This window comes from Heterocephalus glaber, unplaced genomic scaffold, assembly GCF_053883595.1.
Source record: "Heterocephalus glaber isolate CG9 unplaced genomic scaffold, H.glaber_assembly_v1.0 deba00001593, whole genome shotgun sequence".
Classification (NCBI taxonomy): Eukaryota; Metazoa; Chordata; class Mammalia; order Rodentia; family Bathyergidae; genus Heterocephalus; species Heterocephalus glaber.
Window position 1 is genome coordinate 2,056,215 of NW_028258368.1, and position 288,358 is coordinate 2,344,572.

General features: G+C 36.2%; 2 protein-coding genes across 4 annotated transcripts; one reads left to right on the forward strand and one right to left on the reverse strand.

Annotated features, from left to right (window-relative positions):
* Positions 1-27,937: 27,937 nt before the first annotated feature.
* On the forward strand, positions 27,938-186,059 carry Ipcef1 (interaction protein for cytohesin exchange factors 1). 3 transcript variants are annotated; one of them, XM_087193433.1, is made up of 12 exons: positions 27,938-27,995; positions 72,850-72,893; positions 89,146-89,198; positions 103,513-103,552; positions 104,167-104,336; positions 124,231-124,304; positions 125,752-125,823; positions 132,336-132,394; positions 133,681-133,769; positions 149,700-150,069; positions 175,922-176,112; positions 181,319-186,059. In XM_087193433.1, the coding sequence occupies exons 3-12, from the start codon at positions 89,166-89,168 to the stop codon at positions 181,520-181,522; spliced, it is 1,302 nt and encodes a 433-aa protein (XP_087049559.1). In that variant the 5' UTR covers positions 27,938-27,995; positions 72,850-72,893; positions 89,146-89,165; the 3' UTR covers positions 181,523-186,059. The 3 variants fall into 3 exon arrangements, with proteins under 3 accessions (XP_087049559.1, XP_004856913.2, XP_004856911.1); XM_004856856.4 differs by lacking the exon at positions 27,938-27,995 and having other exon boundaries at positions 103,516-103,552; XM_004856854.3 differs by lacking the exons at positions 27,938-27,995; positions 72,850-72,893; positions 89,146-89,198; positions 103,513-103,552 and adding an exon at positions 103,632-103,786.
* Positions 186,060-218,468: 32,409 nt separating this feature from the next.
* Oprm1 (opioid receptor mu 1) lies at positions 218,469-269,888 on the reverse strand. Its single transcript, NM_001267590.1, has 4 exons — positions 269,593-269,888; positions 235,138-235,490; positions 233,844-234,364; positions 218,469-218,517 (listed from the first exon to the last, which is right to left on the reverse strand). The coding sequence occupies exons 1-4, from the start codon at positions 269,880-269,882 to the stop codon at positions 218,479-218,481; spliced, it is 1,203 nt and encodes a 400-aa protein (NP_001254519.1). The 5' UTR covers positions 269,883-269,888; the 3' UTR covers positions 218,469-218,478.
* Between the last annotated feature and the right edge of the window lie 18,470 nt (positions 269,889-288,358).

The following is a 288,358-nucleotide window of genomic DNA, read 5'->3' on the forward strand; positions in this document are numbered from 1 at the left end:
TTGAAAGTATCCACAGCAGATTAAGGGAATCTGAAGATAGACTATCAGATATAGAAGACAGGATCATGGTTAGAGACCACGAAAATATAGATTTCTTAAAAATAGTAAGGGACCACGAGAAATCAACCCAACAACTGCTAGATGATGCAAAGAAGAATAACATAAGACTGATAGGAGTCCATGAAAGAACAGGAGAGAGTGCAGATGACATAAAAAAAAAAACTGATCACAGAAGTAATAGTGGAAGACTTCCTAGGCAGAGGTAGAGAATGGGACATATAGATAAGTGAGGCATATAGAACTCCAACTAGCCATGATCAAAAAAAATCTACACCTAGACATATAATAGTCAAGATACCAGAAACCCAACAGAAAAACAAAATCCTACAAGCAGTTAGAGAAAAGAAACAAATCACCTACCAAGGAAAGCCAATCAGAATCACAGCAGACTTCTCAACACAAACCCTCAAATCAAGGAGAGCCTGGAGTGAAGTATTTCAAGCCCTAAAAGAAAATAACTTCCAACCTAGACTGTTGTATCCTGCACAATTATCTTTCAAAATCTATGGGGAAATTAGACACTTCCATGACAAAGAACACCTGAGAAATTTCATAAACACCAAACCAGCACTACAAGCAATACTAAACAATATCCTAGAAAAAAGCAATGAAGGTCACAACTCCATGAGGCTCAACAGAGGGAAGCCACCAGGCAAGGTAAGAGACTGAAGGCAAAGGGGGAATAAATAAGAAATAAAAGAGCCAACAAAAGTAAAACATCATGACAAGGATAAATCAATATCTATCAATTACAACTCTCAATGTTAATGGCCTCAATTCACCAATCAAAAGAAATAGACTGGCAGAATGGATTAAAAAGAAAAATACAACAATATGCTGTATACAAGAAACACACCTAACTCAAAAAGAAACTCATAGACTGAAAGTAAAAGGATGGAAAAACAGTTCTCCATGCCACAGGAACCCAGAAGAAAGCAGGTGTAGCAATCTTATTTGCAGACAAAGTAGATTTCAAAACTAATTAAGAGAGACAAAGATGGTCACTACATCCTTGTGAAGGGAACAGTCCAAGAGGAAGAGATGAAAATCCTAAATATATATGCACCAAATATGAATGCCCCCAACTATACAAAACAAATATTAATAGACATGAAAAACCAAATAAACACTAGCACAATTATAGTGGGGGACCTCAATACCCCACTATCACAAATAGACAGATCATCTAGACAAAAAGTTAACAAGGAAATTCTAGAACTAAACCAAGCTATTGAACAAATGAACTTAATAGATGTTTACAGAGTGTTCCACCCCACAAAATTGGAATACACATTCTTTTTTGGCTGCACATAGGTCATTCTCCAGAATAGACCACATGCTAGCTCATAGGACATATCTAAGTAAATGTAAAGGAATTGAAGTTATCCCCTGTATATTATCAGACCATAGCGCAATAAAATTGGAGATTAATAGCATAAGAAACTGCAAAACCCCAACAAACACATGAAAACTGAATAACACCCTCTTGAACAACCAATGGGTCACAGAAGTAATTAAAGAAGAAATTAAACAGTTTCTACAAGTAAATGAAAATGCTAGTACAACATATAGGAATCTATGGAACACAATGAAAGCAGTTCTACAAGGGAAATTCATAGCTATGAATGCCCATATTAGGAAAACAGAGAAAACTCAGATAAATAACCTAATGCAGAACCTCAAGCTCCTAGAAAAAGAAGAGCATAACGAATCCAAAACTCATACAAGAGAGGAAATTATAAAGATTAGGGCAGAAATCAATGCAATGGAGACTAAGAGAACAATACAACAAATCAATGAATCAGAGTTGGTTTTTTGAAAGAATAAACAAAATCGATAAACTTTTAGCCAGCTTTATCAAAAAAGGAAAGAAAAGGCACAAATGCTTGCAATTAAGAATGAAAAAGGTGAAGTCACAACAGATCCAACAGAAATCCAGAGCATCATCAATGTCTACTTCGAGAACCCCTACTCCAATAAAATGGAAAACACAGAAGAAATGGGCAGATTTCTAGATACATACAAATTGCCAAAGTTAAATGAAGAAGATATAGAAATTTTAAACACTCCAATTACAATGAATGAAATTGAAAATGTAATAAAATATTTACCAACAAAGAAAAGCCCAGGTCTGGATGGCTTCACTGCTGAATTTTACAAGACATTTAAAGAAGAACTAACACCATTACTCTTTAAACTCATCAAGGAAATTGAAAGAGAAGCAATAATTCCAAATTCATTCCTTGCATCAAGTGTTACTTTGATTCCAAAACCAGGGAAAGACCCAACCCAAAGAGAGAACTAAAGGCCAATCTCCCTAATGAACATAGATGCAAAAACCCTCAACAAGATACTGGCAAACAGAATACAGAGGGTCATCAAGAAGATCATACACCCTGACCAAGTCGGATTTATCCCAGGGAGGCAAGGATGGTTCAACATTCGTAAATCAATAAATGTAATACACCATATTAACAGAGTAAAGGACAAAAACCAAATGATCATCTCAATAGATGCAGAAAAAGCATTTGACAATATCCAGCACCCATTCATGGTAAAAACCCTACAGAAAATTGGAATAGAAAGTCTTTATCTTAACCTGATTAAGGCTATCTATGAAAAACCAACAGCCAACATCATACTAAATGGTCAAAAACTGAAAACTTTCATGCCACAATCAGGAAAAAGACAAGGATGCCCATTATCACCAATCCTGTTCAATATAGTTCTGGAAACATTAGCCACAGCAATTAGAAAAGAGAAAGAAATAAAAGGAATAAAGATAGGAAAAGAAGAAGTTAAACTGTCATTTTTTGCTGATGATATGATACTTTACATAGAAGACCCAAAAAACTCTGCCAGAAGGCTTCTAGACTTAATTGACAGATTCAGTAGAGTAGCTGGATACAAGGTCAACACTCAAAAAACAGTAGCCTTCTTGTACACAAATAACAGACTCACTGAGAGAGAAATTAGGGAAACAATTCCTTTTACAATAGCATCCAAAAAAATGAAATATCTAGGAATCAATCTAACAAAGGAAGCAAAAGATCTCTACACTGAAAACTACAGCACTCTGAAAAAAGAGATCAAAGAGCATACAAGAAAATGGAAAGTCATCCCTTGTTCCTGGGTAGGAAGAACCAATACAGTGAAAATGGCCATACTTCCAAAACTACTATATAGATTCATTGCAATGCCAATTGAAATTCCAACAATATACTTCACAGAACTAGAGAAAACAATCCAAAAATTCATTTGGAACCAGAAGAGACCTAGCATAGCTAAAGCAATTCTAAGCAACAGAGACATGGCTGGGGGTATCACAATCCCCAACTTGAAACTATACTACAAAGCTACTGTGATAAAATCAGCATGGTACTGGCAAAAGGAACAGACCTGAGAATCAGTGGAATAGATTAGAAGATGTAGAAACAACTCCAGACACACTCAGCCACTTCATCTTTGACAAAGGAGCCAACTACCATCATTGGAGGAAAGATAGCCTATTTAATAAATGGTGTTGGAAAAACTGGATTTCAACCTGCCAAAAATTGAAACTAGACCCATACCTATCACCATGCACTAAACTAAGATTGAAGTGGATTAAAGATATAAATATTAAGACAGAAACACTAAACTTGCTGGAAGATAAGTTAGGGAGAACTCTTGAAGACATTGGCATAGGAAAAGACTTCATGAACAAAACCTCAGCAGCACAGGAACTAGCAGAAAGAATCAACAACTGGGATCTCATCTTATTCAAAAGCTTCTGCACTGCAAAAGAAACCACCAACAGAGCTAACAGACAACCTACAATATGGGAAAAAACTTTTAGCAGCTGTACCTCAGACAAAGGTCTGCTATCTAGAATATATAAAGAACATTACAAAAATCAGACCCCCCAAATTCAAAGACCCAATTCAAAAATGGGCATCTGAAATGAACAGACATTTCTCAGACAAGGAAGTAAAAGCAGCAAACAAATATATGAAAAAATGTTCAACATTACTGGTCATTGGAGACACGCAGATGAAAACAACCCTGAGATTCCACCTCACCCCCGAAAGAATGGCTGCTATCAAGAAATCAACCAATAACAAATGCTGGAGGGGTTGTGGGTAGAAAGGAACCCTTCTCCATTGCTGGTGGGAGTGCAGACTGGTGCAACCACTATGGAAGTCAGTATGAAGATACCTCAAAGAACTAGGACTAGAGGTCCCATTTGACCCAGCTATTCCCCTGCTGGGTATCTTCCCAAAAGAATTAAAAGAATCATACCACAGTGATATATGTGCACCCATGTTTATAGCGGCACAGTTTGTAATAGCTAAAGCTTGGAAGCAGCCCAAGTGCCCATCTACTGGAAACTGGATAAAGAAAATGTGGGGTTTTTTTATAAAATGGAGTACTACTCAACCATAAAGAATGAAAAACTAGAGTCATTTATAGCTAAATGGATATATATCGAGGCCATACTCTTAAGTGAAATAAATAGGACATACATGTGTAAATACTGAATAGTTTCACTAGTGTGAGAAGCTGATAGTGTAAACAAGGGTTAAAATGATTAAAATGAATAATTGATAATTTGAAATAGGAAGACAGGTCCAAAGATGAAGGAGTGAAGGGAGGGCAAGGGAAAAGGAAAAGGGGGAAAGGAAAAACTATGAGAAAAGAAAAAAATGGAAATGAAATCTATGTAAATAGGGAAGGGTGGAGGGGGTGAAGGGTGCACAGATAATGGGGGAAAAAAAATAAGAACCAAGATATATCATGTACAGGTACAAACACCCAATGATAAATGTAAATGAATTGTATATCTAAAATGTACCAATAAAAGAACTAAAAAAACAAAAAACAAAAAAATCCTATCATTTGATGATACTCATGCACCCTGTGGAAAATATTCTCACTCTTTAGGGTTTTGGTGGCTAAACAAAGTTTTACATATATATTTTAAAACCCCTATTTCATTGAACTTTACCAGGTTTCTGGCTTGCTAACATAGCAAAAAAGGTAATATTGTTTTATAATGAGACTTACAGCTTTTACCTTCCTAAAACAGCATAAGGAAATTCCAGAAGTTCTGTGGATGCTATCATTTCAAGCATTGCAGAAAGCAAAGCAGAACAGACAAAACAAAATGTAGCCTAGTATTATTCTATGATGATATTTACTGTCAAAAGCACTGAAGGGCAAGAACATTTTTTCATTGAATGGAGCTTATTATCCTGTGGAAAATAATAAGGCAAAGGACTTTCAAGAGGGACACTTAGGAACATTTGTTTTTGTTGTTGTTGTTGTTGTTGTTTTAGGATTATTTTATAATATTCACCCAAAAAGTCAAATGCAGAGGAGTGGAAGAGATCTAGCCACACACCAGAGACTCAAAGAATCCAGCCAAGGGCCTGGACCCCATAGCAATGTCCCACACAAGTCCAGCTGATATAATCCATTGCCTTATCTGGTGTGTGTGTGTGTGTGTGTATTACCAGGAACCGAACCTAGGGCTTTAGACATGCTAGGCAAGTGCTCCACCACTGATCTCTATCCCGAGTTCTGCCTTCTTTGTTTTGGCAGTGTGAGATATTTTTCTCTCCCCAAAATGTTTAAGGCCACTGCTTTAATAACGCCAAATATCAAAGATGGATATGGCATTATCATTTACTTGTAGAAACTATCTAATTTCTTCTGTGACCCATTGGTTGTTCAGGAGGGTGTTGTTCAATTTCCATGTGTTTGCAGGTGTTTTGCGGTTTCTTATGTTATTGATCTCCAGTTTTATTGCACTATGGTCTGATAATATACAGGGGGTAACTTCAATTCTTTTACATTTACTTAGATATGTCCTATGAGTTAGTATGTGGTCTATTTTGGAGAATGAACCCTGTGCATCCGAAAAGAATGTGTATTCTGATTTTGTTGGGTGGAATACTCTGTAAACATTTATTAAGTCCATTTGTTCAATAGCTTGGTTCAGTTCTAGAATTTCATTGTTGATTTTTTGTCTAGATGATCTGAGTATTTGTGATAGTGGGGTATTGAGGTCCCCCTGTACAATTGTATTAGTGCTTATTTGGTTTTTCATATCCATTAATATTTGTTTTGTATAGTTGGGGGCATTTGTATTTGGTGCATATATATTTAGGATTGTCATCTCTTCCTCTTGGATTGTTCCCTTCACAAGGATGTAGTGACCATCTTTATCTCTCTTAATTAGTTTTGGTTTGAAATCTACTTTGTCTGCAAATAAGATTGCTATGCCTGCTTTTTTCTGGGTTCTTGTCGTGTGGAGAACTGTTTTCCATCCTTTTACTTTCAGTCTATGAATTTCCTTTTGAGTTAGGTGTGTTTCTTGTATACAGCATTTTGCTGGGTTTTGCTTCTTAATCCATTCTGCCAGTCTATTTCTTTTGATTGGTGAATTGAGGCTATTAACATTGATAGTTATAATTGACAGATATTGACTCATCCTTGTCATGATGTTTTACTTTTGTTGGCTCTTTTATTTCTTATTTTCCCCCCTTTCACTTTAGTGTCTTACCTTGCATGGTGCCTTCTCTCTGCTGGGCCTCATGGAGTTGTGACCTTCATTGTCTTTTTCTAGGATATTGCTTAAAATTGTTTGGAGTGCTGGTTTGGTGTTCATGAAATTTCTCAGGTGTTCTTTGTCATGGAAGTATCTAATTTCCCCATCAATTTTGAAAGATAATTTTGCCGGATGTGGTTTTTTAAAATAAAATGGAGTACTACTCAGCCATAAAGAATGAGAAACTAGAGATGTTTATAGCTAAATGGATGCATATTGAGGCCATACTCTTAAGTGAAATAAATAGGACACACATATGTAAATACCGAATAGTTTCTCTAGCGTGAGAAATTGAAAGTGTAAATAAGGATGAAAATGATTGAAATGAATAATTGATAATTTGAAATAAGCAAAGGTCCAAGGGTTTGGGGATGTTGGAAAGGAAAGTGGAAAGGGAATACGGGGAAGAAAAAATTATGAGAAAAAAAAAATGGAATCAAACTGTGTAAACAGGGAAGGGCAGAGGAGGTGAAGGGTGCACAGTTAATGGGAGAAAAAGTAAAAACTAAGATACATCATGTTCTGGTACAAAGACCCAATGATAAATGTAAATGTATTTTATACCTAAAATGTACCAATAAATATATATATTATGAAAAAAAAAGATGGATCTGGAACTAAACCTTCTTGGAGGTACCAGTGCAGCTTAGGTAAACTCTGCTGTAAATTTCAGATTCTGTACATCACATACATCCCTAGAAATATGATTGAGGGGATTTTTACCAAAATTCTGACAACAGTCATAGAATAGTTTGAGTGATTTTTTTTAGTTTTTACTTCCATGTGTTGCTGAATTTTTAGAATGATGAACATGTATAGTTTTTCTAATCAGAAAACTAAACAGTTAGCACTTATTAGTCATTTACCATTTGTAAACACTTTATATTTAATCCTTTACAGGACTTTTATTAGATAAATATTATTACTATCCTTGTTTTACTAATGAAAAACTGAGGCAGAGAGTGACAGGTAATTTTCTGAGGCTATACAGCAGGGAAATGGCAGAGTCAGGGACAGAATCTGGGCAGTCTATTTTACCTACTATGTATATTGCATAAAAAATTTTTATATGAGACAAAGGGAAGTAAATCGGTAAGAACCCAAAGATGAAAATAAATGATGTATATTAATACATTAATATTAAATTTGTTGGGAGTTACTAAAAGTTGTATATTCTGTGTGGGCCAAATAATGTATCTTGGGATCTTGTCACAGTCTCACTAATAAAAATTTACAAAGTATCCAAGTACTATTGCAGTGCATTCTCATGCATGACCAAATTCATGATCATTTAAATGTTCTTTGCTTTTCAAATATATCGTTTTGCTCAGCAATGTTTAGTGTTTCCAGAAATTATGCAACTACATTATTGTGAATTTAGAAACATTGTCTTTTGCCTGGGCCAAAGTAAAAACAATAAATAGGCATTGCCAAACAATGGATTTACAAAAAGCATTCTTTAAACAAAAGCCACAGAAGATATGAAGCCAAAAGTCTTGGAATTGAGTTTGGATCCATCATTTACTGGCTCCAAACCCTGTCTTCCATATGTAGATAATGACAGCATTACTATCCACTCAGTACTTCAAACTTGAAGTCTTTTGCTCTTCGGTTTTCCTTAACCTTCTAAATCCAATTGATCACTTAGTTCTGACAAGTCTGACTCCTACTGCTCCTTAATTCTTAATTCTTCATTCTCACTTTGTTTTCATCTTCACTGTTTCTAGTCCAACAGTTTTCCAACTAATCCACTTTCTCCACTGTGGCTTCCTCATTGGCTCCCGAGTTATCTTACAACTTACTGTGCTTAGGAGCTGCACAGCATGGAAGGGCTTGCTGAGGGTTATGAGGGTGAGCTTTCTGGATACCTTGCCTGCTGTGTCTCACCAGCTCCTTTGCTGCCAGCATCTCAGCAGTGATCACGACAGATTGGACTGAGCCATGGCTCCTGGGCTGGTTGTCTTCTGTGTGCTGTGCCTGCTCCTCACCTACTTCTCATCCCAGAGATGCAAACTACAGATTGGTCTCTCTTCCTGTGCCTCATTGCTTTAGTCTACTGAGCTGACTACATCAATGCCATGAAGTGGTAGTTGTTTTCCAAAACCAGTATTTTGACTCAAGGGGAATGATCGTTTCTTTGTGCCACTGTTGCTCAATGCCATGATTGTCGTGCAAGACTTTGGTGATGAATGACCTGGAGAACCTCTGACAAGTAATCTCGGTGGAACCTCCAAAATGATATAGGGGGAAGAGATGTAACTCCCAAATCTATTAGATACCTGAAACGCAAGTTCGTGTTCTCTAAAATCAAAGAATGAATTCTAGGAACAACAGAGGTTAAGAGTAGGAAAAATTTTTTGTGAGAAAGAAAGCTGCTGCCTAAGAGAGACAGAAGGGGGACCAGAAAGTGGGTTGCCCCAAACATTTGAATATCAGTCTTTAGGAAGAACTCCCACTCTCACCTCACTCCTCATTACTTGGGTTTATTCCTTCTTGTGTTTTCTACCCACATTGAATAGCGATGACCTTTGAAAAGATGACAGTTTGTGGGTCATAAAAGACACTGAGGTATTCACTTTGCTCTCTCAGTCAGTTGCCATGTTAGAAGGATACCCAGCAATCCCATGGAAGGGGCTATGCACCAAGGATCCACAGTGTCCTAACTTGCCAGCCACATGACTATGCCACCTTGGAAATGGGCCCTTTCCCCAGTGATGTGTTCAGAGGATGGTAGCCCCAGTCAACCTCTTCGCCTCATATGAGACTCCTGGCCACTTAATTCAGCTGTCCCAAATTTCTGACCAACAGAAACTTGGTGAGAAAATAGAAGTTTATCACTTTTTCAAAGAGTCAAATTTTAGGGCATTTGTTGTTCAACAATATATAACTAACTAGGTGATGATTATTAACTAGCAATTAGAATTAGTCATTAAAAATAATCACTCATAGTGGAAAGGGGCAGTGGGCCAGAGCACACATTCTTCAAGAGTCCTGAAAAACCATTCTAAATTCTCTGAGACAGAATTTCAGGTGGGCACTACCAATTACTTGAAACTGTCACAGATCCTAAAATTCTTGAAGGACAGTATCATTTGAAATAGGATGGTTGTAATTCTTCCTTAGACTATAGCATGGAGTAGGGATAGTATCACAAGATCAGAGACAAGAATTTTGAAGCCACAGACTGCTCCCGGCAGCTGTATGGGCTCCTGGATACATGAAGGTCTCCTTGCTACACTACAGCCAATTTTGGGTCAATCATGGTGAAGATATTTTGTAAGTCATTGCTGGGTTTGTGGGGCTAACAATGAGCTGAGAATGATGAGTCTTCAATGGATAGGAAAGCTTATGTTCCTCAAGGTGAAGTCTTACATTCGTTGTGGCACATGAAGCCCAAGACTCATGGAGAACACAGACTCACACTTGATGACTCAGAGGATGCACAGGCCCCATTGGTAATCTAACTCTCAACAAATGCAAAAACACCTCTTTAGAAGGGATTTGGAGGAGGAGAAAGGGATGAGATGAAGCAGGAATGCACAAGATACCATAGTGTCTCAGTTTTTAAGTTGCAGAATGGATTGTGTTTGCATTTGCCTCACATACATTTTGGATATATATAATTTTTATTTTAGTCAAGTGCAGATAAATAAATATAACATAATCTTCCCCCCTTACTTATTTTCTTATATCAGAAAACAGATTTAAAGGTTTGAGCATATGAGATCAAATGTAGGAGTCAATTGACCTGGTTTAAACTGTTAAGCTTTAAAATACTTATGTTGACTACTTCTTTTTCAGGGAAAAATTAGGGCTCCTTAATTTTCCAGGGGAGGAGCAGGAAGGAGTAAGATAGAACTCCCTAACTGATGGCAAGAATTTTGAAAACTTCTGGGGCAGACAAAGTTGGTACTTGTGAGATATACTTGAAAAAATGGAACAAACCTTGAATGAGTAATAATAGATAATATACTATTTATTTCCTTTCACCAGTCCTTGCTAGAAAGAGAAGCTTTCACTTCCTCACAGTTGTCAGAAGTTGGACATTAGTGTTGTTCTATTGTATGACAGACAAAAATTAATGAGAAGCCTTATTTTTTTTTTACACTGAGCCAGCAATTCAAATAAAAGTTCTAATTTTATGATTCCATCTCTATATCCCTGACATCCTCAGTGCTTTATATTTTTAAATCATGATAGTTAAGCTTGATTGTGTAAACTTGATTGGCTTGGGAGTTGTCTAAGGAATTGGTGAAGCCTACTTCTCAGTGTGTCTGGGTGGGTCATGAAGGCATGGCCTTGGAGTTTATGTCAGGTCCCTGGCCCCTTCCTTTCTGGCACTGTTTCCCTGCTTTGCTTTCCAGGCATCATGAACTAAGCAGCTTTCCTCTGTCCCACACTTCTGCTGTGATGCTTCTGCCTTGGAGTCAGCCAACCATGGACTGAATCATTTGAAACCATGAGCCAAATAAACTTCTCCTTTAAGTTATAGGTGTCATATATTTTATTCTAGTGATGGGAAAGCTAATACACTCATAGACACTGATAGAATATACTTCTCATACAATTTCTATGTACCTTTTACTTTTAATCCTTCTATAAATTAACTTGAAGACTCAAACATTGCTAATGAAATGCCAAAGGATAAAGTGCCTATGAAGGAATATTTATTAATATTTTGCATTGTTATACCCAGTAACTGTACTTTCAGCCCAGTAACTGTTTACTTCTAGAAATTTGTCCTAAAGTTAAAACTAGCAAATATAAAAGGCACATTGCTATTCATTGAAAACATTGTTCATTACAGCATATAGTACAACTAGCAATATTATTGATGCCCACCAACTAGTTCAAGAAATTATGACACATCCATATTTTGAAGTGCTAGGAAGCTTTAAGAAGAAGCAGTGAAGACTTCTTTGTACTGCTGTGGCACCATCTCCCCACACATGAATTTTCGCAATATATGAAATATATTTTTATTTTTGGTACCAAGGATCAAACTCAGGTCCTTGCGCTTGCGTCAAATATATTTTTAAAAAGTACTCCTCCTCTTTTCCACTTCACCTTTTGTGGGTGGGTGAATTTATTTTACTGTAAGCAGTGGCCTTCTCAGGGCAAAGTTTTCCTTTCCACTCATCCTCCAGCTAATGACTAGGTGTCCCTCCCCCTTGCAATCAAAACACACCCTCCACTGCTGCATTCCTCTTGTGGTGCCATAATTATCTGTTTATGTATTTGGCTCATGTGGTTGGCTTTTTGGAGAACAGGGCTCTCCATTTGTTCATAGAATGACAATTGATAAAACTACATCCAATTAAGGAATGAATAAACAAAGAATGTCAACTAAGAAGTGTGAACTTTATCTGGGGATATGGGGACTCAAGAGAAGTCTATCCTTTTTTTTTTTGAACCGGGGATCCAACTCAGGACCTTCTGCTTGCAAGGCAGATTGCAAAACCACTGAGCCAAATCCCCGGCCCAAGACTTTTTTTTTTTTTATTAAAGGAAGACAATAATAATACTTGTTTGAGGGCCGGGGATTTAGCTCAGTGGTTCCGGCCCCTGCCTCGCAAGCACAAGGACCTGAGTTCTATCCCTGGTACCAAAAAAAAAATAATAATAATACTTGTTTGAAAGATGATATAGTATTGATCAAAGCAAAGATAGAGAGATACAAGCTTCAGAGGAGAGTGCCTGTCCCATGTAGAGGCAGGGAATAGTTCTCTGGAGAGATGTTGGTGGAGATGAGACTTGAGAATTCATTCATTCATTCATTTAAAAAGAGAAAGTATTGGGCACATATTATTTGATAGGCCCTGGGGACAAGGACAAGGGTACAAAGATAAACATGAAAGATAGGTCTTTGAGTTAGGTAATCTGTAGTGGGAGCAGAGAAAGCATTCCAAGACAGGGAGATGACCAGGTACATGCACAGGGCTGTGAGGGTGCAGAGTGTTGAATCTGTGGCGAGCTCTTCAGCTTAGAGGTATAACATAGCAAAGTGGAATATATGGGACTGGGGAAGGTGATGATCCCTGCATATGCCTTATTTTGAGGCTGAAAACTGGCACAAAAATGACAGCTATACTAAAGTTCTATTTAATTTGCTATGTGGAAAGCTGCTGACTATGCAGTGCACCCAAATTTTAGGGTTGCAGATAACTATAATGGAGTGGTTACTGAGATTATTATCTTTACAGGCAAAAAAAAAATCTGATGGTATTTCTGGAAAACAGACTTTTACTTTCAGTTTAAAAGTTGGTATTTATACCTGTGCAATTGCAACAATAGCAAGACAGTTTATTCTTTTTGGGGAGACACATGCAGTAGAAGGTAGACAGGAGGGAGGTAATGTTGCCTTGGGCTGTGGTTTGGATGTGGTTTGAGTGTGACACCCAAAGGTTCATGTGTTGGAAGCACAGTCTTTAATGTGGTGATGTTGGAGTTGATGGAATGTTTAAGAGGTGGGACCTAGTGAGGGTCATGGGTCATTGGAGACATTGCCCTTGGAAGGGATTATTGCTGGTGTCATAGAGTACATTAGTTCCCAAGAAAACTGGTTGCCATAAAAGGATAAGCCTGATTCCTGAATTTCTCTGGCTTCTTGCCTCACCATGTGATTGCTTCCTCTAGCACTTTCACAATGATGCCATCTGTCATGTTGTGACACAGTCCAGAGGGCCTTTGTCAGGATGACAGTGCTATACTCCCAAACCTACAGAACTGTGAGTCAAGTAGATTTCTTTTTACAAATTATCCAGCATCCAGTATTTTGTTATAGCAGCAGAAAATTGACCAATATACCCTAGGGATTTTGTTCAAGAGCATACTTATCTATGCCTTGGGTAAAGAGGCCTGATTCTGGGCCTCTGATTCTGGGATTCATGTTCCTATTGAAATAGAGCACACACAGCCCTCCCTTTACACCGTAGTGCAGGATCATGAAAATGACTGTACAAGCTAAAACTCTGCAAAATATTCTTAATAATCAATGGGACACATCCAAATTGTTCTGTGACTTTTAAATATTTTCATCAAAATGTCAAAACTGTCTTATTGTCAGTTATAAATATCTAGGAAAATGAAACATAGTAAAATTAATATTCATTGGCACCATATAACTTAAATTGTTGGAAACACTGAAAATGACCGTTTGTAAAGAAACACTATCAAGGACAGTTTGTACAATGATTGTCTTCTAGTTATACAATCTATGGGATGCAACAGTATCTTTTCTATATACTGAAGAATTATCATGCTGTTTCCTAAGTTTAGCTTCCCAGATTATATCCTTTGTGCTTTAATGCAAAATATCTCTAAGAATTTCTTCAATGCAATTAAATTTTTTTGGTCACTTCCACCAGGACATATCCATGTTTGTGTCACAGTCATTTTCCTCACTTATGTATTCAAGTTCACTTTCACCAAGTCCATCTGTCTGGACACCCAGTCTTTGGAACAATGGTAATATCCACATACCCATTGTTAGTTATTTCTTCTCTAATTTCATTTATGTTTGATGGGAGATCTACTTCCAGCTTTATTACTTTTTATTTTTCTCATGCACTTTTGTTTTCACTGGCCATTTTCATCTGTAACTATCCATTTCTGTGTATATACTGTGCTACCCATTTATGACATGAGTACAGACATACCATGACCATTGAGCAGTAGACTGTTGAAAGAGGACATGATTGGTCACAGATCAAGGTGGGCATCACTGGTCAGTGATTTAGGACCTAAGAGCTGCCAACAAGGTTTGTACCTTATGTAACTGCTCATGGTTAGTACATATTTACACTATGTTGTTGGGGGACTGTTGTTATTTAACTAAAACCCAGTGATTGAAATTCATGTATTTTAGAATTATACAAAGCATGGACTGCCTATAAATAAGATTTCAATATGGATTATATTTACTAACTTTTCATAATAAATCATACAATAGAGTTATCTACATATTATCACACTAACACAAATTTTAAGTTTATTTGCAAAAGATATCATTACTGATAAAATTTCATTAGGTTAATATCTAACACACTTTCTCCCCAAATTCTTTCTCTCCAGCAAACATTATCCTAATAGCATTTCCTCCCTGTACTCTTAATTTTAAAATGGAGGTGAAATATATGGATGTGATCTTAAATTCTATGTTCAATTTTTATGTTAATTCATCCCTAAATGCTCTTTGCTGCCAGTTGTAGCCTTCTAGGTATAATCTTGTTTAGACTTCAGCCTTTCACACAAAGCCTTTTATTTCCTTCTGCCAGTGATGTAAAAGTCTCTTGTAAGCTCCTGTCAGGTGCAGGATGCTCTGTGGATTCCAAACTGAGATGCTTAGACCACTCTGCCTGAGGGCCATCTGCTGTTGGCTGCACAGATCTGGTGAGCTCAGCCACTTTTTGCTTGAAACAGAAGTTGGCCTCTTGCTCAGCGGTGATGCTTTGAGTGTGTTTTGCAAGTTTAGCCATCTGTCTGTTTCCTCCTCCATCCCTTTTGGTGTCTGGAGATATCAGAGTAGAGTAGCTGCAAGGATGAAAGCCACGAGGCTTCAGGAAGAGGCTGTTGTCATTTTTCTCCTTGAAATGCAGAACCTAGAGCAACAGCAAATCTGTAGGAAAACAAGGTTATATTGTCCTTCAGTAAGGATATTGATATTAGGGGAAGAGGAAGTTTTCTAAGTGAAATTTTATTGTAGAAATTGCTAACAATTAAGTGGAGAGGTGAATGACTTTAAGTCCTGGGTGGTTTTTGCCTGACTTTCCATTCTTTTCAATCTCCTAAGCCCTTGGAAAATGGCCAGCTCCTGCTTCTGTGTTCATAGCTGATGGGGCATTGTCTCGGACTTGACTGGTTTGGTTCTGATTCTCAATTTTTCTTTCCCTTGTTGATGTAAAGATCTTCTCCTTCACTTGCAGTTGCAAAAATTTAAATCAGAAATTCATATTTAAAAATCTCAGGTATGTTTTACCTCTTCAATTTTTATCACCACCTGGATTTCCTGGGTTTCAACTAATCTTAGGACATATGTAAGGGAATAATTCTTAGCATACTTTTTTTTTGAGAAATCAATTTGTTACTAGTGAGGAGGCAATTTGTAACTATTTCTTGAAAAATGACCCTTCTTACCCTGTCTTTAAATGTCAGAATCACTGTCCGATATAAATTAGGAATTCAAATATGGGAATTGTGGGGGCATTGGCCAGAGGTATGTATGAGATGGATGTGCAGAGATAAGGAGCTTTTGGGACCACATACCCCAAACCGCCTGAATTGCATAGTTAGAGATTAAAAGTTAGCCTATAGGGAGGGCCACAAGTCCAAGTTAGATCAAAACACATTGCCTTAAGGAATGAATGCTCTGGCCCTTGTCTTCCCTATATTCTGATTTATCTTTTAAATTGGCCCTAAAGTCAGTCATATAATAGGCACCTTGATCTTCCCCTGTGCTTCCCCTGTCCCCTACATGAATTTCTACACAGATACCATCCTTCTTTTGTTCTTTATCCTTGCTTCCTGGTTCTGTCAATAAAAAGTCACAGATGCTTCAGTTTGGGGCTGTCTTTATGAGACTTGCTCCATGCTGAGGGGTCTCAGCTAAGGGTAGTTGCCCTGGGCCTTTCTGGAGTTTGAACTGGACATTGACATTGAGTAATTTTTCATCCTTTACACTGTGTCATGGTTGTGAACTGCAACAGAGAATCAGATTCTTTTAATCTTCCAAACAAGTCCTTTAAATCTTGAGCAAGATTTGCTTAAATAAGAATTGGCCCATCAGTTTTGTAGATGGAAACATAAGAGCAATTTGTTAATACTTGGCATAATTAGAGGTAATTTATCTCTAAAGACTGCTATTTATATTTGATGCTAGTGGACAAAAGCAACAAAACAAACAGCAAAACAACAAAAAAACTGAAAAGAAATAGCCAAAAATCCACATATTAAATGTAGGCTTTACTTTTTAGTTCCTCATAATTAGTTACTGCCTTGTTAACTATTGCAAATCTCAGCTCATATATTCAGAGCACAGGAATAGATTTTAGAAGATCTGGCTACTAGTTCTGGGGTTACACTAATACTGGGAATTTAATCAAGTACTTAATCTTTGTTTGCTTTTTCCTACCTTGTAATTATGTGCCATCTTTGTTAATTCTTCAATTGTATTTGCTTCATTTCATTAATCACTAGGTGTTTATTGGACAGTGTAAGCTATAAAACATTCTACCATTGCAGGAAGTTCTGCTGCATAGTGCTGGCCTAAAGGTAAACTTCTCTTGGATTATAGCTAAATTCTGGATGTATAAACAAGACTCTGAGATTTTTGTTTCTTTCTACCTTGCAACTATTTTTTTCTATTGTGTTCTCTCTACTGTTAGGGCAGCAAGGTGGTCAGAACTGCTCTCTCTTGTCTGGTTTGTTTAAATTCAGCATGAAAGAGATTTTCTTCCTATGAGCTCCTCTATAAAATGCTGGCATTCACATTGATTGGACCAGCTCAGATCACATGGAATTCACTTTTCAAGCTCAGTCACATGCCCTTGCCTAAGAGCCAGGACCATCAGTGAAACACAAAAGAATAGAAAGTATAAGAATACAGAAGAGAAAATAGAAGTTTTAACAAACACAAACAGATTGAATACAGTCTTAAAAGTGTTCTTCTATAGGGTATCAAACTCTATACTACAAGTAAGAAAAATACGTGAAACAAAATCACTTTGAGATGTAAAAATGAGATGAGCAATGATTCGTCAGGCAACAAAAATCAAAAAGGAAATGGTAAAATTAATTTCAGGCAAGGTAAATTTCAAGACAGAAACATTAGGACAGAGTGTCGTTTTCTATAAAAGATACAAACTACAACGGAGATGCAATACTAGTACAAACTTTTATGCATCCAAGCATATACATTTGAAACATATAAAACATATATTTTCTAGTGGAAAATAAGGAAAAACTAACAACATCCAAATGTAGAATTTAATTTACCTCTCTCTGTGTTTAACAGATCAAATAGACAAGAGTTTAGTTAAGACAAATGACATAATTTGGAAGATGAACCTAATAGATATAAATTACTTAAAACAAAAATAATTCACATTAAAAATAGTATTCACTGAAAATTTAAAATAATAAGATGCTTGAGCAATAAGAACATGTAAATCTATTTTGCAAAGTATAAATTATATGGCTTATATTTTATTACTACTTTGTAGTAAACCTAGAAACAAATAGCAACGATTTAAACAATAACCAAAATCCTTTTATGTCCCCAAATTTAAAACAATAAATTAAAAAATACCAAATCAAAACATCATCCTTAATATCTCTTGTATTTATTAGCATTTTTATCTCATCCTTTGGTTTGTAAGGAGTTGAGACCAGTGTAAATTACCTCATAAAAACAGTAATATTGCTAGGCTACATGAATTGGAGCATCAACAGAAATGTCATCAGAATGAATGGAGCAACCTAGCTCTCCTCCTCTCTCTCAGGGACGTGTATTTCTCCCCTTCTTTCTGCTACATCCTTGATAGAAGCACAGAAAAGTTCGTCGGACTAATGGTGTATTTTATTTCTTATCTCAAATGAAGGTATTTGCTTTCTGGTTTTGTGTGGGACTCAGTTAGGATAAGTCAGCATCGCTGTGGTCAGGAAACCCAATGCAGAGGCAAAACTGGGTTTCTGTACTAACCGGGAGAGGCTTGACCCTGGAGCATTGACATGAGATACAGCACATGTCAGCCTTCTCAGAACTACTGACCTTCCCCAGTTACACCAAGATGGCACATCATCCTGCTCAAACTACTGTGACAGGGAGGTGCCCGTACATGCCTATTATATAAAGTTATATTTCACAAATGACTTTTAGTTCTTAAAGATGACATAATTTTGAGTTAGCTTGAAAAGAACAAGTTGTCATATTTCCTCTGATGTCAAGTAAAAGAGGTATTATTGGGTTTTGTTAAGCTGAAAAAGTAGCAGGAAAAAATAATTTCTATTGTGACTTCTATTTTACTTTATTCTTGCTTTGATATAAAAATCCTGCTAATTACTGTTCTAAAACTCAATTCCTTGCTGGGCTAATCCAGGCTTGGGATGTATTTTTAGCCTTTTTTATGCATTTGAGGCCCTGAGAGAAGGAATGAAAGAAGCCATTGTGTCTCTGAGCTTGCTCAATCCAATGTCAACATTTGCCACTTGGTGGCAGCAATCGGCTCAGTCTGGGCAGAGGAGTCAAATCACTGCTGTGATTTACCTTCTGAATTTCAGAAATCATCATTATAAATATGGCTCAGGTTTAGTATGCATTATTTACTCTGATCGTCTTCATTACAAAACAGGCATAAGTAGTACAAACAGGTGAGATCCTATAAAAAAATCCCTTACTAAAAAGTCCTGTAGTTGGAAGTCTCACTTGATAGGATCTGTTTTGTCAGTTCATTGTTATCACCAATTCTGTTCAATAAATGTCTCCGCAAATGCTTCTCTGGGTTCTAAGGTTAGCTCCTGGAGAGTGTTAGATTTGCATGTTAAATAGATCCTGAGAAGCTAGGTGTGTGTGGTGGCACAGGCCTGTAATTGCAGCACTCTGGGAGGCTGAGGCAGTAGGATCAGTACGGCCCAGCTGGGAAATTTAACAATTTACCAAGACTGTGTCTCAAAATAAAAACATAAAGCCAGCTGGGTGTGGTGGCACACACCTGTAGTCCCAGTACTTCAGAGGCTGAGGCAGGAGGATTGCTGAGAGTTTGAGGCCAGCCTGGGCTACATAGTGAGTTCAAGGCCAGCCTGAACTACATAGTCAGACCCTGTCTGAAAAAAACCTAAAATCAAAAAACAAACAAACCTCCAAAATTCCCAAAATAAAAACATAAAGGGCTGGGGATGTAGTTGAGTGTGAAGCCCCTGGGTTCAATTCACAGTACTGGAACAAACAAACAAATACACTAAATCCCAAACACAAAAAGCAAACCCAAAACCAAACCAAAAAAATAAAAAAACAAAAACAAAACAAACAAAAACCACCTCATCAAATTCCAGGGGCTCGGCCTGGGATTTAGTTCAGTGGTTTTGCCGCCTGCTGCGCAAGCACAAGGACCCAAGTTTGATCCCCAGTATCAAAAAAAAAAAAAAATTCCAGGGGCTAAAATATTTACTTGGAGGTAGAAAACTAGCTGCAGCTGATCTGCAGTTCTGCGAAAAGTGAGGCTCAAAGGTGAGGAGAAGGGTAGGAGAAGGGATTGGAAAACATTACAAGTTAGATGGCAAAACTTGCCACTTTATTTGTGAGGTAATAAGGGATTTGGAAAAAAAGTTGTGTCTCTGCTTTGGCTCTGTTGGTATCATCCACTAAGTGAGGGATTTGGAGGATGTTATCTTGCCTTATATTCTGGGGCTTGATGAATCAATCTCCTCACAGAATGCAGAAGCAGGTTTGTATTACAAGCTATTAGAATTAGGTGAGAAGAGTCTATCCCAGTGGATGATTGGCAGGCTGAAGAATGGTCCTCCTGGTCCAATCCCCGGAACCTCTAAACACTGTATGTTATTTTATACGGTAACACAGTCATTGTTGATGTGATTACTTTAAGGGTCCTGAGATGAGGAGGTTATCCTGAATATCTCAGTGGGTTCAAAGTCATCATAAGGGTCTTTATGAGAAAAAGAAGAGGTCAAAGTGATCTGCAACAACGGGCCAAAGACTGGACCAAGCATGAATTCTCTGCTGCTTGGCTCTACCAATCCACGGTGGACTCTGACTTCCAGAAGTGCAAGATAATAAATCTGTGATGTTTTAAGCCACCAAGTTTGTGGTAATTTGTTACAAAAGCAATAGGAAACAACTGCACACCTATTTAACATTACTTATTTTCTTTTCTTCCAACTTTCCTTCACTTTTGCAATAATATTTATGGAATGTCTATATGCTAAGCATTATGAGCTATTTCATGAACAAAATACTGACCTTGGCTTCTAACACTTTACAGTGTAGGAGGAATCATCATTATAGAAAGTTCTATTTATAATATAGTGAATTGCCAGAGCTGAAGGGCCAGGGAGGCAAGTGCCGGAACCACTGAGCTAAATCCCTGGCAAGAGCTGGAGAAGTTGAAGGAGCTCTGAATAACTCCTTTCTTTAGTTGAATCTTTGGTGTATAATACTTCTGACTTCATACTAAAATAACCCTATTTTCTAATAAAAACTTGAAAATTCAACAAACAGTTTCTACTGGAAATGTCATTCCTGATACATGTTTTAAAAATAATCACAGCACCTACCCATTACCCATATTCCAGATTCTACTGATCTCTTTTTCCCTCGGCTCCACCATGATCTGTCTACACCTTCCCAATGTGTATGCTTATAGCACTCAATAGTCTAGAAGCTTCCAGGATGCTGACCTCATCTAGGCCAAGTCAATGCCTACACTTACTGGACAGGTGCCTGAGGAGTCAGTCTTCAAGGGAGACAGTCATAACTAGAATTGTAGTGGGTGGGGAGAAAAGTTTCAGCAGAACTCCACTTCATGTGTTTGGATGGGGCAGTTTAGGAAAAGCTATCATGGGTGAGAGATAGGACCCCCTGCTTCAGTAACAATCTACAGCCTGGCTACGGGGTTTTGATTGGGTCTTAGTCTCCCCTGCAGAGTCTTGGGTCAGTCTTGTTCCCAAGACTAAGGGAGGTAAAAATGGCCCAGATGCTGCCTAGTTTTCCCATCATCCCTGAGTATGGGTTGATTCGGAGATGATAAAACAAGGTTCTTAGCTAGTAGGTTACTATTAAGAAACAATCTTGATGAAAATTGTCCCAGTTACTGTTTCATCAACTAGAAGAGAAAATGGCTATTTTAAACTTTGAAATTCTTAGGAATAGACTACCTCAAACTGATAAAATAACTCAAAAGGTGAGACTAATATAGAGACCTTTGGTTAAGATGAAGACCCCAAAGGTATCAGAATGGAGCCGTTGGTTTCCCTAATTAAATGAGTGCCTGAGGTGCAGAACTAGAGGGATGAAAAGGAAAAAAACCCCCCAAAAGTAAACTTTGAATTCTAGCCTTTAATTTTTGAAACTATGCCGACTTCATCCAACATTATGTAGTCATATGTGTCATGCACATACCTGGAGGTTTAGAGTTAAAAAAAAAAAGAAAAAAAAGAAAGCAAGCCCTTCCCTTTGAGAATCTTGCATCTTTTAACGAGGTGATTTTTGTGTTAAATATGATAGAATATTGGCAAGTACATTACCCTCAGAATACATTTTCTTCCAGGAAGTTGGCATCCTTCTGATCAACTCACTTCTATACTCCTCACTCGACAGCTGAGATGTACCTTGGTCTAACTTTAGCAGTGCTTGCATTTTGCTCTCATCACTTGATCCTTCACACTGCCTCCATTTTCAGCTGTACCAAGGATTCATTCTCATTCTTAGCCAGACTTGCTTGCCCTTCTTATTATCAAATATGTTTTAGAAAACCCTCTTACAGTCTTGAAATGAGATTTTAAAAATACACAACTTGTCTATATACGAACTTAAAAAAAGCAATAACAACAATATAATACAAGATAATAATCTGGCTGAGGACCTGAGGCCTGGAGGCAACCTGAGTTTGAATCCATGCTCTGCCATTTCATAGCCATGGGACCTTAGGCAAGTTACTTGGCATCCTGGCTTTTTACTCTTTGATGTATTTGGGGAGTGTGTGCTAGAACCTTACTGTGCCTTACTCTCCTCATGTCTGAAATTGGGGTAATAGGACTACCAGCCTCAAGGAGTTATTGTGAAGATCAAGTAGCTATATGTACTTTCCTTAAGATGTGTCTGAATCAGGTGTCCTTGTGCATGCCTGTAACCCCAGAACTCTGGAGGATCGAAAGTAAGTTCTAGCCCATCCTGGGCAACTTAGAAACTTATCAAGACCCTATTTCAAAGTAAAAAATGAAAAAGACTGCAAATGGGGTAATGGTAGCTCAGTGTGAAGGCCCTGGATTCAATCTTTGGTATGATAAAATAAAAAGAGCATGGACACAGTAAATATTCAATTAGTTCTTAATTATCTAAGAAAGAAAAAGAAAAAAATGTAAAATAACATATATTTTAATATCTAAATGCTCAGATTTGCCCACATGAGAAAAACAAATAAAATAGTCATATTCCAATTTGTAATGAATAACTTTTAATTTCAACTAAGTAAGATAATATTCAATTAAATACTGTTGATTTTTCTAAAAAGTGTTTGAAGTAACCCTGTGTCAAGTCACAGGGACTGTGACAGCTCCCAGTGCAGACTGATGCATACCCAGGGCTGTGGTGCTGCCTGAGTTTCTGAAGTGGTGACCAATTCTGTGTAAATTTCCAAACAAAACAAATTGTTAGAAGACAGTTGTTTTTCTTTCTCACAGTACTGATGATTGAGCACATGCCCTCACACTTAGTAGGCTAGTCACGGGGCATTAGTCACACATTGCGCCCCTGTTCTCTTTCGTCTGCTGAATTTTCTGCATCCTGCTTCTCTCTAGCTACATAGCCCTCAGGTTCTATCCCACACTCCACAAATACATCACAGAGTAAATAAAGCAGAGAAGGGGTTTTATATCTGATTATCAAAAAGCTGTAAAAAAAGGTTCAGCCATAAATCAGAGATGGTGTTAGATATGTTGGAGACCATGTGTTTTTTTTCCAGAAAATTTAAGCATTGATTTATTTTCATGTATAATACTAAAATTTTCACTTCATTTATATGTAATGTGGAGGTTCAGAAAGCCACTGGAGTCATTTGTATCCTTGCCTTACCAACATTCCACCAAATCAATGACATCCTTGAATATTATATGCTCAAAGCATGAATGTAAAATGATTTGCCTGCTTTTGGGATTAGACTTCAGTGATCTGAAAAATTTGTGTTTGTTAAAGTTCAATATCAAAGCTTAAAGTCTTCCTCCTCCAGAGGGATTGGCAGTGCACGAAAAGGAAATGCCTTTAAAAGGAAGAAATAAAACTGTAATTCTGGCATTTCTGGCATCACAGAGTCAGGGATGTTTTACAGACAGTGTTAGTGTGTCTCCAGGCAGCCTACAAATCATAGCCTTTCTGAGAGAGGGATAATGATCTAGGATCTTAAAGTATAAAATTGTAGCCCTCATAGGGAAAATATGGATAAATATCAGTTAGAAAACGGTCATTTACTAAGGGCCCTAGACTCATTTGGGGGAACACAAATTTCAAAGAGGAGCTGTCCCTGCTCTCAAAGAGCTTATAGTCCATTTAGGAAGTCAGACAAAATGGGACAGCTATATACTTTGGTGGGCCAAAATGAAAATATGAGGCCCTTGTTTATAAATGATAAAGAAATTCAAAAGGATACTAGCAGAGCATTAAACCAAGCATAAGTCTCTTCTGAGGACAGGGACACAGGGAATGTATGTCATATGCTCTGCTTACACTCAGTTTTAATAACATGCAACAATGTTCAGTCATGATGTATACTGTGAGAAGGTGGAAGGAATGGCCAAGGCTGGATGATGTGACTAAACTTTGAAGCATATATGAACTTTTGCTACCCTGACAATTGGGGTCCATGGGCACTTTAGGCAGGGGAAAGTGAAGGGATAGCAGCATTTTCTTCTATAACCAAACCTCTGTGCTGAGCCTGATCACACAAATCTTGTGACTTCTACAATCCTGTGCTCACGCTCTTCTTTGTGTTACTGTTAATCAGTTTGAGGCATTTTATAACAAGAGATAACAAGAGATGAGGGTTTGGCTCACTTGAGAACTCCTTCGTCTCCAATGTAATTAAATCACGTCCTATGAACTGTTCATATTTGGTGTTTCTGTCAGTTATTGGGTAAGTTTTAGACCATTTGCTTACATTTTTGTTTTTTGCTTTTACAGTATCTCCTGACTCCTCACATTGGAAGTTAGCATCTCAAACCTCTCTTGCCTCATCCCCAAACGCTCAGTGCTCCCCAGTGGAACTTTCTACATGAATGGAAATGGGCCATCCAATATGGCAGCCACAAGACACAAGGAGCTGTTCAGTACTTGGAATGTGGCTGGTGTGAATTTCATTTTAACTAATTAAAATTTAATTTTTGGTAGGTAGTAGGTACTATATTATATACCTCATGAGGTGGAAAGAACAAGGCAGCTTTCTAGGGAACATTGACCCCTTATATGTAGTCTGCTCTCATGATTTCATCCCCTACCAAAGGTCTCTGCTCAAATACTATCACAGTGTGGATTAAGTTACAACATGTGGATTCAGGGTGCCATAAATTCTATAGCATTCTTTTACTTAAATGAATATAAAGAAAATGAGAGCATGATTGAGACCAGAGACCAAAGTAGTCTTTCAACTATTATCTATTCCTCAAAATTAATAGCTTTTTCCCAATAGTAACTATATACATATTCTCTCTTTTTCTATTTCCCCGACAATATTATTTGTTTTTAACATGGTTTTTAATTGACATTTAGGTTGTGAAATGTGGAGTATACTAAGACATAGGTGATGTTTAATCATTTAAAAACTGCTAAAAGGGCTGGGGATTTAGGTCAGTGGTTCCACTGCCTGCCTTGCAAATATAAGGTCCCTAGTACCAAAAAACAAGCAAACAAAAACCAACAAAAAACCCCCTAAAAAAGCAATGACGTAAAACATGCCATGCACAACATTTCTGTTTCACTTTTGTAAGTGTTACCCTTAATCTTTGCAGTCAAAAAACAACAATTTTTGTATGGAATATCAGCTATAACAAATACATCTCAAATTAGGAATTCAGTTGACATTCAACTGAATTATTTACTTCTGTACCCGAATAAATCTTTTCTCTTTGTCTCCATTGTCTGTAGGCCAGAAAACAGGCCTTTTATTAGTTCTGGTCTAAGCAATTGATGCTTACAAAGGAAGATGAAAGAGGTGATATACTTTGTACCATGAAGGACCAGTAGGAACTATAGGCAATGGAACCTTTTCTGGGCATTTGTGAGAAGGGGTACATTCACTGTTGGGAGAATGGAGGTCATGTGTTGGGGCATTCTGGTCCTAATGTGATGACTGCTTAAGGTTACTCTGTAAACTTAATGAGAAATATTTAATCCTTTGAGAGCCTCTCATGTTTGTTATGATTAGGGGAGAAGTTTTTTAATTGAAATTATATCGGCCACTTTCCAAATTCCAGGCTATTTTACAGTTCCAGATCTTGCTTGTATGCTTTGTTTCTTGGGGAATGGAATGATGAAAGTTGTTTGGTTTTTCAGGGCTGTGATCTGAAAACCTAGATTTACAGTATAATTTTCATAATAATTAGGGTGGGCTATAACCTAATATAACCTTAGATGAAAATCTCAGATTTTTTTCCTGTAGTGTGAGTATATTTATGATTTTACCTCTGGGTGAGCCTTCCCACTTGTTAATATTTGCCTCGCAAGTGCAACCTGAGTTTGGTTAAAAGTTCTACTTATCTGTTGGGTGGCCTTCTAAGATTGATCTCTTTGGTCACTCCCTGCTGAAATTTTTAGTTTCAAATCCCTTCCTCTGGAGTAGAGTCTGGATGAAGCGACTCATTTCTAACAAAGATAAAATAGCAAAAGTGTCAGAATATTAGACTGTAAATGTGACTTTTGTTTTGCTTTCATTCTCTCTCACTCTCATTATTCTTCACTCTTTCACTTCTTCACTCTGTTGAAGTTAGCTGCCATGTTGTGAACTGCTCTAAGGAGAAGTCCATGTAATCAGGAACCGAGGATGGCTTCAGGGCATATGTATCATCAAATTGAAGTCCTCAGCCCAGTTGCTCTTGGGAAATGGAAACCTTACTAAAACCACATGAGTGAGCACAAGCACAGAGAAAATTTCTTCCCTTATTGAGCCTTGAGATGCCTATAGTTCCAGCTGGCATCTTGATCACAGCCTTGTTGAAGATCTTTAGCAGGAGAACTCACACTACTGGGCCTAGACTCCTGAATTCTGAATCCACACAAACCATGAGACAATAGATGATTGCTGGTTAAGCTGCTAAATTTGGGAGTGATCTGTTAGGTAATGAAAGATAAGTGCTATGGTTGGGATATGGTTTGAGAGTGTTCCACAAACGGTCATGTGCTAAAGGCTTGTTCCCTAATATTGAGAAGTGATGAATCTTTAAGAAGTAGTGCACCATGGAAGGAAATTAGATCATGATGGTACCACCTTTTTGAAGGGTTTAATGTAGGTCTTGTGGGATTGGATTAATTCCCAAGAGAATGAGCTATTATAGAATGGAGTTCAACTATCTCAGCTCACTTTTGTGATGCCTGTCTCATCCATCTATCTTCTATACCCTTTCCTGAAATTGTGATGCCATCTGCCCTCACCAGAGCCAAACAGATGGCACTCATTAGCTTCAAATTGTGTGCTAAATAAACATCTTGTCTTTTAGTTCCAAGCCTTGGGTATTTTGTTATAGTGCAGAAAATAGACTAAAATGGTAGCTAATACACATGATATTATAATTACCACATTTGAAAGACTCCATTGCATAAGAGCATTTCTAATAACTTATTTCCTTTACTTTGAGAGAAGAATATAAATATACTAAGAATGTATTCTTTTTCTAAGAATGTATAGAGAAACAAGATTTTGGTGTTTAAAGAGAGAGATGGGAGGATTTGTTTGTGATAAGTTCAATTACATCTAACTTTCAGCCAGTCATTTCCCTTTTGTGAAAGAAAAGGTTTAATATTAAAGAATCTGTTACATATGCTGCCAAAGAATAGTGGGCTAAGATAATTTTTATCCTAAATTGTTTTTTACAAGTTTATCTGTACTCTGTAGTAGAGCTTTATGAATAATGAGGACAGGAAAAAAGAGGGAGATTTAAGAAAAGATTGACTCTAATAAAGGTTGATGGTTAAAATGTGGAATCCAAAACCAATATGCTGAGAACATCTGCAAATGCTCTCACCCTCCATGTCTATAAATAAGCATCTTTGCCTCCAAAACAGGAAAACAATGCCAACTGTTTATACATACATCTTGGAAATGAATAAACTAAGTAGTATTTGGTAATAAAGAAGTCAGATGATGGGGCATACTTACTTTGATATATTGTGTCTTGGATACTAGGATCAAAGAGGGTTTCAATAAGAATAAGAAGGAAGAAAATAGAAATGAGGAAGTAATGATGACACTTCCTCTTCTTTTGTAAGAGCTTTATGTTCTGGTCAGCTTTTAATGATAGTTCTATGTGACCGCTCAGAGCAGAATCCTCAACCTTTACCTCAGAATACTATGAGTTTTCTGAATTCAAGAATAAAGAGACAGCTCTTGGATTTACTCTTTGTATATTGCATGTAAGTAAAGTCACTCTTTGTCTGATACATAAGAAGTAATTGCTTGACATATGAAAATGGTACAAAAATTTATACCCTAGCACTCTCTTCAGAATAGTGATGTCTGAAATGTGGCTCTTGAGATATGATATTTGTTCAGCTCTTCATAAGCTTGATGTTGTGAAACCTTGTGCTAAAGGCACTGTGATCCTGTTAGAGCTTTGTGGAAAGTTGTATAAGCTCTCTGCTTTTCTCTTTTTCTTAAATGAGTGTTGTTGAATTGATAGTTGGTTGGACTGCTGACCACAGTTTGGTTTAGAAAAGCTCAATTCAGCATTTGTTTTGGTCCTGAAGAGTTCACTTAGGGGCAACACTCTGTGGCCACTACTTTTTTTCTTTTGGGAGAAATTGTGTTCTTTGGGGATAATCCTTCTTAGCTTGTAGACAGCTGGTGGGGGATTCTGCTCTCAGGTAAAGGTTACAGTCTAGACAAAATATTTCTGGTATGAAAATGAGGGCTAGATGTTGTTGACACCTAAGGCTCTTGGCTTTTGGTATATGTAGAAGAATTTAACTTTAAGAGTCAGAGTCAGAGAGTCAGAGTTTTGGCATATGTAGAAGAATTTAAGTGTAAAAGTCAAAGCATCTTTGACTATACTAGTGAATTTTATTAGACTTTAGGAACCTATGAGTTCCTAATGCTGTCCTAGGAATTATATAGTTGTATTTACAGTCTGGTTTTTATACAATTATTTATTTTACATGAAATATAGAAACAGAAAGAACATAGCTTTCTTTCTGCTCCTGTCACACAAGTGAGGAGGAAAAGGACTTAAAGTCTGTGCATTCGTCGATGTACTCATTCTTTACCTTTTGATTGCTTTTCTTTGTATATCAAGTATCTTTTCTCCAAAAAGATTGTGCTTGAACATTTCAGGCAAATTGCACCAGGCAAATGCATATCACCAGAGTATGGAAATAGGAAGTTGTTTTCTGTGGCAATAAGAGATAAGAAATTACTTCATGACTATTGCCTGAGACTTTCCTTTTGACTTGTGTGTCCTTCTTGAACAGCTCACTTCTGCTTTCCATCTGGCTTGAAGGCTAGGCAGTAACAACTGTTAACCAAAATACAGGTTAACAACGTGCAAGTAGGTTTAGGGTGACAAATGTTTAATGTGTTTGTGAAGAAAAACATAAAAATAAGCTTTTCGGTGTTGAAGAAAATCCTGCACATGGGGAGATTACTGTACTTCAATGCTCAGAACAGTGCTTTCCACATTATATATCTTCAGCAAATAATTGTTGAATGAAGGAATGATTTGGATTGTTCATAAAATGAGTGTGGTACAGTAGCCACTGGTTTATTTCCATCACCCAGGCACTTAAAGTAAATATTGGAGGAATTTGAAGTGAAGCAGGAGAAACTATGAAGGTGTGGAGTGAAGAGAGGATATAAAGAAAAGAGATGATTAAAAGGCCTAGGTCAGCAAAGTGAAAGGTGTAGCAGTATGAAGTTTGAGGTAAAGATGATGGTGGAGGTGATGGTGTAGATAGTGAGGGTGAAGGTGGAGATGATGGAGGTGAAGATGCAGATGGTGGAGGTGACAGTAGATGTGGTAGGGGCAATAAAGGAAAAGCTAGTAGAGATGGTGACTGATAGAGTTGCTGATGTTGGTGATTGTGGAGGTGGTATTGGAAGTGGTAGTGGTAGAGGTGATGATGGGGAGGGTATTGTAATACACACACACATACACATACATGTGCATGCACACAGTTTTGAGCCAATACATCTGTTTAAAATCTGTATCTACCAATTAATAGTTCTATGACTCTTAAACATATAACAGAAGTGGTGAGTTTGATATATTGACCTTTTTTGGGTAGTTGTGCTGAATAAAATATGATTGCCAAGTTCCTACCATATTCTGGTATGCATTTGCTTCAAGTGGCATCAAGAATTGGGGCCTTTGGGAAGAGATGAGAAATTGGGAGGAACTCACCTTCAAGAATGAGATTAGTACCCCTGTAAAGAGAGTTGAAGGGAGTGTTCTGTTGTTTATAAACAATCCAGACTATGGTAATTTGTTGTAGTAGCAGGAGTGGACCAGGATAAGCATTTATTAAAAATAAATGTTACAAGCTTAGTTACTAACATGACTGAGCATCTGGTGGTATACCTATATATAGGAATACCATCAATAAAATTATGTTTAATGGAAATATTATCATGATGTAATACTGCCACAAAAGCAGGGACATAACTTTCCACTATGAAAAAATATCAGAGAAACAAGATTGAGGAGACATATGCTAAAATATATAGAGCAGGTTTATAGCTTATGGTCATTTCTATATTTATACTTTTATATTAAAATTTTTTTATCAGTTGTACATACATGGTCCATCTTAATAATCTGAAAACAAAATAAGTATTGAATGAAAATAAATGAACAAAAATATAACTTTTTTTAGTCCTTTACTAGACCTAAAACAAAAGTAGTTTTTAGTGATATTGGGCTAAAGTTTGTGGTTCATTGCAATCTAAGAAATGATACTTACAGTTCATCGTATTTAGTCTTTGTAGAGGATCCCCCATGACACAGAATCTTATCAGCCCTGAAATGAGAACAAACACAGAGGGTCCCATCTGGAGTTATCTGGTCTGATTAATTTCTAGAATAATATAAAAATGGGGTATCTTCCCTTAATAATAACACTGGATGACTTTTTAGCAAGTTCAATAGTCAGTTCAATAATTAATAGTTCTAAGTTAAATCTAGATCTCTCAACATAAGGGAATTTTTTGGTTTTTGAGACAGGGTCTTGCTACATAACCTAGGCTGGCCTCATCATGATCCTTCTACCTTAATCTCCAGCGTGCTACAGTTGCAGGCACGTGCTAGCACACCTGGCTCTGTGATTCATTTTTAAAGGAAGTGTTGATATGTCACTAACATTTTTCTATAAATGAAGAGAAGTCAGAAACGCATTTTTGTGGAGTCAAGAAGTGATTTCTGTTGTTAAGATCTTGGCCCTGCCATCTCACATTGTCAGCACGTCACTATAGAGTCCCTTATCAGAGATGTAAGCTAAATAAAACATTTTGGCTTGTAGTATGAAAAGGAATTGCCTGTCTTTGTCTTAGAAATGATTAAGTGAGAGATATCTGACAGAGAAAGAGGTGAAAGATTGATCAAATTTTAGCAAAGACAAGCTTCCCAAATGGGCACAGGTAATAAAACAGAAGGAATTGAAAGGCAAAAAGTTAAACAGCTAAACTCACCCCCAAATTACTAGAATGTTAATGAATCACTGAAAAAAATGACCATATCTTCAGTGAAAACCAGTTAAGTTTAGAAATGAATTAACTAATCAATCAAACAATAGCACGGCATGCAATATGAGTTGAAATAGACATAGCAGTGCAATAGAATTTATAACTGATAGTCCATAGCATATTCTGAATATTTCAGGTCTAGAGTACAAAATTTAAAAATCAATGATATCATTGAACATTTGTTATGTTCCAGGCAGAACATTTATGTTCAGGTACATTTAAATTTACAATTTCAGCCACTTCTCAAAACAGTCTTGGGAAATAGTACTCTTGTCATTTTCATGAAACTGAAGCTTAGAGAAGGGAAATACCTTATTTCAAAGCACCCCACGAAGTGGGGGCAGATTCTCAGTGTCTCTGGGCCATTCTACACAATACTACATCGATTTTATTTATGCTAAAGATTTTATTACCTAAATAATTTGCAGCCAAGAGTTAAGAGACCAAGGGTAAGAATGAGTGGATTTACATTTTTGATTTTGCCTTAAATGAAATTCCTTTCCATTTCCTTACTGAGGGGGTGGTGGAAAGGAATTTTTATTTTTCTAGGGAACTACCTGTGCCCTGATGTAACTCAACATATTGGTTGTCAACATAGCTACCACTTCACTGCCCACTTGCATCCTGTAGGCAGTGCTTCTCACCCAGCAGGATAGAAGGGGTCAGGAAGGGCTCTCTAAACCCTCCTCAGGGAGTCCACAACCAATCAAGATTTGTAACAGTTCCATCACCCTTTGATCCTTCGTGCTGTCCATTTACATAGCACCCTGTCATATAAGTTGAAACATCAATTTCTAATTTGAGTATCAGTGAACTCATGTTAATAGGGCTTTATATGAAGACTGGTTTTTTTTGTTTGTTTTTTTAGTGGAAACATAGACCTAGAGGTTAGGAGAGGTAAGTGTTCTGATGTGTGTAATAGTTGTGTGCTATCACACAAGTCATTGAATTTCTCTGCACATGAGTTCTCCTTCATAAAAGCTGAGATTCAAAATAACTAACCAATGTTTTTTTGTGCACGCCAAATGAGACTGAAAATGCTTCAAAGAAAGTAAAAAATATTGTAAACCAGTGGAGCCCTTCTTTGTTTATATTCCACTTTCCCCCCATATAGAGACTCAATTGGCACACAAGACCTTTAATGGTATAAAAAGATTAGATTAAAGGCAGTTTGGGATGTTACGGGCTGAATTGTGCCTTCCCTTCAAAAAATTATTTTGAGTCAGGCATGGTTGTACTCTGAGAGCCTGAGGCAGGAGGATGGCAAGTTTGAGCCTAGCCTGGGCAACTTAGTAAGATCCTGTCTCAAAATTTAAACAGAGGGAGAGGGAGAGAGACAGGAAGAGAGAGAGAGAGAGAGAGAGAGAGAGAGAGAGAGAGAGAGAGAGAGAGAGAGAGAGAGAGAGAGAGAATGGAGACAGAGAGGAAAGAGGAAGCTGGGCATGTAGCTCAGTGTGAAGAGGTGAGTTCAGTCTCCAGTACTGAAATATATGTGTGTGTGTGTATGTGTGTGTGTGTGTGTGTATCTACATAATTCAAATAAATAAATATGAACTCTTATCCTCCAGTACCTCAAAATGTGTCCTATTTTGGAAACAGTTGTTGTGGATGTAATTAATTAAAGTAAGATGAAGTCATACTACTGTGGTATGAGCCCTAATTAAACATAACGTATCTTTATGCAAAGACAAAGACTTAAGGAAGGAGACACATAGAAGAGTGCCATATGATGATGAAGACAGATTAGAATGATACAGCTGCAAGGCAAGGTGTTCCAGAGATTGCCAGCTACCATCAGAAGCTGGAAAGAGGACAGGAAAGAAAACTGACTCACACCCCTGCCAGGATTCAGAGAGACTGTGGCCTTGTCAGTACAGATTTCAGAACTGTGAAAGAACAAAATTCTCTTGCTTTTAGCCACTTCATTTGCAGTCTTTTGTTATGACAGCACTAGGAAACTAATTTGGGGGTTGAGAATAAAAGTCATTTTAGCTAGTCATAAGCCCATCTACATTGCTGGCAAGCGTTTCTAGGGATCCATTCCAATATGACTCATTTCTCTGACTTTAACCTGCGACACTGAGCCTCAAACAGTAGAGTCACTTTATCCTTGAATGGGAATGCATGAAGACACTAAACAATGAAGCACATTTACAAAATGAAAATCAGGCTACTGTGATATCTATAAAAGGGCATCCTTTCAGAAATGGAGTCTAGCTAAAATCCTGAATTATTGTGCCAATGCGCTAATTTCCACTGATGGAACATCAGTTTCTATTATACATTGAAAAAAAGTTCACATTTTCTGAATTGGAAAACAATTCAGTGTGTTGACTCATTGATCTAAATATAAAATCTAAGGCTCTGATCCAAGCATATGACAGACAAGAACTTCTTAATAAATGTTGGAATTCTCAGTGGGTTAGCCTGTAATATTTTATCATTTCAATTCATAAATCTTGGTTTGGTACCTTCATAGTGTTTTAATGACAGCATAAGTAGCCAGGATTTCAAAAATATTCTTGGGTTTCTCCACAACATAAAAATCTCTTAAATCTCCTATTCAGGAGAGTTTAAATTACCTTAATGCTATTACCATAATTATCACTAGCAGAACAACATTGTTATAACAGGAAGACATCATTGCAGAAAGCTAATTCATTTAATCTGTGAAAAACTAAAATTATCTTTTTGTTCTTCCTCTTAATTGGTGCATATTTAAGTTTCTTCAGACTTTTTAATTTTGGATAGTCTTTTTCGAAATATTTAACAGAAATTTATGACTAAATAGATTCTTTCATACTTAGAACTTTTTTCCTCCCCCTGTTATAAAGGAAACTCCTTTTTAGGAGTTTTATGCATCAATCTCTAATGTCAGAGAGGAATAAGACATTGAACCACTTATATGCAAATGTACATATAGGTACCAAACCTCGGTGTGCAATAGGAAAAGACAAACTTCTCAGAAAGGACTTAACCCTACACTATGCAAGAGCCTCAACTCAATATTATTCACTTCTATAGAATGTACTGTACTTCTCTGTAAGATGTCGTGGGTCAACTAAAGACACTTGACTAATATACAAGGTCATGGTTTAAAGAGGAAACCTTAAATTCTTTGAAAAGTTAAGCAAATGTCTATCGACCTGAAAGCCAAACATTTTAGGTTACTTGTTTATGATTATTTGGATAGCTCAGGCTTCAGGATGATATTGGGGAAGTTTGCAATAGGATTATGAACTACTGAGAATATATATAGTCTCATCAATTCCTGAAACATGTTGGAAGATTCTGCTACACTAATAGATTAATGGTTGTAACAGGAACATTGTATTCATTAACTTAAAGTACAAGTTATTTATAACAGCTTTATTCTTTCCACTCATTAAAATCCTGAAGCTAGTGATGTTAAACACCTGGTACTTTGTTAGGTCATAAATCCCAGCTTCTCTTTGCATATTGACAAAATAGAGTTGTTCTCATTAGTGAGTGTTTATGTTAATCATATAATATCATGAGAGACCACTTATGAATATTTAACAGTTATGAAATATTCACTGAGTACCTAATATTTTCCAGCCAATGTAGCAGTGTATCAGGTATTTCACTGCAATGGAATGGACAAGATCACCTCTGAAGTTTCCTGTTAATCATGTGACTTACCATTGCATCTTCCTGGTTAGATTCAGTTACAACCATTCTGTCCAGGAGAAGGATCTGAACTTGAACTCACCTAGTAAATATGGTCAAGATTTTCCAGCTAGAGCTGGATTTTGGCCTGGAACACAGCCACTAAGATTTTTTGCAACTTGATTTTCGTGTGATTAATCAACCACAGCAGCTTTTGCGTAGGTGATGGGAACTTGAAATAGGGGTTGTTCAGCAAGGTTTGTGCTAGCACTCGAGTACCATTTAGCTTTATTTTGTGAACACTCACAAACATTCCAAAGTTATGTACAAATCAGTTGTTTTAAGAATGGCAGCACAGAGAGAGACACCAAGAAGTCACCAATGCAGAGTAAAGGGACAGAGTAAATGACTGAGCAAGTATGGCTCAGTTGCTCCTGATTCCTTGAAAGTGACTTTGTTTTCAAGTTGATGTTCCTGGTAGTTGCAGAGTCCTGGAGGTGGGGTAGTCATTTTCACTTTGTTTGAAATCCTTCTGTGGGCTCTGTACTGGCAGCAAGTTAGTGGGAGATCCTCTGATTGGTGTTGGTTTGACTTCAGGCATTGGACATCACCATCTGCTTCCTCATGAGCCAGTCATTCTGGCCATTGTGGAAGGGGGTCCTTCTGAAGTGCATGGATGCCCCTGGGGAGTGAGATATTCTAGGTAACTCCTGGAGCTTTCTGGGTAGCGAGAATCACCGAGGTGAGCCCTAGAGCAATACAGAGCAAGAAATAAAGTTCACGCAAGCTCTTGTTTCTAAGTGTAGCTCTGCTAACAGGCTGCATAGATTTCCATGTCCCCAGTGGCTGTGTGGCTGACACGCTATGATTACTACTAAGAGGTAACATGTTCTGTCCATTTAACTCTCTCCAGGGAAGGGATTAGAGTCTTTGCATTTAGTATCTAATTTCTTAATCAAATAATGCTGAGAAGTGCTGTTATTATTGACTTGCTCCCTTTTTTCTGATGAGGAAACAGGTACAGAGTTTGAGAACCCAGGTCAAGGTCACATAGAAGTATATAGTGAGGATTCCAACCCCAATATTTTGTCTCTTGAGTTACAATTTAAGCTTATGCTTTTTGACCTCAGAGTCCAGTAGTGTATAGCAGCCTTAACAGAAATAATATAATGTAAAATAATATAACTAACATAATATAAATAATACAAAGATACCAGGTGATTTCTTATATTTTAGATAAGTTTGCTTGGTGCTGATCCATGTTTTCCCCATTCCTGGAGCTGAGAAGCCCAAGAAAGCTCCTTTGGGTGGATAATAATTTTAGAGTGCTTGGCAAGATTTGCCTCAGCATTGAGAAAAATCTCATTCCTAAAGACATTTCCAGATCAAAGCTGGGGAGCTTTGGAGCTGTGAGCTATGGGGTATTTGCTTCCAAGAATTCAGATTGAAAAGAAGAAAAAGGAGATTAAAAGAAAGGAAGGCAAGGTTTTGAGAGGATGTGCTTGAATAGTCTCCATTTATCCTTTCTGTTCATTACAAGACCAGAAAGGGGTCTTTAAAAAAAGATTACTATATATTAAGTTAAATAAAAGGAGGGAAAAAAGAATAATTTTAGGCAAGAACTTTGAATTTAATCTCATAGTAAACTTATGTTATTAACTCTTTTGCTATTTATAGCTTAAGTTTTTAAAAAGAATTTTTTGATATACACATAATGTGCTTTATTGCCAATGATGCAGAGAAGTAATGAGAAGATGAGTATTTCCCATGATCTTACAACCTTGAAATAATCATAGTTAACATTTTGGCATGAACTCTTCAATGCTTTTTCCTTTTAAAAATGTTATGTGTTTATCAAACTAAGATAAAAGTATACTTTGACATATTAAAACCCTATTGATGGCACATTATATACTTTACGTATAATAATTTACCATATAGGGGTGTAGTGGACAAACATTTTGAATGGATAATAAGTAGATTTATGACACCACCTCTTTATTCATGATGGTTGACCATAGTACAGTTCAGATATTCAAAAGTAGCAAATATTTCCAAGAACTGACAACTTTGACCATTTTTCAACCAATGCATGATGAACAGTATGTAAATCAAAAGAAAGGCAAGGTTAATGGAAGAACAAAAAGTTGCAGAGGGAAGGCCCCAGTGTGATTGTGAATAGGTAAGCTTTGGGGGCTGTTATAGCAGCTGGCAGCAACTATATTACTGAAAGAGGATCATCCTCAAATGACTAGCATTTATTTACAACATTGTTTTGGTGGCTGGAGCCCATAGAAACTAGCAAGGTCCTGATCCCCACATGTTTTTAAGCCTGCCAGCATCCTCACGCATAAGAACTTTTGTATTACCTAACTGTTAATAGTCCTAAAAGGTAATATCTTAAATATAGAAATTCTCTTATGTCACCTGAGAGATTCACCTCAATGAAGCAAAATATTGTTGATAACTTCTCTGGGTAAGCATCAGAAGGAAAATAAGTTCTCTGTGCCCCCCCCCCCCCCCCCCCGCAGTTTAAGGGGAAGGGCCTTGTGCTGCTGTTTTACCAGACAGCCTTAAAATAATGCTCCGGAGAAGCCTGGATCACAACAGGGAAGATCTTTGCTAATCGTGTGAACCTTCCAGTTGCTAGTCAGGTGAATCTGAGGTTGTCATTTCTTCAAGTTTTGGTTTCTACCCCTGTGATGTGGGTAGCAACATATCTTCAGGTGCCTCAAAACGTCTTTAAGGTGACAATGAAGTAATGCATATGTAAGTGCTTTGCAAATACAAAATGGGATGCAAATACCTGTTACGATGATAATTTACTGGACACAGGGAGAAGAAAAGCACAAAATCAGGGTATAAACTCCAATGCCTCCTATGCCAATAGGAGAGATTTTAGAGATTTTTGTGGGTATAGCAGGGAGAAAGAGACTGGTGGATGGATGAAGGGCATTGATACTTCTCTGATCAACATGGAGAAATGATGGAACCTGAGAAGACTTGGGGAGGAAATGTTTTCCAGGGGAAATGAGCATTTTAGAGGAAGTTTGATGGTAGGGCCAAGGTTTTGTACATTTGTATTTAGCCTGATGAAATAACATTTTCTTGGATCTTATGGACAAAGTGTCATGTTCAATACTTTAACACAATCTTCCCACCAATTCAAGAGGAGAGGGAATCTCCCTTTCTTATTTCACCTGTTTTCCTCTTGCATGGAAGCACATGACATAAAACTCAACAAATGGTGAAGTAGTTTTGAGAAAATACTACCAGTCCAATTGGGTAGTAGCTAGAGTCTAGGCAGCAGTTATTGGATTACATAGCACACTTTTCTTTTTAGATCAAGGTATACATATACTATAAATGATTAAGGCTTCATATAACTCAGAGTGATGATAACAAAATTCAGATCAAGCAGGAATGAATAATGCATTGACACCTATAAAGAAACATTTCAAATTTGGTGTTTTATCATTCCAACCCTAATCATTTTAATCAATTTAACAGTTGGTTTTATCTTCCCTTATGCATTGAACCTTCTGATGGACACAATGCAAAAGTCAAAAGTCATGTATCAGATAGGACAAGAAAATGGAGAAAGCTTGGAGAACTCACCCCCTTAAAAGCACCTGAGCAGACTTAGGCTAGGAAACGACTGCCTGTTGTTTTGCTATTTGTGGTTCTGGGAATTGAACTCAGCATATGCTAGGCAAGTGTTCTACCACTGGGCAAATCCTCTAGTACAGCCCCAGCACACTGGATTTTAAAATTTTGAGTTAAAGTCTCACTTAGTTGCCCAGGATGTGTTAACATTTGCAATCCGCCTGCCCTGGCCTCCCAAGTAGCTATGATCACAGATGTGCACTACCATAACTAGTATCTGCCTGCTTTGAAATCTTTGCACTCTATTCAGACTGCTCTCAAAGGCTCCATTTTGGTCAAATCTAGCACTTTCTCACTACTTTACCTCCTAAATTCAGCATGCATTTGAGTATTGATCATATCCTCCAACCCCAAATTATCCTTTCTGTAGACTTCCAGAGCCTAGGCTTTCTGCCTCTTCTGACTTGATCCATCTCTCTTAAATTTCCCCTTGAGCCTTTGAGCTATGACATGGTATCTGATTTGGTTGTTGGCTTCCTGTGCTGCTGTCCCTAGAGGTGAAGATCTCTATTTTCAATTATTGTCAACTTTATTCCACAGCATTATTTGATCTAACTCTTCATGCCCATTTGATGTCCTCTTGCTGGTCAGTTTTCCCTCTCATAATCTTGAATGTATTATAACTGAAAAGTGCTTGAAAGATTCTCACAGAATATTCTCTGGCTGGTTGCCTGATAATCTTTGGAGAAATCATTGATGGTTGATCAAACCAAAAGAACTTGGTTAAATTTAACTTTTTAAAAACATCAGGATTTCTTCCTCTCTTATTTAGGGGTTAACATTGGCTTATGCAATCATATACTGATATTGTATTGGTTTTGGGTCAAGGCAGCTTTGTTGCTTAATACTTCTTTTCCTAGCCAGCCTGGCCATTCTTACCATCTTTTAACCCCAATCAGTGACCCCCAGGGAATCTTGGCTCTGGTCAAGTCTGTTCTCTGCCCCTATCCCCAGGGGGCTATACTTCTGTTCTGTGATTAGCCAGGCATGTTGGACTAATCCTGCTGTAGAGCGGCTCCCCTTGCTTTCTCTGTCTTCTGTGTAAAGGAGAGTCATAAATTCTTTTCTTACTCAAATGTCACTGCATGGCCTGGGGCTTCAAACCAGTGTGACAGAGATTCAGGCTTTTAAATCTTATTATTATGCATGGAAATGATGTTGCATGGAAATGCTGCTTCCTTCATCTTGGAGCGGCTAGAGAGATTTCATATGTTGGCATTCAGTTGGCAAGTAAGAACTTGTTTTCCCTAAAGTCTTTTTCTATACTTTTCTTTTTTGTTTTTACTCTATTCTTGGAGAAGACATTTTAAATCCTAAATGCCTGTTCATATATAGAACTTCTAAACTCTGGTTGCTTTACAATCTGCTCAATACTTTTGTTTATTTTTTTAATATTGATACGTTGTGCAGTCTACAGCAGAGCAGATAGTAATACACCCATAGAGGAAACAGACCCTTAGGAAGGTTAAGTGGCCTGTCCAAGGCCACACTACTAGAGAATGGCCAAGTTGAGGCTTGAATTCTAGCTTATTGTTTCTTACATGAGACTTTCTCCCTCTGGACCTTTCTGTTGTTTGATCTTGGTCAATAAATTCTCTACAGATTCATCACCTAGGTAAGTTTGACTTAAAGTGTATCTTTTGATCCTTGGTGTCTCCCAACTTGGGTCATTCATGGTCATTCTTAGCTTTATACTCAGGTGTGTCTGGAGAACCTTTAGGAGAGATCTTTGACTCTATTTACTATGGTCTTGCCACTTTACAGATAGGAAACCTGATGTCTAAAGAGTTTTTGTGATTTTCCGATTGTGTCCAGCCTAAAATTATTTTCTGGCAAGATCTTGCAAGTGTAAGATATTAAGGCTGAGGAAGCTATATGTAACTGAAAAACAAATTGAATAAATTGGCTTAACTGAGCATCCAATTCACAACTTTGCCTTCTGTAATACTCTGAAGAGCATCAAGAAATGACACTATTCTAGTTTTGTGGGCCTAGGCTCCTGTATTTCTTAAGGCAGAAGTTAACTGGGGGTAACAAATGATGGGTTGTCCATTAGATCAATTTTTAAAATTCTCTTTAATCTAGTCCCCTCTATGGTCCCCACCAGAACTGCTTCAAGGTCAAATAAGCATCAAAATCTTGAAATGCATTTTGAGAACCTCTGGATCACATTTTTTTTCATGTACATATCTTAATTCTTTTTTTTTTTTTGGGGTACCGGGGATCAAACTTGGGTCCTTGCACTTGCGCAGCAGGCGACGAAACTACTTAATTCATTTTTCTGTTCTCCTTCCCTCCATCTCTTGATCCCCTTCCCATTTGAGACAGATCTCTCTCCCTATTTCCTATTGTCTATATTTTATTTTACCCTTTATAATTTGGGCTTCTCATATGAGAGAAACCATGTGATACTGAAGCTTGTGCATCTGATTTATTTCACTTAACATTATGGTCTCACGGTGCATCTGTTTTGCTGCAGCTCTGGCTGACCTTGTGACGTGCTTCTCTTACAAGAGAGCCCCTTGCATAGGCTCCGTTGCTCTCTGGAGCCCCTGTTGGTTAAGTGAAAACTTCTCTTGGGTTCAGAGAATGTCTCAGCTTTCTGGGGCAAACATGGTCACGCTAGTGATTTAGAAATCTGCAGGAGCTGGGAATAGAGAGAGCATTTACTTAGCACAGAAGGTGTGGGAATCCAAGCGGAACCTGGACAAAATGCTTGAGTCTCTAGTTTGATTTGCCAAGGAGGAGAATCTCTTCAAAGTTTTTCAAGATCAATCAAAAGCTTTTAAACACAGAATCACATAAAATGATCATATTTCCTTCTTGGTGTATTAAGCTTAGACAAACAGGTATTTGTTATTTATAGGCTCTTAACAGAAGGGGAATTTTGTTCCTAAAAAGTTATCAATAATTTGGAGAGAAGTATGAAAATGTTATGATTCCTAATACTTGGTTGCATTTTTTCCTGCATACAATACAATGAAAATTGAGGCAGAGTTTTCTTTATAGGAGTTGTGGCTTTTAAATATGGAAACAAAGGATTTCTTTGTTAAAGTTCCCTTTTAGTCAGGAGACTGGAGAAACTGCTGTCAACCTTCAGGACTAAACAAGTTTGTGTGTGTGTGTGTGTGTGTGTGTGTGTGTGTGTGTGTGCATGTTTCTCAAAGGATTGGAAGTAAGGTGTAGAGAATCAGAATTTATGAAGCCTCCATTCTATGGCTGAAATTTATGAAGCCTCCATTCTATGGCTGAATATACTTGAACAGGGACTGTAAGAGAAAGTTCTTGGGTTGGTGTTAAAGTTGCATGCAATACAACTTTCTTAGGCAGACTGTTAGTTGAAAGACTGGCTATAATTTTATAATTCCTGCTAGTATTTTGTTAAAAGCAAGGCTGTTTCTCCCTGCATTTTGGGGGTAGGGGAAATGGCTTGAATTGGATCTATTTTATCTCATTATTTTGTTTTTATTTTAATAGGATTGTGCATTTATTGTTGGTTATTGCTCTGCTCTATCAGAGAGGATTATCCTTACAAGGAAGTAATCTGGGTGGGAAGTATTGTATTTCAGTTGTTCTAAGTCCGCACATATTGTTTTCACTTTTCTTCTTGCCTGGGGTCTGAGAATGTGTTCCTTGGACAAAGGTATGTTGTGCTATATTTTTGCAGATGGAAGCTTCAGGTTAGCTGTGAGCTACTAGAAAGTTTGGTATCACAGAGTCCTGAGTTGGGCCAGGAGGGACTTTGGAGCTTACTGAAGGAAAACAGATTCAAACTGGAGACTGTGTTGATGAGAGCTCTAATCACAATTTCCTTAGAAGATCTGTTCATCTCATTATTTGTTTCCTCATACTGTGGAGACATTTGTCTTAACTCAAAGCTGATGCAGAACTGTACGGCAGTCAATTGAGTAGGGACTCCAGGAAAAAAAATCTATTTTTTTATTGTACAACTGAGCTAGAAAGTATGACAAAGTTGTTCATGTGACTAGTTACCTAAAGATATTACTATTTGATTTTTAAAAGATTTTTTCCCTGGTTCCCAGAAAAGTTAGATTTTGAGTTAACACCTTTTTGTGTAGTTTGATGTCTAGGATTATTTTGTGCCTCAATTTTTAGATTTTTTTTTTAGTTTTATTGAAAGAAATGATTTAAATATTATTTCTTGCTATTTAAAATGCACTTTTTAAGGTTCTGAGTGTCACTTCATATCATATTGGTCAATCATAGAGCATACACTGAAGTTCAGTAATAGCTGATGGTTATTTACTTGGCTGTGTTTCAAAGCAATAACATCGAGTGCTTCAGTTGCTTAATTTTTCTAAAATAATTCTAAGAATATAGAGTGATAATGTAGAATGAGAACCACATGCATCATCTGGCCTCAGTGCTTACTTCTTAAGGTGAGAATGCTAAGGCTGAAAAGGGTTTTAAGTCAAGTCACAGGACTAACTTAGGGTAGAAAAAGAGAAAGATTCTTAGGGTGCTAATGTTAACATGCATTATAAACTTCTAAGGTGGGGAAATTTTTTAATTTTGTGGAAATTTAATAAGCTATGCTTCCAAATTGCTAGATTAAGAAAGTCCTTTTTGAAAGAGCACTGGGGGAAACTCTAATGCCCATCAACAACACTTTAGAAATGTTCTTAACCTGCCTATCCTTTAACCAAAATATGTATTTTTAAATGAGTGAAATTATTTTAACAACTAGAGTGTCAGATTTGGTTGAGATAGGTGGTCTATATCCGGAGAACAAAGAATAAAGATGCAAATGAGAATTTAGAATACGAGTGGGTGGGAATTATGTGTCTGAATGCAGTAAAATCGTTGGGATTGTTGACCTGAATCTTCAGAATAAAACATAGACTTGACTCCTAAAAAAACAAAAACAAAGGGCTGGGGATTTAGCTCAGTGGTTCTGCCGCCTGCCTTGCAAGCCAAGGACCTGAGTTTGATCCCTGGTACCAAAAAAAAAAAAAAAAAAAGACAATTAGATGGCACGGGAATGGGAGACTTCTTAGCACTTGATAGGTAAACTATTCATGAAGGCAGAAAAATTAGAAATGAAAGCCTTCCATGATATGTATACATATGTAGACCTAAACAATGGAGCTCTTTTCACTGTGTCTCACTAGATAAGACCTGCTCAAATTACAATTATTATGTTAGTTCTAAAAGAATGTTCTTCTTGAGTTAACCATTTTATATAAAACTAAATTTATTCACTTATTTTAAAAAGGAACATCCAAAACAAGCACTCATTAACTTTCAGTCCAAATTAACTAGCCCAAAGAGAATTCATTAGACTTCGATTATTCTCCTCTCAGAAGCATGCTAGAGCCCTGACAATGGAGATTTATTTACATTGGCAACCCTGACCTGTATTCCCAGCACTTAAATTGTGATTGGTACAAAGTACTCAATAGATATTTATTGAATAAAGTAACTGTGTTTATTTTAATATCAACTAGTTATTTTTTAGTTGGATAGGTAATCCAGATATGCATTTTAAACTTTAAACATTATGGAAGAGTACATGATGATAAGTTATGCTAACTCTCTCTCAAGACTTCCAGGCTCCTCCACACAGTTCACCACAGAAGCCACAACTGCACCCATTTCTACAACAGCCTTCTAGAATTCATTTGCATATTTGAGCATATAAAAAGGTGTAGAGATAGATATTCATATATATACATATTCATATATATATATATAATACAGTTGGGCCTCCCTCTCTGCAGGTATTGCATCCAGTGATTCAACTAGTCTTAAATATGAAGTATTTTTTAAAAGATAGTTCATACTAAATATGTATAGACTTTTTTTGTCATTATCCACTAAGCACTATAGTGTAACAACTATTCACATAGAACTTACATTATTTTAAGTCATATAAATTAGGTATTATAAGTTATCTAGAGATGATTTAAAATATACAAGAGGATGTATGTCAGTTCTATGCAAGTGGTACACTATTTCACACAAGGGATTGAGCCTCTGTGGATTTAGTATACGAGGGTGTCTAGGAACCAAACTCCCATGAATATCAAGAAATAGATGTATATAGAAATAGATACATACTCATAGTCTTTCCTTTTTACATGAGTAAAAGCATACTATATTGACTGTTCTGAATTTTGATCTTTTTCACTTAATACCTATTTTATGATTATATTTTGAGAATTGACTTTTGATAAAAGAAAATTGAATCCCACTGACATTTTACTTTTCACTTCTTCATGTTTGAGGTTGACCAGCTTTTCATGTCAAAAAGGCATTCATGCTTTTTTTCAATGAACTGCCTCTTTAAGTTCTTTGTCATTTTTTTTATTGGTTTAAATGGTCTTTTATAACTGATTTCTAAGAAGTCTTTATAAATTAAGGAAATGAGCACATTGTCATATGTTTTGAAATATTTTTACCAGTTGATCATTTGTTTTTTTGACTTTATATGGTATTATACTTTTCTGTGCAGAAAACAAAACAAAACAAAACAAAACATTTTTATGCAGTCTACTTCACTAATCCTTTTGGAATTTGGGTCTTGTGCATTGTTTAGAGAAGCCCTCTCATCTCCCCAAAGAAATAAATTCTCCTACATTTTCTTTTAATAATTTCATGATTCTATTTTACGTATTCAAATATTTGATTCACCTGTAACTTATTTCAGTGAAAGGTAGCTTTATTTGATATTTTCCAGATGGCTAGTCAGTTGAAGAAAGATTCATGCCTTTACTGATTTGAAATGCCATTTGTTTTGTATTTTGAACTTTTATGAGTTTAAGTGTTCACTTAAAGCATTAAATTTATTTTTATGGAAAATTAAAACATAAAAATAGATAGGAAAATAAAATGAAATCCCAGTGTTTCCATCACTTAGTTTCAGAACTTTCAACATAATCCAGCTTGTCTTTTCTTTACATTAGTTTGAAGAAATCATAACCATCATAGCATTTTCAGAAGTTCTAGTATATATCTGCTGTGGTTTGTGGTACCCAAGAGGTGAACCCTGACATACAGATTTAAATGAAAACCATTTATTTGGAAATACATGTCAGGAAGTGGGACTATGAGGGAGGAAAGGGAAGGAAATCACTAAGGAGAACATCAAAAAGCACGTTCCTACAAAATTTAGTTTAATCCTGCTGGAAAACTCTTGGAGGCAGCAGAGAAGATGTGCTCTAGTGATGTATGTATACTACTGAACTGGAATATATATTCACTAACTCCCAAAGTGATAGGCTGAGTGCTGCTGCTGGGTGGGAATGGAGAGTGGATAGCTATATGAATTCCTCAGGTCTTCAAGTCTACACTTGGGGTTTTGGAGATCACAGAAAGCCTCAGGGAAAGAGACACAGATGCTGGGAATTGGAAATAGGGCAGGTATCCAAGTGTTAAGGCAGTGGTAAGAATAAAGGGGATTTGAACGCAGAGCTGAGCCTCTGCTAGTGTCTCCATTTAAAAGGCAAAAACCACAGTACCATTATCACATGTAAATATAACCAAATTCCCCAATAATATCAAAAAGTGTTCAGATTTCCATGTTTGTTTGATATATTTCTTTTGGTTTTGCTTTTTATTACTTAAATTAATTCAAGTACAATTCATATATTATTAATTGGTAATATATTTTAAATTGCTTTTAATTATAGTTAACCTTTTTTTAAAGGTATTTTTAAGTACATATTTCTCTTCAATAATAAAGTAATGGTAAAAAAATAAATATCTCATAATTTCAGCTATAGAACTTGGAAATAGCAAGGGTGTTGTTTAAAATTTTCTTGCTTAATTGCTCCTCCCCAAAAGAAAAAGTAATCTCTACAAAGGAAAATGAAGTCTTCCATAATTTTGAAATGCTAAAACTGGTGATAACAAGGGGAAAAATATTAAATGATATGATTTTCTTTCTCTTTTTTATATCTTTCTGTTATTCTTTGTTCTATGATCTTGGGGATGACTATGAATGCATGGAAAAAAGTCTGATTTATTAAAGAACAATGTCAACCTAATTCATTTAATCAATTTCTAAGAACTGAAATGCATTAGTGTGTGTGTGTATACATATATATATATATATTTTTTTTTTTTTTTTTTCTCCCCATTAACATTATTGGTACATTTTAGGTATACAATACAGTTACATTCATCATTGGGATCTTGTACCATTACATGAGTCTCTTGGTTCTTATTTTTTCCCCCCTTCCCTTGCCCTCCCTTCACCCCCTCCACCCTTCCCTATTTGCAAAGACCCTGTTTCCATTTTTTTCCTCTTCTCATATTTTTTCCTTTCCCTTTTTTCCCTTCCCCTACCCCTCCCAATTCCCCTGCTCTTTTAGACCTTTGCTTCCTGTTACACAATATCAGTTATACATTTTTAAAATTACAATATTAAGATCTAGGAGACATTACCACAGATTTTACAGAATTTAAAAGGATATAGAAAGCATATTACAAAAATCTTTTTTGAAATAAATTTGACAACTTCTAAGAAGTAACTTAGAAGACAAATTAATGAAAGTAACTCTGGAGGAAATACAAAATTTGAATAGCACCTATTAAAGAAAGTATATTCCTAGCTTGAAAACCTACCTATATGACAACAGCAGGCTCATAAACATTTTAACTGATAAATCATATCAAACAAAGCAGAAAAAAGAAGGAACACTTCTCCCCTCATTTTAGGAACTCAACATTGTGCTAATCCTAAAACTGGATAAAGATAATAGAAGAAAAAAGTATGAACATAGATAGAAATTTGTTTAACAAAACAAGCTATTGGAAGTCAGATCTGGCAGGATGTAGAAAGTGGTTTTGTTATAGGGATGGCAGTGTTGGTTCAGCATTGGAAGATCCACCCCCAAAAGTCATCATTTTAACAGAGGAAAGGAAAAAGCCATATGATCCTGTCACTAGTTGGTGAAAAAGTATTGGACTTAATTCTACAGCTGTTCATGGTAAAAGCTATCAGGAGACTAGAAGTAGAACAGAGACTTCTCAACAAATTAAAGACGTGTACTCCATACTTCCAACGAGAACACCTTGCATGAATGGAGAAGATACAATGCTTTCTCCTTAAGGTGGGGAACAAGGGCAGATATGCTTACTCTTTATCTGTCCATTAAACTTTGAAACCTAGTCCCCACCAAAATAGTCTGGCAATAAAATGATTCAATTAGGATAGGATTGGCAAGGTAGAAGCAAAATCTTTATATATAGATGAAATGATCTACAGGGAAAATACTAAGAAATCTCTAGGAGCCCCTGGAACTTGTATTTGAATTTAGCAGGAGTAGAAAACACAAGGTATATATAAAAATTCAGGTCTGTGTATACTTGCTATAAATGAAGAATTAGATAATGAAATTTAAAAGTTATGTAGGAGAACAAAGGACCCAGAAAAGCCAAAAATAAAAACAAAAACAAAAACAAAAACCAGTGTTGGAAGATGTTTAGCACCCAATTTTAAGACTTCTTCTAAAGCTACAGTAATCAAGGCAATGTTGGTGTAAGGAAAGACATATAGATCATTGGAATAAAACAGAGAATCTAGAAATAGAACCACACATATATGGTCCACTGAGTTTTGAAAGATTATTTAACATTAGCATTTTATAGACTATAAACTTGATTCAAGAGCCGAGGAAGAGATAGTGTCTTCAGCAAATGGCACTAGAACACGTGGTATCTGTATATAAAAAATTAACCTCAACCCTTTTTATCCATACATGAAAATAACTTGAAGGGATCTATGAACCTAAATAAGAAAGCCTAAAAGTATAAAACTTCAAGAAGGAATTATAAGGGAAAATATTTATGAATTCAGGGTAGGCAAGAACTACCTAGGATACAAAACATATGATGTATAAAAGAAAAAAATTGATAAATGAGATTTCATCAAAATTTAGAACTTTAAATGACATCATTAAAATGAAAAGTAGTCCTTAAACAGAGCATATTTACAATGCATATAACCTATGAACAGAATATGTAAAGAATTCTTAGAGCTCATTAATAGACAACCCAATTAAAAATGTAGACATAAGAAGATGATAAATAGCCAGTAGAGCACAAGGAATGGTGTGCAACTCTTGAATCAGAAAAATACTAATCAGTACAATAATAAGATTGAATTATACACTCATTAGGGAGATGAAGTCAAAAGTTTTAAAAGCCTTGTCATGACTTTTTCTTTTTGTTGGATTCTCCCCCTTTGTGTTTAATTTGTCATGCCCAATGGATTCATTCTGCTGGGTTTCCTGGGGTTGTGATCCTCATTGTCTTTTCCTAGGGTATTGTCTAAAATTTTTTGGAGTGCCAGTTTGGTATTCATGAAGTGCCTGAGGTGCTCTTTATCATCAAAGTATTTTATTTCTCCATCAATTTTGAAAGATAGTTTTGCAGGGTACATCAATCTGTGTTGGAGGCTGTTTTCCTTTAGGGCTTGAAATACATCACTCCAAGCTCTTCTTGCCTTGAGGGTTTGCATTGAGAAATCTGCTGTGATTCTGATGGGCTTTCCTTTGTATGCTATTTGTTTCTTTTCTCTCACTGCTTGTAGAATTTTATTCTTCTGTTGGATTTCTGGAATCCTAACTATTATATGCCTATGTGTAGATTTTTTTTGATTAAGGTTAGCTGGAGTCCTATATGCCTCACCTATCTGTATGTCAAGTTCTTTCCCCCTCCTTGGGAAGCTTTCTGCCATCACTTCTGTGAAGAGTTTTTTTATGTCATCTGCCCTCTCTCCTCTTTCTTCATTGACTCCAATCAGTCTTATGTTATTCTTCTTTGCCTCGTCTAGCAGCTGCTGGATTGATTTCTCATGTTCCCTTACAATTTTAAAGCAATTTTTCTTTTCCTCCTCACTAATTGCAATCTTATCTTCTATATGTGAAATTCTATCCTCACACTGGTTCATTCTGCTGCACAGACTTTCAATGGAGCTTTTAATCTCTTGGAAATCTGTTTGTATCTGTTTTATGGATTCCATTTGTTTCCTATGTTGGGATTTCATCATATTCCTCAGATCCTCTATTTTTTTATCTGTGTCCTCTCTAGATTTATTAATCATGTCTTGCACCATGAGCAAAATCTTTGCTGTTATCTGAGTAATTATTTCTGATTTCATTTTTCCCAGATCCTCTTTTGTTGCCAGTTCAGAGAGTCCAGGTGGTTGAGTATCAGAGTCTTCCATTTCGTTTCCCTTTGGGGTTGCTGTAGGTGATCCAGAAGTCTGTTTTTGAGGCTTGTTTATGTGTCTTCTCATTTCCCCGGGGGGGAGGGGTGCTTCTGGCGCCCACGCGGCTCACCTTCTCTGCCCTAGGAACCTGAGATGGAGGCGGGGAGCTTCCTTCCAGGTGCTGGGACCAGCTGAGCTTCACTGCCCTAGGAGCCTGGGGTCACATTTCTATATTTTCTTCAGTATATTTATGAATAGAAGTAATTGCCTAGATGACAATGCACATTATTTTACAGTGGTACCTTGGTTCATGAATGCTTTTGTTTACCAACAATTTGGTTCATAAACCAAAGCATCTGGCACAATTTTGTTTTTGTTTGTGAACTCTGCATCAGGTGATGAGCACGACCTTGGCCATCTTTCCCATGTAAACATGAATGTGGCCATCTTTTCCAGAATTGTGGGATAAATTAAATTCATGAAACAAGGTACCACTGCATATAGCTTGTGTTTATAGTAGTATTTTATTTTTTAATTAGTATACATACTGATACGTAAATTTCATGAACTGAAGTTGTAGTAATGCTCAAAATATGATGCATTAAAATATAATTGTTTTCAGGGCCAGGGATTTAGCTCAGTGGTTCCACTGCCTGCCTCACAAGCACAAGGTCTAGAGTTTGATACCTGGTACAAAAACAAACAAACAAACAAAAATATAATTGCTTTCAGAAAGTGTGACAATAATCCACAGAGTTAGAGAAAATATTTGCCAAAGACATATTTGATAAAGGAGTATAATTCAAAATATACAAGGAACTCTTAAACCTCAACATTGAGTAATCAAGCAAGTTGATTAATAAATGGGCAAAATTTCTGAGTAGACATCTCACCAGGGAGGTTTAAAGAAGACATCAAGCATATAAAGATGTGCAGCATCATATAACATAAATTTAATGCAAATTAAAATAACAATGAGATACCCCTATATACCTATCAGAATGGCCCAAGTCCAAAACACTGACAACACTACTGAGCAGGGCAGGACATGGGGCAACAGGAACACCCATTCACTGCTGGCAGGAATGGAAAGTGGTACTACCAATTTAGAAGACAGTTTGGCAGTTTCTTAACAAGACAAAGCATACTGTTACTTTATGATCTAGAAATTGTACTCTGTGGCATTTATGCAAATAACTTGAAATTTATTTCCACACAAAAACCTGTATGCAAACATTTATAGCAACTTCATTCAAAATTGCCAAAACTTGAAAGCAATGAAAGTGTCCTTTAGTAGGTAAATGGATAAACTGGTATAACTATTTTGTTGGTATTATTTATTTACAGGAGTTTTTACAAGTTTTTCTGGACAGAAATATCTAGTGTAAATGTTTTCTCCTGTATTACCAATTTTTTTTTAAATCTTCGGATAGTTTTGATGAGCACATTTTATGTTTGATTTCAATCAGTTTATCAAGTTGTTTTATGTTTTATGCTCTTTTTATCTTTTGGAATTAATTTTTACCTACACTAAAATTAGAATGCATTATTCTGTATTTCCATCCAGAAACTTTATTGTCATAGCTGCTACATTAGATATATAAGACACTTAAAATTAATTTTTGTTTATGAGGTAAACAGGGGTTAATATTTATTTTTCATATAAACATATATTTTTAGCTTTGTTTTGCAAAATATATTTCCTTTTCCAATTGAACTGCCCTGGCTACTTTATTGATTACATAAATTGACTCATGTATGAATTTGTTTCTGATTATCTATTCCATATCATTGATTGATTTGTCTTCTGTTCTTTGTCTTTCTACCTTTACAGTAAATTTTGAAATTAGAAAGTACTGTGAGTCATCCATCTTTCTTTTTTTTTTTTTAAGGTAAATTTTGCTACTCAGAGTCTTCTACATTTTCATCCAAATTTTAGGGTCTACTTGTCAATTTCTACAGAAAATACTTGCTAGGATTGTGATTGGGAGTAAATTAAGAATATGGACTGATATGGGGAGAATTAACTTGTGAACAATGGTAAGTCTTTTGATACATGGACATAGCATATCACTTCATTTATTTAGTTCTTTAGATCTCACAGGAACATTTGGCAGTTTTCAGTGTATAAGTCTGAGCTGCTTTCCTTAAGGTTGTCCCAAAATGTTGTTTGGAGGTATTGTAAAGGGAATTATTTTTTTTCAGTACTGGGGATTGCACTGAGAACCTTGTGCTTGCGAGGCAGGTGTGGCGCCACTGAGTGAAATCACCAGCCCAATAAAGGGAATTATTTTTAAAATTTACTTTCCAATTTTCCAAGTTTTTGCTACTACATAGAAATATACCTGAATTTTAAATATTAATCTTTTATTTTATGATGGCCAAATTCAATGATTACTTCTTACTTCTTAGAATTTGTGTAGATTTGTTAGGATTTTCTAAATAAGTATTTTTAAAAGTAATGTATTTTTGAAAGGAGTGGTTTCATCTTTTCTTTTTCATGCCTTTGAATCTTTTTTTTCTTCTTATTTTATTACATTGAGTAGTACTGCCAGGACAATAGTAATAGAATAGGACACCTTTTGCCTTGTTCCCAATTATAAGCTTGTGTTTAGTGTATCACCATGAACTAACCATGATGTTAGTTCTAAGCTTTTGTAGATATTTTATAAGCTGAAGTTCCCTTCTATTACTTGCATGCTTTCATTTCTTTTTAATCATAAATATGTTGTGAATTTTGACAAATTAGTCTCTGCATCTATTAAGTTGACTATACTGTTTCTCCCTTTTGTTTGGTTAACATAACGATTTATAGATTGACTTTGAAATGTTAAGCCTGAGATAAACACCACATAGTCATGCTCTAATATCCTTTTTATATTGTGGAAGATCAACTTGCCAATATTTTGTTAAGAGCTTTTGGATCTATGTTTATGAGAAATACTAGTCCATGATTTTCTTTTTATAGTGTCTATGTCAAATTATGGCATCTATTATCCTTATAAAAAGAATCAAAATCTATTCCCTCCTTTTTTTTAGTTACTATTTTGTTTCTGAAACAAAATACCCAACACCCAAAGTAAAAGGTGGAAAGGTTTATTTCAGCTCACAGTTTGTATAGCTTTCAGTTCAGTTCATAGTTGGCTGTTTCCAAGGCAGGTGACATGGCAGAGGAGCATCACAGAGGAGAAACAGTTCATGGTGGGCAAAAGACAGCAAAGCAGTTAAGTAGCAAAGAAGCAGCAAGTAGCATGTGATAATAGCAGCCCTCTTCCAGTCCCTTATGTTCTATTCAGGCTACATGCCTTAGTGTAGGTAGCACTCACATTCAGGGTGGGCCTTCTGATTTTCTACCTCAAGAATTTTGCCAAATGAATCAGTGAACCAATTTATCGCACACACCCTTGATCCCAGCATCACACACACTTTGCCCCAGAATCACACATATAAACCTAGCATCACACACTCTAGATCCAAACATGTGACTACATGAGGCTTTGGGGGAACATTTAGATATAAAACATAACATCTCCTATACCTTCTAAAAGATTTTATAAGATTCATTAGGTCTTTTTGATGCTCATTTTACTTTTCCAAAGTTAGAGAAAGAAATTTAAATATATATATTATCACCTTTCCTAGACTGTTTATCTCCTATGTAATAAAAATTTATGAATAAAATGTTTTGCATCATCTGTAGATTTTATTTTCCCACATATTATAATTACTTATCCTCAAAGTAGCTATTGGAGGCATTGGTCCAGTAATATAAAGATAATGCATTCATATGTGTATATGTATTTATATCTGTTTAGAAATATGTAGTATTCTAGGATGCACTTCTCTGAGCACATAGTGTGATTATATGCCTTCCACGTTATATTATACACATGACATGTCTAAAAGTTTATTTTCACTCTTTTAATCAGTGTGACAGGAATTAAGAACATTAAAATTTATTTGAATTCTCAGATGCACCAAAATCAATTGTATCAGATTCAATTTTCTAAGCTTCTTGAAAACAAAGCTTTCCCTCAGGGCTGTTGAGGCCAATTGCATGAGTCTCATCTCCTTTTATTTTCTCCAATCACTCTTTCTCTAGAGTCTAATGAGCTGCAAAGTGGCTAAAAGATAAACAAGAAAAAGAAGAGAAAACAGCAATTCTTCAATTAGACACAAATTGGAAAGAATCTCAAAATCTTTGAAAACAGTCATTCCTTTGATTTTTGCTTCTTTGATACATAAGAATTATGATCAGCTTCTGAGATTTCTAATTCAATCAGGAGTTTTTTTGTTTTTGTTTTCATTCTTTCTTACTTTACTTTGTTATTGCTTAGATAACCACATATGAATAAACATGAGATAACAGATTTATAGATTGAAACTCAGAACAAAAGAATCAAAGTCAGAGAGAATCAATTTATTCTAAATTAGTGTTCTGAAGGGAATATTCTTATGATTTCATTATGCTTTATATTTCTGGAAAGAATGTTTGAATCTAAAGTACTATTAGTCTCCTTTATTAAATGGGAGTATAACAGAATAGATATTTATGCTGTGATTTGAGACTTTGGGGACATAAAAATGATTACAAGCCAACCATTTTTGCTTTCTTTATATTGGAAAGCCCATGCTTGGGCTGTGCATTGGACTCATGAAACAGACTTCAGGTATGTTGGTCATGAACAGACTTCAGGCATGCAGGGAGTGATTCACATACAATCTTGCTGACCTTGAATTGTTAGACCCAAAGCCAGTTGCTGCTTTGGGTGCTTTTTTATTTAAATATGATATTTCCCCCTTCATGTCTCACTTGAATTTGTGCTTCTCACACATTTATAAAAATAAAACATGACACATGCTGTGGTTAGGCATGGAAAGTAATGATTGCTACCAAGGCAGAACCTTGAAGCCAGAGAAAGGGAAATGAGAGGGAAAGGTCTGGGAGGGGGAACATTTCTGTTTTCTTTACATAGAAAACATCTCAGAATAAGAGTGGAAACCTGGAAACAATGTTTTGGACAAATAAATTTAAAAAATGTTTAGTAGGCACATTTTTCCATCATATTATGATGAGAAACAGATGTAGATGCTATTAAAAAATGTCAAATATGAACTGCCTGTATACCCGTGTATATGTATAAATATTTAACTAGAGAAACAGTCATATGAAAACTCTGGAGTAATCTTGGAAGCAGGAAGCCACAAATTACAGGTCTGAAATTTACCATGCATGGTTTATGAGTTCAGATAAGTAGAACCAAATGAAAAAAGACTGAAAGTTTTATAAATAGCTCATGTTTTTTGGTAAGGGGAGGGAGGGGAAAGGATTAAGAAGAATGTTAATATACCTTAAACATAATCAGTACATTTAATTAAAACCAGAGTACTAAGAATAATATGATAGCAATTTATTTATGCATTTGAACCTCAGGTGTATTAGTTATCACCTTATATAGGCAAAATAAATATGGAATCATAATTTATCCTCAATTTCATTCTAAAGCCAGCAAAATAAGGTAAAACACACAAGTATTCAAATTTTCCCTGAAGGCCTTCCTGGGAAAGTCCTGTTTGAGACAGACACATTTGCATCTGCTAACTTGCTGGTGCTGCAACAGAGCCCCAGCTTACTTGTAGATTTTGGGCGATGATGTTGGCTTTTGTTCCTGGACCAAATGGAGGGAAAAGGCGATCATTAACATTTGGTGCATGCTGTATAGAGAATAATATCTTTAAAACTAGAGGTACACTGTAAATGTAGGTGGAAATAAAAACAGATATATACCTTCCATGTAACCTATAATCTGACATTTATTCCTCCCTGGGCAAAGAGTAGAATGGATCCGTGATATTTTGTTTCTCTGTTTTTTAACATTAATTTTAATTTCATTGCGATAGCATTCTGTAGTTACCTTCTGTATTTTAAATTATTTTGTTCAGGTAGGGTCTTTATTTGATGGAAGGCACAGGTTGTGAATCCTATGGTTTTATAAGTTTTGGTGAAGGCACATTTATGGAACCCATACTGTCACCAACATACAGAGTATTTCCTTTTGTTTGATACAGTCAACTAACTCCACCACCCTCTCTCCCCTCACTAGAGCAACCACTGTTCTGATTTCTCCTCCGCAGGTTAGTCTCACCTGTTCCAGAACCTCATGTCAATGATATCACAGCACATGTGATCACATGTATCTGGCTTCTTTGTTTACTACAGCACGTGGGACATTAACATATTATTGCATAAATTATAGTTCCTTTCTGTTCATTACTGTATGTTATATCTTATAAATACATTGCAATTTTCTTATCTTTTTCTGTTGATGAGTATTTGGGCTGTTTCTAGTGCAAGGTGACTTCAAATTAAGTCATTATGAATATTCATATATACACATGTGTAGATATCTGTTTTCCTTTCTCTTGAGTAAATTCTAAAGAGCAGAATTGAGGTCACAGTGTATTTTATGTTCAACATTATGAAAACCACCAAACATTAAAAAAATAATTATGTCTTTCTTACTCCCATCAGAAATATATGAGAATTCTGACGGCTCTGTGTCTTACAATGTCTTTTACATTCTCGACTACCTTAGGTGTATAGTGATATCTCATTGTGATTTTATTGAGTTTTTCTAATGAGTCACTTTGTTGAGTCTCCTTTTCAAATGTCTACTGCCCATTTGCAGAACTTTTGTTCAGAACATTTGCTCAGTTTTAATTGGTGTATTTGTTATTTTATTATGGATTTGGAGGCTTTCTTTGTGTGTTCTGAATACAGGTTCCTTGCCAGAATATACAGTTGTACAAATGTTTGTACAAACAATTGAACAAAGATTTTTTTATATGAGTATTGCATATATTCTGTGAATATTTTCTCCCAGCCTGTCACTTGTTTATTTTATTACTGTCATTTTTATTTGTTTGTTTGTTTTGTACCGGGGTTTGAACCTGGGACCTTGCACTTGTGAAGCAGGCTGTGGAACCACTGAGCTAAATCCCTGGCCCTGTCATTTTTTTTTTTTTGGTAACAGGGATCGAACTTGGGTCCTTGTGCTTGAGCAGCCGGTGGCGAAAACCACTGAGCTAAATCCCTGGCCCTCATTACTGTCATTTTTGATGAACATATTTCCAGCAGTATTACTGAAAAAACGTTTCTTTTTTTCACTGATTTGCTTTGGTGCTTTTATTTAAAATCAATTGAATATGAAAATATATATCTATTTCTAAACTCTCTTCTGGTTCATTGTTGATTTGTATATCCTTATTCTGGTATTATCCTGTTTTGATTGCTTTAGTTTTACTATAGATCTATTAATTTTTTTGAATATGCTTTGAAGTTTTTAGAGTAAAGATTTTAAATATCTTTATAGAGTTTATCTATAACTTTTATGATTTTAGGTGTCATCATAAAAGACTATCTTTTATATATCATTTTCCAGTTGTGAAGTACATTGTAGATTTCTTTGTATTGGTTCTGTATCCATAACCTGTCTTTGAATAAAGATAGTCTTGTTTTAGTTAATCTTTCTTTCTTTCTTTCTTTCTTCTTTCTTTCTTTCTTCTTTCTTTCTTTCTTTCCCTTCCTTCCTTCCTTTCTCTCTCTCTTTCTTTCTTTTCTTTCTTTCTTTCTTTCTTTCTTTCTTTCTTTCTTTCTTTCTTTCTTTCTTTCTTTCTTTCTTTCGATCAAACCCAGCACCTCTTGTCTGCTAGGTATGCATACTGCCACCGAGCTACAACCCCAGCCTTTTTGAGAAAGGGTAGGAAACATAATTATTAGGTATCTATTAAGTGATGTCAATTTTGCAAATTCACAGAAATCATGTCAAATAATCTTTACAAATACTCTGACACTTGAAAAAGCCGAGATCTAGAGAGAACCTTTGTTTCCCTCAAAGCCATCAGCTACCTGGAGGCAGAAGCGAGATTTCAATATGTGCCCATAGTCTTTCCACCATATCGTGTGGTTACAACTAAATGAGACAAATAAATTGCAGGTGAAAGAGGAAGTGGGGAGATGTGTTCTTGCTGCCTTCTGGAAATGAAAGTGTGACTCAGAGATTTCTAATGGCAAAATCTAGTGCCGTGGCGTCAAGACCAATAAAATTTCAGTTACTGGATTAAAGAGATTTTTAACTCACAGAAGTTTGCTCTCAGCTAAAAACTGGAATAAGCATTTCTTTGAATTGATATCTGGGCATGAAAGTAATGAGACCCTACTGGGTGATCTCCATAGAAGACCAAGTGTAGCCAAATCTCATTTACTGGGAACCTCATGTAATATAAACACACACACACACACACACACACATCTAACACAAAGAGAGAATCAGGAACTCAGCAAGACTCTGTGAATACCCAAATGGATGTCACAACAGCAAAAAGTAAATTGCCTGCACCACAATTTTTATTCTATTCAACATGATATCAAGCTCCCTCTTAAAATCTTCCAAAGCTTATCTGATTTACCAGTCTCTAGGAAGGTAAAAGAAAGTCTCATTAGGATTACTGAGAACAGTGAAAAGTACATCTAACATGAAAGGATTAGACCAAAAATAGAAAAAGTAGTGTAGAAACTCAAAGATTTCATATTTTGATCAAAGACTTTCAGAATTACCTTTGAAATATACCCAAACAAGAAAGTGGACTTTTTTTTTTTTTGCTTAAATTCTTTTATTGGTACATTTTAGGTATACAATATGTTTACATTTATCATTGGGTGCTTGTACCTGTACATGATGTATCTTGGTTCTTATTTTTTCCCCATTATCTGTGTGCCTTTTACCCCCTCCACCCTTCTCTATTTACATAGACTTTGTTTCCATTTTTTTCTTTTCTCATAATTTTTCCTTTGCCTTCTTTCCTTTCCCCTTCCCCTCCCACTCCCCTACCCCTTTGGACCTTTTTTTCCTATTTCAAATTTTCAATTATTCATTTTAATCGTTTTAATCCTTATTTACACTTTCAGTTTCACACACTAGAGAAACTATGCGGTATTTACACATGTGTGTCCTATTTATTTCACTTAAGAGTATGGCCTCAATGTGCATTCATTTAGCTATAAAATGTCTCTAGTTTCTCATTCTTTATGGCTGAGTAGTACTCCATTTTATAAAAAGGAAACATCTTCATTATCCATTTTCCAGTTGATGGGCACTTGGGGTGTTTCCAAGCTTTAGCTATTACGAACTGTGCTGCTATAAACATGGGTGCACATATATCACTGTGGTATGATTCTTTTACTTCTTTTGGGAAGATACCCAGCAGGGAAATAGCTGGGTCAAGTGGGACCTCCAGCCCTAGTTCTTTGAGGTATCTACATATGGATTTCCACAGTGGTTGCACCAGTCTGCACTCCCACCAACAATGGAGAAGTGTTCCTTTCTCCCCACACCCCTGCCAGCATTTGTTATTGGTTGATTTCTTGATAGCAGCCATTCTTTCTGGAGTGAGGTGGAATCTCAGTGTTGTTTTCATCTGCATCTCTCAAATGACCAGTGATACTGAACATTTTTGCATGTGTTTATTTGCTGCTTTTACTTCTTTGTCTGAGAAATGTCTGTTCATTTCAGATGCCCATTTTTGAATTGGGTCTTTGAATTTGGGGGGTCTGATTTTTTTCAGTTCTTTATGTATTCTAGATAGTAGCCCTTTGTCTGAGGTACAGCTGCTAAAAGTTTTTTCCCACATGGTAGATTGTCTCTTAGCTCTCTTGGTGGTTTCTTTTGCAGTGCAGAAGCTTGTGAATAAGATGAGATCCCAGTTGTTGATTCTCTGTGCTAGTTCCCGTGCTACTGAGGTTTTGTTCATAAAGTCTTTTCCTTTGCCGAAAATGGACATTTTTAATATTGAGCAAGAGTGATCCACAGAATATTAAACAAATTTCAGGCTACTTTTCTAAGTAGATAGGAAGTATTTGGTACATGCATAGTATATTCAGTTATCCAAAGTAGCTGATTTGAAAACATCATTACTTAAAAGGGATACGAATTCAGCTATCTGAAAAACTTATTAGTTATGCAATGTGATGTATGTTAAGAAAATCTTAGATAATCTGGTACATTATTATTTAATTACAAACTCCAGTTTCCAACCACAACTTTCACTGCAATTAGGGCAAGTGGCTCAGGTATAGGATTCTCCTGTTCACCTAAAAGAGAAAGAAGAAATTCTACCATCCCAGAAATCAATCACCTCCTGCTCAGTGGTAAGACTGTGGGGAAATTAGTTGTATTTGTCTCTTTTCCATCATTAGGACACCATACCTAACACCCACAACTTAAAGGAGGAGAGGTTTGATTTTTAGCTCACAGTTTCTAGGGATTCAGTCCATGGTCAGCTGGCTCCAAGGTAGAAACATCACGGTGGAAAGGCATGGTGGAGCAAAGCTGCTTAGTTAACGGCACCTAGGAAGCAGAGAACAGGACCAAAGAGGAAGGGTTCAAGGATCAAACACAGACCCCAAGGCCACACTCCTATGGCCCACCCAGTTATACCCAGAAGTGTGCTCTACTAATCCCTTGGGCAGATCCCAAAGCCAATAAAGTTTTTTTTTTGGGGGGGCAGGGGTTACAGGGGATAGAACTCAGGACCTTGCACTTGCGAGGCAGGTGGTGGAACCACTGAGCTAAATCCCTGGCTCGTCCAAAGCCAATAAAGTTGACACTCCACTTTAATTGCCACATTAGTATTTTTTCCAATTCTCAGCTTTTTCATTTTTAAAGTGAATATAATAAAATTTAGGACCCAGGGTTTTGGTGCAGATTAAGTGAGATGATTTCTGTGAATTTATCCCTCTATTGTCCACATTCCCACTGTTATTGCAGTGTAGGGTGGTAAAAATGAGAGAACATCTCCCAGTCTGTTCTTCCTCCCTCTTCTGATCTCAGACCAGCTCATCTTCGAAAAGACAGCCGTAGCCCATGGCTTTCCTGGAGTTCAGTGTTTCATGTTCAATGTTTCTTCAAGTGTACAAGCCAACAAATCCCGAGCCACACACACTCCTTGTCCTAGTTGAGACTGTTATATACTGTATCTAAAATACTATGTAAATATGTGTAAGTAATTGTGCTGACAGTCTTTTTTTTTACTTCCTTATTTTCCTCTGATTTCAATTGTGCTAAAAGTGTCAGAATGTCTGATAAAAATGCAAAAGAAGCCTGGCACACAAAGGAGAAAAAATAAAAAGAAAGGGCTGGGATGATTTGCAAAATAGAGAAAGAGTTTTAGAATGAGGGAGTCAAATGTACTGTTTCATAATAGACATTTTAAATGTTAAGTCAATTTATTCTCTTCTCTCTTGGTAATAGGAATATTGACCAAAGTTTAGCAAAGCTGTTAAATACCTTTTCAGAAGTTGCACATGCAAACTTAAGAAAAGGAAGTTTTGTTGCTTCTGTGCTGGTAGTGACCTTCTGTTGTCAAAGGAACAGAAGATTTCTTGCCGCTTCTATATTCCCTTTTATTTAAGAGGATCTTGCCACTTTTTAGGCAGGAGAAACAACCATTACCGAGTCACACTATACATAATAATAATAATAATAATAATAATATCTTGGCAGGTACTATGAAGATGCTTACCTAAAAAGCATGTGTTTGTGCTTGCCAGAGTTAGCACTTTTTTGTGCTCCTGGCAGTTTGAGGAAGCCTATGGAAGTCAGAGTGATATTTTTCAATGCATTAAGCAAAAAACTACAAATATTATAAGAAAATTAAATGTCTAAAGTAAAATTATCAAAATGTAGAAGAATTTTTGATATAGCAGTATGTGTGCTCCTCTATTAATACATCAAATAGCAGCATAGTCTAGCAGCAAGTCTAGCAACATGTGACTAACAAAGATGAATGTAAGTTATATTTCGAGATAGTTGTAAACAACCACAGTAGAAGATAAAGATACCAGAAATTTCTATAGGAAACAAATATTCAGATATGGCTAATGCAACTGTGGCTTTTTGTCCATATTTATATTAGAAGGAAATGTTAATTTTCAATTAGAGATTAATGAAAATGAAGATATATTTCCCACATTCAAATGTATAGATTTCTGATCCTAAATTCCATTTACAGGCACCCATGAACCCTAAATTAAGTATCATTGAAATAGATTTACTTTCACAGGATTATGAACATTGATGAGATCAATTTCTTTAAGTGCATATTTTATATACAATGTCAAAGATAGTTGTCAATATTTGTTTAGTTCTCCAATGGAAATGTTATTCATTCATTCATTTATATTCTTGCTTATAAACTGCCATATTTCTGAAAGGATTTGAAGTAACTTGCTAAATGCATAGAGCAAAATATAATAAAATTATGAGGATTGGATGAGAAAAAAGAAACAGAAGAAAAATGAATATAAAAAGTAAGAGTTATCTTAAAAAATGTAAGAGATATCTTGGAGTGAAGTTAATATGTGAAGGGTCATGGGAAGGTTCTATGCTTTTACTAAGGTCTGATAACAAGTTTGAATCTATGTTTTATTTTATCAATATAAAAAGTAAGAAGCAATCAGTTAGAAACTCATGATTGCCTCTCCTGTAAAATAAAATAAGAGAATGCCCAACTCATTTTTTACTGAACTACAGAGAAATTTCTTCCATAGGTCTTCCCTCATAAGGAGGGTCTCAGTTAGCTTAGGATGCTATGAAAAAATAAGTTTATTTTGTACAGTTTGTGAAGCTAGGGAGTCCAAGTCAGGGTGATGGCCTGGTTGTGTTTTGGTGAGGGATCTGTTCCTAGCTTGTCTTGCTGTGTTTTCACATGAGGGTAGGAAGAGGGAGGCACCTATGCCACCATGAGGGTTCCACCCTCATAGTCTAATCATTTCCTGTATTAGTTAGCTTTTCTCATTGCTAGACACAATACCCATTGGATACAACTTATAAGAGGAGGGATTTAATCTGGTGCGTGTTTTAAGAGGATTCAGTTCATGGTCAGTTGGCTCCAATGCAGAAACATCATGGTAGAAATGTGTGGTAGAGCAAAGCTTCTTAGTTCATGACAGTTGGGAAGTGGGGCAGGGGAGCAATGTCAGAAAGGAAGGGGCAAGGGACTAGATATAGTCCTGAAGGTTACACCTTTGTGACCCCCTTCAGTTGCTCCAGAAATGTGTTCCACTAATCCTTTAGGTGGGTCTCAAGCCAATCATCTTGACACAATCAAACTTAATAACCAGCACACTTGCCAAAGACTTTATATCCAAATATTACATTAGGAAAAATGGTTTCAATCTGTACATTTTGGGAACACAATTCAGTCTATAACAATGTTCCTCTGTGTTATAACATTAACAATACTTTCAAAAACTTCTGTTGGTTCATTAGGTTACTTCTTATAATTCCTAGTATAAATCACAGGCATCTTTCGGCTGGCCCATCTTAATACAGGAATTGACTTTAAGATACCTTTTGGGAGTATAAGGTATTGATTTCTTCATTTATTTACTTACTTTTTTTAGTACCACCTCCTTGGAATTATTTTAATCTTGAAATGTAGATTTGTGAGTCTTACTTTTACATGTCATGGAAAAATTTGAGACCATGATGAAAGCTATCTATAAATGCATATCATACTAAGTTCTGAACATAATTTCAGGGGTTGCAGACTTACCCTAGACCAAGGTCTCAGTAAATAAATCTGGAATATAGAGAAATAGATGTGTCCTCAAACATATTATTTAAATATAAACAGCGTTTAACATGGGTTGAGAACAAATCATTTGGATTTAATATTCTTGGCAAGTACTGGAACGCAGCTCTTCTATGTTTCAAATTAAGCGAGTGTTTTTAACAGGCAGTATAGCAGGAAACCCATAGGCACAAAAGACCAGGCTAATATTTCAGGGTTGGAGAGGTGCCTGGATCATGTTGCTCCATTCTTGTTCCCACGATTCTCATGCCCCTTGAAGAACATCACAGATCTCTGGCTGCCCCCACTTCACGGTCCAAGGGGATGACAAGCCAAATGTAGACACCTCTCCACCTCCATGATTCTGTGTAACTCAGCTGAGTTTCAGCTGTAACAGAAGAGATTAGGGATAAACATGTGACATCCAGTTTTTTGTTGCTGTTGTTTTTTAGTGGTACTGGAAACTGAACCCAGGGCCTTCTCATTGAGTTACATCTTCAGCCCTTTTTAAAATTTGTTTTATCTTGAGAAAGGTTCTTGCTAAGTCATTAAGTTGCCCAATCTGGGTTTCAATTTGCAATCCTCCTACCTCAGCCTCCCGGAGTCCTGTATTCAGATTTTTTTGGGCATATACTACCATGCCTAGCTGCATCCAGAATTTGTAGGGCCTAAAGTGTGCACAATTTTGGGTGGGAAAACATTCTTTAGGAAAATTAATACAAAATTATAAATAATGAGATATAAAAAACATTAAAAGACAAGACAGAAATGACAATAAATTTCAAGTTTTAAAACACTGAAAATAGCAATTTAAAAATTCACTGCCTGTCATATCCCTAAAATACTTTCCCCTATATTTCTTGCTGTATGCTCTTTGATTGACTCTTCATATGATAATAATTTTATAGTGTTGTGTTCTTGAGAGAATACAGAAAGATAATCCAGCCTCTCCTCTAGTATAGTTGTTCCGAATCATTTTCTTTTTAATTGATTATTTAGAAAAGCTTCTTTTGGCTTCACAATTTATTGCTGGTTGCACAAATTTTTAGGATTTTATCATCATTTTTTCAACTATAAGTTTTAAAATCTGAAGGATTTTCCATAAAATCATTTGTAGTATTATTTCACCTGCTTTTCTTTCTTCATTTTCTACAGATTTCCAGTGTTGGGAAATCTGTTTGTATTGTAATCTTACCCCTGGGCTTGGCCATCACATGGTGATGCTGAGAAAATTAGTACAGTGGAAAGTACCATGTTACCGGAAGTTATCAATACACTCAAATGGTTACAAGGAGAGACTGCAAGCAATATAAATATCTCCCATTCATTACAAATCAAGTATATCCCTCTGTATGGATACACCTGCTCTCAGGATCACAAGCCCCAGGTTGTGGTTATGTTGTTATCGCTCTGTTTCCTTCCTTCCCAGACTATCCTAAGGTCTGCTTCCACACTGTGCTGCCATCTTTGTATCTCCTCCATGGAACTCTCCAGGAAAATTCCTTACAGGACTGACTCAAGAGAACAAGGCCTAGGTAGAAGGAAGAGGACATTTTTTCTTATCACCTCTGAGCCCAAATTTTCCACATTGTTGAAAACAAGAGTGCATACTCCCTTCTGGAAAGATCTCATCTCAATGGCAGGGATGTAGTATTAACAAGAGACCTTAATAGGGCAAATATCTCAGAATACACCTGCCTAAATTAAGCATGAGGAAGAACTCTTGGAATACTTTGGATTATACATGTTCACAAGTGAAAAGTATTCAAGGCCATCGACACATAGTGTTATGATTTGAAGATCTTCTCTACAATTCATATTGAAATTTACTTGCCATTGTATCAGTATTAAGAGGCAAGAACTTGAAGGGGCAAGTAGATCATGACTACTCTGCCTTCATGAATAGATTTATTCCAGGAATGGGTTATCGCATTATCCCAGGAGTTATCCCAGTTATTCCAGGAGTGAGTTTCTGATAAACAGAAAGAGTTTTGCCCAATTTTTGCCCTCTGTCTTGTGCATGCTCACTTGGCCTTTTATCATATTGTGATATACAAAGGGCTTGCCAGATGCTGGTACCATGTTCTTGGACTTCCCTGCCTCCAGAGCAGTGAGTCAAACAAACCTCTATCATTTATAAATAATCTATAGCATTTTGTTATAGAAGCAGAAAATATGGATGAAAACTTGGATGATAGATTATGACTACAATGTTTTCAACCTGGAAAATTTAAATAGAACTTTATGTTAATTTCAACTATGAATCTCTTAATACTTCACAAACCAAACTATTTTAACTGTAATCTATATAATGTTCTCATGTATGCCCCAAGGTAACCGATTGAAAAATATATGCTTTTTTAAAAAAAACTCAGGTGGCTGAGTTAACTTGCTTTATGAATTTGTTGGTTATAAGCAACTTAAATGTGGATCCAAGTCTAACAAAGACGATTACTTTGGGTTTAGGACAGTTGGTCTGCAGTTCCTTTTCTCAGTGGTCAGGAGCCAAGGCTACTTCTCCATTAAAGTCACTCCTAGCTCATAACAATGAAAACTACTATTTTAAAATGTAAGAATTCTTATTTTATGACCTATAAAAGAGGTGTGTCAATTTCATCCAAGAGAAGAGTAATTTGCTGAGGAACATAAACTGTCTGCCTCTTCCAAGCCTATGAGGTTTATGTGTTTGACTTTACACTTTTGGGAGGTCTGGTTTGTTTGTTTGTTAAAGAAAAATTACCTCCCCCCATAGATATTTTCTTTATAGTCCCAAGGACCAAACCCTGGGCCTTATATACACTACATAAGTACTCTACCACTTTTAAATAAATTGAAAATAAATGTTTTCAGAGGTTCATTTGAGAAATCTGAATAAACAAGAATATTCTATGTTTTTGTTTGTTTTTTTGTGGTACTGGGGATTGAACTCTGGACCTTGCGCTTGTGTGGCAGGTGCCAGAACCACTGAGCTAAATCCCTGGCCCAAGAATATTCTATGTTTAACCTAAAATTTCCTGTATTTTGGACATTACCAATAAAGAGACTAGATCTGTGTTTTATTTTTATTTTATTTTATTTTATATTTTTTGGTACCAGGGATCGAACTCGGGTCCTTCCACTTTCGAGGCAGGTGGCGGAACCACTGAGCTAAATCCTCGGTGCATCTGTGTTTTATTTTTAAGGAACCTGAAGAATATTTGTTCTTTCCTTCTAGGAGGGAATAATGAAACATCATAAAGGGCCATGGGAGAAATGCCTTCCACCACTTCTGAGAGCTTGGAAAATGGGTGGTGAGGTGATATTAAGTCTATGGTAGCTTTCATTGATTCTAACAGCTGTAGAAATGGGTTTTCAGGTTTTAAGTAATAAGTCAGCTAATGAATTTTGTGTATTATTCAGGCACAAAATTTAAGTTCTGAAAAAGTTAATTAGAAGAGCAGAGCATCATTATCTTCGAAAGGAAAAGCAATTGTCAAAGCTGCAAGAGCTTTTCAATGAATGCAAACATGCCCTGCAGTCCAAAGTGAAAGCGACAAGTGTGAGGTGCCTGTCTCCCCAAGGCTCCTGGCAGCCTCTCCTGGGTTCATCTCCCACCCTGCCTATTGATGGGTGTACAGCAGGTTCCCAGCTCAATAAAGCACTCTTGGAGGGCTGATAAATAGAGGTTTTTGGAGGCTAACAACTGGCAATAGCTCTTTAAGGCATGAATGATTCCCAGTGTTTCTTTGAAAGAAATAACAGTATTACCTCTCTGTGGTGATGCACTGGGATAAATAGAAACATGGGCATCTTTCCTTCCTTTGATGCTCTGCTGCAGGTACATGGGTAATACTGATGTTGTAACAGTAGGAGTTACTCATTTTCTTTTGAAAGAAGAGACCCTTTACTGTTCTTCCTTCTTTAAAGGAAGATTGCTCTCCACTGCTTTGCCTTCTTTGGGTGTGAGTCAGTTTTTCAGTTGAGTTAGCCAGGCACAGTGCTTCTTCTATGAAGGAATAAAAATGTCCTTTTGATTTGAGATTGTGTAATGGACTATGATAACTCATGAAATGTTTGGAAAGGCAAAGTTAAGCTGCTGGCTTAAATTTAGCTTAAATTATTAAGATGTTCTATACCAATTAATTCTAAAAAGACATTTTGAGAACAATTTTGGAAATTGTTAAGTCAATGTGGTGTGTATATAAAAGCTCACTATAATATATTCTGCAAAATGTCCTCAAATTATTTTTAGAAAAAACTTTACAGTTCTATAAAATTGAGCTGGAAAATTCTGAGCCCTACATTTTCCTACTAACAGTGAATTTTTAGTTCAAATAATCTTTGTGCTCTGTCCAAAGGATGTAGAAATATTAAACAATGAATGACATATTTCAGATAGTCCCATTCACTGAGCCTCAAAAATGTTACCGGTCATGTTCTCAAAAGCACTTCTGGTTTTATACTCTGGCTTTTGGGGCCTGAAAATCTACATGTGCACTTTCATATTACCTTGCAGCCTGGGGCCTCATGCTCAATAACTGAGATAAGGAAGGAATGCTCTTTAGAGAATTACTGCTCATTATGTTGCTGCCCAAAGCCACATACATGCCTGGTAAAGCCAGTGGAAAGTCAAAGGCTCTGCTGTGATGAAAGGGTCTAAATGTGACTTGTCAAGCAGCTCAAATATTAGCTATACTCTTCAGCCATGCAAATCTCTGAGCTTAGGCCTTGCAGACACAAAGCTGTGTGTTATACACAACATCTCTTGTTACGTTACACATTTTCAAAATGAACAGAAGAAAATGGATGAGGAACTATACGATGGGTGAAGAGTGGGCATCTGCGGATGAGGGTCAATTTTTGTTTTATTCCTTTTGTGTTTTATAGTCTACACCAATGCAAATATATACACATATATATATATATATATTTGTAAATATCAACACAACTTAGTTTTCTAAAGTGAAATAGGTGCTGTAGTGATTGCAGGGCCAATGATAGAGTCAGGGCATGGTAAGCATGACTGCTGAATGCATCTTGCTCGATGATGTGAACAAATTGTTATGTTTGGGTATGATTTGGGGCCTAAATTATACTGGTGGGAGGAGTGGTGAGTCAAGCCTGCTCCATGCACAAAGGGCCAAATAACTAGAAATGCAATGACCGTGGACCAACAAGGAAGAGCAGGGAGCACCATCATATAACACGCATTTAGGATCTCCTGTCCACCCCTCCTCTCCACCATCACTGAGGCCTTCTCAGCTTCTCTCACTTTCCCTAAGGCGCTGATGCTGGTATTTGGTATTTATTTGGACAGCATCTTATGTGCTACACATATTTTGGTCAGGAAGCGGTACAGGGGGAGAATTTTTTAGGTGTCAGAAGTTGACACAGAAGAAGTTCTACCCTGGGAGATTCTAGAATGTGTGCTACAGCTTTAGGGTAGGCTAAGGGGGTTGTGAGGTATGAGGGAGAAGCAGACAAACAAATAGCAAAACTGAGAAGTGACTTCTCTTTTCAGCACTGTCCTGCTTTCTTTTTGTCCTTGTCTTCTGGGAGCTTCTTTCGCCTTCTGCCTGTAATCTGGTCCTCATGCTGATCTCTGGCTGGTCAAAGTCTCATAATAGCACAATTTTGAACTTGCTTACCCATTCCTTTCCCTCTTACTTCCTTTCTCCCTGTACTTTGCTTTCTCCTCCTCCAATATATACATAGAGTTCATAGTATATCAAGACTCAGAACACTGCAAAGCTTGAGAGTCTTGAATTTTGGCTCCTTTATGTAGCTAATGATTCAGAACAAATATTTTGAACAATGTTATGGAAGAGTTTTTAACATAACCTGCTAAGCTAGGCTATAGCCAACAACCTGCTGAGTGAGTGTGTATGAATGCTTGCAGGGTCACCTTCTAGTTCACAAAGAGCATTTGGTGAAATGCTGGACCATTGCAGAAAGTTCAGAGGCTCAGAGGTGTGACCAGGTGCACTGCAAGCTGTCCAAGAGCTGTGGAGAAGAGGGACTAAACTTTCTGCAGTTGTGGTTTAGACACACACAGGTGTGACTGACAGATTAAAGGCTGGGTGGGAGGGAGAGCCAAGTCAAAGCCTGGCCAAAGTCAAGCCAAAGCAACCAAAGAAGCCCAAAAGTGTAGGAGGAGGCAGGGGCTGCTGCTCACCAGCCCAGATGCTCCTCTGCTTTCTGTTCCCCAACCTATGCTCAAAGGAAAGTGTGTGCCCCCGTGGAAAGTCCTTGCCCAGGTCATGATCAGAAAGAGCTGGGCTGGAGATTTAGCTCTGTGTTTCCACTGCCTGCCTTGCAAGCGCAAGGACCCGAGTTTGATCTCTGGTACTGAAAAAAAAGAAAAGATTTGTCGACATGGGGGAGGGTGTCTTCAGGAAGCGAGGACAGCCCAGGCAGCACCCCGAGCGCTGGAGTGGCAGCTGAACATAGCAGGTGATGTCAGCCAGATCCCAAGGAGCATCTGAAAGATGGAAATAAAGTCAGCAACAAATGTCATCAGGTTGTTCTGAAAATGAAATAATTAAAACATATCTAGCATTTAGTAAATGCTTGCAGAAATTAAATTGCAACCAGAGAAAATACCTGTCAGTTATTCTTTTATCATTGCTCTTTTGTGAGAATCTTTCTCACTACATTAGTTTTTATCTACTTCTATCTTCTACTTATTTTCAAGTGGTTATAATAAAATGGATTTGGTCTTGTTTTTGTTTTTAAGTAGAGAAACTATTTTGCAAGATGTATTTTAAAAGAGTTACATTAAACCTGAAATGGGTTGAACTTGAGCAAAGTTTCGAAAATAATTGTGTCTCAAATTTGAATTTCTATTGCATAAAAATTTAGGCACTGATATCATTCTTTGCTTTAGGAAGATTACAAGAATAACTAATAACCCTTGGGGAGGTTAATATATTATTGAAAGTAGTAATTTTAACATTTTTTAACTCATGTTCAAAGATATAATTGGAATAATTTTCAAGAGACATCAGTCTTTATTTCTTAGGAAATTACAGTGATTAAATTAACTGCTGCAGTTTCTCTTATTATTATTGGAAGATAATAGGAGTCTGTTGAGGATTAGTGAGGAAAATGAATGATACATGTTCTGTTAAAGACTTCACAGTTGAAACATTTCTTTCCACCTTCTGTCTTGCCATGATTTATATACTCAAGGCATAATCATCAATGCAGTGGTCTTTACTGCACTTGGCCTAAAACAATTCAAATGAAGGATGAGAATGATGCTTTTGGAAGGATTAAAGCATACATTTTTCTTTTTAAAGGGATGCATCACATGCTAATTCAGAAGAGAATCATGTTACACTTGAAAAACTCTGTAAACAGTGAAGGAGAGTTCAATTCCTTCTTTGAGTGTTTGTCAGGATTTTGTCCCTGTTTCTCTGAGAAAGTGAACACTGGACAAGACTATGATGTCATGCTAATTACTAGGGTCTTTTAAAGTGCCCTGTCACTCTGACATGAGTGATTGAAATCACTGAGTGTTAATGAAGTTGAGCATGGGTCAATGCATGATCCGTTATCTCAGGTGAGGCTTTCTGGAGGTAGTAAAGTGGTTTTTATCAGTGGAAGGTAGCACCCTATTTTCTTTAAGGTCTTTCCAAACTCAAAATGATACACATAGTATACCTGAGTCTAATACCATTCAGATATGCACCCTTAGTCACCCTGTTCTGAACTTGCATGGTATTGCTTTTTAAATTTCAATATTATTGTATAATCTTTACCCCCTAAATAACTCTGACCCATAGGGTGAGGAGACATGTTGGTGTTTTTTCTGGCTAGAATGTGTACTTAGAAATTTGTGTTGTTGGTTGTGACTCAAGTTATATTGATAGATTCCTAAACTGTTTTTGACTTGAACCTTAACTAAACAACACTGGGATTGGAAGGCCCAAAGGCAAAAATAAAATAAGAAAAATTACCTAATTTCATATGCTCCAAAGTCTACTACTAGCAGGCATGGTGGTACACATCGCTATTCCCAGATACTTGGAAGGCTGAGATAAGAGGACCACAAGTTCAATCCCAGTTTAGGCAGCATAGTGAGACCTTGTCTCAAGATATAATAATAAGGGTCATGGATGTAGCTCAGTGATGAGCACTTGCCTAGCATGCAGAAGGTCCGGGTTCAATCCCTAGCATTACAAAGAAAAAAGAATGCTGATTACTACATTGTGAAATGCTGCTCTCACTGCTTTGGAAAGTAGAAGGCTATGACATACAATCCTGTTCTGGGAGAAAGGAAGAGCTGGGGTATTATTAGTTTCACCAAATAAAAAGGCAAAAGCATGAAGAAAAACAATTACTCAGCATTTAATATGGCTAACACTCATTTACTTTTACATTAATACTCCTTTATTTTACATTCCTTTTTAAACTACTATAATTTCAAATTACTATATTTGGAAAATATTTAGATAAAGCATAACATTATACAACCTTATACATAATTTAACCCAACAAAATAAGAAGTATAAGGCTCAAAGTTTGAACAATGAAGAAAGGCTGTACAAGGGAAAAAATTAATATATTTTTTATTCAGGCTGCATGAGAGAAAAAAGATTGAGATATATTTGATATCAAAATAGGTCTCGCATTCTAGGGCAATATTTACAATGTTACTGTCTTTAAAGTTGGCTGCAGACATAGTCTTCTGGTTCCCTGAGTATAGATAAGTTTCTATTCAAAATAGCAATTCCCCACGAGGAATGTGATCATTATGTACTGCAAATATACTAATAAAAATAAAAATTGAAAAAACTTAAAAATAAAAAAGGTCTGGGATGTAACTCAGTGTGCAACAACTGGCCTGAACTCTACCAAACTGCTAATTATCAAACACAGAAGGAAACTATAGACCACAGCAACAGAGTTGGCCCTTTGTATCCATAAGTTCCATTTCTGAGAATTCAACCAGCCTTGCCTCAAAAAATATTTCCCCCAAGTTGTATCCCAAGTGCTGGACATGTATAGTTTTGTGTTTTTTTGGCATTTGTTTTTTTCTTTAAATAATATGGTATGGTAGCTATCCATGTAACATTCACATTGCGTTAGATACAATACTTAGGATTTGAAGCATACTGAAGGATATTATATGGAAACATGATACCATTTTATATGAGGAACTCGAGCATCTGTGGAGTTTGGAATTCTTGGGTTCCTAGAACTAATCCCTCATAGATGTTCTAGGAGTACTATGAATAAAATGGTGATCAAAATCCTTCTGATCAGAAAGAACACTTTTGCTGTGGGATAGAACTTCCTATCTCATTCTCTGGGAGAGACCATGCTGATCAACTTATATGCTGTTGCCTGTTTTGGGTTGATGCAGCAGGACTCTGACATCCTCCTGGGTAGTTGAGTCCAGGCAGAGATCTCATAATTCCCTTTGTTGTCTTTTTCTTGTATAGATCAGAGGCAACAGAACTGGACTAAGGACATTCCTACTTTTTTGGTATGTATTTAAAAAGTCTTCGAAACTAGTTCTTTCTCTTAGCGACATTTATAACTTGAAAACCATTTGCTCCACTTTATTACTTTAATTTATAAACTAAATTAGCATAGGCTAAGTATGTTTATCCCTAGGCTAGGATTTATGCAGAGGGAAGCTAATACATTTGATAAATTAACAACTATATTTTTTGTCCTCTAGTTTTCCCTTGAAAATGGATTCTTGGTGATGATAAGTTTTCAGGGAGGGAACTTTTTAGTAAAGCAATTTATTTATTTTTGAATTAATTTTTTTCTGCTCCATTTAGGGTAAGGAGCATACTATAACTATCAAAGTACCAGAGACCCACAATTATGTTAAGACTATTTCAAAAGCAACTGAGTGTTTAGATGTCCAAATGTAAATCAAATGCTTTAGAAGATGGGATATTTATGAATCTAAATTTATTAATGATTAAAAAACATTTAGATTTAATAATTATAATATAAAATTTAAGATTAAAAGGAATATCAGGATATTCTTGCTTCACAAATTTATCCCTAATGATTTAGGCAAGACTAAAGTTTACAAATACATCAGTAATTCTCACCCTTCCTTTGATTTTCTATTTACAAAGTAATTTTAAACGATTATTCTGTTTTAGCTCATGTCTGGAACATCCATCTTTTCTTTGGTTTAATTCTTATTTTAAATAGGTGAAACATAATTCTAAATAAAGCTTGCAAGGAAAATACTCTTTGTTTTTTTGAAAAAGTCTAGCTATGTAGTTCAGGCTGGCCTTGAACTCTCTATGTAGCTTAGGCTGGCCTTGATCTCATAGAAATTCTTCTGCTTCAGCCTCGTGAGTGCTGGGATTACAGGCATGTGGCACCACACTTAACTAAGAAAAGCATTCTTTTCACAGATATCTATAAAGGTACTTCTTTTTATGACTTTATGGAGTAAAACCAAAGCTCTGATAATTGTTCAGAAAATATTAGTTTATAAATTTATATATAATTATTATTTTATGATCCAGGTAATGATGACAGTTACAGTAATCACTACTGTATTGGTTAGAATTCTCTACAGGAATAGACTCAATATGAATATATATGAAAGGGGATTTGTGACACAATCAGAAGTGTAGTGTGCAATGGCCACCTGCATGCTGAAGAGCCAGAGGATCCAGTTAACTATTCAGTCCAAGAAGGTGGAAGCCTCAGAACAAGAAGAATGAAGGATGCAGTACAGGTCCAAGACTAATGGCCCAGAAGCTCCCTGGAGACTCATTATTGTGAGTCTATGTTGAAAGACCATGTGGAAAGACTGAAGAAGCAAGGGCCTGATGGAACTAGCTAAAGATGCATTTATTCAAGCAGAATGGAGGTTTTCAAATGCAGACCAACCTCCTGCTTGTATAATTTGTATTTATCTAATGGCTAGATGTTGATTATTTTTTTCATGCATTTCTTGACTATTTGTACTTCTTCTGAGAAGTACATTCACTTTAATTGCCCATTTTTGATTGGTTCTTTTATTTTGGGGGTCTAATTCTATTGAGTTCTTTATAGATTCTAGATATTACTCCCATGAGGAGTAGCTGGCAAAATTTTTTCACATTCTATAGGTTGCCTTTTCATTCTGTTGAGTGTTTTGCTGTGTGGAAATTTATCCACTTCATTGCCTATCTGTCTGTCTATCTTTCTGTCTGTCTGTTTGTCTGTCTCTATGCTAGAGCTCAAGCCCAGGACTACATCCACTCCAAGCAAGCACTCTCTGACTGAGCTATATCTTTAACCCTTCATTTATTTTTAAATTCAAGTATTTTTTGTAGTGTGAGATTTTATTTTCAGACATACAGACTTTTAAAAGCTAAGCTCTATAATTTCTATAATTATTGCTTTATATCCAGAGGACATAATAGCGGTTAAATGAAGTCTGGAATTTATCAAGACTTCCTTTGTAGTACAGTACTTCATCAGTTTTTTTTACATTGTATCATGTGTCTGGAAATGAATGTGTTATTCTGTTTTTCATGTAGTTCTATGCATACAATAGTCTGAATTACTAATTTGTGTCAGTTGGGTCATGCACATATGTATTTTTTGCTTGCTTAAACTATTGACTTCTAAGAGAAATATGCTATAATTGTTGAGTTTTTATAGCTCTCTCCAGTTCTATGAGCCATTATTGGTTAATATATTTTAAGGCAACATATTATATGTCTATGAAAGTTGTATTTTCTGACTCTATTTTTTAAAAACAATCTGTAACATCCTGTCCCCCCTCCCTCTCATCTATCTATCTCCATGGATTCAGTATTTTCTATTTTTAGACATTAAAATTGTCAACACAGCTTTCTTTTGGTGTAAGCTTGCCTGGGTATTTGTTTTTATCTTTAACTTTTCATATCCTTTGGTTTTCTGTGTTTCCTCTTTTAGTAACATTTCTCCTCTCTTTTTAAGAAATCTTTTATTATGAAGAATAACTTACATACAAAAGATCTCACAAAACAAATTTGACCAGCTTATGATTTATCATAAAGCATAAACTCTTGCTATTACTGCTTGAGTCAAGAAATAAAACTGCTTGGACATAATAGTGCCCTCTTGTGCCCCTTCCAATAAATAACTGCTGACATCTCCCAAAGGTAACCATTTTCCTGCCATTTGTGTGTGCATTCCTTTGTAATTTTATGACCCAAGAATATTTCCTTAAATACTATGAACTAGTTTTACCTATTTTATATTGACAAAATTATACAGTTTACATTCTTTTGAATCTGTTGTCTTTCACTGTTTTGTCATTGTGGATACTAGTAGTTTTGTTTTTTTTTTTTCCTACATAATCCATTATATGACCATACCATGATTTATTTCTTCACTCTCTTATTGCTTGGTATTTGGGTTGTTTTTTAATGTTTTGGATGGTGTTAATAATGCTGCTGGTAATATTGCCATCCACTGGATACATATCTGACTGATGCATTTATACCTAATAGTAAAGCTTATGTGTCATAGACTACTCAAGTGATCAACTTTGGCAGACATTGACAGTTTTCTGAAATGGTTCCCCACCTGCAGAGCTTGAGAGTTTGTATTGGTGCTACATCTTTTCCCACACTTGTGTCTTTAAAACTTCGCTGTTTGAATATTTAATATTTTTTATTACAGTTTTGTCTTTCATTTTTCTGCTTGTTAATGAGGTTAAGTGCCTTGTCATATATATACTAATCAATTGCTTATCCTTTTTTTGAGAAATGTCAGTTTTTTCCTCCCATTTTCCCTTGGGTTTTGGTTTGAAGGAATATTTATATATCCTGGAAAGATAGCTTTGTGGTGGTTATATGTATAGCATATACTTTCTCTTATCCATTTGCTTACACAATCCGTACTGTTGTGTCTTAGTGAGCAGAAATTCTTAGGTTTGGTATTTTCCAGCTTACCAAGCTTTTCCTTTATGATGAGAACCAGCAGAGAAATGGCAATATTTTAAATAAATGATAATATGATAATTTATTAATTCAGAAAATGAAATGATTCTTACTTGAAACCATATAAAAATTAATTGCAAGTAGGTTTCTTATTTCAGGTGCAAGGAAAAACAAGGAATGTTCTGGAAGAAAAAGTAGAATAATATTATGACCATTTTATTTTATAATTAACAACAAAGAAATATCTCTTTATAATATTTAAAGAATATATTTTCCAATTAGTGAACATGATATATCCTTTCATTTAGCCATATCTTCTTTTGTTTCTTTTCATAGTATTTTATAGATTTCTTCAAAAAAACCCTTACATTTCTTGGGCCAGGGATATAGCTCGGTGGCGCCATGCCTCCCTGGCAAGTACAAGGTCCTGAGTTTGATTCCCGGTATTGGAAAAAAACCAGTCTTACACATCTCATTTTTGGACTCATTTGAATGTACATGAAATTCATGATGTTAGTATGTATATATTTTCTTGGAAATTTTATTTTCAAACTGTTGCTCATATGAAGACATGTGATTGATTTTTAACATACCAGCCTTGTATATAATAACTTTCCTAATCCACGTTACTTTTAATAATTCATATATAGATTCTTGGCACATGTAAAATAATATCATCTGAAAATATTGACAGTCTTCTTTTTTTTTTTTGGTACTGGGGATTGAACTCAGGTCCTTGCGCTTGTGCAGCAGGTGGTGAAACCACTGAGCTAAATCCCCAGCCCAATATTGACAGTCTTAATTTCTTCTCTTTTAATCATTGTAAATCTTACTTTTTAACTTAATTTTTATTGGCATATTTTTGCAATACATGAAATTTACATTTATTTTGGAGACTTGATATATCTATCTATCTACACACACATATATATATCCTTAAGATTTACCATGTCTTAATCATTTTCAGTACACTTTCCTTCTCTACTATCTCCTTTCTTTCATTCTCTTGGTCCCCTTACCCTATAAGCCTACCTTTATTTTACTTTAATTTATGTATAATTGGGTTTCTCATTGAGAAAAAACATGCAATCTTTAGCTTTCTGTGTGTGAATTATTTCACTTAACGTTATGGTCTAAATGTACATTGATTTTCCTACAAATGACTTGAATTTATCCTTCTTTATGGCTGAATAAAATTTCATTATGTATGTATACCACATTTTCTTTATCCATTTCTGCATTGATTGATATTGAAGCTGTTTCCAGAGCTTAGCCATTGTGAATTGTGCTGCTATAAAAATGGGTATGCATACATCAGTATACTATGTATTTTTAATAGAACTTCTGATACAATGATAATGAACATCTTTGGCTTATTCCTGCTGTCACAAGAGAAGGCTTCAATATTTGACCATGCCATGTAAAGGAAGATGTAAGAAGTTCCTTACTGAAAATAGCAAAGTAAGAACTTTGTTTTGTCCATGTCAGGCATTTGAAAAGGCCTTGAGAAGGGCTTTGCAGTTCATCTTGCTGGGGTGGCTCTACTTCCACAATCCAAGATCACTTTTTCATCCACTCATCTGGACCCTTGGAACCCCCATGCTTCTTCTTCACACAGCATTCTCTTACCAGGGCCTGATTCTTTATAGGATGGCGGTCTCAGAGTGTTTGACCTTTGTAATGTCAGTCAGTCTTCTGCTAGTCTACCTGTTCCCCTCTCAGATTTCAAACCCTATGGGCTTGAGCCCGAGAAGTCATATAAATTATAACTGCACATATATATTTAAGTTTAAAACTATTTCTAATCTATGCTTTTGCCATAACACAATGGGACAGAGAAAAAATAGGTGATTCCTTACATTTTGTGATGACAAATTTTTAGTTTTGAAGTTAGAGGGAGTTATCTAGGGTACGGGGCAAGAGTGCTTCTGTAAACTGGGGCAAGGAGAATGCAGTGTGTAGGTGAAGAGCGTGTGAGAAAGTGAATGTGCCCTGAAGAGTGTGGGTGGACCACAGGAAGCTGGCTGGAAAGACATCTTTGACTTCACCTAATTAAATAGCCCATAGACAAATGGAAAATATCACACACAAATTCTATAAAGAAATGGAAACAAAAAATTAAGCACACACGTTTAGGAAAAGAAGTACAGTGGTTGGACAATTCCAATCTGCTCTAATTTCTGCATCACTTCTTGGAACTTAATTCAGTGAGACAATTTAGTTAAAAACAAAAAAAAATACTTTCTTGAGGAAAAACCAGAAATTATTCTTTTGTAAAGTTTAAATTCTCTAGGTTTATGATTCTAGTAGTTTAAAAGTGCTATATTGAAATTAAATAAATGTTAAGTTACTGAATCAAAATGATGCTTTAGCCTTTTGTCTCAAACTAAATGTACTTACCCGGTTTTCCACTAGGTGTCTCTTTGTATACATGTTACAATTCCGGAGAGAGCTAATCTATTCTTGAAGGGATTAGCTACATGTATTGTCTTAAAAATATCTCAATTTTGGAAGTAGTTAAGAATGACTTCAACAGAACAGTTCCTATTAAAAAATAGAATAGTTTGTCTTTGCTACTTCTCTCACCTTTAATATAGAAACTTAGGAGACACAATTGTCAGCAAGTGCAAACTTCAGATCGCTGTGCCTGTATTGTTATCAAGGTAATAGGATGGAAGCCATAGATTCAGTAATCTGCTTGTTCAGGATACCAACTAGAAAAGCAATCTCACATTATTTATAAATGAAGCCCCAAGGATTTGCAGTTCCAAAACAAGCTGTGTTTTGCTGGCCAATACCTCTTTCTAGGAGCTGTGTACCCTGCTTATCAGATTTCATACCACCGAACGGCAGCTGATCTGTGATTCCACATGCAACACTGTGGGCAGCTGCGTTACAACTTTGAATCATATTTGTCACTCACTGAAGTGTCTACATTTGTCAACTAGCCTACCTATTGTAACCTGTCCTAAAGTTGAGACAAGATCAACTATTTATTAAGTGCCTACTGTATATCTAGCCTGTATTATCTATAAGAATTATTGGATTCATTAATCTTTTGAGGATGCAGTAATATTTACTCTTTGCAGAAAAATCAAGCATGGTGTTGAGCACTGCTGATTGCCAAAGCTTCATGAAATCTGAAGACCTGAATTCAAATTCTTGCTTTATAATTTGCTAGCTACATAAACTAATCTACCTACTCAGTATGTTAGTTTCTTTATCTGCAAAAGAAGAGGTGATATAACTTTATAGAATTGTTATGAATACTGAAAACCGTTTGCAATAACCCTGCTCAATATCATTCTAAGAGCCTCCAAAAGGAGTCACTCTATTTTTGATAAAGCCAGTCTTTCCCATGGTTTTGTACAGCTGTTTAGCGGCTTATGGTCTCTTAACTTTCTATCTCTCTAGGCTTTGGGCCCTACCTTTGCAAAATCACAAAGCACATTAAAGTGATACTTTCTGAAGAAAGAGCTAGCCAGACTAAATACTCCAATTCCTGAGCAATGTGTGCAAACTGCTGGCAGCTAATACATATATTTGTTTTTCTTGTTTTGGCCTTCTTCTAGCCAGCAACGGTCCCATTGCATAGACTCCTGCTGCATGGGTTATCTACTGTCTTTGGTAAAAAGAATGTTGAGTCAAATTTTGGCAAGACTGAATTAAAGAGATTGGCTGCCTCAGAGCAGTGTACACACTGTCTGGATTTCATGAACAAGAAAAACATGGTACTTTCCATGGAGAGAAAGTATAATTATTAGTCATATGGAGAAATTGAGGGATGCAAGTAGCAGAAGGCAAAGGCAATCATTTTCCATGTTTGTCTGGCGCATCTTAGAGCATTGCATATGGTCTTGCACCTATAGGCTTCATTGAAGTGAGCTTAGGAACAGGTGAGGTTATTTCAGGGCTTTGTGGTGGAAACCGGGTGGGAGCCATGGTGACTAAACTCATGGGGCAGACTTTAGTAGGCTTAATAATTGATACTTTATGTAGAAGCTACCAATGATTCCTGTGCCTAGTGCCCCTTGCCTTACATGATATAGTGCTTGGGGCCAGGATAAACCTTTGAGGGCACTCCTTGGATTTCCATCACAAATCCCTTAATATTGGACCTAATCAAATGGTTAATTTGGATAACTGGATCCTAGAGGTTCCTTGTATCTGGAGCTGGTGTAAGAGGAGGCAGGTGTGACTACAAGTTTTATCTGTATTGGTGGACAAGGGGTATATGTATTTGGAGGGAAATACAAATATTCCTATATAAATAATTTCAGTTAGTGAAAGTAAACAGGCTAGTCTTATTCTGCAGGACCAGCAGGAACCACTGCTTTTCAAGCTGGTGCAATGGAGTTTAAGACAACCACGAGGCAAATCAACCCTGTGGAACTGAGTTCCAATGCTACTTAGGGTATCCAATCACTCCTAGGAGCTGAGGAAGTGCACACCAGCCCATGTCAGGTGCTCGGAGGAGCATCTGTTGCACTGTGACCTATGGCAGGTCACCACTTGTCCCATCCTAAGGGAATGCTATGACCATAATCTTAAAATTGTGGGTTCAGGAAGCCTGCAGAAGGGCAAGAGATCCAGGTAGCTGAGCAACTCAGAGAGGCATGGCTAATAGCCATTTATGTCTGGTAGGTTCTTCCAGAGGATAAAAGAAACAGATTTTATGAGCTCTCTTGCAGTTTGGAACCTCGTTGTTTCTATGGTAAAATGGTCTGCTGGGAGCAAAGATTGACAGAGACTGAAAAAAGGTTTTTATCCCCTTCAGGCTTTTGGATTTTGTGTGTCTGAGCCTTGGTTGTCAGGACTGACAGCCTCTGGGGGAATGCATGGAGAAGAAAGAAGGAAGAGCCCTGCCAATCTCCTTGGATGATGTCTTCCAGGATTTTAATGGTGTTGAAAATAAAGCAATTTAAAGCATCACAGTTTCTCTGATAAAAAAAAGCTGTGGTTCTTAAAACCATCTGTCACTTCATCAGAAAAGTGGAGAGAAGAGAAAAGAAGCACCCAAAATGAAGGGAAAAATAAGAAAAAAGAGAATTTTCTAAAGCAAGTGGGAAAATGGATTGGGATCAGAATGACAGTTAAAGCTTATATTAAAAAAGAAAAACATGAAATAATCTGGGTAAAATCATTTTCCCCTTCACAAATTCTCTGGAGAAATTAACAACCTCCAAATTGCCCCAGTGTGTACATCACTGTACACATGCTAATGGGGAGGTCAGCTTGCATTTTGCTTCCTTCTCTCCTATTCTGACAGGAGAACCCTCTTGCTACTTGGCAGGACTAATGGGTTATTTCGTATCCCTTGCCTTTACACATGAGCCAAGATGCATTTTCTCTTCTGCTTTCCATGACCCTGCTGAGAGGTGCTATCATTTAGCAGCAGGTACTTGCTTACCAACAGCTCTTCTTGACTGTTAAGGGCTCCTGCTCCTGGGTGTCTCACGTGCTTTTTTATGATTGAGACTTTTGGCTCAAGAACGACCAGTCCTTTCTGTTTCCTTTAGCCTTGATTTACAGATTAACAATAATGTACAGTTTTGGCCCATGTTTGACCCACTTTCTATAAATTCATTTGTTGCTCTGATGATATCATGTCAAATGTTGGCATTATAATTTTAGAGGATAAGCAAGTTATGAATTAATCTGTGGCTTTTAAAAAATTTAGTTCAGAGTTACATTTTTTTCACTTAAGGGTCCAGGCAAAACAGAATAGACCTAGCCCATATTTTATAAAAAAATCTTTAAAACATTACACACCATGCATATTGTGTAGTGTTATTCAAAGATTAGGGAATTAGGGAGTTATTAGAGAATAAGCAAGACAGTGGCTTTTGAACCTATAAATCCCTTTAATGAAATTTTTTTAATTCTTAAAAATTACCAATTATACTAGCTTTCTTTATCAACAGAATATTTGCTGCAAATGATAATATTGATTTACTTTCTGAGTTTAAAATGATGTAGGACCATAGTCCTTATTTCTGACTTAATTTACCAAACAACTTCTAAGATTACTAGAATATCCTTGGTTTCAGAAACACATATTTTATTTATATCTAACCCAAAATAGAATGATTCTTCATTAGGTGTCTCCTCTATGAAATGAATTTTATTATTCCCTCAATAAATTATGTTTTCTACTTTTTAGTAGCAGAGATTACCAGGAAGGCATTATACTTCACTTCACAAATTTAAAAAGTATGAGTGACTTAGTTGGATTGAAACATTGTTTCATGTTTTTATGTATTAAGGAATTGTTCCTTAAAGAAGATAACGGCCATAAATATGACTGAGAAAACCATTCCCTTAAGCTCTGAAATAAGGCACCCAAAGTGTCTCTGGGAGAACCAGCTGGGAGTTGAATCAACCTTGAAGTGTGAAAGCCATTTTATTTGATGAAATCTGTTATCATACTTGCTCAAATCCTTAGCTGTGCACTAATTCTATTAGGAAGAATAGTTTTGTATAATGAGGCTGTTTCTAGGTAATTACTTCCATTTTAGGCAACCGCTCCCATTTACTGTTCATAGACTGTGCTCTGAGAGTTTTTCATGATATTTCATTTAGTTTTCATAAGGACTCTATAAATTGGTTATTATTACAGTATTTCTGTGTAACAGATGAGACATCTGCTATTCAGAGAAATGAAGCAATTTTCATGTTTCCACATTTAACAAGTAGCAGAATTGGGATTTAAATGTACATGTGTTTCAAATCCACGTGCTTTAGTGCAACATTTTGAAACATATTTTTTTTCTTGAGCCCATAAAATAACCCAGAAGATCCACATACCCTTTGTACTTTAAACTGTCACCTAAGGGTTTCATCATACATGTAGTTGAGAAAGATATGGTTGTGGTTTCTGACATATTATAAATCTTGATGTTCACTTATGCAATACAAATACAGAGATTTTATAAATTTCATCACTTTTAAAAAAGTAACCTTTAGGATTTGTAAATTTTATATCATTCTCTTTTTTTCCTGGAACTCAAATTTTTATTCAAATATTTCTTGGATTTTTTTATTCTATTATGTAATATTTTTATGCTTCAAAATTCTCTATTGATAATTCTACCATATATCCATATGACAGATATTTATGTTGAAATTAACTTTTTACAATTATTGAAACAAAGTGATTCATTTGAAGTGAGTTATAATTATTTTTGGTGTTTAACAAAAGTTATACACCAAAAGGCCACAAAATTGTTATACATTTTGACCAATAATATTAATATGAGCTAAATATTTGTATTGAATATTCATTATTTACTGACATCAATGATACTTTCCCCCTAATTATGGATTTTATCTATGGGTAAATATTACTTATTGGTAGAATGAGAGAGTTCAAAACCAACTTTAATCCCACTATTGGTGTTTTGTATGCAAGGGGTTATAAATATTTTTCACATTAGAAAATACATTGGGATGGAATATTTTTGAACTCCTCCAAGTATATTTGAAACATCACATGGTGGTTTATCACAACTATTACTGTATTTTTAATGACCAAAAAGACAGTTTAAATAGATTTTGATTTAATTTTGTTGAAAGCAAAAATTAGAAATCTTTTTATTTACAGAAATGTTTTGCTAGCTAAGTGTGGTGGCACATGCCTCTAATTCCAGCACTCAGATCCTGAGGCAGGAAGATGGTAAATTTGAGCTCACCCTGGCCTACATACTAAGTTCAAGGCCAGCCTGTACTATACAGAAAGACTCTGACAAATAAAAGCATTATATTATATTGTCATTAGATTCTTATTCATTTTTAATTTCTGGTAATACAAAAATTCTTTATCAAGACACACCAAATAACTGGTAGTTCTTCTTTTAACTAGTAAGTTACCCAGAAAGGGTGAGGAATAGTGTAAAATAACTACATTCAAAACACAATTGCTAGTATCATTATTTTTTCATAAACTGCTTTTATTGTGTTGCTTTGTATATAATTTATATATATATATATAACACCTTGGAGTGACATATTTAGCTTATTAACATATGGTTACCATGTGCCTATAACTGAGTTAGCTGAGCCAGCTCTCATTGTCTAAACAATGAGCAATGCCTTTGAATTTTCATGACCACCACTTTACTCCCCTGGTCTTCTTGATATGGCAATGTGCTTTGTATAGAAAAGGAAAAACAAGAACTGAGCTTAGATTACTTTTATTCTTCTATCCTAAATTATCTTTGAATAATTTTGGTGACATTTTAGATTTCATATGTGTCAACTTCTTCAAGAAATAAACCACTAAAGCTCCAAAACCATTAACAAGGCACTCAGAGCTTCCACAAAGGTGAATTCATTCCAGCAGCTCCCTGCTACCAGCTCTCCCCTTGCCAGTGACTGCCTATTATTTTCACCCATTTATGCTTTGATGGAAGGTAGTTTGTCATTGCCATGTTTCATTTCCATGTCTTAAAGATTTGGAAAGAAATTTGTAATGGGATATTCATGATAGTAATATTCCACAAAACAAAAATTTGGAATTCACAGCTATTCTTTGTAGAAATTCATGCATAGCTTAAGGATTTTATTGTCTATTTAACTCATTTACTCAACAGATATATATTGAGTCACCCTATGTACAAAGACCGGGGATATAGCAGTAAACATGTGAACAAGACATAGGTATGTTTTATTATGGTTAGAAATCAAATAGTAAAAAAAAATTGCTTAATCATTCCCTAAAATGGTGAGAACATCTATGCATAAAAATAAGGTTCTATGAGAACATATAAAAAGGAATTGGTCCTCAACAATATCAGGGACGGTTTTATTGGCTACGTGACATTTGCTCAGAGGGTTAAAAGATGAGATGCTATAGCCATCTTGAGCAAAAGCACATACGAGGGTTCTGAGATTAAGAGAAATATTTTAAGGATTTTTTTTACGGGTCAGCAAGTCAGGGAGATGGAGAGAGATACAGAAAGCATCGAAGAAAGGTCTGAGGAGGAGATACAAGCAGGTGACTCAAAGCCTTTCTTGTAGATTTTCATGATTTTAGTTTTAATCTCAAGGCCAGTGACCACCACAGGGATTCAGAGAAAGAGATGGACGGTCAGATGCTCCCTGAAACAAACCTTACTCTGGGCCCGAGGGAAAGCTGCAGCATGATCCAGAATGCTCCTGCAGTGGTCCGGGGAAGCAAGAGTTAATGCCTTTGGACAGGGGGATGGTTTCCTAAAGAGATGGTCAGATGGAAAGCAGGCAACATGTGCAGAGAACAAGACTCCTTAGCATCCTAGGAAGCTTAATATCAATGTCTACAGCAGTGTATTTTTAACAAATGGCAGCGCTAAGAGGATGAAGTAGAAGGAAACGTCTATTTTTGTCCTCCATTTTTTCTGCCACTTCTTGGCATTTTTTCCCTAGAAGTATTACAGCATGATGAGATCCAGAATTCTACTGAAACAAAATCGATGGAAGGTGTGGTCTATTAGTTTAAAAATAATTTAAACAATTTTCTTCTATCCTATATGCTTCACCAGGCCATGCAGTGGAGCAAAAAGAAGACCAGGTTTTGGCCCCTGCGTTTAGCATCTCACTACCCAGTAATGTCCACGGAACTGTGGTGTGATGCTGTTCCCATGTGGTATAGGGACCAGCAGTGCTCTCCAGATTTTTATTGTTCCATTCAATGACCCAGTGAATGTGAAAAATTAATATTTATTTAGGGCAAAAATAAGAATAAGAAAAGGAAAAGAAGCATTAAAAATGTGCTCAAGGAGAAAAGGGTGCTTGGCAGGAAAAAGAGAAGGTACATCCTGAAGGCGGATGGACCATTGCAAGAACAAGAAGGTGGGGGTGCCAAGTCAATTGCTGCCGTCTTCTTTGATAGCTGATCCAGGTGGTCCCATTTGATCTCATGCTAGAAGACTGTTATCAGGTACTGAGCTCAGCTTGTGTTCCTGTCAGAAGATTGGTATCAGGTGCTGCAGTCCGCCATGTTCTTGTGTCAAGAGATTGATACCAGGTTCAGGATTGGGTTTGCTCTCATGTCAGGCCCAGAAGCTGCTGTCCTGTGCCTGTGGTTAAGTCTCCTCAGTTGGCAGGTTGTGCCCACTTGCTCCAGGCATATTTCCATGCCCTAGCCTCTTGCTTCAACACTATGGTCATTGTGGGTTTATTCATGATCAACACTCTGGGGAAAACTTAGAAGAGGCAGGATAGTCCTTATGGTGATTCTGAGAGTAGGTTCTGAAGTCTGAGCTGGAATTCAGCACATCCATTTACTATCTTCTTCATCCAAATTGCCTGAATTTTCTCACATAGGAAAAGGAGTTAATAATAGCACAGTACTTATAAGGGCCTCTGACATTATGTGGCATGATACATAAAAATTATCAGTAGTTTTGGCACAGAGAAACTGCTTTATAAACCACATAAAGTTAGCTTGTGTTATTATATTGTTACAGGGAAAAGGGCAATGAGCCATCTATCTGGGTGGCGTGAGAAAGGATTCACAGCATACTTTATATATTATTTAAAAGAGATACGTAGTCACCCTTCAATAAATGTTAAAGAATGGACATGTTTTATGATAATAAAATAGATTTTTGAGAATTTATTATGTGCTAGGTCTTGCTACGAGCATTATAGTGGTATTTCATTTAATCTTATCCAATCCCCAAAATGAAATACTATTATCTCCATTTTACGAATGGGTGTCATAAGACTTCAAAATGTTAGTTCTTTGCCCAAGATCCCACATGACAGTAAGTTGCCAAACTGAAAATTTAAGTCTAACCTAACTCAATCCAAAGGGTTTAATATTAACTTCTACAATATATTTCCTTCTTTATCTAAAGGTGGTGCTGAATTTACCTTTGGTTATAATGTATTCTCTCAATCAATGGATACTAAAAATACACTGCTATAGAGTCAATAAAATTTTTACAACATTCTATCTGAACATTTTTATTTTACAAACAAAAGAGTATGACAGAAAACAAATACATAGGGGAATAAAACTCATTACAGGTTATTGCAATTAATACAGATAATTATTATAGGTATTTTCTGGAAATATATTAAGACTTTTCTCTCAATGCACTGATGTATGAGTGTGGGTGTGTGTAAAGCTATATTTTTATGACAAGATAAATGGTGTCGGTCTGTAGATATTTTAAATTAACAATATATTTCAAAACTTTGGTATAGTCATGCTGAGCACAGTGCATGGAACATTGTAAAGGCTCATGAATTCTGGTTATGATTGTCATTGTCACTGTAAGTGTAACAGCTTGCCTCCAGTGAGGCTGCAATACTTTGATATCCCAACAATATGTGGGAATATTCTTTTCAGTACACTTCCACCTCTTGTAAACTTGCCCTCTGTCACTTAATTTTTTTATTTTTTGCCAATTTTGAATATTAAAAATGGAATTATGTTGTTTTATTTGGCACTTACCTTACTACTAATGGTTAAGTGTTAATCATTTATGTTTGTTTTTCAAAATTTTCCTTTATTAATTCTTTTTTAATTTTGCTATTCTTTTCTTATTGGTGTGTAAGAACTCTATGTTGTGATTTTTTAAATGTTAAATACATATTAAAGATATTTCACCAACTTGTGACTTGATTTTTTAAGTTTTGGTATTAGGGTTTTTAAAAATAAGTAAGTTGAAAATTAAGTAATTAAATTTAACAATCTTTTTGTTTTATTCTTTTGTATTTTATAAATAAATTTCATATCTATTTATGCAATATAATACTTTTTTGTGGTGATGGGGATTAAAGTTGGGGATTTAAGTGCATGCTAGACAAGTGCTCTACACTGAGCCACATCTTCAGTATAATATGGCATTTTTGACATTAAAAAGTAGCATGTAATATTAAAATGATTAAAATGAATAATTGATAATTTGAAATAGGAAGAAAAGGTCCAAAGAGGTAAGGGTGGTGGGAGGGGAAGGGGAAAGGAAAGAAGGGAAAGGAAAAACTATGAGAAAAGAAAAAAAATGGAAACGATGCCTATGTAAATAGGGAAGGGTGCACAGGCAACGGGGAAAAAATAAGAACCAAGATACATTGTGTACAGGTACAAGCACCCAGTAATAAATGTAAATGTATTGTATACCTAAAATATACCAATAAAAGAATTTAAGGGGGAAAAAACCCTTAAAAAAGTGGCATGTAGTTTTTAAAAGCTGAGAGCCACTGGTGTAAAAAAATAAGTCAAATGGGACATGAATCTGTACTTGTGGTGTTGATGAGAAGAAGTTAAAAAGTTCTTTGCTTCTGGGAGAGTTTCAGTGGCTTGTGGATCTTTAACAAGTTTCTTGCTTGTCAAAATCTGAAAATGTGAGAGTTTTTTCCCTTTGACTGTCTTGAAAGTATAGAGTATCTTGTTTTACAGGTAATCCACTACAAAGTGCAATACATTAAAAAAAAACCTCTCATCTTGGTATTACAGCTGAGACTTCTGAGGCTGGGGTTAGTTATGCTTTTGAAATTTGGTAATAACAATGACTACATACTTCTAAATCTACAATTTTTATTATGAAGAGGAAAATACTCTCACTTTTCAAAAAATAATGCAACATTAAGTGTATAAATCATATGCTTGTCTTGTTTGTGGACTTGAAAGAATACTGACACATGTTCAAATGAAACTTTGTGTTATTTTAGGAACTCAATTTAAAACAGGTGGCTTATTGAGTTCTGCAGTAAGAAGCCATTTAATGAATTACCTATATATAAAATTCATCAATTACAATAGAAATACCTTCTCCTTCTACTTAAAGAGATGCATGATTTTATGAACATTTTAAACCCACACTTACCTGAAAATATCTTTTTCTTTTCCAGCTTTTGTTTCTACCAGTCTAATGTCATACATGGCTACTGATAGCAATGCTCTCGTAAGTATCCTTTGAAACACCCTGGGCTTTAGATACAGTGAGATGGATGAATAAGTGAAATAGTAAACAAGTCGATTTTAAGTTTCTATTTATTTATTGTCTCTATTTATTGTCCTTCATTTCATTAGCCACAATGGAATCAAATGATCCTACTTTTATGTTCCAAGGTCATATAGTCATTAAGCATTTAAGAATTCTGACCATTCAAGGTCAAGAAGTATAATCATGTACTGAACAAAAATTATCTCTATGTTTTAAGGCAATGCCAACTATGGTATTAGGACAATCTCTCAGGCAACCACTATTAGAAAAATTGTGTTTAAATAATTATATTGAAATTGTGGGTTTTAAAGAAGATAATTTTATGGCCATAGGTTTGTCTAAGATAGGTATGGAAATTGACCAAGTGTATTATCTGTATTAGGTGAGAAAACTTAATGCAAGGAAAATTTAATAGGTTTATTTTAGCAACATGGGATTTCTAAAAGAAAGGGATGTGGAGTGGTGTGCGATTGTGTAGTGAAAATCTTTTGGCAAATCTAATGACTTCATGATAGACAGAGTTTGGGAGTAAAGCTAAAAGCTAGAAGCAGAACCAGAAGTGGTACATCAGAGAAAGTACAGACTTGTTGCCAAACTGGGAATGTGAACAGTGGTTTCTGTACAAATTAGACAATGCCTGTCAAAGCAGGTTTTGGTAATAGTGATAGAGGAATGGAGTTAACTGGACAGCTTCTGGAATGGACACCTTATTAAAAAGCAAGTCAGCTGATAAATTCCCTGTGTGGCTTACTGACAATTTTCTATCCCAGTAATTCAGGAGCAAATGTATGCACTTTAAATACTGTGATAATTCTGAATAAGGAAGACAAGCTTGTTAGTGATGAAAAATAGTGGACATTTTGGGAGTCAAGAATGCAGAAAACCAAAAATGAAAACAAATTATAGTCATTCATGTATTGTTAGAAATTTGTCATCTAAATTGTGGAGAAAAGGAAGGTATGATCCTTTAGATATCAATGGTTGGGGATATTTTGACAATAGAATATGAGTCATTATAAAGATGATGAATAAGAAAAAGAGTTAGAAGAATAAATGAGGCTGAAGTAGGAGACTTTTGCTAGGAGCTTTTGTAAAAGCATTGTAATATTCAAGGTAATAAAAGAAGGTCTTATGGTCAGTGGTAAAGCAAATGCGTACCAGAGATCTGTAAAAATGGTTAGGAAGGCTGATGTTCAGAGTGACCAAAGTTCCTGAAAAAATTTTAAAAGAAAAAAAATACAAGTGCTTATAAGCATACGTATACGTGTTGTATATGTATAGGACACAGAAATGAAAGAAAGCATTAGGATGGTCAGATCCTAATATTTAACACTTACATTGTTCCGCCTTTTCCACTGAAAGAATCTGATGTTCTATTTAGAAGAAGTTCATCTTATGTGTTTAAGAAGAAATGGAAACTAGGTAATAAGAGAGCATGTAAGCACTTTAATGAATTCATTCATCCATTGAAATTCTCATTTAATTTCCACCCTAACTCCATCCCGTATCAAGATTGGAACTGGAGACTTAATTGAATTTAGAGAAGGTAAAATCTCCACATCTTAAAAAAGCTATAACTTAGGTTTTAGAATAAAGATCACAGACCTTATCATCAAAGAACTAGCCTGTCCCGTATCATCCCCAATCTAGAGCCATTATGCTGCAGCATGTAATCTGCTTCCATAAATCCTGGGCACAAATAAATTCTGTTCATTAGTGGAAACTGGGTGTTTATAGATCTTTCTCATTTCACGAGCCATCCACCCTCTAGACTCAATCAGCTCCCCTTTCATGTCTGTTTACCTGTTATTTCTCTCTCATAGTCATTAGGGTCTGGTTGGGACTGCTTCATATCTCTATTAAGCATTTATTCTAGCTGTTTTTCTGTTAACCTACTTTATCTTTCCATTCAGAAAATCAGTTCAGTTTTCTACTGTCATTTGTTCTCTTAATAACATGTAGCACAGGAGACCCATTTTTGTGCTAGGTAGTTTCAGTATACTTAACACATGTAACCCAGTCACATCTCAAATTGCACTTCATTTACCCTGAACTACCATTTACTGAGCTATATGTGCTGAGCCCTCTGTGTGGTGGTAGAGGCTAAAGATTAGCATCTTACCATCTCATGACATTTTGAAAAGGTGCGTTTGATGCTCCTAGCCTGATAGTCACTGAGCTTGGTGTGGTAAATGGTGCTCAGAATTTTAAACTAAACTCCAAGTATCAGAAATTTTATCATATGTAGTATTGGCATTTTTGTTAAGATGAATTCTTTGTTACCTGGTAGTATTCTTTTCTTTCTTTTAAAGGAAACAGAATTTTCAAAATTAAAGCTGAATATAGAGCCAAAAGTTCACCAAGTTCTGCTTCTATATCTTTTAAATATTTTCCCATCCTTATAGCCATCTTTTCCCTTTCCTATTCTAACTGGACTTTTGTTTCTGTACTTGTTCCCCTCCAATCCACTTGTCATGCAATCACCAGGGTGAATTTTCTTAAATGCAAGACTGATTTAGCTGCTTACATTGTCTCAGTGCCTGCCCATTGATCTTCATAGAAACTTTGCAGTTTAAAATATAATTTAGAAGGCACTATGTGACATGGCTTTGTCTCCGGTATTGTGGCAAAGCAGAACAGTTCAGTGCTACAGCCAAGTGTTACAGCTCAGCGTCACAGCCAAGTGCCATAGCTCTGAGGCACAGCTGAAAGTTACAGCTCAGTGTTACAGTTCTGGGTCGCAGCTATTGCAATTTGAAGACTTGAGAATCCGAAGGTCACTCCAAGAGGTGAAGAAAAGCCTTTTATTATGCTGACAGGCTCAGAGCCCACGGGCTCACAGGAGTTCATACTCCAAAGTCGGAGCACTTCACCAGAAATGGGAGCCTCCTTATATAGGGATCTATAGGATAGGTGAGCATCCTCACTGAAGCAAGGAGTGGGGATGGGGGGAAGTTAACAGAACATTCCTGCAAGGGGCAGAGCTAACAGAACGTTCTTGAAGGGTCAAGCAGTTCAAACAGTTACAAAACATTTTGATACATTGGGCAGGAGCACTGCAGCACAAACTGTTACATTTTTGAAAGAAAATATTTTATGGAAAAAAACCATGGAGGCAAGGCAATGGCAAGGCAAGGGCCTGTCTTATTGTGTTTTTTTATTATTATTTATGTTTGTTTGTTTGTTTGTTTTGTTTTTGGTACCAGGGATTGAACTCAGGACCTTGCGCTTGTGAGGCAGGCACTGGAACCACTGAGCTAAATGCCCGGCCCAATATATTGTGTATTATTATTCTGTCAGTATAGTGATTCTCCCCTCCAATCTATAGTTGATGCATGCTGGATCAAACCTGTGTTGCTGTATCAGATCCTGTTATATCTAGGTCTTTATCTTTCAATTCTTTCATATAATCAACTCATGGGCTGCTTTCTCTGACTCCTCACTTCTGGGGAATTTACCTCATTCATTTGTGATTCTGTTGTACCCCATTTTAACACTCACCTGCTGACCTCATTATTCTTGTTTGGTTACCTGTCTTCCATGTTTGATGGAAGCTGTATGAGAGCTTGTCTGGCACTGAACTTCTGGTCTTTGGCACTGAGTAATTGAACAAGAAGTGATTGTTGAAGAAAGAAAAGCCATATTTTATAGATTGTGGTCTGATGGAAAGAATTAATGGAAATACTTTTAGAATCTGCATCACAGTTTCTTGGAAAATCTTCAACATAATTATTAGACATGCAATCCCTAAACAGCTTTAAGAATCCATTTATGTAGTTCTTGATATTAGTAAGGCATTCATTCCATTCATCATACTATGGTGATAACAAATTATTATAACCTAAATCAGTACTGCTTTATTTTCTTTAACAATTAGTTTCTCATTAAAATGAATGAATGAATCAATTAATTAATGTAGACTACTATAAATCTTCAAGGCTTGATGAGAAAGTACTCTGGCCTCAGATTTTGGTAACAATATTTTATATAAGAAAACAGCTTCCTTTTAAGAATGACAATGATCAGAAGAAATGAGACAGATATTCTCTTACATTATTATTCATAGTTCTTTTGTCCAAAGGACCTAAAAGCTCTTGCTTTGCAAGATGGCTGTAGAGGAAAAGAAATGTTAGAATTATCTCAGACCAAAGCTTTATTATCATGTTTTCTGAAGAATTAAAAAAAATTCCTTCATTACATATAGTCAGAAGATAAAATGTCAAGTGAAAAAATTGTTCCTGAAATCATAGTCTGTGCATCTCAGTCCTGATTGCTTTGCTCAGTTTTCATACTTCTTGAAAAGTTCCATGAATGTGAATGAAAATGTGTGTCTGACACTGTGGCTGGGTTATTTGCTGTCATCTGGATTCTTCTGTGGGGTGAGGGCAGTACTCATCTCAATGGCACTTCTTGTGTTGGCTTCACAAAAAAGTTTTCCTTTATTACTTCCAGGAAACTTCTTGCCTGGTATACATTTGATCAGCTTGGGCCTCATTTCTGCCCTGTAAAATCGTCCCTGCACAAGACTGAAGTAATGGTCAGCCTCAAGAGACTGTTTAGCATCTCTGCTCTCACTGGACTATATGTGGGAAGACCATGAGAGCTGTCAGGGGACAGGTAGGGGTAGGAGGAGCTCGTTAGCTGTCATTGGTTCCCATGCCATCCCTGCCTCAGCCGTTCTCCATTTCTTGGGTTTCAGATTCTCAGTATTGAGACCGTTGAGACAGGGTGTTGGAGAAAGGTATTGTGCTTCCCAAGGAAATAATATTTTAGGTAGAACTAGAAATTTATTCATCAAAAGTCCATTTTATCTTCAAGGAAATACTAAGAGCCAACTCTTCACATGGGCTCAAGTTTAATGTTGGTCAATCCCATGATTTTTCTCTATTTGTGGGAGAGAAATCCACCGGAGCAACTTTTACATTGCCTGACTTTGCTGACATCATTTGCTAGTGGAAGCAGTTTGTGGCTCTGGGTTATCAAGCTGTAGATGGCTTTCCAGATACTGTCAAGTCCCCACTGTGTGCCAGACACACAGGAAGGCATTTTACTTAATAAAGGCATCATAAAAAGTAAAAATTGATACTAGACACTGTCTTTTTATCTTTTTATGTGTCAGACATTTGGCTAGGTGCTAGGTATTGAGGGCATGACATACGTATTCAAGAACATTAACTCTATATTGAAGTCTTGGTCAGTGATAGGCTTACTTTTAACAGGTTATAGTGCAGTGGTGTGTTTCAGAGACTGTGGCAGGTCTATCCTATAGATGGGAAGACCAGGAGTGAGATGCTCACTGGTTAGTGGAGAACTGATAAGGATCTGACTATGGCAGCAGTTAGGAAAATGGAGAACGGAGAGGGATTTGGTAAACATTAAGAGGCACTCAGGACAGGGGTGGTGGTTGAATAATATGTGGCATGGGAAAAGGCCAACCTGAAATTACTCCCAGCTTGGGGGTTGGATCATTGGGATGAATAGGAGCGTACCACATAGATCAATAAACAAATAAATTGCATTCATTTCGCAGACAACAGCAAAGACTGTGGGGAGACAGAAGTCAGAAGAAATAGAGCAACATGTAATTGAACAAAAGGCTTAGAATTTAGCCTGGCTCCAAATCTTGGGTTTGCTACTAGTTATGTGTGATCTCTGGGTTTACCACAGCAAGCCAGAGTTCCTCATCTGTAGAAAGGAGGATAAAAGTAGTAGCTACTACTAAGAACTTTGGGAGATAGTGATCATTACAGTGTCTACAAATAACATGGAGTGAATATAAGGTTATTGTAAGAGCTGTTTTCTAAAGTCACGGGAGGCTTCATGGTGACAGTGGTATTTGACATAGGTCTCAAAGGATAAGCCTCGACTAGGTTAGGAATGGTGCAAGAGCTGGGGATTTAGCTCAGTGGTTCCTCCACCTGCCTTGCAAGTGCAAGGTCCTGAGTTCGATCCCCGGTACAAAAAAGAAAGAAAGAAAGAAGAATAGTGCAAGAAATAAAGTTGGGTGTGGTTAAAATGCCTGATAGTTTTGCAGAACAGAAAAGTTTGAGGTCCCAAGAGAGAAAATGCTTGCTTGATGGTATATTAAGGCCAGTGTGGGAGGGGAACTGGCTTGTCATTTCGATTGTGATTTTAAGATAGATTATTATAAATGAAATGCTGACTCTTATTCAAGGATGGTCCAGTGAGTTCACGCTTTGGGTAGTCCATTTTTCTTCAAACATATAGTAATAATAGACAAAGAAAAACAAAACAAAAAAGGTATGGTTAAGCTAAAAAATATGGTAACCATCTCTTGAGGACCAGACATGAAAGGCAGTAAGTATGACTGAAGCTTGTGTCTGAGGGGCACCTTATGTGAAAGAGAAGTAGTTTTCTGGCTGCTTCAGGTTTAGAGGAGGTAAAAAGACTCCATTAAATGTGGGGAGAACTAGATTTATGGTGAATAGTGGCTCCCTATTCCCAAATGAATAAAACTAAATATAAAAAAGAACATTGTTGCCAAACCACTGCCTGAGGATACACACTAAGGCAACTGTGATCTTAGGGAGGAAGGAGCTACAGACATCCGGCAAAAGCAGAAACTAAATATAGTTGCTGGCTGGAATTTACAAGATTCTCTATGATTGCCTCTACCCAATTGTAGAGCTACTTCTGCATTAAGTAGGGAAACCACTAAAGAGGGAGGGAGGGAAAGAGAAAGAGAGATATTGCAAACTTAAATTTTGTGTTAGACTGAATGATTGTGTCCTTTTCTGGGCAAATTCACACATTGAAACCTTAATCTAACCCCCAGTGCAATGGTATTAGGAGGTTGGGCCTCTGGGAAGTAATTAATTCATGAGGGCGAGGCCCTCAAGAATGGATTTGTGCCCGTTTGTCTTATTTACTCTTCAGGTTGCTGAGACAAAATACCTGGCACCCGAAATTGAAGAAGGAAAGGTTTATTTTGGTTTACAGTTTGTAGAGGTTTCAGTCCGTAATTGGTTGGCTTCAAGGTAGGGTGGCATGGCAGAGGGGCATTGAAGAGGAAAAAGTAGTTCATGGGAGGCAGAAGGCAACAAATAGCAAGCTACAAGTGACAAATCACAAGCAGCAAGCCTCTTTCTGTCCCTTATATCTTATCCAGGGTATGTACCCTAAGGCGGATGGCTCTCACACTCTTAATCCTAGCATTGCATCCTTGAACCCAGCATCATAAACCTTAGATCCAGCCACCTCCAAAAAGCCCCATCTATGACTGCATGAGACTTTGGGGGGACATCTAGATAAAAGCCATAAGAAGAGACAACAGAGAAATATTTCTTCACCATGTGAGAATATATAAGCACATAGCTGTCCACAAACCACGAAGTTGGCTTTTACCAGACATCAGATCTGTAGGATTTAACCTTGGACTTTCTGCCCTTCAAAACCTGAAGAAATAAATATTCATTATTTAAGCCACCTAGACTGTAGTTCTCTATCATAGCAGTCCACACTAAGACAAATTCAAAAAATATTTAAACATAATGCTAAGAAAGGGAATATAGAATAAAAAAGTTAAAAAATAACTTCATTTTAAATTAAGGAAAAACTAAAAAACCTGATGAACAAATTAATGGTGAAGCTGAAAGAATCTTTTAGTATTTTAGAATGTTTCAAAAAATTCGATCTAGCCAGAAATGGTGGTGCACGCCTGTAATCCCAGCACTTGGGAGGCTCTGGCAGGACAATTGCTATGAGTTCCAGGCCAGGCTGCCCTACATAATGAGTTCAAGGCCATCCTGAATTGCATAATGAGACCCTGCCTCAAAAAAAAATGGATCTAATAAAAAAGTAGAAATGGGTTTTGAAAGTCTTTAGAAATATTACAAAAAATATGTTCCTTAAAGTACAAAGTTCAGCATATGGTGTAAACTCAACAATGGAAACTTTAAAAATGAAATTAATAAACCTGAAAATTGAAAAATATTTTTAGATACAGGTGATGTGACAGATTAACAATTAAAAGGAGCGAAGGCATGAAAGAGGAATCAGTCACCTGTAATGTGTATATATTAGTAGGTCCAAGAGAAAAGAATGAAGAAAATGGAGGGAAAACACTATCATAGATCATTATTAATTTTATATGCTTGAAAAAAGGCACAAATTTATCTGGCCATAACTTTATTCTGAAGATTGGCAGTATAAATAAAAATAAATGCATAGCTAGACACATTGTAGTAAAATATAGAATTAGGTATGGCAAAACTGTCTTAGAAGAGTGTCAAAACAGCTCTCTTACAATGAGAGGATAGCAGATATTGCATCGCTACAATGGATAATAGAAGTCTATCGACATCTTCAAAGTGCCAGGTAAAAATAATTTTATTCTCACCTTAACTATCATTTACTTTTTGAGGGCATATAAATGCATTACAATATACATAGAGACTAAGAGAATTTCCTACTTATAAACCTTCATTAAAGGGACTATCAAAAGAAGTACTCTAGGGCTAGAGGTGTCATTTAGTGGAAATTCTAGCAAAAAAGTGAATCCAATGAGAAAATATGTGCTAACTGAAACAAAAGCAACCCTCAAGAAACTAGTAAAAGTTATGACATCATAGATAAAATAGCTCATTAGTTATTAATTTATTGTTGATAAATGATAACACTTTTATTGGAGAAATAAAAATCTAGACTATAATAACCATAGAATAGTCATTCATTCAGGAATTAAAAATGTGCTGAGCTATGTTATGTTCATGATGAATTAAAAAATACTAAATTAGATAAATAACAGTTAAGAAAAGGGAAGCAAGGGATAAATAAAAATAAATGGGCATAAACTGAAAACAAAATAAAAATTATGATAAATGTAAGTAGATTATACTCACCTATTAAAAGGTACTGGTAATTTTTCTATATTTTCAAAACATCAAAATCTAGTTTTATTCTGCTTACAAAAGGAAAATAAAAAAGTGAAAAAATCAACACAGAAAAATTGAAAATAAAAAGGTGGATACTAATAAAGTTGTAATTCCAGTAAACAACTAAAAACAGATATAAAAGATTTGGGAAACAGAATTTCAGATTACATAAAATCTTCACACAATTTGCTATGTAGTAGGTCACAAATAAATGCTAATAAATTTTAAGAAATGATATCATAGAGATCATCTTTTTTCTGAACAAAATGCAGTGAATTTAGAGAGAGAAAACTAGTAAAAATGTAAAAATTTCTGAATGTGAAATCTACAAATATGCATATGAATATCTAGTACAGAGAAAAGAAACAATTTAGAGTAGGAATGAGAGATACAAGTAGAATTCAGAAGTAAATTTATAGCTCTAAATATATTATTAAAAGCAAAGAAAAACATCTCAACAAATTAGTAAAGAAGAACAGTATATTTAATGACATTTAAAGAAGTAAGGGTAATAAATTAAAAGCAGAAATTAATAAAAGAAAAAAATAAACAGATAAAAGGTGATGTAGGGAAAGATATCTGAAATTCTGACGTGGGAAGTCAAAACACATTCCCAGTTGTACAGAACAAAAAAATTCATGTACCAGGAAAGACTATGTAGGATAATTTGAATGTAATTTGAGAATACCTAAATAATTAAAGATGCAAGTATTCTATACCATGTAATTTACTCCCACATAAATACTCAGCCCAGAGAAACGTATGCATGTGGGAATTATACAGTGCAAAATTTTAGTGATAGTGTGAATTGTAAAGAAATTAAATGCACACCCATAGAAAAATAGATAAATTGTGCCATTTTTATTTATTGCCACATTGACAATGAGCTAGGGCTACATGCATTAACATGGAAAAAAATGTCAAAAACACAATATTGAAAATCGACAGTCTATTTTGATGCTATTGCTTATGTCATTTTAAAAATATTGTTTAAAGAGTCTAAAATATATGAGAATGATGAATATCACATCCAGGTTAGTGTAATTTGGAGAGCATGAGAGGGAAATGGAAAACAGTGTACAATGAGATACAATTGTATTTATACTTTATTCTCTTCAAAGTAATGTCAAAAACAAGAAAAAAGAGAAAGAAATAATTATATATTTAATAATTCAGAATATGAATATAGTGAAGCTTTTAATACTTTATTGTTAAATTGCTTTCTATGTGTGCATTTGTATCTTTCTGCAATAATGGTTTTAAGCATAGGTTGGTTTTGAGGGGAGTAAGTGACATTTTCCATGCTTTAATACTACCTATCATGTTGCTCCTTTTTTTTCCCAGTAAATATTGTAAAAGATTAGTAATATTGTGTTTATTTTTCTAGTTTTTAGTCATCCCCCAACCCACTGGAGTTTGTAATCCCACATGACAATTAAACTTTTTCTGAGCTCCCTACTGAACCTCTTCTTTTCCCTTAATCATTGATAGTTTGGACCCACCTTTCTCCTGAGGCTCTCCTACACATCTACAACACTCACTCTCTTGATTTTGTCTTTGGTGTTCCTGGTCATTTTCCTTGACAGTCTCCTTTTCACTGCATCCTTGTTACATGTTGGTCTTCCTTTAGATTCAGACTTCATCTCTGTCATTCTGTACATTCTCCAGGCAATTGTATCCAAACTCTAGACTGCTATGATTAGTCTCTACTATTCAGTACTGGAGAGTTTTTTTTTTTTTTTTTTGTATTTATGTATTAAGAATTATTTAAGGTGATTGGCCCTCTGGAAAAATTAAGCAAAGTTTTAAGTGTATTTTTACAGGTTAAATTTTACTAATCCAAAGCTTTGTGATTTCCTTTAAAAAGTTGAGTTTACTTTTCTAAGCAGGAAGATGCTTGTAGTGATGTTTTGTGGAGAAACATCCCTAAGAGCTAGCATTTTTTTTGTTGGCTTGATTGTTAAAGTCTAGGTAGCTTAACTTGTCAATGATATGAGGAACTGCACCACAAAAATTGGGAAATAACACCAATCTTGAAACCAGAGAGTGCATTTATCAATATGTCATTGCATAATTTTTTTTTCTAAAAGTAAGGATCACTATGATGTTTGATGTAATGACAGATCGACAATCCATCTTGCTCTGAATTTTAATATACCATGGGGTTAATCATGCCCACAAGTCTGAACAGCTGGTCTATGGATTACAAGTCCATATTACCTGTAACATGAGTGTTAACCCTACTATTCAACACCAAAGATTTTTTTGTATTTTCTACGTGTTTTTGAGTGACCTATTGCCAAATAAAGTTTTTGAACTACCTTTTTAAAAGGTAAAAATACACTGTTTAATAAAAAGGAAATATATATTTTCTATGAAAATTTTTGCCCAAATTTTAGTTCCAAGTTAGTGCAAAATTTAGAATTTTTTTAAAGAATAAATCTTCATTTTTATCTACTACATCCAAACTGAGAGAAAATAGTATGGGAAAAGATCTAGTTACTGTAGGTCTTAATATTTGTGATGATAACTTTCTAACTCTTCTCTCAAAACACTGTGATAAAATGCTCAACAGGTCGTTTGCTTTTTTTTTTTCACCTACCTTGTGAAAAAAAACCACATTGAGGTCTTGAAACTGGCTAGCTCAAGAGTTCCACTTCCTGTTGTGAGAAGGCAAACGTGTCTTAGACTCACTAAAGTTCTCGAAGATTGTTTTCATTCTCTCATATGAACCAAAATAGGTTTCAAACTTACATATATGAAATGAAACTGAAACTCCCTATAATTCGTTATTTCTGTAACATGAAGTCTTTCTGGCCAGGGTTTGAACAGTTAATAGTTTGCTTTACAGGTGTTATCAGAGCAGGGTTGCTTCACTGTTGAAGCTTCTCTCTCTCTCTCTCTCTCTCTCCTTTTAAGAAGAAGCTGCATTCAGAGATTGCTTGAGGTCCTGTATGGACCTGTTTTCCATTTCCACTTCTCATCTCAGCCCAGTTACATGAATTTAGCCATAAACCAAAGGCTGGTCTTGCTTAAAATTGAATCAGAGCCCACACTTTGCATTGGGCTGTCTCTGGCAGTAGATCTAAGGTTTGCTGTTGGAGTTAGAGGGTCCTCAGTGTCACTGGGAACCCCCAGGAGATGGGTGGAGGAGACTCGCTGGTATCCTTGGAGCCATGGAATGAATGTTGCCTCCTATCTCCCTTTGCAGATTCTGTAGCTGTCCTATAGGGATTTTCTCCCAGTTGCCCGATCTTTGTAAAGCTGCTCTTTTTGTTTGAAATAATGTAATCTCACCTCTTTCATTTCGAGCCCTGAGACTTCCCTTTCTCCCTAATTCTCCAGATTCTTAGTTGTTTTAATGGCTCCCTGGCAGAGATTCTTGGATCCCAGTTTTCCCAAATCTTGCCCACCATCTATGTTCACATGCTCTTTGCTTTGAGTCTTGGCTCTTAGCTAAGTTTTAGCTTCAACTGACATAACATATTTGGGCAAAAATATTTTGTCAGTAGGTACTAATTGGCTTTTACTCATCTCAGATAATTGGCATATCAAAAAAGATACCTGGATCAGGGAGGCTGAGGCAGAAGGATTCTAAGATTGAGCGCAGATTGGGCAACTTAGTGAGGTAGTGAGCCCCTCTCTCAAAATGAAAACAAACAAACAAAGGCTGGGAATATAGCTCAGTGCAAAGACACTGGGCTCATTCCCCAGGGAAAAGGGGAACAAATATGCCTGGAGACTAGAATGGGGGAATTTTGGAACAAGAAGCAGACAGTGAGGTAAATATTGTGAAATGCAACTGAGGAGAGGACATTTCCATGATAACATGCTTAGATTTAAATAGCATGCTATGATTGACATATATCTATTTTTGCATAAAATATCCTTGAGGAAACTAATCAATCATCCATACAAAATAAAGAACTTTCATAAAATAAAGAACCAGTGAAGGATTTCCTAAGCTGTCTACCCCCTAGGAATATAATTTAACTTAATCATCATTGCTGAAGAAAACACACATACTTTTCCTAAAAATATATTTTTGTTTAGTAGATATAAAATATTATATTACATATTATCATGTAAACTTGTACATTTTAGAGCATTTTCACAAATAAATCTTGTCAAATTCTTATGAAACCTATAAGGTTGTGATTCTTGTACATATTTTGATTTTAAAATAATAAGTAGGTTCAGAGTGGCCTTTCCCTGCATGACACAGCTACACATTATGATAGCCATGAATTAATTCTGGGCCTCTGGATTTTAAAATCCTATCACATTTCCACAGTATGACATATTTTCTCTTTAACATGTAGTAGAACCATATATAAAAGCTATTAGATCAATAGTTAGATATGTAGAATACGAGCCAGACACATCTAAAGTAGCATAAAATGCCATGTTATCTACCAACTTTTAGAGCTCCTTTAAAATTGTATGCTTTTTAATTTTTTCAACTTCTCTATTTGTTAATATAAAAGCAAATTATTTAAACCTGAATAAATTCAGCTTAGATATTGTAGAGGAAAAATGACATTTCTTTAAGCTAAAATTTTCTGTAAATGTGCATGTATACATAGATGGGCACTTGAAAGCATTGTTTTGGAGGGTTATATTTTTGCTGATTTTCTGATTTTCTGTGAATTGTTTATAATGTTTTGTGAATAAAACATATTTCTGATATGTTGTGTTATGTCTGATTTAAAGATTTAAAGAACTAGTACAGAATAGTAGTTGGTAACTAATTTATCTTCCATAAAACATGAGAGAAATATTCAGAGATAAAGACAGAATAAGACATTTAAATTTGGCTTCAAAGAAGAATTTTTTTGACAAGGAAAGTTGGAAGTTACTGAGATCACACCAAAAGAGATATAGAATTTATTTTCCTTGGGTATTTACTTCAATGGCTTAAATGTAACCTTATGTAGTAGCAGGATCATAAACTTAGTTCAACACGAACCTGTATTATTTTGTGATTGTGGCAGTTATCCTTCAGGTTTACTTAAATAATCATCATTATTTAGCCATTATATGAAAACAGGATATATTTTTTTCCTTCTCACACAAAAATGTAAAACTTCAGTGAACACTGCTGTCATAAGTAGTGAGAGAGATACCCGTGGGTGGAAACAGGAAACATTAGTGATAAATGCTCTGTTGCTTTTTTTTTCAGGTTCAGCCCAATGTATATTGATTCTAATTAGCACATTTTGTGCCTCAGCTAGTAGCTCTCCTGTAGCTCTGCTTGGAGAGTTTTTTTTAGAATCCACCCTGCTCATAAACACTGCCACCTCCTCCCTCCTTCTCTCTTTACAAATGTTACAACACAATCAGAAATTTCCTCTTTTCTTTCCTTCCTGCATTTTCAGCAGGTTCCCTTGCGTCAGAAGCCAAGGAAGAAAACTCAAGGTAATCAGATATCTTTTGTTTCTTTATCCCCTTCGTGTGTGTGTGTGTGTGTGTGTGTGTGTGTGTGTGTGTGTGTGTGTGTATGTGTTTCTTCCTTGGATGTCTTCTTTGGGATCAGATTTTTGTCTGTCTGAATGTTAATATCAGGAGGTGGATGGCAGATTAATTTTTGGTTATTTTTGGATTGATTTTAAGAAATGACAGCATGCTGTTCATTTGGATTAATCCTTCATGGTATGTCAATATCAACCGAGCTTAGAAAGACTGGCATACAGTCGGAGAGTAGCTGTTTTTAGGTGGGTTTTAACCCTTCCATATCTATTGCATAACTAGTGCTACCGTTGCTGACAGGAGATGAGAGACTGCAGTGATGTGCCTGTCAGCCTCGGGATTTTAATTTTTCAACTAATACTTGAATATTAGCCTCACTGCTTCTTTGCCTATATCTTATACCTTCTAGGCACAGACTGAATGTTTAAAAAATAAAACAGATACATAAATTTTTTTTGCATTTTTGGGGGTGAAAAATACGACTCCAGGAAGCTAAACAATTAAAGATGCCTTTCACTTTGCCACATAAATCAAAGTAACACCTCTTTGTATAACCATTGCAGGTCTTTTCAGGATGAGTCGGAGGAGGATATCGTGTAAAGATCTGGGACATGCTGACTGTCAAGGGTGGCTGTTTAAGAAAAAGGAAAAGGGAACTTTCCTAAGCAACAAATGGAAAAAGTTCTGGGTGGTGCTCAAAGGGTCATCGCTGTACTGGTACAGCAACCAGATGGTGAGTCTGCCTTCTTCCTCCTGTCCTAGCCTCTCCACCAAAGGATGGATGAAAAATCACAGATCACATGACACTTGTGCCTAAGTTAATTTTGATTTCTGATACTTGGGACACAGCAGCCAAAAAAGTTCTAGAGACCATTTCTGGTCCAGTAGATATGTAGCTTATCCTGTTCTATATCATGGAGCAGACAGTCATCCTGCTTGACTACTCTTTGGTCGAGAGGAAGGAAAAGGGGAATCCCAAATTTATATCCTTGCTGACGGAGGCTTTCAGGTTCTATTACTGTTACTGTTACACAAGAGAGATTCTAATAATTTCAAAATTTATGTGGACATCAATTAATATGGTAAATTTACATTTCTAAGGTTTCTACTCAAAAGGTACTCAGCTTCTCCATCTATTAAGGACATGAATTGATTCATTCCTGAAAAGCTATTTTCATTTCTTCTTTGCTATCTTCATCCCCTTCCTTTCCTCTGGCCTTCTTTATTAGGTGGGCTAGTTTGGAATTGCTAACCTGTGTGCCAGCTTTGTGCTGGTGCCTGGAGTTGCTTTTTCCGTGATGGCATTAAACCACTGATGTGAGGACGACACTCAATAAGATAGTTGACTAATTTATGCTTCAATAGACATACACTGTTGTGGTCTGCTTCACAGACTAGTTTTCTGTTGAAAAGAACTGGAGACACAGTGATTGTTAGACAGTGTGCTGTTCTTCCATGGTTGGAAACATTTTCAAATGATGCTGTTGTTGAATATTGAATCAGTAGTCTTTTCCATGGTTGATCTTGGGAGGGTTTGAACCTCTTTTTAGGATAGGGAAGATCAGCAATGAAGATCCTCTAATCACTTAAGGGAAAAGTACTTAAGAACTGCTTATAATCCAGAGCAACTTGAGTTATATGACACCATTCTTTTTAAATGACTTGTGCATGCCCATCACTCAGGGCAACAGTGCTAGAGAAATGTACCTTTATAAATGTGAAATAAGAGCTTCATATTATTTGGGGGTCAACTTTTTAGTTGATGAATTTGCTTTTACAGGCTACTAGTCAAAATAATTTCCAAAAGAGAAACAAAAACACATAATTAAATAAAAAATTGAATTACCCTAATTACCCTAGGCAACATTAAAGATTTGCTTAAATTGGACTCAAATCCAATTCCAGTACCTCAGAATAAGCACACTCCCCTAGAGCTCCTCTCTGTACCCCTGTTCCTCAAGGCGTTACTCCATGAACAGCATGGCACAAACTTCTCTAGAATTCCACAAAAATACATATTTTGATGGATTTCGTGAGTTTTAACAACTTTATCAAAGATTTAGGGTTTCAGTGGAAGGTGTCTCCTTGCAGAATGTGCAGTTTTCCACTATTTCTTTTCTCGTCCTTTTATTTTTCTCTTCTTCTGGATATATCTTCATCTTGTCTCCCACAGAATTGTTTCGCCCAAACTAAAGCAACCTGAGACTATGATCGTGCCTTCTATTATAGGGAAGTTTAAAGTTAATATAAATTTTTCTTTCTTATTTTCTATTATTTTAGGTTCATGCTTTTGAGTAATTATGACATGTAATTGTCATCTGCACCATAAGAGTACTTACTCTGGGGAATTTCTGGAGGCTGTTGGATAAATTTGGTAGTGATGGAGCATGGCACATCTGTGGGAAGTAGTAAATCTTGGATTTAGCAAAAAATTAATCTTATCAATCAGATTAATCAGCACATATGTTCTGGGTACTGTCACTGTCTTAGAATTTAAAGGAAGCTGTTGTGAACCTACATTGTTACAGATGTGGCTCATTTGGTCCCATCAGCTTATTTGGCTTCTGCTTGTTGCAGAGGTACCTTCAGGCATAAGACCTTCAGTATTTCAGGTGACAGGAATCTTGGTCTGCCACAGGGACCAGCAGCACTCATTGAGAGATTAGGGAGAGGGAAAGGATAGAGCCTCAGACACAGGCAGGCCTCAGGCTGACTTGTGTTGTGCAAATGTAGGAAGCACTATTTTGATGCTTGAATACAATTAGATTAGCAAGTTTATCTTGGGAATAAGTTTGCTTTTTTGTGGCTAGGAAAGTAATGAATTATAGTGTACCATGGAAGGACTCTTCTATAAAGACTCTCTCTCTCTCTCTCTCTCTCTCTCTCACACACACACACACACACACACACACACACACAGTGACATCTTAATTATATATTTGTTGTGGGAAAAAAGGCCCCAATGAGTACTTAGTTAGCAATCATATTCCTGCTACCTGTGTGAATATCAACTGTGAAATAAGAGCCAAGAACATACCCTCAAGCCAAAACATTTATTTACTTTAAACCACGTAGAGAATTCAGATTCGGTGAAATTGCTTCTAAGGCACCCGTGTCTAACAAACAGGTGTCTAATTTTGCCTCCTGTATTCCCCATTTTTTGTTTGTTTGTTTTGTTTTTGGTACCAGGGATCGAACTCGGGACCTTGTGCTTGTAAGGCAGGCGCCAGCACCACTGAGCTAAATCCCCAGCCCTATATTCCCTATTTTTTGTGTGAGGACAAGCCTGTGGTTAATAACCTAGCCAGATGCTGAGGGGTAACAGTACCTCTCAGAGAAGGTCTGCCATGGAGAAGGTCTACTATCCCTGCAAGAGCTTTTCTGGGTATTTTTCAGATGTGCTCTTGCTGACCCCTCAGAATCATGCTCAGAGGTAGAAATAATCACCACATTTGGCAGCTGGGAAGACAGACTCAGAGTGATGGTGTAAATTGCCCCAAGACCTACACATTGTAAGTGTAAGAAAGCTTCCATTCGGACTCCTTTGATTCCTAAATCCATGGTGTTGCCCCACGCCAACGTGAGTTCATTTGGGGACCAGGATGCGTGATTCAATTAAGCCCACTGTCTTCTGCTGCCAGTAAAGTTTCGAGAGAACAGCTCTAGAAATGAAACAGTTCTGCTGTGAAATTACAAGTGATCCCACTAGGTTCCTTTGCTTATCCCTATTGCTCCTGACACTGCCTGAGGAGGCCATACCCTCCTCTCTTTTCTCCTGGGTCTTTTGCTGTCACTGCTATTCAGTAATCAATGCACAATGCACCTCATTTTCTTCTTTTTCCACATGTCTCAGTTTCTAACTGCACTCCCCAGACTTCCTTGAGAAAGGTCATCTGGCATTTTTCATGTCACATTTTATATACTTAGAAAGTGACAGCACACAAGATCACACACCACGTCTTTGAAAACCATATGTGAGTTTAACGGCTATGCAAATCCCAGCTGGTTAAAATCTTGGGATTAAAACCTACATTCTTATTTTCTTTTGTCCTTAGCATGAAGTACAAGTTTACTTTCTGGCTTAAAGGAATCACTTTTGCTGGTACCTTTCCTCCTTCCCCACACTCTCCACTCCAAGCTGAATTACAGAACTTAGGGTTTCTGCCAAGGCATGCGCCTGCTCTCCCTAAGTCTGCACATATTGTTTCTCTGCTCAGAAACCTTTATTTCTATGCCTTGAAGTCTTTCTCTCATCTAATTCTGTCAAGCTTGTTCCTCCTCATAAGAAAAGTTTTATTTTAAATACCCTTCTTTGGTGTGGACCTATCCATGGCCTTAAACTTAGCTACCTCTCTGTTGCCTGAGCATTTTATATCATCATCATCATCATCATCATCATCATCATCATCATCATCATCCTTTTTTATGTTTGTCAGACATACTGTTTTCCATAATTAATAGTAATCTCTGTAGGGCAATATCTTTACAGTCTTACTCAGTGCCTGACATTTAATAAGCACTTGGTTAATATTTGTTGATTTCATATATAAATAAGCATTAGGAATCATGAGCATTTACATTGCCCATGAGAGTTTTGAGAAATGAGATTGTGAATCAGAACCGTTTTTTTGCAGGAAGTAAATTTTCAGGAATGGGATTTCCACTTTTATTTTTAAAAAGAGATACAGGAAAAGGTCCAAGACCCTGTGGTTTCATTTAGGCCCCACATAGCTGTTCCAGTGTTGCTGACACCTTATCAGGAATGTGAGGAGTAGAGCGTAGGGGATGGGGATTCTAGCCCAAGGACTAACGTGAATAAAGGAATAAAAATGTAAACAAGCTGCACCAACCTGCTATGTTAGGCATTCTATTGAATTCTCATAACTGAGCAAGACAGATTTTATTATTCACATTTTTCAAGTGGTTTACTGAAGCTCAGGGAATTTAAAGAACTTGTTCAGTGCCTCATAAGAAGTAAATGCCAGAGCAAGTATTAAAACTGATATCCTCAAAAGCTGGGCTTTTTTCTCTGGACTGCATGACTTCTCTATTGAGAGATGACCCAGGGTCAGTAAACGGGGCCTCAGACACACAGTGTGGGGATGTGGATATGATCCAGCAGGCAGTAAGAAGCCACTGTATATTCTTGAGCTAGGAGTGAATTTGGAATGTGAAAAAATATTAATGTAGCTGCAGTAAATTGAGAAGAGAACTTTCAGGAGGTGGTAAACTTCTGGACAAGAGCGCTAGCAGTGCTGATTTGTAATAGTACCCTGATTTTTTTAAAAAATGGCAATGTATGGAGGGTGATTGGATATAAGACAGAAAATTTGAAGCTAAAATGAGAAAAAGTCCAAGATTTGGATCCTGGAGAGACTAGGAAAATAATACAAAAATTGAAGAAGAAAATGTTCGTGGCTAAAATGTAGAATCTCATTTTGATTCATTGTCACTCACTTTTTTTGTTACTTTCTTTTTGCCTACTATTTTTTCAGTATAAAATCACTAGAAATTTCCATTTTTAAAGTAAAGAAACCATTTATGATGCTGTCTCAATATTTGAAGCGAACTATAGGATGCCTGGGTGAATCACCCTGTGCTTTTTATTTCATAAACTTTTAGGTAAAGAAATGAGGCTTGTAGGTTAGCAGCTGGTTTAATGCATATTGTGTAAGCTTTTCACTTTGAGCTCTGATCTGGCTGAACAAATATGACTCTGTTTCTCTGACACTGCCTAAATATTTCTGGTTTCAAGTAAATGTGTTGACTTCATCCATTTTTCATCCCTAGCTACACATGTACTTCATGTGAATTTCAGAGGATCTTAGATTTGGAAGGCGTTTTTCTTGGGATCAGTTTTATGAAAATATTTATAGCAAAGATCTTATCAGTTTTTGGATTAGGCAAGATTTACCCTCATAGAAAAATATTACTTGAAAGCCAGAATTTCTCTATTCACGAGGCAACTGTTCTGAAAGTTTCAGTAAATATGTAGTACCTTTCTTTCAGTTTAAGAAAAATTAAGAACAGGTTAATTCTCCCAGGAGAGGGGCCATTAAGTCTCCTGTACCTTTCATCAATAATTATCTCTTAGCACTTATTTTCAAAAAATGCCTGAGTGAATTTTCCATAGGTAGGAAATTTTCTTTTAGTGATTACAATGTGAATTCCTGAAAACATATTCTATACTTATCTGACTTAAACTGTGTCTGTAGACCCTAGAAGAAGTAGATATGGAGTAGACACCTAGATTTTTTGAGAGAATTACTTAATCATTACTTTACTTATCAGTTATATAAATAATCTAATTAAAGCATTGCTGAATTCCTCATGTGTTCCTTGACTAGTAAACTGAGAATTTGAGGCTTCTCATTTATTTCAACTCCATATTCATTATCTCAGACAGCAAGCCTCTGAATGTAGCTCAGACAAAATCCTGATGTTATGAAATGTTTCTTCCGTGCAGAGAATTCAAACCAATTGCATAAAATTGGTGAACTTTATGCCAACCTAGAAAAAAGAAAGAGAAGGTGAATTATTGATGGTTTAGGCAGATCAAAATATGATGTGTCAATAGCTGCAAGTGATGAGTTGACCTCAAATAATGACTCAAGGATCATGACTTCATTTGTCAATCCACAGAATTTAAAACCAGAATGCCTTCTATTCTAAAATCCCTTAAAATATTTACAGGAGACAAAGTGCACACACATACACACAGTCATTAATTTAAATGACATGATGTACTTTTAATTTATATTCATGAATATATATATGCATGTATAAATATTAGTATGTATTCATTAATATATGTATATAAATATTAATATATACAAAGATACATTGATATGTTGGTTACTGATATAATTCTATATGCCTCCATTTTCTAAGTAAACTTTAACCAAGAACATATTCTCTACATAATTCAGAACTACTTTGAAAAGATCAAATACAGATAAAAGTATGTAAAAATTAAAGGAATACATGCAAAGAAGAGCAATTTTATGTATACTTTAGAAGAAATATGTTTGCTTGAGTATTGTGATTTTTGCCAAGAGGAAGAATTGTGCTAGGGATGTGCAGACTCAGAAATGGTTTCTTTTGGCAATTCTGGGCTCTCCTGTGGCGGAGATTCTAAGAATATACACATCAACGCCCTGTAAAGGCTGATTCTAAGCCATAGGCAGGAGTGGGCTGGAAGGCATTGGTATTCTTCAGCACAGTGGTTCTATCTCTGGAGGAAGAGTTTAGATTATTCAGGAGCTGGTGATGAGGGTGTACACTCATTTCCCAAGCAGTCTAATGATGTATTCCCCAAAAGATGAACTGAACTTTTGGTTTGATTTGAGAATTTTTTCTAAGAAGTCTTTATTTGAAGATTTATTATTTTTCTGGAGCAAGCTTATCCAAGGGCCGGGACCAGATGCTTCCATAAACAAGCTAGCGGATAAACTCATTCGTCATTGTGCTGCTGTGTTTAATTTTCCACAGTGCATGTTGCAAGAATATTTCAAGAGAAAGCTATGGAATGATACATTTTAAAAAGTAATGAATTTTTGAAGAGTTAGAAGTACAAGGAAACAAGTTTGAAATGATGTCTTTAAAAAGACACAATGAGGGCCTGGGATTTAGCTCAGTGGTTCCACCGCCTGCCTCGCAAGCACAAGGACCTGAGTTTGATCCCCGGTACCAAAAAAACAAAAAACAAAAAAACAAAAAAACCCCCACAATGAAATGGCATGGTATGGTAGAAGTTATCCTTGGACTGCAAATCAAAAAGACAGGTAATACCCTGATGTGCAGCCACTGGACAGCTTAGGTCACTATCCATCCTCCCTGGGGCCTTTGATTCTTACCTTGCTAAACAGAAACATGAAAAGATGGTTGTCCCCTGGGAAAGAGAAGGTACTTATTCACAGCACATTAGCCACTGATATTTTCCCACTTCAAATCTTGTAACATTTACTGTAGCAGATGAATTTTCATCTTTTATTGAAAAATAGTTATTTCAGAGTAGTAGGGAAAACCTTTTTAAATTTGTTTTTTAAAATTGTGATGAAATACATATATCATAAACCTGACTATTTTAATTGTACTTAAAGGGTACAGTTCAATACCATTGAGTCCATTCATATTCTTGTGCAATTCTTCCCTCTCCAGACCTCTTTTCATCTTGCAAAACTGAAACTCTGTACTTAGTACACAATAACTCCCTTTCCTTATCCTCCTAGTCCCTGGAAGCCATCATTCCACTTTCTGTCTCTATGAATTTGACTACTTTAGGTTGTTCATATATGTATAATCATATATTATCTGTCCTTCTGTGACTGGCTTATTTCACTGAGTACAAAGTCTTCAGGGTTTATCCTTGTCATAGCTGGTATTGTTGAATACTGAGTCAGTAGAGTCTTTTCCATATGGGACCTATCTTCACCAAGCCCCATGGAGTCCACAGCTGATCTCTTTCCAAGTAGATTTAGTCCTCTGGATTTGTGGGTTCCACACACATGGACTGAACCAACTATGGATCAAAAATACTCAGAAAAACCATGCCTTTACTCAGCATGTACATGCATTTTTTTTCTTGTCGTTATCCCTTAAACTTTCTTGTTTAACAATACAGACTAACAATGACAATAATGATTTACATGGCATTTACATTTTATTATATGTAGCCAGTGTCAGAATTTCTTTCCTTTTTAAGGCTGAATAATATTCTATTATATCTATAGACCACATTTTGTTTATCCATTCATATCTGTTGATGGATGCATGTTGCTTTCATCTTTTGGCTAGTGTGAATAATGCTCTTATGTGAATATGAACATACAAAGTATATCCTTGAAACCTTGATTTCAGTTCTTTTGGGTGTATACTAAGAAGTAAAATTGCAGGATCACATTGTAATTCTATTTTTAATTTTTGGAAGAACTTCCATACTATTTTGTAGAGTAGCTGCTTGGTATTCCATTCCTAACAAAAGTGCACAAGGGTTCCAGTTTCTCTACATCCTCACCACACTGTATTTATTTGTTCATTTATTTTTGATAGTAGTCATTTTAATGGGTGTGAGGTGATATCTTCTTGGTGTTTTGGTTTGCATTTCTCTAAAGACTACTACTTTCAATATTTTTACTGTGGGCCATTTGTATATCTTTTTTGAAGAAATATCCTTTCCCCATCTTTGACTCAGATTTGTTGTTTGTTGTTGAGAAGTATTTTGACATTTATTCATGAAATTTATGAAAACAGTTTGAAGAGATTTTAAAGTTCCTAAAGCATTTGAAATAATATATATATGTGAAGGCAAGGTTATGTACTATATTGACCAAATGATCTTAAAAAGCTTTACCTTATTTTTTATTACTCCTAAATCTCTATTATGGAAAGGGAATGACTTTAAATTTTCTTAAGTGGTGTTCCTTTATTCTTTCCCCACTTTTACTTTTATCAGGGATGACAGAGGAAGTTGGTTAGATACCAAGAGATATAATTTGTTCTGTAACAGTGAGATTTAATCACATTGCTTTTAATTCACTTAAAACCTTTATCTTCTCTCCCTCCTCCCTTGTTCTCCCTCCCTCCTCTCCCTCAGCCCCCTCTTCCCTGTGCTCTTGACAAGACCAACGTAAGTAGGTGAACATGATAGTATCTCTGGGGTAAAGGGCATCTAAAAAAACATGTCGAAGGCAGCCAGGCAGGGGCAGATTGTGATCTGAGTGTGTGTGAAGACTTTTACACCACAGAGAACAGTCACATACAATTCTTTTCAATTGTGAGCTTTCCATCTTAATGCCAGTCTTTGACATTGACATTTCTGAAAGTAATGACTATCTTTGTATGTCATGGTACATGAAAGACAAGATAATTGTACTTAAACTATGATTCTGTAGGAAGAGAATGGAGAATCTGATTAAGAATGGTTAGCCAGGAGGGCTGGTGGGCACATCAGAGAGTAGGGTGCCAGCCACTTCTTGATCACCACTTAGCTAGGAGCTAATGTGTTCATATCTGTGGGTGATTTTTAGGAGGGAATATTAAAGCGGGATCGTACAGCTCAAATGCCCATCAGTGGGTGAATGGATAAAGAAGATGTGGTATTTTTATACAATTAAGTACTAGTCTGCTATAAAGAAGGATAAACTTGAGACATTTATAGGCAAATACTCTTAAGTAAAATAAATCAGACACACATGTTTAAATATCAAATTGTTTCTTTGTTTTGAGAAACTGAGAGTATAAATGAGGTCCAAAATGTGTAATAAATATTGGGAAATGGGAAGAAAAAGTTCAAACAAGGGAGGGTGGAAGGGGAAAAGAAGGAAGGGAAAAAAAGAATAGAAGGAAAAAATGGAAAGAAAGTTTTTGTAAATAGGAGAGGAAAAAGTGTTAAAGAGAGAGGAGAGAAATGAGGAAAAAAGAAGAAACAAGATATACAGGTACAAATTCCCTATGATAAATGTTATCATTATGTATATCTAAAATTTACCAATAAAACGAAGCAAAAAAACCCCCCAAAAACCTAAAGGAAGATTATAATGGTGAGCAGTTGGAGTGTTGGTGGTGCTTATCTGCGAGTGGAAACATTTTCTGTGAGGGAACTGGCATCTTGGTTTAGGCTGTCATCCCGTGTTATACGTTGAGTGCTGATTCCAGCATGCCCATGGACACCAAAATCCTTAAACAGTCAAGTTCTCTACATAAAATAGTGTAGCATTTGTATATAACCTACACAGTCTTCTTGTGTACTTTAAATTGTCTCTAGACTTTTATAATACCTAATACAATGTAAATAGTTACTGTTATGCTATATGGTTTAGAGGAAAATGACAGGGAAAAAGCCTTATATATGTTCAATAAAGACACAGTAATTTTCTGAATATTTTTGATATGTGGTTGGTTCAGACCATGTGTGTGGAACCCACAAATGTAGAGGGCTGACTGTACTTGGAAAGAGAATGGGGAAGTGAGAGGGTGGAAGGTAAGCTAGGAAGCTCTCTTTAGCAAGCATGTTAGGACTGCAGGCAACCATAGCTTAATCATATGTGTATATATATGTACTTTTTTTTCCTGGTGCTGGAGATTGAACTCAGGACAATGTGCTTACGAGGAGGGTGTGGCGGCACTGAGCTACATCCCTGGCAACCATAGCTTAATCATGTTGGGGAACTCTGACAGCTGGTGAAAAACACACAACCCAGTTTTCCCACCAAAGGCCAGGGAGCTGGGGAATTTATACTCCAAGTCCCATTGGTTATTAGTAGAGAATCTGTCCTGGGGGCTTTGATGCCTGAGCACCTGTGCACAGGTGAAGAGTGGAATCTGGCAGCCAGAGGAATCTTCCCACAAAGGGTGTAGCTTCCGGCAGTGAGAATTCTGGCTAGGGTGCCTGGGTGGTAAGGATGGACCCTGGATGTGGCTGGATCACTGGCCACATCTGCTACCGTGATCTGCTTGCTTCAGAGCCTTTTCTCTCTTCCTGAAGCTTAAGTATCCCTAGGACCTTCCTGATTATGATCATCAGAGCATTATTTTTATAATTAATTTCAAGACTCTCTGGGTTCTGTAGGAAATGGGGCCTTTCTGTTTATCAGTCGAAAACATTGATGAAATTTTTTTTCTACAGAATATCTATTTCTAGGCACTCGTAAGAAGAAAGTTTCTAGTGATCAAAATCTAATTATATTTATAGGGTAATGTTAAGTAAATTCAAATGCAATCATATTTTCATAAAAATATACCCCACATAATGTAGAAAGAATTTAGTAAGGTTGCAAGCATTATTATTCTCCAGAGAATTTGAAACTATGCATCTGATAACAAGGTGACGGGGGAGAGCTGAGACACAGAATGACACAGGGCTCAGCAACAGTGAATCAAAAGGCTTAACATCACCTTATTCCTTTCTAAGTCATTCCTTCTCTTTTGTTTTCTCTTCCCCCCTTTTCTTATTTCTTAGGGACTAATGACAATAAAGTCATGCAATTTTTATGGATTTAACAATTTGATGGTATTATATGTACCCACGTTCGTTCTATTTAGCCAGAAGGAGTTGGCTGTCCCTGCTTCTCACTGTGAGGACACTGACTCAGAGTGGTTAAGGGCTCGACCGAAGATGACACAGCTAGGGGCTTGCAGTGAGGTATTCTCATTCTGAATCCAGTGCTTTCTCGTGTGTCAGGCATTGACTCTAGATTCTCTTATTTTCCTCTTTCTGCGTGTGGTTAAGACTGAAGGTCTTCAGTCTCATGTCTAGATTACTTACCTGAGTGCTGCATCTTGGTCTAAGTTCTGTCATTGTATTGGTACCACACAATTTTCCCCTCTTATAACTACATCAGCGTTATTGGTTTTAAATGCCCATCAATTTCACAAGTTCCAGCACTCAGGGTTAATTTTCCTCTAAGGCTGTGAATAGTCCCTCACTGACTTATGCTGAGTGCTTAATAAATATTAGCTCTTATTTGATGTCATTCAGAATTTCTACACTTCTTAAAAAGAATTTCAAGTGTTCTCATTTGCCAGGCCTGCTTCTGGTGTTCAGAACAAAGAACTGCCAAACCAAACAAAAAATTACTTATGTCTTGCTTCCTATGTGGTGCTTGTCACAGCCCCATGCTATTGATGCAGCTGCCTTCCTGCAGCAAGGGGAATGCTCTCAGGGTAGAGATGTCCTTGCTGTGCTGAGCTCTGTATTTTCTTCTCGGAAAGGAAAAGGGGGAGGGATTGCTTATTAGAATAAGCAGTATGATGGACTCTACTGTAAGGAGAGAAGGAGGGGAGCTTTGGATGCTGGGTAATTTGGGGGAGAGTGAAGAAGAATTACCGGAACGAGCTCAAAATGATAGCAACAGTGCCACTATTAGAGGTCTTAACTGTCTCCTACTACCGACTAGGACTAGGAATAATCAGACTCTGTGCCCTAAGGTCACTTAGAGCCATTGTGATGTGTGAAGGCATGCCAGCATGTTTACATTGTTAGGTTCAGTTATTTTCAATTTAAGGAGTTGCTTCTTTTCTCTGTTTTGGATTTTTAAAAAAGAACCAATCATTCACCCACTTGCAAAGTCAAAACTATGTAACAAGTTACAGCTAGGTAAGCCTTGCTCTCACCCCTGCTCCTCTTCCCTCCTTCCTCCCTGCTTTCCTATTTGTTTTGGATTTACTTTTTCCCTTTGTTTATTTTTGCAAATGTGTGCAAGTATGCATATTGGATCACATCCCATTCTCCAATTCTAAAAGTTAGCCAACTGTAAATATCATATTCCACTTTACACTTTACACTCTTACTATGTCCTAGAAGATACTATCTCTACATATGTATGTATTTATGTCATTTTTTATAGTTTTTCTTTTCATGTACTGTCACAGTTTACTCAAGTGTTTTCTGAACATTTGCATTCTTTACAGTGTTTGGTGAATACATACAGTGCTACAATGCACACATCATGACACATATTCTCAAAGATGTATTTAGGACAGATCTCAGAAGTGGGATTTCTAGGTCAAAGGGTGAATGCTTTTTTGCTCCTTACTGTCCTATTTCCTTCCATTGTGTGGTCCCCACTAGCACCGCATGAGAGAGACTATTTCTGTTCGGTGGCCAAACTGTTTTATCATCTGTTCTTCAATCCCAGTTTATTTGCATCTTATATTTTAGAAAATGCAGTTCAGATTCTGTAGAGGTCACGAATCAGTGTGCACTGTGAGAATTTAGTGGCAACTGGTCCCAGGAGTCACGAGGATGGCAGCTCTGCTCCAGGCTTGGACTTTTGTTCCCAGTGTGCTACGGATTTCTGGGCAGAACTAAGAAAGCGATAGATTTATTTGGAGAAATGAAGTTTTACAGCTTCTCCTGATTCTGATAATCTCTGGATAACCTTACTTAAATTCACTTAAAGTGATTCCAAACATTTTAAGTCCATATTCATCACAAACAAAAAGCGTACTATAAAATACAACCACAAAATTAATTAATAAATGAAATCAATTTTCTTCAAACTTAAGATTTATTTTATGGTCTACAATTTATTTAATAGCAGATGTTTTGGGGAAACATTGCAATGAAAATAGTCTAAAAGGTGCTTTTTGATTTCAGAACTATGAAGTTAATGTAGTTTCATTGAAAATAGAGAAATAATAATACTTTTTAATTCCAACTGTGAAATACATAATAATGTCCTATATTACAGTTCATTTTTTCTTGGCATGGTCTTCTCTGACTTATGAAGCCTTTAGCATGTACATCAGTCTTACTTCTATGATCTGGTCTTCTACCTTTCTGACATATGTATATACTTAAGAAGCTAATTCTGTTTATTTTGTAAGGTACTTATATGAAAAAATAAAAAAAGGCAAAGGACACTTATATTTGCATTTAAATATAAAACCTGATGTCCTATTTAACTGATGTTTTATGTCTTTACATTGTAGAGCAGTATTAGGTTCATAGCAAGTTTGAATGGAACATACAGAGATTCCTCCTTTACCCCCACCCCTACATATACAGCGATCTGCTCACTACCAGTACCCTTCCCCCCATGACACATTTGTTACAATTAACAAAAATATCTCGACACATCATTTTATTACCCAGAGTTCATAGTTTACATTAGGGTTCAACCTTGGTGTTGAACATCTGTGGGTTTGGACAGATGTGTAATGACATGTATTCACCTAATAAAAATATAAAGTATTTTTACTGCCCTAAAAATTCTTTGTGCTTTGTTATTTAATATGAAGATTCAATGTCCTATTTTAATTAAAAAATATCTGAACTGTGGCAAATTTTGTATAAAATACTCATGTCACAAATTTCTTTAGCCCAAACCTGAAACCATCATTAAGCTCAAACCTTAGAATAGTAGGAATATTAACTCAATTTGTGTGAAAGTTTGAACCAGTCACTTTCAGTCATAAATGGGATCATCAAAGACCTCGTATGTCATCCTTTTCCAAGTTTCCCTGATAGCCAAACAAGAGGGACTTTATTCATAGGTTTCTGTTCCCTAAACTTTTCCTTCTTGCCATGTTTTAAAAAACAGCTTCATTGAGGTACTCTTTTATGTATCATAAAATCTACTCTATTCAAGTGATACTTCTTGGCAAATTTACTAAGTGATGTAACCACTACAGCAAGTCAGTTTTCAACAATTTTTGTTATACTAGTAAGATATTCACGGCCATCTGCAATTAATCTCAAACGCAACCCTGGGCAACCACTGTTCTAGGCTTATAGATTTCATACAAATAGAGTCAGAGTAATATGTGTTGTCTTGTATCTTCACTTAGCATAGCACTTTAAGGTTCATCCATGTTTTAGCATTTGTTGTTCATTTGCTTTTTATTATTAAATAATATTCTAGTGCCTGAACATATTCTCATACCGTTTATTTATTAGTTGATGGACATTTAGCAAGTTTGACATTTAGCCTCTTTTCAGCTTTGGGGCATATGAATAATACTGCTATAAATATTTGGATACAAATCTTTGTGTGCATATGCTTTCATTTCTCTGAGGTATATATCTAGGAGTAGAATTGTTGGGTTGTGTGGTAATTTATATGTTTATTTTTTTAGAAACTGCTGAACTGTTTTCCAAAGTAGCTTTTGCATCTCATTTTAATATTTTATTGTCAGACGAAAAAAATAACTTTCCTATTCCTCAGTCATTCATAAAACTTCTTCCACATTTGTTGAATCCTTCCTTATGTATAAATAATATACATAAATGACACAAATGTTTCTTTCAAGATTCGTAGTCTATTGGAGAAGCAGCAGATGACTGAATTCAGAGAGAGAAGTACTGTAAGGGAAACCCTTTCTTGATGTTGGGACAAGCAGGGGGCACCTGTGCCAGCACGGGGAAAGCAGAGAGAAAGGTTTGGAGAAGGTTTCACCTCAGTTGGGTCCTGGAAACTTAAGGAGATGAGGCAGGAGGGGGCAGTTTGACCCAGGCAGCAGTAGGTAACCTTCTCTGCTCACACTCTGAAATGCCATTATATTGACTGACATCTCTTTTTCTGAGCAACTTATATGTTTACATGTTGAGTGTATCATCTCTTTTTCTCTTGAGAGCCGAGATCTCTGGTCTGTTCACAGTTGTATTCCACATATTCGGCACAGTTCCTGATGTGAGGAGGTACTTTGTAAACATTTGTTGAACAAATGAATGTCTAGAGCCTGAAGATGAATGAAAACAGAGTGTTTCAGGGAAATATAATACAGGTGACTCATGACATGAGAGAGATGATCAGCACCTTTACTTTTTAACTTCCCCCCCAACATTTTAACACTAATGATTTTTGAAAAATGTGAATTTAGTGCTACCCAGTGATAACAAGTTCACTTGTTACTCCACCAAGGTGAAGAAAATCAGAGATGGTGAGGGAAATGCAGGGATGGGCTGAAATGTGGGGAGGAAGACTTCTGAGGCATAGTCTGATCATAGAACATTGTGTGGGGAAGTGAAAATTACTGAGTTGTTTCAGAATTTAAGACTAGGTTTGCTAGACAGTTTTACACAATGGCCGGAGGATAATCTGATACTTCTGGGAAGAGGACAAGTCTTTTACTACATAGGGATTCGGAGGGAAGTTTGCAGGTACCAAAACACAGCTTGCAAGAAACTTTTTAGAAAGTTAGGAGTCATTAAAGGGGAAAGATACTATTCAAGTTAGTTATTTCTGTTATATGTAAGAGGCAACAAAGAATCTGAAAGGACTATGGGGAGAAGGAGGAGAAGGAAAAGAAAACTGTCATTCCTTCAGAATTTTCCCACTATGATTGTCATTTTGGAGGCATTTTTGCAAGTCAAATAAGCAAGAAACATTTTTGACACAGTTGTCTGTTACTTTAAATACAGCTTGAATGTCTTCAGAATAATGAAAAACAGTCTTCTTGTGAGGGGAAGATTCACTGGGGAAATACAGGTGGTTTTGCTCAAATTTACTGGGTATCTTGTTGGAAGGAATCGTAGCCATTTCAGATATGAAGAAGTAGAATCCACCCACATGAAGATTTACAATTTATCTTTTACTTTGATTTATTTTTAAGTAAATAAAAATGTGAGTACATGCATGTTTCACACATTTTTAGTGATTTTTATATTGTCTTTTGAGATGGGCTTCTTGTACTGAAAATAAATTGTCTAGAAACTAAAGATACCACAAATTGGGTGTCAATTCTAATTCTGCTTTATGAAAGTATTGTGTTTTAAGTTTTCTGTTCATTTTTGGCTGAGGAGGAAGAAGGAGCATTGGAGAAGATGAGATTGTGGTATTAATTAGGGCTTAATCACAAAAGGCCTTCTGCTAAGGCATTCAGAATTTATCCAAGTGCAATTGGAAACCATGCAGGGTTTTAATTAGAGAAGTGACATGAAGAATGCTCCTGATGCCAAGATTTGCTGTGATCATGACTTCGACACTAAATTGGAGGGAAGGAAAAATTAGAAAGAAGAAGAATAGTTTCAGAGACTTTTGCAGTAATTCAAGAAAATGTTAATGGTGATCTGATGGAAGTGGAAGGTAATAGGTGGGTCAATAATCTGGGACAGGTAAAGCAATTATAGAACTTTGTGTTTACTTGCATGAATTCCTGTAAGCATATTGTCATAGGTCATTTTCTACAGCAAAATGCTAGAGACTAGGGACTTAGAAAGAAAAGAGGTTTATTTAGCTGATAGTTCTGGAGGCCCAAGATCATGGTGCAGGCATCTGCTCATCTTCTGGTGAGGACCAGGCACTGCCTAATTCATGCCAGACGAAAGGAAAAGGAAACAGTTGCATGCAAAAGGTGCCAGACACATGGGTGCCTTCCCTTTTAAAATAAACACTCTTGCTGCAACTGATCCAGACCTGAAAGAATGACAACTCGTGAGAAGGGAATTTCTCTTAGTGACTTAGTTACATTTAAAGCCCTCAAAACTATTCTTAGCACTGTCACATTGAGGACTGAGCCTCAACATGAGTTTTGATGGAGACAGACTCTTAAAACTATAGGTGGGCTGGGAGGTTATCCCTCAGATTGTTTTCTTTGGCATCTGGATAGAAAGTGGTATTGTTCTTTGAAGCAGAGAACAGAAGAGGAGAAACAGTAGGCATATGTTAGTGAGCAAGGAGATGGATCTGGTTTTTTATATGTCACTCTTGGGGAGCCTGTGGAATACCTATATGAGCAGGTGCACTAGGCAGTGTAGATCTGGGCAGGAGCTCCAGGGCTGAGTTGAAGCTTGAGGAATAGATTTTGGATATGTGTGTAAAATGATACTTAAGCCATACAGTGTACATGATCACTCATTGAGAGCACTGAGATGAGAAGAGTCCTATGTCTGTGGGAAGAACTCTGATTTAAGAAACACACAGGTGGAGAAGACCCCATGAAAGAGAAGGAGTCTTCAGAGGAAAAGGGGAGCAGCAGTAATGTGTGGTCAGAAAATCCCAGATAGGAGGGGATGTCAAGAGGCAGAAAGGAGCTATAGCATCAGTTACTAGAGTTCAATCAAGTGACGACTAAAAAAGAAAATAGGAGTTAGAAATGTGGAAGTCATTGGGGTTAATGGTATCTGGAAGTGGAAATAAATGGTAAGTATAAATCATTTTTCTTTCTATATAGATTATGGGAATTTTAATTAAAAATACTTGAGTATAACTGATGATATATTAAGAAAGAAATTATGTAACATGAAATTAACTAAAGTGAGCAGCTCAGTGGCAGTTTTAGTATATTCGCAGTGTTGTACAACCATCTCCTTTCTCTAGATCCAAAATGTTTTCATCCTGCCAAAAGGTAACACTAAGCAACTGTTTCCTATCCATCACTCCTCAGTGCCAAACTGTGTTCTATCTTTACGGATTTTGTATGCTGAATACTTGAAATAAATGGAATTATACAATATGTGACCTTTTCTGTCTGATTTGTTTCATTTAGCATAATGCTTTTAAGATTCATCCATGTAGCATGCATTAATACTTCATTCTTTTATATGCATGAATAATCTTCCATTGTATGGATACATGACAATTTGTCCATCATCTATTGATGGGCTGGGCTTTTCATTCTTTTGGCTATTGTGAATAGTGCTTCTCTGACCGTGTATGTACATGTATTTATTTAAGAACTGTATCCATTTTTGAATCCTCTGAGTATAGCTCTATAAGTGGAACTGATGGAACCTAATAGTTTTTAAAACATATACTTTTTTATGACACCGAGAGCTCACAGGAAGTACTGCAGGTCATATAAAAAGTTGACTTATACATTTTATATCCTTCAAATACTCTATTCTCTCTTGAGGTAGAATTGGTGAAAACACCATGTGGTAATTAAGCAGCTTATCAACAGATAAGTTTCACATATATATAAAATATATATGATTGTATGTTATACGTATGTAGATTAAAACATATATATGAACAAATATGTATATTCAGAAAATGTTGTATGGATATTTTTAAAGGAGAAGTGTCCAAGAGGATGAAGTTTTGAATCTTATAAGAGGGAGGCAGTGCAGGTAAAGAACTGGATGACTTAAGTCATGTAGGAGATGGAGGATGGAAACATGGTTGAATGTTTCACAGTTTGATTTTTTTTTGAAGACTGCAGGAAGGGCCTCTAGTTGGCAATAAGAAAAGGAGACAGAATGATGAATCAAACCAAGAATGCCTATGGCACTAAACATAGCTAGATGACTTTAAAAATTAGGATTGTATTTCAAAAACAATTTTAACTAATCCTCCAATAACCATCGGCTCATCTATGCTTAATCTTTGGAGTTACTTTTGCATTCATAGACACCAATGTCAATGAAAGGAGATTTGGGTTCCACTTGACAAACAATCCAGCTTCATTGTAACTCAGTTAAACTTTATTCATAATATATACCTTAAAAATTCCTAGAGAGGTGGGACAATGATTACATTTCCAGTGAAATATTTGATGATTTAAAGCAACATTCATGCTAGGTCCTTGTAAGTCTCATTTTCTCGTGAAGTCTTCCTTTACAGGAATTGATTTTGGAACTAAGATTCTTCTGTGGGATGTGGATCTGTGGAGGAATTCCCCAGACACTGCCTACAGACTTGGGAGAGGAAATAATGTTTGTTGGGTGTTTCTTAAGTGTTTTATTTATCTAGACTCATTTAAGTCATAACAATTAGCAGGAGGTAGGTCCATGATAGGAGTATAGAATTGCTAACTTTAGAGGAAGGGCTCTGTCCGCCATATCAAGGTTACTAATGGGGTTTCATCTTATATGTTTGTGGTAGTAGGACGAGAATGATGCTGAGGATGGCTATGAGCTCAGCAGGAAGTAGGTCTCAGATGGGTTGGCGTTGTGGGTTCCTCGCAGACAGGAAGGGGTCAGGGGCCCTGTGCCTGCCAGAGTTGACCATCTCTAAGCTGTGTCATGTCACTTCTCATGAAAAGATTCTGGGTAACTTATCAGGAAAATACTAATTTCTGTCATAAATTTTGTATCTAGGATAAGTCCATCGTTAGTGATGATTCAAAGAAGTATCTATTGATTCTCCCTCATTTCATTTATACCATCTCTATTACATTTATATAATCTCATAAACCCTAGGATTGATGTATTTATTCCTATTTGTGGTGTGTATTTGTTTCAGGCAGAGAAAGCAGATGGATTTGTCAACCTGTCTGATTTCACAGTGGAAAGAGCATCAGAATGCAAGAAAAAGCAGTAAGTCATTTCTTAACCTCCACACACCTGAGCTAGGATAATGTCCCTTTCTAACCATCAAGTGATGTTGTGATGTGGAAGTGAGTGCAAGTAATGCTCAAATGTCTGGGAATTGTAAACATTAAAAGTTGGCAGTTAAATACTAATAGAAATATTTAACCTCTCATTTTCTGGTATTTCATTTGATGGAAGAGATGGATTTAAAGCCTCCTGGAAGACCTGGCATGGGATGCTATTAATTGTGCCCATGATAGAATGAAAAATACATTCCTATCCAGGGCTGAAAGGGGGGTCAGATAGATGTCACGGTTTGGACCTTGCAAAGAGAACAAATAGTTAAACAGAGTTCACCAGAGCTGCAGACATCACTGCAGCCAGTTCCTCCTAGCTCATGGCGTTGTCAGGGGTACACTTACCATTGGATTCCCTGAGGTGTTTTAAGCTTGAGATTGTACTCTGATGTAGTTTAAGCCCCAAAGATTTGAAAACTGACAAGAGCAAAGCACTCTCCAGCTTGAGGCCCTTGTTCTAGAGAGAAGGAAACACAGTAGCTGGAAGAGAGTGTTACCAGTTCAGAGCTCAGGGACTTCAGGGTCTGCACTCTGGGTCCAGACTTCCAGTCAAAGGCCTTTCCACGACAGCATCCTGCTGTTATTTTGCATTTATATCCTCTTTGACCTTTTAAAAATTCTCCAACTTTTGGTATCTTTTCCAGTTTTATTGAAAAGAGGCATTTCTCTACTGACCTATGTTTTTAGTTGCAGCGATTAATTGTTTTTTCTTGTGAAACAATTAATAAACTGATTTTGCTTTGTTTCTTTGGCACTCTGATATAGCACCATGCATATCATGATGCATGAGTTCTGTTGATTCTTGTGGCTTTTGAATGGTAATGTAACAAAACCATCCTGTCCTGTAGGACTTCCGGTCTAAATGGCAAAGTGGAAGGAGTTTATTATTTCTTAATGTCAAAGTTTTAAATTTTTCCTTTAAGCTAGAAGCCATCTTGCACAAGATTTCTGATAAATTGTCACAGTGTGGAAATCCATACCTAATTATTTTTATAAATAAAATTCTGGTGTACAGTTAACTGAATTTGAATAAAAACTTTGCTTTGGTATGAATATTTTGAAGTGACACCTCTACGACTGTCAAATTTAACTTATTATATCTTTAGAGTAAAGAGGTTAATAAGTGAAAAGAAATAGAAATGCCTATATGTTTTGAATGGAAAGTATTTACTAGTTAAGTCTCAGTATTAATATGATAATTTGACTTGCAGAGTGCTATCTGAAATAGGAACTGGACAATAGGTGTTTGTGCAACATTTTTTTTGTAAATTTACAAAAAATACTTTTATGGTGCTTGTATTTGACGGATTTCTTTTCAGACCCACAGATGATTACAAACACTAATTCTGATGTGCTTGTGTTTCTCCTCCTCCCAGTGCATTTAAGATCAACCATCCACAGATCAAGACTTTTTATTTTGCAGCTGAGAATCTGCAGGAAATGAATATGTAAGTAGAGGAAATGGATAAATACAATTCTTATGAAAGCATCTTATCTTGGTTTGATACTGAAATTTTAAACCTATGTTTATATCAATTATTGTTTTACTTATTTCTGTGACTTTAAGGATTAATGTATTTAGTAGTTACAAGGGCTTCTTGTTTCTTCTCTAATATTTGGAAGCATTTTGGAGAACTACTGATATCAAAATGGTTATTTAGGAAGAAGTCATGAAGTTGTTCTGAGGGAACCACTTGGCTGAGAAAGGACTAGACAGAAATCAATATAAGAAAATGTTAAAACAAGCATTGGCATCACAAAGAAAAAAACTTGAAAGTATTATGTAATTGATCTCACAGCTTTTTATGTGCAAAATCTGTGTTTATAGCACTTAATGTGCGGTATGTAATAATAATGTCAATTCATGTATTTATCACCTCTTCATTTATCACTTCTTCATTTTGTAAAATGTTCTCTCTTAGATCTAATTAAAAATTTTACATATGTAACTTCATTTTTTTTTTGCTATTTTTAAATAAGTGTATTATATATCCACTCATTCCCTACTGGTTTAGATTAGGTTACATACATTGGGTGTTGTTTGAATGAGGCTAGATTTGAGGTGCTGATTAAGCGTCAAGAGAGTATATCCTTTAATTTAGGCGCAATCTCAGAATTCCCATTGTCTTTTATTACTTTCACATAACCAATTCAAATGTGTTTATGGAATACCCACTATGCGCCCTACTGTAACAGTAGGTGATAGAGTGATAGCAGTAAGCGCGCGCGCGCACACACACACACACACACACACACACACACACATTACACAGATATAGAGTGCTCTATTCATAGAGCTTATGCTGAAAATCTATTTCATTTATTTGTACATAATGATGCCCTTACTTATCTGCTCTGATTTTTCTCTGCCTTCATGTTTTAGAAACTGAAAGAAAATAGAACTTGCCTTTCATTACATGCATATACAGAGACAGAAAGGTAGACAGACAGACAGACACACACACACCCATCTGACAGGTTATCCCCTCAGGAGGAACACCTTTCCCTGCTAGGTAGAAGCATTCTCACCTGTTCCCAGCCCTCACCTCCTACCAGCTCTCTTCCATTGGGGTCAAAACTGCTCCAAGACAGCTTGGAAACCCTGGCGTAGGCATATGGAAGCAGGAGAGGATTCGACAATTGACAAGCCTTTGATTTATATCGGAGAAATTGTTTCTACACAATTTCTGATTTTAGATTTTTTCCACTTGGATTTTTCAATCACCTGAGAAAAAACAAGAGCAGATACATAAAAGGAAAAATAATGTAAACCTTCACAGTCAGAGGTCTTTACTTCTTTCTATTTGCATTGGGAATCCAGTCCTGTTGGTTCGCCCACCCTTGTCCTGTAAGTGGTGTGGGAGGCCGTGGAGTGATGATGATGTCAGCCGGCAGCTGAGCTACCAGGGATGTCCAAATAGCCTGTGTTGGTGTGTGAAGACAGTGCTGCCTGCTAGTGCCTGCCTGGGAGCCTCCTGCTGTCCCTGGCTTCTCTTCTCTAACAGCACCTTGTTTCTCCAGCTTTTCCCCTGTCACTGTCATTCCCACCCACCCTGAGCTAATTCTTTCAAAGTATGTACTGTAGTTCTCTAATCCCCAGTATGGCGTGAGGAAGACTGAGGACCTCAGAGGAACAGTTGCTCCTAAGTGCTTTGTTACCTAGTGAATTTCTCCTCCTATACAGTAAAATATGTTTTTCAAACAATAGAATGTTTGATCCTTATGTGATTATGTGAGTCTATTATATTTCAGGCCGATTTGCTCTGTAAATCATATTTGAGAGTTATTCAGCTCCCCGCTTCCCTGTCCTATCACCTCCCTAGGTTTTGCTTACACTTCTGGTCTATTTATCTTCTGTTTTTATGTTCTCTATTTGCAGATACCTACTGAATGGCAAGCAGTGTTGCCTAAGTATTAGCTTGTACTGTATGTTGTTGGCTTTCAAATCAAAGCCTATCACAACTACTATCAGGATCAAGATCTTATTGCCCATGCACTCTGCAAAGTGTTGTTAATTTTACTTGAAATTCTGTTAGAGTTTCTCTTTCAAACTTATAAACAAGATGTCAACTGAAATTTGAACTTAAGATTTCTTGATCTGCTTTTGAATCTCGCCAGTAACATTTATGCTTGAAAATTGTTCATCTGGCCACTTTTGGGTAAATAGCTCATTTTGTCTGTATGTGAGTCTGTCACAGTTTCTTATATTTATAATACCATAACTGGATTTTATTATTCTGAAGATGATTTTTCTAATAGGCAAAACATGCAGAATCTCTTCTCTATGCCACCAAGTTAACATCTCCTTTGTTAAACAAGATCATATAGGTTATATTTAGAGATTAAGATTTCAGTAACATCTGAAAGATCTTCCATCCTTATCCTGATGCAGCTTGTGTAAGCCAGTAAATGCTGTATCTCGGGATGGCTTAGTGGGGCTGAAAGGAGGGAGGGCGGGAGGAGGTGATGTTGGAGCAGGTGGTGTTGGAGAGATGGGCTCTGTTTTATATGTTCACCTCCTTGGGTAACTGCGTTTCTGGATGGTGACATTTCTTTCAGGAACGATGAAAGGAGAGTAATTAAATTTAATAGAAACTTCGTATGTTCTGCAGCGATCCTCAATTTACCAGTACAGGGTAAGTAATTGAGGGTAATGAAAGAGTTGGTTTCTAAGCAGAGACTGTGGCTGCTGCCTTCCTCAGATGGTGTTTGTGAGAAGATGCCTTTGTTTTGTACGTCTATTTCCTAACACGTTTGCTCCTCCAGCACACATTCCCATTAAGCTAATATACAACAAACTCCCAGGAAACATCTGTCATCTTTTATGTAAATATAAATTGTTTTGTGCCTCCATCTACTTAGCCACGAATAAAAGTGTTTTACTGCCATGAGATTTAAGAAAAGTTCTTAGCAAAGGAGGTGCCCAAAGCCAGTGAGTTCTAGAAAAAAATGTGGAATAGGATTTTTTAAAAACATTTTCTGGTTTGTCACTGTAATATAAGGTACAATAAAAAACTATGGCAAATGTTTAAATTTTAAAAATTTATTAAGGGACACATTGCATCATTAATTCTCCTCAAAATACTTCCCCTTGCTTCGAACACCCATCATTCTTGCCACCTTCTGAAAAAGTTCTGAAAGTCCTCTTTCTGTCTTTATAAGATGTAATCAAAATAAAGTGAGTGATGCTGCCAAGCACCATCCAGTTTTGGAAAGGTAGGCTTGAAAAGGCACTACAGTGTCCCCATCCATCTTATTCCTCTGAACTGGTGTCATGTGACTTCTGGGTGTTCCATAAAGTCAAAAAGACCAGGAAAAGTAAATGCTTTCAATTGATTCAGAACACGGAGGCAGTGATGACAGCAACTAAACACTGCTGTAGTTAAGAGTTTGTGTGACTCAGGTGGTGCTTCAATTTGTGCCCTCCAACATATCTGAATGGAATAAATTGTTACAATATAATTTTCCTTTCGGCCAAAAAAGCCGCCCTAAAAATGTGCCACCTGGAGTGGACCGCCCCCTCTGTTCCCCTTCGCTAACTACACCACTGCAACTAAGGATGCTCATGAAATAGGACTTCTAGAAGTTTTTCAGAAAATGGCAAGAACAATGAAATAGATGTGTTCAAAATGAGTGAACTTTGAGTAGCACTTTGAGAGGGCGTAATGATAATGTCTTTTACTGTAATAAATTTTTCAAACATTTAAATATTCTCTGAATGTTCTGATTATGCATTGTAACTAATGGTGGCAAAAGAAAGGGCAGGAGATTTAGGTAAGGCATAAGAGAAGTCTTTTCTTTATTGTCAATACATTTTCACTTTTCTATATTTTCCTGTTCTGGAAAGGGTTTTAGATATGTCTTTGGCTTCAGCATCCTCAATTCAAAATTTTTTTGCCTTTGTTTTTCTCTTCTAATTTTTGTCTACTTAACTATTAGAATCTTTTATCTTTTTGAGGGTGACAGCTTATTATAATTATAAAATAATGTATAAACTAAAAATTGTTATGGTATTTAAAAAGTGAACCTTGAAATTTATTGTATTTTTCCTGATCAATTTTTAAAAAAATATACTTTTACATTTCTTTTAGTTAAGTGATACATAAAACATTCTTGTAAAAATTGAATGATATAAAAGCAGAAAAAGTAACAGACTCCCTATATCCTCTCCTTCACCTTTTAATTCAACTTCTTTCCTTAGGGTTAACCACTTTTATGATGTATATCCTTCCTGAAACTTTTTTATGGCCAATTCATGCATGTACACAAATATATAATTTTCAAAGTACATTAAAACAGGCTAAGCATATTGATCTATATTTGTTCCTTTCAGTTAATAGAATACTAGGACTTTTTGAGGTCATTACAAGCTATTTCTATCTTTAGTCTTTTTATTAGCTTTATTATGATATCAAAATCATTGTTTAATGATTTTGCTTAAAGGACAACAATTATATTGTCTCAATTAATTTTTTAGTGCTAGGATTGAGCCCAGGGGCTTGTACTTGGTTGGCAAGTGCTCTACTACTGTGCTACAGTCCCAGCATCATACACACACACACACACACACACACACACACACACACATATGATATACATATATATTTAAAAATTTATTTTGAAACAAGATCTCACTAAGTTTCTCAGGCTGGCCTTTACCTTGTGATCCTCCTTATCCTAGCATCCAAAGTAGCTGGAATGACAGGCATGTGTCACTACACCCAAGCCTGGTTGGCACTTACCATTTTTCTATATCTGGGCAAATAATGGTGTGTTTTTGTAGAGCAGATATTTATAACCGTAATCATTGTGGATGCTTAAATTTTGAATAGTGTCAAATTGCCTGCTCAAAATTGGCTGCATCAATTTTCATGTTTACCTCAACAGTGGAAGAGAATGTTCATTTAAGTACTGAATATCAACAGTATTTTTCATTTTTGCCAATATAGTGGTGAAAAATACTTTCTTGTGTCTAGATAGGTACTCTTCTAAAATACTACTGAGGCTGAGAATTTTCCCATATATGTATTAGCTGTTGCATTTTTTCCCCCATGATTTCTTGTTCCTTTATTTTGCCTGTTATTCTCTTGAGACTTGATAAACATTGTTGAGCTCTTCTGGTATGTTCTGGGCCCTAGTAACTGCCCAGTTTTAAGTGGCCTTTAGAGAACTTGGGCTTGTTATGGTTCCAAAGGGAAACTCTCATAAGAGGCTAGGCCCATCTTTCTTCTTGCAGAAACTCCTATTTTGTTTATCTTAAAATAATCAAATGTTTTATACTTTTCCTGTTAAAAAATAGTGAATACAACAAAATCATGGCTGATTGGAGATTGGGTGAGGGTTTCTAGAGAAATTGTAGATTTGGGAATATGCAACATTTATCCCATGGTGAAAAGTTCATGAGACACTCCAGGACTAGAAGAAATGAAAAATATAAGTGAATTGATAAATGCATAGCATTATTCTATTTTGTTTGTATTGTTTGCTTTAGGCCACTATTGAATGTTCTGTTTTCTAAAAAAGAAAGAAAAAAGATAAAAGAATACACGATATCAAACATGGAGTATTTTTAAAAGTACAGAATAATCACTGCCTCAAAACATTCCTTTAAGTATAAGATTATGTTATCAGGAACATATGAGGTAGACATATTTTATTTTTTATCTTTAAAAAATTTGTGGGCAGGGGATTTAGCTCAGCGGTTCCGCCACCTGCCTTGCAAGCGCAAGGTCCTGAGTTCTATCCTCCCCCCACCAAAAAAAAATTTGTGTTCTAAAATGTGTTTCTAACTAAAGTCTTGTGGAGGAAACACAGAGGTCTGAAGTTGTAAACCAGGTTTGAGTTTCTTAAGGTTTGTCTAGTTCTCTTGTTGTGATTAATATATAACTGGTATTCATTATCCGATTAAAATAATGAATCAGTAGAAGGGCAAACATTATCAATTTTTCGTAAAACTTACACAAAATTTTTCAAAGAATTAAAAATTTTTCCAGTTTAGTAATACTTGTCAGGTTCTAGCCAGATATTATACTGATGGACAAAAAAATCTTTGTGGTTTTAAAATGTATGGCTTTATTTTTTTCTGAAATAAATCGACACAGCTTTAATGTCACATAAGAGAAACCAATAATAAAATGGTTATGATGGTTACTAAAACTTTCAAATGAATAAGTACAGAAGATTTATTTGTTCATACATTTAGATTATGTGATTTAGCTGCCCACCTTTATCCACACACTTATTTTACAAAGCATATCTTGAATGAAGACAGTGTTGTAAAACCAGAGGCCTTAGATTTTGATGTCATAAGCTTATGCTGTTTCTGAAATGTTCAGACTAATAGTGAAACTAGGAATTAATTTCATCATAATGTTTGTCACGAGACTCTTCAGAGTATAGGGGAAGGAAGCTGAGGGCAGGTCAATCACTATGGTCAAACATTTACTTTCTATTTACTTAGGTGGTTAAATAAACTTGGATTAGCTGTAATTCATCAGGAATCCACTACAAAGGATGAAGGTATGTTCTATTTTAAATTTCTGAAAAGTTGGTGACGATACTAGAATAGAATGAATAGGCCTGGAGAAACAATGTCAAGTTCTATGTATAGTCTGGTCCTGATGAAAGTAGTTTGGCATTTGAACTGATCTGAAATGTAGAGAGATACATGTTCACACGGACTTAGCAAGATTGAACAGAGCTTCCCATGCTGGCTGTGAATGATTTCACACTTCCCCCACATTTCACTAGCTTGGCTTCACTGATGTTTCAACCAATTGTCAATGCAAATGTTTTATTGCCCTACTTACTGAATTCTTAGTCACAGACATGAATTTGTCATGATCTAGTCAGATAAAGTTTGTCCCACTATTTCCTCTCTGATAGCTTAGCATTTCCGTCAGGTGTAAGTACCCTAAGATTATACTAGCAGCCTGAGGGCAGATGGGGACACAGGCCATATTTTTAGCTCAATCTGTAGCTTTCAGGGTTCAAAAGCTGCAGGAGTCTAATTCTTCTTAATGATGTACTTAATCCTTTGTGTGAAGAGGGAGGCTTTGGATTCCTGGGCCACTAGGCTGGTATATTTCTAAACCACTCAACCTACAGAACACTAAAAAATTGGAAGTAGGGAGTTATGTTTTTTGATAACGAAATGATAAAAACTTAAATTTTGAAATGGAAAAGTGGCAATTAGACTTAAAAGAATAAAAGAATCTAGTACAATACTGTGAAAGCAGTCTAACAGTCTTCTTGCCCTTTTTTTATACAATAAGTACTCATTGGATATAGATTGGGGAGGGAAGAACTGTGCAAAAGCACTTCTTATTCTTGTACTGAAAGCATTCCATGATATGGCCCCTAAAAACTTTCAGCTTCATTTGTGGCCATTGCCATTGGGGATCTTCTTGTATATGGCTCAGCCTAGTACGCCCTATTAGTGTACCACTGATGGTCTAGTTATCAGCTCATTATGGTTCTTATCATCAAATGTAATTACTACTGGTTTCATGCTCTCTTAGTATATGACTCACACTCCTTTGAAGAATTCTTTTGTTTTCCTGAGCTATGGTTGGGATTGGTTTTCCTCCTGCATATCAGGTGTTCTTTGAGGACAAAAGACTGGAGGGGCCATTAGTTTTTCCCTCTTAAGCAACTCTTTTGTACCCGGAAGTTCACTCAGTTTCTTCTTTCTGAATTGGACTGAAATTGCAATAGCCAGATTGGAGAAAAACCTCTGGCCATACATTATGGAATAGTTGGTGACAACAGTGTTCAAGCAGTAAGCATTTTCATTTTTGTTACAGAATGTTACAGTGAAAGTGAACAGGAAGATCCTGAAGTAGCTGTGGAGACACCGCCCCCTCCTTACTCTTCAGCAGCTTCCTCTCCTGTGGTATGTACAGACATGAGTAGTCTGTTGGTCACTGATCACATCTATGGGTATCTTTCCTTCTGATTAGGTAGAAAGCTTTAGAAGAGGCTAATTTAAGGTACCTGCCCAACAGTGAGTGTAATTCTCAGAATGTTGATTTGGAACCTCTCTATAGCAACCCACTGGTATGACACTGGTATATTTGATTGACCCACAGATGTATTATACTCAGAGGGCTTCATGGAAATGCAAAGGGCCAATGTTTGCAAAAGCTTGTTTTGCAAAGTTTATTTGTACCCTGCTTATCCTCCAAAAGAATTTAAAGTGTCTTGCCTAGGTGCCTGCAGAATGAATTGAAAAGGAATAGAAAAATAGCATGAGAAGGAAAGTGGAATCAGAAAGATGGGAAGTAAGGAATAAAGGTAATGCATTAAAATTACTTGTGGAACAATTACAGTATGTGAATTCACTGCAGAGGAATCCAAATTAGATTCTAAGCCTCAGCAGCAGCCAGTGTTAAGTTCAAGTTATTAATGGACATTAAGACTTTGGAGAGCTGCTTCATATTTGCATGGATGGCCCCTAGAAAAGGTCAGATAAGAATGATTGGAGAAGCAGATTTTGACTTATAGTGAGGGAACTGAACCTAGGGACTCATGCATGCTAAGTACATGCTTTACCAATGAGTTATTTCCTCAGCCAGATTTGTGGTTTTTATATCTACTGAGTACTGGGGCTTATATGGGTGCTTTAATATATGATAATTTAATTTTCAAACAATCTTGAGAAGTAACATCATTTAATTTGCATTTTACTGATTACAAATGAGGCCAAATATCTTTTTATGTTTATCAGACAGTTGGATTTTTCTCTTTTGTGAAATGTCCATTAAGCTTTTGCCTTCTCCTTCTCCTCTTCTTCTTTTTTCTCTTTGATTTATAGAATTCATTAGTTTATTGTTCTGTGTATTAGAATAATGTATTTATATGACAAAATATATGTCAGTTAAAAGTGAACAAATCTCACTTTTTACTTTTTAAAACTGTTTCTCTTTAAAAATAAATGTTGTTGCTTTTAATGGGTCAGATTTATCTATCCTGTCCATTGTGGTTAGTATTTTTTTCTGATTTAAAGAATTGTTTCTTACCTACAGTCATGGGAAAATAGATGTTACTTTCATGGTCAAACACGCAGTAGATGTCGTGTCTGTTGTGGGAATTCCAATCAGTCTGTTTTATGATATATACTTTATCCCTTGTACCATGATACTTATCCATCCATCCATAGGCCCAAAGCTCAGAGGATGCTTATTTGAAAACAAATAAAGGATGCTTATGACACCAGTAAGATAGGTCACTAAACTCAAAAATTACATAAGAATTTTCTGATGCATCAATTAAATGTTATTTCTTTTTTTAAAATTTATTTTTTATTAAATTCTTTTATTGGTACATTGTAGGTATACAACACAATTACGTTTCTCATTGGGAATTGTACCTTTACATAATGCATCTTGGTTCTTATTTTTTCCCCATTCCTAGCCCTCCCTTCACGCCCTCCACCCTTCCCTATTTACAAAGACTTTGTTTCCATTTTTTCCATTTCTCATCATTTTTCCTTTCCCTTCTTTCCTTTCCCCTGACCCTCCCACTACCCCTACCCCTTTGGACCTTTTCTTCCTATTTTGCATTATCGATTATTCATTCTAATCATTGGTACATTTTAGGTATACAATATAATGACATTCGTCATTGGAAATTTGCACCTTTACATAGTCTCTCTTGGTTCTTATTTTTCACCCTTGCCCAGCCCTCCCTTCAACCCCTCCAGTCCTCCCTATTTACAAAGATTTTGTTCCTATTTTTCCATTTTCTCATATTAATCCCATTCCCTTCTATCCTTTCCCCTAGCCCTCCCACTTCCTTCCCCTTTGCCCCTTTTCTTCCTATTTCACATTATCTATTATACATTTAGTCCTTATTCACACTTTCAGTTTCTCACACCAGAGAAACTATTTGGTTTTTATACATGTGTGTCCTATTTATTTCACTTAAGAGTGTTGTCTCAATGTGCATCCACTTAGCTATAAATGTCTCTAATTTCTCATTTTTTATGGCTGAGTAGTACTCCATTGTATTAAAAAACCACATTTTCTTTATCCAGTCTCCAGTTGATGGGCATTTGGGCTGTTTCCAAGTTTTAGCTGTTATAAACTGTGCTACTATGAATATGGGTGCACATATATCACTGTGGTATGATTCTTTTAATTCTTTGGGGAAGATCCCAGCAGTGGAATAGCGCGGTCAAATGGGACTTCCAGTCCTAGTTCTTTAAGGTATCTCCATACTGATTTCCACAGTGGTTGCACCAGTCTACACTCCCACCAGCAGTGGAGCAGGGTTCCTCTTTCCCCACAGCCCCGCCAGCATTTGTTATTGGTTGATTTCATGATAGCAGCCATTCTTTCTGGAGTGAAGTGGAATCTCAGCATTGTTTTCATTTGCATCTCTTGAATGACCAGTGATGAACATTTTTTCATGTATTTATTTGCTATTTCTACTTCTTTGTCTGAGAAATGTCTGTTCATTTCAGATGCCCATTTTCAGATTGGGTCTTTAAATTTGGGAGGTCTGATCTTTTCAAGTTCTTTATAGATTTGAGATAGTAGACCTTTGTCTGAAGAAGAGCAGGTGAAGATTTTTTCCCACATTGTGGGTTGTCTCTTCACACTGTAGGGTGGTTTCTCTTGCTGTGCAGAAGCCTTTGAATAAGAAGAGATCCCACTTGTTGATTGTTTGTGCTAGTTCACAGGCAACTGAGGTTTTGTTCATAAAATCTTTTCCTACACCGATGTCTTCAAGGGTTCTACCTAACCTCTGTTCCAACTGGTTCAGAGCTTCTATTTTAATATTTAGATCTTTAATCCATTTTGATTTTAGTTTAGTGCATGGTGAGAGATATAGGTCTAGTTTTAATCTTTGGCAAGTTGAGGCCCCATTTTTCCAGCACCATTTATTAAAGAGGCTATCTTTCCTCCAGTGAGGGTGTTTGGCTCCTTTATCAAAGATGAGATGGCTGAGTGTGTCTGGCATTGTTTCTGCATCTTCTAGTCTGTTCCACTGGTCCTCAGGTCTGCTTCTTTGCCAGTCCCATGCTGTTTTTATCACAGTAGCTTTGTAGTAGAGTTGCAGGTTGGGGATTGTGATACCCCCTGCCATGTCTCTGTTACCTAGAACTGCTTTTGCTATTCTGGGTCTCTTCTTGCTCCAAATGAATTTTTGGATTGTTTTCTCGAGGTCTATGAAGTATGCTGCTGGGATCTCAATTGGAATTCCATTAAATCTATATAGCAGTTTTGGAAGTATGACCATTTTCACTATATTAATCCTTCCTACCCAGGAGCAGGGGATGTCTGTCCATTTTCTGATATCATCTTCAATCTTTCTTTTCAGAGTGCCATAGTTTTCAGAGAAGAGGTCTTTGATTTCTTTTGTTAGGTTGATTCCTAGGTATTTCAGTTATTTGGATGCTATTGTGAAAGGAATTATTTGCCCTATTTCTCTCTCAGTGAGTCTGTCATTGGTGTAGAGGAAAGCTATTGATTTTTGTGTATTGATCTTGTAACCAGCTACTTGACTGAATTTGGTTATTAAGTCTAGAAGACTTTTGGTGGAGTTCTTGGGGTCTTCTATATAGACTATCATGTCATCTTCAAATAATGACAATTTGACTTCTTCATTTCCTATCTTTATTCCTTTTATTTCTTTCTCTTGTCTAATTGCTGTGGCTAATGTTTCCAGAACTATATTCAACAAGAGTGGTGATAGTGGACATCCTTGTCTTGTTCCTGATTTTAGTGTGAAGGATTTCAGTTTTTGACCATTTAGTATGATATTGGCTGTTGGTTTTTCATAGGTAGCTTTTATCAGTTTGAAGTAGAGACCATCTATTCCAATTTTTTGTAGGGTTTTTATCATAAATGCATGTTGGATTTTGTCAAATGCCTTTTCTGTGTCTATGGAGATAATCATATGGTTTTGGTCCTTGGCTCTATTGATATAGTCTATTACATTGATTGATTTTTGTATATTGAACCATCCCTGCATTCCTGGGATGAATCCCACTTGATCAGAGTGTATGATCTTCTTGATGATCTTCTGCATTCTGTTTGCCATTATCTTATTAAGGATTTTTGCATCTATGTTCATTAGTGAGATTGGCCTATAGTTCTCTTTTTCAGTTGGGTCTTTCTCTGCTTTTGGGATCAAGGTGATGCTTGCTTCCAGGAATGAATTTGGAAGTATTGCTTCCCTTTCAATTTTATTGAAGAGTTTAAACAGTAGTGGTAGCAGTTCCTCTCTAAATATCTTATAGAATTCAGCAGTGAAGCCATCAGGGCCTGGGCTTTTCTTAGTTGATTAGTTTTTAACTATATTTTCAATTTCATTGGTTGATATTGGATTGTTCAGAATTTTTAGATCTTCTTCATTCAACTCTGGTAATTCATATGTATCTAGGAATCTGTCCATTTCTTCTGTGTTGTGCATCTTATTGGCGTATAGGTTCTGGAAGTAGGTATTGATGATCCTCTGGATTTCTGCTGGGTCTGTTGTCATTTCACCCTTTTCATTCCTAATTGCATGGATTTCGGCCTTTTCTTTCCTTTTTCTGACAAGGTTGGCTAAGGGTTTATCAATTTTGTTGATTCTTTCGAAGAACCAACTCTTGGCTTCATTGATTTTTTGTATCATTCTGTTAGTCTCCATTGCATTGATTTCTCCTCTGATCTTTATAATTTCCTCCCTTGTATGAGCTTTGGGGTTGTCCTGCTCTTCTTTTTCTAGAAGCTTGAGGTTCAGCATCAGGTTGATTAATTGGGCTTGTTCTATTTTCCTAATAAGCATATTCACTGCTATGAATTTCCCTCTTAAGACTGCTTTCATTGTGTCCCATAGATTCCGATATGTTGTACTGCCATTGTCATTTAATTGAAGGAACTGTCTGATTTCTTCAATTTCCTCTGTGACCCTTTGGTTATTCAGAAGTGTGTTGTTCAGTTTCCACATGTTTATGAAATGTTTTGAGTTTCTTTAGGTATGGATCTCCAATTTCATCACACTCTGGTCTGATGATATACAGGGGATAACTTCAATTCCTTTGCACTTACTTAACCATGTTCTATGTGTGAGTATGTGGTCTATTTTGGAGAATGACCCATGTGCAGCTGAGAAGAATGTGTATTCTGATTTTGTGGGGTGGAAGACTCTGTAAACATCTGTTAAGTTCATTTGTTCAAGAGTTCGATTGAGTTCTAGTATTTCATTAGTTATTTTTAGTCTAGTTGATCTATCTATTTGTGACAGTGGGGTGTTGAGGTCCCCCACTACAATTGTATTAGTGCATACATGACTTTTCATGTCCATTAGTATTCTTTTTATATAGTTGGGTGCACTAGTGTTTGGTGTATAGATATTTATGATTGTCATCTCTTCCTCTTGGATTCTTCCCTTTAGAAGGATGTAGTGTCCTTCTTCATCTCTCTTAATCAGTGTTGGTTTGAAATCTACTTGATCTGCAAAGAGCATAGCTACTCTTGCTTTTTTTTGGCTTCCTGTCACATGGAGTATTGTTTTCCACCCTTTAATTTTCAGTCTATGAGTTTCCTTTTGAATTAAGTGTTTTTCTTGTATGCAGCATATTGTTGGATTTTGCTTCTTGACCCCTTCTACTAGTCTATTTCTTTTGATTGGTGAATTGAGACCATTAACATTGATGGTTATAACTGAAACGTATTGACTTGACATTGCCATGACTTTTTGTTTTTGTTGGGTTCTCCCCCTTTCCATTTAATTTCTTGTCATGCCAGATGGGTTCCTTCTGCTTTGCTTCCTGGGGTTGTGATCCTTAATGTCTGTTCCTAGGATATTATCTAAATTTTTTTGAAGTGCTGGTTTGGTATTCACGAATTTCCTAAGGTGCTCTTTGTCATGAAAGTATCTTATTTCTCCATCCATTTTGAAAGATAGTTTTGCAGGGTACATCAATCTGGGTTGGAGGCTGTTTTCTTTTAGGGCTTGGAATATGTCACTCCAAGCTCTTCTTGCCTTGATGCTTTGTGTTGAGAAGACTGCTGTGATTCTGATGGGCTTTCCTTTGTGTATGATTTGTTTCTTTTCTCTGACTGCTTGTAGAACTTTGTTTTTCTGTTGTGTTTCTGGAATCTTAACAATTATTTACCTATGTGTAGATTTGTTTTGATCAAGGCTATTTGGAGTCCTATATGCCTCACTTATCTGTACGTCAAGCTCTTTTCCCCTGCTTGGGAAGTTTTCTGCCATTATTTCTGTGAAGAGATTTTTTTATGTCATCTCCACTCTCTCCTGTTTCTTCATTGAGCCCAATCACTCTTATGTTATTCTTCTTTGCATCATCTAGCAGCTGCTGGATTAATTTCTCATGTTCCCTTAGAATTTTGAAGCAATTTTTCTTTTCCTGGTCACAATTGCAATCTTATCTTCTATATCTGAAATTCTGTCCTCACATTGGCTCATTCTGCTGTGTAGGCTTTCAATGGAGTTTTTCATCTCCTGGAAATCTATTTGCATCTGTTTTATGGATTCCATTTGTTTCTTATGTTGGGATTCCATCATGTTCCTGAGTTCCTCTCTAGATTTATTAATCATGTCTTGCACTAGGGGCACAATTTCTCCTGTTATCTGAGAAATTATTTCTGATTTCATTTTTTCCAGATCCCCTTTTGTTGCCAGTTCAGTGGTCCAGGTTGTTGAGTATCAGAGTGTTCCATCTCATTTCCCTTTGGGGTTGCTGTAGGTGATCTGGAAGTCTGGTTTTGAGATTTATTTACTTGTTTTCTCATTTCGACGGGGGTGGGGGGCTGTTAGTGCCTGCACAGATTACGTCCTCTGAGCTGGGAGAGGTGGGACAGGGGCCGGAAGCAGCTGTTGGGATGGTGGCCCAAAAGCCCTTTCCTTTGGGCTGGGAGCAGTGGGAGGGATGGTGTCCCCTAAGCCCCTTCCTCTGGGCCAGGAGCAGTGGGACAGACGGTGGCCCAAAAGCCCTTTCCTCTGGGCTGGGAGCAGCAGGAAGGATGATGACTGGGAAGTCCCTTCCTCTGGACCAGGAGCAGTGGGATGGTGGCTCCGAAGCCCTTACCTCTGGGCCGGGAGCAGTGGGACTCATTACCTTGGTCTGGTGGTCTGGTGTCCTCTGCATCTTTGTAGTGTGGAACCAGGTGGCTGCCTGTCTGCAGTAGGGTGATTTGGCATCTTCTGTGCGATTCGGGACCTTGGAAGGGGGGGGCAGACCTGCCTGTTTGCAGTGGGGTGACTCTGCGTGTTCCGCGCGACTCGGGACCTCGGTTGGGCATGCACAGACCTCTAAATGTTATTTCTTAAGCAGTTCTAAGTTGATCATTTTTTGACAAGACATTAAGACTAATATTTTCTAAAGAAATAGATTGGATAATAGTCAGATAAATGTTGAATAGTCAGATTTCTTTCCTTAGCAACAGAATATGTTCTTTCTGTTCACATATTTTCCAGGCAGATTTTGTTTTTGTTTCTCTTGTTTCTGATAAATAGACATGCAAGGCACTTAGTTAAATTTTTTTTGAGTTTTCTTTTTCAAATTAATTTTATTGGTATATTTTGGGTATACAATATACTGACTTTCATCATTGGAAATTTGCACCTTTGCATAACCTCTCTTGGTTCTTATTTTTTCCCCAGTCCCTTGCCCTCCCTTCAGCCTCTCCATCTCTCCCTATGTACAAAGGTTTCTTTTCTCTGACCCCTCCCATAAGGCTTTTTATTTAAATAGATGAAAAAAATTTTAAAATCTTGGTAACCTTTATCCAGTGCATAGATCAAGTTATTGTTTGGCTTAGTATAATATAGGATAGACATAAATTAAATATACAAGCCTAAGGCTAAATGTGATTTATCTTTCTAGTCTCTTGCTTAAAATTTTTGGCTCATGAACTTTAATTTGTGATGATGAATTCAACAATATAAAATAATTATGCTGGATAATTATCTAAAAATGTTTTGTCTTGAAAAAATTAACTCATTGTCCATTCTAATTACTGTAAAGGTGAAAAGTGAAACTTCACCACCCGACCTCTTTAGATTTCTGCTTCTAATGGGCTGATCCACATTCCACAAGGGAAGAAGGAACACTTTAATATCTTCCCTTAGTAAATAAGAAGTTCTCTTTCATGTTCCTTCATCCTGAGAAGGCTTCACAGGGTTAATAGTGTAAAAGACATTAATTAATTCTTAAAGGAATTAGAAATGGGGAATTTTGAGAGACTTATTAAAATGGCTCAGAATAGACAGGGGTCTGTAAGTTTCACTTTGGAAGATAATTTTTAGAAACCCAGGATTCCTTGAAATTCAGAAAAGACACACACACACACACACATACACACACACACGAAACAAGTTCATTCACATTTCAAACCTGAGTATTTTCTAAGTTACAGAGTGATTTAGGGGCTATAAATGTCATAAAAAATCTCCTCTACATACTAAGGTACTACATTTAATTCTTAGAAAAGTACTGTTTGATAGCCTGATCTGTGTTTATTTGGTCATTCATTCATTTAACAAGTATTGTGATCCCTTCTTCTCAATAGTTGGGCCACATCAGTAAATAAAGCAGAGAATGGTTGACATTCTGCAAGAAGCAAACTTCTAGTTGAATGAATAACCAATACAATAAGCACATTGCCTGCTTATGTCAGTAACAGTAGAGTGGGGTGAGTAAGGAGATTGGGATGCTAAGGATGGAGACTGTGTTGTGGTGATTGAGAGGATTGCCAGGTTGTCCCCCTTAGAGAGCAGGCATCTGAACAAAAATCTTGGAAGACGTTGAAGAAGTCAACCAGGTGGCTATTGGGGAAGGAGTTTCTGAGCCAAGACAGCAAAGTCAGGGTCTCCTTGGTGCAAAGTGGTGCAAGGAGCCAGAGTGTCAGGAGCAGAGGAACCAGGAAGACAGAGGTAGGCGGTGAAGCTCGGAGGTGGTGATGGCCATCGGGTGCCAGTGGGCTGTTTAAGAACTTTGATGCTCTGCTCTGAATTATCTGGGCAACCTTTGGAAGATTTGAGCAGAGGACTGACGTAATTCCACTGTAATAGGACCACTCAGGTGTGTGGAAGCAACCCTAGGCTGCAGGGAGTAAGTACAGAAGCAGACAAACTCAGTGAGTGCCCTGAAAGCCATTGGGGAAAATGGTGGTGATTTCTTCAGGGGATCACAGTGGGGAAGTTGACAGATGGAATGGCTGGATTTTGGATATATTTGGAAGACTGAACCACCAAGGAGTGAATCTGATATGAGAGAAACAGAGGAGATAAATATTATAATACCAGGTGCAAGCAGGTTGGGCAGTTTATTTTAATATACCACTCCTTGCATTTTGATATTTTTTCCGAAGTACAATTTACTATCCAAAAATGATGAAAAAAAATCAACTAAAGCAAGCCAAAGAATAAATAAGTAAAAATAAGCTCTACAAACTGGCTCATTAGCTTGTGGCAGAAGAGAAAGTTGATGATTAAACACAGAAAGGGGGGTAAAATTAATTTTAGAAATTCAGATATAATCTCAACAGGATGGAGGTTGAGTAGTTTTCTACTAAAGGTCACTTGATCATTCAATTTTTGTTTATACAAAGCAATGTAAATGCTTGTGAGTGGGTAATTATATGAAAAATCAGAAGTGAATATATATATGTGTGTATATATATATATATATATATATATATATATATATATATATATATATGTGGAAGAGAAAGGAAAATTCAGCCTTTCTCCTCAAGATAAAAAAATCATCAGAAGCTCTATGGCTAAACATGGAACTGATTTTAAGGCTTTTCTAAAATTTCTTGGTGCAGTTTTTCCTCTGCTTTAATAGTTCGCCTTTGCAGGCTGCTCCCCTGGTGGATTTGATCACAAGCCGTGGTCGCTGTCCCACTACCTTCCTCCTGTCCTTCTGTTCCCACTACCCTAGTCAAGTCCTTCATTAGCTCTTGACTATGTTATTGAAATTGCAGGCTATTTTTCTTTCACTGCTTGTAGTCTATTTCTCCTCTTAAAAGCCTCTTCCAAATTGGTCTTCCTAAAATGTAGCGCCAATAATCTTCATTTACTGCACAGAATGTCTCAACAAATTCTCATTGTTTATCAATTGATTCCCAACTCTTTGGCTTGGTATTTAAGGCCATTGGGAGTTCTTCAAAGTGCCATGACATCTTGTTCCTTTTTTTTCTCTTTTGTCATCTGTCCAAGGAACTGCTTCCTATTTCCCAAGAACTTTCCGTAGTTGCCTATCTTTGCATCTACAATGAGGAGAATTTCTCTAGTTGTAACCTTTAAACATCTTTCAAGTCTGTCTGAGGTGTAGCTTTCTTCATGTACACTTCCCTGATCCTCTATGTAAGAATAATTCTTTGTCTAAACTCTCTCTGTATTTATATAGCATTTTAACTTTGGTTTTTTAAAATGTTGTTACGATAACCTGTGTACTATGTTAGATTTTATGCCTATTGATTATTACATTCTTAAAATCAGAGAGTGTCCAAACTTTTTTTTGTTTATCCACATTTATGTCTGTACCTATCACATATCTGAAACTAAGTATTTAACAAATGAATGGATGGATGAGTAATTATTGTGATCTCATTTGCACCCTCTATACATTTCGCGCTACATAACTACTTCTCTATGTGAATTAGAAAGATACTACTTTAGATTTTCCCAGTGCTTTTGCTTTGAGAAGGATGATTTCATTTAACTCTTTAAAAATCCTACATCAATTTTACAAATGAGGAAGCCAAGTTTTAAAAAAATTAAAAGTAACTCACAATATTTACAAGTTGTGTATGTCTATTAAGAATGACCTTTCATGTTATATCATTTGCTTCTCTTGATAAATATGTCAATCAGGAAGCTAACAAATTATTTGAGGTGTCGGCCATGTGCCAGATACTGTTGAGGGTAGGGTCTTCTCCCTTGAGGATCTTAAGTTCTAAGTTAAAGGACAATTAATTGGTAATTTAAAAAAAATTCAAGTACCAATAAAGGCTAAGAAAAATATGAAATAGAGCAGTATAGTAGGGAGTGGCTAGTGGTTGGGATGGAAAAGGTATTGCTTTGTCTACCCCTGTTAAAGGAGTCCCTGAAGAAGAAGTGATATTTGAGTTGAGGTGTAAATGATAGTAAGAAGGAGGCAGCTAATCAGAAATCCACAGGGAAGGCTGGTAAGGCAGAAGAACTCAGAGATGTCCTTAAAGGACAGAAAGAAGGTCAGTGTGGGTGGAAAGAAGAGAGGAAAGGAGAGATGAAGAAAATGCAGCTGGAGCAGTGGTAGGGGTCCAGTTGGCCTTCTCGGTTCTAATGAAGATGTTTGACACTGTACTTGTGATAGTTATTGGAGGATTTCAGCAGAGGAGTGGTGTGGTCTTTTTAAATACTCTATGCTTTAGAAATAACTCATTATTATTTGGAGCCTGCCTAGGGAAGGGAATGGGACAATGTTGGAGGAAGAAAAGTAGTAGAATAGGACTTGGATGTAAAATTATTTTTTCAAGGTCACTGGGATACTAAGGATTGGAAGGATAAGTGGATTTTCTATCAGTTCATGAATCAAGGTCATGCACAAGGCCAGTGACAGAGCAAGTAGTATACTATATGAAGTCTTCTTGTTTTCAAAATAATACTTTTTCAAGCATATGGAAATAATACAAACATAATGCCTCCTAAGGCTTAAGAACAGTTGACTGGTTGGCTGTTATTAATATAACTAAAAAAAATGGAAACAAAGCTTTTGTACATAGGGAGGGGTTCGGGCTTGATGGGGGGAATGGGGTAAAATAAAATTTATTAAAAATAAAAATAGCTAATAAAAGGAAATAATACCTGTGTATCTTCCCTCCTTTGTCCTAATTTGTTTTATTATCTTTAGTTTTAAATTATTTCCTTCTTTTTTTTCATGTACTTTGACTAAAATTGCTGATGATTTATATGCTGAATCACTTCTTCCTAATTATGGGCTTTTGGAAGTTATTTTAAACATTTTTTCACCATGTCAAACTTGTGTTATGAAAATAATTCAAAGAAAATAATTTTAGAGCTAACTTTTGAATTAAGCTTCTTCAATAAATAAAAGTACACAGAAAATGGGAAGAATTCATTTTTTATTTTAGTCATATGCTTTTCTCTGACTCTGTATTTCTGTCTCTGTCTCTCTGTCTGCCTATATCTTTCTCTTTCTCTCTTTGTCTCTTTCTCTCAGCACTTGGGATTGAACCCAGAGGTGGTCAATTATTGAGCAACATTCCCAGACCTTTAAAAACATTTTAATTTTGAGATAGGAGTACTGGGATTACACATGTGAGCCCCAATGTCTGGCTATCATCTCTCTCTCTCTCTCTCTCTCTCTCTCTCTCTCTCTCTCTCTCTCTCATCTGTCTCTTTGTTTCTGTGTCTGTTTGGCTGTCTGTTTGTCTCTCTCTCTCTCTCATATTTTATTTTTCATTTTGAGACAGGGTTTCACTAAACTGCCCAGGCTGGTCTTGAACTTGCAATCCTCCTGCTTCAGCTTCCCTCCCCAGTGAGATTGCAGGCATCCACCACTGTGCCCAGATCATAGTCTCTTAATTAAAACTAAGATCGTCAAAGTGTTTGTAATATTCTCATTAAAAATGAAATATTGGGTCGGAGATTTAGTTTAGTGGTGCTGCTGCCTGCCTCGCAAGCATAAGGTCCCGAGTTCGATACCTCGTACCAAAAAAAAAGAAAAGAAAAGAAACATTTCAAACCCGAATGTTTTTAAACTAATGAAATCATGTACTATTATCATTCTCTAATTAAATAAAATAATTTTGTTTGGAATTATGGGAACATTTGTGAGACTATATACATTGCATTTGGTACGTGTAACTCTTTGATCCTGGAGTTAAGATAAATAACCCTTAGCAATTTTATAGAGAATTTCAGGAAGCTCCTCAGTGTGCAACTGAACTACTCTGGACAGTTTTCTTCACATATCTGGTTTTATAAATCATATTTTTTTGCTGGCATTAATTTGTTACCAACTATGTGTCAGGCACAGATGCAAAAAATGGAGGTGCAAAAATGACTAAAAACAGGCTGTTCTCAAGAATCTCATCACAAAAGATTAACATTCAATCACAATTACAATATGTTGACAAATAAAATGATGTTCCACTTAGTATAATAGAAGCAAGCCCAGCAGCATTGGGCATAGGTACCTGCCTGGTCTTGAAGCTATCCAAGAAATCTTCCTGGAGGAGCTGGCTATGAACTGACTGGCTTCTATTAGTCAAGCTAAGGTGGGGTGACAAGAAGAAGTTGTCACTCCTCCCCACCTTTATTCCCTTTGTGCTGGGGAATTTTATTACTGTATTGTGTGGGTGTTTCTCAGGAGGGACCACTAAGAGTAGTGGGCTTGGTACTTGCCACTGGCAGCTACAGAATCTTAGACATAATGAACCATACTTTGGTACTAAATGATCCATAAAGGCTGATCCCATATTGAATCCTCTGAAATGGAGTGCTAGCTTCATTTTGATTTGCATTTTGTCAATCTCTCTTCCAATGAAAGCCCTCTCTTATTTAATACATATTATCTTTTCTCATTGTCTCCTTTCCCTTCCATCCCTTCCAGTTCATCTCCTTTTCCTTTTTCTTATTTGCTTCGTTCACCCTTCTTTCTTCCTTTTATAACCAAATTCATAAATATTGCTGTGTAGAGAAAATGGATTGAGATTATTTGCACTGGGTCTGAAAAGCACCCAATAGGAATATACTTTGCAGCCTTTTCTGATACTCATTTAGCCTGTCTTAGTCACTCAAGCAGAGTTTTGAGGTTTAAAAAACCTCCAGGAAAGTGCTGCAACAACCAAGTACACAGTCTGTTTCTTAAATAGCCCATTTTACTCTAATCCAATTATAGCAGAATCAGCAGGAGCAACAGGAAAAGCTCATGCTTGATCTCCTTTAAAAAATGGAAGCTGATCACGTGGAAGCTGAATTTTACCAAAATAGTTCACGATATGGGATCATGTCAGAACTGGGTCAGCATGAATATTTTTGTTAATGTTTATTTATAGCTCCTGTTAATGAGTAAACTATTCCTGGCATTTATTTGGACAGTTTAGGGGTTGTACATTCTGTCCTCTAGATAAATAAGATTTTATTTAATGGGTTACAGATCTTTGATCTCCTAGTTGTTAAATGGTCAAGAGTGATTTAAAGTAGCCACTTCCCAAACTACTATATGTTCCAGATATTTACACATCTATGCAATATACTACCATTGAGATGTGTGCGTATGTGTGCATGTGTGTGCATGCTTGTATGTGTGGTCAGTTTGTATTTTAAGTGGATATTTCATTGTCAAGCTACTTAAAAGTAGATTTATTAACTATTTGACAATTCATGCCTACTATGGAACCAATTTGACACATATGGGTAATAAATACTGGATTTCCCATTAAAACTCAGAGTTTAGAACTACAGATTTCATGAGGCCAGGTTGATTTGAAAAAACATTTGGTGCAATGATTCTGAGATGTTTGCAGAAGATCCTAGTTTTCTCTTTGGTTTCCTTTAATGTCCTTCCTGACACTTCCTTAGAGTTGAAAATGCTTGATATTAAAAAGGAATATCTTGCAGAGAGACATAAAGGATGATATAATGAAACTGAACCATAAATTCTTTCTCTCTTATGCCATTGGAGATAAAGAGTGATCTGGAGAACACTAGAGTCAAGAGTTTTGGGTCTTATTGACCAGTAAAATTAAAAAACGGCATACCAACACAGTTTTGTTACATAGGATACTAAAAAAAGAAAGCTCCGAAAGACAGATATATATATGTATACATTCATATATATTTATATATGAAAATATTTATTCATATATGTAATTATCATTTTTCAAAAGAAAGCACATATTTCATCATGGAAATGTAACAAGGATAAAATCTCAGAACAAGTGAGACCCTTCCTAACAGAGTGTGCTTATTGGAGATGCTGCATTGATGTTTCCTCCAGGAACTGGTAGAGGTCGCCATGGACAGTCATTCACTCTTGGAGTGTATGTTAGGATCTGCTGTCAGAAGTTCCACATCATCAGCCCACTTCTCATTGTCAGTGGTGCACACGTTTGTTTCTCTTTAATTAATAAAGAGAGTGCACATGTACTCTTGTCTTCTTTAATGAAAATTTATTAAAGTTTTTAAGTGATTGAAGAGTGAATGAGTTAACATTATCTCACTTAACCTATCTACCTGTGGGCTGATACTGGTAAATACATGAATGGTATTCAGGGCTTTAAATATTTGTATTTTCTTGCTCACCAATCTCAGCTCCCTTATTAACAAGATTTTACTTTCTCTCTCCCTCTTTTATTGTGGTGTTGGGGATCAAACCCAAGGCATGGAGCATGCTAGGCAAGCTCTCTACCAATTGAGCTGCACTACCAGCTCCCTGATTTCCTTTTCTTACTCACCTTTCTCATGGGGTTTTGCTCAACTAATGTGAGTTCTATGATAAATTACAATTTTGTTTTTAGTTCAAAGTGTACTTCAATGTTTTAAAGAATTTCCCCCCAAAAACCTTTTAAGTTTCTGGAGAGTATTTAAGAATAAGATAAATCATGATATGGAGATTTTTCAGATCCTTGAATGGTGAATTTAAAGTTATACAAATAACTTTTGGCAAAAGAGATCTTAATGGCTGTGATACAGAAATAAATGTATAAATATCCATGTATCCTTTGACTCTTTAATTCTTGGTCACTTTTTGAAACAACTCTGGGGTGTCTTTATAAAAATAGAAGGTAGAGGATGGTTTAATCATGACTTATTTTATTCTTGTTTTGGTTTTATTAATGGAAAATAGGTTGCACAGCGGGCATCTTCCTCACCCAAATTGAGTGAAGCATCCTGTTCTTTTTCCTCACTGGAAAGTACAATGAAGACACCTGGCAGCTTTGCTTCCTCTGGATCTAAAGAAAGACAGTCCTGGTTTGACACAGTTAATAGTTCACCTGCTCTGGAAGATGTTGGACACTCCCTGACTTTTGCTGTGCAGGTTCATTCCCCTGCACCCTCAGAGGCAAATGGTTGCAAGGCCCCAGAAAACAGCTTTGTCATGGCTGGAAGTGGGCTGTTGAACTCTTTATCTAGTGATGACACTTCTTCACTGAGTAGCAATCAAGACCATCTGACTGTCCCGGACAAACCCACTGGATCAAGGATGATGGATGGAGGTAAACTGAGAATTTGTTTACTTTTCTTTAGAGGATGGATATTTGTGTGTGTGTATATAGAACACCAATGTGAATTTGTGAAAAGAATATTTAAACTCACGAATGGTGATTCAATAATTAGTCAGTTGGGGCTATCTTTGTAGAATTTGCCAGTGATAGCTGCATTTGCCAGGCCACTAATTACCTGCTCTAATGTCACTAATCAAATGCTTTAAAGCTTGAGACATGTGATCTAAAATAATGATACCTTTCCACCAATTTGATTCCATGTCACATGCTCTGGAGCTTGTGGGGTTTACATTGAGATTTTGTCATCTTTTATTCATAATATCATTTTGATGTTTCCAAACAATCTTAGAGCAACTACTGTCCTGGGCAGTGCCCACAGACCATGTCTAGTGCCTGGCCAGCCAGCTCCTGAATGTGCTGGAGTGGTTAATAGAAAGAGCATTTGCATGCATGTTGGAGGGAACACTGGATCTTTAAATATAAAGGAGAACACAGTTTATTCTTTTGCAAAACATTTTAAGTTTCAATAAAGAGTTAATGAGGTATAGAAGTCAATAATGTGAGTCTTTTTAAATACTCTTTGATAATTAATTCTTTTCTTTTAGTCAGGACTATTTTTTTTTACTACTATTCAATCATGACATAACTTTTCTTATTGTACCTCATTCATCTGGTATAAAATAAGGTTACCTGATATAGGATGCAGAACAATGAGAGAATAATGAAGTTGGCTTGAATTTTTGAGGGTATGATTGAGAGTAACTTGACTTGCTAAATTCCCCAAATAACTAGCCACCATTGTCTAATGACATAGATGACAACTCTAATTTTTTTTAAATTCTCAAATTTTCAGATATACCTATTAGTTTAATTTTTACATACGAGTAATTTAGGCCAAGAATCACAACTGCAGACCAATCTGTGTGGGTGTAGTATTTTAAAATATGTGAGTTTAAATCCTGTCTGGTAACTTGGGCTCTAATTCACCCCAGTTATTCTCTCTCCCTGAGTGCTTGCCTGAAGATGATTTGCTCATTGGATTTACTAGCCTGGCGTGTACGACATTTTTATTCAATACCCCTCAATTTAGGCCAAAGACATATTTTACATTAGAAAAATTTCAACAAAGGAAGTCATAGGGAAACTAATGTACTTCTAGAGATGGTTGATTAGGATAGGGAGGAGCAAGGAATCAGAGCCACAGAGGAAGACTATTGTGAAGGTTGAAGTTTGGACTGCGAATAATGGAAAGAGTACTAAGCTGTCTTTGGATTTGTGCTTTTGTGTGGGCAAAATGTTACATTTAATTAAATCTCCTTGGAAGTACAAAATCAAGGTTAATGGTGCAATTTAAAAGGAGGTGGATTTAGGTTTACCTTAAGAAACTTCTTTTTGATGTTGTGAGTTGTTCCAAATAGAGTAGGCTCCATGGAAGGTAGTGCTTTCTTCATCGATGAGTGTGTTTACTCATTCTGAAGCAAATATTTTTCGTAGAATATTAATTGAATAGTGTATAGGAGTCACAATCTTTCATTTTCTGGAGAAAAATGCAATGAAGAGAGGAATCTAGGTATTTGGATCTACATGACCTTTAATTTGATGCTTAGATAATCATTTAAGATATAGGGTTGGTGGAACTAAAGAAAATTTTAAAAAGTACAGCATCTATTATTTTACTGTTAAAAACTCTTAATCATTAAACTATAAATACAACTAAATAGTTCACACACACACACACACTCCATACACACACGCCACAAATGCTCGGCAGAGCTTCAAGAGCATCATAGATATTAAAATTCCGTTCACATTTTTTCCCAAGAGATAACTTTGCAGTTAGAGAGTTTTCCTGCAGGGTCAATAAACTGAGAGTCATGGGAAGATGTGTGCAGTCCTTGCCTGTGTCTAAATGTCATTCTGGGAATGCATATGCTGAGAAGCCTGGCTGGGTCCCAGTAGCTCTGTTAGTCTAAGAAGGAAGGAATTTGGTGTTATTTAGTTTAGAATTACACGCAGAGCGACCAACACAATCTGGGTGTCTCTTCAAACAGCTTGATGTGAAGGTATTTCTCTCAGTAGAGAGGAAGAGAAAATGAAAGTATTTTTCCCTCATTGATTTGTTGGCAGTTGCCATATGTTACTGAATTTTTGCTGATGATTTTCTTCTGCTGCTGGGGATTTGGTTAAATTCCCAGAAGAGCTGAACCAGATAAAGTCATCTCCATGGCAACAGTGGCCCAATCTTTGCTTGGATTTGTGATGACTTGCTGTTGAGTAATCAAATCGCGTATTGTTTACTTTTTCCCCATGTGTGTTTGTGTGTTGAAGAAATAAGTAGCTTTTCATTTTTGTGACTTCTAAAGATTATTACTTTTGAATAAAAAATGTTTAAAAAGCTCTGAAATTCCTGTGTCTGAAATATTGGTAAGGATGTTTTTATGTCAGGGATTAAAGTTTTCACACAGACCAAGGCAAAAGTTAAAATTTTAGAAGAAAAAGTTTCCATATGAGGATGCATTTGCTAGAGAAAGAGGTTTTTGTTCTAGAAAAGATTCTTAAAGGTTAATAATGGAGTCCTGAAACAAGCAGACAGCATGTATTATAGCTTTTCTTTTATTTAGACAATGAAAGAAATATTTTGCAGTTGGTGTGCAATTAAAATTGTGGTTGCTAGATTTTTATACTGAATTTAAATATCCTTTTAGACATTTCTCCCTGTAATGTAAGCTATTTTTAAAAAAAGGAGGGTGTTAATTGCATCCTATTACTTTTTTACACTATGAGTTTCAGACTTCCAGAGCTCTAGTACTTTTCAGTAAGTATTTCATGAAGCATAGTGGGAAAAGAGATGATGAGGTTGTGGAATCTTCATCTCATTTGTTTTACTCTGTGCTCTTCCTTTTTCTTGCGAGTGATTTCTTTTGCCTATGGCTATATGACAAGTCACATGGTGTTTCTCTACATACATATATATAACACATGCTACCTGCTGACAATGTGGGGATAAGCGAACCTCCACTTACTCAGGGAATGGAGTAACCATACCCCAGATGCTGAAAAACTGCATGTTAGCTAGTAAGACTAATGTTCAATTTATGCAAATATATTGTCAAGTACAAGTATAACCAGAATCAATCTAGGAATCATGTAGCTTATAAGCTGAATAAAAGAGACTGTTAATGAGGAGACAAGCATTCTTGAGTATGCATGACATCTCAGGAAAGTGAAATAAATGAGTCAAATTTTAGGATTTAACAGATATTAGCAAAATTATACACAGATTGAGTGTGAACAGTGCAGATATGACATTATTTTAGCTAGCTACCTTGAAGGTTAACTGTAGGAAATGTGTGGTATGCCTCTCCAGGGGACAGGTAGGAAAAAAACCTCCCAATACTGAACTCAATTTAGCATTATTATTATCATTTTGAATACATAACTTGTACTCATGTACTTTTTGGTAAAGTGAATCCAAAGATGAGCAAGATACAATTTTTGTTCTAAAAAATCTTTAAAATCTAATGGGGCAAGTAAGAGGAATAAGACACATCTAACAAAAAAAGTGGATTAAATAGGCGCCACGAGATAGACAGAAACAAAGTACCCTGGGGATTTAGAAGAGCGAGGATGCAAGATAAAGATCACATGTGTGTGGGAAGATCTGCACATAGAGATTGGAGCTATGGGAAAAGGAGACAGAAAGGAAATTTGGTTGGTGTTGAATTCTCGACCAGGTATTCATTAATTTCAATAGATAATGGATGGCCATTTCTAATTAAGGCAATTATATATTTGGAGATGATTTAGAAAAGCTATTTTATCTTTAGATAAAATATAAGGTAGAATAGAATAAGGTGGAGCTGAAACTATGAAGTGTTAGAAAGCTTCTATAATAGGGAGATGGCGGTAGAAATAATGATCAAAGGACAGAGGAGGAATTCTGACCTTTAAGTCTCAATGGGAAGACTGATATTGGTCTTGTAACTTAATTTAGTTCCTAGAGTATTTCCTAGGGATACTAGTTTTTGAAATGCAATTTGAGAAGTGATCTTAATATGGAAATGAGGATTTAACCCTGTAAAAATCTTGTATGTCTAATTTATTGTTGGCCTCAGTGGCACTGATCTCAGGCAAAATATGACTCACAGGCTGCTATCTTTGCTCCTGTGTCAAGTAAAGACCCCTAAAAATGTCATAAAATAAGCAGATTAGGTAACCTGAAAATTTGTGCAATATAACTAGGTCATTTGTAGTATTCAGACATTTATTTTATTTTTTGTCTTCTTACTTTCTAAAATTTTCCCTGAAACCAGGAGTCATGAGTGGGAGGTGATGAGAATTCACTGAAGTTGATACTAATTGAAATCTAGACTTCAGAGGTCTGCAACCTTAAGTGACAGTTTGAAGAAGGGGCAGGGGTTAAGAATCTAGAGACCACAACTAAAGATGAAAGATACATATGTCCAGAAGAGAGAGAGTCTGAATAAGGTAAAAGAAGAGTCTTGTACTCATGAACAAGTAACTTTTGAGTTGAAGATTTTTAGAGTAAATGATTTTAACAACTGAGGAAGGGGCATTAAAAATGATCTGTTCTGGTTGTCAAATACACCGGATGCATCCCATTGATTATGGCCACAGGACTTTCACCGAGAACACAAATTTATTCTTGATGAGATAAGTCTTTGAAGCCCATTATTAGACCCGTTTCAATGTTATGCTACCAGAATTATGTTTTATCAAGATTTTTTAGCCTTTTTTTGCAAAGAGTAAAAGAGAACTGGAAAAATTGGAATTTGATATTTGATGGTAGAATCATTTCTAACAGTATAACTCTGAGCCTAAGTGATCTGTCACGGGCTTATGCCCCATGTTGCATGAGCAACAACACAAAAGTTCTTATTGTGCCTATTATGTGGAATAGTGGATATTCATGATATTACAGATTATTAGATTTGTGTTCATCCTCCCTGTTCCTGCAGGTTCTAGTTTTCTTATAACTTCTTGTTTTTGATTAAATTCTTGGTTATATAGGAGTTTTTTTTCGTGCCTCTATATTTAAATACTTCAGTTTATCTTCTGTTTCATTTGGTATTATTTACTATAGTGAAAACTATCATATACATAGAAAGACATTTTATACACACACACACACACACATACACACAATCTATGTAGCCATCCTTCAGACTGAGAAACAGGAAGTAGCAGTCTTCTCTGTGTTCCTAGGATTTATATATTTTATTGTTTTGTAGTATTCTTTTGTTTTAATATACCATAACAAATAGATCTATTTTTGAGAAACATTCTTTTTTTTCAAATCCGTGGTTTACATTATATAGACCTTTGCTTTTTGACAATGTATCTACGATTAAAAAAGTATATAGAAAAATGTTGTTGACCTTAAAACTCTTGTACTGTCTGTTGCTTTTCCACATTTTTCCTCAGTGCAGGCAACCATGGTTCTTTGTACTCTCCTTTTGTTTTACCTTTTCCAGAATGTCAGTCACATGGTTAAATCATAAGTGCAACTTTTTCAGATTTGTTTTTATTTAGTAATATGAACTTAAGTTTCCGTGGCTCTTCCTGGCTTATTAAGTCATTTTTTAAAAATCACTGAAAAATGTTCCTCTGTATAGATGTACCACACTTTGTTATCCATTCACATATTGAAGGGATTCTAGTTGCTTCCAAGGCTTTGAAATAATGAATATAGCTAGAATAAACATGTGTGTCCATTTTTTATGTAGATCCAAGTTGTTAGCTCTTTGGGGAATAAATACCAAGGAATATAATTACTGGATTGTATTGTAAGAGCATATTTAACTTTTTAGGAAATGCCAAAGTGTCTTCCAAATTGGCTGCGCTATTTTCATGGCCACTAGCAATAAATGAGAGTTTTCTTGGATCACATCCTTACCAGCATTTGGATGAGTGTCCTCCAAAAACTCATATTTTAAAGGCTTGGTTCCTAGTTCATGGCTTCCTTGAGAGAGTGTGGAACCTTTAAGAGACAGGGCCTTCTGGGAGGAAGTTGGGTCATTGGAGATGTGACCTTGAAGGGAATATTGAGATCCTAGTCATTTCCTTTGTCTCTTCTTGGCTTCAAGGTGGCCACTCATTCCCACCACAACATATGACTTCACCACAAGCTCCAAAACAACAGAGCCAGTTGATAATAGACTTAAACCTTTAAATTTGTGAGCCCAAATAAACCTTTTCTCCTTTACATAGACTATTGCTGGTATTTTGTTAAGGTAATGGAAAATTGACTACTACATCAGTGTTTTGGATTTTGCCATGCTAGTAGGTGGATAGGAGCTTCTTGTATTAATGTGAAGAATTCTGTAGTGACAGATGATATTGAGCATCTTTTCATATGCTTATTTGGTGTCTGTTTACCTTTGGTTAGAAATCTGTTAAGATCTTTTGTCCACTTTCTAGTTAAGCTTTTGTTTTCTAAATTTTGAATTCTTGTCTATGGCCACACCATCCTGAACATGCCTGATTTCATCTAAATTTTGAAATCTTTAAGTAGTTTGGATATAAATTCTTTATCAAGTCCTTTATGTATTTTGTAAATATATATATATATTTTTACCAGTCTGTTACTTGTCTTTTACTTTCCTTAATGTAAATTCTTGTGCATGTATCTCGGTCTACATAAACCTGAATTTCCCTAGGGGTATCTAGCAGTGGAATGGATGGTCATGATATGTGATATGTGCCTATGTCCCACTTTGCTAGATGATAAAATCTTTCTTTTTAATTAAATTGATTAAAAAAACCCTCATCTCTCCTGCATGAAGAAGAGCTCTCAAGGTCCTGCCTCCTCATCACTAATGCTCATTTTTAAATATTTGCAAAACTAGCAGGTGTTAATTTTGATGATCAATTAGCACGTTTTCATGTATCTATTTTCATTTTTTTACCCATGCTTCTATTGAATTATTTTTAGTTTTCTGATGAATTTGTAGGAGTTTCTACAATTTGAATATCATTTCATTGTCAATTTTAGGTTTTACAAATATAGTTCCTACTTTTAGACTTCATTTTCATTCCTTTTTGGTTTGGTTTTTATGAGACAGGGTCTCACTACATAGTTCAGACTGGCTTGAACTCACTATGTAGCCCAGGCTGGCCTTGAACTCATGGTGATCCTCCTGCCTCAGCCTCCAAAGTGCTGGGAATACAGGCATGTACCATCACACCTGGCCATTTTTGTTCTTTTGAATAGTGTCTTTTAATGAAGAGAATTCAGTTTGAATCCAGTTAATTTTTTCAGGCTTTAATGGTTAATGCTTTTTGTCTTGATTAAGGAATTCCTTCCTACACTAATACTATGAAGACATTCTTTCATATTATATAAAGTTTAATCCATCTGAAATCACTTTTATATGCACTGTGAACAGAATACAATATTATCTGATTATTTATGCATATGTGCTTTTCCAAGTATCATTTATATAAACTTCATCCCTCTGCCAGACATACACATACATCTTCAATACTAACTTTGTTAGTCTGTTGCTTCTTAGACATATATTATTGCATTGGCCTTTTTTTCCCCTGTGCTTATACAATTCTTATTTTTTAAAAAGTCTTATTTTCAATTTTTATTAGTACATGTTTGCTGTACTTATGTACAACAACTCCACTCAAGGAATTCCTTGAGTGGAGTTGGTGCATGTTAATAACACATCTCAATTATTTTTTCATCTCTTTTCTTTCCCTGCCCTCTTTTCTCCCTCCATCTCTCAGTCCCTTTCCCATTTGCAAAATATCTATTTTCCTATTTACTATTATCTATTTTTTGTTTTGCTCTTTATTTATATTTTGGGTTTCATATATAAGAGAAACCATGTGATGGTTTGGCTTATGTGTCTGATTTATTTTATTTAACACTATGGTCTCAAGGTGCAATTATTTTCCTACAAATAACTCGTTTATCCTCCTTTATAGCACAGTATTACTCCACTATGTGTAAATATCACGTTTTAATTCTGTTGGTGGTCCTAGAGGGAGGGCACTTCCAAGATTGAGCTGTTATGAGCTGTGCTGCTATAAACATGGGTCACCTATCACTGTCACACAATATCTTTAACTGTTTTGGAAAGATACCTAAAAGGAGAATAACTGGGTCAAATGGAATTTCTAGTTTTAAATTTTTGTTGTTGTTTTGTTTTGAGGAATCACCGTACTGATTTCCATAGTGGTTGTACCAGTTTACATTTCCACAGACAATGTGGAAGTGTGCCTTTTTTTCCTGCAGCTTTGCCAGCATTTGTTATTTGATTTCTGGATGATAGTCATTCTTTCTGGAGTCAGATGGAATCTCAGCGTTATTTTAGTTCACATTTTTCTCATGGCCAGAGGTGTTAAACTTTTTTTTCATGTATTTCTTGACCATTTGTGTTTCTGAGAAATAGCTATTCATTTCAGTTGCCCATTTTTGATTGGGTCTTTTATTTTTAGGGGGTGTGATTTTTTTTAGAGTTCTTTATATATTATAGATATTAGTTCTCTGTGTGAAGACTAACTGGCAAAATATTTTCCTGTTCTTTAGGTTGTCTTTTCACTTGATTGTTTCCTTTGCTGTACAGGGACTTTTTAATTTGATAGGATCCCATTTGCTGTTTATTGTTATTTCTTGTGCAATTGGAATTCTATTTCCAAAGTCCTTGCCTACACCTATGTCTGGAAGAGTTTTCCTTATTTTATCTTCTAGCAGGTTAAGTGTTTGATCCATGTTAATTTTAGTTTAGTACATGGTGAGATATCTAGATTCAATTTTCTGTATGTGGATATCCAGCTTTCCCAACAATATTTAAAGAGGATATCTTCCTCCAGTGTATGTTTTTGGCCCTTTTGCCAAAGTTCAGATCAGTTAAATGTGCCTGGTTTTGTTTCTGCATTCTCTGTTTCATTGTTTCTCTGTTTTCATTGCATCCTTTCTTTCACTGATACACACGTTTGTTTTTGTGCCAGTACCATGCTGTTTCTATCACTGTAGCTTTAAAAAAAGTCTTAATATCTAGAGAGATATATTTTCCTACACTGTTCTTTTTTAAGGGTGTTTGGGATATTCTTGGCCATTTTAACTTTCATATAACTTTCAGAACCACCTATTCAGTTACACACACAAACACCCACAGAGTCTTCTGGGATTTTTGTATGGATTGTATTGCAACCTTAGATTCAATCAGAGGGAAACAAAACTGTTACATTTAAAGTCTTCCAGTTCATAAAATTAATCTTTTTATTTTTATACATTTATTTGTCTTTGCTATGTCTTGTAATAAATGTTTATAATTCATAATTTTCTCTATAGAAGCCTTGAACATGTTTCATTAGGTTTATTTTACATATTTTACCTTTTAAAATGTTACTTCTAAATTATTTCGCTTGTTAACCTTTTTCTTACTGGTGTATATCACTACAGCTGATTTTTCATTAATTATTTATTTGTGGTGCTGAGGATTAAATCTATGGCCTGGTGTATGCTAGACCAATGCTCTGTCACAGAGGTACAGACCGAGCCCTATTCTTAAGTACACATTTTATGTACCAAAATTGTTAAATTTTCATTTTAATCCTAATGTCTCATCTTTAAATTTCTTTCTTTTACATATGCAATTGTATCTGTGCAAGTGATGATGATTTTGCTTGTTTCCTTTCCAAATGTTATATTCATATTTATACTTTTTCCTTTGGGTAGGCCTTACAACACAATGCTGGTGTTATGGGAATTTTTGTGGTAGGCTTGTTCTCCAAGGAAAAACTTTCCCAACTACCACAAGCTTAGAAGAAGGCACATTATTATCACTCCGATCTTGTGATCTTGTGGATGAAGAAACTGGGATTCAAAGTGGTTAACCAAACTGTTTACAATGATCATGAAACTAGTTAGTGATGAAAATTGAGTCTGGAATGACAGCTCTGTTTGACCCTATAGCCTGACATTTTAGTTACCTTAGTATCTAAGAAAAATTCCAAGTTATCAAGAAGACACAAGGTTCAGCTTGACGCGTCAATCAGGTTGCATAACCACAATAAATTCTCTCCTAGGAGGGTCATTCTATCACTATTACACTGTGTTTTCTTTTTCTTCGTTTTCACTTTCTATTTTCAATAACTACTGGTGAAGTAGTACAGGTCAACTAATGCTAGAAACAAAAGTATCTAACTACTGTTATGAAAACATATGGTGTGGGAACATTATTTATTCAATAATATTTGTCAAGTGACTCTTAAAGAGATCAAGCACTGTGCTATGTGCTGAGCAAACAAGCAAACAAAAGGCAAAATAAAAATCCCCATAGAAACAATAACAGCACACAAATACATAATATAGTTAGTGGTTATTAGTGCCATGATTTTTAACAACAGGAAGAATAATGGGTTTAGGGAGAGAGACTGATCTGACACCACCAATCATCCCCAACCTTTGAAAACCTGTTCAGTCCTGTCATGCGGTTTAAGGCCTGCTCTGTGTGGCTGAATAACATCTCAAAAAATATGGTCACAAAATTGCTATTAGTTGTTTTTTATTTTAATGCAAAATATACCCCAAGCTTATTATAGACATACAGTGTCAGGTGCCGTAGTGTGATCACCTCCACTCCTTAATGGTTAGTCATTATCTTACTTGGCTTTTAAAAAATTGAATTATAATTAAGAACAGTCAGAAAAGAAACATCTTGCTAGTTTGAACACTTGTGCATGGTCATCCATGTTGAGGTCCTGCAGCTGCTGCCCTGGGTACAAAGAAGTCCCTCTGCTTTGGAGGACCTGCTGGTGCAAGAGCTGCCTTCAAACATGTCTGCCTAGGTTTTAATAGGAGGGTGAGGGGCCCCTGACATTTACTATTTCCCTTCATCACCTATGGGTACATTTGTTAACTGGAAGGACCAGCTAGTCATGGTATGTAACAGCAGTGGAAATACACACTATGTAAGGTATTTTGGAAGATTTCTTTTTTTTTTTTGGAAAAGGGATATATGCAGATAGGCTGGTATTTGTAGTACTTTGTAAATAATTGTATTATCAAGAATTGTGTTTGTTTTCATTCTTGTGACACATTATAATATTTTCTGGTTCCCTTTAAAGAAGTAGATAGTCTGTTTTTTGTTTTTAAACCTTTTTTATTTTTAATTACAAACTTATTGTGATATTCTTGATAAAATCTCAATCTAGAAGGTTGCTCCCCCAAAGTGAAGATTTCCTTTAAAACCAATTTCGCAATCCTATCATCCCTTCAGCTCCAAAATTATTATTTATTCTTTTAGAAACACTTATTGTACTTTTGTTGTTTGGAAATCACCATTCCAGGCATTGCAGATATAAATTTTGCCTTCTGGGGCTTACTGTCAACAGTTTAGACTATATTTTCTCTATGAACCAAAACAAATGTATAGCTATAAATGCATATACACACATCAGCAGTCTTTTTAAAAGCATAAATAGAATTACATTATGTCAGTAGCTTGCTTTTTAAAATCCCCTCATAAACCTTTCTTGCTAGTAAATGCAGATGTATTTCATAACTTTTGATAATTGTAGCTTTATGATACAAATAGAATAATACTATTGATATAGCATTACTGATTATTTTCAGCTAATGGAAATTTAGATGATTTCCAGTTTGTTATTATCATAAAGAATACTATAGGAAATACCTTTGTATGTATTAGTTTATGCACTATTATTACTTTTGAGGTGATTTTTAGAAATAGATTTGTTTAGTCCAAGGGTGAGTATACTTAAAATATTGAGGTACACTGAAACTTTCTCTTCATGATAAAGCGCTGTATCAGCTTTCAGTTACTAGTGAATAAATTCAGGGGCTCTACTCTGGAGTACGATGAAGATAGTTAACAATATTTTTCTGAACTGTACAATTCAAATTTGCTTAAATTTTCTCATGACAAAACAAAATGCATTCTTAAAAAGTTACTAAGTTCAGTGATAGATGTGGTAATTAACTTGATTACAGTAATCATTTCACAAACTATCAAATCATTTTGCTGTACACTTAAAATCATATAATTTTGTCTATCGTACCTCAGTAGAACTAGGAAAATAAGAAACTATCTTGATATCCTCTCATCCTATTTGTACATCAAGGCATAGCACTTAGATAGGGAAGTCTTTCTGGCTTTTACCAATTCAGCTGACAGAATGAAAAACCAAAATATTTGTCTGTACACATATGTGCTTTTTGCATGCTTACATGCCACATGTGCAACATGATATACTTGCTTCTCCAGATTATGTTATGCAAGAAATTATGAATTACATTAGATTATAATCCTATGTATAGAAAAGAGAGTTCCACCTTAAAAAGACGAAGGCATTTATCTGCACCAAGCCTTCATTTTTGAACTGTAGAGTTGAAGATATGATAATGTTGCCCTTCTTCTTGCTTTGCTGTTCTTGGCTTCAAGTGCTTTACACTTGCGTCCCTTTGCTTTTGAATCTTCCATTGTTGTCTGTAGTGCTCTGCCTCCCCATCATGGATCCACACGCTTGATGGGGCTATCAGGTGATGGAGGACTAGTTTATATATTTATTTACAGATTATCGAAATTGTATCCCTCAGTTTGGGTAATTTTTTTTCAGCTTTTTGTTTTATTTCTTTCCCATAGGAACTCTACCATCTAAATATATTAAAGAAACAAACCCTGACCAAATGTCTTTTAAAATTGAATGCCAGTGTTTTCTTCTTCTTGACATGTGAGGAGATAAAAAAATTACATCTAATTTAAACAGTTTAATCATAAGTCCTCATATATTTGGAAGAAAACATTTTAAAAACAAATGTAATCCGAGCCGTGGGTGTAGCTCAGTGGCACCGCACCTGCCTTGCTAACGCAAGGTCCTGAGTTCAATCTCTGGTACCAAAAAACCAAACCAAAACAAAACAAAACAACAACAACAAACCAACAAAAACCCAAATGTAATCCTTGTTTTGTTTTAAGAATATAAAGTTACTTCTCAGGTAATTGAGCAGTGGATTCAGCCTAAGATTATTTCAGAAAACCACTGCCACAAGATACAATAATAACCAAACAGAAGAACACATTAAAGATTACCTGACAAACTATGTTTATTATGAATAAAAACAGTGCAGTAGAAGAATGTCAGGTTGTCTTAACAGAAGGATCAAACACACAAGTGAAGAGAAATGTAGAACTGGGAGAGATGGTAAAACAAATAGAGAAAAATGAAGGAAATTAAAGTGAAGCTACTCTTCTTCAAGACTCATTAGAACACAAGTGAAACATCAGGTTTATACTTGGGTGTGGTCTCTGACTTCCTCTTAATCTGTTTGCTTTCTCTCTTACAGGACTTTTTCATCTGTCATCTCTTGAAATCACTTCTTTTCCACCCAATGCTTTCTCACCTTTGCAGCTCATTTCCTATGCACTCCGACCGTTGTTTTCGACGTGGCTGCCCTCATGTACCAAGCTGTGCATTAACTTTTCTGCTCGTGCTTTGAACTGGAGCACTATTCTAAACTGTGGCATTGAAATCTCATGGTTTAGGCTGTGTCGTAGGTTGCTGGCCAGCTCATGAATTGCTTCTTCTGGGATCTAGTGCCCTGTGGTCTTGTAGGGACAGGGTTTAGGCACAAAACCTGGGCAGCAGTGGCTCAGGGTGGGCATTTATCCTTTGGAGGTGGAGTATTACATGTGGGGATCTGAGTTGTGCTCTGTCCAGTCCAGCCAGCTACCAGCTCAGTGACTAGAAATTGCCTGACTTAAAATAGTTTTTATTGAGCTCTATATAAAAGAAATGCAGCAAATACATTTACGAAACAGCATAATATGTAAGAAAACTAACTTTGAGATTATAACCTAGATCTTTATGACTTTGGTCAAAGTATTTAATCTTTCTATGTGTTGCTATCCCTTTTGTATCAAGATGAATGATACTTTCCTTGTATGTTTGTCGACAGACAGTGAGATAACAGTGGTATAACTAATAGCACAGTGCCTGCCACATAGCAAAAAAATTTGTGTATATAGCTATCTCAACTTGCAGCAGCAGAAACAGAAGATTTCTTTCTCAAAATTATACTGTGTTGGTGGTCTGTAGTGTTCTTACTGTTAGAATGAGTTATTCAAATTTGTTCTTACTGGAGTAATTTAAATCTGTGATTATAATTTTAAATCTTTATAACATTATGATTTCAAATCTTGTTATGCTGTAGTTCTCAAAATCACTAACTAGAGAAAGCCTGTGAAATTCTTTGGCTCTCTTGGCCGCAGGTGCTATATTAAATAACATTTTTACAGCCTTAAGGGCTTACAGGATGTCCACGTTAAGTACATTGTCACTTTCTGTATGACACGTGCCTTTCAAGGTCATTTTGCTCTTAAACACTCAAGACATTGCAGCTGAAAGGGGGAATACATTTTTCTACCTAGAACTTTCCAAGTGTTTCACATTTGAGGGCTAAGATTATCTTCTTTGGGACATCATTTGGACTTTTCCAGTCTCGTTTTTATTTTATTAAATTCTTTTATTGGTACATTTTAGGTACACAACACAATTACATTTCTCATTGGGAATTGTACCTTTACATAATGCATCTTGGTTCTTATTTTTTCCCCATTCCCAGCCCTCCCTTCACCCCCTCTACCCTTCCCTATTTACAAAGACTTTATTTCCATTTTTTCCATTTCTCAGCATTTTTCCTTTCCCTTCTTTCCTTTCCCCTGCCCCTCCCACTACCCCTACCCCTTTGGACCTTTTCTTCCTATTTTGCATTATTGATTATTCATTCTAATCATTGGTACATTTTAGGTATACAATAGAATGACATTCATCATTGGAAATTTGCACCTTTACATAATCTCTCTTGGTTCTTATTTTTCACCCTTGCCCAGCCCTCCCTTCAACCCCTCCATTCCTCCCTATTTACACAGATTTTGTTCCTATTTTTCCATTTTCTCATATTAATCCCATTCCCTTCTATCCTTTCCCCTAGCCCTCCCACTTCCTTCCTCTTTGCCCCTTTTCTTCCTATTTCACATTACCTATTATACATTTTAGTCCTTATTTACACTTTCAGTTTCTCACACCAGAGAAACTATTCGGTATTTATATATGTTTGTCCTATTTATTTCACTCAAGAGTATCACTTCAATGTGGATCCACTTAGCTATAAATGTCTCTAATTTCTCATTTTATATGGCTGAGTAGTACTCCATTTTATAAAAAGACCACATTTTCTTTATCCATTCTCCAGTTGATGGGCATTTGGGTTGTTTCCAAGTTTTAACTATCACAAACTGTGCTGCTATGAACATGGGTGCACATATATCATTGTGGTATGATTCTTTTAATTCTTTGGGGGAAGATCCCCAGTAGTGGAATAGCAGGGTCAAATGGGACTTCCAGTCCTAGTTCTTTAAGGTATCTCCATACTGATTTCCACAGTGCTTGCACCAGTCTACACTCCCACCAGCAGTGGAGCAGGGTTCTTCTTTCCCCACAGCCCCGCCAGCATTTGTTATTGGTTGATTTCATGATAGCAGCCATTCTTTCTGGAGTGAAGTGGAATCTCAGCATTGTTTTCATTTGCATCTCTCGAATGACCAGTGATGTTGAACATTTTTTCATGTATTTATTTGCTATTTCTACTTCTTTGTCTGAGAAATGTCTGTTCATTTCAGATGCCCATTTTCGGATTGGGTCTTTAAATTTGGGAGGTCTGATCTTTTCAAGTTCTTTATAGATTTGAGATAGTAGACCTTTGTCTGAGGAAGAGCAGGTGAAGATTTTTTCCCACATTGTGGGTTGTCTCTTCACACTGTAGGGTGGTTTCTCTTGCTGTGCAGAAGCCTTTGAATAAGAAGAGATCCCACTTGTTGATTGTTTGTGCTAGTTCACGGGCAACTGAGGTTTTGTTCATAAAATCTTTTCCTACACTGATGTCTTCAAGAGTTCTACCTAACCTCTGTTCCAACTGGTTCAGAGCTTCTATTTTAATATTTAGATCTTTAATCCATTTTGATTTTAGGTGAGTGCATGGTGAGAGATACAGGTCTAGTTTTAATCTTTGGCAAGTTGAAGCCCAATTTTTCCAGCACCATTTATTAAAGAGGCTATCTTTCCTCCAGTGAGGGTGTTTGGCTCCTGTATCAAAGATGAGATGGCTGAGTGTGTCTGGCGTTGTTTCTGCATCTTCTAATCTGTTCCACTGGTCTTCAGGTCGGTTTCTTTGCCAGTACGATGCTGTTTTTATCACAGTAGCTTTGTAGTAGAGTTGCAGGTTGGGGATTGTGATACCCCCTGCCATGTCTCTGTTACCTAGAACTGCTTTTGCTATTCTGGGTCTCTTCTTGCTGCAAATGAAGTTTTGGATTGTTTCCTCAAGGTCCATGAAGTATGCTGCTGAGATCTCAACTGGAATTGCATGAAATCTATATAGCAGTTTTGGAAGTATGGCCATTTTCACTATATTAATCCTTCCTACCCAGGAGCAGGGGATGTCTGTCCATTTTCTGATATCATCTTCAATCTTTCTTTTCAGAGTGCCATAGTTTTCAGAGAAGAGGTCTTTGATTTCTTTCATTAGGTTGATTCCTAGGTATTTCAGTTATTTGGATGCTATTGTGAAGGGAATTATTTGCCCTATTTCTCTCTCAGTGAGTCTGTCTTTGGTGTAGAGGAAAGCTATTGATTTTTGTGTATTGACCTTGTAACCAGCTACTTGACTGAATTTGGTTATTAAGTCTAGAAGACTTTTGGTGGAGTTCTTGGGGTCTTCTATATAGACTATCATGTCATCTGCAAATAACGACAGTTTGACTTCTTCATTTCCTATCTTTATTCCTTTTATTTCTTTCTCTTGTCTAATTGCCGTGGCTAATGTTTCCAGAACTATATTGAACAAGAGTGGTGATAGTGGACATCCTTGTCTTGTTCCTGATTTTAGTGTGAAGGATTTCAGTTTTTGACCATTTAGTATGATATTGGCTGTTGGTTTTTCATAGGTAGCTTTTATCAGTTTGAAGTAGAGACCATCTATTCCAATTTTTTGTAGGGTTTTTATCATAAATGCATGTTGGATTTTGTCAAATGCCTTTTCTGTGTCTATGGAGATAATCATATGGTTTTGGTCCTTGGCTCTATTGATATAGTGTATTACATTGATTGATTTTCGTATATTGAACCATCCCTGCATCCCTGGGATGAATCCCACTTGATCAGGGTGTATGATCTTCTTGATGATCTTCTGCATTCTGTTTGCCAGTATCTTATTAAGGATTTTTGTATCTATGTTCATTAGTGTGATTGGCCTATAGTTTTCCTTTTCAGTTGAGTCTTTCTCTGCTTTTGGGATCAAGGTGATGCTTGCTTCCAGGAATGAATTTGGGAGTAATGCTTCCCCTTCAATTTCATTGAAGAATTTAAACAGTAGTGGCAGCAGTTCCTCTCTAAATGTCTTGTAGAATTCAGTAGTGAAGCCATCAGGGCCCGGGCTTTTCTTAGTTGACAAGTTTTTAATTACGTTTTCAATTTCATTGGTTGATATTGGGTTGTTCAGAATTTTTAGGTCTTCTTCGTTCAACTTTGGTAATTCCTATGTATCTAGGAATCTGTCCCATTTCTTCTGTGTTATCCATCTTATTGGCGTATAGATTCTGGAAGTAGGTATTGATGGTCCTCTGGATTTCTGCTGGGTCTGTTGTCATTTCAGTCTTTTCATTCCTAATTGTATGGATTTTGGCCTTTTCTTTCCTTTTTCTGATAAGGTTGGCTAAGGGTTTGTCAATTTTGTTGATTCTTCTGAAAAACCAACTCTTGGCTTCATTGATTTTTTGTATCATTCTGTTAGTCTCCATTGCATTGATTTCTCCTCTGATCTTTATAATTTCCTCCTTTGTATGAGCTTTGGGGTTATTCTGCTCTTCTTTTTCTAGAAGCTTGAGGTTCAGCATCAGGTTGATTAATTGAGCTTGTTCTGTTTTCCTAATATGCGTATTCACTGCTATGAATTTCCCTCTTAAGACTGCTTTCATTGTGTCCTATAGATTCCAATATGTTGTATTGTCATTGTCATTTAATTGAAGGAACTGTCTGAATTCTTCTTTAATTTCCTCTGTGACCCATTGGTTATTCAGAAGTGTGTTGTTCAATTTCCACATGTTTATGAAATTTTTTGTGCTTCTTTTGCTATGGATCTCCAATTTCATCACAGTATGGTCTGATAATATACAGGAGATAACTTCAATTCCTTTGCACTTACTTAACCATGTTCTATGTGTGAATATGTGGTCTATTTTGGAGAATGACCCATGTGCAGCTGAGAAAAATGTATATTCTGATTTTGTGGGGTGGAAGACTCTGTAAACATCTGTTAAGTTCATTTGTTCAAGAGTTCGATTGAGTTCTAGTATTTCATTACTTATTTTTTGTCTAGTTGATCTATTTGTGACAGTGGGGTGTTGAGGTCCCCCAGTACAATTGTATTAGTACATATATGAGTTTTCATGTCCTTTAGTATTTGTTTTATATAGTTGGGTGCACTAGTGTTTGGTGCATAGACATTTATGATTGTCATCTCTTCCTGTTGGATTGTTCCCTTTAGAAGAATGTAGTGTCCTTCTTCGTCTCTCTTAATCAGTGTTGGTTTGCAATCTACTTCATCTGCCAATAGGAGAGCTACTCCTGCTTTTTTGCGGGTTCCTGTCACATGGAGTATTGTTTTCCACCCTTTAACTTTCAGTCTATGAGTTTCATTTTGAATTAAGTGTGTTTCTTGTATGCAGCATATTGTTGAATTTTGCTTCTTGACCCATTCTGCCAGTCTATTTCTTTTGATTGGTGAATTGAGACCATTAACATTGATGGTTATAACTGAAACGTATTGACTTCTCATTGCCATGACTTTTTCTTTTTGTTCGGTTCTCCCCTTTTATATTTAATTTCTTGTTGTACCAGATGGGTTCATTCTGCTTTGTTTCCTGGGGTTGTGATCCTTAATGTCTGTTCCTAGGATATTATCTAAATTTTTTTGAAGTGCTGGTTTGGTATTCACGACATTCCTAAGGTGCTCTTTGTCATGAAAGCATCTTATTTCTCCATCCATTTTGAAAGATAGTTTTGGAGGGTACATCAATCTGGGTTGGAGGCTGTTTTCTTTTAGGGCTTGGAATATGTCACTCCAAGCTCTTCTTGCCTTGATGCTTTGTGTTGAGAAGTCTGCTGTGATTCTGATGGACTTTCCTTTGTATGTGATTTGTTTCTTTTCTCTGACTGCTTGGAGAACTTTGTTCTTCTGTTGTGTTTCTGGAATCTTAACAATTATATGCCTATGTGTAGGTTTTTTTGATCAAGCCTATTTGGAGTCCTATATGCCTCACTTATCTGTATGTCAAGCTCTATTCCCCTACTTGGGAAGTTTTCTGCCATTATTTCTGTGAAGAGTTTTTTTATGTCATCTGCACTCTCTCCTGTTTCTTCATTGAGCCCAATCACTCTTATTTTATTGTTCTTTGCATCATCTAGCAGCTGCTGGATTGATTTCTCATGTTCCCTTATAATTTTGAAGCATTTTTTCTTTTCCTGCTCACTAATTGCAATCTTATCTTCTATATCTGAAATTCTGTCCTCACATTGGCTCGTTCTGCTGTGTAGGCTTTCAATGGAGTTTTTCATCTCCTGGAAATCTATTTGCATCTGTTTTATGGATTCCATTTGTTTCCTGTGTTGGGATTCCATCATGTTCCTGAGCTCCTCTCTAGATTTATTAATCATGTCTTGCACTAGGGGCACAATTTCTCCTGTTATCTGAGAAATTGTTTCTGATTTCATTTTTTCCAGATCCCCTTTTGTTGCCAGTTCATTGGGTCCAGGTTGTTGAGTATCAGAGTGTTCCATCTCATTTCCCTTTGGGGTTGCTGTAGGTGATCTGGAAGCCTGGTTTTGAGACTTATTTACATGTTTTCTCATTTCGACTGGAGGGGGTGGGGCTGTTGGCGCCTGCATGGATTACCTCCTCTGAGCTAGGAGAGGTGGGACAGGGGCTGGGAGCAGAGGTAGGTATGGTGGCCCAAACGCCCTTTCCTTTGGGCTGGGAGCAGCAGGAGGGATGGTGCCCAGGAAGCCCCTTCCTCTGAACCAGGAACAGTGGGACGATGGCTCAGAAGCCCCTACCTCTGGGCCGGGAGTGGTGGGACTCAGTACAGTGGTCTGGTGGTCCGGTGTCCTCTGTGTCTTTGTAGTGTGGAACCAGGGGGCTGCCTGTCTGCAGCGGGCCGATTTGGTGTGTTCCGCGCGACTCGCGACTGACTTTTCCAATCTCTTAACAGGTTTCCTTCCCAATCCCGATATGAAACCTGGCATATAAATTGTTCTCCTGTCTTTTGAGCCAGCTTTTATGTTCTAAATAGAAAATAGCCACATTCTAGAAAGCACGAGAAGGACCAAAAATAAGATAGTGGGGGAGGCAAAGTTGAAAAAACAGTAATTCAAGAGAAAATCTGCATACAGTGTTCTTGACAGCCAAATTCTGGGCCTACAAGAGTAGGCCTTGTCCTGTCAGAAACAGATAATAGCCTGGGGATGTAGGAGGATAAGGAGGGAGATGTACCTTCCTTTAGCATATCTTGAAAGTTTGTTATTCAAGTGTTAGTTAAAAATGTTGTTTTATTTTGTGTGCTAATATCACTAAGAAGGATCTTGCTAAAATATATTTATATGTGCATCTGTATTTATCTGTCTCTATCATCTATCTATCTATACCATCTACATGTATTTATTGATCATTTACCTATCACCTCTTTTCTGATTCTAACTAGTTAAATAACTGATCCAAGTTTGGAGATACTGAGGTAGTTTAAGGTGTTAAAGGTCTCTAGCATTTGCCTCCAATTCCTACCCACCCAACATATGAAACGCTGATGTTTTCAAGGTGGAATTCTGGACATACTTCATTGCACAAAGCCAGATTTTTCTTTCTTTTTTAATGAGGACATGGCACAGTCAGTAAATGCTGCTTCATGGACAAGTTCCAACTTGCTTCTTATAACTTCTGTCCCTTACTCTTCCCATGAGTCGTGGCTGGTGTTGCCTGGAAAGTTGCTAACAGATGGTCTCTCCTTGCTACTCACGTATGGTGTATGGACCAACAGATTCAGCATCAGCCAGGAGCTTGGTAAGCATTCAGAATCTCAAAGATAGACTTAAGCAGAATCTGTATTTTTAACAAGCTCCCCGGGAGACTGTTTTTCTGTTAAAGTTCACGAAGACCCTTGTCTAGAAGCACATGGAGCCTGCGTGGTGTGGAAGTAAGCTTTTATTCTGAGCTCCATCACTGATTTGCATTTTGTGTTTTTCTCAACACTTAGTGTTTTTAGAGAAACTTCATTTTTATTACCATAAAATAATAATAATTTTATGTTCCTTGGCCAAGTGCTTGTGAGGTGAGATGAGATAGATGATAAAGTGCCTTGTGGGGCAATGGAAATCAAAGGCATGCTATGATATGTGGGGAGAGGAGACTAAAGCAGGCATTTGAGAGGAAGGGTAAAAATTGCATTGGAAACACTTCACTCTCAGACAAAATTCGTTTGTTTTTGCTTCAGGAGATAAGGGAGGTGGAAATAATTAACTTGGCTTCTATTTCCTATGCGAGAGACAAGTTGTCTTTTCTGCTAATTTTGTTGGCTTGCTCTTTAAAATCTGGTGATAAAAAAAATCTAGTGCTTTCTAGTATGCTGTAATAGTTTAGAAAAATATTTGCATAAAAATGGTAGGGATTTAAAAAAAATAATATTTTACCTGGAGCAACCCACTTTCTGGGCCCCTTCTACATCTCTTAGACAGAAGCTATCATTTTCTCAATAAATTTCCTACTCTTAAAAAAGTAATATTTTACCAACAAACGTCTTCATGGTGTAAGAGTGGAGGGAGAGGCTTGACCAGCCAGGGCAAGTTCTGGTAAGCAACCAGGAAGAACTCTCACCCCTGCTTTGACATCAGGTGCAGGCTGTGTCTTTTGTGTACTTGTAGGTTTGGGTCCTATGATCCTATCACCTGCTTCCATTACTATTGGACATTCACTTGTTGGCCCCAAAAAGAATTAGGTATCAGCCATTGGCACCATTAAAATCAATTCAAAGTCCCTGAATAGGTTGTGGACTAGGTCGGATCACAGGTATGTTCCCTGACTATTGAGTAATACGTTGTACATCTCTCAGTTTATGCCACACAAAAAAGCTAATAAGGGTATTTTTTGATTCCTAACATCATCATTTGTTACTTTATTTTCCTTGTGTTTGTGAGTGATTCTGGAATCAGGTTATTAGGGGTCAGACATAGTCTACCAGCAACAAGTTTTTTTAAGAAAGAGAAACCAAAATAGTAATTTGCCTTTCATTTTTCCCCTCATTTCCCTGACAGCTATAATCTTATCTGAACTATTATTTTGCTTCTGGATGAATTAAAATAGAAAGTGAACATTATATATAAATTTTAGAGGAATTCTATGTTAACTCTCAGTAACCCAAACAGGTTCATTTTACCCGTGTGAATTTGAATGTTCAGTTATTTCCTGGAGGATCAGGTTTTACACACACACACACACACACACACAAACACACACACACAAATATCCACATAGAATCACACACACATAGACTCATGACTGCGACTCCAAAGTTTCTATTGTGGAAAGGAATGGGAGGTGGGCAATAAATACAGCTTCTGATATTTTAAACATACAGATAATGAGTTTTCATATAAAAATATTAAATAATAATAAAATTATTCAAAAGAACCCTGTTTGTTTTTTCATTTAGGGAATGTACTCTATGTCATGTTATTCCAAGATTCTATGTTTATCTTTACTGATTTAATATCTACTGACTCAAATGCATGATTATAATAATTTTAACCTTGATATAATTCCAAAATAAATGTATTAGTGAAAAACAATTTTGTTTTCTATCACCATCTTGAGTACCATGAACGATCTGCTTAGTGGACTTACAGAAATCTAAAGATCTGTCACATACTTGTTCATTTTCCTCCTTAAAATTTGATATGCACACATATAAAATTTAATTTTAGGGCTGGAGATTTAGCTCAGTGGTTCCAGTGTCTGCCTCACAAGCACAGGGTCCCAAGTTCAATCCTTGGTACCAAAAAAAAAAAAAAAAAATGGTGCCATAAAATTTAATTTTAAAATGCTAGATATTGAGAGCTTTGTATTTAAGCTTAATTTGAAGTAGAGTTTTACCTGAATAGAGATTTTTAGAAAATGGCACATGAGATTACTGTGTCCATCCTTGTATATCTGAAAATTGAGCTTCTAATCATAATATGCCATACACAGTAGGATATCTTTTCATTTAGTTTTCATGAGACTTTCTTATGTCTCCAGATTACTTCCCGGACTGTTGCCATACTTAAAACTTCTGCTTTAAACATACATCAGCTATTATGACAATATCATAAAAACCTACTGTTTATTACAGCTGCATTGAGATATTTTTCATGACACTTTCAGTACCACACAAAGAAGGTCCTACATACTACCTGTCATTTCTTTTCACTGCTTATCTCCTCCCCAGGCCCAGGCAACTGTTATCCTATTTTCTGTCTGCATGGATTGATGTATGATAGAGATTTCATTTATATTTCATGTATATGGAATCATGAATTTCATGTATATGAAATCATATATTTTGTGGCCTTTTATGACTGGCTTCTTTTGCTTAGCACAGTGGCTTCAAGGTTTATCCACGTTGTAGCACTGTAGGTGACCTAGTGCTTTATTTCTCTTACTTACTAAGTAGTATTCCCCTTGTATGCATAGACAGCATTTTATTTGTTCTTTCATTTGTTGATGGACATTTAGGCCCTTCCTACCTTGTGTCTAATATGAATAATGCTGCTGTGAAGGTTCATGTATACTTGTGGTGTGAACATGTTTTCACTTATTTGTAGTGTATGTCTAGGAGTAGAATAACAGGACCAAATTTTAACTCTATGGTTAGCATTTTGAGGAACTGTCAAACTATTCCAGAGTGGTGACTCCATTTTACATTCCTACTGCCAATGTATGAGGGTTTCAATATCTCCACATCCTTGACCATGCTTACTACTATATTTTTTAAATTTCAGCCATCCTTCTGGGTGTTAAGTGCTATTTTGTGGTTTTGATTTGCGTTTACCTAGTGACTGATGATGTGGAACATCTTTTCATGTGCTTACTGATGAAAGTCTGCTTTTGATATTTTTACCCAGCCTGAGCCAAAAGCCTAATTGACTTCAGATACTTTTAAATGTTTTATCCCTGTTTTGAAACTGTTTTGTTACAGAACAGAGAGCTTGTGGTGATTAATACTGGAAGTCAGTTACAAAGGTAGTGCAACATATTTGCTCTCTATTTTATAAGACTGCTGTGAACACTTATGGTGACTTTAGGGGTGAGAGGGAATGAATTCTTGCTTAAGAATTTCTGACCTTAAAATAGTAAAGTAAATGAAGTTTGTTTGATTCTGGTGCTCTTAGAGTTTCATTATATGCTTTTTCTCCTCTTTGTAGAGCCTGTTATGTTCTGCTCTTCTTAAGGCCACATTTTTTATGGGGTCTCTTTGAAGTTGTGATAGGAGGTGGAACATATAAACAGTAAGGAGTACATGGTAGAAAAAGAAATCTTGTTGTGTATCTTTACCAAGGTTAGTTTCTGGAAATGAAAGAATAAAGGACTGAATTTCATTGTGAGAAATTAAAGCAACATAAAAAAGTGAAGATTTTCTTTGAGTGACCTCGGTATCACTTGAGGTGCTCATAGTTGTCAGTGATTAAAAACCGTATTCAGAGGAGTTTAACAAGGCAACACATTGGCTCTCGTAGGATGAGAGGGCTTCAATAGCCCCATCAAGATCCCTGTCCCAGAAGGATTGGCTCCATTCTCGTGATTCTTGGAATGACTCTTAGAAATTTCCATTGCCTACGAGCACATTCAGATCCCCATAATTCACTCACATAACCTTTCCATGAGTCTCATAATTCAATCAGGGTCACAATTAAGTTTAGACTTCACAAGTAAGGTTGGCAGTGCTCAAACTTTAGGGCATGTATCAGTTCCAGGCTTGTCTATCCCACCATTGGGTTTTAGAAGCAGATAATTTATCTAGTTTCATAGGTTCAAAGATGAAGAATAATTTTATACCAGGATGAATCTATCTCTGAGTTTCACCAATACCTAATTTGGGTGATATTTGGTTTAGATTTTGGTCTTAGAGTTGAAATGCATGAAGACTTTAGGATATGGAATGGGGTGAAGATGATTTACATGTGAGAAGAATGTGAATCTTGAAGGGTCACAGGGTGTATTGTTATGAGTTGAATTTTGTCCCACCAACATTCAAATGTTGAAGTCCTAGCCTTTTCTCCACCCTGTGTAAATTAGAATGTGACCTCACTGGGGAATGTTGCAGATGCAGTTAACTAAAATGAGGGCATTCTGATGGGGCCTTAATCCAATATGTACTTATACAGAGGGGAAGTTTGTACACAGATACATGCACCTGGGGAGACACAATGTGAAAATTGGAGTTATGCTGTGACAAAACAAGGAAACCCTTGAAGCCAGAGGAGAGGCCTAAAGCAGGTGTTCCCTGGTATCCTCAAAGGAAGCATGGGTCTGCAGTCACAACCGTCCACCAAACTGATAGAACAAAACATTATTGTCTTAACAATTCTGGAGGCGAGAAGTTTGAGATCAATGTGTGAGCAGGAGCACACTTTAGGGCTACATTTTCTAATGTTCTATTGGTGGTTTTAACTGGGCTTGTTGTTATTACTTTCTTTAAAATAGAAGAAACAAAAGCAGCTGAAGATGAAATGGAGAAGCTTTACAAATCTTTAGAGCAAGCTAGTCTATCTCCGCTTGGGGACCGAAGACCTTCAACCAAAAAGGAGTTGAGAAAGTCCTTTGTTAAGAGGTGCAAAAATCCATCTATAAACGAGAAACTTCACAAAATCCGAACCTTGAATAGCACGTTAAAGGTAAGACAATTTCAGACTGGATGATCTCTGTTGAGGTGAGGCAAAAAATAGCTGGTTCTGCAGAGAGATTCATGCTAATCACAGCATGTTTGTAAGGATGAAGGAAGGGCAGGAAAGCATAAATACAGTCTTTATATGGTGAGATGATTCTGGACATTCTTAAAGCATTAGGACACTCATACTGTAGCACCCAAAGCAGGTTTTGACAAAAGACCTTGATTTTATGTTTAGTCCAATATAAAAGTTTGAATTTTAAGCTCCTAGATGGCAAGGACCATGTGTAATTTGTTTTTGTAACCTTTATGCCTAGCACTATACATGGCTCAGTAAATGTTGATTGGAGAGAGCTCACCAGTTGGTGAGAATGAACAGTAAGATGTTTCTGTACTGCATCCAGGAGAAAATGTCTGGTTTTTGGGTACAGCAGAGCCTGTTCGCCGTAGGCACTGCAGCCAAGGAACACTATGTGAGCCCTAGTGGGAGGTGTACACTTTGTGGTCACAGACCAGCAGATGTTTTCACAATGGGAGCAAGGGACAGTGTACAGGATGAACTGAAGCTATTTTCAGGACCTCCCGTAACTAAAATGATTCTTCATAACACAAGCATCCTGCTTTCACATTTCGATTATAACATGGGTAGGAGGAAGTCAGGATAATTTGTAAGAGTCCGAAATTAACCAAAGATTTATAGATTCTGAAAAGCCTGGATAAGTCCCACAATTAATTCTGTTTTGTACATGTCCTTTTGCACTAAGAATGTGAGTCCTTTTCCAGGAAGAAAAATCAGCAATCAAAAAGACAAGGCTACAAAGAGATGACTGAGTGGCTCTTGTTATTCAGATATCCCAATTAGTCATTAGAAGACCTAAAGCACCCTAGAAGGCTGTCCAAGTGAGGCTGTAAAAAGAAAGGCAGAGTGTATTTTAATTATACAAAGACACTTCAAATACAGAGACATTCCCTTATATTCATGATGAGAAGACATTACCAGCAGTCATTCTATATGGTGTGCAGAGTTGATTAATATGTGGAATCATTGGATGTCATGTGTCATAGTATGTAAGGACTTTACTCTCTTATTTGTCTGTAAGAGTTGATATGAGTGAATAAATTATTTTAGTGAACAGCTATTTCCTGAATCTTACTGTGTACCAGACACTATTCTAGGTCACTGTGACCATTGAATGGAACATCTTGGGTAATGGAAACAGAGAGGAAGCAAATAGTTTTAATGCAGTGTGGAAAGTACTGTGTGGGGTACAAGTTCAGGAGGCTTTGATAGCCCAGAGAAGGGATGTGACTGACTCTAGCGTCATTAGGGTTAGCACTGCAGAGGTGATGACAACTGGCTGGTAAGAGATGAGAAATATCTGGAAGAGAAGGGAAAGGCTTCCAGGAATGTGGAATGTCTACCAGAGGATGATATGCACAGTCCATGTTGGGAGAAATAGGAGTCTAAGGAGAGCACGGGAGGCTTGGGCCATTTGTAGGAGAGACTGTGGCCTCAAATTCTCCACAGATCAGCAGACTAAAGATTTTAGATGTTCATAGGGCCATGCTCTGACTTAAAAATCAAGAATTTACAGTTGTTTAGTCACTTTTCCTTTATTGGCACACAATATGTGATACCCACAACTTAAAGGAGGAGAGGTTTATTTGGATCATGATTTGAGGGGATTCAGTCCATGTTTATCTGGCTTGAAGACAGAACATTAAGACAGAAGAGCAAAAAATGCTCAGCTTATTGCTACTGGAAAGCAGAGCAGGGGAACAGTGCCAGAGAGGAAGGGACCAGAGGAAAGGCTGTTTCCATATCCTACCCAGACACATCCAGAAGGGTGTCTTACTAATCTCCATGGACGCTCCCAAATCAATCAAGCTCACAAAATTAAGCTTAGCCACTACACCAGTCCACATGGCTCTCTGGGACCTTTTGCTTTCCATGCATTGTGGCCAAGATGAATGGTTCAATGGTAATGGATGAATTCAGCAACACTTTCTTTTCTTCCAGTAGGTAAGAAATTACTCCCAAACGTAGCAACTTCAAAGAAGATGCATTTATTACTTTAGGGTTTCTGTGGGTCCAGAATGTAGATATGGCTTGTATATCTGCTCCTTCTAGGTCTTCACTGAGGCTCTGACCATGATGTCATTGGGGCTGCATTCATTTCTCCCCTAGGACACATCTGATTCTAAGCTCTCGCTTTTGTTGTTGACAGGATTCAGTTTCCTGCAAGTTGCTCGTGAGCTATTGGTTGGAGGTAACATACAGGTTTCTTCACAGAGCAGCTCACAACCTAGAAGCTGGCTTCTTTCAGAGCTAGTGAGACAAGGAAAGTTAGTAACCAAGATGAGTTATAATCCAGTTGCAGTAGTGACATAACAAGACTTCTCTATTATACTATTTAGTAGAAGCAAGTCATTAGGTCCATCTGTACTCAAGGCATAGACTACACAATGACATGAATACCAAAAAGCAGGGAACGTTAAGGGCATCTCAGGGCTGCTTTCCACAACCAGTTGAACTATTGTCTGCACACTTGTGAGAAGCTGTCCTTTCCATAGGGCCCTGAGGCTTCCCAAAAGTATATTGCTTGGGGCTGATGAGATGTGACCCATGTTATGTGGTCTTGTTTACCTCAGGAGGACACAGTGATGTGGAAATTGGCCTTGTTGAAAAAAAACATTAAAAACAAAGCACATCAACTTATTCAATGGCTAAAGATAGTTTGGTGCATGTGTATTTATTCATGTTGCAAAGCTATAATAAGTTTTAAAGCTCTTTTTTTTTGTTTTTTGGTTTTTTTTTTGGTACTGGGGATTAAAGCGCTTTTTAAAATTCAGGGCCATCAGGATGGCTGCTGCCTTTAAGGGGAAGGGGAGAATTTGCTTGGTTGGTGGCACAAGCAGAGCTTCTAAGGTGCTGGGAAGCTAATATTGCTTACACCCAAATAGATGTGTTCATTACATGATAATTCACCAAGTACAAACGTATTTGTGCACTTTTCCCTATGGACGTTACATTGCGATACAAACATTTATTTATTTGAAGTATTTTAAAAAATACTTCAAAGCTGGAGGATGGACAAGCAAAGGCAGTTTTGTACAGAAACAAGGAAACTGTTTAAAAAATAATATTTATATTAGTGACAGGTATATCATAAAGAAAGATCTCTGCACTAGGATTTTATCAGAATGAATGCTTTTTTTGGAAATTCTTTTTGGAAGTAGAGTAAACTATCATGTCATGCACTAAATGTAGATATGTTTGAATTTTTGGCAGCTCAGCATTCATTGACTTTTGGCTAAGCTTGTCTTTATTTATAAATGAATGATTAATAGAGTGATTAATGGGTCTGAATGAAACTTTCTCTGAGTTACTCTATCTGTATTGAAGAGGAATGAGCATTCTCTTCCCTGTAACTGCTCTGGCGGAACACATTTCCAATGCTTAGGTCTTGTGTTAAATTAGAGACCCTTTCTTAAAAACTTTTATCAGATTTAAAAATCAATTTCCAAATTTTTTGGTTAATTTTGAAAGATTCTGTTTAGTTTTTTTTTCAATAAAATATTACGATTTCCCTTTAAAGCAGATGTCTAAATATTTTTAGAACAAAATAAAACTCCTTAAATAACTTTGTATTAACAGCACTATGGTGATATCAGAGAAGGAAAGCTCATTAATTATTTATTATCCTTTGGGGAAAAGATTTTTTTGAAACATAGATATTGAGAACTCAGAGAAAAGAAGTAAAACTCTTTGGCCCTGCCTGATTGTCTACAAACAACCCCCCAAGTTACCTACTTCATCTTCCTTTCCTCCTCGTCCTGGGTCCCATGCTTGTCAGTTCTTTTGGCGTACCTTCCTGAACTGCTTTTTCTCCTTCCCAAAAAGCAGGCTTCCTATCTCTGTTTATCTATCTGTCTGCCTCGCTATCTATCTATCTTTGTCTGTATCATCTATCTGTCATCTATTTATCGAACATCTCTCTAATGAGAGCAAGGTCATCAATTGCAAGTGAGGCAGGGAAGGCTTGAGATGAGGAGAGAAGTTTTAAAATAGTTATTTTGGAGATAGAGAGTAAAGGGATGTGAAAATGTGATTACTGGAGAGTAGTGAAAGTCTCCTTCCAGGCAGTGTTCTTGAATTTGAGTGAGACCAGAGTGCATGGTTGTGAAGTGTAGCTGCACATACGCTGTCCTGGGAGGAGGCAGAGTGGGTGGTTCAGCAGGGAAGGGTCCACGTGGCACTCTGCATTGTGTTAAATGCTGAGAATACAGGGGTGAAGAGGGTTTCTTGTCACTTCAAGTTTTAGAATAGGTGGCAGAGCAAATGTGACATATTGGACCCTGTATTCAATAGGAGAGTAATGGTCAGAGGGATGGAGAAAATAATTTGAGATAAAATTATCAGGGTTAAGTGACTTCTTTTTTAGTGTGAAGGATGATGCACCATAGTTTTACTCCACTCCTTGACTACCCAAAACTCTAACTCAAGCCAGGTTTTAAAATTTTAAAGTTCTTTTTTAAATATGTGAATCACTGGTTACTCAGGATGCACGAATACTTAGTGAAATAATAGTAATAGACTTTTGATTGTATTAGCATTATTGGAATACATACAGTTTAGAGGGAAGGTTAGGTTTGTCTTCTTTGAGTAAAAAGTTAACTTTTGTATTCTACATGTACTCATTACATGTAATTTATTAAACTGAATTAGGACAACTTAATAATTGTGTATTCTTTATATATGCATATACACGATATATGTGGTTACCTTATTATACCTTAGAGAAAGTCTTACGTTGTACTTAGTAAAGTTTGGATGGACAATGAAATTGCTTCTATATAAAATTATAAACTTTAAAAGGTGTATAGTAGTGCTCACACCAAGAGAGAATGATTTCTGTGGTGTGGAATAATGGATGGATTAGGTAAGTGCACATAGAATATGACTTGGCTGTGTGTCTAGTTCTCCACTGACTCTTGGGTAGGGTATTTAACTGCATTGCAGTTAGCATATATAATGAGACAATGGGTCATCCAGCCAGATCTCATAGGTTTGGTGTAGGGATTAGAATATTAATGTGCAAAACACTTTGGTAAATTTGTGATGAATATGTATTTGTTAAAGTGTTGATGAATGTATTATGAAAACTAAGATACATTAGCCTCCCGCTTCTCTCTCTCTTCTACTTGGACAGTGTAAAGAACATGATTTGGCCATGATTAACCAGTTGTTGGATGATCCGAAGCTGACAGCCAGGAAATACAGAGAATGGAAAGTCATGAACACCCTGCTGATCCAGGACATCCATCAGCAGCAGCACACCCCTCCTGCCCCCGAGGGCCGACCCCAGGATCTCAAAAGAACCCCTCCTTCTGTCTGTGCTGACAGTTCTATTTGAGAAAGAGCCAGAACTCTCCCTTCTTACATTCTACTGCAAACAACTCCACAGGATGTAGCCAAGAGCTTCCATTTTACCTTAAAAGGAAAATTGAAGTTCTTAAAGCATCAGCTCTCCCTCTAAAGATGCAGCCTGGGTGAAAACAGTAATCAAATGCAGCAGAACCCCTAGTTCTACCTGTATCACAATCCTTAGGATGGGAAGGATTGAGTTCCTTTGAGGAGCCTTGATTTTAATGTTCCTCATGGGAGCTCTGGTGGATATGAGAAATCTATCTTCTGCCCCTCGTGTCCAAGAGAATTAAAACATACCATGGACACAAGATCCGGTTTTACTAGGGGTATAAGTATTTCATTATTTCACAGAAACATTCTGTTTTCCAATAGAAGCATGTATGTGGTCCACTTGTTGGGCTCAGAGTTCTAGTGTGAGTGGAGGGAGCAGCAGCTGGAGCAGGTTACTTGTTGATATGGCAGAGCAAAAATTGCTTGCCTCTGGTGCAGAATGGTGGTGTCTTATTCTCCTGCTGAGAAACACTTGATACAGAATGGTGTATGGAAGTGTCTGAGGAGGCGAGCTCTGCATTCCACTCACGAAGAAGACAGCTTGGCATCTTCATATTTCACCCTGGTCAGGGGATCTGACCAATGTTCCTTTTTCTCACAACAACTAAGAAAAAACTAGCTCATTAAAGTTGGAGACCTCTACTCTCTCTCAGCTTTCCTGAACAGAGGCAGGAGAGAGTTACCAGCCCAGCAAGGGAAGCTTTGCTGCTTTTGACCTTGGGTGTGGTATCTGTACACAGTAGGAGTTCATAGTCAGTTTTTCTGGGATCAATCTCGACAAGATGATTCTGGCCTCTGAATTGCTTTAATGTCATTATTTGTGGGAGAAAAAACCCAAAGCAATCAAAACAACAACAAAAGAGTTAAACATAATGGTTTTATTTTTATATGTCACTTTATGTGCTATGTGAATAGCTATCTATGTTTCTTATTTAAATATATTTATAGAAGTTCAAATTACTAGTGTTTTGAAAGATGATATACTATTATATGTTTTGTTCTGTATATATATGCTAGAAGTATATACTTATTTTGCTTGAGAAAAACAAAAATACTATGGATTTATTGGAGTTATGTTGCACTATAATGAATGAGGAATGCTCAGGAAATCTTGAGAAAAATATGGGAGCATGTACTGGTAATGTTTTATTTTATAGGGCACCTCTCCCCCCCTCTTCCCTCCCTGTATCTCATAACTTCTAGGTTGTTTTAGATAAACTTTAAGCTTTATGCCATTATGACCATAAACCCTAGACCAAATGAAACATAAGCAATGTAATATTTTGACTAAAGATTTAATAGAAATTTGGGGATTGTTGTTAAAAAAGTGTTCGTAGAGAAGCAACATGAAAGCCTTTGGTTGCCAATCAGAATACAGATTTCTCCTCATGTTTCAAACCACAATCCCCAAGAACCTGTTTTGGCTTTACCTTCTGCTAGCAAATTGATGTGCAGTTTTATACCATCAAAGTGCGGCTTGCCATTCAAATGGAAATAACTGCCTGAATTACATCTGCAAACCCATTGGAAATGTTGTTGAATATTTCCCCAAGTTTTGCTAAGAAGTCATCATACTCTGTAAACAAACAAAAAAACACCTTAGCATTAAGAAGGAAAGAAAGAAAAACTCCAAAACAAACAAACAAACAAAAAACCAGGAAGCAAGTTGTAATTCTAGAAGCGTGGCCTGGCACACATGGAGTCACTTCTACACCAGGGAGAGCATAAAGAAAATGAGCCGCTCGGATTAGATGATGCCCTGGTTTGAGAGGTCAGTGCTTTAATTTCTTTGCTTTAGATTTTCATTGATTCTTTCTGTGATGAACAGGTATTTGAATGTTGAGGTTTGGGATTCACAGTGTAGGTGGATTGTTAAGGGAAGGAGGAATCAGAATGGAGGAAATCAAGTTGTGACACAAAGGGTACTTCCACCCCTTTTTGGTTTGCAGCACTAACCTATACACCCTACACAGTTTTCCCTTAATTAAGGAGCTCCACTTTGTGTAGGGCTTGCCGTAACATTTAAATGTTTTACTTTGGCTTTTCATTAATACTTGTTGAACTGAACTTTCAATGTAATTCTTTTATTCAAATTTAATGGCAAACTCAGCCATGAGATTGCTTGAGTAGACCTTAAAGTTATTTTTAAACTACTGCAAAAAATTTAACTTAAAAGTTTCTGCTTTGGTAAGCATCTCCAAGTGAAAGTTATGATGAATTGTATGATGTCATGCCCTGTCCTTTCAGACCATGCTGCTCACTTATTAGTGCTTTCTCTTTTGTAAATAATTGCTTCCACTTGGGTGTAGGCTGATAGGAAGCAGAGGCGGCTACTGTGAGTTTCCATCCTCAGCTATGGCCACTAAGAGGCAGGTGTGGGACACTTTGCATGACACTCAGTGTAGGAGCAACCCTACCAAGTTCTGCGTTGCCCTCAAGTCATTTTTATGGTCCAAATGATTTTGAGAAAACTGGATTACTTCCAGTTTATTGCTGAGGAGTGGTCATCTCTGAAATGGACTTCAGATAGTTTATGGGGTCTAATGGAAGACTCCTGTACCCTCTGGTGTAACCACAGAGTCTGTGGCTGTGGAATAACCCAGAACTGTGGCCACCCAGAAAGGAAATGGAAACCCATTTAGCCTGTAGACTCAGACTAGAGGTTGATATCATACCCTCACTTGCTGGTAGATTGCAAATACACACTGAATCCCACATCCATCTTGCGCTTGAAGTGTGCATGTTGCTTCTAAGAATTCCTGCTTTTCTACAATAGGCTCAAATCTCAGAATAGAACCAAAGTCCTAGAAAGAATGCTAAGCCTACAATTACTCTGACTGCAGGAGGCCTAAAAGATTGTGTTTGGAGTCAGTGTGAACTCATGCCTTACATTTGCACAATATTTTGTAGTTTGCAGGTTGGTGTGGTCCATTCTTTCCCCCCCTCTCCCATCCCATCCCTACCTCTCCTGCTGCCCTGTGATCTAAGTGGGATGATTGCAGATTACCAGTACAGTGAAGTGTCTGACCCACAGCCCCAAGTGGTGGAGCTGGAACTTGAGCTTGAACCTCAGGACTTAGCTCCTCCCTGCTTAGCCTGTTTTTGCAAAATTGCTTCTGGAGCAGAGCAAGTTAGGGAAGAAGAAGTATGATTTGGATCCTGCTGTCTGTTGTCCTGGGGCTCAGGACAACGGGGCTGGCCCCTGGTGGCTTTTTGCTAAACCAGTCACCTGTACCCTAAGGGGCTTCTCTGTTGTGAGCATCTCTGTTGCTGAAGGTCCAGCTCCCACCTGCTGCTGGGCTATCTGTGACCATCTCTTCCTGTAAGTTAGATTCCATGTTAGTGCTGTGGGAACCTCAGATGAAAGCGGTTGTCTTTAATGGAATGGAGAGCATTTATTTTGTTTTCTTTCCAAGGTGTATCATGTCTGATGTCAGAGACTCAATTTAGAGATTAGGAGTTAGTCCTCTGATTTTCCCCTCAATTTCTTATCATATAATTATGGTAACTTCCTTAAGGAGACTACAGATCACAACATCAAAGAGATGAAACAAATTAAAAGAAAAAAAATTATTAGTCTCTTGAGGAGAGGTGCTATACCAATTCAAGCCATACTGAAATTCGTGGACATATCTCGCTTTGTAAGAAAGAAAGACAGTATTTTGATAGAGCCACACAGATAAAGATTTAGTAAGTGAGCTAAGTACTTACTATCCAAATGTCACTTTATATTGAAAGCTGCCATATCCAAGTGAAGTTTTAGGATGTGTCTGTTCTTCAGTCTAATGGAGATTTTCCCATTTATTTCCCTCCCAATATTTTTGTATATTTTTTTCACAAGAGAAATCTAAACTTAGCAATAGGAGGTGACTGCCTGCCTATGGTTTTGTCATGTATAATTACAAATAAAAACCCCTTTAACTAGATTTTTTACAACCCCCATGAAATGGGCTGCTTGTGCTAGTGAATGAGATGCAAGCAGCCATGTGCTTCTCTGCATTGTGAGCAAGAAACAATTTCTTGGCCTCTTACATACCTCTTTCTTCTTCCCCATATGACCACACTACCACATCAGAAATGTTAAAAAATGGATTTTACGTTTTTAAAAATATGTTTTTATATTTCTCTTCCTGTGAGAAAACTTAATCACTATGTATTAATATTCCTTTACCTTTAGCCCATGGAGACATTTAACACCCTATAATGAAAAGCAGGGTTTTACATCACATGTTTCAATATCGTTGCATGATGGGGATGTGATTTAACACTGCATGGTGTTTGGGGCAAGGTCTTAATGTGGAAATGATGTCTTAAATTCCATTGTGCTTTTATTCTTTGTCATCTACCCTTTTACTGTACTGAAAAAAGAGGCATGGTTCCTTTGTCCTGCTTTATGTTTTTGAAGTTGACTTGTAAGATGAACATAAAAACAAAAAAAAATATCTAGTAAAGTGACATGGAAAAATGTGAAATATACTTTTGGTGTTTATTTTCTGCCCTACATGCTTGCTTCCTCAAAAACCAAAAACCAAAAATATTTTCACAGAAAAGTGTTTAATGGCTATGCTTGTCTACAAAGGTTGTAGTGCCCTCTGGTGGCAGAGACAAAGATAACAGATTCCAGACGATTTTACTTTTACAAATGATCTGATTATATTGGGGAATTCATTTCAACAATAACTGTTGTGGTCTTCTCCAATGACTCTCAGTTTGAAGATTTATTGGTATGATGGTATTTACAATTTTTAAAAATTGCCAGTGGTTTTAAAATTTGACTTGCCCATCATTTTACTTCTTATCATTGCTAGGCATACACATTTTGTTTAAAGAATTTACAAATTTGCAGCTTTTAAGTTCCAACTGGTGGCACACAAGTCCCATAAGCCATATAAGATATTCATGTGAAAAATTAACAAAGAAAATGTCAAAATAGCCAAACAAAGTGCTTTTCTTCTGGATCCACTGATCAGACAAAGTTAGCCTGCATTCAGATTTAATTCACACCTCCTCGATTGCTGTTTACACAAACAAAGAAGATTTTTTTCTCCTTTTTTCCCAGTTCTCACACTTGGTGCTGAACTCCAGCCTCCTTTTACTCCATCCTATCACCACCAAATATTTCTAGACTCCCCTATGGAAACAGAATAAAACTCTAAGGCAGCCTATGATTACAGTGGCCCCACCTGGAAAATTCAGGATACTCTCTTTATTATAAGGTCCATTGATCTGAATCCTAGTTATTCCTTATTCTTTATTCCCCTTTGTAACATAGTCACAGATTCCAGTGATTAGAATGTGGACTTTACACTGCTTATCACAAATCTCCATTGCAAATATCTGGCATATTCCCCATGAGCCACTGATATAACCCAGAAATTCTAGGATTTCAAAGTTTTAACAACAAGCTTGATAGTCCTTTGTCATACCATGCAACTTGAATTTGATTTCATTGAGATACGTTCACCATATGAAAGATAATTTTACCTTTAAGAGGGAAAAGGAAGACATTTCTAGATTTTAAAATCACATGTAATCAAATGCAACGGGCACAATAGTTCAATAAATATCAGGTGTTCACTGTACCTATGGGTAAAGACAGCTGGTGCAGTGTCTCCAGTGTGTGAGAAGTGTGGAAGACAGCAGCAGCTGAGTGCTGTTGAAGCACAGAGGAGGATAATAGGCTCAAATCTATTCACAATTTAAAGAAAAGAGTGGGGCTTTTTTTTTTTTTGCAGCATTTAAGTAAACACTTTTTCTGTAGTCAGAGGGCAGAAAGAGTTGAAAACCAGGTGCAGGTCTGATTGGGAAATGTGGTAGAACTTCAAAGAAAATGATAATTGCAGCCTTGGCAAAATTTCAATGCAAAATTCAGGACCCTGACAGGGAAGGAACAAGACTCTACAACTTGGGGTGGGGATGCATAGGTAAATATGCACTGGGGCAACTTGAATCCCCAAGTTCATCTGAGACTTCTGAGCTTGAAGAAGTGCCCTCCTGCTTGTTGGTGGATACAGGCCTACAAGCCTCCATGCCTGAAGAGGCTTCACATGGGAAAGGTGCCTTATAAGACAATGTTTGTCCTTAACAGGCTGCCTCCCCACTTTCCCTACTGGTCACCAAAACTGTCATCAAGGCCAATCTCAGTATAATGAAGTGGGGAGTAGCTGAGTCAGCTAAAGGCAGGAAGCACTTAGGAAGCCTGGGAATATTTCTTGAAGGGATTGCACCAAGAGGAGTGAAGAGAGAATGTCATACCAGATATAGGTTCAATATAATCTCTTGTGAGACTGGCAATAGAACATACTATTCCCGGAGATGAGATAACTATGAGGCCAATAAGAGTATATATTTTTCATATTCATTCACACACAAACACACATGTGTGCACATGCAGACACACACATATATACATAAATTATATATTAAAAAGGGATGAAAATGGATATGCAGAAGGCTGTCAGCTGTCTCTACAGAAAGTCATAATCCATTGCTCAGCTTTTAGGTCTAAGCCTCAAGAAGAGATAATTTTCCATGAGGAAGACTTCAACAACACCATGAAAAGAGGTACAGGCAATTAATTCCCTCAATGGAAACTATAACTGTTCAAATGGATAATCACAAAACAGAGATGTGGAATGCACAAATCTTTTAAGGGAAATTGGATACAGGGTACAAATAGTCTGTGATTCCTGGGAACAGTTGAAAATATAACAGGCTCTGTGTTAGTATAGGAGAGGTTAGAGGTCAAAGGACCAATGGCTCATCTCTGCACTGGTTTCTAAATGTATAATTGAAATGGCCAGAGACCTCATAGTTGAAAGAGTTCTTGTGTAGATTCTTTGACCAGTGACATCTATTGTAGTGGAAAAGGCCAAATAAATCTCCCTGAATCTGACTACTTCAGGAAAGATACTAAATTAAAGCCAATATTGCATATGAGGGGTATTACAGAGATTAAAGTCATCCTTACAGCTTTTAAGAATACAAAAGTTGTGGTCCCCACTTCTACTCATTCAATTTACCAGTTTGGCTCCTGAAAAACTAAGATGGATCATGGCAAATTGCAGTAGATTTGTAGCTGCTGTGTTGGATGTGGTAGTTTTAGTAGAGCAGATAACAGCTTCAAGCACTTAAGCTTTGGCTAAATTAGTTCATTTTTTTTCAATATCCTTCATGAAGTAGGGCCAGGAATATTTCACATCATATAGTATAGGTGACAATGCACATTTCTAGTCTTGCCCTAGGGCAACATTAATCTTCCTTCTATGTGTCATGATATACTCAAAAGGAACATAGACCATTTGGACTTTCCAAAGAACAATTCATTAGTCCACTCTTTTTTTTATTCTTAAGTTCTTTTATTGGTACATTTTAGGTATACAATGTGTTTACATTTATCATTAGTCCACTCTTGATGAACTTGATGAACAAGAAGTGTCATGTATTCTGGAGGGTAGGTTAGGTACATGAATTCCAGAGGATGAGAGAGAAATCCTACAAAGATTCAAGAGCCTAAAAAATATCCAGTATTTAGGGGTCCAGTGGACTGAGGCAAGTTGAGACCTCTCATCTAAAGTACAGGACAAGTTGTTGTATCTTGCCCTTCCCCATAGGAAAGAAGCACTGCTTTGGGTGGGGCCTCTTCACATTCTGAAAGCACCATATTCTATTCTTGGGAGCACTGTTCTGATTTAATTTACTGAATGACATGTACAGCTTCTAGTTTTGAGTGAGACTCACAGCAAGAATGAGGTGTACAGAAAGAGTAGGAATGTAACATAGCAGGTCACATGTAGGAGAGATGGATACAGTACAGAAAGAGGCAATGTAGGGCCTGTGGAAATTTCCAACTGGAGAACCACAGCCATACACCTAGGGTTCCAGAGCAAGGCCATGCCATCTTTCAGAAAGAAAGACATATCACTACAAAATAGCCCTAGCAGGCCATAGTAGACCATCTAACCAGAGAATCTCAATTTACTTTGTATCCAGGACTACCCCTCAAGAGCTGGATACTTTTAGACATAAGTTCGGAGGGGCCCAAAAGAAATACATTTTAAAGTGAAAATGGTACATTCCAAACTTTCTTGTGCCCTCTGCTTGGTATGAACAGGTGACCCTGAAACCTATGTCACTTACCGCTCTGTCTGTATTGCACAGTCATCTTTAGAGTAGCTCTCACATTTGACCTCATGGGGAACATTTATCATCAGATAGAGGAAGAAAAACAACTGAACTTAATTTATTAGTGAATTGGCTTGATTTGTGATTCCAAGACCCAACTGGTCTACTTATGCCTTATAACCTCACTTATGGTTGGTTCTAGTACAAGTGGTGACTAAAAAACCTTCCAGGGGGCACAGCTTTAAATACTGCACTTGGTCACTCTCTTTGTGTATGTATAGAGAAGTGGCCCCAGGAATATGAGGGACAAGGAGGTCTGGGGGAGAACTTGTGGATGCACCAATGAGAGGGTATAATATGTGAGGGTTGGAGGTTCTCGTCCACCAGAGAGCATCCATTTCAGAAGAAGCACTGAGCAATCAAATGGAGAGAATGAGTCAGTTATATAATATCCACCACCCTCTATCAGTGACCACTGATAGGTTGTGCAGTGAGCATATGAATAGAAAAACGACAGCAGCAGAGATGGAGGCTAAGCATGGCCCCAAAACATATATGTAATCACAAAAGCTGAAAGCTACAGCTGCTGCAATTAATTTTATGTACAATAAAAACCAGTGTAGAGGCTCAATCATGTTTGTTTGAGGAAGACCAACCTGCTACTTGTTGGCAAGTTCATACAGTTTGATCTCTTTCCATCTAGGAAAAGACAATGTTTCACTTTGACTATAATTGATATGTAATTCGATATGGATTAGACTTTCCTTTATATAGTGCTGTAGTCAATATTATTACTCATGGGGTCCCAGAATGTTAGATCTATGTGTAGAATCCCATATATCAACTTAGACAAGCAGCCCGCTGTATGGCCAACAAAGTTCAGGTGTGGGCATATATGTCCATGGGATCCAGTGGTTTTGTCACATTCTGTACCATTCTGAAATCACTGGCCAGAAAGAGCATGGGAAGGGTCTTCTGAAGTGTAATTGAGTCACCTGCTAAGGAAAGATTTCTGGGTGGAATACCATCCTTTAGAATTTAGTACACTTAAAAAAAATGAGTGGCCATTATATGACATCCCGTTGCCCACAGGCTGAATTACATTGATCAGGGAACTCAGGGATAAAACTAGGACTGGCCCAGCTAACAATCTCTCCAAGTGATCCACTTGGGGGATTTGTGTTTCCATTCCTACAGCTTTAGGCTTTGTGAATCTAGGGATCTTGCTTCTGCCAAAGGACCTAGACAGACTCTTAATAAACTTAAAATCATGGCTGCAACTCAGTCACCTTTGGTTTCTTCAAGTTAGGAAACCAGTGGGCACTGAAAGGATTTATTGTGTTGGCAGGTATCATTGAACATAAGGAGGTTAGATTGCTATTACTTGATAGAAGAGGAAAGAATATGTTTGATGTTCGGTTGATTCACTGGCCTTCCCCTTGGTATTTCTAGGCCCAGTTGTAACTTTCCCGGTAAAAGTGAAAATATAGCAACTAGGTAACCAGGCTCACTGATAAGGTTCTGAGATGTGAGACAGCAGAACTTTGAGCTAAGGGTTGTCAAGAATGGTAGAGGAGGTAGATGATATGTTCTTTAAGAATTTAAGAACAGTTGTGCAGCAAGAGCATAGAGTTCATCATCCTAACTTCTCTTTGGAAGTTTACACAGAGATTATGACTGTGCCTGTATAGTAGACTTAATATAAAAAAGCAAGAGGATCTGAACAGCACATGAGGTAACTCCATGGGATATTGATGGTATCCTGTTTAGATCCCTTTATCCAGGTAACGGGACAAAACCCTAGGGAATGGTGGCTGCTAGCTGTCCCCTTGTCCAGAGCTTGGCCTGTGGCTGAATATTAGATGCCTTCCTGGGAGGGTAACTAATCCGTAACTAATACAGGTGCAACTATTATTTCCCTTTAGATAGGACCTGGTCTGTGGTATGATGTGTACTCCAGGTCTGCCTTGAGATTAAATTAAAGCTGGCTTCTATCCAGACCAATTAGGTTCTTAGTTTCTTCCCCTGCCCCATCCTGCTTCCCAGCACCCCTTCCGTGAGCTCTCAAAATATCACTCCAGAAAAGTCCCCGTATATGGCTCTCTTTGATGTAAACTGACTTAAGGCAGTTATCCATCTCTCTGTATGCTTCTTTCACATAGGGAGCCCTTTTTTCTAGATATTGTATAAGGGTCCCCCAGAAAGCATAACATATTGATGATGACATTATATTTCTCTTTGCTCAATAGTTTGTCAGTCCTGAGAAGAAAGCAGAATGCAAATGCTCTTTTTTCAAAACTCACCATGTTAATGTATCATCTAATTTGAGTTAATATCAGAATCATTCATTAGCAATTATGCAACACATCATAAACACTGTTTTTATGCATTATGCATAACATGCTTCATTATTACACATCTCAAAGCCTTTGGTTGGAATTGAAGTGTCTACCCTCCATCAAGATTATTGATCAGAGTAGGCTGTATGATATTTTGTCTTCACTTAATTTCTTTCTTTACCTAGATATTCAAGTTAAGTAAATGTCTAAAAAGGCACTGCCTTGTAGGGATGCTTATCTTATTAATGCATTCTTAATAGGAGTTTTTATTAAGAAAAATGTGATATTTTTTGTATAAGGTGTGATGCTTATAAACTTTATACCTCAAGTCCCTGCATCCCAATCCTAGAGTTCCAATTACTCCAGCACAATTTGTTGAAAATACTATCTTTCCTCCATTGAGTTGCATTTGAACCATTGTCCAAAATAAGTTTGGCATATACATGTGTTTCTGAGTTTTCTGGGAACAGAATATTGTTTGTTAGATCTATGGCTCTATTCCTTTTTCAGCACCATACACTCTTTGATAGCAGGAGCTATATAAATAAATATTGAACTAGGGTAGATTGCTTCTCTCCACTTTATTCTTCTTTTTAAAAATGTCTTAGCTATTTTAGTTCTATGCCCTTTCATATAAATTTTAGAAAATCTCATAATATCTATTAAAAAAACCCTTTCTGGGATTTTCATAGGAATTGCAAAAGACAAAACAAAGCAACCCTCAAGACATCACAAACCACAAAACCTTGTGCATCAATTTGGGAACAAGTGACGTCTTTATTACACTGGGTCTTTTAGCTCATGTTCAAGATATGTCTTTCTGTTTATTTTGATCTCTTTGGTTTCTGGCATCAGTGTTTTTAAATTTTTAGTATATGAATCCTGAACCTTTTTGTTAGATTAGCATCTAAGTATTTCAGCTTTTGTGCAATGGTGAATGGTATTACATTTTAAATTTTGGTGCCCTCATGACCATTGCAGGTATATAGAAATACGATTATATTTTGTGTATGTTAATCTTAAATCTTGAGATTTTGCTGAACTCTCAACTCTAGATGGCTTTTTAAGCAGAAGATGCCTAGAATTTTCTACACAGTAATGTCATCTGCAAATAAGTTTTTTCTTCTTCTCTGAACTAGAACCTCCAGTATTATGTTAAGATTGGTAAGAGAGTTGACTACTTCGCATTGTTCCTAATTCTAGAAAGCACTCAATTTTTCACCATTGAGTATAATGGCAGTTGTAGTTTTTGGTAGCTATTTCTTATCAAGCTGAGGAATTTTATTTTTCCTACTTATTTTTGTTTTATAATATTTTTATCATAAATTAGTTTTGAATTCTGTCAAATGAATTTTCTTCATCAATTGATATAATTATGATTTTTCTTCTTTAGCTGTTGATATGGTGGATTTTACGATTTATTTTTGAATATCAAACCAGTCTTGCATTCTTGGAACAAACATCTTGGTCATGATGTGTAATTTTTTATATATTACTGAACTTTATTTGTTAGTATTTTAAAAAGAATTTTTACTTCTCAATGTGGGATAGTGGTCTGTGGATTTTTTTGGTACTATATTTATGTGGCTTTTGGTATCAGTGCACTAGAAGCTTCATAAAGTAAATTGGAACATTCTCTTCTCTTTCTATTTCCTGGGAAAGACTGTAGATTGATGCTAACTCTTTCAATATGCGGTAGGATTCTCCTGTAAGATTTTTCTGGGCATGAAAATATATATTTTTGAGAATTTTAAAATAAAAATTTATTTCCCTAATAGGATATTTATTTGTGCTATTTTGTGGACTTGTTGTAGTTTGTGATTTTTGAGAAATTGGCCATTTCATGTACATTGCAAGATTTACTTTTGTTGAGTTGTCTATGTTATTCCTTTATTACCCTTTTGACACCTGCAGGGTCTGCACTGATAGCCTCTGCTTTATTCCTGATATTGATAATGTGTGTCTTAATTTTCTTTATCACTCTTGTTGGAAGTTTGTCAATTTCTTTCCAGATCACTACCCTTTTATTTTATTGATTTTCTTTCTTGCTTGTTTGTTTTCAACTTTGGTCATATTTTGTGGGGAAAATACTTCTACTCTACCTCCATAGAATTTTCTGAGACTTTTATAAATAACTATTCTGCATACTCCTACTGCTCTCAAGGAGCTTTGAATCTGTGTGGGGCACATAACTAGGAAGGGTACTTTTGCTTTATCGTGGTAATTGTCATGATGGGGGAAAGCATGGGAGCTTTGAAAATATTGAAGGGAAGCATAAAGCAAGACACAATAACTTGAAGTGCTTTCTAGAGGCTGCGATATCCATATTTAAACAGAAAAAAATCAATAGAAATTGCCTGGGGATGACAGGGGAGGGCAGGGTGCCACTAGTGAAGTGAATAGGACTTACAAAGCATGGAAGCAGAAATAACATGGCATATAGGAAGAATGATAAATACTTTTGTGGCTGGAATTTGTTTGTGTTTGGATAGGATAACAAGGAATAAGGTTGTGACATTAATCAGGGACTAGATTATGAGAATGGTAACAGGTCATGTGAAAAAGTTTGGATTCATCCAAACTTCCAGGGGGAGCCAGTGAAAGGTCTGAAAGTGAGAATTGGTATGGTCACCATTAGGGCTTTAAAATACTTGGTTGCTGAATGAAAGAAAACATTGGATGGGCACAAGGCTTGAAGCAGAGACAGCCAAAAGCCCTTTGTAATGGTCTAATGGAGAGGCTGTGGTGACATAACAGGTGCTAGAGGCAATGGGGAGACAGAAGAGGAGGCAGTTAATAGATTTCAAAGGCATGGAAGCCATAGGGCCTGGGGACTGTTAAGATACACACACACACACACACACACACACACACACACACACACACAGAGATTAGTTAAGATTACTGCCTGCATTCTGTCCCATGTAACAGGTTGAGTGGAGCTGCCATTCTCTGAGACAGTAAAAAGAGAGAAAATGAAAAAATTACATAAGAATTTGGATTAGGGAAATTTACTGTTTATGACAGAGGCAGTATGTGTGATTATTAAGATCATCATCTGTAGAGGGGGTCTGCTTAATTTCAAATCCTAGCTCTATTACTTTGATGCTGGGTGATCTTGAAAAAATCACATAGCTTATCTGTGTCCAAGATGTTTCTTCATCAAAAGAGCTATTTGATTGTTTAGAAAAGTAAATAACATATACATTCACACACACACACACACACACAAAATAGTAGGTAGAAAGTACTCAAAATATTTAAAAATGATTCTCACTCTGAGTGCTTTTTTGAACGGCCCATGGGCTATCCAAGTGAGAATAAGATGGATATGAGATTAAATACTATATGTAAGAGTTGAAAGTTACTATAAGATCTATTTAGTGTAACCTCTTTAGTTTATTACCTATGGAAATGTTTCCTATAAAGCTATACTGTGGCTTGACATTATCCCTGACTTTTACTTATCCCTGCATTACACTGTTCATTACTTTTAGAACATGTATTCTCTGGACATGTGGAAGATTGATTTATATGTCCAATTGTTTCCTCTCCTGAAGTGTGATGGTAAAGCTTAATTGTCAACTTGATTGGCTTTAAAGCTTCCTACTGGATTAGTAAGCACACTCCTGGGTGTGGTCATGGATGTGTGACTTGAGGTCTATATCTGGTCCTTTACCCCTTCTCTGGTGTCTTTCTTCTGTCTTCTCCTTCCTGGCCACTATAAAGTGTTCTACCATGCCCTTTCACCATGAGTCTCCTGCCTTGGAGTTGGCCAACCATAGACTGAAACCTCTGAAATTGTGAGCCAAATAAACCTCTCCTCTTTCAAGTTGTGAGTGCCACGTATTTGGTACCAACAATGGTAAAGATGATTGATACTTGTATCTGTCTCATTGCAGGAGCCTTACTGTGTGTCAAATGTAAGGTCAGCATCTTGACCTTGGGCTTGGCCACTTGACTTGTTTTGGGCTATGACAGTGATACCATGCTAGTTCAAGTCTTTGGTGTAATAGGTCTTATGCTCTTCCTTCCTATAAGTGGACACTCTGCAGCTCCAAGTGAGGACAGGCTAGGGAGCAGAGCTGGTGCAGTTGCCCTGTAGGCCTGCAGAGAGAAGCAGAGGTGTCCAACCCAGAGGAACTAGATGGACAGACCTCTGCTCACGCACACTTGTGAGTACATGCTATTATTGTAGTGCACTGAGACTCTGGTGTTTACTGCACAGCATAATTGTGGAAATAGGTAAATTGCACGAATGTCTGATATGATGTGTTTATTCTTGTAGCAAAAGCTTAACTTTCCTAGACACCCAGAAGCTGTTAATGTTCTGCTGCTCCTAGGGAAGAGCAATAGCTGACAGGAGCTCACTAGGAAGTCATTACGCCCTCCAACTGTCCTTTTTTTTTTTTTTTTTTAAAAAAAGTCTTTTTTCTTAGTTCATTTGTGTTACAATAACTGACTATCACAGACCTGATAATTTATAATGAACTGAAACTTGTTGTCTCAGTTCTGGAGGCCAGGAAGTCCAAGGTCAAGGTGCAGGAATCTGGTGAAGTCCTTCTTGCTGCTTTGTCCCATAGCAGAGAGCAAAAAGGCCAGGAGACCAAAGGACACTGAACTCATCTTTTTACAACGCATCAAAATCCCTTATAGTACATCACCTCTTTGAGGTACCTTCTTCCAACACTTACAATGGCAATGAAATTTCCAGTTTCATGAATTTTGGAAGGGAAAAGTTTTGAAACCAACTATCTTCCAACTTCTCAGAGAAGGAAGTTTATACTTTCAAACTTCACACTATGGGTCTTGTTAATCTTTATTTACACTATCTTCTATCCTGGAGAAGGATAAATTCACTGTCAAATTGTATCACTGACAATAATTTTAATAAATGCAGGTAAGGAAGAGAAGATTATTGGAGTAGTCAAGGAGAGTTTCAGGGAGGAGGTGAGGTTTGAGCTAGATTTGGAGATATTGATACAGATAAAGCAATAGTGAGAGAAGGACTAGGGATGCAACTTTGGGATCTAATTGGGACAGAAGAGTGCGCTCAGAAAAATACATGACACTCAGCCCTCATCATCTCACCTAATATTATTTAATCCCCAAAAGTCTCACTTCCAAATATCATTAACATATGACTTGGGAACTGTTTCCAACACATGGATTTTTGGGGTACACATTCAAGCCATAGCAGGATAGAGAAATGAACTGAGAAAATTCAAGGTATGTAATAGAAACAAGCTCATTGGCTTCCTGTAGAAAAATGCTCAAAGTAATACTAACTACCTTTTATCGTACATGTATTATACCTATGCAACTATGTGGATGTATGTATGATTCTTTCTTTCTTCCTTCCTTTCTTTCTTTTTTTCTTTTCTCTCTTTCCTTCCTTCTTTCCTTCTTTCCTTCCTTCCTTCTTTCTCTTTCTTTCACTCATTCTTTTTTTTAGTACTGGTAATTGAACTCAGAGTGCTGAGCTACATTCCCACCCTTTTTAATTTTTTTTTTTTTACCCTGAGATAAGAGCTTTCACTAAGTTGCCCAAGTTGCCCTTGAACTTGCAATCCTCCTGTCTCTGCTTCTCAAGTAGCTGGGATCCCAGGGATGTGCTACCATGCCTGTCAAGTGACCATGCTTTTGACAGAAATAGCAAAATACGTGATCATTTTTTTTTAAATAGAGAAGAGATCTTATTAGTCTGGCTGGAGGTCCTCTCCTCCGGGCAGAGAATTTCAAGGTGTCCAAACCAATACTTGATTGGCATAGAACCTAGAAGATTTGTGAGAAGGATGTGGTGGTGTATGCTTGAGGCTGAGATAAGATTAGAGCTATTCAGTGGAATTGAGAGAAGCTTCAATGTGGCTGAACCAGAGACTGAAGGGAGTAAGAGCATGGAGACTTTAGGCTGAAAATTTCTAGAGAGGACTAAGGGTTGGAGAGGACAAATTACTAGACTACAAGGAGAGTTGGGCTATTTAATTTTTTTTTACTTGTCAAGTACCTGAGCATCTAGCAAGTAGAAATCTATGGCGCTTCAGGAACCAGTGGTCTGTATGAGAGCTCCTTGTGTAAAACTTGTCCATGAGAAGCATGCGGCAAGGCAACAACTGGAGCTTGTAGATGAGGAAATTCATGTAGGCTCTAGGTGAACATCAGACAACAGAGCTGCCTGGAATTCTACAATTTCCACCTCATCAAGGCCTCAAGAGGTAATAATTCATGAAGGACTTAATGGGAAGATCTGAATTATCGGACACAAGAGACCTGGGGCATATAGCATTTAGATTTAGGGTTAAGGCAATGGTTATCATATTTATACTTATATCTAGTGAAGATTAGGAGAAGCTGGTGACATTAGTACAGGTTGCTCATGGATTGTGTGCAACAATGTGCTTTTTATACATATTCTCTGTTTCACATGAGTCTCTTTTATCCAGTAGAGCTGGAGGTGGATCTGACTCAAATTTGAGATTGCTGAATCCTAACCACTGGACTACCAGATTGGCTGGGGCTATGTTACACAGGCTCTGACCAAACTAAGTGCACAGCTGAAGAGCTGGGATCTTGCATGGGCCATCTGTTCATTATTGGTTCCAGCATCCAGTACAAGCATCTGGTATAGGCTTAAAACTGGAATGTTACCAGTACTCATTCCATTGATTTGACCATAGAGGGATAGCATCTGGGTAGCTAGGGTTAAGTTTGCAGGAAGGGTGCACACCCTTGGGATGGAGTCAAAAGGGTGGTGGCCCTGGGTGTGGAGCTCTCTGTGGACTAACCTACTACATCAGAGTCCTAGTTTTCTTCAGATTCTCAGGGACTGCAGAGGAGCCTTGCTTGGGTAACACATCTGCAAGCAGCTCCTCAAATGTAAGTGGCTGAGCTTTATATTATTTTTAAAGTTGATGATGAAATAAATCATAGGTTTGGGAAGTGTGTGTGTAAGCCTGAACTTTTAGGAGTTCTTCAAGCCTTACTTCCTCTGGGGAGGATAAAAGCTGTGGTTCTTTTGTGTGATAATGACAGACTGTCAGTGTCTGTCTGTTTGCTTGACTCCCATTCACTGAATAAATGCTGGTAATTGCTAATTGCCTGGAGAAGAAAACTGACTCATACCCTGAGAGTGACTTGCATATCAATGTTTCAGGCCCTCTGAGCTGGTTTTATTTTGAGGGCAAGAAGTGTGTTATTGGAATGTGCACACTGGCTTCCTCAACTGCCTTTGGGTTAGACTGATTCAAGTGTGATTTTTGCCAAAAAAGAATAATAGCATCAAAAATAATAACATCACTGGGAAATGTGAACTGTGGATGGTGGGATTAATGAGCTTTGTTTTTGGCTATTTGGTCTAAAGATCATATCTTCCATTTCATGTACAGTAGAAAGGATGGAAAGCATTTGATCAAATTTCTAGCAAGCTAGATGCAGGCTAGAGCTTTATTTAAATCGCCAACCACACTTGCAGGGTCTTCAAGTGTCTTTCACTCTGTTTGCTTCTCTGAAAATATATTAGCTGACTACAGATTTATGGCTGTGTGTTAGACCCAGCTGTAGGCACAGTGATGCCCTTTTCTTTTTTAATGACAATTCCAAACTATAAAGGGCACCCTGCCACTCAAACTTCTGGAGGCCTTTTCTGATATGCCAGGAACTTGGGTGAGGATCAGAGCGTGGTCATGACACCAATCAAAGGGCTGCTGCTATTGATTTTTCTGTCTTTGTGACACTATGGTCATTCAGTTCTGTGTTTTCTGGATTGTAACATGATCCAGATCGAAGGGGATTTTTAAAGACGAGCGATTATAAGGAAAGAACTCAAACAGTATGAGATACACAGAGCAAAGGGAAAAATATAACCGTGTCCTGACATTGGTATATATTGGTATGTATCTGGTTATATTGGTATATATCTTGTTCTCTTCCCATTTCTTCTGCTGGATTCTCATACCAGGTATGGGACTTCTCAATTCCAGAAGGCTCACCTTTCCTGTCTCCCTCTCTATAAACACAGAGATTGAGCTGCTATTCCTTCCATATACTCAAGCCAGAAAGCATTCATGTGGGAAACTTTTAGAAAGTCCTGATGACCAGGATGTACCTCCATATGCTTGACTGATGTGATTTAGACATTGGTATTTTTTAAATTTTAAAGCAATTAGGTATTCCTAAGGACTAGCAAGGATGAGAATCACATCTGTGTGAAGGCATTCTAAAACAGTAGCATTATCAAAAACCCCGTAACTTTTCTTTTACTGGAAGCATTCTGTGTATTGTCTAACATAATTCACCCGTCAATTATTAGTGATTTTGCAGTAGTATAAACAGATTCAGAGAGTTAAGAAATAGGCTAGTAAGTAGAAAAGGTGAAGGATTACACTTGGTTAGGGTGACTTCTAATGCTCAGTTTTGATTCCTTTTGTTTTTTTACTGGGCTCTGAGCTCCTTAAAGGATAAGACTATGTCTTTCATGTCCTTGTGTCTAGTACTTAGCATTATGTCCAATGCTAGTTGGAAACAAATGAGTACTGAGTATTGTTCATGAATACTCAGGTCCTTCACCAGAGAAAGATGAGGCTCAGCCCTAAGTTCTGTCTTTAGAGTTACTCTTGCCCCCTGCCTGGTTCATGCAAGTCCCTCCTCCTATGTTGGTCATTATCTTTCCATTGATCCCAACTTCTTCTTATGTCTTTTATCTTACCAGTCAATTTTGCAGAATAATTTTGGCAGAAGTAGTTTTTCTTTTTCTGAACTTTTATGGCACACATGAAACACATACACTTGTGTGTGTGTGTATTTGACTTGTAACTTGTCCGATGTCTGAAAACCATACTCTTTCATTCTGTATAACAATTGGAGTAAGAGTGTAAAACATCATCAGAGTCTTTGAGTTTAACAGGTTCCCAGTATAGGCTAGTTGCTAATTAATTTCTATGTAATTATTCTGTCCAAATTATAAAAATTTTCTAACTTTGTAAATAAAATCATCAGAATAAAGGATAGAACATACAATTTTAATGATAAAATAGTTTGAAATTTTAAAAACAAAAGAAATTCTCTGTATTTTGTAATAATTCTTACAATTTGGGGATATCAGGAACCATCTGGAAGTATCAATATCATGGGATATCAATAGTTGAGAAATTGTAACTACCCCTTACTTCTTTCCCTGAAGGCACCAGAAAAAAACACTGTATTATTAAAAAACAGTTAATTTATCACTAGGCATGCCATAGAGAGCAAGCATATTTAGAGTTTTATTTATTTTCTTGTTTATTATTTGTTTGCAGTACTGGGGATTGAACTCAAGTCTTTCACATGAAGCTACATTGTTAGTACTTTTTCATTTAATTTTTATTTGTTAAATTCTTTTATTGGTATATTGTAGGTATACAACACAATTACGTTTCTCATTGGGAATTGTACCTTTACATAATGCATCTTGGCTCTTATTTTTTCCCCATTCCTAGCCCTCCCTTCACCCCCTCCACCCTTCCCTATTTACAAAGACTTTATTTCCATTTTTTCCATTTCTCAGCATTTTTCCTTTCCCTTCTTTCCTTTCCCCTGACCCTCCCACTACCCCTACTCCTTTGGACCTTTTCTTCCTATTTTGCATTATCAATTATTCACTCTAATCATTGGTACATTTTAGGTATGCAATATAATGACATTCATCATTGGAAATTTGCCCCTATACGTAATCTCTCTTGATTCTTATCTTTCACCCTTTTGAGACAAGTGCTCACTAATTTGCTAAGTTTCCCAGACTAGGGTGAATCTTGTAATCCTCTTGCCTCATATTCTCAGAGTGCTGGGATTGCAGGTGTGTGCTATCATGCCTGGATAACAGATACTTGACCTTTTAATATAGTAAAGATATGCCTATATTATCTGTCCCTCTTTATCAGTGTAGATAGCTTCAATAGTCTCTTTGCCATAGCTCTTCACCTCTAGCTTTAGTTTTCCAATTATGAACTTTTCTTTATATTTTAGTGGCATATCACCTACATGCTTAGGAAATACTTTTTGAAAGAAGTAGTATAATGTAGGGTTGAGAGTATTGATATGATATAACATATTATCTAGGTTACTATTGATAATGTAATTTTTCAGTCTTAATTTATTTATATGTAAGATGGGGTTCTAGTAATTCTGCATGACAAGGCTGATGTGAAGCTTAATGAAACAATAATTATAAAGAACTTAGTGGAATGACTGTAAATAGTTTTCACCCAATGAATGTTCATAGCATCAGTATTAACATCTTCAAATGATTATTAGGTGAGTGTGCTTCAAGGGCACTTTTTATTTCCAAATAATAGTAGGAACTGTTCTTTGACAAGTAGATATGGGCAGATACCTACTACTCTTCTTGCTTCAGTCTCCTACTCTTCCCATTGAAAAGAAAATGCTGGACTCCCATCAGAATCTAGATGTACCCAAACAGGTAGTGAATCATGGAAAGTAGCTGCCAATCTCCAGTTTTAACGGTTAATTCTGATACGTCAACTCCATCAGATTCAGAAATGCCTAGCAAATTAGTAAGGCATAGTCTAAGGATGTGTTCAGTAGGTCATGCAAGAATGACTTTTAAATATATATATATATTTCTTTCCCCCTTCTTATCTGGCATTGTTACCCTGCTTTGCCTCATAACCACCCTGAACTAAGCAGCTCTGCTACTTCCACCATGAGGTTTCTGCCTTAGAGCTAGCCAACATGGACTGAATCCTCTGAAATTGTGAGATAAATTAAATTTTTTTCTTAAGTTCTGAGTGTCAATTATCACATCCCAGTGATGGAAAAGCTGACTAAAATAGAGAATTGGTACCAGGACTGGGGATATTTCTGTAACTGCACCTGATCATATGGCTTAGAAGCCTTTGGGAATATTTTCTGGAGGAGTTTGTAAAGCTCTGGAGATGTGGGATAGAGAAGTCCTAGAATGCAGTAGGCAGAGCTTGATGTGTGATTCTTGTTGGAGCTCAGAAGACCAGAATGCTAAAAGGAATGGAGACAGTAAGAGTCAGGTTTATGAAGTTTCAGCTGAGAATGAGGACTCAATTGGCCTTTAGACCATAGGCCATGTGTGCTACACTGTGGTAAAAAATTTGTCTGCACTTTTCCTATGTCCTGAAACTTTGTAGGAGCTTGAAATTAAGGGTGGTGGACTAATTAATCTGGTAGAAGAAATTCGAGATGGCCCAAAGTTCAGGCTATAGTATGTGTACTACTCAATGCTTTTGGTCAGATTTACAGTGATAATTGGGGCAAAAGATGAAGCAGAAAAATTGAAAATCTTAAATTTTGGCCCATTAGAAGCTATGTATAAATTTGGGACCAACAGATGCGTGGTTGCTAAAAAGGATAGCACCATCAAAAAGAAACCAAACACTTTGTATAGGAACAAGTAAAAGATGCCTTGAGAGAATTTCAGAAATTAACAAGACACTACCCATCAGCAGCTCAAGAGTTCACAGGTATCAACCATTCATTTGAGAATTCCCTGGGTCCCCTGTTCAAGAAAGATTTCTTGGGAAATTTGTTCCCCAGGATTCATTTCACTGTGCTCAACCCTACAGGCACTGAGAGGTTGCTGTAACCATAATCTTAAGGGGGCCTGGGTATTGTACAAGCTGTCAGAAGATCTTGGTATTGTTCATTTGATGCTGGTTTCATTGGAATGTAGGATGCAAGCGTTGTGGGTCAGGAAAGGTTCCAGCTGTATTTAAAGGAAAGCTTTGGAGGAGCCTCTAAGAGGGAAGTGTGTGAAGCTATGGAAATGAAACCGAAAGTGCAGTGGAGACCCCAGGAAGTCATACTTACCATGAACTAAGCAACTTTTTTTTTAGCCATGAGGTTTCTGCCTTGGAGCCAGTTTTTCATGGACTGAGTCCTCTGAAACCATGAACTAAATTAAACCTTTCCTCTTTTTTGTTGTGGGATTTGCTTTTGTATCTCAGTGATGGGAAAGAAGACTAATACTCAATTTCTTTCCCATGTGTTTGAACTTAAGGAGACATACATTTTTGTTGTGTCCAAATTTCTGAATGTATCTTGGGTATTTTCCACGGAGATGCTGGAGCAGTGTGGGGAGAGAGCCCTGCAATGCAGCTTAAGGGCTAAGGAATTAGGTGGGATGTGAGGGCCCCCTTGCCATTGTTGAGAGGGAACTCAGCATGAGAGACTCAGATAAACTCAACCAGCAGAATTACTTTGCTATTTCTACCATCTCTTTTGAAATTATTCAGTTGAAATTTGATAGCACTGTTTTACTAGAACAGTTAAGGACAGCCTGTTCTCATAAATTCCCATAGAGGTTTCTTTTTCTCCTCCTTATACCTTGGCCAGAGGATTCTTCATATTAAATATTTAGTCTTAAAATGGAACAAAATGGTGCAGTCAGGAAAGAAAATAGTGGTAGACTAGGAAAATAGTGCTTGTGACAGGTGGGAATTTGCATGTGATCCCTTTGATAGGACTTCTTATGTTTTTTATGACAGGCTGAACCCAACAAATCCACTCAGTTCTTTTCATGGGACAAATTAGACTTCTTTCTATGTGATATGGGGACTCTGGATTTTCAGATGGGCAGACAGAATCATTTATTATAGATCTTCAGCACTCAAAAGAAAATGATTTCTCTAGCCCCCATATGTAAATCAAATAGTAAAAATACTTAATCCTAAAGATAGGAAGCCCAGAAAGGCTCTGTGTTTTCCAATGATGCTTTTTAAAGCAATAGCAAATATTAAGTTCTCTGAATTTTTTCTCTTGATCTTGAGAAAAAAGTATACTTGCTTTGATTTTGTTTTTGGAAATCACATCTCTAGTTCCAATGAGAATCTAGCAGCTTCAGCATTACTTCAAGTACCAGGCTATGCTAGAAAAGGTTTGAATGGCACCATAAACTGCTGCTTTTATTCCTTAGGAACCTATGAGTCTTCCTACTAAGGCTAAAAGCTAAGTCTATACACTTGGATATAAGGGTCAGGTATCTCAGAGAAGTTAGGCTTTGTGGCTCTTTCAGGTGTTTTGGATGCTGACTGTGATAGTTGATTGATTGTACCAACTTGAGTAAATAACACCCAACTAAACTGGCTCAGCATAGCTCTGGGTGTGGAAGACCCAACCTAGGAAGAATTGTGATCATAATGCTATAAAAGGGAAATGAAGAAGGAAGAATTGCTTCTGCTTTCTTCAGAGGAGCTCCAGTATTCACTTTCACCTTGGACATCATCTCCTGGATTCTAGAACAGACCTTTCAGCCTCTGGCCTCCTAATACAGACTCAAACAGGACACAACACTGAAGAGCAGGCCTTTGACTGGATCCTTCCAATCTCCACTATGCAGACAGACCTTTTTCACACTTTCAACCTGACTCTGTGGATGGCCACCGTAAGCCAATCTTATAAATTCCAATATATTTGTATATCTTGCATTAAATCTGTTTTTCTGCTAAGCACTTGACCTTAGAGTATGTTACTAGAGTGAAAATGGAATTAACAAAGGAACTAAGGTTGTCACTGGGTCTGGATAGAGATTAAGTGTTTCAGTATTCTTTAGAATGATCAGACAGTCTTAATAAGGGAAGATATCTATTGTCATGTATGTCTATTTAATCTAACATATTTTGTTTTTGCAAAAGGTAGTTACAATAATTCTATATAGTGAAAATATGGAGAAAAAAAAAGCTATGTCAGGATATGTGTTATGGATTTGACTAGATAAAAGGTCTAAGACCTAGGAGGCAGCTTGTCACTGAAAGTCTTATGATCCCAAAGGAGATGAGTGGGAAATAAAGCATCTCTTCCTACATGAACTCCAATTTGATTAGTCAGTTCCTATCACCTATTGTCGGTAACTGGGTTAACTACTATTCTCATATTCACTTCTCAAGTAGTATTTCTCTTTTACTTTTATCCTAAAATGCATATGAATTTTTAAACAAGCTGCTCAGCTAGCGAGTTCTGGAAGAGAACTATCTGTCCTTTTGGAGGATGGCCTGATTACTCCTGCTGTTTGGGTCAGGAGTCTGAGGAGGATGAGTGTGAGTCATGGCTGAATATCTTTGAACAAGTTGATGTTTTGAATGTATTTTGCTAAATGTACACTGTGTGACTTCTGGATGTATCATGTCAGTGCGGACTATGTTCCCTGCCTCTACCTGGGGACATGATGGAGTGGAAGCAGCAGCGTAGGGTGGGTGTGGGTTATACAGGTGCAGCTTCAGAACCAGAGCCATTGTATCTGTTGTTATCTTCTTGTGTGTCCCAGAGAATGATGTCTTCTCTGCAGACATAAACAGGTTCAGTGGGGTTAGCAAACCAAGGCGTGGACTGAGTACTGGTGTATCAGAAATGGCTGTTTTTTTGGGTGTGTTTACTCTATTATCTGGGGAAGACTTCCCAATCCTAGACCTGAACATTCTGCTTTTGGATTCTAGAAGGAGTAACTCACTCCTAGGATCTGGGTATGAACATAACTCAACAGTTTCCGTAGACTTTGCTGAGAATTTAGGTGACTAAATAGATGCTGCTTCCTGGAGATCTTTCAAAATTACAAATCTAATCATCTGACTTTCCTGATTAAATGTTGCTAATTACTCCCAGGTTTCCACTGAGTAAACTATGGCATGGTAGATTCTTTAAAATTTGGCTTCAGCCAAACTTACGTCTTCTGTAACTTGCTTCTCAAATCCTGTGCCCTAGTCAATTGAACTGTAGGCTATTCCTAGCAGGCAGCCTTTATTGTAAAACCTTCTGACTTTTTCTGTATACATTAACAAGCTAATTCAAGTGAAAATTTATATGGAAATATAAAGGGCCAACAACAGCAGTGTCAATCTTGAAAACAAAGATAACTTAAACAATGGGATATAAAATCCATTGTCATCGAAAATTAGACTATGTTAAGATCCAGAACTCTCACTGATCCAAATATATCTTTAAAAAAGTAAAATGTCAAAACATAAAATATATATCCAATAAAGGATTTGTATCCAGAAGTTATAAAACATATACTATAAAATCCAATAAAGGTAGATAAGTTATATTTTGGTACCTGTTATTAGAGAAATGGAAATTAAACTCATAAGATATCATTATGTACTATCAAGAGAGCTAACAGTGTTCAAAACTGACTATCAAATGTTGGCCAGGATGAGTAGCCCTGGGACTCTTATGCATCGCTGGAAGGAAGGTAAAATGGTAAAGTCACTTTAAAAAGCCATTGGGCTTATTTACCAAGCTTTCCTATCCTAAGAAATAGAACAAAGAGAAATTCATGTATATGTGCACCAGAAGATGGATATGTACTGGCATGTGTATGATCACCTAAGACTGGGAACATCCCAGATGTCTGTCAGTAGTAAAATGCATAGCTAATCTGTGGCAAACTCATACAAAATATGAATGCCCTTTGATGTCATGGCAAGAAACTGGACTGCAGGCTGGGGATTTAGCTCAGTGGCACCACGCCTGCCTTGCAAGGGCAAGGTCCCGAGTTCAATCCCAAGTACCAAAAAACAAAACAAAACAAAAAAGAATTTGGACTGCAATTATTATTAGGTAGTGGAATGCCATTCAAACATTTTGAGCAGAAGCTTAATAACAGAAATGTATGTTAGGAAGTTGTATCTGGTAATGCTCTGCATAATTTTTTGCATATTAAGACACTGGTTTTCCTTTTCAAAATGTCCATGTTAATAACACTTTTTAAGAGAAAATTTGGAGTTATCCAATGTTATTTTAAAATAATTTTCTTCTTACCTTACAGTGTTTTCATGTTGAATCTATTTCCACATTAAAAAAATCATACTAACCATTTAAACATAATGCTTTAAATTTTACCTTTTGAACTCCTTTCTTGCAAAGTTCATTGCATAAAATATGAAAACATTTATTTTTGAAAAATAAACTAGAAGTGAAGTTGGCTACCTATATTTTCAATTGTTTAACTTATAGAAAGGAGTTTTTTCTTTTCTGTTTGGTTTGGGAATTCTAGTTTACAAAGTAATTGTGTCAAGGTTTGCAGATACTTTGATTCTAAAATTAGGAGTAATTCTTGAAGACAAAAACTTCCGTTACTTTGAAGTACTTATTCAATATTTATCTGTTAGTATAATTCTTATAATTCTTTGTCTGCATTGCAACATTTACCTGGAACATATTCTCTTTATTAAGTAGACGAGTCATCATATGAGAATAAGAAATACAAGAGAAATTGAATTTGTATTGCTATTAGATTTTCTTTATTAGTAATATATATATAATCATACATTACATGCAAAAAAATCACAATGCAATCCAAAGTTTATGGATTCTGGCACCCCAAGAGAAACACATACAACAGTTTATGTATTTTTTTACATACAACTATCTTAGTCAAATATGAAGAATGTACAAATTACTTAATGATATGCTTACTGTTTGATGTAGTATTAACATTTTGATCTGCATATGAGACTGTTGTGATATATCAAGTAATTGTTTTGAAAGTTACATCTGATCATCTTGTCATATCTGGAAATGAGCGTAAAGTCTGACTTACAACTTAGTTTTTAATATAAGTGAAGATATATATTTTAATAATAAAAAGACATTATGATAATAAAAAACATTGTAACAAAGACAACCCCACAATTATTGAAGAAAAACCTCCCAGACCATCAACAAAAAATGAATGCTGTATATTTTTAGATACTTCTCTTTCTGCATTATCACAACAAACAATATATGCACTTGCCTCTATTTTCCTGGCAGGAGCATATAGGTGAAATACAGCTTCCTAGAAAAATATTTTTGAAAAGCAGATATAGAGAAACAACTTGAAAGCAAACACAGGAAACGTGATTATTGTTAAATCTATGGATTTTGTACTATGCTTTGAAAGACATGGTTGTAATTTCACTTACTTGGATACAAAATCAGTAAAATACGAATTATTCTAGACTTTTTAATGCTACCAGTTGGCACTTCCATGTGCTTTTCAGGTACTTAGATGACTGTGAATTAGAATGTTGTCTGCCATAGAAGCTGAATCTGTGCAGTGCAGAAAGACTCTGGCTTTCCTTTCACCTGGATTCTTTCAAGCAAAGGGATAAATTCTGCTCTTTTCCCAAACCCCAGAATGCAGGAAAGAGACGAGCAGAAAGGTTTATAGTCCATGATACATTTAACTCAAAGCTACAGACTAAATAAGGAACAATTCTGCTACCATTGCTATTGCTGGGAAGAAAAATAATTTGTGAACATGCAACTGTTTGGAATATTGAAACTTAACCAAGAGAGAGTCTAGCCAAGTGGGTCTTTAGCACTATTTTGATTTTTTTGCTACTGAAACATGAGTATTTTATAAAAGCAAGGGTTACTAGTTACTTAAAGTGTAATTAAAAACTTGCAGCAGGTATTCTTTTTCCTGTCATAAATTATCTTTGGATAACAAAAGTGTATTATTGATGTTACAAAAATTAATGACAGGAGATACAGCACCCAACATTTAGACTCACACTTAAAAAACAAACTAGTTTATTTGCTACATTTGGTAGATTTTTCGATTTCTTTTCATAGAGCTTCATTTGCAAAAGTGTTTTCTTTTTCATACAACAGCAAAATGAAAGCCAGATAATTTGTTATTTTAAATTAGAATTATTATTTAATTAGATGAAAAGTTCAGGAAATGTATTGACAAAGAAAGAAAGGTATTTTTTAGTTTAAACTGGCATTTCTTCTTTAGTTCTCATTAAACTAATGGGAATTTGTATGGTAATTCCCATTTATATCAGTATATATATATATATTCCCTTTATATTTATATATATTTATTTCTATATAATGGCAAGTATAGTTCACATAGTTTATATATATAAGTATATATATAAAACTTATTAGCATACAATGGGAATGGCATACACTAATATTTCTAAATTAATTCTTACTAATTTAATGAGATTTTGTATTCCAACATTTATGTGGTATGCTCTACATAAATTTTTATCATAGGAGTATTACATTATAAATAGCACTGAATTTTATGACAATTCATATTTTCCAATGAAATTGATCATTTGGGTATAGATAATGAATAATTTGAACTTCTCATTAAGATTTAAATGAAAATGGTATAGTTGAAAGTATTTTTAATTTTCATTTTATTTCCAGAGTACATATGTCCTCTGAGCTTTCAGTTAAGGAGCTAAGTCCCTGACAAATTTTATCAATTGCTTTTTATTTTGATAACAACTACCATGTAATTTCCAAAGTTTTATTTTATGGAGTGTGTGCATGTGTATGTATGTGTGCTCATACATGTGTTTGTTGGGGAGTGGTGGTGATTATTTTAAAGTATGGTTAAAATGCAAAGCACCTGAATGTTAACAGAAAATTCAACCAAACAGCCATAAACAAAATCACAGGGTCTTTGAATTCAAATCAAATTTAGCATTAATTTCATATTTTTACAAAGGTATGTTGTACAATATCCAAAAATAGAACCAGAAGAAACACTTTATTTTGAGTTTATGTCAGAAATAGCAATCATTACTTGGCAGTTATCATTTTCTGGATTTCCTTTTCCTTTCCTTCAGTTCAAAGTAAAGTACAGTACTGTATAAGGTAGGTTTTTTCTTCATGATGTCTTTAATTGCTCAGCTTCTAGCTGAGAAACCAGTCAGAGAATAGCCAGCATGTTGCTTTAACTGTCTTCAGAATCAATAATAAAACAATAACCAAAGTGATCTTTCAATTTTCTTCAGGGAGCTTCAGCCTTGTTATGAAAACAACGGTATTTTAAAATAGATATCCGTATTTTTATATGCCTATTCATGCACAAGTGCCACGGCACATCCTGGTACAAGTAACCTCAATGGACTGACTGAATTCTTAGATTTCGCTGGAATTTGTTGTAGGGAACATTGCTTATAATGGATGGATCACCAGACATTGTTAGGAATTGTAATATGTAATTTGGTTTATAGATCTGATTATGATAAGATTTGGTTAGAAGGAAAGAGTTCATTATAAAGTGAAAAAAAATTAATCAGGATTAATTCTACCCCCATTTTGTTTTTCTAATAAATGGATGTAGTTAATTAAGAAAAACAAAGAAACAAAAATCACTAGGTAGTGTTTCTGGTCAACCCAAAGTTTTCTTATTGTTGTATTCCCCAACTCGTGAAAAACTTAAGCTATTGGATCATAGATAGAAAAAGTATTCTGAGAACACTTACCAGAGTAATATTTGTAATACTGAGTTTATAAATCCTGAAAATAACCTGTTATTTAAATCTAATTTATATAAATGTGCTTGCTTACACGGAAACTACAAGCTGAGAAGGAGGCCTGTTGGTTTTCTCTATTCCCTAGAGAAATAAGGGCCCTGTATTTCCATAGAGCAAATGAGTTTTGAGTTAATACAGCAATGATTAGGAGCAGCTCCCCACTGAGTCAGAGCAGGGGTAAGCCTGGGGGCAGATGGGAACAAATTGTATCATAGACAAGGAGAGTAACAGGAAGCCTTGTTACATTCCTGTTTTCTGGATGGAGCCCTGCAGAAGCAGGAGCAGGAATGAGGAATCAGGTTTACCACCTCTGGAGATGCAGAACAAGAATCTGCTGATGGTCTTCCTGTGTTAGTAGAATATTAGACATTGATTCTGACTAACAGAGAGTCAAAGTAACAGAGAGAAGGGAGCCCTTATTAGAAGAAATGGGGAATAGGGGTGACTCACCCCGATGTCAGGCCATGAGTACAGAAATGCCTCAGTGAGCAGCAGTGACCTGCACTGGTCACTGCAAAAGGAAATCCATTTAGGAGAAAAAATAAAGGAAAGGCTGGAAGGTCTTACTCTATGCATCTTTTTTTTTTTTTTTTTTTTTGGACCAGGGATCAAACTCTGGACCTTGTGCTTGCTAGGCAGGCGGCAGAACCACTGAGCTAAATCCCCGGCCCTAGAAGGTCTTACTCTAAAGAGAATGTATCTATATAAAGACATATTTCAGGGAGAAGGGAGAAAAGAATAAAGAAACAAACAACAATAACACCCCCCCTCCATTCAAACAACAAGCAAAACAAAACGAAACGAAACACAAAATCCTCAAAAATCGGCCAAAATTTTTAAAAAGGCATTAAAAAACCCTTAAATAGGCCTTTTCCCCCAAATTTACTTTATAAAAGGCACCTTCTCTCCTTTGAAAGTTTCTGGTAGAATCAGTAAATGATAACATCCACAAATTTTAAAGTATTAAGTTTTGTCTGTGGTAAGAGAAAAGCCATATGTATCACTCTGGAAGAAACAAATACACAGTTTAATATTGTGTCTCCGGCTATGCTGTAGAAAGGTAACCATATAAATGGCATTTTTTTTTAATTTGGGGAAAGGAAGAACTCTAATATATCACTCAAAATCCAGCAGGGCTTCCCTCTGCTTGGAATCTTTTGAGGGTTTACTGAAGACTGAAAGCCTGTAACCTGGCCTTCCTTCCTAACTCTGAGCTGCGCAAAGTGTTCAGCCAAACCTACCCAGGCACTTGAAGATATGGAAAGGCACCCACTGATACCAGGGTGTGTTTGTTTAGATATCACAGCAATGTGGAATGGCGACATTGCTATGCAAGATACAGAATAAGCAAAGCAGAAGCTCAGATCCTGAGGGAGCCAGGCAAGGAGAAACTATGAGACTTGCAGATTCTGCAAATACTCTGCAGTGTTGGGGCACTTCTGCCCTCCTCAAAATGTAGAGAGGTAACAGCTACTCTCCGCTCCTTAGAAGCCTCTGCTTTGTCCTCTTGGCCAGTGAAATCACAACCACCAAGTCACACAAATGTAATCATTTTTTTTTTAGTATTCATTAATTAAAGCACTTTTACTGTGTTTACATCAACATAGCTCCTGCTTTCAGTGTGAATGACCATGTTTGGTATCATTTTAGGAAAAGAGTCATCCATAGCCTTTATTACTTCCCTTTCTCTTCTTCCACTGTGTTCTATTTTTATCATTTCTCTCATTTCCATTTAGTATTTTGTAACTGTTCATGCAAATTGTAACTCTGTATTTAAGCAAAATTTCCTAACATTGGTGGTGGATAATCCCATTAAACACAACACTTATGTATCTCAAGGAAAAAACCAGAAGTTTCTTTAAAGAGTCTTGAAAATGAATGGAATAACCTGCTTTTTTTTTTTTTTGGTACCAGGGATTGAACTCGGGACCTTGTGCTTGTGAGGCAGGCAGCAGAACCACTGAGCTAAATCCCGGGCCCCTGGAATAACCTGCTTTTAAAATCTAGATCCTTTCAAAAATCAAATTGCAAAGCAAGAAGAAGGAAGTTATAGGCAACATTTAAAACAACCTTTTCCTGAAAGGTTTTTGTTGCTTAACATTTCTATTATAGTGTATATGACAATATCGAGGTAAATTTCCCTCTCTCCAGAGGGCTTCTGTGTTCCCTATCTGAAATCATAAAACAAATGTACATTTTCCCAATAGGAAGTGCACATACTGCTAATAATGTAACGCTGTTAATTGGGATTTAAGTGATTATTGTGTTTTTTACAATACAGACTGAGACTTCAGGCACATGATTAAGGGTCAAGAAGCAAACTATTTAATTCATGAAATAGCTCTGGATAACAACGACTCATTGAGATATAGAGATGTAGAGACATCAATTACCACAAGAATGAGAAGTATCTTCCTTCCTGGACTATAATTAATATTAGCATTCTTTCAAAAGTGAAAATTAAGACATCACCTGAAAAATATAAATTATATCTATGCTTATATTGTAACATACATATATATTATAACATTCTGATTGAGCATATTTTATACTAACAAAGGATTGGTATAGTTTTGGTGGTATTTTAGCAAAGACATACCTTTTTCTGAAATCCTAGGCTGCAAAAATATTTAGTGTAGCTGTTTGGACTAACTGTAGCCATAGGTAAGTCCTATTTCTAGTCTGATAGATTCTATAAAACCTTTGCAACTTTGAATAAATAGCTATCTACTCTACAAAATATCTGAGGACAATACTTTCTTAGGATCAAGGGTAAGTAATGTCAACTACTTTCTCTGGTAGCAAGGTGTGATGCTGAATAATTACATGGTAGGATAGTGCAACCCAGTTAGCATTCACCTTCTTTTCTTACTCTATATAGGTTCTCCTTGATTCTTCATTCACATTTCCTAAATGAATAATTCTGCCTTTCCTCACATCAGGTAGTATGCTCTACTACTAGATTTTAACTATCTAACCTATTGCAACAGAGCTTTATTTTATTTTCAGTTATGAAGTTCTTTTGGATGTGACTGAATCACAGACATGCTAAATTTCTAGAGATTGAAAGAAAAGAGAGTGTACCTTCGCCACAGGAGATTATGGGCTCCTTAGGAGTCGAGTCTGGGGTTGCAGATGTTTGGTCTTGAGCTCTGAGTATCAATTTTTAGGTGGTTGGTTTTAAAATATAATCCTGAACCTCTCAAAGTGCAGAGGAAGCAGTAGCCCTCCCACATTTCCTTGTAACTTTGTAAAGCTTAAGTGCAAATCCAAATGCAGATTTTAATGACATTCTCAATGCACACACAGGAAATTCAAAATGAGTCAAAAAAGTGTATTATTAAACTTTTGATAAATGTGTAATAGGAAGAACTTTGGAAAACTGATCTTTCAGAATATGTGCCCAGGGTTTAGAAGTATCTTTTCATATATTTGAGTTAAGTGGTGCTCTCAAAGATTGTTGTATTTGATTTTTAATGTTTTCTGAGTGTTAAATTTCTTTGAAATGCAAAGGAAACATTGATTCAATGTTATTTGAAGAGCACCTTGTTACAGTAGGCATCTCTGATCCCCCCTTAACCCACTTTTCATAATCCTAAATCTCTTTTTTAAAATTTTTATTTTATTGGTACATTTAATTTATTTTTAAATTTTTATTTTATTGGTACATTTTAGGTATACAATGTAATGACATTCATCATTGGAAATTTGCACCTTTACACAATGGTCCTTATGTTTATAACCCAAGTGTCCAAGACACAATAATATTGGTTGGATTCAATTGACCTTGGCCCATCTACCCAATACTTAAAAGATGCCAGTGTATTTCATGACTAGAGCTTGATCATTGTCACACACTGTAGCACACAAAGCTTTGACATTTGAGGTTGCTTACTTCTTGAGCAGTTAGTAATGCACATAATTCCTTGCACTTTTAATATTTTGATGACAGTACTGAACAATGACTGGTGTTGAAATTATTTCTTATTAAATTCAATTGGCTCATTGATGAATGCCCAAAGTGGACCTTTCACTAGACTTTTGGCTTTTGACATTAATGTCAGTGGCCTTAAATCAATCTGCATGCCCTATTCTCTGACTGTCAATCCTGCACCATCTCAAACTGGGAAGAGAAGAGGTCCTTTGCTGAGTTTTTTGCCAAAGGTGATCAGAGATAGTTTCCAGTGGGCGTTCTAAGTTTCTAATATTTCTTGTTATGTTTTGTTGACACTGATAGTTTTCATTTATAATTTTCACTATAGATAGGAAGCATTTGTTGCCTGGTAAGTCAATCTCTTATGTACATTATTTCATTCTATTCTGACCATTGACCCAAAAAGGTCATATTATCATGCACACACTCTCAAGAGAAGCTGGAAGCCAGAAGCGATTAAATATGTTGTTAAAAACCACAAAGGTAAACATTTTCACAATATGTATTCAGATACAAATCTGTAAGACTTTAAAACCCAAGTTTTTAGTAACTTTACTTTTTATTTGATGTCATAAAATTATGGTGGATCCAGAATATTACAGAAAAACATTTAAAACATAAGTATAATTCAGTCCCTTCTCAATCTCCCTCTGCCTGTTTTCCCTCTGGGTCCTGACAATCACTTTCCTTAGTGGGTCTCATTTCACGTTTTCTTTCCTTTCTAGTGGTTGTTAAGGGAAGGACACAGGAGCAAAATAGCAGTGAAGGAAGAGACTGAAGAAGGACTGGTCATAACTAACATGCACACAATAATTAGCAAGGAATCAGACAAAGTAGCAAAACTCCTTCACACCCACAGTCTGCATTCCTGGGGAATCAAACTAGGAAGAAATCCCATCCCTGCAAGGAAAGGTGAAATCAGAAGGAAGAACAAGGCAGAAGCTTACACTTTCTTTAGATTTCATGAGAAACCTTAGTCTACCTGACTGAGCCAGTGTTGTTACCTCTATTTACCATGGAATTGTAAGATAGTTCTACCAGTTTATAATAAAAATGGCTTCCCATGCAATAGGTTAACAACATAATGTTTACCTTAAAATGTCTTAACTTGTAAATGAACCCCTTTATTGTGTATTTTATGTAGTCTAAAAGATGGTATGAAAGATGATATTTTCAGAAAAAGGTGCATGTAGTACTACATCAAAACTGTGTTGCTCTCAACCACATGGTAGATAATTCATAATTAAGAGCAAATCATTAGCAGCAACAATGATTGCTGGGAAACAGAATCATGAGCAGAAAGTACAGAAGCAATGTTGTCATCTCTTGAGAGAACTCACGTTATCTTGGCATATTAAAAGGAGAATTTTCTTCTCCAGCACTTATCTACAAATATTTCATTCTCCCTTAATGTGTTTTATTTGCATTACCCATTTTAAAGTACTAAATCTTTTCAAGGCTCTGGTTTTAATTACTTTGATCAGAAAATGTAAAAATAAAAACCCACAATGAACATCTATCCTGGGACATAATACTTGAGAAATGGAGGTTTAAACAGCGAACATTGAGCATCATCAGAAGGAAATATTAAAATGTTTATCTTGGCTTATGGGTTGGGTCCACATAATTACAACTGATTGGACCTGAGACAGCACATTCAGTTATTGTGGTCCTCAACAGCTGTCTCCCAGAAGTATGTTTTTGGAAGTCTGGTGCATATTTGTGCCTTATTAGATTGATGAAGGGATGCACATTTTACAGTTCAGTTCGCTGGCAGCTTGTAGACTCAGGCATACTCATCAGGGAAGCAGGGACCCTGTTTCATACTTCTACCCCCATAGATGACTGCAATGTACTTGATTTATTTAATCAGTGATGACAACAGTGCAGAGTAGAGACAGGTTAGTGTGGGCCATCTAACCTGTCTACACAGATCATAAAAGATAGAAGATTGACTAATATCTACTGAATGTCATAACAAAGAAAACTAGCCAAAGAGGAGAATTATCTCAAAGAAACTACTTAGAAGGTTGGCATTTTACAAAGGAGACTGACATTTAACAGAGCTCAAAAAGACCAAAATACTGGTGATGACATTATATAAATGCAATCTTCAAGGAAATCGTTTTAGGCCATTGTTAATATATCATGTCCAAGTAACTATACATGATTGAAAGTAGATCAAACATTTTTCTATATGGTTGTTTGAGCCTTTCTATTTTGAGATTAAGTTTATTGGCTGTCCATTAAAAATGTTTAAACTGTTTTGACACTCAACAAACATGTCATTTTACCACACTGATTCACAAGATATCAACATTCTGAGCTGAATTAAAAAGAGGAGAGCATGCAATGTGAAGAAACTGCTGGGAAATGGGGGGTGTACTTTAATGCTTGGATGCAGTGATGAGCACTTGGGCTGACTGTCATCTTATGTGAACTTAGCAGCAAGGGAATGTCACAGTTAAAAGTGGGCAGAAAGCCCTGAAAGTCTGAGAATAGATAATCTCCCATTGTTACTCCCCGAAGTACTTGTAGTAGAGGAGAATTAATCTTTCGGCAGCTGACAGGTCCAATACAAGGTTGCAGATTAACACTCATATTCATTACTTTTGAAATTTGGCAGCTAGGTGAAGAGATGGTGTCCTTTTAAACCATACAAAACCAAGAAATGAAAGCATAACTGATGTCTTAGCCAGATGAAAATTGAAAAATGACCATTATAGGTCAAAAAGAGAATACTGTATTCTTTTACAAAAGACTAGAGAGACTGAGACTCACCAAACAATATGCACAGAGGTAGCATTTACTTTATGTGTTACTTCAGTGAATTTAACAATCAATGGTTTTTCTTTGATGAGGTCATGAATATTTTCTAGAAAGCAGAATATTACAGAAAGGTCACCTCCTGTGATGACCCCAATCATACACCATGGCATTTTTTGGTCCCATTGGACATCCTACTCATGCTTACATACACAAACCAGATTCTAAGTGTGACGTATTCTTTTCTTCCAAGTGCTTCATGTGGTTCTGAATGTCCTTCTAAGGATTGGAGTGGTGTAGCCAGAGAGAACACACTTTTGATAACTCAGAAACAAGCACAGTTTTAGGAAACTAGAGCCTCCTACACGTTCTCCTGGTGACTTGCTTCCACACAGATGGTGGGTACTAAGCTCAGTGAGGGTCTGAATGGTACAAGACCCAGTTAGGGCAACGGAGCTGTTTCTGCTTCCAGATTTTCCAGCTGAAAGGACAAAGAGAGCAGAGACAGTGAGCATTTCAGATTTGGTGGCAGCACACATTAACTGAAAATCTTCTGTATGTAAGAACTGCCTTGATGACCTTCATATATACTTTAATCTGCAACCTTCAGAGATTTCCCAAATGTCAAGACATTAATTAATCTTTTTTGTCATCATGAATATCTCCTGGGTAATTAGGAATGTGCTTTTGCTCTTGTATGCATTACTGAAGTCAAACTGTACGCTAGCCATCATAGAGATGTTATTGATGGTTTCCTTGACAAGACACAATTTAAATTAAACTCTTTTTCTTTCTTCATCCTTTACTTCCTTCCTCCTTATCCTCAAATCATTTATCACTTGATCAAAATCTCAAAAGGAAAGTCAATGTCTTTCTTTGCAATACTTTTATATTCTTTATTTCTAGATGGAGAGATTTTTTATTTTTATCCAATTCTCAAAATTAATGGATTTTTCCTGATGTAACTGATTTTAATTATATCTTCAACCTACCCCCACTGTAAAGGTAAGTGCAATAACATGACATTTGTTCAGATACATGAAACTGTGGCTTGCTGTTTTCAAATAAAGGAGGAGGGCACTTGAAATGGATTAACTCTCGTAATTAACAAGTACCTGTTAATGTTATTATAATTTTGGTAAAAAGAAAATGATTGCATAATAAGTGCAAAGGGGTCCAAAACTTGTTTAAAACTTTTATAAATTGCAAAATTCAGGAAATGTGTAAGAAATCAGTGGTACAAAGAATGTCTATTTGCTGCCCAGATTCACCTACTCTTAGGCCTCTGGTTTGCCATTTTCTTAGGCTCCCCCCCTGACCCCCTTCCTACACACACACACACACAAACACACACACACACGCACATTTTCAACCATTTGATACTAAATTAACCCTTTACCCCTAAATATTTCATTATTTCTGAAAAGCAAAGAGTAAATCAGATCTCTGCCAGTGTCAGAAGAGTCAGGCTACCATGGGCCTGGATTGTCCCTGCACATTTTTGTTGAGAGTATGGCAGAAAGCATCTTTCTCCAACTTGGACCACTTCTGTCGTTAGTCACATAGGCAACTAAGTCAGTCCAGAAATCTAGAATTAAGTTGATCCAGGCCAGCACAGCACAGACAACTGTGTGAGGGTCCTGCCAGCAGACTTTTTTATTGTTCTCCATGTGGTAAGTCTGGCTCTGGGTTTTTTAGCTGTTACAGAACCCATTGTGTGAGTAGCTGCCATTTGGTCCTATCACATTGCCCTGTGGGACTTGAAGGCAGAGAAACTGGCACCCCTGTATGAACACTTCTGTTTGCTGCACAGTAATGACTGGAGTCTGTCTTCTTGTCATGATCTACAGTGCTGTGGCAAGGCAATCTGCTCCCTTGCTTAGTTATCTCCTCTGGAGTTTTGTTTCTTTTGACATCCTCTAAGACGTTGAGAATTTTGCAAGACAAGTTGTTATAAATTTCAGGATGGCAAGATAGATACCTTTGAACATAAAAATGACACAATGTCATGGGCTAGGTCTGAGGACCTTTCGAAACTCCCTGGGGTTGGTAGCAGATATTCTGGTGCAAGTGGTAGAAAAAGGCTAGTAAATGGTCCACCTCTGTACCACCTGTTGAGGACCATGAGTTGGCCAGTGGCTGGGGGCTGGAAGGTGACAGAGAGAATCTAATGAGCTGTCATGGTTGACATGTGGTCTTCTATGGGATCTGGAAATAGGAGAACATGCTGGGCCCCATCAGGGAGGAAAGCACAATTGCATGAGTTTTAAATTACAACTAGAAACATCTGGCTTGCAAAATGACCCCATAGAGAATATCTACAATGAGAGAGAAGGGATGCTTTGGTCAACAGACTGAGGGACTATTAGATGTTTGACTGCTATTTCAGTGTGCTAAAGTGGCTCTTAACAAGGTCACAGCCATGATAAAGATTGTTTCACTGGATCAGATTCATGCCCCACAATGAAGTTTGCTACTCTGGATTGTTTTACTGATGACATCATGGCCAGTCCAAGGAGTGGGTGGGGCTGATTGGATCCTTGTGCTGCTCTCCTCCTCTTTTGCTGCTCCCAAGAATAACTGTATAATTGTTACTGATCATTTACTTGTTTATTCTGTGAATGCTTATTATGTCCAAGGAAGATTTTTCTGTTCTTTAGGAAAGGTGATGGTGAGACACATGCACAACAGATCACAACGCAGCTTTTAGTTATCTTCCATGTTTTGAGAAGAAACAATTTAGAATTCTAGGAAGAGAAGGAAACCATAGCCTTGATTAAGAACCTAAATGCAACAGGACTAATGAAAAATACAATGTCTCAATATAACAGTCCTATGCGGCCAATGAAAAGATCTAATGGGATCTGGAGACTCATGGTGGATGATTGCCAGCTGAATGCAATTGACTTTGCAGTGCTGGTGGTGTCAGACCATACATAATCTGCAGTCCTGGGTGTTCAGACATTATGACTATAGATGAGTCAATTGCCCATGATAAGACCTGCTTGGACTTTGGTCATGTTTTTCACTTAATCCTTTTGCCACCCAAAGATGGAGATTTGTGCCCTGACAGAACCTCCAAACATGTTATGCGCTGCTGAAGTACAACTCGAATTCTCTTGTTATTTGCCACCAATAGTTGGCTCATACTATAGGTCAAGCCTTTCTCTTTTGCTGTAGGAAAGTTTGTCCTACTACTCTGCTGATAGGTCCCAAAAAGTTTAGCAGATGCTAAATCTCATGAAGGCACAGAGAGTCTCCTAAATTCTGAGAAGACATAGAGATCAGCCATCCAAGTCAAAATCCTGAGAACATTGTGCTATGATCCCAGAGATAGTTAAGAACACATTATTTTCCCTATGTCTCTTCAATACCAGAAAGGAAACCTGGCACTTAATTGTAGTATTGAGGTATTAGGGACAATGTATGCCTTATCTATGCATGCATCTTGTTGAGCTGTATGTAAAAGTTCATCAGAAAACTTGCCACGTCTGACTGGGGACCTGAGCAGCTGATGACCTTGGAGTCAGTGCAGCAGGTTGTCCCAGTGGGCTATCCATGGAGCCCTTTGAGCTACAGGTTCCTAAAAATGGAGTCAGCTTCCACTTGGTGTTCTGGACTCACTGTTTTCCTTGTACCACCACCCACTTCATAGGGAAAAGGAACATCTTAGAGCCTGGAGGTTCTAGAAAAGGAGAATAACTGATATTCTTTGTTTTCTCTAAATTCCAGTACTCCGTTTGGCAAAATGATCACATGGTTCATCAGAGATATGTAGTAGCTGTGCTTGCCAACCTTGTCCTGCTGCTGTATTTGTCCCTATCCATTTGCTATGGGAGCAGAGAAACCTATGTTGGCTTACTTGGCCGGAAATTATTCTGCAGTGCCTGATGTTACCAAAAGCAGCCCCTGAAAATGAGTTTGTCTTGTATATGCGGAAACACATACACTGATGCAACCTTGTTTTAATGATACTCGTATCAATTCACATGCTTCTCTTGCACCTGAATGCCTTTGGCTTATGCCATATATGGCTATCTAGTCTATAACTACTTGGTGACTGTGACCAGGTAGCTTAACCAAATCAATGTAATGGTAATCTATATCACATTTGTCAATGACTTATAAACAATAGTAACATATCTCTTTTAGTTATGTGCTTATATGTGGGAGAAGACTGGACACAGGGTATCTCTCCTTATTGAGTTACTGTCTGGCTCATCTTTGACTCCCTACAATTATTGGCAATGACAGTACTCTTTGGAGCCTATCTCCTTTATTGAGTTCCCAGGTAAAGAGGACTCTTCCACTTGTAGGAGACGTGGGTTCTTGTTTCCACACAGAAGCACTGTTCCCTGGCATCAGAATCCACATTATAGAAATAGGCTTCAAACTTAATTACAATAGCCCATGAGCTAAAACTAACTATAGAAAATCAGCAGAGCAGTCTGAACTCCCTAGCATTGCTTGGGCTTAGACTATATTCTGGCTGAACAGGAAAGGGTTTGCATGGTTGCCAACTGCTTCTGTTGCTTCTGTTGCTTCTGTTGTGTTTGGATTAATACTCAGAGTACGGTGGAACAATCTATGCATGCCATAAATAAGGAAGTTAGACAATTGTCTGAAATAAGACCTATTAGTCTTTTCTGGGATTTAGTTGACCCTGGAATCCTAGAGGGTATGGTTAAGGTCAATATTGCAGATTGATCATATCCTGTGCTAGGGTTTTATTGATAATAACCTCAATCCAGTATTGATTAAAAAATGGCACAGATTTGGTCCTAGTTCTAGTAATAGTGTCTAAACTAAATGGTTGGTTAGATGGTATAATTACATGAAAATTTAATTTCAGTTAACAAAACACCTAACAGCTGAATTATTGAGAGACAATTTAATGAACATACCTGCACATTCTTGTTGACTGAAGTGAACTACAAGACCTAATTATCTTCTGATTCTGAGTTGTCTACCTGTCTCTGTCTCTCTCTCTATGTCTCTCTCTTTCTCTGTCTCTCTCTCTGTCTGTCTCTATCTCTGTCTCTGTCTCTCTCTCCTTTCCCCACCCTGGTACATGCAAGGGCACTCTATCACTGGTGCTACAACCCCACCCCTATTGATTGATTGATTGAGATAGGGTCTCACTAAATTGCCCTGGCAGGACTTGATCTTGTGATCCTCCTGCCTCAGTGTCCAAGAGTAATGAGGCATGTCCAACACACCCAGCCTGACTTATTTCTATAGCTAGTCCACAGTCAACTTAGAGACTTACTGCCCAACTTCATGAGGACTAGCACATGAAAACTCTTTTGTATGTCTCACTCTTGTTTTTTTTTTTTGGTACCGGGGATCGAGTAGGTCTCACTCTTGAGGGAGGAGGATTGGCTTGCTTACTGTTCACTACAAAAGATGCTGAACTCTTAGCCCATGGGTAGTTGTACATTGCTCTGTGTGTGTAGCAGCTGTCCGGGTCCATTGTGTTACACCAAGAGACTTGGGTGCAAAGAAACTGACACCACTACCATGCTGGTTCTCCTGCTGTTTGCTGTGCAGTGTGTAATACATTTTTTCCCTCAGGTCCACTGAGTTACATTTTCTATTTTTTGTCATCTGTAGAGTTGTGACAAGCCAGTCTGCTTACTTATTGAGATACTGCCTTTGAAGTCTTGGAACTCTGCTATTTTTTTATGGCTGGCCTTCTTCCCTAACAATAATCACAGTGTAGTTACACATTTCTGTAGATTTGACATTTGACATTAGACATAATACTTAGATACATACATTTGAAATGTAGATATAATACAATTTTCTACCATCAGTATTCTATTCTTGTCAACAGCTTTTTAAACTAGTTTTTCCAGGAAGTCAACTAACAAATCTGTCTTGTCTATTTTTTAACCTATTTAAAAAAAATAAACTGTTTGAAAAGTGTTTAAGCTTCCAACTGAAGCTTTTTAAAGGCACGTTTAGTCTCTCTTCATACAGATTGATGTGTATTTCCTGCAGTTTAAAGCTGGAGAAAATTTAAGAGATTATGTTTTTCAACTTTATCAATCTGTGAAAGGAAACAGAAAACTTGAGAAGTGAGTGACTTGCCCAAGTATAGTGAATAAGCAAGTTTGCTTAATATTTTTATTTTTAAGTTATTCTTCTCAACTTCCTTTTTTCTTCATTTGTAATTCTATCCCCAAATTTGCAATTGAAGCCAATAACACAAAGAATTGGGTACTTTTGCAGCTGATCAGACATAGTTAGTTATAGCCTTTAAAAATTCATTCTAGAAACCAAAAAAACAGAGCTGAACAAAAATCCTTTGGAATTGATGACTTATGGGCAAAGGTCCTCATGTACACAAGTGAGAAGGAACTCACTGCTTCTTTCTAGCTCCATTGCTTGGATCAGACATTTGGAAATTTCAGGTTTAAGATCTCACATTCAGTAAAGGAGAATTCAAGGAGAGATTGAATAACTCGTTTGTTCAAAGGATCCAGATTTGTCTAGCTATATGCTTTCTCTTGCTTTTTAATGGGGACTTATTTTGTTCAATATAATAAATCTTTGCTCTCAAAAAAAGAAAACTTTAGTGATTACCGTTGGTGTCCAATAAGGGAAAATGGTATCCAATGTCTTAAATGGAACAAACCCAGATCACAGTCCTAATTCCTGGGAAGACCAAAGAGGCCGAGAAATTTCCACTTGAGAAGAGGTCCTTTAAGCTACCACTGACTTGAGGTGCTAGATCGACACAGGTGGCCCTCAGTAGGGTTGGCACCAGAACCTTGGTTTCCTAGCTTCCAAACTCATGTTCTTTCATGAGAAAATATTGTAATACTCAACCTTTCATATCTTCTCAGAATCAAGTATAAATGCCTTTCAAAATAATTTTATTTTCTGTAAACATATTTTATTCAAAACAAAAGAATGTGTTAATTATTAAGCTACTCTTGGCACTGTGTAATTTATTCATAAAAGTATATCCCAAAGCTACATACTTTTTTTCTTATAATTATAACAAGAAAGCGGTAAGCTTAAAAGCAAAGCAAAATAAAAGTGAAAACCTAAACAAAACACAACTTGTTTTATTTCCAGAGAAATGAAATTTTAGCATTCATTTGGTTTGTATTCTGAAGTGTTTAGACCACTTATTTTTAAATGAGTGGGAATAGGAGTTTAACAATTTTAGGATTGTAATTAATGCCTGTAATTTTGAGGCACTGACATTTATTTCATTGAAACAGTGAACTTGGAATACGTTCATAGCCAACTGAACTGATGATCCATAGTGAGATCTTCCAAACTGCTTAGGAAGACCATTCTGTGAGAGGTTATAAGGTGCCCCTTGAAAATCTGGGCATGAAACAAAGATAAGTTTGAAGTCTTTAACTTAAAGTACGAAATGTATGTGTATGCAGTACACACACACAAATGAGATTTTTAATGCCTTGAGACTGCTACAGCATTAATCCCCATGACCCAAATCATGTGCAGTTATTGGAACTGCCTTCATCATCTTGGTTGATCATCTCTGAATGTCATCTAATTTGGTTATCTCACTCTGAAGTATGAAGTCAGAGAGAGGCTAACATGCTGTTGGTTCTAGATGTAGAATTCTGTTGATGTGATCAACAATTCCAAAAAGTTAAGATTACCTCTATCATATTGTTGGCCAAGAGACAAAATCCCTGACTTTAAAAAAATAACTGCTGTCATTCATATTCTATGTTTGTAGAATGAATGTTTGGACTAAGATTTTATTCTAGCAACTACTATATTCTTAGCTTTTGCTTGATTGAACCTTAAGAGAGTCAGTTAAAAACTTTTAAACCTACCACATTGTACCATTATTTTCAGATCAAAATTTAACACAGCTTAGTATTTTTATTAGTGTATTTTTATGATACATGTTAGTTACATTGGTTTTGGGGAGTCTTGATCATCTTTGATTCTTTTACTCCTCCTTCTCTTTTCCTCCTCTTCTGCTCACCTTTCCTGTCTCCAACAAATCTTAATCCTTGTTGTCTACCTCCTTCCTTTATTTTATTCTCTAGTTTATTTATATTTTGGATTTCTCATATAAAAGAAACCAGGAAATATTTAACTTTCTGTGTCTGACTTATTTCACTTAAAATTATGGTCTCAATATTCATTCACACACATAGTATCACTGAAATTAATAAGAGCTTGTCAAACCTCTTGCTACAAATACTAATATTGAATTCACCTGATTTTCCTATTCAGCAAATGTCTAAGAAAATAAAATTTGCTTTGTTAGAACTAACCTTATCTTGCCTTTTAGAGGTTAATTGCTTCCTTCCTAAGTGCTCCCAGCATAAAAATCTGATCTACATTCTAAAAACAATCTGCACAAAGCCAGGTACACACATATTCACATACACAGGAGCTGTTGTTTTTAGTTGCTAAAACGTTCCAATAAATATTGGGTCTCTATTTTTACCCGAGTTTTCCAGGACTCCTTTCATTCTTCTTTGCTTCAGAGATTATGATTTGTGTTTAATTAATTGTGTTTCATCCACAAGGTCCTTTAATATTTTAATATATCCAGGGGTCTGACCTCATTCAGAGCCTCCTAGGGTTCTCTTATAATATCTTCACCTTTTTTGGCCTTTAATTCTTTCTTAATAATGTTTCAGGTTGAAGATCATTTTCTCTGAAAGAGAAGCTTAGTGTAATAAAAAGGTTGAAAAATTGTGCCTTCCCCTTGTCTTCCACTAATTCTAAAACCTCTCCCCTGCAAAGCAGAAGAAGCTTTTCTAAAGAAATCAGCGTGATGTTTCAGAGGAGGGTTAGACAGTGTCAGAACACTTGAAGTCTAGTCCCAACTCTCCCAGGTGCTGCTTTAAAGACAGCATGACTAATTTGGACCTTGATGCTTTTTCATCTCTTAAACAGAGCTGATCAGGTTTGATATGCAGTTCTCAACACGTGTTCCCCAGATATCTGTCAATATCTTGGCTGTCAGGGCCGTGGGTGGGTGGATGCTACTGACATTTAGTGGGTAAAGTCCAGAGGTCTTGAGAGCTGGCCTTTTGACTTTTATATATACATTATGAATATTATTTATATTTGAAAAGTATTATAACAGTTATTTAACACTTGAAATTAATCCTTTTTCTACTCTCTTCTACACACACATGTGCATATATATAAATATATATATATATATTTCAGAGCATATAAAAGTCCCAGACTATATAGCTTTAATATTTCTTTTCATCATGCAAAGTTTTTATTCACTTCAGTGCCATGAAATCTAGTATAAAAACGAAATCTGTGATTGTGAAGGGTTGAGAAAAGCTCTGAGTCTAAAAGGATAATTATCAGTAATACACATTTTGTCCTAGAAATTTTATTTTTTATTTTGTTCAAGAAATTTTAATGTCTTCCCAAAACAATTTTGTATGTGTTATCAAACTGTAGTAATTTGCAAGTAAATATTTATTTTACTCTACCAGAAAACACAGTGGTCAGAAAGACATTTTAAAGTTAAGAACTGATTAATGCCCTATAAGATCCTTTCAAAATACCATTTTGTTTAGTATGAGAGAAAAATGCAAATGCTAAAAAAGTGCCAGGAAACAACATTTCAAATTCCTAGAGGTAGAAGTAAAATTAAATGTGTTGTTGTAGAAAGTCAAAAGAAAAATATCTACCTTCTATGTAGGCTCCTATAACTGTGTGAGAGAAAATAAAGATTAACATATTTCAACATACTAAGTCTCAATAAATAAGAATATTTTTATTATAGACAGCTATAAAATAGCAGTTCATCATTTAAGCTTATCCAAATAAGATGACAGCTCATTTTAATTAGTTTTTAAAAGAAAATACATTGGTAATTTAATCAATTACATTAATTGGAACAGTAAGCACAGAAAAATTTTTCTTTAATTATATTAACCCAGTCTTCAAAACTAAGCCTATATAAAAGATTAGAGGTCAAAAAATACTCTGTAAAAAGGGTAAAATACCCTGGGGTCTAGTAGGGCATATTGATTAAGAGTCTGGGTTATAAAATCAAATTTAACTTTAGTTACTCTTCAACCATTGCTTTTTAACTGTAATCTTGGGCATCACTTCTGTAAACATTAGGTTCCTCAACTGTAGAGATTATAATACATACCTCATATGACTTACCAAGATATACAATCCCACTTATAAGCTGATCAGTGTACTTATTAATAATCTTAAAGCTGTATGTTTTCTGAGGATAAACACAGTTTAATTAAACAATAGTTTACCGTTCTGTATTAGAGGTAATCGATAGAAACAAGGTTCTTCTGCTATTTATGACATATTATTCATTTTAAGCCTAGATACACTCTAATTCTAGCCATAAATAAATGACACACCCATAACACACACACACATACATACACAAATGGAACTATTTTCCTCTTAAACCAAAGAAGTGAAAGAATAGCCATTTTGATTTTATTCATAAAATATGCTTTAATGTGGTCCAGTCTGTAATTTTGTGATTCTCAGTTGGAATTTCTGTCATAGAACAGAAAAAATTTTCTTCTCAAATTAACTCTCTGTAGATGCTTTGTAAAAAGCCAAGATCCAACTATTGAAAATGATGTTGATTTTTTTAAAATCAGGCTTCTACTTTTAGTTTAGCTTGGTATTTTATAGTTTTATGGTTAGTTCAAATGCAAGTATCTCCTAATTTCTTGACCTACTGCTTTCAAATGTCAGAAAGTGCTTTAAAATGGCAAACACAAAGTTTCTTTTTTGTTGTTGTTGTTCTGGGGATTGAACTCAGGACTTGCGCTTGCAAGGCAAGCACCTGAACCACTGAGCTAAATCCCCAGCCCAAACACAAGGTTTTAATGAAATGACTTGGTGTATCAATGAAAAGAATTAGCATAATGTTAGCTTCCTTGCTGTTAATTACTTTTGTGTATCAGAAAGTTGTATTAGGAAGTTAAGGTTTTTAAAAAGCATAATTACAATATTTTGCAAAATTCATGGTTAATTTGGTGAAAAATTCATATAAATCAGCTTGCCTGAAAAGGTTACCCAGGTTAGACAGCACATTCAATTTAGTAGTGATTGGAAATAAAGTTACAGTTTAAATCAGAATTTTTGTTCAGTGATTTATTCATAATGTACATTTTTGGATTCTATTTTCACACAATGAAAACTAATTTTATAGAAACATTCTTAAAACACATTTTTTTGGAGCTCATAGTAAATAAAGTTTGAGAATCTCACACAATACTGAGCTCACATAGCACTAATTGACTGTGGCAGGGCATGGAGAAGTGGAGAATATCTTTGGATTGATTTTAGAAGCCCAGGGTGCTTGTCTGGATTCTGCCTCTTACTGGTTGTTTGATCCTGTATAATCATTTAACCTCCAGGAACATTTATTTTCTTATGTTTACCCATCAGGGAACAGATGTTATGATACACTTAAAAGCACTTTTTATTTGTACGCTGTCATACCAACGTAAGATGACATTTTATTATGATTATAGATATTGTTTAAATAATAATCCAAATGGTCTAAGAGAGTTTTCTTTTTCTACGTAATGTTAAACATTTTCACAAATCACTTAAGTATAAAAACAAAAAATGCATTATAGAAGACGGTTTGGTAGAAAACAAGTAGGGCGGGTTCGCAGTAAATAATATTTTAGGTCTGAGTTGGACCAGAATTTACTGGAGTACATGGAAGAAGCAAAGTGGAGCTCAGTAAGTCAACAGTAATATGGGATATGGGTAGAGAAATTAAATTAGGCTGAGAGCAAATGGAAAATGGATGCCTATGCCTGAGTCTACCTAAAACAGTTAAAAAAAGCCATAGAGACAATAAGCTGAACATAAATCAGGCATGGATGCTACTACTGGGGCAGTAAGTTGAGCCCTAGGAAGAACAAGGAACAGTTGGGAATCTAGTTCCTGATCTCATCAAAACCTTATGTTAAAAATAAAATACATAGCCAAGTTTTTGAAGTATCTGTTTTGATCTCTGATCAAATACTAAATACTAAAGGCTAGGGAGGAGAAAACTAAAAGGCCTCCTGTGAATATTTTGCTGCTATTGAAGAGTGAGCCCCAAATCATGTCTTAATGTGACCCAGTCACTTAGGTTATTAATGGTTGCATAAGACAGAGGTCACTGTCAAACCCTCTATGTCTGAAATATCTTGAGCCCTCTTATTATCATTCATTTAACAGGTATTTTACTTTTCAGTGTGCCAGACACCATACTGGGTAGATGCTGGAGGCACAAGAAGGACCAAGACACATGTATTCCTGCCTCAGGAAGCTATGGCCTGCCTGTCCCCTAAGGCATGTATCTATTCTAGAATTTTAACAAAAGTGGCTAAAATTTCCCAACCGTCTCCAAATTGACAGCCCTTTAAAATGTGACTGAAGCTCTTATTACTAGGAAGTAGAGTCTGTTTTTCTACCCCCTTGAATCTAAGTTGACATAGGGACTTTACTTGCCCTGTACAAAGCATGGCAGGGACTTTGCACTAGTTCTGATCCCGAGGTTCTACATGCTTTGTTCTCAGAAACTGTGGTCACCATGAGAGCAACCTGGGTTAACATGGAGAATTAGAGTCTATACAGAGGTAGCCATTCTTGCTGAGGCCATTCTACATGGGCCAGCTGATGGGCAGCTGGTGACTGACTGCACAGCAAGCCCAGCTAGGACAGGTAGCACAGTTTAGGCAGGCCTGGCCCAAATCCCTGATGTATACAGTTATAATTTAAATAAATGTTTGTTTCAAGCCACTAAATTTTGGAATGTTTTGTTATTCGGGTAAAGCTGATGGAGATGCTCCTAATTATGTATGACTCAAAGTTTATTTTGGGTACAGAATTTTTCATATGGCTTATCAAATTACCTTGATAACTGCCACATCATCACTTCACTTTACGCTGTATGGGCATGGCCTCAGCATACAGTTTTCAGAATACAGACACCCTGGGAAGGTTTGATATTGGAACTCTGATCTGCAGAATATGAAGTTGACTAATGTGCTTGTAACATGACATGTATAGTATATTTCATGGACAAAATATAAAGACATAGACATAACATAAACATTTACGACCACCACAAACTTCTAACAAGCAGTCACAAAGTTAATGCAAATCTACTTAGCTTTTTTTCTGACATGATGGCTCTCAATGTTAAACAAACAAACCAGTAAAACAAAAACCCACAACAACAAGCAAAAATCCATTTATCAGATTCAGAATTTGTACAAATAATCAAATAAATCCTATAGATACATCCATGACATCTGATTTTTCCTTCAAATCTAATTATGTTGATGTGTTAATAAAAAGATTAACCCCAGACTCGCAGATTCTTCCAGTTGTCTCTGTGTAACTGCTTTAATTCTAATGATGCCATATCAGTAGAGATTAATGAAAGAGATCTTTTATTTATCTTGATTTTCAAATATGACAGGGTGTCTTTTCCTCTTTTCCTGGCAGAACCTGAGAACCTCTCTTCTGTCCAGCTCTGCCAGCTGGGCATTTGGGAAATGGCCAATTCCAGGGCTAATGTGTTTCTGCTGTTATCTGACACTGATGCTTCATAGACGTGCAATGAAGATAAGACCTACTTGGATGTATTTTTACAGTGAAGCTTTTAGTTACTTAGAAAAGAACTTCTGCAATTAGTTTTCTTTCTGCCCTATCTGGCTGTAGAGGAGCCACATAAATGTGAAGATGCTAGATTTGGAAGGAAGTCAAAGGCTGTGTGGGAGCAACTGAAGGAAAACCATGCTTAACTCAGGAGAAATGCTCTATCAGACAGGCTGGAAATTGTGTTTCCTTGAGAATGAGGCCAGTGAGGATGAATGAGGGAGTCAGATGTGACAAGAGGCCCAAGGGTGGCCAGAGTACGCCATCAAGCAGCCACACCCTAAAAAGCCCTGAAGAGAGAAAAGGTGTTGCTGGGCATGGAGGGAGAAAGAGCCAATACTTTTTAATGGCTGCTATTTCTATTCAATGGAAATACTGTATGCCAATGGAAATGGTTTTAATACCAGTTTAGGACTGAGAGTGTTAAACTGTATTCTTTAATATGCTATCCCCAGGTTGGAAAAAAATTTATTTAAATCCCTACCCTTTTAAAATGACTCACCAGAGTTTGTTAGCCACTAAAAGGAAAAGCTGCTTAGTAAAAGGAATAGGTTTAGTAGTCATGATGTGGAAAAAAAAATTAGAGAAAAGAAGCAGCACAGAAAACCATTTGTATCTGGCTTTTATTTCTGAGATGGAATCAGAAGTGAGACATAATAACTGCATAATTTCCTTTTGGCTGAAAGTAGATCTGCCATCATTACCGCATGCTCTCTAGGAGTGCCAGTTCCTGTGTTCCTTTTGGGATCATTTCATATCAGGAAATAGGATTAATGTCCCCTAAGGCAGTTCCATCTGGGCCCCATTATATAAATCCTGTGGTCACTTAGAAAGGGTGAGCCTGGGTTAGCCTGGGTGGCAGTAGTGGTGTAGAAGAGGACAATGAAAGAATTGGCATGATGACACGCTGAGAGTGAGCAGCTGCACCCTGTAATACCCAAGGCCTCTCTTGGGCTCCTCCTGCACCAGACTTCTTTCGCATTTGAGGCCTGTCCTCAAGCTTTGCCCCTTGTGTCTAGGAAATTTATCTAAATTTCTGATTCAAGCATTTGTTTCTCAAGAAGTTTAAATTTGAGGTTTTTTCCTAGGTTAGTCATAGTTTTTTTTATTAGTATATATTTGTTATAAAATTGTACATGCTATGATTTTTTTTTGTTTTTGTCTTTATTTTTGGAACCGGGGATCGAACTCAGGACCTTGTGCTCATGAGGCAGGCGGCAGAACCATTGAGCTAAATCCCGGGCCCATGCTATGATTTTTAAATGCTGGCACCATTATTTGAAAATTTGCTTATTTAAATTAACATGAATAATGAAGTCATATGTTTGCTTGACTTCATAGTTTTGATGTCAAAATTTACAAAGCATTAATTTAAGGCAATACTAACTTGGGGAAAACTTATTCTCCTTCCTCCTTTATTTCTTGTGTGATCACAATATTGTGTGTAAATACTAAGTTTTCTGTGAGGCTCCCATCTTGGACTCTTCTGGGCATAGGAACAAAAGTCCAAAAATGCTTTCTTCGCCATATCATTCCTACTGGTATGATGATTGTTATAAAATAAATTCAATTCTAATAATTAAGTAATGCATTTGATATTTTTTCTAGAATTCAGATATCAACATTTAGGAAGCAATGGTTTAGTAAGAGTTAGAGATGGTCTTTTTTCTCTTTTCTTCTTCGCTGTGACACTAATGCTCTGGAATACTTTGTAGCTGTGGCCATAGCGAACAAGGCTTTTTAACCATAGAACCAGAACAAGACTAGCTTTTGCAGAGTGACAGGGAGATTGCATCTATGAAATGAAGACTATTTCTGGGTAAAATGAGAAGGATTCTAGATCAGGATCAATCCCAAAGCATGCTAAAGTCATTGATTTTTGTATGGAAGAAAAGACTATGACAATAGTCATTTTTAGCAATAGGATTTCCAGTTGGCACATCCTTATACCTAAGTGAACATATACACATATATAGAGCACATTTATGAAACAAAACTCCTCTCTGACCATGGAATCATAATTTGCTACCTCCTCCCTCCATTCTCAGGCAGAACCTCACTTCCCTATTTGCATTACTGCTCTCCTTTTAAGGGATTCAAATCTTGGACTGGTAGCAATTTTCATGACTTTTATATCACCTCCAATAGGCACATCTACTTCTAGAAACTGCATACCTGATGGTTTGTTCTGTCCACTGTGTTGGCGGTGGAGGGGTGGTCTCTAGTGTTCTGACGAATTCGAGTGGAGTTTTGTTGCTCAATCGTGGAGGAGGTTGGGATACAGAATTCTCTGAAGCATCGTTTGAAGTTTTCATCCAGAAACGCATACAGGACTGGGTTCAGGCAGCTGTTTGTGTAACCTAGAGCAATGCAGAAGTGCCATGAAACTGTTTGGAAAGTAGTTTCTGGGATAGTGATCAAGGCTTTAATAATGACATAAATGTGAATGGGAGTCCAGCAGACAATGAATACAGCCACAACCACCAGCACCATCCTGGTGATCCTCCGCAGGTTCCTATCCTTTTCTTTGGAGCCTGACAGCATGCGGACACTCTTGAGGCGTAAGATCATCAGTCCATAACACACTGTAATTATGAGGACAGGCATGATGAAGGCAAAGATGAAGACACAGATCTTCAGTAGGTTCTCCCAGTACCAGGTTGGGTGAGAGAATGTTAGCGTACAATCTATGGAGCCTAGAAGAAAAGAATTTTAAAGAAAAATTAGCAACAACATTTTATTATATTAAGTATTAATGTTGCAATTTTGTTACTAACTTATAGCTTTGACCAAGATTAAGTTAAAGTTATTACTACCCATACCATTAGGGAAATTTTTAAAAATATTATGAAAGAAACTAAACTTTATTGATTTTCAGAGAAATTTACTTTTAAAAATTTTCCCGTAAATTTTCCATTTTGCTGTTTACTTTGACCACATCAAGCTCTTTTCAGTGAACAATTATGGATTTCTCACATAAACTAGACACTTTGTGGAATTTATATTAATATAAAATATAACCGTTGTCCAAAATCTCTAGGAGTTTCCAGCTAATGCATGGCTTTACTTTTGAGTGGGTAGTTCATTATTCTGCTATTAAGTCTAAAAAGATCAATTTGTCCTGCAGTATGCACTTGATATATTTTTTTAAAAAAACCTAAATTTAATATTCTCTGTGTTGAAGTGCAATTACTTTTAAGAGTTATTTTTATATTTAATCATCATTTCGATGTAGTACATATAGAAAAACAATCAGGAAAAAATGCTTTATATTCTCTTTAAAATGTTTAGTGGACTTCAACTTATAGAAAAACCTCCTATTTCAAAATCTCCAAAGGCTTTTTTTTTTTTAAAGAGATTATAATCTGATGAAGATAGTGGACTACCCCATAAATTCTACTTGTCTCACAACATCAACAGTATATCAAGTCCTAAACCATACATCCCTCAAGCTCGCAACATCACTTACCATGTCTGTATTTTGTTGTTGCCATGAACATTACAGGCAGACCAATGGCAGAAGACAGGATCCAGTTGCAGACATTGACAATTTTGGCATTTCGGGGAGTACGGAAATCCAGGGCCTTGACAGGGTGGCAGACTGCAATATAACGATCCACACTCATGGTGCAGAGGGTGAATATGCTGGTGAACATGTTGTAGTAATCTATAGAGATCACAATCTTGCAAAGGATGGTTCCAAAAGGCCATGTTCCCATTAGGTAATTTACACTCTGGAAGGGCAGAGTACTGGTAGCTAAGGCATCTGCCAGAGCAAGATTGAAAATGTAGATATTGGTGGCAGTCTTCATTTTGGTGTATCTATGGGTGGATGAAGAACAGTGACAGAGTCAGTAAAGGCATTGACCTGAAATAAAAGTAAGCTTTCAATGAGAAAATTCTGTGAATTAATGAGAAAAAATTGAGATTAGATACAGAATCCTTTTAAAGTATTAGCTTGGCTAATTTATAACCATATGACTATGGGTTAAATATATAATATCTCTATTTATCAGTTTTCTTACATGTAAAATCTTGATTTACTGAGGATTTTCTTTTTGTTTTAAATATCCCACGTGACAGGTATAATTGACACCAAGAGTTTCCCATCAAGTAGTAGAGGAAAAGAGGGGGTAATAATTCTAATATATAAGAGAACATTTTAGGTACTTCATGTAGATCTAGTCATAATTACTGGACACTATATAATGCAAATATATATATACACATACATATATATGCATACATTTACACACAAATACACATACAAACGCACAGACCATGATGGGGGCCTAGGTGAAGCATGTAAAAGAGCATTGGCAAAGGAAACAAGAGGAATGGGATCACATGATGGGATTCTAGACATGCACACGCCCAAGTATAAATTTAAAGGATAAGTAGGAATATGAGATGAACAGTTGAGATGGAGCCAGTGATTTCAAGTAGAGAGAGAATAATAAGAAACCCAATAAAAGGATAAAGTTGAGTGGCATGCTGTGTGTGTTTGGCACTGCTGAAGGGTAAAATTCTACCAGGCAATGGCAGTAGGTTTCAAGGGGAAGGAATATACTGGACAGACCATGGAGAGATATGTACGTCAGGGTAAGAAGATTAGACTTTATCCAGTAGATGACGACAAAACTAAGTTTGTTTTGTTCTCAGTTTTAATAGCTTTATTGAGTTGTAACTGACATACAATAAGGGAGACACAAAAAGTATACAATTTGATAAATTTTGACATATGTATATACCTGTGAAACCACCATAATGAAGATCAGAGATTGTTGAACTATGGTCTGTTGACTCAATTGGGCTGCTGCACAGTTTTGTATGTTGCCCATTGGAACACAACCATACCTATATACTATTTGAAGTTTTTGTTGTTGTGGTGGTTGTTGGTGTTATATTTTTCAGTGCTGAGGATTGACCTCAGGGCCTCACACATCCTAGTTAGGCAAACACTTTACCACAGAGCTATAGCCCCACCTCACATCATTTTATCTGTAGCTATTTTGATGCTACAATGGCAAGTTTGAGTAGTGATAAGGGTAATCATCTAGCCTACAAAGTGTATCTTTACCATCTTGTCCTTTGCAGAAAAACAAATGCCCACCTCATCAAATTAATTAATGTATCAGTCACCTGGAAAAGTTTCTTCATGAAATTTTTAATCTTTTCCTCTTGCTTCTCCTTTCATCCAACCTAATTTCACTGTTTCCAAGGAAATCACTGATCTTGGTGTACTTTCGGTAATTATAGATTGGTTTGCATTTTCTAGAATTTTATGCAAAAAAGTAAATCATTCCGTATGTGCCCTTTTTTTTTGTCTAGCTTTTTTCACTTAGAGTAGTTATTTTGAAGTTCATGCATGCTGTTGCACACATCAATAATTCATTCTTCTGATTTCCAAGGAGTACTCCATTGCATGGTTACACCATGACTTCTTTATCCACTCATCTATTACTGGAACTGAGCTGCATACAGCTTTGGCTATCAAACCTTGACTGTTATGAAATCTGTATATAGACATATGCTTTGCTCTTCCTAAGTATCTAGAAGCTCTGTCTTCAAGGCCTGCAGAAAGTAGAACTACCAAGTGAGAGATAAGCAGCTACATTTACAATAAGAAATTCTATCTGAGCTGGAAATATATCTTGAAAATATCGAGCATCTATTTACCCTAATTTAATACTAGTACCTCAGGACTCTGGGGAACCATTCATTTCTCATTTTTCAGTCTAATACTGAAGGCTTCTATTATGTGTTCAGGCCATGAAGCTGTCAGTGCTTGGGGCTGGAGGAAATGGTCAGAATGATGTTAATTTTTTAACTCAGTATGAGAGGAATTCTTCAGGGAAGGATGACTGAACCTGGCCAGTGTCTTTCAGCTTCCTCTGGTCATGTGATATTTCCCTCTGGCATGAACTCCCATCATAATGCCATTTTCCATCATGTGAGAGACTCCCATCAGAGCAGGTGCCATACTGATTGGAATTTAAGCCTCCAACATTGTGGGCTAAGTAAACCTATTTTTTATACACTACGCAGCTTCAATTATTTAGTCACAGTAATAGAAAGCAGATAACACAAAGTCAGTGAAATTTTTTTTCAGGGGGTAGATATCTGGAGAAAATGTATATTAGTTTTCCTATGGATCCAAAATCTGAGAGAATGTATGATGTATAGCTGCTGAAAAAGCCTCTATGAATTATACATTTTGATCCTTATTTACACTTTTAGTTTCTCACACCAGAGAAACAATTTGGTATTTACACATGTGTGTCCTATTTATTTCACTTAAGAGTATCACCTCAATGTGCACCATTTAGCTATAAGTGTCTCTAGTTTTTCATTCTTTAAGGTCTAAAAGGGTAGGGGAAGTGGGAGGGGTAGGGAAGAGTAAAGAAGGGAAAGGAAAACAATATGAGAAAAGGGAAAAAAATGGAAACAAATACTTTGTAAAGAGGGAGGAGTGGAGGAGTTGAAGGGAGGGCAGGGGAATGGGGAAAAAATAAGAACCAAGATATATCACATAAAGGTACAAGTTCCTAGTGATGAATGTAACTGTATTGTATACCTAAAATGTACCAATAAACTTAATGAAAAAAAAGGTTCTATGAAAATGGACCCAATCTAGAGGATAAGGATTTGAAAGAGTAAGAGTGATACCATACTTGAAACCAGGTCTTCCTTGGACTTTTTATTTACAGGGTACAATAACATCATTTTAAACTTCAGCTTGTGTTTACTATATTTCAGTTATACAAGGTTAAGAGTCTAATTCATTCAGTCAAGATGGTTGGAAGAAATAGTATCATAGACCCACTGGTTTAGGATCTTAATTTGGTGTTCAGGAGAGTGTTTTTCTTTCCATAAATATTTAAGAAACTGAAATCAAAATGGAGGATTTCATGAAACTTCTCAGGGAAAAACAGTTGTAATTATTTCTTGAGCTGTAAAATACTCATAGGTGGGCTGGTCGGTAATAGTTACAGAAGTTGTGTTACTGTCAGAAAGTCTTCCCTCTTTTAGATGTAGGTTTTTTTTAAGGAATTGCTTTAGAGGTTTTACTTCCTTAAAGGATTTTTTTTAGAGAAAGCAATTTATTTTGAGGAGATGAATCATTGTAATTTCAATAAGGACTACAAACATGGAAAACCTAAAAAGAAAATTTAGACAAGATTCTCCAAAGTAAAAAAATCAAAGAAAATAAAAATTGCAGGTGTGATCTTAAGCATTTAATATCACTGATCTTTTTTTTCTTAGATTATTTTATTGATACAATTTGGGTATACAATACATTTACATTTATCACGGGGTACTTGTACCTTTACATGATATATCTTGTTTCTTATTTTTTCCCCATTTTCTGTCCTTCCTTCACCCCCTCCACTCTTCCCTATTTACAAAGACTTTGTTTCAGTTTGTAATAGTGAAAGCTTGGAAACAGCCCAAGTACCCATCAACTGGAAGCTGGGTAAAGAAGATGTATGTTTTTTTTTTTAATAAAATGGAGTACTACTCAGCCATAAAGAATGAGAAACTAGAGACATTTATAGTTAAATGGATACATATTGGGGCCATACTCTTAAGTGAAATAAATATCACTGATCTTGATGATGTTCAAGAAATTTAAATATTTTTGATGCTTTTTATAAGCAGAAACTTCTTTCCAAAACCAGAAAAATAACTTTTGCTAGATATACCACTGGGTATAGACCTGTAGAATCTAAAGCCATGCTTGAATGCATTAGTCACATCCTGTCTAGAAGACCTTATGCTTCACACCGTATCTTTAACAGAGTGCTTTATGTTAAATACTCAGGTTCTTTGAGGTCAGTTTTCTTATTCATCATACTTCCAACCTTTTCTTCAAGTTAGATAAGCTCTAAATATTTACAGTGTAGGTTTATTTCAAGTTTTAAAAAGTCATTTTCTCTGTTGGAATGAGGTGTTTGTAAAACAAAATTAGGTTGTGATCCATCTTGAAAAGGAAAAGTGAGGTAAGTCATGTTAATTAGTTTAATTTAGCCATTCCACAAAGCATGTGTATTTCAAATTATTACATTGTATTTGATTTACATAATTTTATCTATCAATTAAGAATAAATTAATAAAATATAAGTATCTATAAAATCTATTTCCATGAGCATTTCACAGGAACAAGACTGGTTAGTTTTTCTCAAGTTATCCACAAAGCCTGTCTCTAAAGACAGCTGGCATTCTGATTCCAAATAGTCATGCTTTGAGTCACAGCAACATGTAAGAGGCTTCAGTAATTTTCTAAATACATTGAAGAGAATTTTACAAGACTCAAGGTGTGGGAATTCCAATTGCCTTCAGCATACACTAAAAGGCTTTAATCTGAAGAGATGGTCTGATCAGAAAGGGGTAATTTTATTCAGCAGGTGCAAGCTTTCCCTCTGTTCTATTCTGTGGTGGTATGATTGCCACCCCAGGAAGACTGAATGGATGATCTGATACACTATAAACCACGTATGGGAATACACAAACCAGGGAGAGCAAGTGAGCCAAACAAGTGAACTGAAGGGAGAGTCATCTTTGCTCTTCAGTTTCCTTCAGTGGATTTGAGTAGAACTTCTGGATATTAAAAAAACAGTCCTTTCCCATCTTTGACCCTATTGCATGTTACTGTGACATGATTGTCTTTAGTGGCTAAATAGCTAAAATGAGCTGGCTGGAATGTATGTCATGTCTTCAGAGTCTCATCTGAGGGCCTTTCTGGTATTAATTGTATCTAAGGTACCCCCTGACCTGGATCATCTCTTCTCAGCAATGGCCTCAGCTATATTTTTCTTACTACTTATCTCATTGGAATTTTCACAATAGATATTTCTTTAAATTTGTTCTAGATGATTGAATTTCTTCACTGTTCTATGAACCCCAAATAATTACCATGAAATTCTTTAATAAGTTGTATTCTTCTTAGGCTTTTTCAATATTTCACTGATCAGAATGGTTTTATGAGGAGTCAAGTTACTATGTTGGGGAAAAGGCATCATGAAGCCTATTTTGCTGGTAGCTCACCAATTTCCTATGTTATATATATAGATTATCTATCTATCTATCTATATCTTGTTCTTGTAAATATCCATTTTTTGTTGTTATAAAGTAATTCCTATCTACCTTCAGACCCATTCTGCATGATATTTCTCCAACTATTACTTCCTTTATTGTTGATTTTGACAAGCTTGTGCCGAAAGTAGCCACACAGAGTAATGTACATGTGTGCACCCAATGGGCTGTGTAAACTGTATTTTACTTCTGAGCTAGTCTTTTGAATTGTGATGGCTTATCTCAGTTTAGAAACAAAACTGACCAAAGGAGCATAAAACAAGGAAGAATATGTTTGAGAAACCAGTTGGTTGGTTTTGTACCACATCATGCCCTTTATGGTATTCAACTAACTTTTGTTCAGAGTGTGTAATGGAAGCAGAGGAGGTGTTCGGCGGACTGTCTTCTTCTTGGGCTTGTTCTGTCATTTCACATTCTTACCAAATGAGTGAAGAAGGAAGCTGTATATTGAATCCAGTAAGGATTCAGCAAGCTCCTTGTGCATGTTCAGCACTGTAGTGGGAAAGATGCACTTACATTTGCCATGACTTCATATTTTTAATAGAGAAAAACTCCTTAGAAGGTAATCTTTTAATTTTCACTATTAATTGGGTAAATCAAATGAAATAAAAGTGATTGTCCCATGTTTGAGATTGTTAATAGGTAAAAAGTGTTCAAATGAGCCTCTGTTTGGATTTCTCCATTGTGTTGTGGTGTTATATGAAGAGAGAGACAGAGAGAGAGAGAGAGAGAGAGAGAGAGAGAGAGAGAGAGAGAGAGAGAGAGAGAGAGAGAGAGAGAGAGAAGAGGGAGAAGGGAGAAGGGAAAGAGAGCTTCTAAAATAACAAGAACTAAAAGGGAAATTAATGATTACTCTCATTTTCTATTAATTTAGAAAGAGACTATATATTAGTTTGTTACTTTCTGTTATGCTTTTCACTAGGTCAGTGAAGGAGGGAGCAGAGAATCTCTTACTTTGCTGTAAAGTGTTCTAAAACATTCAATTTCATCAATATTTGTATCAAAGTGATGCCACGTGATCACTGACAACATTTCCAAGCAGCTAATGTTAACATCAAGTGAGAGAGTAGTGAACTCAGACATCTGAGTCCTGCAGAAGGAAAATGATGATTGTTTGCTAGATCGCTTCAAAAGAAAAAGTAGAAGCTTCAAAAAACTTAAATTAAGAGGCGTTGTCTTCCAGAGGTCAACTAACTATTGCATGTGTGTCACCAGAGTAGGATGTACATTGAAGTCTTTCTGATTGAGTGTTATTCTCTCTATCCAAATACTTTTCACTATTTTTGTCTCTCTTTATGTTCTCCAGTTTCTTTGTCCCTGTGTCCTATAATGTCAATTAATGTGAAAAGTACTTTTTAGACAGAGCAAGAGAAAGTTTTGCTTTTTCAGAGCAATGATGAGCTTTATACATAAAATGTGTTAAATCATATTTTTATTTTTGCATTTGGTGCTAGGAACAATAAAAGTGAAAGTTTCTCCTCTGAATAATTGTGTAGAATCTAATGCCCTGTAGTTCTGTTTTATGAGCTCTCTGGCTAATGTCATCATTTCATTCTCTTTTGGTTCCTATTGCCTGTTTTCTTCATTTCTCTTGTTTCATTGTGTGCATTTTTGTAGGGCTCTTCAAATCCTCTTTCTGGAATTGGAAACTGGGAGAAGGATGGGGACAGGACATGGTGACATGCCTCCTCTTACATAAGAAAGGAACTGAGAGGTGATTCTTCATTATACCCAAAAGACTTTTGATTGTTTTTGGATTATGCTTTTTGGAAGTGCTTATTTCCTGGTTTATTTAATTTCTGAAAATTTTACATCAGGACATAAATAATATTTGCATCATCAGAGGTTTATATGAAAAGGGCATATGTTGAATCTTGGATTTCTGTATTCAGTGATTATATTTATATGTGGTCCCACTGCTCCTGCCCCAGAGGTAGGGGCTTCTGAGCCATCGTCCCACTGCTCCTGGTCCAGAGGAAGGGGCTTCTGTCCCGCAGCTCCCGGCCCAGTGGAAGGGGTTTCTGGGCCACCATCCCTACTGTCACTCCAGGCCCCTGGCCCACCTCTCCCAGCTCAGAGGAGGTGAGCCATGCAGGTGTCAACAGCACCGCCACGCCCACCCCAGATATAATGAGAAAACACATAAATAAGTCTCAAAACCAGGCTTCCAGATCACCTACAGCAACCCCAAAGGGAAATGAGATGGAACCCTCTGATACTCAACCACCTGGACCCACTGAACTGGCAACAAAAGGAGATCTGGAAAAAATGAAATCAGGAATAATTTCCTAGATAACAGGAAAAATTATGCTCCTAGTGCAAGACATGATTAATAAATCTAGAGAGGAGCTCAAGAACATGATGGAATCCCAACATAGGAAACAAATGGAATCCCTAAAACAGATGCAAATAGATTTCCAGGACATGAAAAACTCCATTGAAAGTCTACACAGCAGAATGAGCCAATGTGAGGACAGAATTTCAGATAGAGAAGATAAGATTGCAATTAGTGAGCAGGAAAAGAAAAATTGCTTCAAAATTATAAGGGAACATGAGAAATCAATCCAGCAGCTGCTAGATGATCCAAAGAAGAATAACATAAGACTGACTGGAGTCAATGAAGAAACAGGAGAGGGTGCAGATGACATAAAAAAACTCTTCACAGAAGTAATGGCAGAAAACTTCCCAAGCAGGGGAAAAGAACTTGACATACAGATAAGTGAGGCATATAAGACTCCAAATAGCTTTGATCAAAAAAAATCTACACATAGGTAAATAATTCTTAAGATTCCAGAAACTCAACAGAAGAACAAAGTTCTACAAGCAGTTAGAGAAAAGAAACAAATCACATGCAAAGGAAAGCCCATCAGAATCACAGCAGACTTCTCAACACAAACCATCAAGGCAAGAAGAGCTTGGACTAACATATTCCAAACCCTAAAAGAAAACAGCCTCTAACTCGGATTGATGTACCTTGCAAAACTATCTTTCAAAATGGATGGAGAAATAAGATACTTTCATGGCAAAGAGCACCTTAGGAACTTCGTGAATACCAAACCAGCACTCCAAAGAATTTTACACAATAGCCTAGGAACAGACATTGAGGATCACAACCACAGGAGGCAAAGCAGAATGAACCCATCTGGCATGACAAGAAATTAAATGTAAAGGGGGAGAACCCAACAAAAAGAAAAAGTCATGACAATGATAAGTCAATATGTTTCAGTTATAACCATCAAAGTTAATGGTCTCAATTCACCAATCAAAAGAAATAGACTGGCAGAATGGGTCAAGAAGCAAAATTCAACAATATGCTGCATACAAGAAACACACTTAATTCAAAATGAAACTCATAGGTTGAAAGTTAAAGGGCGGAAAATAATTCTCCATGCAACAGGAAGCCCCCCAAAAAGCAGGAGTAGCTATCCTCTTTGCAGATCAAGTAGATTTCAAACCAACACTGATTAAGAGAGATGAAGAAGGACACTACATCCTTCTAAAGGGAACAATCCAACAGGAAGAGATGACAATTGTAAATATCTGTGCACCAAACACTAGTGCACCCAACTATATAAAACAAATACTAACAGACATGAAAAGTCATATATGCACTAATACAATTGTAGTGGGGGACCTCAACACCCCACTGTCATAAATAGATAGATCAACTAGACAAAAAATAAGTAATGAAATACTAGAACTCAATCAAACTCTTGAACAAATGAACTTAACAGTTGTTTACAGAGTCTTCCACCCCACAAAATCAGAATACACATTCTTCTCAGCTGCACATGGGTCATTCTCAAAAATAGACCACATACTCACTCATACAACATGTTTAAGTAAGTGCAAAGGAATTGAAGTTATCCCCTGTATATTATCATACCATAGTGCGATGAAATTGGAGATCAATAGCAAAAGAAACTCGAAAAATTTCATAAACATGTGGAAATTGAATAACACACTTCTGAATAACCAATGGGTCATAGAGGAAATTAAAGAAGAAATCAGACAGTTCCTTCAATTGAATGACAATGGCAATACAACATATCGGAATCTATGGGACACAATGAAAGCAGTCTTACAAGGGAAATTCATAGCAGTGAATACACATATTAGGAAAACAGAACACGCCCAATTAAACAACCTTATGCTGAACCTCAAACTTCTAGAAAAAGGAGAGCAGGACAAACCTAAAGCTCATACAAGGGAGAAAATTATAAAGATCAGAGGAGAAATCAATACAATGGAGACTAAGAGAATGTTACAAAAAAATCAATTAAACCAAGAGTTGGTTGTTCGAAAGAATCAACAAAATTGACAAACCCTTAGCCAAACTTATCAGAAAAAGGAAAGAAAAGGCCCAAATCCATGCAATTAGGAATGAAAAGGGTGAAATTACAACAGATCCAGCAGAAATCCAGAGGATCATCAATACCTACTTCCAGAACCTATACACCAATAAGATGAAAAGCACAGAAGAAATGGACAGATTCCTAGATACATATGAATTACCAAAGTTGAATGAAGAAGACCTAAAAATACTAAACAACCCAATATCAACTAATGAAATTGAAAACGTAACCAAAAACTTAACAACTAAGAAAATCCCAGGCCCTGGTGGCTTCACTGCTGAATTCTACAAGACATTTAGAGAGGAACTACTGCCACTACTGTTTAAACTCTTCAATGAAATTGAAAGGGAAGCAATACTCCCAAATGCATTCCTGGAAGCAAGCATCACCTTGATCCCAAAAGCAGAGAAAGACCCAACCGAAAAGGAGAACTATAGGCCAATATCACTAATGAATATAGATGCAAAAATCCTTAATAAGATACTGGCAATTAGAATGAAGAAGATCATGAAGATCATACACCCTGATCAAGTGGAATTCATCCCAGGGATTCAGGGATGGTTTAACATATACAAATCAATCAATATAATACACTATATCTATAGAGCCAAGGACAAAAACCATATGATTATCTCCATAGATGCAGAAAAAGCATTTGACAAAATCCAACATGCATTTATGATAAAAACCCTACAAAAAATTGGACTAGATGGTCTCTACCTCAAACTGATGAAAGTCATCTATGAAAAACCAACAGCCAACATCATACTAAATGGTCAAAAACTGAAATCCTTCACACTCAAATCAGGAAGAAGACAAGGATGTCCACTATCACTACTCTTGTTCAATATAGTTTTGGAAACATTAGCCGTGGCAATTAGATAAGAGTAAGAAATAAAAGGAATAGAGATAGGAAATGAAGAAGTCAAATTGTCATTATTTGCAGATGACATGATACTCTATAGAAGACCCCAAGAACTCCATCAAAAGTTTTCTAGACTTAATAACCAAATTCATTCAAGTAGCTGGTTACAAGGTCAACACACAAAAATCAATAGCTTTCCTCTACACCAATGACAGACTCACTGAGAGAGAAATAGGGCAAACAATTCCTTTCACAATAGCATCCAAAAAACTGAATTACCTAGGAATCAACCTAACAAAACAAATCAAAGACCTCTTCTCTGAAAACTAAGGCACTCTGAAAAAAGAGATTGAAGATGATATCATAAAATGGACAGACATCCCCTGCTCCTGGGTAGGAAGGATTAATATAGTGAAAATGGCCATACTTCCAAAACTGCTATATAGATTTAATGCAATTCCAATTGAGATCCCAGCAGCATACTTCACAGACCTTGAGAAATCTATCCAAAAATTCATTTGGAGCAAGAAGAGACCCAGAATAGCAAAAGCAATTCTAGGTAACAGAGACATGGCAGGGGGTATCACAATCCCCAACTTGAAACTATACTACAAAGCTACTGTGATAAAAACAGCATGGTACTGGCAAAGAAACAGACTTGAGGACCAGTGGAACAGATTAGAAGATGCAGAAACAATGCCTGACACACTCAACCATCTCATCTTTGATAAAGGAGCCAAACACCCTCACTGGAGGAAAGATAGCCTCTTTAATAAGTGGTGCTGGAAAAATGGGGCCTCAACTTGCCAAAGATTAAAACTAGACCTATGTCTCTCACCATGCACTAAACTAAAATCTAAATGGATTAAAGGTCTAAATATTAAAATAAAAACTCTGACCTAGTTGGAACAGAGTAGGTAGAACTTTTGAAGACATCAGTGTAAGAAAAGATTTTATGAACAAAACCTCAGTTGCCTGTGAACTAGTACAAACAATCAACAAGTGAGATCTCTTCTTATTAAAAAGCTTCTGCACAGCATGAGAAACCACCAACAGTGTGAAGAGACAACCGACAATGTGGGAAAAAATCTTCACCTGCTCTTCCTCAGACAAAGGTCTACTATCTCAAATCTATAAAGCTCTTAAAAAGATCAGACCTCCCAAATTTAAAGACCCAATCCAAAAATGGGCATCTGAAATGAACAGACATTTCTCAGACAAAGAAGTAGAAATAGCAAATAAATACATGAAAAAATGTTCAACATCACTGGTCATTCGAGAGATGCAAATGAAAACAACACTGAGACTCCATTTCATTCCAGAAAGAATGGCTGCTATCATGAAAGCAACCAATAACAAATGCTGGCAGGACTGTGGGGAAAGAGGCACCCTGCTCCACTGCTGGTGGGAGTGTAGACTGGTGCAACCACTGTGGAAATCAGTATGGAGATACCTCAAAGAACTAGGACTGGAAGTCCCATTTGACCCCGCTATTCCACTGCTGGGGATCTTCCCCAAAGAATTAAAAGAATCATACCACAGTGATATATGTGCACCCATGTTCATAGCAGTGCAGTTTGTAATAGCTAAAACTTGGAAACAGCCCAAATGTCCATCAACTGGAGACTGGATAAAGAAAATGTGTTTTTTTTTATAAAATGGAGTACTACTCAGCCATAAAAAATGAGAAATTAGAGACATTTATAGCTAAGTGGATGCACATTGAGGTGATGCTCTTAAGTGAAATAAATAGGACACACGTGTAAATACCGAATAGTTTCTCTGGTGTGAGAAACTGAAAGTGTAAATAAGGACTAAATGTAATAGGTAATGTGAAATAGGAAGAAAAGGAGCAAAGGGGAAGGAAGTGGGAGGGGTTGGGGAAAGGATAGAAGGGAAAGGGATTAATATGAGAAAATGGAAAAATAGGAACAAAATCTTTGTAAATAGGGAGGACTGGAGGGGTTGAAGGGAGGGCTGGGCAAGGGTGAAAAATAAGAACCAAGAGAAAATATGTAAAGGGGCAAATTTCCAATGATGAATGTCGTTATATTGTATACCTAAAATGTACCAATGATTAGAATGAATAATCGATAATGTAAAATAGGAAGAAAAGGTCCAAAGGGGTAGGAGTAGTGGGAGGGGCAGGGGAAAGGAAAGAAGGGAAAGGAAAAATGCTGAGAAATGGAAAAAATGGAAATAAAGTCTTTGTAAATAGGGAAGGGTGGAGGGGGTGAAGGGAGGGCTAGGAATGGGGAAAACATAAGAACCAAGATGCATCATGTAAAGGTACAGTTCCCAATGAGAAATGTAATTGTGTTGTATACCTACAATGTACCAATAAAAGACTTAAAAGAAAAAGAATGACGTCCCAAACTCTCATGCAGTCAGAAATGGAACTTTTCGAAGGTGAATAGATGATAGGGTTCCAGCTGACTTGCTTTTAGGAGGGGCCTAGCTAGTGGTAGGAAGGCCGTATCTCTCTTCACAGCTCCTCCTTTCTTTCTCTGCTTCCTAGATGCCAAGATGTGAGCAATTTTCGTCTGCCCAGACCATTCCATGCTCTGTGTTGAAGCCAGTTGATTGTGTGCTAAAACTCCTGAAACTGTGAGCCAAAATAAACCTCTCTAAGCTGTGAGCATTGGATAGTGTGTCTTAGTGACAAGAAAATGACTAAGATGTGTATTGTGAGCATTTCTTAGGATATTTTACATTTTACAATGACTATCCAATGTTCCCTTAATTAAAGTAATAACTGTTGTGATATTTAGGAGCAAAAAGTTACATTTAATGGTATCAGTCTTCCTAGAGATTCCTGGGTCATGGCAAGTGTGTACTCTATCTTAAGAATAAGGTCAACTCAAAAAAAAAATTAAAAAAAAAAAAGAATAAAGTCAACTCCATTCAACTGTTTGAATCCACAGACCTGTGAGTAACAAAACTACCTTGACTTTGTCAATTACTTCTACTTTGACTTATCCATCAAATCATAAATAAAACACTTCAGCATAGTCTAGTGGGAAGGACTCTGGGCTTGAAATTAGAATACACAAATCTGTATCTGTGACTTTAAACAACTACCTGAGCCTTAATTTCCAGAATAGGAAAGAGGTGAGTATGTTACCACCATAAATTACCACTGAAACAAATTAAGTGATCTATGGAGATGGATTCTAATTTTGACATTATAATCATAATCAACGTACATTAACTGTTTACATTCTACTAGGCATTGCTCTAAGGAGCTTACTCGGAAATTATAACTTCATTTTCATAACAAACTTACTAAAAGTCCTAATCAGTAATACTAGTGGCAAGGAATCTAAGCAGATGGCTGAGTAGGAAGCACTAGGAATGTGTCTGCCCCAACTACATAACAATTTCTCTGTAAATATTTTAGAACTTAGGAGTATATTGAAGTTATAAAACCTCTAGAAGGCTTGAACAGTTTACTGCAGTTACTTTTGGTCAATTTCAGCTCTTAGCTAGCAGCTTCCCACCTTCTACATTTAATCTGGTTGCAGGCAGTGCATGAGCTGCAGGACCAGCTTAAACATAGCTTGTGAGAGCAGGGTAGGTAGTATCTGTTTTCCAAATGTCATGATGCATGTTCTCACTACTGAATTTTCCTTCTGTTTGCAGACAAAGAGGCAAGTGTCAGTATTGCCCGGCGTGTTGCAAATTTCTTCTGCAAGTGAAGCAACTTTCAGGCATTCAAAGGCCACAGGCTTTCCCTGAACTTTACTAATTTTAACTTTTTACTTCCCTTCTGGGAGCCAGATTTTAATGACTAGGACACTCAAAAGCAATTGCATATACAAAGAAAATAGGAGAGTTACTATACATGTCCAGAGAAAGGCAAAAACTCAGAAAAACCTGAAAAGACTAAGTTTATACTTCTGGCTGATCCTTGGCACAGAGACAACCTTTGAAACAAAAGCCAAACAAAACAAAACAAACCTCAAGGAAAGGGAGAAATCCAATTTCCAGAGTTATCATAATATTGCATTTAAAGCAGATTTATTTTAAACAAAATAGTCATGAGACATACAAAAGAATAGCAAAGTATATCCTAGAGAAAAAAGACCCACCAGAAAGTATTACTGAGCGAGACCAGATGTCAGGACTTCTAGAAAATGAACAGAAAGAATTGTCTTTAAGTTGTTCCAAGCATTAAAAAAAGATGCTGAGAAGGTCATGAAAACAATGTATGAATAAAATGGAAATATTGATATGGAAATAGAAAATCTATCTTTTAGCTAAGCTATGGCATAGATACATCAAAATTTTATTAGTAAAAAAGTTTTATTGAAACTTTGTTTTGCAACTCCACATTTTGTTTTCTATATGATTTTAAGAGACTAATGCATTAGAGATACTTATCACAAATAAATAGAAATTCTTGAATAGATCTATAACTGGGAGATTAAATAAGTAAAAAAATTTTTCCAATGAAGAAAAAGTTTGGACATGATAGATTAACTGTCAAATTGTACCATCTAAAGACTTAATACCTATCCTTCACAAATCCTTTTAAGATGTTGAAGAGGAAAGACTTGTTCTGTGATATTCTGACTCCAGCTAGACAAGGATATTGCAAGAGAACTATAACCAATGTTCTTTATGAAAATTTACACAAAAGTCCTCAAAAATATGATCAAAATGATTTCTCCAGCATATTACTAATATTATGCATCATGAACAAGTGGGACTTATTTCTGGAATGCAAAGGTGGTTCAACATATGAAAATTAATAATCAGAACACATCATTTTAACAGAAAGTAAAAAGTGATAATCTTCTTTAGTGCAGAAAATACACTTGACAAAGTTCAACACACTTTCATTATAAAAACACTTATTACAATGGGAATAGAAGGAAACCACTTTCAAATATGAAAAGCTCAGTATGAAAAACCCACAGTAAATATCACACTCAATGGTTAAGTGATGAAAACTTGTCTCCTAAAATCAGGAATAAAACAAGGATATCTGATTTTTCCATTTCTATTCAATGTAACATGGAAAGTACTACCCAGAGAAAATAAGTAAAATAAAGAAGTTAAATGTATCTAATTGAAATAAAGAAGTAAAATGATTGTGCTTGAAGGTGATATGGTGTCATATGTATAAAACCTTAAAAATTCCACCAAACCTGATGGAACTAATAAAACAATTAGAAAATTAACAGGTTAAAATCAACACACACAAAGTAGCTAACTTTCCTTTAACAGTGCACAATCAGTTTCATTTAAAATAGCATGAAAAAGAATAAAACTTAGAAATTAAGTAAGAATGTATAAGGAATATACAATTAAAACTTTAAAACATTGCTGAAGTAAATTACAGAACTCATACATAAATGGGAAGACATTCCGTGTTCACAGATAGGAGATATAATATTGTTAAGTTGTCAATACTACCCAAAGTTATCTAAGGATTCAATACAATCTTTATCCAAAACTCAATAAAATTTAAGTAGAAATGAACACCTTTATCTTAACATTAATATATCTTGAGATTCCCAGGATAGTTTAAAGAATCTTGAGACAAAAGAACTAAGCTGAAGAATTCATACTTCCTCTTTTGAAACTTATTTCAAATTGATAGCAATCAAAACAGAGTGGTAGTAGCATGAGGATAGACATATACACTAGTGGAATAAAATAGATATAACAAAAATGAGTTTTTGATATCTGACTAAATGGTTTTCAACAACAGTACCAGAACCATTCAATGGGAACCGCCCCCCCCAATATTTTAAACAAATAGTACTAGGAAAACTGGATACTTAGATGTAAAATAATAATTATACCCTTACTTAATGTGAAATACAGAAATTAACTCGAAATGCATTAAAGACCTAAATATAAGAGCTAAAACTACAAAACTCATAGATTAATACATAGGAAAAATTTCAATCGCCTCTCGGCCTTTTGGCTAAGATCAAATGTAGGAAAAAATTTCACAACATTGGATTTGACAAATACTTCTTGGGTATAATATCAAAGGCAATAATATTAAAGCAAACTAGAAAAAAATTGGACCTCATAAAAATCAAAGGGCACTATCATTGTAGTATAAGCACAACTTACAGAATAGAAGAAAGTATTTACAAATGATGTATTTGATAATGGATTAATATCCAGAACAGGCAGAGAACACCAAAACAAAATGAACAATTTTAAAAACAAACTTTTAAAAATGGACAGAGGACTTAAATAGACTTTTCTCCAAAGAAGTAATGTGAATAGCCAATAAGCATATGGGGAAATGCTCAACATCCCTAGTAATTATCACTAATCATTAGTGAAATGTAACACAAAACTGCAATGAAATACCATCTCATGCTCATTAAATGGAAAATAGAAAGTATTGGTGAGAATGTGTAGAAAATATAACCCTTTGTCATTGTTGGTAGTTAGGTTCCTCAAAAAATTAAAACAGAATTACCATATGACCCAGAAACATCTCTTCTGGGTGTACACCCAGAGAAATGGAAAGTGAGGTCTTGAAGACATACACGAATACCAATGTTTACAGCAATATTATTCATAAGTTGTAAGCCATGAATATCACCAGAGTCCTGTGATGGATGAATGGATAGGCAAAATGTGGTACTGATATACAGTGGAATATTATGTAAGTTTTCAAAATAAAGAAATTCTTACATATGCTACACGTACCTTGAGGACATTATGAAGAGAAGTAAACCAATTACTAAACAGTTAATATTTTGTGATTCTACTTATATGAGATACCTAGATTAGTCAAAATCATAGTTATAGATAATTTCCAAGGATTAGTATGGGGGAAGAATGGGGAATTATAATTTGTAGATATAGAATTTCATTGTGGGAATAAAAATGAGTTCTGGAAATGATTACATAATAATATTAATATATTAAGACCATTAAATTGTACACTTATGTACAGTGGTATGTGGATACCCATGTTTATAGCAGCATAGTAGTTGATTGACCTATATGCCCATCAAAAGATGAATGGATAAAGCAAATATTATATATAATATATATTATTTATTTATCTTATATACATTATATATATATAATATATATATATATATGCAATGGAGTCCTACTCAGCCATAAAGAAGGATAATTTTGAGTCATTTTTGGGAAAATGGATGTACTTTGATGCCATAATGCTAAAAAAAATAAACCAGGAACAGGAAATTAAATATCATATGTTTTCTCTAATATGAGAAATGTCCCCAAAATAAAGAGCCAAATAAAAAAGAGATGATAGGAGACAGGGAGGTAGACTTTGTGGTGAAAAGTGGATCTGTGGATGGAGAAGACTGGAGATAGGAAACAGAATCTGGGAATGGAGGGAGACAGAAATGAGGGAGGGAAAAGGGAGGAAAAAAGGACTTAGGACGTGTGTGTGTGTGTGTGTGTGTGTGTGAATTCATATGTATACGTATATGTACCAATTCCCCACAATGAATGTATTACTTTTGTATCACAAACATCTACTAGTAAAAATGGTTAAAATGTGTATATTTTACTACAATCAAAATGAATCAGACTGAAAAAATACCAGCAGTAGAGGCAGAATTAAATTCATAAATATTTGTTAGAATGTCTGCACCCTTTATTGCTACATTGCTCGGTTGTAATACATTTACCATGAAAGTTAGATCATCTATATGATAATTGTTTTTATGAAGTATACTAAAGTTTGCAAACACCTTTATATTTGTACATATTGTTATTCACAAAAACTCTAATAGCTAAAATAATTATGATTACTGTCTCTATTGTAAATAGAAAAGAACTGAGGTTTAGAACAATTATCAAAGTCAAAAATGTTTAACATCGTACATTTGAAATACCTGGCTATTTTTTGCTATGCAGGCAAAGTATATAGATAATTAAGATTTGTTTTATTTGTGGTTTTCTTCATGCATGCGTGTGTGTGTGTGTGTGTGTGTGTCTGTGTGTGTGTCTATATGTGTAAGCATGCAAGCTCTGGTGTTATAACCATGTGCAATGTTTAATAATAGCACAACATGGTACAAAGAATTATGTATTATGTATCAGAATATGCAATCAAAGGAGTTGAAATTGAAATAAAAATGTTATAATTGCTGCTAAGTTTTGCAAGGGAGATTTAATTAAGATTTAATTCTTCATGAAGACATCTTAAAATTCCATTTGCCAAAACTGTTGAGAATTCCCTGCTAATCCCTTCTGGTATATCATAGTACCTGCTGATCTAATATTTTGGCATTTGGTTAATGCCTGCAACAACAGCTTTCCAAAATTTTTTAAGACCAATTGAAAGAAAAGTAATACAATTTGTTTCCTCGGATCTTGATTTATATAAAATTATGTATTTGTAATGACTGTTTTCCATTTAAGAATTATGCAATTCTTTATAATTTAGCTATCATGCTGACCTGGGATTTTTCTAGGAAACAGAAATCAGCTTATTGAGATTTTTTTTCTCCAAGTATTTTCAGGCACAGAAATTTTTTAGGAGGTATTTTCCTTCCCCTGTGGAGAACTGAATAGCATTTATTAGGAGAAAATATGATTCATGAATAAACTAGTAATTTGGCAAAGTAAGTAAATCCTATTATAATTTAAAGACTGAAATTTTAGCCTTATAGTGCAATGAGTGTTATTATATCAATATAGAGCTGTTTTCCAACTTGGAATGGACTCATTTGGCACTAACAATGCTTTTAGTCACAAATTAAAGTTTGTAACTGTATTTTAAATAGGAAAAGTCCAAATATAACTGTGATTTATATCTTTCTGAAAAAGCTCTCAAATGCAATGTTTTATTGTCTTTTAGGGTCATCTATTTTTGAAATCCCTCTTTTATTTATTTTCATAGTATTAATTATATTTTTTCTTCACTGCACTGTTGCATATTTATTATTGTTATTATTATTATCATTATTTGGTACTGGGGATTGAACTCGGGTCCTTGCACTTGCAAGGCAGGTGGCAGAACCACTGAGCTAAATCCCCGGCCCTGCATATTAATTTTTTAAAAGTCTGAAGAATACCGAACTATATAAAAACTAAAATATAAATCTCTATTACCATATACAGAAAACCTCTGGGAACAGTTTGGTATACTTTATATACTAGCTATGTGATTAGTTTTATATTTAATAATTTCTCCTATCTAATGATAAAAACTTTTATTGGATTTTATGGGTAAAATAAATCATTTTAAGAATTATAGGCAAGATATTAATTTTCATAAAATGCATATTTTTATAATTATTCCTGTTCACCGTGAAATCTTAACATCAACACAGAGTCAGCATACATTTACATAATACCCTTCTAAATTTTATTTTGGGTAAGCACTGTTTCTCGAGTGAGACACATCTCTCTGCCTTAGAGGAACTTTTAGTCTACGAATGGATTAGAACAAAAATACTTGAGGATGGCATGTAAAATATTGTAGCAAAGTTGGAGGAGGTATATGAATGTTGAAAAACTATCAAAACTACATTTATGTAGCTGGAATGTTGCTATTATTAAAAATTTGTTTCATTATATGGACAATGACCATGAAAATGAATTTTCTTTTCAAGGTCCTCTTGTCCCATTCTGCCAAGCATAAATTTAGAGTCAACCCCCAAATAAGCCTATTTACTGACATTTTCCAGAAGCAAATGTAAATCTATTTTTTTCCGATTAGCTTGTAATTATCTGTTTTCCAGGAACAAACATTAACTTCTGTTAAATATATTTAACTTCACAAATTTTATTACTCATTTTGCAGATAGTGAAATTCTAGTAAAATTTATAGCTAGTGTATTGTCTACTCTGTGAAGCAGGACTTCATTTTCTTGTCCTAAACTTTGCACATCTAGATGCTTGTGAAGTGGGATGGGGCATAGTAGAGGTTAGAAATTTCTTTAGTTATCTAGTGTAACCTCTTGTGTGATTCATTGCTTAGATGAATCTGGGTTCCTTAGGCACATGATATCATGTGATTTCATTCTCTGGGAGGAAAAATCCTATTTTATTGTCCACCCTGTTTTCAGAGGGTAAAATTTTAACTCAGGGCTCTTCTCTCAGTGTCTTGCAGTTCTTGGTCTACCATATCGATGCAATGAAGTTGAATTCCGCTTACTGAAAATCCAGATACCACATTATCTCCATTCTGCTTGTGAAGCATAGAATGTGGAATTATCTGCTATGGGAAGTATTGGTCTGTCAGTTGAAGAGGCTGTATTACCATACTCTCTGTAAGTGACCATTTCAGGAGAAAAGAAGAGTTTTGGGTAAGAATCAGCAAAGAAGAGGGAGGATTTCTAGTACTGTTGGTATCTGCTTACTTTATTTAGTCTCTCTGGAGTAACAGTGCCATGCCTGGTTACTTCCACTTGGCAGTAATTCCAGCTAACTTGCACTCAGCCTGTCCATCTGGTGTTTTGCTCACTGGAGCAGACAAGGAAATGGAAAAGAATGTCTTTCTTTGAATTTCGTTAGGTGGATGCTGTAGCTGAATCCTGGAGTAAAGTTATTCCTCTCCTTCCAGACTAATTCTTCTTAGATTTTTGCACATTTAATTTTCCTCCAGATTCACTTCTCATCAATGACTATTCTTTTATATAGCCCCTCTTCCATTGAGATTCTCTGGGACAATGAAATGGGACAAAGAACAGTCAGAGAGTTCACAGGCTCAGATTCTCCTCTCAAGTTGAATTTGGAGAGTGACCCTGGAGGTATCTTTTCTCCTCAATTAAACAATAGCAATGAGTTTTATAAAAATTTTACTTTTGAGAATTCCAAGTTTCTTTCATCCATTATCTCCAGAGGAACAGTGATCTAAGCATTGTTATCTTTACAAACCATAAATCGGTGACCTCCTCAGCCACTGAAATACACAGGGCTGCAATCAATGTAACATAGTACAAACAATACAATGTACTGAAATAATTCAACTCCTGTAGGTGGCATGACCATTTGTTACTTACTCTGTTGGGTTCTGGATACAAATATGCAAAGAAAAAAGTTTTTGTTTTTGAGGAGCTTATATTCCTCGAATTGGAAATTTCCTTTTTCCAAAAATATGTAAAGAGATCATTGATATAAATGGAATTATGAAATTGTCAGGGTGTTTGACTGAATAATAGATGCAGAAATCCTAACTAGAGCTACAGCTCTCAGCACTGACCTTGGCACAGGGGCTGTCTCCTGATCACTTTATTGCCATTGATTATTAGCACTCACTGCTCACTATGAGAATATCTTTAGATCACAAGTGAGCTTCTGGAATCAGAAGTTCTACAAATAATGGATTATATCTGACCAAGCAAAAAGGCAAGCTCTAAGTGAGGCCTAGATCTAGTTAGACAGCCAAGACAAAAGGTCAATTTAAAATGTCATAGCCTAATATGAAGAAAAAAACCTAGATAGAGACTTTTGTGGAGATGAATTCTCATTTCATTGAAGCAGAGTCTATCAATAAAGGAAAAGTCATGAATGGGTCGCCTGTTAGGGAACACTCTGGAAAGTAAGATATAGGAGATAAGGAATAGAAGATATTTGTATAAGATTTAGAAGCAGCTATCCAGATGAACTGTCTATACTTGCTTTGAAAATGCTTCCTTGATGCAATTGAATATAGCAGATTTCAGAATGATATATATCTTTGATTAAAATATTAGTTCCATCACTTACTAGATAGTAAGTATAAACTTTGAAACAATAGTTTTATAAGCATTGTTAGTATGGAGTATGACATGTAGTAATTTCCGATAAATGTTAGTGATGATGATGAAGATGATAATTATGATTCTAATGATGGGTTTTAAATTTAATAAGACAAACACTAATTCCTCAAGATAAATTGCTAGGAAACCATTTGTTCTGCTTTGTTTATGCTTGTGCTTCGAACATGGGCCCAGATTAACAGTTTATATTTACAAAAGCATTACCTTTATTTTGGTTGTGCATTGTTACTAGATGTTGTCATGTGTGGTAAGGATATTTAATACATACTAAGCTCTGATTGTTCTGAAAATACAGCTGTTTTCAAAATACTTCTTTGACTTATTATCTTTCCAAAAATATTTTGACTTGTTGAATTCCATGACTTCATCTATTTCAGTTGGAATGTTAATCAACCTTTTGCTTGAATATCAAGTTTACTTCAAAGAACTGTGTGAACAAAACATAAGAGCTATACCAAAGGATGCTTTTTCAAATCCTTGTAATAGAGTTATAATATTTTTTGATAAAGTAGAAGACGTGTATCTTTATATCAAATATATTTTAAAGGTATTTAAAAGCAAGGCTGTGTAGATGGCATGCTAATTCCTTCATTCAAATACTATTTGGGGCTTCTAACTTGCTGATAGAATAATAGTCTTATGGAAATGATCATTGATATGTTTTATGTTCTTTGAGTATCTTTGTGACACTGATTTATGTACAATGTTTTGTGGAAATTTGGTATATTTTTTTACATACAGGACATATTTCTCCTTTGTTAAAAACACTAATACTTTTTAGAAAGATACTATGAATTTCTTCTTTAACAATTTCCAGGTTTTAAAATCTATAAAACTGATAAAAGTAGAAATTTCACATCTGACTTCCAGCTTGATCTTTCCTCTATCTGTGATCATGTAACAAGCTCTTCATAACTAGGCAGGTCATTGTTTCAATAGGCTGACATTCTAATGGATGCATAGGAATGATCTTGAGGTTTTTCTAATGAATATCATGTATTCTATGTATTCAGAACTCTATTATGCTGTTGAAATATCCAATTTTAATATGTTTATAATAGCTACTTTGAGGAAAATACTTACATATTATGGTTGATAGTATTCTATTTCATTCTTTAAAAAAAAACAACAGACCAAGTCCATTTCTACCTCCCCATATTGTCTCAAACACAGAAGTAATATCTTTAATAAAATTTGGGAAATAAAACAAAGACTTAAGCCAAGAGTTATTCTATTGATGGGTTTGGTGATACAGGAAGATGAAGTATGATAATTAATTACAATAAACACTGAGAGCAGGGCTTTCCTGATAGTGTGGTTGAAAGAAAACAAGGCTAATTAGAGTCCTATTTTGGACTTCTGTTAACTGTTTTAACTAGGCTGAACCTTCAGGAAGCACTGTAGCTAGTCTGTCTTCTGCTGTGTGCTCATAAGAGAGTCGCCACACAGTTAGTGCTCAACAAATGTAGTAAATGTATTTAATCTTCTTTAGCATTAGTCTGGTTAACAATTTTGTCCTTGATTATAGTCACAAAAATTTTATGAGAATCAAATTATTCAACATAATGAAAAATTTAAAGGCCTATAAAATTTAAAGGCTGTCTCTTCAGTCCCTAGATATATGCTTTGTTATTTTGCAAAGAAGTTAATTAATCTTCCATTTGTCATCAGAAGGAAAGGGTAGTTAGAAGGATCTCAATTAGTGTTGCCTGGTTTTAACAAGACCGCTTATTTTAGTGGTCTTCAATCACCAACATCATAAGAAACAAACTCATGTTTAATATCATTCAAGCTATGCAGTTTTCTTTCCAGAACTGATAGGGGCTGAGTAAGTATGAAATTATAATGTCGGTAATAATTTCCCTTGTCTTCTTGGCAAGCACAGTCAGGTTCTGATGTTAAGGTCGTACTCTGGCAACATTTTCAACTAACATTTATTCCTCCCCCACAAAATGCTCAGCCTCTCACTGGCAGTGAACTCAATGTTTCAGTGGAAAATGTTCGAAGACAAAAGAGGCCCTCTCTTCCATTGATCTCTTACTCCCCACAGCTTCTGTACGTGCAAGAGTTTTAGTTCTCAGAGGACACTGTAAGCCTCAGGGGTATTATTCTCTGCTACACCCTGTTCTTGCTTTATTTGTAGTGTTCATGGTCCTGATTTTGGAAGTTGATAGACATTGTTTTGCAAATTCAGAAAAATTCCATTATGAAGGTGTTAGAGATGGACAGACACACAGACTCACTGAGTCACTCCAATGAATCCTTCATGAAGAACTCCATCTTTTGACCAATTTTATTTTGATTAGAGAATCAGACTTAACAAGGGTCAGAATGACTCTTCACTGCCACACATTTTAAATTTCCAAAGCTAGAGTTCAGCGAATGGCATTGTGGTTTTTTTTCTGACTCAATAATATTGCTGGTGAATAGGAGTTTCATCTCATGCTGTCAGATCTTAGATTTAGATTCTGCTTTAGACTTTTCAACTGCAACATCAGTTTAAAAGTATAATTTTTTAATACTCGGCAACTTAGTGATTTAGTGAGATCTTGTCTCAAAATGCAAAGTGAAATAGTACTGGGGATGTATGGGTGTGTAGCTCAGTGTGAGGACCCTGGATTCAATTCCCAGTGCCCACCCCCCCCACAATCAAGCACTCAAGTTATAGAAAGAGATATTTTGTCCAAAAAATAATTGGTTTGCATTTTCCCCCCTGGATTACTAGACAATACAAAATACATCAATAGGGAGTCAAATCAATTACAGTTATTCATCCTTAGAGTTTCTTCACGTCATCATGTTCATCAACAAGGTGATTTTGGAATGATCCAGCACAGTAGGGGAATAGTTGGCAGGAAAGAAGAGAAAAATGACAAAAACCAGTGCTTTGTCTCTGTAGAAATTGTGATCCTAAAATGATAAAAACTATTATATTGGATGATAATTCTGCTAGAGGAGGCAAAGATCCTTGGTGAATGTTTTCATGCTGATAGTGCATTTTAGAACTGCCATTCAGTTTTACACATCTTATGTACACAAAAGCCATAGAATTACACATCCTCAGAACACCTTGTCCTACCCTAGTGCTCGTGGTTTTCTCGACCTGGACACTACGAGAGCCAAAGCACAGGAACAATAGTTTTCAAAGCAAACTTTAAGAACTACAAAAAACAAATGTTTAAAATCTGAGCAAGTTATGTAAGTCAGAAAGGAAAGGAAATAAAACCTCCTGAACAATGAATTTTTTTGGCATTAAAAAAAAAAAAGAGATTGAGCAATATGAGTCTGGTACTCCCTATTCACCATCCAGGTCCAAGTGATGGGAGCAGCATGACTGGGCTGCAGACATAGGCAGCTTTGAGGACATCTCATATTTGCTACGAAGCTAATGCAGATTCTAACATGACAGTTCATTTTTTATTCTAAAAATCTTCCAAGTGATTAAAGATGAAAATACTGTGAGAAAGCCTAGAAAATTACACTGAATTGAGATAACCACAAAGCATATTGAATAGAGGGAAATTCTTCACAAGTGCTCCTTTAAAACTATTTTCTAAGTGTGGTAATGAACATTGCTGATCAACTGGGCAAATAAAGAGGTTGAGTTTAGAGACAGGGCCTAGAGACATATGGAGAAAATCCTGTGTAATTGCTATTAGAATCATAGTTTAGTATCAGTTCCAGTAAAGCAATAAGCTTTGTCAGTCTGTGGCAACTGTGCTGGTTTCTATTAACATCATATTTATATGGTTATTTTTCGTCACTGAAAATACTGCAAGTTGTTACATGATTATTTTAGCAAAATTCTTGTCTCTTATTCATTAAACTTGCAATAGAAATCAAAGAAGGTCGTATGTTCTTGTTTCATGACCACGGCAAGAATATAAATTTTATTTAATATGCTTCATACCAGCATTTGACAAATAAGAGCTTGTGGGCCAAATCTAGCTCATCGTTTCTTCCTATGGCTTGCCAGCTAAGAAGGCTTTTACATCTATATGTGTTTAGAAAAAGAATACAAGGAAAATATTTTGAGACCTGTGAAAAGCATGTGGCAATTCAAATTTCTAAAACCATAAAGTATTATTGGAATATAGTTCTGGCCACTTATTTGTATGTTAACCGTGGCTACCTCTGAGCTACCATGCCAAGGTTGAATTGTTTTAATAGAGATCATCTGTTTTCAATATCTTAAAATATTTCCTTTCTAGCCTTTTGTAGGAAAGATGGAGCAAACTGACAATTCTTCACCTAATGGGTATGAGGCACATGGACCTGTAAAAATAGTAAAATGAGACAAGAGTCTTGGAAAAATGTAAATCCAAACTTCACTTAAGCTAATAAAAGGATTTTTGGTATAAAACAGATTTTAATGTTCCAGATTGAATTTCTAGTTTATCAGTGATTTCTCACTCTTTGGGGAAGGTTAGGGTATAGGCTGATATACAGACCTGGGCCATTAATTGAAGGCAGAACCCTTTTTAATATATTAATAGAATCCAGAATAAAGAGTTTTTTGGTTAAAAATTATTTCAAAATTTGCTAAATATAAGTATCAAGTGATTGTGTAGCTATAGTAAAGCTCTTATTTATTAGGCACATTTTTCTTTCTATATTTTAGAACTTTACTGAAAATAAAAGAATAAGATTCAAGACAACTGAATTGAATCTGAAATTGTAAATACAGTATAATCCAAATATTCACATACTAATATAACATAATCACAATTTTATTTAAACTTCTATCTTTAGAAATGTAAGGAAAACCACTCATTTTGAGACTTCAATATGTAAAATAAAATGTCTTCTATGTTTTCTAAATTTGTGTGATGTGCTTAGATATGTTTGGTGACAAACTGATGAGTAAATTATATGGGAATTTATTTTGTTTTCAAAACATTTCAATAATTATAACCAATGATAAGAAAAGCATAAAACTTATCTTCATATATGAACTTATGGTTATATTTAATATGAAACATTGTTTCTTGATATTCTTTAGTTGTGTCTTTAAAATAAAGCAAGACCTCCATGTCCAAGGGTTCCATATGTGCAGATCAAACTGTGGACCAAAAATGTTTGGAACAAAATTATATCTATGCAGAGTTTTTTTTCTTGCTATTATTCCCTAAATAATACAGCATAACAAATACATTGCATTTACACTGCATTAAATATAATAAGTAATCTAGAGATGATTTGATCTATGCAGGAGGATATATGTAAGTTATATGCAAATACAATATCACTTCATATAAGGGACTTGAACATTTGAGAATTTTGGTATCCACTGGGGTCCTAGGACTACTCCTCCATGGATACAGAGATATGAATGTATTTCCTTGTTTTTTATTATATATACATTCAGTTCTCTTACACTGAGGATTATGCATTTGACACTAGACTAAAATTATTTGTAATTTCAAAATAGTGCTTAAGGACTTTTGCATTCATTCAAAGACTTTGAATGAGATCCCTAAAAAATTTGAAATGCTCTCTGTGAATGTTCCCAGGTAAAGCCAAACCAGGTGCCCTGTCTTTTGGTTCCACCTCATACTCTGAACAAGTCTCCTTCTGCAGTCTATTTTTTGCCATGCTTTTTAATTTTCCATTTTTTACTGTAATATCACTGTTTCAAATGCATTCTCTCTACTTTTCCATAGTGTTAAAGTGCTGGTTAGTGTCCCTACACACAAAAAAGCTATGGTGTGCATACGTAGAGAGCATATGTGTTAAATAAGCTTTATTCAAGCATGAATTAAGGCATGGACTATTGAATGTGAGTTCAATGTTATTGAATCAACTATATATCAAATAAGGTATACTTGAACAGAAATGCACCTAAAACAATACAATTATATGTATTAATTAGTTAATGTGAAGGTTACCACTTTTACTTTTGCAAGTAACAATAACATTGTATTGCCTATTCAAAGTTTATGGAATTATGTATACACACACATAGATATAGGTGTGTATTTGAATTCATGATTTGCTGATATTGCTGTATAGTATCCATAGTTTTGCAAGACAAGTGAATCAGCTAAGTATCCATGAACAAAGGAATTAATTGAGAGAATTGTCAAAACTTTGAATTACATTGTATTTTAAAGACATATAGTTCTATTGGTCAACTTTATTGAATTTCTTAGCTAACATGAGAAATAGATGTAGTTCAAATCTTGGAAGACTAACAAGTGACATTTTATAGATAATTTTTTTTTACAGCAGTCATATGTATTTTCGTTGTATTGTGGGAAGGTGGTTGTAGGAGTACTTTGAGAAAGCTGCATGAGGAATGGAGTTACACTGGGACTTGACAAATAAGAATTCTGACAAAAAGAAGTAAAGGGATGATAGAGTTAACATAGAGAGAAGAAAAAGTGTAGAAAAGATAAACATGAAATTTGTTGGAATGGATATTTTTGGTTTAATTTATTCAAACATTACTTTAAGTTGTACCAATATTTCTTAGTGTATTTGAAAGGATACTATTGTATTCAGTTTAGGACAACTGGTACTCTGGACAGAATGTTATCTCTCAAAATAAAAATGCTAAAACTGAATCCCCAAGTAATTGTATTTGAAGGTAGTTGCCTTGGGAGATAATAAGGTTGTGAGAGTAGAGCTCTTGTACATAGGAATAGTACTTTTAGAAAACACGCCCCTGGTTGGGGGTTTAGCTCAGTGGTTTCACCGCCTGCTGCGCAAGCTCAAGGACCTGAGTTTGATTCCCGGTACCAAAAAAAAAAAAAGAAAAGAAAAAGAAAAGAAAACAGGCCCCAGAAGCTCTCTTATCACTTTTGCCCTATGATGCCACATTGAGAAGATAGCTATCTGTGACCCAGGATGCAGGCTTTCTCCATGTATGAAAAATCTGCCAGGAAAATCTGTACCAGCCAGATATGGCATTCTGTTATAACCTCATAAACACACTAGACACCAATTTATACCAAGCTAACACATGACTGAATTAAAAAGAGAACCAAATCTACAAAGTCTATGAAACCTAATCAAATGGACCTTTCTAAACCATTTTTTTTTGCTTAGTGAGATCAGTTAAGAGTCCGGGGGAAAGAGTAAGCAGAATGTTTATTCATTTGTTTGTCTTTATGTTTGTTTATTTGACATTTAGTTTATATTACTGATCTGATGAAACTAGAACAATTTGTGGTACATAGTGTTTATGTTTATTAACTTTAGTGTATGCTGTGATATTAATTATAAAAAGTTACAAGAACATGGAAAGAAGACATTTTGTTTGTGAAAATGCACGTATGTAATAAAAACTTTAAAATATATATCTAAATAATTACCACCAGACTTATGATAGTGGTAGTGTCAAAGGAGGGAGAGAATGAGAACAGAAAAGAGACTTAAACTCTTACAGATATATGTATATGTGGACATACATATATAGACATACATGTGAAAATATAAATAGTAATTATATGCATAAATTATTAAAATTATATGGATTTTTGGGGGGGCAGTGATTGAACCTGGGGCCTTGTGCATTTACCACTGAGCTACGTCCTCAGCTCCAAAAATACAAAATTTTTAATAGAGGCAAATTATTATACAATTAGACTTTCATTTAAGTTGGAAACATTTTATAAAATATGAGATAGTCCATGTTTTCAAGGAAGCAAAGAGAGAGAGTTGTGTTTAGAGACTCAGGAATAATTCCATGCAGATGACAGTCGCAGCTTCCAGGCCAGAAAAGTTCAGTGTTTTCAGGAGATACAGAGAAAGAAGTGTTCCCTACAGCATTAGCGTCTTCTTGGGAAATAACAAAATTAAAAGTGTAGGAGATACCAGAAGGCGTACATCGCTAAGTAAAATATGAGGAATTTACTTGGTATATTTTGATGTAACCACTATGTGAAGGACAAAATATTATTTAGGAGTTTGTTCCCTTTAAAATTCATCCTCTAGTTAGGATAGTTTTTTGCCTTAAAACACAAAAGTGAACATCTTTCATATTACTTTTATAAATATATTATTATCTTTTTATTTTATTAACATTACTAGTGGCCATATTCAGTAACATGTTGATATTTTTAGATGAACTCAAATATGCATTTATTTGTGTACATGTGCAGACACATTTCTATATACATACATATATATATCTTTAGAGAAAACATTATCATTCCTGTTCTCATCTATGTAAATCTGAATTAAGTCTAAAAATTATAATTCTGTTCCAGTCATGCATAATTAAACAATTTGTAATTTAAATCTGAGTAAAAAATTTAAAATATAGTGCAAATATAAACTCAAACCTTTTGCTAAAATCAGAAATATGTTTTAGGAAAGAAAAATGGCAACAATATCATATATATCCTTTAATTCTCTTTTCTGATATTTAGTCATACTGTGAATTCAATCAGATCAAAAACAATCTTAGAAATGAAGATAATATCACTTAGCATTCTTTTCTTCCAAACCCATTCCCTTACAAAGGCTACACAAGTGCTCTTCCACAGAGCCACACCCTCTCCTCCTTTGGCAGTCTTGACTGGAGCTTTACTATAACAGTCCTTTACAGAGCCCATAAGAATCTAAAAGCTTTTAGTTTCCCATTTTTCAAGTGTCTGCACATAGAATACTACTAGCTATGTAAACAAATTTGAGGAGACAAAAGAAATCTCATAAAACAAACACATTTTGAATTCTACTAGTTCTTATTGTTATGATTCATTCGACATCTTGGTCAAGTATTTTCAACTTGTAAACATCACAACTTTATGCATTATTTTGATTTTTATTCTTTAAGATTCTTGACAACAATATGTTCTCATCCCATTTTAAATAATCGCTCCCTTTTGCAATATGTTTACAGTCATATTTTCTGGAATCTTTGTGGTGATTTTTATAATATTATTATCCTGAAAACATCTTTTTCCTTTACAATCAAAAACATTTTCCAGAGATGGATGCTTATAACATTTCCATTGTTCAACAGCTGGATTTTAAGTCTTTACATCATAATGGCAGTATCTCTTTTTTCCTCTCATTCCCTAGAAAAGCACTGCATAAGAATCTCAATTAGGTTTTATTATTTAACAATGTTGATGAAGGTATGATGAGGATGATAATGATGTTAGGAGGCCCAGAGTATGGAAGCATTGAAAATAGCATCTGTGGTACCAGGCATCTTTGTTCTTGCCATCTGAGCTTCATGATTCACTCAGTGTACTAAGACATTATAATAAATACTATGTTCATCTGGCCAGAAAACTGTAATTTCTTGGCCATTCAATATATTTGTGGAGTTTTAAATAGTACCAAGAAGTGACCACCTCTCTTTCATCATTTAATAGACAAAGCCTTAGGCCATATCCTTAGCAGGGCAATAATATTCCTGAGCTGATTATTTTGAAGGTAAATCACTCCAGCTTGGAGACAGCCAGTTACAAATCCCCAGCTAAACAGACATAGTTTCTCCAATCCTCAGGTGCTTTTCCCATCACTTCATCTGTCACTGAGCTTTGCATTTTTCTCTTTCACAGTCAGATTCCTAGAGGGTTCTTTGACCTTGGAATTAAGTAGCTGACCTGCACATGTGGATGTTTGGGTTGACCTTTCAAATAGTACTGCACATTGTCAGAACTTTCAGTACCTAGAATAAACCATAATATCATGTTCTCAATGAGATGTAATGTCACCATGCTTCTTCAAGTGAACAATGGGTGGGAGGTAAGGGCTTTAAAATAAACTCATCCAACCAACAGCCTCTTAAACATTGGGACAGGACCAGGCTGCTTTTTCTCTCCTGGTTGCTGCTCTATTGACTCTCTCTTTGTAGAAAAATATAAACTGAAAGGGAGACAAATGAGGAATGAAAATACTAAAGAGAAGTAATAAAAGGAATAAAAAATTGTTTCAGAAGGCAGGGTTTCTAGAGGCTTTGGATTTTTCTGCCATTCTTTTAAAATCCAAGATAGCATGTATAAATTTTGGGGAATTTTTAAATTCCCACATTATTACTGCAAACAAAACCGACTTTGTCAGTCTCGTAGTTTAATGAACTCATTCATGATTTACCACTTTAATGAACAAAAAAATAAGAGAAATTCAATCATGCTGAACTAATGAACTATCTGTTTTTAGACAAATAATTTACATTTTCTGTGCTTCAGCTTATTCATCTAACATAGATAATGTTTGACCCCTTCTACTTCTGTCAGTTTGTGATTTTCTGTTTTTTCAGGAAGAATGAAAAATATATCTTCCCTTTACAAGGCAGGCCTCTTAATTGTGCATTTTATTGTCATAGCTGCAGAATGAGATTTGGTTTTTTATCTGTGAAATAAATATTTGTATTGAATTACAGAAAGTGAATGCTCTCAAATATAAATTCTTCCATTGATTTCCTTCCTGTATTTTTCCTTCTGTTGTTACCCTTCCTCACAATAGATGGTGCTCTTTTCTCAGAGACGCTACTGATCTTAGTCTTCATCAAAAGATCAGGAAAATTAACTTTACTCTTTAACAATCATTAATTAAAGAAACCATACATAAAAGTAGAAAGAATCAATCACAAGCAACTTGCAGCACTTTGGTAATAAAAGCATAATAGGGAGAATGATTTTTAAATTGTTCAAAAGCTCTATGAAAACCTGGAATATTTGCTGAGTAGATGAAGCAAATATTGTAACTAAATACAAAAGTGCCATGTTCACAATGAACATATAACTCCCAGTGAGAAGAAAAACTCAAAGTAGGAGACATTTTAAAGTACAAAAATATTTATCTACTTTAATAAAAATGAATATGTAGCACTCCACATTCACACATAGTATTTGAGTATTCCCATCAATGTCACACAATCATTGTCAATCGCAAAATTAAGAGCTTGAACACTCTGTCAAATACACTTGGGACATCTGGGTAAACAGAAAGTGGACCAAAAACTCTGAAGTAATTTTCAAAGATAAAGTCTCCCCTCTCCTCTCTCCCCTCTCTCTCCCTCCCTCTCCCTCTCTCTCTCCTCTCCCTTTCCCTGTCTCTGTCTCTCCTCTTCCTCTCTGACCCTCTCCCTCTTCTCCCCCAGAATCTGTTACAAACTTCTATATAATAACTTGTAATACAGAATTATACTGCTTTTAGTTACTCTTAGTTGATTCCAGCTTTTGAAGGCATTACAACACTATTCTGTCCGGTAGATGCCCTGAAACACTCTACCTTTTCCAGATGCAGTGTTTGACCCCCAAGGTCTGCAGCTACCAACTGTAAAGTTCTCCGGAAGACACAATGAACACATTTGCTTCTGAAAAGTAACACTGCTATGGAAGACAGCCGAAAAAGTTCCTTTGCTTAATGTGGCCTTGAGATGGAAGGAAGGGTAGAGGAGAGGCTGCTATGTCAAGGGAAGAGGAGGGGTGGGGTTATGGTACAGCCTAAACCAGTAGTTGGAGGAAAGTTACAAGGATCATCTCTCCAAAGAGAAGGCGCAGGCCCTCAATTGGAGAAAAATAGCCCAAATCCCCTCTCTTATGCACAACTTATTGCCTCCATAGCTTGTGCAGACAGACAAAGTGTAGGACACTGTAGCAGGATACCAGGCACTTTCTTGACTCAGTAAAAGAGACAAAGCTCTAAGATACAGCTTTCCACTCCACTTCCAGACCTCTATGGCTTTTACCAAAGAAACTTCTGTTTTTGGAATTTTGGATTCTTTCTTTATCAAAGGAGGAGAAAATGGTAAAATAAGTTTTTCAAACACAAACAATAATCTGTCCACTATCACCCCTGCCCCCAGGTCTGCCCGGGTTATCTCCCTCGCACCCGCCCTCCTCTCAGTTTTTGGCACAGTGTCCTTCTTTCACCCTCGTTAGCCGCTGAACTCTGGCGCATTCCGTCCTTACCTGATGATCACATACATGACCAGGAAGTTTCCAAAGAGCCCCACCACGCACACGATGGAGTAGAGGGCCATGATGGTGACAGCCGTGATCATGGAGGGGCTCCCAGTCGGAGGGCACCGGCTGTCGCTCCCCCCTAGCTCGGTGCGGTTTGGACCGCATGGGTCGGACAGATTGCCATCTAAGTGGGACAAGTTAGTCCAGGAACCGGGGCTAGGTGCCAGGGAGCAACTGGATTGCGCGAAGGGATCGGTGCAATTGCCCGCGTTCCCGGGCAGGACACTGCTGTCCATGGTGCTGACGGCCTGCTGGGCACCACGATGCGCGGTGACAGAGAGGAGCTGGACTTTTCGGCTTCCACGCGCCTCAGCCGCTTCCGCTCGCCACGGCCTCAGCTCCAGCTATTTCTTCCAGAGACCAACCCTGGCGGAAACAGAGAGGAGCGTCGGCAGGAGGGGTAGCTGAGCATCTGACATTGTCTTCTGCTTGTAGCCCTCTCTCACCCTAATAGTACACAGAGGCACATTTCCAATCCCACGCGGCTGGGAGGGGAGGAGACAGGGCTGTGCGGGATCCGGAGTCTGGAGAGGAGGGAGGAGAGAGAAACGGTGGATTTTGCGCAAAGCAATTCAAGGAGTCCATTTCTCGCTCTCACTCCTAGGTGCCACACATCTGGCGGCGGGGAGTGTGTGTGTGTGGGGGTAATGGGGAAGGAAGTTGAAAAGGGGGTGGGGAAAAACACAGGCAGAGTTTCCTGGCAAGCAATAAAGCAGTACAAAGGGGGCTGACACTATCTCATTTTTCCAGCACCGTTTTTTCTTTATAATCAACCAGGAAAGGCATTGTCCTGATGCAAGCCTAACAATCCTTCAGCCTCAAATTTCTTCCATTTCACTTGTGAGTTGCAATTACTTGGAGGCATGGAGCCCTTCTTCTGTAGCCCTCTTTCCCTCAGTTCAGAGAGAGAGAGAGAGAGAGAGAGAGAGAGAATAGTGTTTTTCAAATTATCAACCCTACAACCTGTTTGAAATGAGAGTTATCCGTTTTCTGGAAAAAATAAATAAGGAAAGAAAAAGAAATAAACTTTGCGAAGGAAATCTGTTCCCTTTCCCCAGTTTATCTTAAAGTAAAAGCTCTATTTGTATCTGATCTTATCTTAGTAAGAAACAGCACAAGAACTGGTGGCAGAAATTAGGAGATTTTCACATCCAGTAAAACCAACTAAAGATAACATTAACTCTCCATATCTTAAATCTCCATACACTTGGTTGAAATTATTTGTCCTTTTAATCTTCAGACTTCCTAGATAGACACAAGCCTCTGGGAAGAAGGCTGTGAAAATTAAACTAAATTTGTGTCATTTTAGTCTGTTGTCTAGTGTAGGAGGAACTACATATACAGAGTCTGCCAAAAAATGTATACACAATTCAGGAAAAGAAAAACTTTTATAAATATTTTGAAACTAAATTTATTGAGCCATCATGAGATTAATACAAGTTACCTTTGGCCTCTACAATTACAAGAGCTGCTCAAAGTGGTGGGGATTTGCTTCCAGACATTTATTAGTACAGTGAACTCCTGAAGTGTGTATACATTTTGATTTTTGGCAGACTCTGTATATCTGGAGTTGAAGTGGTTCTTGAGGAGCACTGATACATTTAAAAATTTTATGTCTAATTTCTAAGTTTACAGATGCTTCTGTTTTAGAAACAAATTTGTAAATACAGCATGTTTTTAAAGAAGTTAATATTAATTCTGAAGTAGTTCTCATTCCTTGACATGTATGTGTTCATGCATATCTTTATTTTTAAAACATAAATATTTAAAATACATATTGCCATCTTGATGTAGAAAGTCAACTGTACTCTTGGGGGACAGGGAAAGGGAAGCTTAGAAGGAACACTCAATTTGACAATTATCTTTAGAAATTTGTCTTGAAAACATATAACTCATAGGTAAACTGTATTAATCATAGATTATTTTGCCAATGCTTGGTATTATTTTTATCCATGTTACATTTAAAGGTGTAATTTCAGCAATAAAATGTTTCAAACATTTCCTAGAGACTAATAAAAATATTTTAAAATATAGTCTCTTGTGAACTAATATATCAGTTGTCTTGCATTAAGATGAAATCTTTTCACCATTCATTCAGTTCCTTGAAGACAATGCAGAACAGGTCTGCACTTACTGCATGTGAAAGACAAATAGGCACATGTAGAAAGTCCTGGGTTTGGAGCCAAGGCATTTTGTAATATAGATGTGTAATTTCTTAGCTTTATGAATATATTACTTTATCTCACTGAATGATAGTTCTTTTACCAGGAACTTGAGGTTTATTCTTCAACCATATATTCTCAACTGAGATGAATATTTTCCTTTTATTGCTCTTCTCATGTTTCACTGAGGATAATTATTATCCCTCTATTCTGAATGTAAAATTCTCTGGAGATCACTGCAGGTCACCCCTTAAATAGCATTAATATATTTATATTGGTATTGGTATCTCTTATATGTTCAAAATGCAACTTGAAAAAATGCAGGACAAATTTAATTTCTTTTTCAGATATGTGAAATAAGTTAATCTTGAGAAATTCAGAAAAGAGCTATAAAGAAATAGTAAATGAATACCATTCAATATGTATGTAAAAGGATCTCAAATTCAACTTTCTGTTATTTCTTAGTTTTCTCTGTAATTGCATACTCCCTACAAGTGTGGACTGAAGCCTATTGTGAAAGCTCAAATCTCCCATAAACACAGGTAGACTATAAATGAGTCATTTTATTACTATTCTAAGTTTTTTTTTTACACAACTTGGATATTCTAACCATGTAAACTTTAATTTCCTTGAGGCTTGGTGCATAATCTGTGTAACAGGAATATTTACCTTTTTGTTGATGTTTCTTTTTCAGACCATTTTTTCTATTTGCAGCAAGAATAATTTATGATCTGTCAGTCTAGATTTAGCATTGGTATCAAGTCTGTATCATAAAACATTTTTCACAAAAATGTTCCAAAGTGATACACTTGGTCATTACATAGATGGGTCACAAGAAAGTGCTGAAAGTCACTTCACTTCCATGAATTTCAAAATATATTGGTTTTAGTTCTACACATAATTGCCATTATCCTACACTTATTTTAATAGCTTGGTCCTGAGATGTTTGAGAGTGGCTGTTAATGGAACACATGATTAACAGCTATTAATGAGAAATAGAGACATAAATACTGAGCATGAAACAGAGTTGTTTGAAGCTCATCAAGAAGGAGCATCCAAAGTTTCATTGAAAGAACATATAAATATTTGTTTATAGAACTTTGTCATGGTAATAAATGTTTTCAATTTTCTTTGAGGTAATACACTCATTCCCTAGAAATATATACTAACTATACACTTCTGACAGATATAGTAGCTCATGTTTGAGTCAGTTTTGAATGAGTGCATGTTTACAATAATATTTATATGCCCCTGGGAAAATTGGTAAATGTATAAGGATCATTTTCAATCCCTTTAACCTTCTACCCAGAAAGCCTTGTTATCTTTCCCCATCTTTAAAGAGTCTGCTTTTTTCATACCATCTTTCCTCAATTTTAACTATTTGTTTACTTATTTGTATTTTAAATTTCTCATATAAAAGAAACTATGCAATATTTCATTTTGTGTCTGACTTATTTTACTTAACATAATAGTCTCAAGTTCCACCCATTTTCCTCTAAATGACATGATTTCATTCTTTATGGATGAATAGTATTCCATCATGTATATAGTCATTCTTCAAATAAAAATAGTGTTCCATGGAAAAAGTGGTTGGTTCAGTTTACAACTCAGTCATACATGTGCTTTTCCTTGGGACAAGTAATCTATTTTGGAATGGGGCAGGAGTGCCTTATGTGTATTTTCTCAAGCAGAGCATTAAAATGACTTGTACTTGAGGGTCATGATTTCAGGGAATTATTGATTTTTACTGGTCCATTGATGACAGGTTTCAAGTAAAACTTTCCAGTTTTTGTTTTTATCTTTTTCCATCTGTGATTCTGAGTCTATGGAGAACACAGTGACTGCAGTGCCCTAGGGACTTGCAGCTTCAGTTCCTGCTAAAACCACTGCTTTCATATCATCTCAAATTTCACTTCAGTGAGAAAGCCATGAAATTTTGAAGGATTATTGTTACAATAGTTTCATCTTTATCCCTTGATAGAGTCTTAGGGATGCCCCAGAAATCCACAGACCACACCTTCAGAATTACTGATTTAGGTCATTGTAAACATGCTCTAGCTTTCCTGCTTTTGTTTCCTACCAGTCAGTTGTGTGAGTGCCTTTTAAATCTTCCCAAACCCACTCTCTGAAAAATCAGTGCTTTGCACCATAGCTTTCAATGATTTACCAGGAAAAACATTCTTATGTACCTGAATTCTTAACTTTAGATTACTCTGTTGCTCGGTATTCCCTGTTCTTTGACTCTCCTTCCCTTCTGCCCTTCCTGAATTTAAAGGATCATGGATTCTGCTTCCATGCTTCATGGAGCACAGGGCCGGGGGTGGGGGATGGGGACACTTTCCTAGTATTTTACTACCTCTTTTTCTTTTCATTTCTTTTGTTTTCTTTTCTTTCCTTCCTTCTTTCCTTCCTTCCCTTTTCACTTCCTCTCTCCCTCCCTCCCTTTCTTCTTTCTTCCCTTTCTTCCTCCCTTTCTTCCTGTTTAAAGTACTTGGCTAGGAACTGAATCCAGAGCCTTTGCATGTTCATATTGAGCTATAATCTCAGCCAATTTTACTTTATAAAATTTGAAATAGAGCCTCACTAAATTGTTACACTGCTTAAGTTTGGACTGAACTTGTGATCCTCCTGCCTCAGGGTCTCAGAGTGCTAGGATTAGAGGTATCCACACCATGCTTGGCTTTACCTCTGCTTTCAAACCATTATATATGTGCTTGTGTATAAAAGATCCTCCTATGGCATGGATGCTACTGGACTATTTCATTTTTCTGAAAATACAGTACTTCATTTATGTTTCAACCTGTAACCCAAGCCCTGCTTTCAACCTTTGCTCTGTATCCTCACAGCCTCACTTGTTCCTCAACATTTAAAAATTTTCCCATTATTCCCAAGGACTTTAACAATGCTAAGCCTATTAGGATTTTAATCTTTATTTATAGTATGTTTCTTCACCATTGCTCTGCATAACTTTACTTTTCATTATTCTCTCATTCTGTCAATTATTTTGGTTTATTGTAACTTTTTATTCCTTTACTTTCTTCTGAGGTGTGGAATTTTGGTACTTACTACTCATCATTTCCACATCTTCCAAAGCAACCTCAAATTGTTTTTATTTGGATTTTAACCAGTCTGTTGATGGATCCAATCTACATTTCTTTTCTTTCTTTCCTTCCCTTTCTCCTTCTCTCCTTCCTTCCTTCCTTTTTTCTTTCTTTCTTTCTTTCTCCTTCCTTCCTTCCTTCCTTCCTTTCTTTCTTCCTTTCTTTCTTTCTTTCTTCCTTTCTTTCTTCCTTTCTTTCCTCCTCCTCTTCTTCTTTCTCCTTCACTTTTCTGAGATTCCTGAATACTTTCTGTTTATCAAAGATCTTTAAAAAATTTTATTAGTACATGTTTGGAGTTCATGCAGTCTACAATCATATTGGGAAGTGGTTACATGTACATACCACAGCTTGCTTCTTGCTTTTTAAAAATATCTCTTTTTCCTTCCCTCTCCCACCCTCCCTCCTCCTCCAATCTACATTTCTAACTCTGGCTTTTATCTAAAGTATCAGATTCTGACATATATGAGTTTGGTACATTTTCACTAGAAATCCAACATACTTTAACTATTCTTATTTTCATATACCAACTTTCCTTAACATTATCACCATCCCCTGAGTTCCCCAAGCCAGAACCCAGCAGCCATCTTTGGCCCCTGTGGGTAGGCATCATCTGCAAGAGCCTTCACTCTGGTCTTTATTTCTTGGTAAAATCCTTTTAAACTATGCATAATTGTTAAGACAATGTACTTAGCTTGCTGGTGGCCTGGAGTTTTCATCTATAAAATTCAGTTTCTGGTAGTCCCTACTCCCTAAGGCTTTCATGTAGGTATTAAATGATTTTTTTGTTTAGAAAGCATTTACAAGGGTCCTTGGCACAATTAATCATGGGAAAATATTTGTTAAATAAAATCATGGGTTTCTCTCACATTCTTTCCATCCCAACATTCAATCACCATGATTGCTGGTTCTGCCTTGTACATTTCCTGTCATTTCTGGTAATACTCTTCTAGTTCAGTGTTTCATTGCTCATACAGAATTATGCAGTAAGCTTTTAACTGACCTATCTTCCTTTCCACACATTCACCTTATACACTGTTTCTAAAATGAGATTCTAAAAATGGAAATTGGACTATGTTATTACTGATCATGGTTGTTGGTTCTCCATAATAGGCAGGATAAAGTTGCCTCTCCTGGTACCTAAGGTCCTTCAGGACTGACACTTCTAGCTTCATCTTTAGATGCTCGTGGTTTGCATTTTGACCCTTGAATACTGAACAGTTAATGGTTTATTTCCCATGAATACTGATCAGCTAATAAATATCTTGTCCTGCTTTCTCTTGTTATTGTGTTTTTGATCATTTTCTTCTCTAGCAGAGTAGATATAAGAAATATTTGTTGACTGATTGTAAGGTACCGTTGCTATTGACAGTGGAGACTAGCAGTGGTAGAATCTAGCAGATCATCAGTCATTTCTGTAGCTATTAATTACCAGGAAAGTGATGTCGACCCAATGGTTAGATATATTCTAGACATGTGAGAGAGTATCTTAGACCTTAATGCACTTGTGCCAAACAATTGATTTAACATATTTCCTTTAGGCATCCTTCACAAAATAATAATTTAAAATAGTCTAAATACAAATATTTTATATTAGGACTAAAATAATACATTTAAAAAATAGTATTTATAGAAATGTAAAGGCCCACACAAATATTTAGATGGGATTGAGTTACCATACAAATTTTACTGTTTTTTACTTATTGTTTTCATGCAAAAGTAAGACAAACTCCTATGAAACTCTAACTCTAGCATTATTTTACATTTGTGGCTGGAATTTCTGCCCATTAGCTTGGATTATATATTCTAGCTTTAATCTGCAGTCATCTTCAAGTACAGGGAGCTGTCTTCTTTTCCCTTTGTCCTTTGACCTTTTCTATACAGGAACATTGGAAGCAGTAAATTTATTTTAATGTTTTTCACTATGGATGCTTCTTGTCTTCATAGAATGTTTCCTCTTTTCACTGACGATATTAGAAAAACTTTATATAGGAAAAGTTTTTTCACACAAATTTTTCTCAGTCTATGCATTTTCCAAGTCCTGTGGAAAAAAATGTCCAAGATTTTTTTTTTTATTAAAAATGAATTTTCATCCTGGTATAAACAAAACCAACAAAAAACGAAAACAACAACAAAAAATGAATTTGCTAGTGGGAAAACTGAGTGCATATTTTCCTTTTTATAGGTTTCTAATTATCTGCTCCCTGCTTCCACTTCTAGTGCGAGTCCAGGAAGCATTAGACTTTGGATTGAAGGAAGCTGACTTCTAAGTTCACTCTAAATAATATTCTTAAAGGGGCAGATGTGTATTTTAAATTTTTTCTGGCATTAAAAAAGTTCTAAAACCTTAAAGTCTCCACAATGTTTGTCTTTTTATTTCCTTAATCAAGATAGGAATTTCAAAAGTAAAACCCAATATTTATGCTTCATTATAAATATGTCAAAAATGTCTAAATGTCTTCTAAAATGTAAATTTACACAAAGAGGAGATTCTCAGAAGGGTGCAATGTGTTGAGTATTAACCCATCTTTAGCACGGTTGGATGTGATATACTTGGGTGTATGGGTTTTTCGAATATTTCCTTTAAGAATCTACATATAACATAGTATTTCTAAATGAATCTCATCTGAAGTTGTGCATCCACAATAAGTCTTTGCATATCTATTGATTTAGCTGTAAATGATGTTTAAGTCTTTGTTCTTGAGGGTAGAATCTATTTTCTAAAATAATAAAGTCATTCAAGCAAAGTTTATGTATTGTGCTCACATGATTTTATTTTGAGTATAAAAGTAATATTCAGCCTTGGAGTATGGAGATTAACATTTTTAAGAAGTTGACATAAATTTTTAAGGCAATTTCAATATTGGTTCTTGAAGCAGCAAGTATTTATAGAAATATATAATTTTACATAATTACTAATTTGAAAGGTTACTTCACTTAGATATTCATGCTCTAGAGTGTTTGCTTTTTTAAAGGAAAATTTTATTTACTGCCATGTTGCACATATGCTACCTTAGAAAATATCACTCTTATGTACATTCAAATATTGTTAGGGAAGATTAAAGTATATGAGACAGTTTTTAGTATGTGAATATATATTTGAGCTCAGCAAAGCTCCATGGACTGTATGTACACATCTCTCCAAGAGAGGGAGAACCTACAAGCTGCCCAACAGATGACGATGCTGTTAAGAAAAGTAGTTGTGATATAGGAGACAACAAATCGTGAGGGGAGAAATTGTATGTTCAAAAGAGAAGAAAAGGAAGATGGTCCTTGCATACAACAGAAACTGCTCTGTAACATACCCTGTGACTTTGTTCAATCCTCTTATTATCTGTGACATTTTTATTTTGGAGAATTTCAATTTCATTTTGCATGGGCTTACACACCTTAAATTTTAACAATGGGGAAAGGAAATTACTTCACTTTAAAATTCAAAACCCCATAAAACTCTTTAGAAATACATCTACTTCATAAATGAAAGGACATTTGTGCTCAGTGAGTCTAAGGCCACTGAAGACTGCTTTGCTGAGCTATTTTCTAGATCCAGCATGAGCACATTGTAAACCATCTTACCTTGAAAAATCAGTAGTTTTTCTTTAGGGCACTATATATGTTGTTTTGTGGATAGTATCCTGCATGAAGAATTCATCAATTCCTTCCATTATCTGTAGGTATTTCTTTACTATTGCAATCTTTGTTTTCCATGGCAACCACTAGCCTACCCAGCATTTTATCCATGGTAGAGAACCTCTTAGAAATTAAATTATGTTTTTCCTTGTCTCCTGGCTTCCTCTCTCCCAGCTCTCTGCTCTGTGAAGACACAGAAAAAAGAAAGGCATCTGTAAATCAGCCAGAGGGCCTGCATCAGAATTTGTAATCATACTAGCACGCTGACTCCAGGCTGGGTGCAAATGGGTGCTAGAGTGGGATACTTTTTGCCACTCTAGCCCTTTGGAGAGATGGTAGCTATGAGAGCACTGAAAATAACATGTAACTGTACAGGGCATGTTCTGCCCAAAGTGGAAATTGAAAATTTGCTGAGCTATGCCCAACACTCTTAGGGTAAGGATGCATCATGCCATGCTCTTGAACAAATGTTGATAATCCACCTACTACTCCTTTCTGAGAAGTAATAACTCTTGGTATTTTATAAGTTATAGAAAATTTCCACCACGACAACAGCTAAAGTATAAATGTTTATTTCTACTGAGTTTTGCTTGTTTGAGATCTTTTCAGAAATTCATCAACTATTCAGCCTCACTTATTAAAACTCTTTACTTATTACACTTCTGTGAATTTAGCCCATAGTAAGCATTTTATTGAAGAAGTGAGTGTACTCAATTCCACTGGCAATATTGAATTGGTCTGATCACATAAATGCTAAAAAATGCAATTAATTTTCTTCATTTATGTTCTGGAGATTCCAGGGCATATGGAATATAATCGAAGGAGGCACTGAATTTTCTACATTTGGAAATAGAAGTTCAATAAAAATTACTTTTTGGTAATTGAAGCATTGTTTGAATTATTTGGAATGCTGACTCATCATACTATCATAGATGACTCCTTTTGTTTCTGAATGAACATTTTTTGTTTGAATTTAAATTCAACTTCACTTCCAGCATTTGTGTGACATAATTTTAATAGTACCATCTGTATTAATAGTCTTATCTGTGACATAAATAAGCAAATGGGCCTGTTTGTTCCCTGTTCCCATGGCTGCCAAGATAACTTTTTTTTTCATTAAGGTTATTGGTACATTTTAGGTATACAATATCATGACATTCATCATTAGGGATTTGTACCTTTACATGATATATCTTGGTTCTTATTTTTTTCCCTATTTCCCTGCCTTCCTTCAACCCCTCCACTCCTTCCTGTTTACAACGACTTTGTTTTTTCCTTTTCTCATATTTATTCCTTTCCCCTACCCCTCCCACTTCCTTTTCCACTTCCCCTTTGGAACTTTTCTCCCTATTTCACATTATCTGCTTACATTTCGATTCTGATTTACACTTTCAGTTTCTCACATCAGAGAAACTATTTGGTATTTGCACATATGTGTCCTATTTATTTCACTTAAGAGTATAGTCTCAATGTGCATCCATTTAGCTATAAATGTCTCTAGTTTATCATTCTTAAAGGCTGAATAGTACTCCATTTTATTTAAAAAAAAAATCTTTATCCAGTCGCCAGTAAAGACAACTTTTTGAATAGAAAAAAATGTTCTGGAATAGTCTGTAAATGAGTGAAATAGAAAACTTTATAACTGTTTTAAAAGTTATTGCTGTCACAATATATTGTTACTTTTCTTGCAGCATTTAGATAAATGAGACATATACATTATTTCAGTTGAAATTTCTTGGACTTAAGTACTTTGTGCACATGGCCATATGTGAATGCACAGATATACATATACATGTATACAGCTATGCTGCAATCCTAAGATAGTTTATATTTATATTGAAAAACAAAATTTGTGAAACTTCTCCTCTACTGAAGATTTTCTTTGTTTCTTTTTTCAAAGCCTTTGGTTACTTCTTCTACTTAATATCCATATCTAAGGGTTGTATATTTCTCTTTGTTTTCCAATCTTTCAAAAGTATATGATTGAAAATTAAATAATTCTATAAAATAATAATAATTATTTTATAGAAATAATTTCTATAAAACATAATTTGGGAGAAATATCACTTATTCCACAGTTACCTTGAGAAAACCCAGATATGTTACACATGGCTCATTATTAACCCTCAATTTTTTAAAATTACTATTTTGCTGCTTACAGTTCCTCATTTGCCTGCTCTTTTAGCATAGGGACAAGAGTGAATGCATAGCATTTAAGAGATGAGTGTCTGTCAAGTATCCCTTTCTGCAAATTCTGTGGAAAAAATCTACAACCAAAGAAATTGGTCCTATCCCCTCTTGGCTCATCTCACTTCAGTTGTATATCTTGCATGGCTATTTCTGGTGCCATGTAAGGCTGCTAGAACTCTATGCTTCAGGTTCCCAGGAAAGATTTTGATGGGATGCAAAGATTGGTCCTTCTCATACAATGACATTTAATTGCATGAAACAAGCACAAAAACAAGGGGCTGCAATTACATAAAAAGCAGGAGACCTTTTCTATCATCTTAGCAACCCAGTTCTGCCACATTAACTTGACTGAATTTTCTTGTAGTAGGAGAAACAGGCAATTAGTTCAGGAAAAGTCATTGCCACACACTGAACAGAAGCCTGCCTGACTCTGATGCTCCTCTGTGTTTGCTTTCCCTCTTCCCAGTGAGTGTTTACAATGCAGACTTTGATTGAGCTTATGATATTGTGACAGATCCCACTGCCTCTGTGCAGTGTTGTTTTCCAAATGAACCTGGAGGGATTACTAGCTTTGGTGCTGATGGATTTAGATCTCAACATTCTCTTTATAAGAAGACAAACAAAGTTATTGGTTGAGAGGAAAGCTTGAACAACAAGCAAACACACACATAATGGGGAGCCAAAGAAAATGTTGACAAGATGGTGAAATTAAAATTCTAGTTGTCTATGTTTGGATATAAGATCAAAAGTGTTTTGGGGAGATTTGACTGTGAAGTATCTCTACCCACAAAAGTTGCTTGAAACACCCTACCAAAAGGGTGACTTTCCTTAGTACAGAAGAATTATTTCTCTTAATATAAGATAATATATAAATAGTTCTCATCTATTGACGTTTAAGTCCTCAATATTGTTTAAATTTATTTAATCCTTTAACAATGTCATGAGGTAAGTGTTATCCTTAATCCCCACATTATAGATGGGAATACTAAAATAGAAACCAACTTGCTCAAGTTTGTAAACTTAATGTGGAATAAAATTGGGTGTTACCTGGATAATCTGGTTCCTGGCATACAGTCTTAATCAGTTTCTTCGATTGCTGCTCATTATTATATATCTTGGGCAGCAATGGCATTGGAGTTAGATAAGCTGAACTTAGACCCCAGATCAGACATTGCTCATTCATGTACAAGGTATGATAGAAATAAATGGTGAATGTCTAAGTTTTAAAAAATGTATTGCACTAAAGACACATTATAATTAATCCCTCCCAAAAAACTCTGTATCACTTTAAACACACTTTCCTTATTGTCTTTGCCACTTTCTGAAAGAGTTCTAGAAATTTTTGGTTTAAATGTCCTTAGTTGCACTGTCCTGGCTGCATGATGAACTGAACTGATTCATAGCACCTTTCATGGTCATTTTGACTTCTGTGAAGAGGCAGAAGCTGCATTGTGCCAGATCCAATGGATAAGGATACACCACCATGTTTTTATGAGCTTGCCTTTTCTTTGATTGGCACTCAGCAGCAATATTTATGGTATTTTTCATCATACCTTGAAAAGACACTCAGGAAAGAGGACTTCCAGAACCTCTCTGGTGAGTGGCAAGAACAAACATGTTTGAAGAATGGGGAATTATTGTGAGGGGGATTAATGGCAATGCATCTTTTACTGTAATAAAATTTTAAAATTTAAATATTGATTTTATATTTTTATCAGTCTTTGTATCTTGGAAAAGGTGTTTAACTTCCACAAATCTCAGTTTACTCTTTTACAAATTTAAGATAATATCAATCCAATGCTGTTAAAAAAACCTGAATTGGATATGTCTGGCACATTCACTTGGACAGAAAGTGTCAAATTAAAAACTTCATCTGAACTTTATATGCTGCATATTAAATAAGACAACTTCTTGACTGACTCTTTTCAATGAGGTACTTTGCTCATCCCTTCTTTGGAGTCATTCTTCATTTATCTGTATCTCACCCACATGTTGGAGGAACTAAAAAATTTCTACATTTGCTGAAAATGTACTGCATGTTTGGCCCTTCTTACAATAAAATTGTCTGGAAAAGCACATCTTGAAGTCAAAGTTGAGGTCAAGCCCTCTGTCTTTGGCCTCATAGGGCTTAGTTTTATATAGTCAGAGAGAGAATATTTTCATATATCACATGAATTAATGTAATCTTACAAAAACCTGTGTCACAAAACCACTTCTTGTCAAATAGAAAAATATTTAATAAAAGCGTCTTACATTGTATTGTTACTAATGAGTGTTTTGCAACAGGTTGTTTTGCATAAATATTTATAGCCAGAATAGATTTCCACTTATCTTTCAAGATTAAACTTTTATGAAGACTTACTTTTTTTGGTGGTACTAGGCAGGTTTGGCTTTTCCCTGAACTTAATTAAGTACATTTCATTGGTACAATGACAAATATTCAATCTATTTCATTAAGAAATTGAAGAAAAGACATATAGGAATGCTTAAAAATCACCTATCTTTACTAATCCCTTCTTTGACTTTGTGTCTCCATTTACCACCCCACTTCACTGGATTCCTTCAATATCATTTTCTTCCCAGTTATTTTTCTCAAGTACTGTCTACTTTCTCACCTCCTACTGCTTTTCTATCTGCTACTCTGGCTTTCACTTCTAATGCTTTTCAAAATTGGCTTCCACAAATCCACTGATGACTTTTATACTGATATAACTAATTGGCCCATCTTTTTCCCAATCTATTCACTTTCTCTTTCTTAAAGCACTTTGTTTCCTTGGTTTTTATGACACCACACTGTCCTCTTTCTCCTCATACCTGTTGGCCACTCCATTTACCCTGCCTGAAATCTGGAAGTTGAAATTTCTTAGGCATAAGTCCTAGGTTCCCTTGCTAACATTTTCTCCTTGGATAAATTTATTCACTCTCATTCCTTTAAATATAACATAACTTCTAACAACTACCAACACTTCATTTCTATTTCAGATCTCTACTCTGAAATATTTATTCAGTTGGACAATAGATGCTTGTGGTTTCAAAACTGGTGGCATCCCAAACTTCATGGCCACTAAACTTAACTGATTTCATATCTAAAATTGTTCTCAACCATATTTTCCCATCTCATAAATGATGTAATTGTTCACATGGCTGCCCAAACCAGAAACTTTTAGTGACAGAGGTGGTTCTTCTCCCTCTCTTACCTCCGCAAGCCATCCATAAACCATCCCTCTACCTAAAGTTACCCTTCTACCTTTCCACTGTCACCACTGTGTTTCATTACCATTTGCATCTGGACTTCTGAATTAGCCTCCAAGTTGATATCCTTGCCTCTACTCTTACTTTCTTTCAGTGTAGCATGATATGGAAGCTATGATGCTCTATTTAGAACAAAAATATGGTCCTGTTATTTTCTACTTAAAATTCTTCAATGGCCATTGTGCTCAGTCCCCTGAACTGACTTTTGCTTACCTTTCAAACTCATTCTACCTCTTCCTCAATATATTTCAGTCACAGTAGCTTCATTTCATTTCTTGGACATGCCACGCTATTTCCTTTCTTAGTATCATAGCACAAATATATCATTCTGTCTACTCATTTTTGTATTATTTCTGTCTTATTCCTATTCTGCAGGTCACTTTACAGTTTAGTGTCATAGATGGGATTTCCTTATATTAATACAATTGATTGCCTTTTTATTCTCTAGCATAGCCTTTATTAATTTCCTTGATAGAACCCAACATACTTTGTATTTAAACACTTATTCATTGGTCCATTTGTATTACCCTTTGCCTCAGTAGATTATATAATTCATTATTTCAGAGACTAATTTTGTTTCATGCATTATATACTTAGTATCTCAGAGGGTGACTTGTCATAATAGACACTCGATAAATACTTATTAAGCCAAATGGTGTTGAAATTTGTTATGAGATCTTAGTGTGTGCTAGCATTCCTTAGGGAAGAGCAAAATAAAGGACAATCACAGTTGTAGAGATTTGGACATGTTTTTAAGCTCCTGGGGTTTACATTTATTAAAACCTCTATGAACTCAAATCCAAGTACAATATGAAGTCTATAAAGAAGCAGTTAAAGGGAGACAACTGAACTGTGTTCATAGTCTCTGAATCCCTGAATGATTCCCAGAGTTATTTTCTCTAATACTGTCCTCAAGGCAGAAAAAGGGGTTTATAGCAAATGAAAGCTACACAGTCACTTCGTTTAGGGAACTGTTCTTCCTTTGATGGAGCTGTTGGGAGATTAATAGACCATAGTAGTTTAGAAAATAGAAGTATAGGCAGACTGAGATGCCTTTAATGGAAAGAATACTTCTCTTCCCCTTATATGTATAGGATAAAAATATTAAGTAAATATTAACTCTTGTTCTTTTTAGATATCCAGCTTCTTTCACCAATAAGTAAATATTTGGGGAGAATCAGAGCATGCTACATAACATTTGAATCCTTTGGCTACTTGTGAATAGCATTTTATAAATTTTAAACCTCAATCCAGTAACTTTTGTTTCTAGAGGAGATGGAGTAATAGGGACTAGATTCAACCTCTTGTTTGAAAAAACTAAAAATATATGAAGGCCATTTCTATAATTTTAGACAGCAAGCAAGAAAGGCTAATAATGACTGGGAGATGGATCACTCAGGTGAGCCTGTAAATTGTACCAACTTCTAGCCTGGAATTGAGGCTGCAATGCAAGGAGGGAAAACCCAGACAGAACCTGGTGACCTCATTCTATTGAAGGAAGAACTGGAAGTCCATGGAGGCCAAAGTGGCTTCAGTCAGCAGAATACCAGGGAAGGGAGCACTGAATATGGAGTTATTTAGGTATCCCTTCAGCCTATAGATGCACATTATTGGATGCACTCAAGAGAAGTGTTTGTCTGGTGGCCAGATGAAGTACCACCTGAAAGAAGTAAGTAGTACTTCAGTGAAAACTGAGAATAGCTTCTATTCAGCCAGAGTAAAATACCTTCTAACTTATGGGGCATCGAGAGAAGTACTCAAGTTTTCTACCTCACTAATGGAGAAAATTAATCTTAGACTAAATTCTGTTCTAGTTCTGCCTAAATAAACTGAAATATAAGACCCAAGAAGGATCATACTATATTGGAGTGACATATGTCTGTCTCAGAAGAGAGATGAGGAATATTTATAGAAATATGAATATATCCAACATCTAAGAAGGTGAAACTCCAATATTAGCATACAATAAGAACATTACTTGATACTCTAAAAATGGTAAAATAGAATTCATAATGAAGGGAAAAATCAACCAATCAAAACAATTCAAAGCAACATGCATGATAGAATTAGTAGACAAAGATGTTAAAAGAGTTATTATAATTGTACTACATGTATTCAAGAAGCTTAGGGAATGAGTGAGCATATTAAGTAGAGATATGGAAAAAGAATATGTCACTATATCAAACTTTTGAGGTGAAATCATAATGACTGAGATGACAGATACCTGGATGAAATTAGCTTCATATTAGACATGATGGAAGAAAAATTTAGTGACCTTAAAGATTGAGCAATAAAAACTGTTCAGAATGAAAATACAGAAAAGAAAGGAATGAGAAAAATAAAAATAACATCAGAGAGCTGTGGGCAAGTTTCAAGCGGTGACCACATATACTATAGAGCCACAAAGTGAAAAAAGAGTAAAACGAATATAAAAATATGACAGAAATGAATTAAAAGTAAAGTGGTAGAAAAATAGTCCATGCTGATAGTAACCAAAATAAATATGGGATGGCTATCTTAATTTTAGAAAAAGTCAATTTCAGAATAATAATTTTACCAGCAATAAAGGCAGCCATTTCATGATGTAAGGAAGTTAATTCTTTAGGATAACGTAAAATTTCTAATTATTTATTCATTTCAGTGCATGAAAATACATCAACCAAAAACTGAATGAGCTGTAAGGAGAAATACACACATTCAAAATTACAGTTGCACATTTTTAAAAGCTTACTCTCAATATTGATTGAGCAAGTAGACAGAAAATCAATATGCTGTAAAAGACTTGAACAATACTCTCAACCATTTTGAATAGATAAGCATGTGTGAAACAGTGCCCTACATTAGACCAAATTGTGCATTTGTGTAAGGTTATCTGGAACATTGAAGAAAACAGACAGTATTAGGACAAAGTAAATCTCAATAAATTAGACCGTGAGTTCTCAAGACAATGGAATGAATGCAGAAAACAATCATAATAACAAATATTTCTGCAATCATAGAGGTATTCTAAATAACCCATGGGGAAAAGGAATAATTCAAAAGTAAAAGTAGAAAAACATGAGTGAAAACGAAAACACAAATTTTAAAATTTAAGTGATTCAGCTGAGCAGTACTTGAAGGGAAACTTGTAACACTGAAGTCCCATCGTACAAAAAAAGGTCTCAAATAAATGACTTCAGTCTCCACTGTAAGATCTGAGAAGAGTAAATTAATTCCAAAGTAAGAAAAAGAAAGAAATAATACAGTTCAGAGAAAAAAAATCCTTGATAGAAAACTGAAACATGATAGAGAAATTCAATGAAAACAAAGGTTGATTTTTTGAGAAGATAAATAAAATTATACGAGTGTCATTTTCCTCCCATCCCACAAACTTTTGTGGATTTTCGAATATTAGAAAACTTTTGAATTCTATACCCAGTGTCTCATATAATACCATATATTCTTGCCTGGCTTGTAGGAAGAGTGACTTAAGAACTATGTGAGTACCAGGTAACAGTGAAAGGCACAGTCCCTGCTAATAATTGTGAATGGCTCTTTCTCCATCTTCCAACGGTAACCTCACACATACTCCATTCAGTACTATCGTGAATATCCAAGAGGGACTTGGCTGATTTGAAGATTGCTTCTCTGTGCTCCTCTGCTCTTTCTGGTATTCTTTTCAGTGAGCTCCAGCGGTCTCACTTTTCCTGGACTCTTAGCTTCATCTCTTCACAAGGCAGTTTCTCTGACTGATTTCCTCAGCCCCACCCATGTTGTGGCCAGGACAGTGTCTCACAGCACTAAGCTGGAGCAATTTTATATTCACCCTATTTCTCCCCATCCCTCAGGGATCATTGTCCTCTGTTGTCAAATGTTCATGTCTTGAATTTAAAAAAAAAATTTGTTTCTTTTTTTCCCTTAAGTTCACTGGAAACTTGGATCATCTCCTCAGAATCAGGGACAACACTAAATGTCCGATGTCTTGAAAACTTTTGATTTATGTATTTATTTATTTTTCTTGACTGTTTCAAATAGGAGAACTCATCAGTCATTTGTTACTCCATTTTTTCTTGAGAAAGAACTTTGCATTTTTTTTTCATACATTTGGTTTTATGTCTATTATATTGTGATTTTTCTTTGTTCTTTCTTGTTAGGACTTTTAAAAAATCACTTCAGTTTGTAATTGTTCTGTTCCATTTTTCTCCACAGTGAATTGAGTTTTAGACATGTTATATTTTTTCTTTTTGTGACTCGCCAAGAAGTGCCAGTTAAAAGTGGCAGTTTGATTGCTAGAGAAGATGCACAGGATCTAGAATTACAATGATTGCTAATCTATGGTTTTCTTTAGAAAAATAATACCATCCAGGTACTTGAAATTAATTTAATACTCTGAAATGCCAA

Excerpts from the sequence above, each read along its gene's own strand:
- Ipcef1 (XM_087193433.1), top strand. The coding sequence starts at position 89,166 with ATGTCATACATGGCTACTGATAGCAATGCTCTC. Across the intron at positions 89,199-103,512 it reads CTACTGATAGCAATGCTCTC|CAGGTTCCCTTGCGTCAGAA; the intron begins GTAAGTATCCTT and ends CTGCATTTTCAG. Across the intron at positions 104,337-124,230 it reads ACTGGTACAGCAACCAGATG|GCAGAGAAAGCAGATGGATT; the intron begins GTGAGTCTGCCT and ends TATTTGTTTCAG.
- Oprm1 (NM_001267590.1), bottom strand. The coding sequence starts at position 269,882 with ATGGACAGCAGTGTCCTGCCCGGGAACGCGGGCAATTGCACCGATCCC. Across the intron at positions 235,491-269,592 it reads GTCATGTATGTGATCATCAG|ATACACCAAAATGAAGACTG; the intron begins GTAAGGACGGAA and ends ATCCACCCATAG. Across the intron at positions 218,518-233,843 it reads TGGACAGAACAAACCATCAG|CTGGAAAATCTGGAAGCAGA; the intron begins GTATGCAGTTTC and ends TTGTCCTTTCAG.